At 42.6% G+C, this 251,950-nt stretch overlaps 5 protein-coding genes and 1 gene segment (V, D, J or C); 3 read left to right on the top strand and 3 right to left on the bottom strand.

The window, feature by feature from the left end:
* On the top strand, nt 11,708–99,232 carry MGAM (maltase-glucoamylase). Its single transcript, XM_018046851.1, has 48 exons — nt 11,708–11,788; nt 16,054–16,180; nt 18,398–18,516; nt 31,770–31,890; nt 33,007–33,116; nt 33,961–34,112; nt 34,969–35,140; nt 38,353–38,452; nt 43,181–43,293; nt 43,601–43,726; nt 44,625–44,756; nt 44,907–45,023; nt 46,094–46,207; nt 47,673–47,757; nt 49,746–49,863; nt 50,842–51,013; nt 52,312–52,428; nt 54,074–54,228; nt 56,766–56,850; nt 57,614–57,670; nt 58,200–58,324; nt 61,395–61,483; nt 62,754–62,803; nt 63,200–63,367; nt 66,155–66,307; nt 67,499–67,699; nt 70,268–70,422; nt 71,481–71,649; nt 71,936–72,032; nt 73,108–73,220; nt 74,087–74,212; nt 75,691–75,819; nt 76,062–76,172; nt 76,695–76,757; nt 81,679–81,813; nt 82,281–82,368; nt 83,199–83,337; nt 84,500–84,633; nt 84,749–84,783; nt 85,118–85,234; nt 86,569–86,717; nt 87,280–87,364; nt 88,283–88,339; nt 92,571–92,695; nt 94,179–94,267; nt 95,583–95,632; nt 96,595–96,765; nt 98,572–99,232. Exons 2-48 carry the CDS (start codon nt 16,054–16,056, stop codon nt 98,653–98,655), a joined length of 5,499 nt encoding a protein of 1,832 aa, XP_017902340.1. The 5' UTR covers nt 11,708–11,788; the 3' UTR covers nt 98,656–99,232.
* Nucleotides 110,019–205,674, top strand: MGAM2 (maltase-glucoamylase 2 (putative)). The gene is made up of 50 exons (XM_018047487.1): nt 110,019–110,124; nt 113,816–113,895; nt 124,415–124,538; nt 124,644–124,753; nt 125,060–125,214; nt 126,024–126,195; nt 129,030–129,129; nt 130,730–130,842; nt 132,275–132,400; nt 133,135–133,266; nt 133,358–133,456; nt 134,970–135,083; nt 135,667–135,751; nt 139,635–139,752; nt 143,737–143,908; nt 144,676–144,792; nt 148,574–148,731; nt 148,877–148,961; nt 149,869–149,925; nt 150,381–150,505; nt 151,333–151,421; nt 152,932–152,981; nt 158,752–158,919; nt 160,384–160,539; nt 161,849–161,986; nt 162,041–162,130; nt 165,186–165,340; nt 166,891–167,059; nt 167,610–167,706; nt 168,169–168,281; nt 168,739–168,864; nt 170,556–170,684; nt 172,374–172,481; nt 175,737–175,799; nt 176,619–176,753; nt 178,541–178,625; nt 179,847–179,985; nt 181,335–181,468; nt 181,746–181,780; nt 181,885–182,001; nt 183,508–183,656; nt 183,763–183,847; nt 184,591–184,647; nt 185,050–185,174; nt 186,247–186,335; nt 196,662–196,711; nt 201,211–201,384; nt 201,730–201,988; nt 202,232–202,676; nt 203,034–205,674. Exons 1-50 carry the CDS (start codon nt 110,019–110,021, stop codon nt 205,672–205,674), a joined length of 8,718 nt encoding a protein of 2,905 aa, XP_017902976.1.
* Nucleotides 213,640–221,593, bottom strand: LOC102180749 (putative DBH-like monooxygenase protein 2). Its single transcript, XM_005701268.2, has 13 exons — nt 221,309–221,593; nt 220,283–220,429; nt 218,480–218,641; nt 218,152–218,235; nt 217,152–217,319; nt 216,849–216,951; nt 216,503–216,669; nt 216,102–216,193; nt 215,750–215,846; nt 215,554–215,613; nt 215,181–215,311; nt 214,174–214,288; nt 213,640–213,882 (listed from the first exon to the last, which is right to left on the bottom strand). The coding sequence occupies exons 1-13, from the start codon at nt 221,591–221,593 to the stop codon at nt 213,640–213,642; spliced, it is 1,854 nt and encodes a 617-aa protein (XP_005701325.1).
* LOC102181021 lies at nt 229,428–230,213 on the top strand. The segment is given in 2 exon segments: nt 229,428–229,596; nt 229,872–230,213. Coding segments are annotated over 2 exon segments (384 nt in total).
* On the bottom strand, nt 234,697–240,865 carry PRSS58 (protease, serine 58). Its single transcript, XM_005701261.2, has 5 exons — nt 240,479–240,865; nt 238,742–238,880; nt 238,040–238,299; nt 234,996–235,135; nt 234,697–234,912 (listed from the first exon to the last, which is right to left on the bottom strand). Exons 1-5 carry the CDS (start codon nt 240,522–240,524, stop codon nt 234,763–234,765), a joined length of 735 nt encoding a protein of 244 aa, XP_005701318.1. The 5' UTR covers nt 240,525–240,865; the 3' UTR covers nt 234,697–234,762.
* On the bottom strand, nt 244,032–251,267 carry LOC102178440 (serine protease 58-like). Its single transcript, XM_005701262.2, has 5 exons — nt 251,228–251,267; nt 249,505–249,658; nt 246,733–246,983; nt 244,691–244,827; nt 244,032–244,296 (listed from the first exon to the last, which is right to left on the bottom strand). The coding sequence occupies exons 1-5, from the start codon at nt 251,265–251,267 to the stop codon at nt 244,147–244,149; spliced, it is 732 nt and encodes a 243-aa protein (XP_005701319.1). The 3' UTR covers nt 244,032–244,146.

Here is a 251,950-nt window from a genome sequence, read left to right as displayed (position 1 = left end):
ATCTGACGTGAGGCAGAGCTCAGGCGGTAATGAGGAGGATGCAGAGCAGCTGTAAATAAAGACGAAGCTTTGCCCGTCCCCCTGCCGCTCACCTCCTGCGAGGCAGCCCAGTTCCTAGCGGGGGCCACTGATCGATGGCCTGGGGGTTAGGGACCCCTGATTCAAAGCGTGTTCTGTCCACTTTGAACTGACAGAGGGAGGAGGGCAAAGAGGCAGCCGGGGAGACGAATTTAAGGATGGTCTCACTCAGCTCTTATTTCTGTTTCTCGATCTTTCCACTTTGCTCCTGCTGCTGACAGATCCTGCTACCGATTCTCTGTGTGTTCCATTCAGAACGAGGACCTGAGTGGTCCGGTGCTCGCACAGCAGGCGGAGTCTGGAGATGCCAGTCAGTGGGAGGACTGGCTCTCTTGGGTTCTGCCCAGCCCAGGTTCAAGCAGCTCAGGGGCCAGCACGGAACCTTGTGATTTGGGTCATACTTAGGTCACTTTCCCCAGCAGGGACCTCATGATAGGGCTCCTCTAGAAGGTGCTCGGACCCCTCCTTGAGCTTTGTCTTGCCCACTAATATGAATGATGCAAGAGGAGGTTGTGAGTAAACGCTGATAGAACTGTGAGACCTTGGCTGACCATCCGTCCTTGTTCTGTTTCACTCTAGTGGAAACAGGAAGAGACCACGGAGCGGCAGTGTGGTCTCAGGCAGACACTGTGAGGGTTCACTGTCCAGCAGAGACAGGGGTGGTGGTGTGACCTGGTGATTTCCAGAGAGGGGAACAGAGAGGGAGTTTGTGGGAGAGAGGAGGAGCCGGGCAAGAGGGTACCAGGGACAGCCAGAGCCTGAGCATGGCTGAGAGACATTGTCGATGCCTTGAAGACATTCCCTCCCCATTCTTTTCACGATTTCTCCTGGGGTGGGGACCTGGGGGAAGCAGATTTACCAGGCGCTCATCACAGAGGAAGATTTCTGTAAGCTTAATGTTCAGGATCGAAAAACATTCATGCATGCTATTACTTTATACGGCCGTATTTTTCATAATTCCCAAATATTGATACAAATTACTGATTCTTTTCCAAGGACCTTTTAAAAAAATTTTATTTATTTTATTTTTGGCTGTGCTGGGTCTTCGTTGCTGGGTGCAGGCTTTGTCTAGTTGCAACAAGCAGGGGCTACTCCTGAGTTGTGGCCTGTAGACGTCTCATTGTGGTGCCTTCTGTTATTGCAGGGCACAGATTCTAGAGTTCACAGGCTTCAGTAGTTGGAGCTCGTGGGTTCGGAGCTGCAGCTTGGGGGCTCTAGAGAGCGGGCTCAGTAGTTGGGTGCATGGGCACACGTGGGCTCGGAGTTGCAGCTTGGGGGCTCTAGAGAGTGGGCTCAGTAGTTGGGTGCATGGGCACACGTGGGCTCGGAGCTGCAGCTTGGGGGCTCTAGAGAGCGGGCTCAGTAGTTGGGCTCATGGGCTTTGTTGCCCTGAGGCACGTGGACTCTTCCCCAGCCAGGAATTAAGCCCGTGTCCCCTGCATTGGCAGGTGGATTCTTAGCCACTGGACCAGCAGGGAGATTCTCCAAGGACTTTTGACTAAAGTCAGTTTTCCAAGGTGTGTGCCTCTCCATGCGTCACCATATAACCCCAGGTTACATGTATCTTGAACTAAAAAAGACACTTCTATGGGGAGGCCAAATAATCCAGAGGCATCTTGTGAGGATTTGAAGGGCACACAATTGCAAGTGGTTGTCGAAGCCAACAAAGTACTGACAATATTCTACTGGTAGATTGAACTGGAGTGGTCAGAGGCTTTTGGTGAAGGTATTTACACTGGACAAAGGGAGACGAGTCTGTAAAGAGCAGGGCCAGCAGAAGCTGTTGGATTGCTTGGCATAGAAATAGAGTGTGGCTTCAGGAAAGGATGATGATGGTGATGGTGGTGGTGATGATGGTGCTGGTGGTGATGGCAATGGTTGTGATGGTGGTGGTGGTGGTGGTGGTGGTGATGGTGGGGGTAGGGTGATGGTGCTGGTGGTGATGGCAATGGTTATGATGATGGTGGTGGTGGTGATGGTGGTGATGGTGGGGGTACGGTGATGGCGGTAGTGGTGATGGTGATGGTGATGGTGATGATGGCAATGGTGGTGGTGCTGGTGGTGCTGGTAGTGATGACGGTGGTGATGGTGGTGATGGTGGGGGTGTGACGATGGTGCTGGTGGTGATGGCGATGGTTATGATGATGGTGGTGATGGTGGGGGTAGGATGATGGCAATGGTGGTGGTACTAGTGGTGCTGCTGGTGATGATGGTGGTGGTGGTGATGGTGATGATGGTGGCGATGGTGTTGATGGTGGGAGTGTGATGATGGTGCTGGTGGTGATGGCGATGGTTATGATGATGGTGGTGATGGTGGGGGTAGGATGATGACAATGGTGGTGGTGCTGGTGGTGCTGGTGGTGATGATGGTGGTGGTGGTGATGGTGATGATGGTGTTGGTGGTGGTGATGGTGGTGATGATGGTGGTGGTGGTGGTGATGATGGTGTTGGTGGTGATGGTGGTGATGATGGTGGTAGTGGTGGTGGTGATGATGGTGTTGGTGGTGGTGATGGTGGTGATGATGGTGGTGGTGGTGATGGTGATGATGGTGTTGGTGGTGGTGATGGTGGTGATGATGGTGGTGGTGGTGATGGTGATGATGGTGTTGGTGGTGGTGATGATGGTGGTGGTGGTGGTGGTGGTGATGGTGGTGGTGGTGGTGATGGTGATGATGGTGTTGGTGGTGGTGGTGGAGGTGATGGGTTAGTAGTAGATGCAGTAGTGGTAGTAATATAGAAGTAGTATTTTGGTGAAGAAGCAGGAGAATCACATGAAATTCTGTTGTGCATTGTTCTTCACAGAATAGGGAAAATACAGGCAGCTTGTCTCTACGTTTTCTTCTTTGGGGTTGAATAATCTCTTCTGCTACTTTCTATGTGTCTATTCTATTCTCTTTTGGGAAAAGAGGTATTTTCAATAAAACTTTAATTTCTGCCTCTCAGTAACATGTGAGTATGATTCAGACTCTAGGTGTCAAATCCTAGTTTCTGGGAGAGAGCACCCCATTGGAACAAGTTGGATCATCTGTCTAGTGCTGGTCCAGTCAGCTGGGACCGGTAAGTAAGGGCTGTGGTAAGGGTCCCTTACAGGAGCTTGTTGGTGTATCTTACATTTTGGGGAGGAGGGACGTGGAAGAAATGGTAGAAATTTCTAGGACAAGATTTGAACTGAAGAGACGTAGCTGTTTACGAGGGGAGGATGGTAGAATTTGATAACAGAAGGGAGCTGAAGTTTCCTCTTTGGGACACGTGGTGGTGAGTGAACTTTGAATTTGTTGAGTGAATGAACAAATATTTAATCTGAAAAAGCAATTTCTGGATTTACTACCTTCAGACTCTGTGAACATTGGATTGCTAGATTAAAAGTAAGTTAGCACAGGTTCATCTTGGGCCACTCTTTGAATGACCTTTAGCAAGTCATTTTCCTTAATTTGTTTCCTCATTATACATGGGGTTTAAAAATAATCCTACCTTATCTGTTTGTGGTGATCAGAGAGATAGTACAGATTAAAGTGCTCTGAAAACTGCAAGATGTAATACAAATATAAAGTTTTATTATGAACATGTGAATACTAAGTAATATCCCTAATAACTCTCTCCTTGGACTCATGCTGGTATTTGCACATGCTCCTGTCCATGGGGGTGAAAGGTAGAAAAGGATGAAAGGCCTTGTAAAACTGCTGAATAATAGGTATTTCACAAGAGGAGGAAATGCTGTAATCCCCAGTTTGCTTTATTCTCACCTTCCTTTGAACATTTCTGGGTGGGCAAATTACTTTCACTCTAAGCAACTTCTTCATTGCCAAATAGCCGCTGATGCGAAGAGCATATTTTGGGAGCAAAAGAAAGATAACCAACTTGGTTGCAATAAAAAGAAGCATGCAAGAATACTGGAGTGGGTAGCCCTTCCTTTCTGCAGGGGATCTTCCCAATCGAGAGATCAAACCCGCGTCTCCTGCATTGCAGGTGGATTTTTTTTTTTTTTTTTTTTTTTTTTTACCATCTGAGCCACCAGGGCAGCCCTAAAAAGAGGTATGATTTATACAGTTTTGTAGGCTATGGAGACTGTGAGAGATGCTTTGTGGCATGAAGGTGTGGAGATGGCGTGTGCTTGTGTAAGGGGGTAGGAGGGAGATGGGGGAAGAGGGAGTGTTAAGGAACCATGGAGAACACAGTCATGGGCTCAACCGGTGTCTCTCCTTTAGCCTGTGGTTCAGGGTGGGAGGCACTGATGCTCTGCACTTGTCTGTCGGTGGTCCATGGAGGGAAGAGACCACTTCCTCCAGCCCACACTAGTGAGGCTGTTTCTGGGGGTGGATGAACTGAAGGAAGAGTTGTTAACAGAATTTAAGCTAATGGTTCCACTTGCTGGGTTTTCTTTGACTTTAAGAAAAGACAGTTGGAAAGGGACTGGGGAAACTGCGACCCTGGATATCAGGTTAACTACTATCTCAGCTTAGGCTCAAAGTAATATATGTCAAGCCTATTATTACCTCCAAATCACAGAGAGGGCAATTGACCTTCAGAACATTGGAATGATTGCCCGAGGTCTGTGGCACATAAAAGAGAATCCAATATTCAAACCGTGGCTTGTTTGATTCCAAACTGCGTGCTCTTTCTATGACACCAGCTGAAGACTTAACATGGAAACAATGTCCAAGAGATGGTTTAACTTGATTTCAATGTTATGTCCATCTATTTCCAGTTAATTGGCTTATGTATGGATACTTTCAGGATCATCTAACCCACCCACAGTCCACTGCAGGTAAAACCCAGACAGATGAGTATCTTAGTTTTTACCAGGCTTTTATTCTGAGAAGGGAGACTCCATTGTCATGTTCAATGCTTGGAGAATGGAAAACACACACTGGGTGGTCATCTGTCCCTTCTCTGCTCAGAGGTCAGTCCAGGCTCCTTGCTTGGGTTGGGCTTTGATGGAAACTCTGAGGGACCTCAACCAGCAGGGACTTGATGGGAGGCTAGCTGTTCTCTGAGCATTTTGGGGTATGCTCACCTATAAAACAGAACACCTGTGTTGAATGTACTGTGACTTTAGCTGTTCAGAAATGGGGAACCAACAATGTTAAATTGAGCATTTAGAGAAAATATCAGACCAAGTAAGTGGATTTTAAGCTTAGCTTTGCAAGAGGAGAGGGGTTTTCGCAGAAGACAGAGGCCAAGAGGGTGTAGATCCAGCGCTGGAGGAGGGCTGCCCTCAGGCAATGATGCAGAAGCAGCCATGAGCCAAGTTTAATGGTGCCTAGAAAAAAAAAATCAGAGAAGGCGATGGCACCCCACTCCAGTACTCTTGCCTGGAAAATCCCATGGACGGAGGAGCCTGGTAGGCTGCATTCACGGGGTCACAAAGAGTCGGACACGACTGAGCGACTTCACTTTCACTTTTCACTTTCATGCATTGGAGAAGGAAATGGCAACCCACTCCAGTGTTCTTGCCTGGAGAATCCCAGGGGCAGTGGAGCCTGGTGGGCTGCTGTCTATGGGGTCGCACAGAGTCGGACACGACTGAAGCAACGTAGCAGCAGCAGCAGTGAAAAAACACTGCATTAGTGGAGTCAAAATGACAAGGAGGGCCTTAAAGAGAGAAAGAAGAGTTTGAAATTCATCCTGAAGAGCAGACCATGCCTATTTTGTTTGGACTATGAAGTTTGGAGAAGGTTGCGTGGTCTTCTTGCTCAAGATCGACTGTGACCCACCAGCTCTTTGGTCGTCAGGGAATGCCCCTGGAGGATCTCATGGTAGCAGAGTTCCATGCTTTTGGGCCACTCCAATGGACATGCGGCTTACACAGGTCCCAGCGTTCCCTGTGACTATGACTTGTTCTGTTTGGAGGTGTGGGAAGAAGCAATATTCTCAGTAAAAACTCACAGTGACAGATAATCCTGCACATTGAATCCTAGGCAGAGATCCTAGGCTCAGAAATCTATTTCATGTTAATGAGAGCCTGGGCGGTGTCTTGTCTGAGGTGGGTCCCTGTTGCTGGTGGAGTCTTCTTGCCAACAGAATCTCTGTAATGTGGTGGCTCTAGTGTACTTTTACAATATTGTCCCTGACTTTGTCACAACTGTCTTCCTCTGCCTTTTTGCTAAAGTTCCTGAAGCAGGTCTCGTTCTTCTAACCTCTGTGCCTTGTTGATTCCTTAGCCCCCAGTCTCCTTCAATCTCTCCTTCCCTTCCCACTCCCATCTATCTTGGCCTTTGGTTTCTTTCCTGTCCCTCATGGTTGGGGTTGTTCTTTTCCCAGTGGCATTTTTCAGTGCTCTCTTGTCTTTTGTAGCAGAGCCATTAAACTTCTCACCTGCTCCTGGCTGTGAGGTTATGGAGACACCATTCACATTGGTATTCCAGTGCAGGCTTGATGAGACTGCCTGCATCTGCACGCTGGTTTGACTTTCTGTTACACAACCTGTGGGCAGTTGCTCTTTTTGCCTCAGGTTTCTCCACTTGAAAACTGGGGTAATAGGGTCTTCCCAGGTTGTTCAGTGGTTAGGAGTTTGCACCCTGCAGGGGGTGTGGATTTGATTCCTGGTTTGAAAACTAAGATCCCATATACCATGTGACTTGGCAAAAAAAAAAAAAAAAGGATAAAATAAAACTGAGGTGATAACAGTCACTGCCTCATAGTGTAGTTATGAGGAAAAATTGAAATCTTGTCTGTGAATCATTTAATGTAATGTATGGGTCTTAATAAGTGTTCCAAAAATGTTGCTGTCATTGCTATTCTGATAGACCCTCAGTTATAACACACATATAATAACTACATGTGATTGCAGCCATGAAGTTAAAAGATGCTTGCTCCTTGGAAGAAAAGCTATGACAAACCTAGACAGTGTATTAAAAAGAAGAGACATCACTTTGTGGACAAAGGCCCATGCAGTCAAACCATAATTTTTCCAGTAGTCATGTACAGATGTGAGAGTTGGACCATAGAGAAGGCTAAGCACTGAAGAACTGATGCTTTCGAATTGAGGTGCTGGAGAAGACTCTTGAGAGTCCCTTGGACTGCAAAGAGATCAAACCAGTCAATCCTAAAGGAAATCAACACTGAATATTCATTGGAAGGGTGGATGCTGAAGCTGAAGCTCCAATACTTTGGCCACCTGATGCCTAAAGCCGACTCATTGGAAAAAGACCCCGATGCTGGGAAAGATGAAGGGTAGGAGAAGGGGGCAACAGAGTATGAGATGGTTGGATAGAATCACCAACTTAATGAACATAAGTTTGCACAAACTGTGGGAAGGACAGGGAAACCTGGTGTGCTACAGTCCATGGGGTCACATAGAGTTGGACACGACTTAGCAACTTAACAACAACTTCAATCAAAGTCCTGATTTAGGAGAGAAGGAGATACTGGCCTATTTGAAGTCACATGCGGTTGGGAGTCCAGGGTCTGGGCTCTGGTCGCAGCTGTGACAGATGCATAGTAATCATAATAATTGCACTTGACGCCATTTATTGTGCAACACCACATTTTTAACTTGTGCTATAGGGTTTAATCTTTATAATTTGATGGGGTGTGGGTGCGTGCATGTTCAGTGTGTCTGACTCTTTGTGACCCCATGGACTGCAGCCCACCAGGCTCCTCTGACCATGGAATTTTCCAGGCAAGAATGCTGGAGTGGGTTGCCATTCCTCCTCCAGGGGATCTTCTCCACTCCAGGGTTGAACCCTCGTCTCTTACATCTCCTTCACTGGCAGGCGGCTTCTTTACCTCTAGTGCCACTTTCATCTTCATTTAGGTTAAGGAAACTGACATTTACTTGGCTGTACTTCCCTAGCCAGTAAACAGACCTGGGCTTTGAACTCAGATCAGTCTCCTCACTTGTAAAATGATGTGATGATCTCTAACGTTCTTTAGGGTTGATACTAAACAGACGACGTGGGCTCTGATGCAGAGCTGACGAGCACCCATCTGGCAGTTGAGACCCTCGCTGCCCTTGGGCCCTTGTGAATATTGATGAGATAATGTCAACGAAAGACTGCAGTACCCAGCAGGCCTCCACGCACCTTAGTTTTCCTTTCCTTCCTCTTCTAGTTCTGAATTCTTTGTGGTACCAAACAAACACAGTAGATGGGGGATTTCCAGTACCTGTCTGCAGGTTTTATTGGTTCCCATCATTTCCACTGGTTGATGAAATGAGAAAAATGACAAGAGAGTAAACTTTTCAAAATGATAAATTCATTCCATTTTTAATAGGCTGTGTCCACAATGAAATAATAATAGATGTTGACTTTGTCTAGTTTTTCTAGGTGATACGGCTTATAAATTTAGGTCCCTTAGCCTGAATTTTTCCTGAATTTTCTCTTATCCAGAAAAGCAAATGACCAGGCATTAACCATAGTTGAGCTGAGTTTTTAAAATGCTCTGTCATTAAAAAAAGAAAAGGTTAAAAAATTTTTCCATTAGGTCACAGATCGAGACTTTCATAAATATGAAATAAAAATAAATGGCCAGGAGAATTAAATTAAAAAGCACACACACATATATATATATACATATATATATATATATATATATATATACACACAAACACAAGCTCCATTTTTTATTATTAGGTTTGCTGCTGCGTCGCTTCAGTCGTGTCTGACTCTGTGAGACCCCATAGACGGCAGCCCACCAGGCTCCCCCGTCCCTGGGATTCTCCAGGCAAGAACACTGGAGTGGGTTGCCATTTCCTCCTCCAATGCATGAAAGTGAAAAGTGAAAGTGAAGTCGCTCAGTCATGTCCGAGCTCTTTGCGACCCCATGGACTGCAGCCTACCAGGCTCCTCCGTCCATGGGATTTTCCAGGCAAGAGTACTGGAGTGGGGTGCCATTGCCTTCTCCGATAGAAACAGAAATTTCTCTGACAGGTGGTAATAAATGTTTGTAAATACCTATCCTCAGTTTTAATACTTATTTCCTTGGGACTGGCAATAACGGGTTCATGGATCACTGGCATCACTGGGGCTTTCCTGGTGGCTCAGACGGTAAAGAATCCACCTGAAATCCAGGAGATCCGAGTTTGATCCCTGGGTCAAGAAGATCCCCTTTGGCTACCCACTCCAGTATTCTTGCCTGGAAAGTTATATGGACAAAGGAGCCTGGCAGGGTACAGTCCATGGGGTCGCAAAGAGTTGGACACGACTGAGTGACTGACACTTTCACTTCATTTTATTGGAGCAGAGTTGATTTACACTGTTGTGTGAGTTTCTGCTGTGCAGCAAAGTGAATCAGCTATAAGTCATTATAAACTATTGAGTAGAGTTCCCTCTGCTACACAGTAGGGCCTTATTAGTTACTAGTTTCACATATGGTAGTGTGTATATGTCAACCCCAGTCTGCCTTTTTATGAGCCTGGTAACAGAGCAAGACTGACTCAAAATGTAGAAAAAATAATGTATCTTATCTGTCCTACTTTGAGGGAGGGTCTGCCTAGCAATAGAGTTCTTAACCTGGGGTTCATGCATTTAGTTCAGAAAGTAGGTGAATTGGAAGGGGAAAATATTTATGCTTTTTTTCTTTGCTGAAATACTGACATTTAATCTGTCAAAGTGTAAAGTCAGGCCACGAATCACTGTCGTGTGAGCAGTATATAAGACTTTGGTTCCAAGAGAGGTCACGGTTACTTTTATATCATATATTGAAGATAATCTCAAAATACTGTCTACACTGTTTTGAAACTGCAGTAACTGCTAGGTTTGTTAGTTAATATATCCTTAAAGAAGCACTTTGACTGTGTGGATCACAACAAACTGTGGAAAATTCTTAAAGAGATGGGAATACCAGACCACCCGACCTGTCTCCTGATAAATCTGTATGCAGGTCAGGAAGCAACAGTTAGAACTGGACATGGAACAACAGACTGGTTCCAAGTGGGGAAGGAGTACGTCAAGGCTGTATATTGTCACCCTGCTTATTTAACTTCTATGCAGAGTACATCATGTGAAATGCTGGGCTGGAGGAAGCACAAGCTAGAATCAAGATTGCTGGGAGAAATATCAATAACCTCAGATATGCAGATGACACCACCCTTATGGCAGAAAGCAAAGAAGAACTAAAGAGCCTCTTGATGAAAGTGAAAGAGGAGAGTGAAAAAGTTGGCTTAAAACTCAACATTCAGAAAGCAAAGATCATGGCATCCGATCCCATCACTTCATGGCAAATAGATGGGGAAACAATGGAAACAGTGAGAGACTTTATTTTTTTAGGCTCCAAAATCACTGCAGATGGTGACTGCAGCCATGAAATGAAAAGATGCTTGCTTCTTGGAAGAAAAGCTATGACCAACCTAGACAGCATATTAAAAAGCAGAGACATTATTTTACCAACAAAGTTCTGTCTAGTCAAAGCTATGGTTTTTCCAGTAGTCATGTATGGATGTGAGAGTTGGACTATAAATAAAGCTGAGCATTGAAGAATTGATGCTCTTGAACTGTGGTGTTGGAGAAGACTCTTGAGAGTCCTTTGGACTGCAAGGAGATCCAACCAGTCAATTCTAAAGGAAATCAGTCCTGAATATTCATTGGAAGGACTGATGCTGAAGCTGAAACTCTAATACTTTGGCCACCTGATGGGAAGAACCAACTCATTGGAAAAGACCCTGAAGCTGGGAAAGATTGCAGGCAGGAGAAGAAGGGGACAACAGAGGATGAGATGGTTGGGTGGTATCACTGATTTGATGGACATGAATTTGAGTAGGCTCCGGGAGTTGGTGATGGACAGGGAGGCCTGGTGTGCTGCAGTCCCTGGGGTGGCAAAGAGTCGGACATGACTGAGTGACTGAACTAAAAAGAACATACATTATTATAAAGCAATTTAAGAAGTATTTTAGTAACTGTGACTTCCCTAGTGGCTCAGAAGGTAAAGCGTCTGCCTACAATGCGGGAGACCTGGTTCGATTGCTGGCTCAGGAAGATCCACTGGAGAAGGAAATGGCAACCCACTCCAATATTCTTGCCTGGAAAATCCCATGGACAGAGGAGCCTGGTTGGCTACTGTCCATGGGGTCGCAGAGTTGGGCACGACTGAAAGACTTCTATTTATCTATTAGTAACTGTAGCTCAATGAAATTGGTTTCTTCTGTATTCTTATTTTGTGCCGCTGTATTTTGTCTCATGCATTAAAACAATGTAATCCTAAGAGAAGTCCAGAGGAAGCATAAGACGGCCAAAGGGCCTCTTTAGCCCACGCACACGCACACACGCACACACGCGCACACGCACACACGCGCACACATACAGCTTTAAAAAGAGGCAGCAAAAGAAGAGAACTATTTTGTAAACATTTTCAGAACCATTTCCTTCAAAGACTGATCAGCGAACCAGGCTGGAGTCGCGGAGAGAGGGAGCTCTTCTGGGCCACCGGCTCATTTTGTTGTTGTTCTTCTTTGTCGTCTACACTTTGAGTCGGTCTTGCTCTGGTACCAGGCTCATGGAGCGTCACTGCTGCAGAGACATTCTGTGTTCCTGGGTTCAGGGTGGTCGCTTCTTGCCCCACGGTCAGAAAGGATGTTCGCCTCAGAGGAAGACCTTGATTACTAATTAACCAGCAAATCAGCCTGAGAAAAAGCTGGGCGGTGATTTGCATTTGAACTCCATTAACATCAGCACAGTAACCGGTTACCAGGGCTGTGGCTGCTTTCTCTGGACTGTGCTCTGCACGGATTACCAGCCCATCCTTCAGAGAGAGGACACAGCCTCGGAGTGATGAGGTATGTTCCTAAACCGTGTGCTCATTGATGGCTCCAGATGTGCGTGTACAAGTGTGTGTGGACTTGTGCTCATCTCCTTCAATCAGATGCCCTTCTGAACTGGTTAAACGCAAAGACAAGCATCGATAACAAACCACAAAATTATACAAACACATATTCAACAAAATACAACTCTTTTTGTCCTTGAGACTTGTGTGTGTGTGTGTGTGTGTGCGCGCGCGTGGTGATGATTGCTTAATATTCGAGGTGAATTCTGGTTCTTGAGATGAGGTGGGGGAGGTGAGGGGAAGGAGTTAGAATTTGGGAGTTAGATGAGGGCAATTTGGGATGTTCCTTCTAAACGGACGTGGAGCTGGTGTTTCGAGAATCCATCACAGGCAGCAACTTGAGAAATCTGTTTCTATCCCTGTGAGTTTGGTGCCTTTGCTGACCAGATAAAGAATTGTTATGGGGAAGAGTCTAAAGGTGTGTGCGTGTGTGTGTGTGTGTGTGTGTGTGTGTGTGTGTGTGTGAAGTATTGGGGTGTGTACCTGCTTTGTTATGTCAGGAGTGTGAGAGATTTCCTGTGGGGTCTGGAAGAAGGAAATGACGGGAAAGACTGGACGTCTGGACCGACCGTCGTGTGTCAAAATGAAATGCATGCCTAGGGGAGTGGAAAGGTGATGGATCACTGCTGGACTCTCTCTGACAAAGTGAAGAAAGAGAGAGTACTGTCTTCACTGATTGTTGAGAGTCTAGCTGAACACAGTGGGCATTGCTTTTCCGATGAGCCATGGAGGTGAGAAGGAAGAGTTGCAATTGGGGAAACAGAAAGGAGACAACGATCAATCCTGTGGGTCTCACTAGAAATGGCTTCCATGGGTTTCCAATAGAAGGTCTGAATGGTGGCTTTCCTGCGCGGAGCGGGTATTCCGAACCTCTAAACTGCCGACTGCTCTTTGTGACGGTGTGGAGCAGCATGTGTGCATGGTAGGCAGGCAGGAGGAAGAGAGAGGGGTCTTTGTTTTGCTGTGCTGGGAAGGGCCAAATGATGGGGGGCCCTCTGCTCGGTACCCCCAACTGAGCCTAGCACGTCACTGTTTCACTCACACTTCCACAGATGCCAATGATTTTTAGCATCAGGCAACCCTTACAAATGAATTTTGATGGGCTAATACCATTACTTTATATGTAAACTATTCCCTGAGCATGGAATACTAAGGGCTAGATGGCCCTAGAAGAAGAGATTTTCCATCTGAAAATTTCCAAAACTGCCAAATGTGATGGAGAAAATAAGCCTTTGCACACCCTGCTGCTGGGGTGACAATTGGGTCATAGCTGTCTTCCAGAGATGATCCAAAGATGATTTGGGGTTTGGATGAGGAAAATGAGACCCAGAGGGGTTCAGCAGTTTTTCCAAGGTCACACAGCTAAGTTAGATCAAGCTTTTAGATCTTTGCACTTTGGATGTGACAAGACTTGGGAGAAAAAGACCGTTAGCTCCCTTTTTCCTTCCCATTCTCTAAATATCCAGATGACAATGTATCAAGCCAATAAATTTTACCCAGGAGTTTTGAGGAATAGCCATGACTCGCTGGGGTCCTCTTTGCAAGTTATTCTCAGTCTCTGTAAAATGAACCCTTTCTTTTCCACAAGAGCTCTTGCCTTGTGTTATCAAAGAATTTTTAAAAGACTTAAATTGCCATATGCCAATCAGCTACTGGCTATACATAAAAAAAAAGAAAATTGATTATCTAGTTTTTTGAGTGAATTCAGATAGCCATCTCAAGTTTGGGCCCCACCTGACTTATCTATCTACTTTGCTTAAATTATTAGAGCAGTACTAGGAGAATGAGCTTTGGCAATTATTCATATAAGTGTTTTAACTCAAGAGGGAAAAAATGACCACAGAGTCCACATGATTTATGTACAGCAATAAATTTCAGCTTTTCCATGAGACTTTTCCTAATTAAAATTGCAACCGCCACCCCCATTCTCCCCCATTCCTCATCCTCCCCCCACCCAAGCTTTTTTTTTCTCCAGGGCACTAATCAAAGTCCTATCTGTCGTACAGTCTCAGCTGAGAGGATAGTTGTCAGGACAAAATGAAATAATGCATGTTATGCATCTCACCCCGGGCCACACCCGTTCTAAGCACTTGGTTAATGACCCAGACACTATCTGATAAAAGCGCAGTCTTGCCAAAAGCTTCTCTGGAGTGCACCATGGGCATCGTGGCATGGAATAACAGAGCAGTGGTTACAAGTTCTGGCTGTGAGGTCCAAAGGGCTGGTATTCAAACTGTGACTTTGCCCCTTATCATCTGTGTGAAATCAGGCAGGTTATATGACCATGCTGAAGCTCAATTTCCTCATCTGAAAGTGAAGATGGTAGCAATAACTCACTGAGGGTTGCTAGGAAGATTGCCTGCAACAAATTATGTAATCTTCTTAGCACGTTACTCAGTTGTTGGTAGTGATTGTTATCATTGCACAGTTTAAGCTTGTCACATGAAATAGACTATCCAAAGACTGGCGACAGTCTGCTGAGTAGGTTTTCTTTCTTTCTTTCTTTTTTTTTTTTTTTTAACAATTTTTCTCTTAAAAGCAGTTAAATCTATTTAAATTGCTTCCTTATTCTATTTGCCTCCTGTCATTTTTTCTTTTCTTTAATTTTTTAAAAAATTTATTTTTAGTTGGAGGATAATTGCTTTAAAATTGAGTTGGTTTCTGCTGAACCACAACATGGATCAGCCATAAGTATACGTGTTTGTCATTTTTCTTGATTTTAATTTTTTCTGAATCGTATTTCCAATTTAGAATATGGTAAGGTTTCACCACTGAGATCCTTATAATTTGGGAAGTGAGGTCAACCAGATGATGCTGATGAGGGATGTTTTCCTTTAAGGCTTAAGGAAATATGTCTCTCCTATAGTTGGAAATTTATTATCTTTGTCCCATAGAGCAGGTAACCATATTTAAATATATAATGCAAAAGGACATTCTGATGAGAAGCAAACAGATTTTTTAAAAATGTATATTTTAAAAATGATATTTTTTCAAAAGTCATATTTACTCAGGTATGTTAATTATCTATTGTTGCATAACAAATTGCCCCAAATTTAACAACTTAAAGCAATAAACATTTATTATCTCACAATTCCTGTGGGTTTGGAATACTTAACTTTGATGATTGCCTCTCCATGCAGCCCAACATGTCTCTCCATCCTTGTATTTCCTGTAAATTATTAGACCTGGAGTTTTGACAGATACAGATTTGTTTTCTGTAGCATGAATGGAGCATAGATGGGAACAGCATCTTCCAGCAGGACATGCATAAAATCTAGCAGATTCTTTTTTTGCTTTAACTGTTCACAGCCATTGGGGAGCGTTTCTTCACTCCACTATTTCATTAGAAATTGTGATATAGTGACATTGTAATTTTATCATTCTTTGTTTACTTATTAAATGAAATATTCCTATAGAAAGAAATTTCCCCTCATCCATCATTTGGTTTATACAGGAACAGTTTGTAGAGGAAAGGTAGGATAAACATTTGACTTTTTGTTTACTGGTTTTCAAACTAAGGAGTTTTTCTCCTAGAATCCTCCAAAGGGAATCAATGAGGTTTTCTGGCCCAAAATCTTTATGAACTCGTAGATTTAAATACATTTCATCCATATTAGTCCACTGATGGCACTATTATTATTAATGCTCATGTTGTCCCACTTAACCCAGTGAGAGTCTCTTCAAGTTGGTTCCTGGTACTCTTTGGTAGCTCCCTACCTGCTGGTTTAACATGATAAGCTAAGCTCCTTTTGTACATTTCCTGCCCCAGTCTCTAAGGACTCCTTAGATGTTGCCTTTACGTGGGAAATGGTATTTAGAATAGTATTGGACCTCCCCGGTGGCTCAGTGGTAAAGAATCTGCCTGCCAATGCAAGAGACTCAGGTTTGATCGCTGGGTCAGGAAGGTTTCCCTGAAGAATGAAATGGCAACCCACTCCAGTATTCTTGCCTGAAGAATCCCATGGACAGAGGAGCCTGGCGGACTAGAGTCCAAGGGGTCGCAAAGAGTAAGACATGACTGAGTGACTAACACTTACTTTAGAGTGAGATTAGCCAATTGATAATTTTTTTAATCTATTAATAGTTGATGGGTACCTAGGCCTTTGTTATTTTACTCATTCCTCTTGTATATACATTTGAGCTTTTTCATTAAAAAAACTTCGCCGACTATATGTGAAAGAAAACTGAAATCTAAAATTGTCTTCTTTTTCTTTGTAGATGGCAAGAAAGAAGCTGAAAAAGTTCACTACTTTGGAGCTTATGCTCAGTATTCTTCTGCTTGTGGTGTTTATCATCACTATTCCCATCTTCGTGCTTTCAGCCAGAGATTCCCTGGAATCACAAGGTAACAAGGAAGTCTGGAGTTATCCCTCCATATGTTGCTCTTTTCAAAGCAGAAACCTCATAAATGGCAGGGAAGTAAGTAATGGTTTCATGTTCACTGGTGTGAGCCTGTATATGTGTGTTGGGGACCGTCTGACTCAAACTGTGACAGAACAGTTCAGTTCAGTTCAGTTCAGTCGCTCAGTCGTGTCTGACTCCCTGCGACCCCACGGACTGCAGCACACCAGGCTTCCCTGTCCAGCACAGCTCCCAGAGCTTGCTCAAACTCATGTCCATCGAGTTGGTGATACCATCCAACCATCTCATCTTCTGTTGTCCCCTTCTCCTGCCTTCAATCTTTCCCAGCAACAGTGTCTTTTCCAATGAGTCAGTTCTTCGCATCAGGTGGCCAAAGTATTGGAGCTTCAGCTTCAGCATCAGTCCTTCCAATCAATATTCAGGACTGATTTCCTATAGGATATACTGGCTGGGTCTCCTTGCAGTCCAAGGGACTCTCAAGAGTCTTCTCCCAGACCACAGTTCAAAAGCATTGATTCTTCAGCATTCACCGTTCTTTATGGTCCAGCTCTCACATCCATACATAGCTACTGGAAAAACCACAGCCTTGACTAGATGGGCCTTTGTTGGTAAAATCATGTGACAGCACAAAGGTATACATTGTAGGCCTAACTCTGACACTTTTATCCCCCAGTTTAGCATAGTACAGGATTCCACAACTGGCGCTTGAAATATATTGGCCAAATTTCATTGAATACTTGTATTTTTCCCCAATAATAGTTAATAATACCCTTATATGAAACTCTAATACTTTGGCCACCTGATGCAAAGAACTGACTCATTGGAAAAGACCCTGATGCTGGAAAAGATTGAAGGTAGGAGAAGAAGGGGACAACAGAGGATAAGATGGTGGGATGGTATCACTGACTCGATGGAGTCTGAGCAAGCTCCAGGAGCTGGTGACGGACAGGGAAGCTCGGTGTGCTGCAGTCCATGGGGTTGCAAAGAGTTGGACACAACTGAGTGACTGAACTGATATGAAACATAGTCAAATAAGTATATAATCAAGTGAAGTATATTAGGCCCAAGTTTGTTCTTTAAGAAAATAATAGCTAATAGGGAGTTATTAAAAGTTTATTGAGCTGTATTATTTTCAACGTGGGGCTAGATTGTGCTGAGTTATCCATGATTTTGTATCTGGGCTTCATCTAAGAGCAGCTTCCAAGTCGGGGCACGCAACGAGGGCCAGTATGTAGCCAGAGGAAAAACTATTCCCTCTTTCCCTAATTCTCAGCCATGCCATTTCTACTTTTGTGGGAAGCTAGATTAAATAATCTCAAAGGTTGTTAAATTCTTAAAATTCCCTGATCCTAAAGATGAAACTAAATAAAGCCTGCATGCGGAAACTGGCATAAATATGAAGTTCTTTTAATCCACCACTTTTGGGGTATTTTGTTTGATTTTTTTTTCAGTTTTTTGTTTGTTTGTTTGCTTTTGATGTGGGCCATTTTTAGTCTTTATTGAATTTGTTACAATATTGTTTCTGTTTTATGTTTGGTTTTTGACCTTGAGGCATGTGGGTGGGATCTTATCTTAGCTCCTCAATTAGGGATCAAACCTGTACTCCCTGCCTTGGAAAATGAAGTCTTTAAACCACTGGACCACCAGGGAAATCCCAATGCATCACTTTGAATTGGAAACCCTAGTGAAAAGAAAGCTTATTAAAAGCCTCGTTGTTTTGTCCTAATATTGTTATGAGCTTATTGTAGAGAGCCCTAAAGAAATCTTTGATGAGCTTCCAAACTAATGGTGGAATCCAGCTCCTTGCTCTTGTATGCACTCGGGGAAGGCCTTGCTGGTAGAAGGAGATGGTACAGGTGTGCATACGTGCTAAGTTGCTTCACCTGTGTCCGACTCTTTGCAACCCTATGGACTGTAGCCGGCCAGGCTTCTCTGTCCATAGGATTTCCAGCCAAGAATGCTGGAGTGGGTTGTCATGCTCATCTCCAGGTACAGGTATATATAGGGTTAAATGCAGTCAGCAAGAACAGAATGAAGCTTTATAAAGTGAATATGTACACTTCAAAGTCACACAGTGAAGCCCAATCAATAGTGACATCCATATAATTGGAAGTGTTGAGAGCTATGGGGGTATCAAACGCCTGTGATGTTAATTCTGTCTGATGGTCTCATCTTATGTTTGTTTTTGGGATAATCCTAGATCCTGGGACGACAGTTAGCCCAGATCCTGGGACAAGTACCACCCCTGGTTCTGCCGAGTGCCCAGTGGTAAATGACTCGGAACGGATAAACTGCATCCCTGACCAATCACCAACAAAGGTTTGAGTTATGAATCTGGTTTTCATTTAAGAGTTTATGCGATTGGATAAAGTGTTTTTTGTTTGTTTGTTTGTAGCCCGTAGAATTGTTGTTTGCATTGCAGTTATTGCTGATTCAGAAAAAGTAATCCTGTATTCATGCTTAAATGACAGTGCAGCTTTAGGAAGAGAACTAGAAAATTACCTTGGGTTGCTGGATTCAGCACATAAAAGTATAGGCTGCCCAGTTAAATTTAATTTCAGATAAACAATGAATTTTGCTTTAGTATATGTTCCAAGTAAGACTTGGGGCTTACTCATACTAAAAATGTATTTGTCTTTTATCTGGTAACACTGCTTGGTTACTAGTTCTCTCTGACTCTTTCTTCTCTCCTTTGTCAGTCTCTCTTTTTTCCTTACACATTTCCAATAGGTTATCTAGGATACAATAAAAAGTCAACCACAGGCACAAAACAGTATTTTAAATAAGGACAAAGTTTCCAGAGCCTTCCTTTGCGTCTCAGCTGGTAAAGAATCCGCCTGCAATGCGGGACACCTGGGTTCGATCCCTGGGTTGGGAAGATCCCCTGGAGAAGGGAAAGGCTACCCACTCCAGTATCCTGGCCTGGAGAATTCCAAGGTCTGTATAATCCATGGAGTTGCAAAGAGTCGGACAGGACTGAGCAACTTTCACTTTCCAGAGCCAAGTGTGTTGAAGGAAGAGGTAATAAATACCAGATTAAAGATAGTACAGACATCTGGGCATTTACTGTAGGGCAATGTTTCTTGATCATCAGCTGAAATCCAGCAGGATATTGGGATTATAAAGTGTATTGCACACACCGTATCAGTCATATTTCATGTTGGAAGTGAATAAACACAAAATGCAGGCTTCTGAGTGAAGTCCACTGACGTGTAATGGCAGGTTTGTATCAGGTACGGAGAGGATGCTTGCTGCCTGTGAGTCTTGGGCATGTGACACCCTCACATTTACCTCTGGGCTGTCCTATTGTTTGTGGGCTGGAAAAATCTGTGATGTTCTTGAGAGATACTATTTTAGCTTGTCTAAAGGTCCTAATACCAAAAGGCATTGTATTTCTGTTTTTTTCTCATACATCTGGAGGCTAGAAGTCCAAAACCAAGATGTTGCTAGGGTTGGTTCCTTTTTTTTTTTTTTAAAGAATAACTATATTTATTCATTTTTGGCTGTTCTGGGTCTTTGCGGCTATGCTCGGGCTTTCTCTAGTTGTGGTGGGGGGTGAGGGCTTCTCATTGTGGCGGCTTCTCTTGTTGCTGAGCATCAGCTCTAGGGCGTGGGCTCCACTAGTTGTGGCACGCAGGCTTAGTTGCCCTGTGGCGTGTGGGATCTTCCTGGACCTGGGATTGAACCTGTGTCCCCTGCATTGGCAGGCAGAGTCTTAACTACTGGGCCACCAGGGCAGTCTAGGGTTGGTTCCTTTGGAGAGCTCTGAGGAAGAATCTGTTCCATGCATTTGTCCCAGCTTCTGGTGATGCCACAATGCTCGGTATCTCTTGGCTTGAAGCTACATCGCTCCATTCTCTGCCTCTGCCTTCACGTGGCATTCTCCATGTGTGTGCGTGTGCCTCTGTTCAAATTATTGTAGTTAGGAGAAGAGTGATTTGACAGAGCTAGTCAGGAAGCTCAGAGGCCATGTTGAAGGCAAGAGAGAGCTCCAGTATGGTTGTTTTTGTTGTTGAGTCGCTAAGTCACGTCCAGCTCTTTGCAGTCCCATGGAGTGCAACACACCAGGCTCCCCTGCCCTCTCCTTCACCATCTCCTGGAGTTTGCTCAAACTTACGTCTGTTGAGTCAGTGATACCATCCAGCCATGTGGTCCTCTGCTGCCCCCTTCTTCTCCTGCCTGCCAAAATCAGAAAGAATCCCAATTAGACTGATTCATCTCACCAAGACTCTAGCACCCTTCATCTGTCATCTTATCCTGAGCAAAATTAATGTAACTCAGTCTTAGATTAGTGAAGAGACATGCCTGCTTGGAGTAGGAAGAAATGAATCTGAGCAGGAAAAGGGGGATTCAGATTTTGGAAGACCTTGGATTTGGGGTAGTTTGGTTTTTTATGTGACATATAGCATCTAGGAGAAGCCACTGAGGGCTGAACGAAATCATATAATCGGAAACTAAGAAAAGAGAATAAAAGATGTAGAAATAAAGGAAAAAGAAGATAGAAGAGAGAAAGAAAAAAAAAGGCACTTCAGTCTGGGGCCAAATGTCAAAAAGTTTAGTGTTTTAGATGATCGAGTCAATAGGTAGAGGAGATAACCGAAGTAAATAAATAACAAGACTATAAAACAAAAATTTGTGAGTTGTAAATAAAATACAGTGTGGATCACGAAACAGAAGAGATTATTACCAAGGAGAAGGTGGTGGTCTGGAATTAGTAGTAAGTAGGATTTTTGACCAGAGAAGGCAATGGCACCCCACTCCAGTATTCTTGCCTGGAAAATCCCATGGACGGAGGAGCCTGATGGGCTGCAGTCCATGGGGTCGCTAAGAGTCAGACATGACTGGGTGACTTCACTTTCACTTTTCACTTTCATGCATTGGAGAAGGAAATGGCAACCCACTCCAGTGTTCTTGCCTGGAGAATCCCAGGGATGGCAGAGCCTGGTGGGTTGCTGTCTATGGGGTTGCTAGGAGTCAGACATGACTGAAGTGACTTAGCAAGCAAGCAAGCAAGGATTTTTGACAGAGATGAGAGAAATGGAAAGTGAATTCAGAAAAGAGGAGACAGTGCACACGAAGTGACAGAGAGGACATGCGGGGCACGTGGGACGTGTTGAGCGGCCCTAAATGGCCAAGTCATAGGACGGGTGCCAGAGAGCACACAGAGTTCGGGACTATACGGCAGATTGGAGCTTGCTGTAGAGGGCCATCGCCGCGCTGCTTTGTCAGCAGGAATGGGAAGTTGTGGTCTAGGCAGGTTGTACCCAAGCAGGTTGTTTCCAGAAAGCTGATCCACACCCATTTACCTGCCCCTGAGATAGCGTGCTAGGAAACTACTTGCTCAGAAGCCCGCCTGGAAGACTAATGCATCTTCAGCCGGTTCACCCTCCTGCAACACCCCATCTTGTTGCTGGCCACGTGAACGTCACATGTCACTGCTGCCTCAGGATTCGGTCTTTAGTTTTATTATAAGGCCTTTTAATAAATGCTGTGGTATCAAGATCGTAGTTCAGTAAACAACCTTTGCCTTGCTTCTATGTGTTATACCCAAGGGAATTAATCTATGACCTTGGCATTCAGTCGCTGGCCTGCTCCTCTTCAGCTCAGCCAGAGGGAAAGACTCTAGAAAGCACTTTCAGGGGTTGGGTTTTTCATAGAAGGTATTTCTTAGGTATTTTGTTGTGTGTTTTAAGTATCCTGGATGCTGTATGCTGATCCAGGCTGTTGTTGAGAGGCTCTGATTCTATGGGTAATGATGTGTATGTGTGTGTATCGATACAGATAAATATCTTACAGATACTTAATATTAAAGTATCTATATACATATAGATAAGTGTATTTGTTGAAGGAAAGTATTAAGGCTATATGGGGGAGGGAAGTGGGAAGAAATTATGAATATGACGCCGGGCTGGGCACAATGTCTTACTGCTGAGGCCATTGCTGTAATGTTTTCTTATTCAGCTCACCTTCTCTCCTCTGGGGTTGAAGAACTGACAGTATAAATCTCCCTTCAGATGATTCTCTGTTGTAAATCCCGTTGTTTCTTATCCCAGTGAAGGGAGGGAATCCTGTGTCCAGGACAGAATAAAGTCATCTGTCAACCACCCCCCAGTGCTCTTGGGAGCCTTTTTAGAGAGAATGGGCTGAAAGGGCCCCTTTCATGGGTCTCAGAAGGAAAGATGGCTCAGTTATTAGTAGCTAAACCTCTAGTCCTGATCTCTAGTTCTGGACTAGGAGCTGGTTACAGGGCATCTTCACCTGGATGGCTCACAATCATGGCTCTGGAATGCACTGCCTTCTCACCAAATCTGCTTTCCTGTCTCAACTGCAGATTTGTCTGGGCAGTTTTGTTTTGCTTCTAGTCTATGAGGTTGGAACAGCATAACTTTTGCTTGACTCTTCCCCTTGGTGCTTTTGGTCAATATTTCATGTATTTTAAAACATTTTTCTTAACAATATTTTCTAGGAAAAGCGCATCATTTCTGTTCTCACCGCTGTCATACTCAAGCACTGAGTAAGACTGAGTAAATGTTACTTCATGCCTGGACTACTCAGTAGGCTGTGAGCGTCGCTTCTGAATTCCATTTCTGCCCCTCCCGCCTGTTTCATTGCATGCATGGTTGAAGCGCTCTCCTGAACATCCCACTTCCATTCCGTTTCTACCTAACTAGAGTACCTACAGCATGCATTACGATGCATTGGGTAATATTCAAACACTTCCTTCTGTTGCCTAAGACCCTAATTACCCTTTTCTGTGCCTCTGTAGTGTCACTTAGAGCATCCCACCCATGCAGATTTTAGCGACAGCTGGAGGGCATGGCAACCCCCTCCAGTATTCTTGCCTGGAGAAGCCCATGGACAGAGGAGCCAGGCAGGCTACAGTCCGTAGGGTAGCTAAGAGTCGGACATGACTGAAGCAATTTAGCTCACACTCTATATTTACCCTGAACCTCTCCATTCTGAAAGAGTGTGTCACTTTCCACTTCCCTGATCAAGCCTTTTATCCACCATTCCAGAATTTAGTTGAACGATCCCACTGATGGCATGCAGCAGAAATATTTAACATAAATTCCAGATATCCAGCTTGGGAGAGAGATGGTGGGTAATGATTTTCAACTCTTTGATTTTCAGGATTGGAATGTATTGTATAAAAAGAGATTTACATGGTTAAACTAAACCTGCTGAGTAATCATTTAGTTAAGTTGAGAACAATTTGCAATTATGTGTTTCCTGTGGATAAGATTAATAATAATACTAATGGTAATCTTTTTGATGATATTTGAGTGGTCACACTATTTCTTATTCAGAAACTTTCTCATATTTGATAACAAACATACTTGGTAATTATCTACTTATTACTTATGTCTTTTTCCAAATTCCAGTTTCTTATCAATAAGTGTTTAATGAAGCAAGTTTTACAGTATATTAGCAAGTATATTGGAGAAGGTGATGGCACCCAGCTCCAGTACTCTTGCTTGGAAAATCCCATGGATGGAGGAGCCTGGTGGGCTGCAGTCCATGGGGTCGCGAAGAGTCAGACATGACTGAGCAACTTCACTTTCACTTTTCTCTTTCATGCATTGGAGAAGGAAATGGCAACCCACTCCAGTCTTTTTGCCTGGAGAATCCCAGGGACAGAGGAGCCTGGTGGGCTGACGTCTATGGGGTTGCACAGAGTCACAGACACAACTGAAGCGACTTAGCAGCAGCAGCAGCAGCAGCAGGTGTATATCAGATCATTATTAGTCTCCAACCTCAGAATTACTCTGTGTCCACACAACATTAATTAAGAGCCATTGTACTGTACTGGGAAGGACAGTGAGCTGCAAAGGCCTGAATATAGACTTAAGTTGTCTTGAACCAATAGTGTAGCCATTGGGCAGCAGCATGTTAGGGGAGCCAGGATATTAATTTCTGGTCTTGGCTGTACTTCTGAAAAACTCTGCCACTTGGTCACTAAATCACATTTCCCTTGCAGACTGTCCCTTGCAGACAGTCAAGACCTTATCAGTGACATGAGACAATGTGGACACTGAAATTTATTCACTAACAAATGACTACTGAACAAGTGCCAGGAATGCTACTAAATCCTATAGTTAACAAGATTTTAAAATAATGCCTCTGAGGCCCTGACAGATGTTCTGTGAACTTCACTGTAGTGTAATTTAGGGGACTCGAGATTCTAGATCATAAGAATTGCAGACATGGCATGTTCTTTGCTGTAAGACTTCACTATGGGATAGAAAGAAGTGGTCAGGTTAACTTTCTAAACCAAACTTAAAGTGTGTATTATGAAATTATAAGTAAGGCATTTTAATGAATTGAGATTAATTTCACTCACTTGTCAAACTTCCTGAACATAAAAGTGTCCAGGTAATGTTTGACTAAGTAGAGGGTGATTTGGAAGTGTCTTCTTAAGTATTTTTCAACTTCTAAAATTGCTGCCAGTATTTGAGAATGGGATACCTTTCCTCACTCTTATTACCTTTGTATAAAAACTTTCTGGTTCTATATTTATTCGCAACATCAAGTTTTCCTGGTATTTTAGAAAAGTCTTTATTATCCATAACAACAGAGGGCAGAAGAGATACAGAAACTGGATAGTTAAAAATGTATTTATATTTGGGTTTGGGATCTAGTTCATTTGAATGAATGCATCCAACGTTTTTGGATTCCCTGTAGGTCAGTGATAAAACCGTTCTGAGAAGAGCTAGGCAGCTATGAGCCCTGCTGCTTCTCACCTGCTCCACATTCCCTCCATGTTGGACCAAGAAAACCAGGCCTAAATTGTTTAGGTCCCCTATTTTCTTACAGCATGGTCTCTGTATTTATTCACTGCTGCCAAATGAACTACTCCAAACATATAGCAGCAATCATTTCGTAACATCTCCCGTTTCCATGGGTCAGAGATTTGGGAAGGGTTTGGCTGGGTGGTTCTTCTGCTCTATGTGGTGTGGACTGGGATGGCTACACACTTGCAGGCCGATGGGCTCTGGAGGGTCCAAGATGGCTTCACTCATGTCTGGCACCTTGGTGAAGATGGTTCTGAGGTTCACCTCACCTGGGCCCCACCCCCTTTCCATGTGGTCTTAGAGTCTTTCTCTCTGAAGATTGCAAGGACAAACGCAAACAGGAGAGAAGGAGGCATCCCAGGTGCAGTGCGATTCAGTGCGAAAGGCGGTAGCCCCCCTCTCCTGATGGTGCTGTGTCAGGGACGTGCAGCCATTTCATACATTCTGATTTTGATCAGAGTAGGTATTGGCAAACATGAAGCATGTGGAGAGCCACTGGACGGTATAGGAAGAACAGGACGGAGGGATGGAGGGCTGGAGGAACCAGTACCTGATACAGGAGGGATGGAGGGCTGGAGGAACCAGTACCTGATACAGGATGGCTGGCAGGGCTGAATGAGCAAGGTCCACTGCGGACCCTTCCCCTCCAGTGGCAGGAGATGGCTTAATTCTGACTCACTCAGGCCGACTCTCATTGCACCAGGGATGCTCATTGCACCTTCTCGCCTGTTTGCACTTGTCTTTGCAACCTTGCTTTCCATCTTTTATAAATGCTACAGTTGCTGAGGTCCTGATTTTTCAATTTAATCTTACATCTGCTGCTTCCTAATGACCTAATGATCAACACATTCCCAGGCATATGTAGTTTTATCAGTAAATTATTTTCAGTCTTTCTGATTTGTACACATTTCTTGCTCGCCTTATTCTAGATTCTCCTCCTTGTTTTTATTATACATGTTGCAAATGTCTTCTGCTGTAATGAGGCGGTGTTAACCTATTTTATGCTGTCTTAATGAACAGATGTTTTATATTTTAGTGTAATCAAGCTCAATCTTGAGGAACAGTTCCAGGAACACTAAAAGCAAAAAAGAAAAAAAAAATTGTAACTTTAAAAGAAAGCAGATCTAATATAATAATTAACTTATTTTGTATAAATTTATTTCTATAAATTTTCTTAGATTTTAATTACACAATATTATGTCAGAAAATAATGATGTCTTAGCTTCATCCTTTTTGTTTTACAATTTTTAGAAAATTAATTTATATATTTTTTAAAACATTTATTTTTAATTGAAGGATAATTGCTTTACAATATTGTATTGGTTTCTGCCATATATCAACATGAATCAACCATAGATATAGACATATCCTCTACCTTTTGACCTCCATCCCACTTCCCACCCTTCTCTGTTGTCACAAAGCCCCAGTCTGAGTTCCCTGAGTTATACAGCAAATTTTATTTTCTTGTCTTATTAGTCTTGTAGTGTTAGGACCTCCTATACATATTTAATTATAATAAGTCATAGATATGGGTCATCTACACTTTTTTTCTGATTTTAAAGGAAAAAGGGAATGTTTCTAACATTTCACATTTAGTGAGATGCTTATTATAGGTTTTAGGTAGATACCCATTATCCAACTAAGAAACTTACTTTTATTCTCAGTTTGCCAAGAATTTTATCTTGAATAGCTGATCAATTTAAAGGGTTGTATTGTGTACTTCCTTTAATAAGTTATGACAAATTATACAGTGGGTTTCCTAGTGTTGAACGATTCTTGTGTTTCTGGGAGAAGCACCACCCGCTCTTTATTTAATATGTGGCTGATTTCTATTGTTAAAGCTGTGTGCTCGTTTAGGTTTTTACATTCATGGATAAGACTGGATGCTAGGTTTCCTTTTTCTTTCAGGTTTGACTATGATGCAAAATACTTGCTTTTTTGTTTCTTTTCCTCTCTCTAAATGCTAAGAAGGATTGAGGGGTAGAGGAGAAAGGCTCATGTGGAGCAGAGCTCGACTAGGTCATAAAGAGTGTCTTCAGCATCTGGTTTCTCACCGTCTCTGAGTTCAACCCAGTGTTTCCCTCTGTCTTAGTGTAGGAGCCTGTACGCATCTATTAAGCAAAGAGCAAAGTAGCTTTACTTTTTGTCTACTTTATCTATCAGTTACTGAGGGAGTTCTTTAAAACTAGTCCATGATATAATTAATATCTTTTTCGGGTTTCCGTTTCGATTCTTTAAATTTTTTTTTTCCTGTAAATGCTTAGAGTCTTTATTATCAGGTGCATATCAGATTTGAGATGTCATATCTTCCTGGTGAGTTTTCATCTTCATATAGTGACTCTGTGTCTCCCTAATAGTGAATATTTACTTAAAGTCTACTTATCAGCTATTACTATAGTTCTGGTGTTTGGTTAGTATTCTTCTCACATAACTGTTTCCCCCGTTTTCTGTGCTTTTGTAAGCTTAAATTTTGGGAGTGCTGTCTATAAGCAGCTTCAGTTGAATGTATTTCTGTAAATGTAATCAGATCATCTTTGTTTTCTAAGTTAATTATTTAAGCCATATAGCAATTGACCTGAAAAACTACAGTCTCATTTCGTGTTTTCCACTTGTTCTTTTTTTCACATACTGCTCCCCACTCACCTTCACTCCCATATACATGTTTTCTTTCCTTATTTTTTGCATTGAGAATTTTTTCCCCTTAGTACTGTATTGGAAATGCTACACCCTATATTATTTTGGCAGTTTCTCTTAAATTTTAATTCTCAGGTTTGACTTCAAGGGTTGTTTTTTGTCTTGGGTTTAGGTCTGATTCTTTTTGTGTGCCTTCGATCCTTTTCATATTGTCTTTTTCATAGCTTTTCTCTGCAACTCATTTCCGATATTTCGCATACTCTTTACTCTCTTGTCTGTGTGCCTGGGCTCTGCTTCTTCCCGCACTGCTTCCCATCACTGCTTAGCTCAGCTGCAGGGCCTGGGGTTTCCAGGCAGCCAACACTTCTTCTGCTGCCTGGGCCACTCTTTGATCTTTGCCCTTTCCAGTTCAATGAAGAGATTATTAAGCTCCGGGAGCATCCTGAAATCATTCTTCTTAACACTCTTTTCAACACCTTTCTCTTTTCCTGTTATACTGAAGTTTCATCTGAATGGGTTTTGAAAAGAGAAAACAAAACCTGAGGACTAGTTGAGTTCACAATGAAGCCTGATTCCATAGCAATAGAAGCCACAGATGGACACCATTTTTTGATCGTTAATATCAGTTATTAGCATAAAAATTAGCATTTGATTAAATCTAATTGTTTATATATCTAAGCAATTTTTATGTGTCTTACATTTGTAAAGCATTCCCATATCCCCTGAAAGTATGTTCAGTTCAGTTCAGTTGCTCAGTCGTGTCCGACTCTTTGCGACCCCATGAATTGCAGCACGCCAGGCCTCCCTGTCCATCACCAACTCTCGGAGTTCACTCAGACTCACCTCCATTGAGTCAGTGATGCCATCCAGCCATCTCGTCCTCTGTTGTCTGCCGGGATCCAGCCCCCGCAGGATCCAGGGGAACCTGAAGGAAAAACGGTGTTGGTGGATGATTTAGAGAGAGATAAGGAAAGAATATTGTAGATAAGAAAATGGAGGAGAGAAAGAGGCTGATATTCCTTGGTTTACGTAGAAAGCCAATAAAACTCTGAGACAAGAAGTTTGCCCTGTTCACGGAGGCCACAGGTGCCTTCCTGGTCTCCTGAGGGAGTGAAGATGCAGAATGTCTTCCCGTTCAGGTCTTAGAAACCCAGGCAGATAAGTGAACGCAGGGAGCCTCTATGCCCCAAGGTATCAGCCTGAAAAAGAAAGTAAGAGAGAAAAAAAAGAGAAAAAGAGAAAAACACGGGGTGACCAAGATTCTTCGAGAGAGGCCCAATAGCTTTATTTTTAAAAGGTACTTTTATACCTTGTCTTATACATAGAGGGAAATGAAAGATGCAAAGTCATACAGAGTCAGCCCAAACATTACATCTGTTTTGTCTTTATCGAAACCAGGATTTTTTCTGCAAACCTTTTCCAAAAACAATATTGTGTACATTATCTTCTGGCCTTGGAGACCTGTGAACACTTTATGACCCTCTTTTGATAAAGGCTGCTCAACCAGAAAACTTATTTTCCCTCAAAATGATTTTTCTTATATTTCTAATCTATGTCAGCCTCAGAAAGTATTAAACAAGTTATATTTCTCATGAAGCAAAGGTGCAGAGAGTTACAAGAATGAACCAATTAGCTCAAAAGTCTGATGTGGTTAATTTCAAGGCTACACTTGCTTTTCTTACTTTCCAACTATGTTAACTAATGCACTTCCAGGTACACAGTGGATAAGAGATATGGGAACTTAGCAACAAGCATTGGCCCAATTATGAAATCCTATGCCAGCACTACTCTAATAACTTAACTCTTTGAAAAGCTCTATGTTTTAGGCTTTCCGTGCCTCTCATAGTTGGGAGGCTGTGAATAATCACATGCGTAGCTGCAAGAGTCTGGATATACCTGCCAAGCAAGTTAGAATGCCAAAAGAGGGGTTTGATTTGAAATATTTTTCTCATGTCCAAGAGACTTGTTAGCTATAGCCCTAAGTTGATTTTCTCCAGAGAAAGGTAGTCAGGAATAGCCTCCTGTTAATGTCAGAGGAGTTGGTGAAAGTCATGAAATAGTAGAACAGACAGATTCTGGTTTTGGGGTAGATGCTCAAAAACGCCTAGGGAGCCCGTTGAGTCCTGAAGCCTTGCTAAACAGTTCTCTTCCACATGACCTTGTCATGGGTGGGATCTCCCGTGGTGGCTCCTGACAGTCGTCCCCTTCTCCTCGTGCCCCCAATCCCTCCCAGCATCAGAGTCTTTTCCAATGAGTCAACTCTTTGCATGAGGTGGCCAAAGTACTGGAGTTTCAGCTTTAGCATTATTCCTTCCAAAGAAATCCCAGGGCTGATCTCCTTCAGAATGGACTGGTTGGATCTCCTTACAGTCCAAGGGACTCTCAAGAGTCGTCTCCAACACCACAGTTCAAAAGCATCAATTCTTTGGCGCTCAGCCTTCTTCACAGTCCAACTCTCACATCCATACATGACGACTGGAAAAACCATAGCCTTGATTAGATGGACCTTAGTTGGCAAAGTAATGTCTCTGCTTTTGAATATGCTATCTAGGTTGGTCATATGTTCAGCAGATACTTAACCCAGACTATAGAAACAAACAAACAGAGAGCAAGAGAACTAAATTTTGATCCTTGCCTTCTCAATAGCTAACTAAGTGAGCTTTGGCAAATCACTTCACCCCTGTGAACTTTGAATTCTGTGGCCCGAGGTTCTTCATTTGTAAAATAATGTAGCAGGGTGTGTTCATTATCTGTTGCTGTGGAAGAAATTATCTCCAAAATAATGGCTTGGCGCAGCAAACATTATTTCCTCACAATTTCTATGGTCAGAAATCTGGCCTTCGTGTATCTGAGTGCTCTTGGCCAACAGGCTTCTGACACACTGTGATCGAGGTGTCTGCTGGGACGGGGGGATGATTCTTTTCAAGGGAGAGTGTTGTGATTACTGTAATCATTAGCAGAATTCAGCTGCTCAAGCGTGGCTGGGCTGAGGGCCTGAGTGCCTTGCCGGGTGTTGCCCAGAGGCCTCCCTCGGTTCCTCACCATGTGGGTCACACTGCAGTGCAGCACCTCACTTCCCCCAGAGGGAGGGCTCCGACAGAACAAGGGAAAGACAGGGAGGAAGACAGGAGACTTTCTGTAATCTGATCTTGGAAGCTACAACTTATTTTTGCTATAATATTTTATTATTACTCTTCAAGAGGAGCACTTTCTTTGCATTTTGTTGTATTTAATTTGACGGCTTCTTCCAGATTAGTTGACATGAGAAAGAGATTGTATTCATTTTAGTTATCCACGTGCATGCAGGCTGAGTCACTTCAGTCATGTCCTACTCTCTGTGACCCTATGGACTGTAGCCCGCCAGGCTCCTCTGTTCGTGGGATTCTCCAGGCAAGAACACTGGAGTGGGTTGCCATTTCCTTCTCCAGGGGACCTTCCCCACCCAGGGATCAAAGTCACATCTCTCTTGTTTCTTTTGTTGGCAGGAGGGCTCTTCACCACTAGTGCTACCTGGGTAGCCGGTAGTATCCATGTGATTGAGTCGTTAATTATAGTTAAAGGCATGTAACTTTTAAAAATAAGAATTAGAATCTATTTGGGTTTCATGGAACAGTTGCTTTCTGCCTTGGGATGAACTGAGAGACTATATATAAAAATGTATATATATATTTACAAATATACATAATATATATGCATATATGTCACATATACTAAGTATACAAATTTATAATATACACATTTAAAAGTCAAAGCAAATTTACTTTGATTTCAAAGCTTCTGAATAAAGTTAATTGCCAAGTCTTTTTTTAAAAAGCCAAAACCAAAATTAATGAATCTGTATTTGTCATTTTGGCTTACTGGTGATATAGCTATATTGTAGTTTAGAATCTTTAAATAAATTTATCAGTTTTATTCTGATGAGAGGTATAGAATGCACTGCAATCATATACTGTTATATGATAACAATAACAAAGAAAGATGTTAGCCAGAAAAATGAGTTTTGAGGGCAAACACTGCTTTGACTGGGCTGCGGCACAATTCCTCTGACTATCAGATTACTTATTTGTAAAACAAGGTTCATGAGACCACAGGCTCCAATCATATTTATCAATGAATGGAGTTACTCTGACTGATCTCTTATTTCAGGCTACCTGTGACCAGCGTGGCTGTTGCTGGAGTCCTCAGGGAACCATAAGTAAGCCCTGGTGCTACTATTCTAAGAGTCATGGCTATCAAGTAGGGGGCGACCTCATGAACACAAATGCAGGTAAGCCGAACTGAGCCCTGAAGAAGGAACTCCAGGTCCTCTGGAGGGTGGCTCTGTACACTGCAGTAGGAAGCTGTACCAGCAGGCAGGGTGTTGCTCTGCACGGCCACAGTGCCTGTGATAGGATGGGCACTGCTCTCAAGCATGGACTGGAATCTATTTTGGCATCAAGGGAAAAGATCACTCTCTGCCTTAAGGGTTGGGAGACATGTCCTGTTCCTGTCTTTGTCCTTATGTGTGTGTGAGTGCACTCAGTTGGGTCCAACTCTTTGTGACCCCTTGGACTGTAGCCCCCCACACTCCTCTGTCCATGGGAGTTTTCAAGCAAGAATACTGGAGTGGGTTGCCATTTCCTTATGCAACCTTGTCTATACATCGTGATCTCTTTGTTCCCCAAGTTTCTAACTTTTAAAGAGAGATTTGGACTCAGTCACCTCTGAGACTACCAACAACTCTAATACAATGCAATTTTAATGATATGGAAACAATTCCAATTTTATCAACATTTTATTAAAGTTAGCTAGTCACTGTCACTGTTCATGGACTAAACATCCCCTCTTCTTTTCTCCCATCGTAAAATGCAGCTATAATAATGAACATTCTGGGGATAACAGAAGTTGACCACTTGGGGGAGGCTCTTAGCATAAAGGAAGAGCATGCTCTTCCTCCAGGGCCTCTTGGCCCGATGGACTTTTCTAATAAGGTCTGGACTCTCATCTGGTGTGTCACCTAACTAAGGAGATGGCGTCAGTGCCTACGATCACCTGTGATGTAACATGAAGACAACAGAGAGGGAATAATGGATATGAACACATAGAGGACTGAGAGTGTAAAGGGTGTAGGAGTGACTGATGGGCTGATGGAAGGAGAGGGGTGTTTCTGTTCAGATTTTGGAGAAGAGAGGCATAGCTTTTGAATAAAGTAGCAGCAATGCCTAGCTTCAGAATCTGGTCCAGTGTGGTATGCGTGCATGATGAGGTCCACATCTGTGTCTCCTCTTCTGATGGGAAGCTAAGGCTTCTCACCAGCCCCTTTGACACGAAGGTTACTTGTATGCAGCTGTTGTTTGTGAATTTACACAGCTGACTCTGAAAACTCTCTTCCTTTTCACGTTAGGATTCACAGCCCAGCTGGAAAGGTTGTCTTCTCCATCTCTGTTTGGAAATGATGTCAACAATGTCCTTCTCACAGCAGAATACCAGACATCTAACCGTTTCCACTTTAAGGTTGTAGTTTATTTATATTTTTCATATTATTTTCTATTACAGTTTATTACAAGATATTGAATATAGTTCCCTGTGCTCTACAGTATGACCTTGTTCTTAAACATTTATGCTATATATTATAGTTTTGTTATGTATTATATATATGTTAATATGTTATGTATTATAGATTTTGTTTGCTAATCCCAAATTCCTAGTTTATCCCTCCTCAACCCCCTTTCCCATTTGGTAACCAAAAGTTTGTTTTCTATGTCTTTTTCTGTCATAAATACATTCTTTTGTGTCATATTTTAGGTTCCACATATAAGTGGTATCAGATGATACCTGCTTATTTAGAAAAATTTTTGTGAAGTTCTTGTTCCCTTCCTGAGGACTGCAGTTACTACAAAAGAGAAAAATTTGCTAGTAGAGTATTTTTATCTACTGTCATTTTCTTACTTAGCACCTGTATGTTGAAGGTACCTATTGCCTTCCTTCAGTGTGATAAGTTCCCAGATATATATTATAGGGTTCACTGGTGAGTTTTGGCTTTCATGCATTTTCCCTTGATACCACGTGAAATGTGGTAGGGAGGGGAAGAAAAGAATGATCACAGCTTTGAAAATTCTTGAGATAAGTCATGTCTGCAGACTTACAGTGTATGTTTCTACCTAAAGACTAACTTATGTCCAAGTGTTAAACATCTGAATTGGGTGACGTAATTTCAGATTAGGATGTAATCTGCTGCCCAGATTCCAGTGCCAGGAGCATAGGTGTTGGGAAGCATGGTGTTGGTAGGCATGCTTCTGTTTTAGAAAAAGTAGAGATGTTTCCAATTTGACTTATTTTTGCTAACCTCTCTGGACAGTTAACTGACCAAAACCAGAACAGATATGAAGTACCCCATGAACACGTGCAACCCTTCACAGGAAATGCTGCCTCTTCCTTGACGTATAAAGTTGAGGTCTCCAAACAGCCGTTTGGCATCAAAGTGATCAGAACGAGCAACAATCGTGTTCTGTAAGTTTTGGAAACTTACCTAGAGAGCTGAGTCTGAAGGTTATGGAGGAGGGAGGTTTGCAAACCTGAAAAAGAATGCCTTTCTATAATAATCTAGATGATTGTAAGCTCACTGATGGTGACCAGACTCTCCACCTTCAAATGCATACTTTTCGCTGCCTTTCTGCCTCTTTCTTTCTTCTTGCTCCACTATTTCTCTTTCTCCCCCTCCTCCTCTGTTATGACTAAGCATTTATTATAGGCCAGGCACTGGGCTGTGTCCTTTTTCTTTTTCTTCCTTCCATTAGGTCATTTTTCCTCTTTATTGTCCCTTTTTTCCCTTCCATCTTTCTAACACCTATGCACCAGTAGCTCTCTGTAGAGCATCTACAATAATGTAAGAATAATCTGATCACATAATAGAGTATTAGGGGGACGAATCTAAGAAATGTGCCAAATGGTACCTGATCTCTTTCTTGTTATCCATTGGAAAATATCACAGGAGGGCAAATGGAGCCAATTAAACAGGGAGCATCGAGTCTTTGGAGGCTTCCCAGGTGGCATTAGTGGTAAATAATCCAATTCAGGAGATCCAATCCAGTCTCCAATGCAGGAGATCCCTGGGTCCATCCCTGGGTCAGGAAGATCTCCTAGAGAAGGAAATGGCAGCCCACTCCAGTATTCTTGCTTGGACAGTCCCATGGGCAGAGGAGCCTGGTGGATTATAGTCCACGGGGTCACAGAGAGGTGGACGCAGCAGAGTGACTGAGCAGAGCACAGCACACTGAGTCTTTGAGCTGTAAGGACAATTTTCTAAGCAGCTGCATTCTCTCCACACCACTTGCCCACCTGTCCCATGTTTTCTACCTGTGTCCAGGTTTGACTCCAGCGTTGGGCCCCTGCTGTTTGCTCACCAGTTCCTGCAGCTCTCCATCCGACTGCCTAGTGCCAATGTGTATGGGCTGGGAGAACACGTGCACCAGCAGTACCGGCATGACATGAACTGGAAGACCTGGCCCATATTTGCCAGGGACACCACCCCCAATGGGGTAAGCTTTCAGATGGGCCCCCCTTCACTGAATATCATAGCCTCTTCATGAGGTCACTCCTAGCAGTGCAGTTCGGTTCAGTCGCTCAGTTGTGTCCATCTCTTTGCGACTCCATGGACTGCATCACACCAGGCTTCCCTGTCCATCACCAGCTCCTGGAGCTTGCTCAAACTCATTTCCATCGAGGCAGTGATGCCATCCAACCATCTCATCCTGTGTCATCCCCTTCTCTTCCTGCCTTCAATCCTTTCCAGCATCAGGGTCTTTTCAAATGAGTCAGTTTTTCACTTCAGGTTCAGCATTAGTCCTTCCAATGAATATTCAGGTTTGATTTCCTTTAGGATGGACAGGTTTGATCTTCTTGCAGTCCAAGGGACTCTCGAGAGTCTTCTCCAACACCACAGTTCATTCTTCAGTGCTCAGCTTTCTTTATGGTCCAACTCTCACATCCATACATGACCACTGGAAAAACTGTAGCTTTGATTAGATGGACCTTTGTCAGCAAAATAATGTCTCTGCTTTTTAATATGGTGTCTAGGTTGGTCATAACTTTTCTTCCAAGAAGCAAGCGGCTTTTAATTTCATAGCTGCAGTCACCATCTGCAGTGATTTTGGAGCCCCCCCAAATAAAGTCTGTCACTGTTTCCATTGTTTCCCCATCTATTAGTCATGAAGAGACGTGCACGCAGTACAGTATAACAGTTAGGAATAAGCTGCTAGGGTGAGGCTACCGGATCTGAATTCTGGTGCTGCTACTCACCAGTAGCAGAAGAGGGCAACAGAGGATGAGATGGCTGGATGGCACATCTGATTCAATGGACATGAACTTGGGCAGACTCCAGGAGATGGTGAGGGACAGGAGGCCTGATGTGCTGCAGTCCCTGGGGTCACAAAGAGTTAGACATGATTTGGTGGCTGAACAATAACAACAGCACTCACCAGTTATGTGGTTCTGGGCAGGTTTCCCCTCTGTATCTTTAGTTCCCCATTCATAAAATGGGGGTAGTATACTTACTTCATAGGGTTGTGATGGTGATTAAATGAACAGATACATATAGAGTCTCTATAAGAGTGTCTTCCACATAGAAAGTGCTCAATAAATACCAACTACTTTTATTTTATTTTCCTTTTGAACTAACCAGTTGTGGAAAAAACCAATATTGATTCTTCACAATATGTTGGTTCTGATCACCACATTTTAGGTTGACCTTTACAAATTACCAACTTACCAGGTTTGTCAGCAAAATAGGATAAAATGTCAACTAAAATTCTGTATTAATCATTCTTTCCTTGAAGAATGTTTGGGGCAGTGAGAGAATAGAAGGAATAAAGTTTCATTGTTGTTAATTATTTTATTTTTTCTCTGTTTTGTTTTTACTGCTAAAATTCAAAGTAGAGATATTTTCTAGGCTCAGCAATACTACATTCAGGTTTTGTTCAGCAACTTTCCTGATTAAGCAGAACTAGTGACTGGATGAAAGGAAATTAGAGGAATAATTTATTAAATGACTTTAAAAAATGCATTATCTCTATTTACCAAAAGAACTCTGAAAAAATAAGTTTATTTTACTCCATCTAACAGACAAAGAAACTGAGGTTTAGAGAAGCCAGATAAACAGCACAATGTAAAAAATAAAACCAAAACCCAAACAAGAGCTTGCCCAGTAGCTCAGTGGTAAAGAATCTGTCTGCCAGTGCAGGAGATGTGGGTTCCATCCCTGAATCAGGACGATCCCCTGGAGAAGGAAATGACTACCTCCTCCAGTATTCTTGCCTGGGAAATCCCTTGGACAGAGGAATGCGGCGGGCTACAGTCCATGGGGTCCCAAAAGAGTCAGATGTGACTTAGCTACTAAACAACAAACACAACAACAAAAAATAGTTTGTAAGGAACAGAGATAAGATCTAACCCCTGGCCCATGCTCCTTACCATACCACATCCTATCAGAAAAACAGGACCTGATTCAGAGCAGGTCCTCTGGGATATGGCTGCTGATGCTTGTTTAATAAGGAGCCTAAGATCCTTGCTGCTTGAAGTATGCAGTACAGGAAACACCACACGAGAAATTTGGGCTCTCAGCTCTCTCTTCTAACTACTAAATCAGAACCCACACCTTAATTAAATTCCTTTGGAATTTTTATGCATGCCAAATTTTGAGACGTACTGTCCCAGAGCAGTGATTCTCAAACATGATTACACTTTGGAAACACCCCAGGAAATTCAACAAACTATAGCTGCCTGCTTCTGTCTCCAGAGATTCTGTTTTAATTGAGGTAGAATGTGGCCCAGGTTGAGAACTACTGTTCTCAAGTCTAGAAGCCCAGCTCAAGTTCTAATTTTTACTTTTGTAAAGACTAGAAGACCAGATATCTTAAATAGATCTCCATCTAGTTGCAAATTAAATGGTGCCTGATTTATATATGACAGAGGATGAGATGGTTGGATGGCATCACCAACTCAATGGACATGGTTTTGGGTAAACTCCAGGAGCTGGTGATGGACCGGAAGGCCTGGCGTGCTGCTATCCATGGGGTCACAAAGAGTTGGACATGACTGAGTGACTGAACTGAACTGAACTGATTTATATAAGGACTTGATGGAGTTTTTGCAGGTGGGGTTAGGTCAAACCTCTTTGAGTCAAGGTCAAGCCTGTTTGAGGGCTGCTTTTTTCAAAAAAAATTATTGGAGTACAGTTGATTTACAATGTTGTGTTAGTTTCTGGTGTACAAAAAAGTGATTTAATTATGCATATACATATATCCATTCTTTTCTCATATAGATTATGACAAATTATTGAGTAGATTCCCTGTAGATCCTTTTTGGTGATCTATCTTATAGATAGTAACATGTGTATGTTCATCCCAAGCTCCTGATTTATCCCTCTCCACCCTGCCAAGTTTCCCCTTCGGTAACCCTAAGTTTGTTTTTGATACCTATAGAGAAGAGCTTTTATGAACGACAGTTTCAAAACTCCTGTTCTTCTACATCTTAACACATCGTAAGCTCTCACAGCCGACTCATTAGTATAAGAAAATACTAATTCATTTGATTAACATCAACATCAATATAGACCTTGTATTAGAAATCTGTGTCTTCTTTGACCACAAGTTCTTTTGTCCATTTCTTGCATGATTAATACTGATTTCCTAAGCTCTTTCTGGCCACGTGGGGCTTATTTGTAAATTTTTTATTTTAAATTGTCTCTCTGCAGGATGGAACTAACTTGTATGGTGCACAGACATTCTTCCTATGCCTTGAAGATGCTAGTGGATTGTCCTTTGGAGTGTTTCTGCTGAACAGCAATGCCATGGGTAAAAGACTAAAGGAATATTCATGAAAAAAGTACTCAGGAATGACTTTCAGTCCCTTTCTGACAGCACCATGATAAAGGAATGGCGCCCTTTAGGGTTTCATATCTCCTCTGATTGGATCATCCCTATTTCATTACTTGTTGACCCGTGGTGGCCATGAGTTGAGTGTCCTCTCCTAGCTTATGATTTTCTTCCATCTGTTTGCCTCTGTTGGAAAATTTCCTATTTTTGAGTTAAAGCAGCTAACCTTTAGTATAAGCTATTCTGAGGCAGTTTCTACCAATTTATCTTTCTCCTTCCTCAGACATCCATCCAGTACAGGGGTTAATATCAGCTTTGGTAAAAAACAGGTAATTCTTCTAGTGTGTGCATGCTTTGTGTCCGACTCTTTGTGACCCCATAAACTGTAGCCCACCAGGCTTATTCATCCATGGGATTTTCCATGCAAGAATATTAGAGTGGGTTGCCATTGCCTACCCCAGGGTTTCTTCCCACCTCATGGATCAAACCTGCATGTCTTGCATGTCCTGCATTGGCAGGTGAATTCTTTAACGCTGAACCACCTGGAAAGTCCAGTTGTTCTAATAGCTGAGCCTAACCAAGGAGATACAACTGAGCAGTGAATGTTGCATTGAGACACCAAGGGTAGCAAGGTGAAGTGGGGTGAGTGTTGAAGGCCATGCAGAACATTTTCAGACAGTTTAAGATCTCATGGTAATATCATAGGATTCCAGAAAGTAGCTCACTCCCTTATCTTTGAAGGTTTTAGACCAGATCAATGATTCTTAACTATTTTTCTACTTGCACCATCCCATATAATCCCAGGGCTATGATTCAGTCACTGTAGAGGAAGAGCAGTTGTGTCAGAATCCCAGAGTTGATGATCAGCATAGGATATTGATCCCCACCGTTTTCTCAACTGAGACTCAGTAGACTAGATCAGGGCCACTCAAAGTGTGGTTCGTGGAAGGTTCACAGACTGTTTCAGGTCTACAGTAAGACAAATATAGAAACTGAAAGTAAACATTGCTATAGCATCCAAGTGCATGCATGAACCTTTTTTCTAGTGTTTAATTTTTGTGTTATTTTACAAAAGCATCAGTTTGCAAAGAATCAGAAATTTGAAAAATTAGGCTCTGATTTTTTTTTTTTACCAGATTGTTTGAGAATAACTCGAGTGATACAAGATGATTCTAAGATACTTAATTGAATCTTAGATGATTCTAAGCTACCTGATAGTCAAAGAATAGAATGAGGTAATGCAAATGCAGTTTCCAGTGGCTGAAAGGTGGCTTAGTGTATCTAGGGTCCTGTGACCTTTCCCTCTAAGCCTGGCCAGACTGATTTTTAAAAATTTATTCCTTTTAATTGGAGGATAATTGCTTTACAATGTTGTGTTGGTTTCTGCCATCCATCAATGTGAATCAGCCATAGTTGTACATGTCCCCACCCCCTTGAACCTCTCTCCCACCGCCCACTCCATCCCTCCCCTTTAAGTAGCCACAGAGCACCAGGTTGAGCTCCCTGCATCGTACAGCAAATTCCCACTAGCTCTCTATTCCACCTGTGGTAATGTATTCATCTCAATGCTACTCTGTTCGTCCACCCTCTCCTCCCACTGTGTCTGTGAGTCTGTTCTTTCTGTCTGCATTTCCATTGCTCCGCTGCACACAGGTTCATCAGTACCATCTTTCTAGATTCCACATATATGCATTAATATATGATATTTGCTTTTCCTGTTTCAGACTTACTTCATTCTGTATAATAGGCTCTAGGTTCACCCACCTCATTAGAACTGACTCAAATACATTCCTTTTTATGGCTGGTAATATTCCAATGGAATATTACTGAGATGGTTGGATGGGATCACTGATTCAATGGACATGAACTTGGGCAAACTCCAGGAGATGGTGAGAGAGAGGGAAGCCTGGTGTGCTACTGTCCAGGGGGTCATGAAGAGTCAGACATAACTTGGCGACTGAACAACAACAGCAATGACAATATGCATCACAACTTCTTTATCCATTCATCTGTCAGTCGACATCCAGGTTGCGTCCCTGTTCTAGTTATTGCAAATAGTGCTGCAGTGAGCATTGGGGTACACGCGTCTTTTTCAGTTACGATTTCCCCAGGGCATATGCTCAGCAATAGGATTGTTGGCTCATATGGTAGTTTTATTCCTAGATTTTTAGGGAATCTCCATACTGTTCTCCATAGTGGCTGATCAACTTACATTCCCACCAACAGTGTAGGAGGGTTCCCTTTTCTCTACATCCTCTCCAGCATTCATTGTTTGTAGATTTTTTGATGATGGCCATTCTGACCAGTGTGAGGCGATTCCTCACTGTAGTTTTGATCTGCACTTCTCTGAAAACGAGTGACATTGAACATCTTTTCTCGTGTTTACTAGCCATCCATCTGTCTTCTTTGCAGGAATATCTTTTTAGGTCTTCTGCCCACTTTTTGACAGGAATTTTCGTTTTCCTGGTATTGAGCTGCATTAGCTGCTTGTGTATTTTGGAAATTAATCTTTTGTTAGTTGTTTCATTTGCTATTATTTTCTCCCATTCTGAGGGTTGTCTTTTCACCTTGTTTATAGTTTCCTCTGCTGTGTAAAAGCTTTTAAGTTTAATTAGGTCTCCTTTGTTTATTTTTGGGCTTATTTCCATTACCCTAGGACATGGGTCATAGAGGATCTTGCTGTGATTTATGTCCAGGAGTGTACTGCCTATATTTTCTTCTAGGAGCTTTATAGTTTTCTGCCTTACATTTAAGCCTTTAATCCATTTTGAATTTATTTTTGTGTATGGTGTTACGAGGTATTCAAGTTTCATTATCCCTAGTGCAAATCAAGGTGATGGGGAGACTTCATCTTTGAGAATTGCAATGGGGGCTTAGAGAGGTTTTGAATTTATAATATCATCTCTAACATTGTTTTAGTTTGGCTCTTGCTTGGTGTGAGATCTGCTGAGGCTATGACCTCTGTGAGTCTAGCTGGGTCATATCCCTGTAGTTATGATGGGTAATGGGATTGGAAGAGCAAGTTCTGTAGTTGTGAATGTCTGAGGAGAAAATTTTTTTCTCTGTCCTCTTAAGTTAGGTATTTGGGGGCCTGTGAATCAATCTGACAAAAGACAGGTTAGTAAGAGAAAGACCAAGTTTATTTACATGAGTGACATACATATGCACAAGAGTGCTCAATAAGTAGCTCAAAGGGTTGGTTAGAATCTGGGTTAGAATTTACATACCATCCTACGGGCTTCCCTGTTGGCTCAGATGGTAAAGAATCTGCCTGCAATGTAGGAGACCTGGGTTCGGTCCCTGGGTTGGGAGGATCCCCTGGAAAAGGGAATGGCTACCCATTCTAGCATTCTTGCCTGAAGAATTCCATGGACACAGGAGCCTAACAGCCTACAGTCCATGGGGTTGCAATGGGTCAGACATGACTGAGCAACTAACACTACCATCCTAATAAGGGAGAGGAAGAAAGCTACTCAGGATGAAGCAAATGACTCCCTGAAGGGGTGAGAGGGCATTTAATGTGACAACAAATGACTTTTCGGAAAGATTGCAGAGTCCTTAGGAGAATAGTGGGCTCCCCTGGTGGCTCAGAGGTTAAAGCGTCTTCCTGGAATGTGGGAGACCCGGGTTCGATCCCTGGGTCGGGAAGATCCCCTGGAGAAGGAAATGGCAACCCACTCCAGTACTCTTGCCTGGAGAATCCCATGGAGGGAGGAGCCTGGTAGGCTACAGTCCATGGGGTCGCGAAGAGTTAGACACGACTGAGCGACTTCACTTTCACTCTAGGAGAACAGTGCGAGTTGGATATTCTTGTGGCCATGTCTGTTTGGGTGTGCTGCCAATTTATTTATTTAAAGATTTTGTTGATGTAGACACTTTTAAAAGTCTTTATTGGATTTGTTGGAGAAGACAATGGCACCCCATTCCAGTACTCTTGCCTGGAAAATCCCATGGACGGAGGAGCCTGGAAGACTGCAGTCCATGGGGTTGCTGAGGGTCAGACACGACTGAGCGACTCAACTTTCACTTTTCACTTTCATGCATTGGAGAAGGAAAAGGCAACCCACTCCAGTGTTCTTGCCTGGAGAATCCCAGGGACGGGGGAGCCTGGTGGGTTGCTGTCTCTGGGGTCGCACAGAGTTGGACACGACTAAAGTGACTTAGCAGCAGCATTGGATTTGTTACAAACTGTTTCTGTTTTATGTTTTGGTTTTTTGGCTGTGAGGCACACGGGATCTTAGCTTCCTAATCAGGGATCAGACTTAAACCCTGTACAGTGGAAGCCAAAGTCTTTAACTACTGGACCACTATGGAAGTCTGACAGCAGAGTACTTATGAGAGGCTTTGTGTTTAGGTTGATAAGGGATTTTTTTTTTTTTTTTTGATAAGGGATTTCAGAAAGTCAAACATCTTCAACTTATAATCATTCTTATGCTACGATGGTTGCTTTTACATGAAATCCTGATACAACACTGAAAATACTCCAGTCACCAGTATGAAAATCTGCTACAGAACAAATGTTTTGACCCCTCTCATGATGTGAGAGTGGACTTTGACCATCAGAGTTTGTCCCTTTTTATACAAAAACGAGGTATTATGATCACTTCATTAGTGTTCAGATGATGGGGGATCTTCTAGTCTAAAACTTTGTAATTATTACTCTAGAACAAATTCTAATGTTTATTTGCTTCATTTTTAATCTTCAAGAGGTTTTCCTCCAGCCCACCCCAGCTATCACTTACCGCACCATCGGGGGCATTCTTGACTTTTACGTGTTCTTGGGGAATACTCCAGAGCAAGTTGTTCAAGAATACCTAGAGGTAAACTTATGATATCATGATTATGGTTAAGGAAATCTTAAATAACACAAAGAAAATGAAATTTAATATAAGTGTGACTTATAAACATATGCTGTTAATATTATAAGTAGCTGCTACAAATGTGCTACTACAATTTGACCCTACCCTCCATGATTTATAAAGGGGCTGGAAAAATAGACTAGCATCTGACATAAAGGAAATGGTGTGTTGGGAAGTGGGTATATTTTGTGCCCCCAAACTAATGCTCAGAATAAAATTTTTTAAAAGCAGAATATTTCCTAACTTTCATTTTATATCATTCTTTCAGCTTGTTGGACGGCCAGCCCTACCCTCATACTGGGCGCTTGGGTTTCATCTCAGTCGTTATGACTATGGAACCCTAGAGAACATGAAAGAAGTCGTGGAGAGAAACCGTGCTGCACAGCTGCCTTATGTAAGTAAGATTTCAAAAAATGCTCAAAAAATAAAAGAATTGGGGAATAAGAACGTCTGTTTATATTTTCTCCTCCTGAGTTTTTTTTAAAAATATATAACAAAAATATTTTTACATATTCAGAATGCCAGACTTTTTTGTTGGGTCAAGCATTCCTTTAAAGCAACTGGTTCTTTATAGCAGGTAATAGTTCTTAGAGACCACATTTATGGGGTTGGGAGACAATCTGTTTCTTTCTCTATTTTTCTTACCACATGTTTTGATAGTACAATTTCCTTATGCTTACTGTATTGATTACATTTCACATAATGCATTTGTTATTTGACTTCTCAAAACACTCATTTTCCTAGTTTAAGTGATCAAAAGGATATAGTACATGCATGTAGTAACACATTTTTATGTTTTAAATGACTGCACTTGAATGTGTCTATTATATAATGAATAGTGAGGTTTTGCAAGAGATGCAAAGGGAAAAGCCCAAAGTTCTCTGGAATAATCATCTTCTCTCCTCTACCTCATGCCCTTGGAGGCAGAGATTAAGGTCTTATAGCAAGAATCAATTTCATTCTGGGCTCCACTGTTTTTGTAAGAGTAAGATTAGGAAAGAATAAATGTCAAAGACGGCTCGAAGTAGAAGAGAAGCAACAAGACAAAATGGGGACAGTCAAATGAGGGAGAGGAGGTGGGGGACACAGCCCCTTCCCTTCTTTGTTGTGGATGACATAGCATTTAGGTAATGGATGTGCTTTGACAGCCTTAGTGATTTTTTTGTGATTGTCGTGGTTTGTTTGTTAAATTGGACTTTAATGCTAGAGGGCCAGACAACAAGGCAGAGTGATGCAGCTAATCTGATTCCAGGGATGGGCCCATAAATTGTGGACCTTGTGTATTCTTTCAGGATGTTCAGCACGCTGATATTGATTACATGGATGCAAGAAAGGACTTCACTTATGATCCAGTAGCTTTCAAGGGCTTCCCTGAGTTTGTTAAAGAATTACACAATAACGGACAGAAACTGGTCGTCATTGTGGTATGGGCAGTCCTCTTATACCCCCACATCAGGTCCTTGCTCTTCTTTGTCATTGAAGCCCCCTCTCCCCACCTCATCCCCAATTTCCAATCTCCTTTCAGTGCCTCTGGCTTAAAGCTAGGTTCCTCACTGTATTTTTGTCCTTCTTAGGATCCTGCCATCTCCAACAACTCTTCCCTAAGTAATCCCTATGGCCCGTATGACAGGGGTTCAGATATGAAGATATGGGTGAATTCTTCAGATGGAGTGACTCCACTCATTGGGGAGGTAACTTAATGGGGAAGCTAGGAGCTGGTAGAGGGGGCTGTGGCTGTGTTATATGTGTGTGAGTGTGTGTGTGTGTATAATTGTTCTGTTTTACATTTTCAGTTATCATATTTGCTGGGGATCGACTTGCCCTTGTGCTTTCATCTCCAAATACCTACTAGCCATCTGAGCTCTTACATTCCCTTCATAGCAAAGTCCCTTTGAACAATAGACATAGATACTGCATATTTCCCTCCTCACTCCCCATTTGCTCTTTAGCTGACTGCAGTCTGCTTTTTTCCCCCATCCCTCCTCTGACAAATGGCACCAGTTATTTTCAAACTGGCAAATCCAGTGGAACTGTTTCTTTCCTTTTCTTACTCAATTTTTTCTGTTATCTGACAAGTTTGGCTAGTTCTTTTTCAAATTTCTATTTGTCCTTGTCTTCCATCAAATTATTATCTGCTGCTTCACTTCTAATATCTCTGCTGACCTGAGTATGTAGTGTTGGACAGGAAGTGGATAGAAAGACAACAGAGAAGAGTGCCTGATGGTTGGAATATACAACTTGTGATGCATCAGTTGAAACTACACAGTACTCTTCCTCATTTGCTTCCCCTGTGCTCAGTCAGTAAAGAATCCACCTGCAATGCAGGAGACCCGGATTTGATCCCTGGGTCAGGAAGACCCTCTGCAGAAGGATCTGGCAACCCATTCCAGTATTCTTATCTAGGAAATCCCATGGACAGAGGAGCCTGGCGGGCTACAGTCCATGGGATCGCAAGGGTCGGACTGGACTTAGTCACTAAACCACCACCATTCCCTCATTTATCATTCCTGGGACTGGGAGTTGAACATTAACAACGATTTAATCATTAAAAAAAAAAACTTCTTTTCTTCAAGTGTCAGTTGACAACTCCTATTTATCCTAAGTATTTGAAGTGCTTCACGTCTTTAACTGAAAGTGACCTATGTCTGGGCCGCTCTGTTGCCATAATCATATTAGGAGTTTCTTTGTAAAGTACTGTACTCTATTTTACTCTGTACTCATTTAACTTTCTCTGATTAATTATTTTCTTTTCTTCCTGAAGGTCTGGCCTGGAAAAACTGTGTTTCCTGATTACACCAACCCTAAGTGTACTGCTTGGTGGACAAATGAATTTGAGCTTTTCCACAGTCAAGTAGAGTTTGATGGAATCTGGATTGTGAGTTCTTAACATTTTTTTCTCTTTCCCTAAAATTAATTTTTATTGAAGTGTATTTGCTTTACAGTGTTGTGTTAGTTGCTATTGTATAGCAAAGTGAATCAGCTCTGCTTATACATACATCCCTTCATTTTTGTATTTCCTCCCCCTTTAGAGCTCTGAGTAAATTCCCCTCAGCTATACAGCAGGTTCTCAATTGTTATCTAGAGTTCTTAACATTCTGTTGAGTAGGCGGCTAACAATCAGACTCTATGTCACTGAATCATGGAGCACAGGGTCAAGAGGAAAGGAAAGCAAGAGTGGCAGTGATTCCAAGTATTCCCTCTCTTACTATTCAAATAATCTTACCAAGACATGTAGCTTAGACTCAAAAGCAGATTGTTAGAATGGAAGTAAACTCAGGAATCAGTTCTATCCAAGTCTGTGTGCACTCAGTGGCTGAGTCATGTCCGACTCTGTGCAGCCCTATGGACTGTAGTCTGCCAGGCTCCTCTGTCCATGGGATTCTCCAGGCAAGAATATTGGAGTGGATCACCTTGCCCTCCTCCAGGGGATCTTCCTGATCCAGGGGCTGAACCTGGGTCTCCTGCATTGCAAGCAGATTCTTTACCCTCTGAGCCACCAGGGGAGACGTTGTCATTGTCACAAGGTACCTGAATGGTTCAATGGCCAGTTCAGACAAGTTGGATACACTGACCAGAGCCAGAGTACTCAGGTGTGGACAGAACTGTGGCTACAGAAAGGACAAATGTCTCATAGACTAATAGCGAATGAAAACCAATGCAAAGCAGGAGGTGTTCAACACAATTTAGGGAGCGCTAGCATTGAAATTCTTTCTATTTATAAAGGAAAGGTAGAAAATGTAAACAGAAGAGCTAAAGAGAGGAGAAGGGCAAAAATGATATCAACCAGGGGCATGTACCATCAGTATTTCTGTGTTCATCTTTACAGACCTCTCACTTGCACAGCTGTGGGTACCTGCTTATTCACTCACTCTCTCTGCATATGTTTGTATATGAAATGCATATATATATGTGTGTATTCATAGCTATATTTGCATATCTAGAGAATGTATCAATATAGTTGATTTATATGGGATCATATAAATTGAAATACGATTCACCTAATATTGGATTGGCCAAAAATTTCATTCAGGTTTTTATGTAAGATGTTATGGAAAGACCCAAATGAACCTTTGGCCAACCCAATATTTTGAGAAATATTTCAGTTTAAATGATTGAAGACATATATCATTTTGAAGGGATTTTAACAACCTTCTCCATAAAGCCTTCAATAGGTAGGGAAGACAGGGCAGGAACATCTGTTTCTCTCTTTAACCTAAGGACTTCCTTAGAAAAGAAATATGTAGAATTATTTCTCTGAGTCCTTAAAAAAAAGACACCATGTGTACAACATATGAGGAAATGTTACTCTTTCTTAATAGTTTTTGCTCTTTGTCTTGTAGGATATGAATGAAGTCGCCAACTTCGTGGATGGCTCAGTTTCAGGATGTTCCACGAGCAATCTAAATTATCCCCCATTCACTCCCAGTAAGCGTTGATTAGTCTGATTAAAGTGGCAACACATATCTCATATTTTAAATTCATAAGGATAGGTATGAATAACCTGCTGAGGATTTTTGTACATAAATTGCATAGAGGAAGGAAAATGTGGGTACCATTTTTCTTTATAGAAAACCAGAGAAGAAAATCAAAACACTGCTTTCTTAGATGAGGCATAAATTCAGAAGGGGTAACCTAGTCCTTCTGCTTACATCTGAGCTGTTTCTAGGGGAAAGTCTGGAGAAGATGTGGGACAGAAACCAGAGGCTAGTAGGTAGTTCATTTTGCTCTCAAGTGTGGACCCAGACAGGTCAGGGCTTACCAGAGAGAGACCAGATAACTAGGTTTGGTCTTCAGATGAAGTTAAGTTTGGTCAAGTCAAGAGAGTGAAGAAGAGATTTGGATGAGAGGATGAGAGGGAGCCAGAACCCATGGCTTGGGAGGACAAAGTCAGTGTCAGTGAATACAATGCTAGAGAGATCTGATTGAATTTTGACCAATAGAATCTCCCAGGGTGTGGCCCTAGGATCACAGCATTTGTTGTATTTTGAAGAAAACTAGAGGCTCACAGAGAAATAGTATCTTGAATAATCTGCTAGAATTATAGCATCTTTTGAAGACTTCCAATCTAAGATCATGGCATCCAGTCCCATCACTTCATGGCAAATAGATGGGGGAACAGTGGAAACAGTGGCTGACTTTATTTTTCTGGGCTCCAAAATCACTGCAGATGGTGATTGCAACCATGAAATTAAAAGATGCTTACTCCTTGGAAGGAAAGTTATGACCAACCTAGACAGCATATTAAAAACCAGAGACATTACTCTGTCAACAAAGGTCCGTCTAGTCAAGGCTATGGTTTTTCCAGTGGTCATGTATGGATGTGAGAGTTGGACTATAAAGAAAGCTGAGTGCCAAAGAATTGATGCTTTTGAACTGTAGTGTTGGAGAAGACCCTTGAGAGTCCCTTGGAATCCAAGGAGATCAGTCCTGGGTGTTCATTGGTTGGACTGATGTTGAAGATGAAACTCCAATACTTTGGCCACCTGATGCGATGAGCTGACTCATTGGAAAAGACCCTGATGCTGGGAGAGATTGAGGGCAGGAAGAGAAGGGGATGACAGAGGATGAGATGGTTGGATGGCATCACCGACCCAATGGACATGGGTTTGGGTGAACTCCGGGAGTTGGTGATGGACAGGGAGACCTGGCATGCTGCGGTTCATGGGGTTGCAAAGAGTCGGACATGACTGAGTGATTGACCTGAACTGAATCTGACAAGAAAATAAGAAATTGGAACAAATGGGTCAAGATTAAACAGTGAGGGAATTAGATGGGAGGCTTCATTCTTTTGGTGATGGAAATTACTGATATTTTAGTAATGGAAATATGGCAGTCAGATGGTTTTGGAAATAGTGATCTGGCATCATGTGTGCTTCTAATATGAATTAGAAAGTCGATAGATCAGAGGTCAATAAGCCATTAAGGATATGATTGCAATAGTTAAGATCCAAAGTAATTTGGATCTGAACCAGAGTGGTGTGAAGGGAGCAGAGAAGATTGGATGAATGAAAGACAGGTTGGTCGATCATCCTTTATAGTATCTGGTCAACAGAGAGAAGGGATAGAAATTTATTTTTAATAAATATTTTTGTTCTTGGACCACTCAGCTAAGTCTGCAGACTTCAGATTTAACTTCACATCTAACTGGGCCCACTTACTTCCAAGTGCTTGCTTCTGGTCACCTGAGCACCCAGGTGGGAGGATGTGTGTGGGTGTCAAGTCAGCACAATTGTTTTGCATAACAGAGAACCTACTGCAGGTGTATATAGCTCTCTGATTGTGCAGATGGTGTATGTCCACTTCCGGGATGGCAACACAGTTGCCTGCTCAGGGAGCCGCCTTGTCTGGTGATAGTCGAGAAACGGGGAGTGTGTAGCTCAGGCTCTCATTGACCGAATCCTCTTTTGTCGCAGAAATCCTGGATGGGTACCTGTTCAGCAAGAGCATCTGCATGGACGCAGTGCAGCACTGGGGGCGGCAGTATGACGTCCACAACCTGTACGGCTACTCCATGGCCATCGCCACTGCAGAGTACGGCCATTACTGCTGTGGGCTCGATACGTGGTCAGAGCGACTTAATACATGACCAGATTCTTAGTCTTGTCAGACTCCAGGTGCTACTATGTTATTTTTTAGAACTTGGCAAGATAAGTAAGGCTGCTATTATTGAACGAATGAAGAAAATCCTGGGCACATAGAGAAGAAAGTGCAAGTGTCCGACTCTTTGCGACCCCAGGGACTATACAGTCCATGAAATTCTCCAGGCCAGAATACCACAGTGGGGAGCCTTTCCCTTCTTCAGGGGCTCTTCCCAACCCAGGGATCGAACCCAGGTCTCCTGCGTTGCAGGTGGATTCTTTACCAGCTGAGCCATAAGGGAAACCCAAGAACACTAGAGTGGGTAGCCTATCCCTTCTCCAGCAGTTCTTCCTGACCCAGGAATTGAACTGGGGTCTCCTGCACTGTAGACAGATTCTTTACCAACTGAGCTATCAGGGAAACCCAAAGGGAAGAAGGAAGCTAATAAGTATTTATGAAATGTATATAATGAAAGAAAGAGTGAATACATGCATGAATGGAAAGTTGGAAGAAAGAAAGAGAAGTAACCCAACCAAGGTCAAACAGCTAATAAATTGTAAGAGCAAAATTTGGACTCATTTCTGCATGAGTCCAGGGTTTCATGTATTTTCCTCTCTGCCATACTCTATAGACTGGCGTACAGAGGGTTAAGTAACTTACAGACTTCATGTGCTCTGGGATTTTAGGTACCAGCTCAGTATTCTTGTACTGAAATTTGATTTTATGGAGTTAATGATGTACATAAAGTACCTAAAACAAAATATAAACATACCCAATGGGGCAGTCTGCTCCCAATAGCAAATCTAGCCCTACAGGAGAGAACTAGAAGAAAACAGTAGGGTATTAACTTGAGAGCTTCAATATCATCACATTAACCTCTGGGCTAAGACTCACTAAGGTCACACACTGATTCCCTCTCTCCCTTTCTAGAACTGTCAAGACTGTGTTCCCCAACAAGAGAAGCCTCATTTTAACCCGTTCTACATTTGCGGGTTCTGGCAAGTTTGCAGCCCACTGGTTGGGAGACAATGCAGCCTCCTGGAACGACCTCCGATGGTCCATCCCTGGCATACTTGAGTTCAACCTTTTTGGTATCCCAATGGTGAGTCCACATGACAGTCCCCAGAATGCCTCATTCTAGATGGTTTCCAAATAATAAATCCTCCCTCCTCTGCCCTCCGCAGCCCAGGATTAAGTGTCTGGTGAGCATTGCTTCATCTCCATTCGTATGACACTGATACCATGCCATTCTTTCCTGTACTGCCTTATAAAAATAGAACCTTGATACCACCTTGAAGTGGTATCATTGGAACATTTTTTAAAAATTAAAGTACAACCTACATGTGAAAAAGTGCACATATCTATAAGGTTACAGATGATGATTTTCACAAACGAAACACATCTGTGTATTTTGCACCCAAATGAGGAAGCACAATACTATCAGCATCCTAGAGATGGCTTTGGGATCTTTTAGTTAAATTCGACATGTCTATTTATTGAGCTCTTACTCTGAGCAAAGTATTGAGCTAGGTGTACATGAAGAGAAACATTAATATAGTAATGAAAACACCTTCCTTTCCTCCCCACCCCCAAGTTTATACACAAGCACACACACAAAATTATGGCAAGCTAGGGTAAAGGTGCCAACAGGAACATATAATTTAAATGTTAAAAGAAATCCCGAGAAAGGGAATTTTCAACTCTAATAAGATTACAAGAAACAAGGGGAGTCACGGGAAGAAGCCAATAGTGACTTCATATAGAAGATGGCACTTGAGTTTAACCTTAAAAGTGGGTATGTTTATCAGACTAATGGTTAGGGGAGATCATTTTAAGACTGAGAAATAAACTTGAACAAGACCAGCAAGAGGGAGCATTTGATGTATCTGTAAGGATGGGTATGTAGGACTGGAATGAGAAATGATGCTGGAAAGGTGAGTTGCAGCCAGTTACCATGAGTTACCAGGAGGACGAGCAGCAGGAGATCCTGGAAATTTTTGAAGAGATGAATGACCTGATCAGATTTAGCTGTTGGAAAATTAATTGTGCCAGTGCTGTGGTCAAAGTGATAATATCAGCAGTATTTCTAGTTACTATTCACCAAAAAGCTATTGTATGTCATGTTTTACTTATATCATCTCATTTACTAAAACCCTGGAGTGCCCGCTTTAATAAAATGAGGAAACTGAGGCACAGAGCGTTGAGTAACTCATTTGAAGTCACCTGGCAGTAAGGAGTGGACACGGGACACAGCCTAATTCCATCACACTGCATTCACCTTCTCAGGGAGAGATCAGCCAAGTTGGGTTGGCAGGTCTCCGGTAGAAAGCAAAGCCCAGGAGCAGGGGGCAGCAATGGAAGTGAGGTCCACATGCTGTCACTGTCTGTGTGTCCTTCCAGGTGGGTGCTGACATATGTGGCTTTCTACTGGACACTTCTGAAGAGCTCTGCAGACGGTGGATGCAGCTGGGAGCATTCTATCCATTTTCCAGGAATCACAATGGCCAAGGCTACAAGGCAAGTCAGTCTCCCAGGAGATATGATTAAAATAGACTTGGCATTCAGTAGGACTGGATCTACCTGCATCCTCACCTGGAAGTCTGTTGAGCCATCTTCCTCCCTGGTGCTTCACTTAGGCTAACTGGGACCACTGCTTGCAATTGACCAGAACTCCTGAGGTGCCGTTAAAATGCTCTGTTGCCGTGGCCTCTGCTATTTCTGCTGCAGCAGTCAAAGAAATGGCGAGTCTGTGAAGGTTTTCAATCAAACCTCTAGACCTCTATGTTACTCATTTTGAATAAAAATAAGGAAATACTTCAAATATTTAAATGACAGTCTACTGAGAGAGAGCTTCCCCGATGACTCAGCAGTAGAGAATCCACCTGCCAATGCAGGAAACAGAAGACTCTGGTCCGATCCCTGGGCTGGGAAGATCCTCTGGAGGAGGAAATGGCAATCCACTCCAGTATTCTTGCCTGGAAAAAATCCCAAGGACAGAGGAGCCACGGGGTTTCAGAGTCACACACGACTGGGCAACTAAGCAAGCATGCACTGCCGGGAGAGCACCCCTAGAATGAACGAGGGGGAGGCATCACAGGGTGAAGAGCACCCACTTACTGGGTGAAATGAACTCCCTTTTCTCAACCCTATTGCTCAGAAGCAAAGTTGCAAGGCAGCTCCGGGTCTGGCAGGAATAAAACTCTTAGTTGTGATGAACGGAGTCTGATTTCTGCAGATCCTTCTGAGGCAGGAGGTAGATGGGCTCCAGGCTAGACATTTATCACTAGCCTCCTGTTTACATTTTCTGAGGAAGGAGGCAAGTGGACTCCAGGCTAGGTATTTACAACCTAGGCTAGGTATTTACAGGCTAGGTATTTACAGCCTCCCATTTGCACTTTGAGATAGAAAACAAAACAAAACCAAACAAACAAGAACAGAGTAAATAGTCAGAAGGGGCACTTTTTAACTGTCAGGCAGGAACAGAGAGGAGTCAAACCCTGCTTGTGTAAAAGATCAAGGTCATTTCCCCTCCCTGGGGCAAGGGAAACACTGCATATGTGCAGGAAGGCTCTTTGGGGATCAAAAAGGAGGGGGTACCACCCCAGAATAGGTGATGCTAAGGCCCCCCCATAGGACTGGACTTTTTCCCCTTCTTGGGAAAGAGTTGCACATGCATGTTGGGGAGGGTCCTAGGGCAGGTCAGAAGTGGAAAAAGAAACTAGATAGTTGGCCAAAGGTAAAGACCCAGAAGAACTGCCCCATATAAATGACTTAACCACCTCTTCCCTGAGCCCCTCCTCAATCCGGGGGGTGGTGGGGGAATGCCCACACCCTTTGTATCCAGGTATGCCTCTCTGCCTTGCTTCTGTCTTAACTAAACAGACTGTTTCTCTGTGTGCACTCACACTTGTGCTGTCTCTAATAATAAACTTTGCACCTGCTTTTATGGTTTGCCTCCTTGAAACATTCTTGCTTTTAAACAGAGGCAAGAGCCTGGGAAAATTTGCTTCTCACCTCTAACACTTGCTGGTTAGAGTGGCTAGGATTCCTGGTTTTCATTCAGGTCACCCAGGTTCAATTCCTGAGCAGGGAACTCAGCGCTCACTGCTGCTTCGCTGAGATCAAAACCAGATGACAACTACCACCTCTTGTTTCTTCCCAGGCCCAGGATCCAGCCTCCTTTGGCACCGACTCGCTGCTGTTGAATTCCTCCAGGCACTACCTGACCATCCGCTATACCCTTCTGCCCTATCTCTACACCCTCTTCTACCGTGCTCACAGCCGCGGGGATACCGTGGCCAGGCCCCTTCTGCATGAGTAAGTTCATCTAATCCACAGGAATCGTATCAATATAACTGGGTGAAACTGACTGTATCATCAAATGGAAGCGGGAAAATTAAAACAATCCAGTTAATCAGATATGTTTTTTCAACTTGACTAGTCATTTGGCGTTTGCCAATTCTATTACTGCCTATATATCAATGCTATTTTAAGTATATTCAAGTGTTATCGCCTTATCCCTTTAGGAACAAGAAGTGTTCTAAAAGTCATGGGAGTTGGAGGTCTTTGTTCTCCCAACTGACTCCATACCTTAGACAAATCATTTAAGTTCTTTCATCCTTAGCTTCTTTGAAAGTGAAAGTCGCTCAGTCATGTCACAGTCTTTGTGACCCCATGGACCATACAGTCCATGGAATTCTCCAGGCCAGAATACTGGAGTCGGTAGCCTTTCCCTTCTCCAGGGGATCTTCCCAACCCAGGGATGGAACCCAGGTCTCCCACATTGTGGGTAGATTCTTCACCAGCTGAGCCACAAGGGAAGCAATGTCCCCTACCTCTGGTCTCTAACGCCTGATGATCTGAAGTGGAGCTGATGTAATAATGATAGAAATAAAGTGCACAATAAATGTAACATGTTTGAATCATCCTGAAACCAGTACTCCTTCCTCCCAAGTCCATGGAAAAACTGTCTTCCATATACCTGGTCCCTGGTGCCCAAAAGGTTGGGGATCATTGATTTAAAGGCTTTGCTATCTTGGAGCTGATGGTCGCTTTTGTAATGCACTCTGTTTGGGTTCTAGGAATGAGCCTGTCATTTACACACTGATAAGAATATTACTATGCAGGATTTCCAGAAATCAGAATTTTTATCTTCACCCAATGAGTATCTAATTTGACTCTAATAAAGAGCACTTTTAAGAGACTCTCCTTAAAACTGGCCACTTAGTATGAACTAATGCCTTAACAGATTAGCCAGCAGGTATCTCTGGGGTCTTCAGGCAATCCTGTTTTGGGGCTGGAAGCAGCTGTGAGGAAATACATGCTGGATAGAGATTTGTGCTAGGAGAGGGTGTGTCCTTGCTTCCGAGATGATGCTGTGGGGCCCTCTAGTGGCTGCAGAATGAGTCGCTCTGTGGTGGGGTTGGCATTCTCCTGAGTGGCCCCAGAAGGATCAGGAGAAGGAAGCGTGTTTAGAAACTGAGGATTGAGATGATGCTAGGAAGCTTATGTGAAGCTAGCCGGCTTGAGACAGAGGCTGTGGTTTAGGTAGGGACCCTGCCTCAGCTGGCCTTCCCAGGTAGCTCAGTGGGTAAGGAATCTGCCTGCAGCGCAGGAGATGTGGGAGATTTGGGTTCATTTCCTGGTTCAGGAAGATCCCCTGGAGGAAGGCATGGCAACCCACTCCAGTGTTTTTGCCTGGAGAATCATATGGACAGAAGAGCCTGGCGGGCTACAGTCCATAGGATGGCAAAGAGTTGGACACGACTGAAGTGACCCACAAAAATAGAGATATTAGGTTAAACTAGTGTTTGCTGTTAATTAGATCAAAGCTTCAGTTTGGACATAGAATTCAACCAGTTTTATTGATTGGCTTGTACGTGATTCATTCTGACAGTTTTGAGCACAGATGTTCTGAAAGCCAAATACCTGGATATTGGAGGATATACTTGCTGGTCATCAATGGGGAAATCTTTGAGGTCTATATTGGTCACATCACATAAAAAAATAGAATCTATTTTTTCTTAATTACCTTTATTTATTTTTTTAAATTTATTTTTATTTTTACTTTATTTTACTTTACAGTACTGTATTGGTTTTGTCATACATTGACATGAATCCGCCACAGGTGTACATGAGTTCCCAAACATGAACCCCCCTCCCACCTCCCACCCCATATCATCTCTCTGGATCATCCCCATGCACCAGCCACAAAAAAAAAAAAAAAAAAGAATCTAGGTCTCATTTATTTAAATTAACAGAATAATTTTACACTCTACAAATAAAGAGACTTTTTTCTTGTCAAAATCAAAACACAGTTAATTCCCTTATGTTTCTGACATTTTAGGCTTCAGGTATTATATTATTATAATATATATTATGATATTTATTTATTCTTGTGGGTAAGGTTTTGCTATCTCCTGGAATTATCTATTAAAACGCAGGTATCCTAAAAGAGAAAAGAGTAAAGTTTTAATTGTTTTTCTTTTTTTTTTTTTGGAGGAAGGGTGATCAGATCCAATTCTTTTTGGATAGTCAGCTGAAGTTTCAAAAATATCCTGCTTGTTTTATTTTTGAAGGGAGATATGGCAAATAGAATTACAGCCTGGAACCTGCCCAGCACAAGTACTGAAATAGGAATTTCTGTCCAAATTAGGGGAAGCATAGGAGGGTAGAGAGGCTGGGAAATTAGGTCTGCCTGCAGGAGTGCGGGGAGGGCTAGGAATTGAATAGGGGTCACAGAATAGGTGGGAGAATTTGCCCCAGGCAGGGAGCCTGCAGGTTTTAGACAGGCTTGGGGGAGAGCCGCCAGAAAGCACTGGCCCATATCTCAGGGAAGATTTCTCCGTGTCTAGGTTCTACCAGGACAGCAACACCTGGGATGTGCACCAGCAGTTTTTATGGGGGCCCGGCCTCCTCATCACTCCAGTCCTGGATGAGGCAAGTGTTTCCACAGAGAAACCATGGCGACCTCTGCTTTTGTTTCGGCTAACTCCAAACTCCTCTCTTCTTGCAACCATGTATCTTCTTCCTATTCCCAAACCATTGCCGACATGCCTGGCTGGGGCAGCCTTAAAGGCAGCGTGCTGGAGCTTGGGGAAGACGGGTACACATTTTTGTCTCTAGGGGTCTCTTGTCCTTGACCAAGTTTCCAATCAGTGTAGAAGCATCTATGACTCTGGAATCAAGAACGGTCCTATGCACTGTCAGATTCACCCAGCAGATCATAACTTGCTCCGTGATGGAGAGACAGGGTGGAGCAGAGCCCTAGCACTCATTCTAAGGTCAGGCTGGCCTTGGTGTTGGTTGTCACCTCTGCCACTTGGCACCAGTGATATCTGGGGGAAATGACATGCTAGTTCCTCAGCTGTGAGGTGAGATAACAATAGCCCGTATCACTGGCGACTCTTGGGAAGGTTAAACGCGGTATACAGTGTAAACCTGGAAGTGTTATTTTATCACAACATGCATTTCAGTATTCTTCTTCTTCTTCCTAATGGGATTCCACCTGGGGTTTTTCTTTGAGTTGCCAAGTTATCGCCTCTATTAGATGAAAAGCACGAGTTGATAACAGAGAAAAGAAAGGCCATGTATGCATTCTCAGTACATGTTTAAAACTTTCCCTAGGGAATGCTAAGAAATCCATTTTTTTTTCTCCTTCAGAGGCTGGGCCAAGAAAGACAAGATTTTGTTTTAATTTCAGGGTGCAGAGAAAGTGACCGCATACATGCCTGACGCTGTCTGGTATGACTATGAGACTGTAAGTAGCTTTGACTTTTCTCCACTCTTCAAGCTGCATAGACAGGATACCTCTAGGCAGAGAGAAACATCTATCTGTGTACTGAGGAATGCTTCTGCCGTGCTTCCAGTAGTAATTCACAGCTGAGTCAATAAAGTGAGCCTAGGTCACTTGACATCAGTCATGATGAAATCTGAAAAAGATACTTCCATGTACTTTATTCAGCAATAAAATATAGACGGAAGTAGAAGGTCTCATGGGCAAATACTGGGGCTGGTAGACAATTTGAGCCCGGTTTTGAGTCAGATTCTTATTTAGTACGCTCAATTCCACAATGTATGTCAAACAGCCTCAGCAAGACATTGTGTTCCACCAAGCCCTCAACTGATTCCAGAACCTGTTGTTCTTAAATTCTTTCCCTTTTCTTGTTTGATTGCCTGGCTAGACAGCAATTCAGCTAGGTGGGAGAAGGACACAGCTGTAGGTAAGTCAGCAGGTGGTTAAGAGGTGAAGTGCATGCTGACGTGTTTGAGTTGTCTGTATGCCTCAGGGGGTCCAAGAGAGATGGAGGAAGCAAAAAGTGGAGATGGAACTTCCTGGAGACAAAATTGGACTTCACCTGCGAGGAGGCTACATCTTCCCCACGCAGCAGCCAGCCACGACCACAGTGGCCAGGTACAGTGTGGCTGGGGGTTTCCTTATAAGAGGGGGAGGCTGACAAACCTGGTCATTTCTGTTCCCATCTGTTGTCTGCATAGAAGAGGCTGATGCATTGCGTGGACTGTGGGGAGGAAGGGTGTGTGTGTGTGTGTGTGTGTGTGTGTATGTGTGTGAGGTCATCAAACTCTGTCCCTAGATTTCCCTAGGCCTCTTCTGGAGAAGCTGTGGTTTACAGCTGCATCCAAATGGATTTTCAAAGACCTGAATCTCTGTCCTTCCTTAACCCTTCTGACTGTCTCCTCAAAACATACTGACATCTGTGGTGGTGAACCTTGCTAGTTTTCCTAGGACCATTTCAGTGTTAGCCCTGAAAGTCTCAAGTTTTGGGGAACATCTCAATTCCGGGTAAAGGAGGTCTGTTGATCTCCCCAGCTGCCTTAATTGGACCATCATTCCACTGTGCTATGCTCCTGACACCCCATTTCTAGGGAGTCGGGTCCATTTCCACTCCCCTATAATTTCAGTTTCCTGTTCCTTTCTTCCCATAAGCCATTTCTTGTGATGCAAAACAGTGTTCAGAAATTATTTCCTGTGCAGTTCAAATCTCCTTCATGTCACTACTTTCTCCTTGATGGTTTTGATTCTCAAATTATACATTCCATCTGATACTAAAGAGACTCATGTTCATATTCATGTCTCTAAATTGTTAGCTTATTAGCTTTTAATAGTCAGGGAATTTTTTGGAGGTTAGGAATCCTTTTCTTTCGAACATTCCTTCCTACCATAATTTTTCAAATTTTCACTTCGTAATGCTGATGGAAAATATTTATACACCCAGTACCACCTGCTTTCTTTTTCTTTATTCAGCTTTATGCTATGCTGTTCTGCATACTGATACCAAAACTGTCTTTCCAAAATGAGGATCTCAACTTATTGCTTCCCAGGTTAAACTCCAAAATCTGTCATTAGCGGAGTGTGGAAGGCCAAATAATCTGGTTTCAAGTTAACAAACGAGTCTCCTGACACATCTTGCTACACACCTTTAGATTAGCAATGCCAAGTCTTGTTATTCTCCAAACATACTCACCTCTTTCCCTGCCTTTGGGCTTCTCTATTTATTGTCCTTTTCAACATTCTTTGCCTGATACATTCTTAATGATCTTTCCAATTAAACTCAGATTTCTTCTGTGAGAAATCCTCCCCTAAAACTCCAGCAGAGGGAGTTTTGGTACTTGCAGCTTTCTGCTTATTATTTATACTTCATTACTGCTTAGCTAATTTTTCTCCCCTTCTTAACATTGTTAAGTATTTCAATCATAGTTACTTTATACTTGGCCGCTGAGATTTCTAGTCTCTGAAATTCTTAGTAGACTCTTAATAAATCTCGTTAGTTGCTTTTGCCATCTATCTTTCATGCTGGCTAGTTACCTCATGTGTTTAGTCATTTTTTTGTTTTTCAAATGCAGTGACTGCAAGGATCCAATTATAGGTCTCATTCTTTCAGAGATGATTAGCCTTCTTTTTGGTTGCAAACGAGGATTGCTGTCACCTTGGGTTTCACATTAGCAACCTTCAGGGATCAGGTGTCCAGTTTATCCAGAGCCAAGTAGTTGAGTGGTTGAGTCCTTCAGGCTATTGGCTTCCCACGTGGCCGAGTGGGAATCTGCCTGCCAGTGCCGGAGGTTGCAAGAGATGTGGGTTTGATCCCTGGGTCAGGAAGATCCCCTGGAGCAGGAAATGGCAACCCACTCCAGTATTCTTGCCTGGGAAATCCCACGGACAGGGGAGCCTGGCGGGTTATATATAGTCCATGGGGTCACAAAGAGCTGGACAGGACTGAGCAACTAAGCGTGCACATACGCCTTCAGAGTATACGGCACCCTCCAGGGTGTCTAAGTCACCGTGATGTTAGAAGTATCAGTATAGACTCCTGTAAGGATTTTAACTGCTGTGCCACTCAACTTTCTGCTTTGATTATTTGGTAAATATGTTTCCTCTTTCTTACAATATTTAAGGTGGAGCTGTGGTCTGTTTGGTTTTGTATTTCTTAGACTTCCTAGCATTGAAAGCTGCGCAGTACGTGTGTGTTAAATGAAAGCAGGTGACTTTGTTGATAATAGAATCTGGCTTGCACAGGGCACTGTGGAAGGTTGAACTGTGAGAGAACACAATAGGGGATGTAAGGGGTGCAACTGGAGCCAGAAATTGGGAGGTGGTTTGGGGGGGATGAAATAGGGAGAGATTTCAAGTGCAGTTGCTCTTCCTTTCTCTGTCTCTATGTCCATATATTTCAGCATCTTTTGAGTGGTTTCTTGTGTTTCATTTTCTAAGTCAGGGTCCCCAGCCTCTAGGATCTAAGGCCTGATGATCTAAGGTGGAGCTGATGTAGTAACAATAGAATAAAGTGCACAGTGAATGTAATGTGCTTGAATCATCCCAAAACCGCCTGTCTCACTCCTGGTCCGTGGAAAAGTTGTCTTCCACGAAACTGCTCCCTGGTGCCAAAAAGGTTGGGGACTGCTGTTCTAAGTTATGTAGCAAATAATTAGAATGTTTCCTTTTTCTGTCTCAGAATGAACTGAAAATAAATAATCAAGTTAGGAAAATTGCCCTCATACAGATGGATTCTATTGTATTTTCGTGGTTTCTGAGTCAACGTGGTTCTCAGGCAGGGAAAAAATATGTCCTCCTGATTTCAGTGAATACTAACCCTGCATGTATCAGCTATAAAATGATTAGGCTGAACCAATTGTCATCTAGGATTTCTCTTCTAATAGTCTGTATTCAAAATAATAACAGCATTAACAGCGTTTATTGTAGCTATTGTAGCAATTCTGGTGATTAATTCTTGCCTCCTACATCGATGTTTTTCGCCAGTGTTTGGGGTATTTCTGTCTCCTACGACACTAGTGATTCTGGAAAATGATGCCCCTGTAGATTTTGCCTTTGTGCCTGAAGACGAGCAGAGCCATCTTCTGCTAGGAACCTTTCCCACTTGAAATCTGATGGAATCCTTCACAGCTCATTTAGCAAAATTCTTTGAGCCCCAAGTCTTTGCCTCTCACATAAATCTTGTTTCCCACAGTCGACGGAACCCTCTTGGTCTAATCATTGCCCTGGATGAGAACAAAGAAGCAAAAGGCGAACTTTTCTGGGATGATGGGGAAACAAAAGGTGAGTACCACGCTGGGGTTTCCAGACGTGCATCTTTGAGTTTCTCCTGCTGCTCATTCAGCAGTGGGAGACATCTCACCAGGCATGGTAGCGTTAATCACTCAAGAGAAGAATTCTGGTTTTGGTTGTGCTGTTTAGGAATAGTGGTAGATGAAAGGATGGTAGAGGTTTTCCTTAGATGGAAGGGAAAACTCCCCTCCACCTCTCAGAATTCTCCCACTGGCCAGCTATATTGTATATGTATAGGCTCTCATTTGATTTTCAGTCAGCCCCTGAAATATGTTTTCAAGGCTGTTTCTGCCATTCAGTGCATTTTCCTTCACTCCAAATGCTTATGAACAAGCCTGGAGGACGTGTAAAACATGCCCATGCTAGTGAGGCAGTGAGAAGACACTTTCCTAGTGGACCTGCATCTAGCCATTCTTCTCAGCTCATTTGTCTGTCTCCAGGGCACTATGGGGGGGCCCGGTGGGCTGACGTCTATGGGGCCACACAGAGTCGGGCACGACTGAAGTGACTTAGCAGCAGCAGCAGCAGTGCACTAAGAAGTCTTGTGGCTCAAGCTTAGGAAGCAGATTCACTGGAGGCATATGCTTTGGAAGCACTTGGGAGGGAACCTTTTCAAGGTTAAGGTAGGAAGGAAAAGAGAAAACAGTGGCTCAGCCTTGGAAACTCTATTTGTAATCTGTCATTCTCAACGTGAAGCTCTGTTACTGAGTCCAAGCTTGCTCTGCTTGCCACATGACCGGCCAATGAATTGGAGATGAGGTGTTGAGGCAAAGAATAAAGATTTTATTCAGAAAACTGGCAAATGGAGAAGATGGCAGACTAATGTCTCAAAATAACCACATATCCAGGTCTGGATGTCAGGTCCTTTTATAGATTAGAGGACGAGGAGGTGAAGAAGTCAAAAGGTCGTAAGTCTTGCACTTGTCTCCTGGAATGGCCAGCCTTGGAGAGGGGGTGTGTTAATTTCTTCCTTCCTGCAACTGTTCACAGGCAGTTAGGGTAAGGACGGCTCCCTGAACAAAGGCACTTTGATTTAACATTCAGGCTTAGGGACAGGGTTCCCCAAAGCAGGCCATTATGTATAGACAGTATCCTTTTAGTGAACAAAAGCAATGGGAAACAGAGGTTCAAGTAAAAGAAACAGATCCAACTTGTAGTAGGTTTTCTTCTTCCCTGTAAAAGCTTCAAGGAGCACCAGGAGGAAATCTGTTTTTCCGTATTCGGCAGGCCAGAGTCTGACTTGCCCTTCTCTCCCTTTCAGATACTGTGGCCAACAACCTTTATCTCTTATGTGAGTTCTCCGTCACCCAAGTGAGTAGTATATTTTTATGAATCTTAAGTGTGAGCTTTGGTCTGATAATTAGCTCCTATCTGTTTGTGTGTATGTGTATTTGTAGCTTCATTTATAACAATAGGGGGACACATTTCTGTTTATGACTTAACGTCCAAAAGAGGCAATGATATGGGTAAATCAAAGAGTCAGTCTTTTTAAATGAATTTTCAAATGAAGTTTCATGTGTGTGTGTGTTTCTCTCACCCTCCTTCTCCCTGGCTCAGGGGAAAAATAAGTTTGTGTTTGAGCACACATTCGTAGAGACGACTAAGAAGCATTCAGGGCCATTTGGGTAGCTGGTCTAGGACAGACAACTTGAGTGGCTTGAGCATCTGTGTATTCAAGGCAGATTTTTGTGTTTAACTGTTTTGCAGAACCGCCTGGAGGTTAAGATTTTGCAGTCAACCTACACAGACCCCAATAATTTAGCATTTAAAGAAATTAAAATCCTTGGAACCCAGGAGCTTAACAACGTTGCAGTGAAACAGAACGGTGTTCCAATTCAAGTTTCTCCTAATGTCACTTACGATTCTAACCTACAGGTAAATAGCTTAGATGTTCCTTCTTGCCAAGGTTACATTGGTTTCTAAAGGACCAGGGCACACTCTGAAGTCAGAAGTGGGGAAGTTAGAGGGTTAGGATAGAAAAAAATAAAAGAGGGAGCCAGAGCTGGGATGAACAAGGAGGCTGCTGAGATACTGGGAGGAAGTAAACTGGTCCTTTCCTCTTTTTTCCCTTATCTGCCCTTCAGTCTTCTGTTCTCTCTGCCTGGAACAGAAGAATAGCAAAGACAGGAGTCTGGGGAACAGGATTAGAGGAAAACTGGGTCTAAAAGCTGCTGATTGATTGGTGCTAGAAGGGTTGAGGTGGGATTCCCATTAATTTAAAATTTCAGGTGCTTTTCTTTTTTCTTTACTCTATAGAGCTAGATTCTCACTCCAACACATTCTTAGAAAATATTTTGAGTCAATGAATTTGATAAGCTTAGCTAATGCTACTTACTTGGTTAGGTGATAATAATAAAAGAATTTTTCATCACTTTTAATGAGATGATGTTCTGGAATAGGTTATTATCAATTCCTCTGAAATTTTAGCATTATGAGGGATCCTTTTCCACAACACTGTTTGCTACAGGTGTTCAAGATAATCCGGGATAGGGAGCAGTGGGGTCATCATGGTTTGTGAGGAACCTTCCAAATTTGGAGAAAAATAAGTAAATTTTGTCTTCTACTAAAATGATATATTGGTATCATTGGACATTTTGTCCTAACAACATACATTGATGATGCATACATTATAAAGTTAGAAATAAAGTATTATGTGACTGGTTATCGGAGGAAGGCAATGGCACCCCACTCCAGTACTCTTGCCTGGAAAATCCCGTGGATGGAGGAGCCTGGTAGGGTGCAGCCCATGGGGTCGCTAAGAGTCAGACACGACGGAGAGACTTCATTTATGTGTGCAGCAAAGTGCAAGTCCTTTGTAAGATGCTCATATGAAAACAAACTGATTACCAGTTTGATAAACAGATTAATAAATATACAAAAAACTCTTTTATTATTTGCATTTAGGTGGTGGACAGGAAACCCAATCCTACCTTTAGGAAATGTTAACTTATATTCTTTCCAGTTTCATGTTCAAAGCTTCATGGAGTCATTGAGCAAAAGCTTTGGCGGCATTAGGTCTAGAGCTGGACCTAAAGACGGTGCATCTGTGTAGAGATTTGTTCAGCTGCAAGTGACAAGAAACTCAGCGGAATGGTAGTTTAAACAAATGGGGATTGTTTTTTTCTTATGGTACTGAGAGTTTAGGACGTGCTCAGTTTCTGGCATGGACTTAGGGCCTCAGGGTTGTTAGTGCTGAGGTCTTTTTTTCTCTTGTGATTGGAAGTGATGGCTTAATTCCAGTCACTCTAGCCTTGTTAGAGGAAAAAAAATAAATAAAACAAAGAAGAAGGAGCTGGAAGGAAAAGGGGAAGGTGACGATGAAAGAAAGGGAGGGGGTAGGCCGTTAAATCAAGAAAGAAACCCTTGGCCAGCCACTTCTGGTGGACTTGCACTCATCTATGAATGGCTGCAGCTGTGTTACATGGATTAAAAAAAAAAAAAAAAGTTCTTCTTTGTTGGTGTTCCAAACTGAAGTAGTAAGAAGGGAATTTTCCATTGGGCAGGTGGCTAGAAGTCTGTTTCACAAATGGGCACCATAATCCTTGAAAGGGCACTGGTATAGGTAAAGCAGTCAAGGTTCGGGTATTAGCATAAGCCAATCCTGGGACTAAGAAAAGCCTTTTGTTAGCCTGTGAGTCCGTATAACTGGAATAGGCAAGACCCACATCTGGAAGAGGGCCTAGTTTGGACAGATTAACTTGTGGTCAGCTTTTGGAGGGTCTTAGATGCCAAACTAAGAAGGATGTGATCTAATTCTCAAAGGGTCTCCTATTGATCCTTGAATCAATATGCACCATTGTGAGACTGTTGTTCTGTGGTGGTTTTTAAGGTATAGGGAAATGTGAGATGAACGTAGACTGGGGAGAGACCGGAAGGATGATAATCCTTAGCATGGGATTTTATGACTCTAGATAAATGAGAACTTTCACTATGGAAGTTACTATTTTACAAGGAGACAACCAGAAGAAAAACACATGGAAAAAATGAAATATTTGAATTAGTGAATGGAACTCAAAGAAAGTTTCAAGTTTTGAGGCTCTGGGCTTGGACCAGTGAAGAGACTAGAATATTAAAAATGGAAGGAGATATGATTTTGCCTACTTATTAGTTTTGTAATTGGTAAACTGAGACCCAAGGAATTTGAAAGAATCTGTCCAAGTTTCCTCAGTGGGATGGAGGGGAGAACCCAGGCCATATGATTCTTATTTCTCTGTTCTTGCCCCCACTCCAGACCTGTGGGGAATACTGGTTTGGGGGATGGAGGGCAAGAAGATGAGCTCAACTGAGGATGACGCCGCATGCTTGTGTTTTCTGTGCTACAAGGGGACTGTCAGGAAGAGAGTCTTCCTGACAAAATAAGGAAGAGGAAGAGGAGTCAGGGGAGGAGAGAAAGGGTGATTACAGAAGGTTGCGGTTGACCTGATTCTTTTCAAAATGTTATGCACAAGATTCTGATAGAATTGTACCATTTTCCCTGTGGTTATTGTCTAACTCCCTGCCCTCTCTCTCTCTCTCTCTTTCTTCATGGAAGCTCCAGTGCCATGTTACTTGGATTCTTGAGGGACTGGTCTGATTTTTATTTTCTTTCCTGAAAGAAATCTCATACCTTGCGAGGTCTTTGTCCTGAGGATACATTTCCTTGATATTTCCCCATTCCTACAGGTGGCCCTTATCACAGGAATTGATCTTGTTCTGGGAGAAACATACACGGTGGAGTGGGATGTGAAGATACGAGATGAAGAAAAAATAGACTGTTATCCTGATCAGACTGGTGTTTCTGCAGAAAACTGCACTGCCCGCGGTTGTGCCTGGGAGGTAACCATGCTGACGGTGTTAATATACATGACAATCCTCTACACTTTGTTTTAAATTGAAGAATAGTGGATTTACCATGTCGTATTAATTTCTACTGTACAGCAAAATGATTATGTCATACGTATATTAATATATGACAGTCCTTTTCATATTCTTTTCCAGTATGGTTTATCACGAGGTATTGAATATAGTTCCCTGTGCTGTACAGTAGGACCTTGTCATTTATCCATTTTTTTATATCATAGTTTGCATCTGCTAACCCCAAACTCCCAGTGCATCCCTCCCCCAGCTCCCCTTGGCCACCGTGAGTCTGTTCTGTACATCTGTGAGTCTGTTTCTGTTTTGTAGACAGGTTCGTTCATGTCACGTTTTAGATTCCATGTATAAGTGATATCTGTCTTTGTGGTACTTGTCCTTCTCTTTCTGACTTACTTCGCTAAGTATGATAATCCCTAGTTCCATCCATGCTGCTGCAAATGGCATTATTTCATTCTTTTTTATGACTGAGTAGTATTCCATTGTGTCTATATATCACATCTTCTTCATCCATTTATCTTTCTGTGGACCTTTAAATTGTTACCATGACTTGGCTATTGCCAACAGTGCAGCTATGAACTTTGGGGTACATGTGTCTTTTTGAATTTTAGATTTATCTGGATGTATGACCAGGAGTGGGATTGCTGGGTCCTATGGCAGCTCTATGTTTCATTTTTTTAGAAAGCTTCCTACTGTTTCCCACAGTGGCTGCACTAACTTACATCCCCACCAGCAGTGTAGGAGGGCTCCCTTTTCTCCACACTCTCTTCAGCATTTGAGACTTTTTACTGATGGCCATTCTGACCCATGTAACCTGGTACCTCATAGTAATTTTGTAAAATCCTTTACACTCCATCTACAATTTCACAAGCATGGCACCAGTGCCTAAGTCACTACTTAAAATCTATAGAAAGGGCAGACTTCCAAGTAACCTGAGTTTTTATCTGGATGTGAAGAATAGATGGGACAGAAATGGGTCTTTCTTTAAACAAAATTTTACACGGAGACCAGGAGTGAAAAGTTACGTCACTACCAAAGGGTATATAAGGAAAAGACTGATTTTATCCTTATCTCCCTGAAAACTGCGTTTTCTAGCCCCTTTCAATTTGGTCATTCTAGAGCTCATGCTGAACTGAATTTGCCTTTACTTTTCAGGGATCCAGTTCCCCTGGAGTCCCTTTATGCTATTTCGTCAGTGACCTCTACTCTGTCAGTGATGTTCAGTATGACTCACACGGGGCCTCAGCTGTCATCTCCTTAAAGACTTCTCTGTATGCCTACTCCTTCCCCTCAGTACCTGTGAACTCCCTCCGCCTGACTGTGACCTACCATAAGGATTACATGCTGCAGTTTAAGGTATGTGTTGACAGTATACGTATCAAGTTCCTACTTCGCACTTTTTTAGTTTCATTCTTTTTTGCTTGTCAGGATCACAGAACCATGCAATCAGTTTGCTCTTCTGAGTTAGCCACTGAAAACTGTCGCGTCCTTGGCACACACTTTCATAGTTTTGTTCTCCATCCATTTGGGATAGGGATCAAGCAAGGCAAAAGTGTCTTGATATTTCACATGGGCTTTTGAGGCACTGTTGACAGTGGAGGCTTTTTTCCTGATTTTTTGACAAGTGAATTTTTGCACACATTAAATTTGTGACTTTCAGCAACTGAAAACACATTGAAAATTAGCTGATGTACATAGTTTATCCTACATGGGCTTCCCAGGTGGCCCTAGAATCTGCCTGCCAATGCAGGAGATGCAGGGGACGCAGATCCAAGCCCTGGGTCGGGAAGATCCCCTAGAGTAGGAAACGGCAACTCACTCCAGTATTCTTGCCTGGAAAATTTCAGGGACAGGGGAGCCTGGTGAGCTACAGTCCACGGGGTCACAAAGAGCTGGACAGGACTGAGTGGCTGAGCTCACACACAATATACTAGATCATTATCCTAAGAGTAATTTGGGACCATTGACGGGACAGTGAGGCCTGGTCCAAACTGCCCTTTGAAATGATTACTATTTCTACCATAAGAAAAATGGTCGGGAGGACAAGGGTGAAAAAGGAGACAAGCTAGGACGCTACCAGTTGGGTAATCCGGATGAGGTCCTGAGCTTAGACCAGGCACAGAAAGGCGAGGGAGACCTGGACAACTTCAAGAGAATAAGAAGTAGCATCATGGGATCTGGTGCTTGATTACAAACAGGCCATGAGGGAGGGAGAGACTTCAAGACAACCACCAAGTTTCTAGTTTGCGTCTCCAGATGGATGGTGCTGTCATCCATGAAGGGGAACCAGAAGGGGAACACTGGAAAGATTCTGCTTAGGCAGAATACAGGGATGAATTCAGTTTTGGACACTGAACTTGGGATATATGAAATACCTAGAAGAGTGTACTGGTTTCTTTTTCTTTCACGATTTAATGACATCTCAGGACAAGTGATGGTCTGTTTTTCGTTTTTTATTTCTGTAATTTTTAAAAAGAAATTGGGATATAGTTGCTTTACCGTGTTGTGCTAGTCTCTGCTGTACAACGAAGTGAATCAGCGGGTGTATACCTATATCCCGGACCTCTTTCCCATTCGTCACACCCCTCCAGGTCACCACAGAGCCCCGAGACGAGCTCCCTGCGCTATACATCAGCTTCCCCCTAGCTATCCGTTTCACACAAGGCAGTGTGTGTATGTCATTCCCATTCTCCCAGGTCATCCCCTCATTGCCATGCCCACACATCCATTCTCCACGTCTGTGCCTCTGTTTCTTCCCTGCAAATATGCTCGTCTGTACCATTAATGATGGGCTATTTTTACGGTCTTTTTCACTATTGAATTATAAGTTTCTCGAGGACAAGAATTTGTCCTTTCGTCTTTTTACCTCTGAGATGTAACACAAAGCCGAGTAGATAGTAAGTTCTCAATGTGTATTGAGAGAGTAAAGATTCAAGTAAGTGTGCATTGCCTGAAAGCTTCTTCACAATCTGATATCAACCTGGACTATGAATTCTTCTACATCTTGCAATGCAGGGATGATGCTATTGTATCTTTCCATCCTCACCTTTGTATTGGCATGTGGTAGGTGCCTCGTGGGTTTGAAATAAATGAACTTACTCAACTTTTCAGGTTTAACTCTTCCCTGCTCTACCTCCTGGATGATACAATAGCTCTCTCCAAAATAATTGCCTCTTTCTTTTAATTCTCTGTGCCACTGCGTTTATTTCTCTGCCAGGAATGACTTGGTTTTCTTTCTGTGCTTGATTAATGGCTGTAAAGCTTTGAAGATTCAGCCCCTTTCCCCAGGAAACCATCTCAGTCTTCTGGAAACATTGATAGGCATTTCCTTCCCTGCAATCTCACTCAGGTGTTTTGGGCACACTCTTTCACCTTTCATGTGAATTTCTTAAAAGCAATAACTGTGTCTTACTCAGTTTAGTAAACCTTGTGTCTTACTCAGTTTAGTAAACCTTGTGTCTAGTACAGTATCAGGCAGGAATATAGTAGGTACACAGTGAATCAGTTGAGACCCCAGTTTTTAGTGAGAATATCTATGATTATTTTAATCAAGAAGAGTTCATGTTTTTTAGGGGAGAAATTTTTTTCAATTCAGAAAAGTTTTCAGGTAGTCATGTACACTGACACGCCCACAAACAAAATAATAAAGAATATATCCATAAATTCCAGACTGATTTTCCAAGGTAGAACCGATGTGAAAATAATGTGTTGCTCTAAGAGGATTTAAAAATAAGTTATGGCAGACTCAGATCAAAATGATAAATCTGACATTGTTCTTCAATTTTTTAATTAAGTTCCCAGTATCATGAGCTTAAAGAAGAGAAATATAGTGTTCAGACTCTTTGTCAAAGACGTCAGGTTTCTGCTAAGGGTATAGGTTTCAAGACTACCATATTTACCTAAAATCTGTCTCCTCTGGTCTAGATTTATGATCCCAACAACAACCGCTATGAAGTTCCAGTCCCTCTCAACATACCCAACGTTCCATCTGGCACCCCTGAGAGTCAACTCTATGCTGTCCTCATCAAGGAGAATCCATTTGGGATTGAAATTCGCCGCAAGAGTACAGGCACTGTCATGTTAGTGGCCGTTAGTCTGATTAGGAGTTGTGTGTCCTTGCCTGGTCCAGTGTCCTTGGAGATACCCTGCTCAAAGCAATGCACCAGCCACTCCCAGATTCTTGAATAAGTCATTTCCCTCTGTTCTTATGAGGAATCTTTAGTGTCCTGGAAGTAATTCCTGAGTCAGCTGCATGTACCTAGGGGTTCATTCAACCAATTTTGATGGAGTGCCTTCTCCATATTAGGTGGTTATAGAAGATGAGGTCTCTCTTTCTATGACAAAAATAATAAGGAAATAACAAAAATAATTTGTTAAAATATGCAGAGATTTAGATAGTGACAACGCTATGCAGGAAAAATCACAGGGTAATTGATAATTATAGGGAGGTGACTGCATTTGATACTGTGGTCAGAATTGATGTCTCCAAGGAAGTGAGCTTTAAATAGGACCTTGGGGAGGAGAAGGAGCCTCCCATGTGGAGATGGGAGAAGTGGGCAACATTTCAGACAGATTGAGTAGTCAGTGTACAGGCCATGAAATAGGAGTCAACTTGCCTTATGAAGGGGAAAAATTCCAGTGTGGGTGGAGTAGTTTCACAAATGAGGTAAATGGCAGGAGATGAGGCTGGGGTTTAGGTAGCTTCAAATCAGGAATGGCTTTGAAGACTTCACCAGATGCTTCAGTGAGAATCACTGAAGAATTGTAAACAGGGGTTGACATGATGTGAGATACTTAAACAAAAAATAACTCAGGATGCTGCATAGCAAGTGGACTCTGGTGGGGCAAGAGTGGAAACTAGGGCTGCTGTGAAGTGGGGCAACTGAGATGATGAAAGTGATTAGATCTGGCATTCCGGAAGGACCACTGAAGGGAGGGAGTGATAAAGGAAAGTAGAAAAAGATGCTGGCTCCTGGACTTGCAGACGTGGCTGCTGTGATTATCTTAATAGTACTGACTTTATGTTTTGTGTGGGAGGTTCACAGGAAATCAAGAGTTCAATTTCCCTGAGACTCTAGCGGCTTGAAGCCGTTAGAACAGCCCATTTCTTTTCCAAACATGCCCTCTTGTGTTGCAGCTGGGACTCTCAGCTCCTCGGCTTCACCTTCAATGACATGTTCATCCGCATCTCCACGCGCCTCCCCTCCCGGTACCTCTACGGCTTTGGGGAAACTGAGCACACAGCCTTCCGAAGAGACTTGGGATGGAACACGTGGGGGATGTTCTCCCGAGACCAACCCCCGGGGGTAAGGGCAGAGCACTTGGGATCTGGGTCGTTGCCTCTGTCCACCCACACTGCGTACACGTCACGCAGCAGGTGTTTCCTCTTCCCACTCCCGACTCGGAGGCTCACAGTCTGCTTTTAGACAAGCAGGTCGACTCCCAGGCTCCTTTGTTTCTTATGTGTTCATTTCACAGAGAAGACTAGACACACCTTTTCAATCAATTTGTTGAGTTTTTTTTTTTTTTCTCAATCTGTCTTTTCAGTCTCTGTCTTTTAACCTCCTGCCCTTTTCCCCATGACTCTCTCAGTACAAGAAGAACTCCTACGGTGTCCACCCCTACTACATGGCAATGGAGGAGGATGGCAGTGCCCATGGAGTGCTCCTGCTGAACAGCAATGCCATGGGTAAGGTGATGCTGGCATCTTCTCTGTTTTTGTGAATCAGTCCTTCTTGAGGAACTTCAGAATGTGTTCAATCATGTTGCCCCTGAAGTCAAAATTATTATCTTGTGGACAGTGTTTTTCTTTTTTTTTCTTCATTCTGTTTATTTCAGTTCAGTAACATGTAGTAAGGGCTTCTGTGGTGGTTCAGCAGTAAAAACGGGCCTACCAATGCAGGAGACACAGGTTCAATCCCTGGGTCAGGAAGCTCCCTGGAGAAGGAAATGACAACCCACTCCAGTAGTCTTGCCTGGAAAATCCCACGGATGGAGGAGCCTGGCGGGCTATAGTCCATGGGGTTGCACAAGAGTCAGATACAACTCAGCAACTAAAAAACAACAACAAATTGTAGTAATAAGAATGAACTCATTTGGCATAAACAGTGTAGGATGGGATAGCAAAATCAAGGGAGTCCCAAGCGTCCTAGAGGTTAGTCAGTGGGAGCCATTTATATAATTTGAGTTAGTGATGAGAGGTTGGTCAGAACACTCACTCTGGTGGCACGAGGGTGTAAAGAAAATTTGAGTAGTATATTGGAAAGACAGTGGGGAATCAAGAAGTAGAGTTAAAGAGCGTGCTTGTGAAAACTGGAGAAATCTGAATAAGGCCTATATCTGAGTTAATAGTATTATATCAACATTAGTTTCCTGGTTTTGATGACATAACAATGGTTATGTAAGAGTTATCATTGGGGGATGCTGGGGGAAGTGTCCAAGAAAAGTTTTAGGTACTATTTTTGCAATTTCTTATAAGTCTTAAACTGTTCTGAAATAAAATCAATAATAGCAGTTTTAAAAGAACAGAAGGACAAAACATATAATAAGGTAATAGGTGCATCAGAGAGAAAAAAGGGCGGGGATAGTGGACATATGCCCTGAAGACTTTCACTTAACTTTTAAAATTCTGTGTAGGTTTAGTACAAATTGCCTTCTCTCAATACTCCACAATAGAAGCATAGGAAGAAGGAGAATGTATGAACTTCAGGGGTAATTTCTCACTTGAAGGTTTCCATATTGATTGGAATTTTCTACATTTCCAGATGTGACCTTCCAGCCCTTGCCTGCCTTGACATACCGTACCACAGGAGGAATTCTGGACTTTTATGTGGTTTTAGGGCCAACTCCAGAGCTTGTCACTCAGCAGTACACTGAGGTAGGAGGGAATTCAGTTGGTTACCCAGTATTTATACAGCACTTTCTGTAGTTCTTAGATGATAACTGAAATGGTTGGTCTTTCTGGGTGACAGGTAGGTTATAGAATAATGAACAATAAATCTGTCCCAATAACTGTTAAATTCATAGCCTCTCAGAGCATTGCAGAGTAGCAGAAGTAGTAATAGTACCGCTGGTTATAGCTGGCAGTGGCAATGGTGATCGTGGTGATGGTGTGATGATGGTGGTGTGGTGGTGATGGTGTGATGATGGTGGTGATGGTGGTGTGGTGGTGATGGTGGTGGTAATTGTGGTGAGGGCGGGGATAGTGGACATGATAACTGTGGTCGCAGAGGTTGTCACAGTTGCTTTGGCATCAGCCAAACAAACAGTGTTATAAAACTTACTCTATGTCGCTGATGTATTACTTGCTGCACATCAGATCACTTTCCATATATTAATTCACTCCGTCTTCACAAAACACTATGAAACAAATACGTTCTTATCCTCGATTTACAAGTGAAGAAACATGTATGAGAGGTTATTTCACTTTTGTCCAGAGTCACATAGCCAGCAGAGATTGGACCCTATAGGGCAACCCAGGCATTTTGTTTCTGAATTTCATGTTCTTAACCAGCAAGCTAGAAATCACTGGAAATAGGAGTAAAGTCAGATTTTCAAGAGAGGCCAAGTCTGGCAGGATGATTTCTCCAAGTTAATCCTAGTGGCTTTGCATCCTCTTTGTTGTCTCTGGGTTTGAGTTTGCTGATTATCTAACTGGGGACACTGGAAAAACATTATTACTTTGTGTACAACTTTAATCCAAATTCTTCTTTTTAAGGACTAAATTTTCTGTTTATTTTCTAGTTGATTGGTCGGCCGGTGATGGTTCCTTACTGGTCCCTGGGGTTTCAGCTGTGTCGCTATGGATACCAGAACGACTCTGAGATTGCCAGCTTGTACGATGCGATGGTGGCTGCACAGATCCCCTATGTATGTCGTCAGCCTGTGGGGTTCTGGCTCTGGGACCTCGTGGTCAGCCCTTGTCTCGATGTCTGCATTTGTCTGATTTTTGTCAGACTCTACGAAATTACAGAGCCCTTTCTCATACAGGATCACACTCAGTCTCACTCTACCCAGTGGTTATAATATAAGCTGTGGGGGGGGGGGTGTCATTGTCCCCAGCTTGAAGAGTCACAGTGATTTGCCAAAGGAGGGGGGCGTTGGGTCAGCTCTAGGGTTCTTTCTACTAGATCATGCTTCCATTTCTTTCACATGACTTCATGGCATCTAGTCAAAAACATCCTTGCTACTGTATAAAAGGTAAAGAGTAGTTTTGCTTCGTTAAAAGAAATTGACCCAAATTCAGTCAGACTGTTGTGTCTATAGGTATAACCTCAGTTCCGACACTTCGCCAGCACTAAAGCTCAGTGTTCCCCCAGCTTTGATCTAATTCTTGGTTGAATGTAGGGATCTTGGGACTGGTTTCCAGAAGAAATATGTGTGAGACAAACTTCACCTTTACTTGAAGATGAGTTGTTTTTTAGTCTCTAAGTTATATCTGACTCTTTTGTGACACCATGAACTGCAGCCCTCCAGGCTCCTCCATCCATGGGGTTTCCCAGGCAAGAATACTGAAGTGGGGTGCCATTTCCTTCTCCAGGGGATTTCCCTGACAAAGGGATTCAACCCGCATCTCCTGCTTTGGCAGGCAGATTCTTTACTGCTGAGCCGTTGATTTTTCTATTAATCAATATTATTCTCTGAATTTTCTCTTGTTTCCTATTAATGGAAAGTCTAGCATGCAATATTTTATTCTTAATAAGAAAGCTGTGTCTGATTACCCCCAGGATTGTTGTTCCAAAGCAATTAGAGATGCTTTTGTTTGTTTTATTTTTAGTGGATTTACTGTCCATGTTGTTAGTACTGTGCTAGTACTGTGTTAGTATGTTATTTTGTCTGAATCTGAACCCCTGATACCTGAGTTGGCTTCCTGGAAGAGATAACTGTGTTTCCTCTTTCAGTTCAGTTGAGTCGCTCAGTCATGTCTGACTCTTTGCAACAGCGTGGACTGCAGCATGCCAGGCTTCCCTGTCCATCACCAACTCCCAGAGCTTGCTCAAACTCATGTCCATCCAACCATCTCATCCTCTGTTTGCTCCTTATTCTGACCCTTTACAAAGCACTCTCATCGACTTTTTTCGTGTATCTCCCCAGACAAAATTGTGGAGGTCGACATTATCATTCTGCTTTTTGCTAATTTAGTTTTTTTTTTTTTCTATTTTTACTACTAAAAGTTTGAGAATTAGGTGAATTTTCCAGAACCTAATACCTAGCAAATAACAGAGGTGGGACTTGAAAGAATCAAGAAGATGCCATCTGAACTTCACTCCTGGTTACTGGCCCTGGTTACTGGACCATTGTTCTCATGTGGACCTGGGCTTGTGTAAGTTTCCTCTGTCCTCTTCCAGGATGTGCAGTACTCGGACATTGACTACATGGAGCGGCAGCTGGACTTCACCCTTGATGCCGAGTTTGAGGGGTTTCCAGCTCTGATTACTCGCATGCAGGCCGATGGGATGCGAGTCATTATCATTCTGGTTAGTTGCTATGTGACTGGGTGGAGTCTGTTTGGAAGATTGAATGGACTTTGGTGGAGAAAGCTTTATGTGTGTTTTGTTCCATGCTATGAGTAGAGAAATTAAGTATATTTCCTTGGGTTCACAGAAGCTCGATAGCACGGGTGGAAGGCATGCCTCCTCTTGGGAGGAATTCTCCTTTTCCCTACCCTGAGTCATTCTCTGGCTTTGGTTTTCTCAACTGACCTGTGCTTTGATTTTAGGACCCAGCCATTTCTGGCAACGAGACCAAGCCCTATCTGCCATTCACACGGGGTGTAGAGGATGATGTCTTCATCAAAGATCCGAGTGATGGGAGCATTGTCTGGGGAAAGGTATGCTCTGATCAGTGAGTCACTAATCCCCACACTATCAGTGGGTTTGCGCATTTTTTTTTTCTTTTTTCCATTTGGACTTTGAGGTCAGAAGTTCTCATATTCTCCATGGGTATTTGTCACCACTATTAAGGAATTTTAAAGGAATGTGTGTGTACACTGTGTGATCCAGTTTTCTCTAGATCAATCCTGCAAGAAAATCGAAGTACTATCAGCCCTAGAACAAGGTTTGTAATTTCTCGTGTGCTTAACCCTTCAGTTGAGTCCAACTCATTGCAACCCCATAGACTATAGCCCACCAGGCTCCTCTGCCCATGGGGTTTTTCATGCAAGAATACTGGAGTGGGTTGCCATTTTCTTCCTCCAGGGGATCTTCCCAACCCAAGGACTGAATCCGTGTCTTCTATGTCTCTTGCATTGCTGGTGGATTCTTTACCACCTGAAAGCCCTATGGTTTCTTAGGAAATACTATATAAGAGAAATTATCTAGTGCATTGCTTTAAAATACGTTTCTCTTCCCAGGTCTGGCCTGATTTTCCTGATGTGGTAATAAACAGTTCTCTAGACTGGGACAGTCAAGTGGAGGTAAGGGGCTTGTGTGGATGTGGGGGATCAGGGATGTCAAGAAGGTACCACCGTGCTTAGAATACTGGACATCTCTGTGCCGTGAGCACGGGCAAGATGAGGAAACTCACACAGGGAACGTGTCCTGTGCATCTCTCTGTGCCAGTCGCTTTGCATGCAATAGTTTACCCCAGGTGGGAGGTAGGTATTTTTATGCTTTGCATAAGTAAGACTCAGAGATCTTAAATTACTTGTGTCCATGGTTTCAGGTGACAGAGTGATGGTTTCCGCTCCATGACTCTCAGATTATAAACATCCAGGAAATTTCCACTGAATGAAACCTCTAAGAAACGCTGTCTTTTGACTGAATTAGCATATTTATTCTTCCTTTTGCAGTTTTTGCTCTGAGTATCCTTTTCAAACAGTCTCTCACCCCTGTCTTTCCTGATTGGTACATCTCTCTTTTGGGGGGTAGACTTCTCCATCTTCACTCTTATGAATCCCCCCATCTTTCCTTGGGTTTCTCAGCTTTGATCTCTTTTTCTTTCTTTTGCTGTGCTGGGTCTTTGTTGCTGCACGTAGGCTTTCTCTAGCTGTGAGCGGGGGCTGCTGTCTAGTTGTGGCGCATGGGCTCCTCACTGCAGTGGCTGCTCTTGTTGCAAAGCATGGGCTCTAGGCATGTGGCCTTCAGAGGTTGTGGCACGCAGGTTTAGTTGCTCCACGGCATGTGGAATCTTTCAGGACCAGTGATCAAACCTGTGTCCCCGGCATTGGCAGGCAGATTCTCAACCACTGGACCACCAGGGATGTCCCTCAACTCTGATCTTACCTCCAAGTTTCTAGCCATATGTTAGCACTTGCTCTCTCCTGGGAGCAGGTTCTCACTTATCATGGATCTCAGATGAGGATCCAAGGGAGAGAACCTAGCGTCCTGCAATCTCTGTTGTTTCTCACAGAAGATCACTTGAAGATTGGTGGTCTAGGCAGGCCACATGGACATAGGAGTCTGCCAAAGAAGTTCAGGGTCATGGGCTCCTTGACTTTTACTTACTTATTTTAGTTTTTAGTATTTTCCTCCAGCTGAACTGAGGTATAATTGATAAATAAAATTGTATGTATGTAAAGTATACAATGTGATCATTTGATATACATGTATATCATGAAATGATTACCAGCATCAGGTTAATTAACACATCCATCATTTCAGATAGTTGCCGTTTGTGTATGTGTGTGGGGAGAACCTACTCTCTTAGCACCGTTTAAGTGTATAATACAGTATTATTAACTTAAATCACCACATTGGATATCAGGTCCAGGAACTCATTCATCTGATAAATGAAGGCTTGCAACCTTTAACCAGCATCTCCTCATTTCCGCACCTCCTCACACCTGGTGATCACTATTCTACTCTCTGTTTCTATGAGTTCAACTTGTTTTTCTCCGATTCTACATATGTGAGATCATACAGTGTTTGTTTTTCTCTATCTGGCTTATTTCACTTAGAATAATGCCTTCTAGGTTTATCCATGTTACTGCAAATGGCAAGTTTTCCTGCTTTGTCATAGCTGAGTGATATTCCACTGTATACACACACACATACATACACATGTTCTTTATCCATTCATTTGTGGGCAGACACGTAGGTTATTTCAACGTCTTGGCTATTGTGAGTAATGCTTCAGTGAACATGGGACATATCTCTTCAAGATACTAATTTTGCTTCCTTTAGAAGATATACCCAGAAATAGGATTGCTGGATCACTTGGTAGTTCTATTTTTAAGTTTTTGAGGGAACTCCATAGTGTTTTCTGTATATATTTTCTGGCTATACCAGTTTATATTCCCACCAGCAGTGTCCAAGGAGTCCCTTTTCTTCACATGCTTGCCAACACTTGTTATCTGTCATCTTTTTCATAAAAGCTGTCAAAACAGCTTATCATTGTGGTTTTAATTTGCATTTCCTTGATGATTAGTGAAATGAAGAACCTTTTCGTGTATCTGTTGGCTATTTGTAGGCCTTCTTTCCAAATATGTCTGCTTAGGTCCTTTGTCCATTTTTAAATCAATTTATTTGTGGGTTATTTTCCTTGTTATTGAGTTTTATAACTTCCACATGTATTTAAAATATCAACTCATTGAGTATTTGCCTGTTAAATATTTTCTCCTGTTCTGTAGACTGCCTTTTCATTTTGCTGATTGTTTTTCGTGGAGAAGCTTTTTATTTGATGTATTTCATTTAATTTTCTTTTGTTGCTCGTGCTTTCAGTGTTGTCAAATCCAAAATGTCATTGCCAAGACCAGTGTCAAGGAACTTTTTCCTGTGTTTTCTTCTAGAAGTTTTATGGTTTCAGGTCTTACTTTTGAATGTTTAATTCATTTTGAATTAAGTTTTAGAGCTTCCCTGGTGGCTCAGAGGTTAAAGCATCTGCCTGCAATGTGGGAGATCTGGGTTCAATCCCTGGGTCGGGAAGATCCCTGGAGAAGGAAATGGCAACCCACTCCAGTATTCTTGTCTAGAGAATCCCATGGACAGAGGAGCAGAGTCGGGCACGACTGAGCGACTTCACTTTCACTTTCACTTTATGAGCAGTATAAGATAGGAGTCCAGTTTCATTCTTTTTTCATTTTATTTTTGGTTGTGCTGGGTCTTCGTCACTGCACAGGCTTTTCTCTAGTTGGGACAAGCGGGGGCCACTCTCTAGTTGTGATGCTTGGGCTTCTCATTGTGGTGACTTCGCTTGTTGTGGAGCATGGGCTCCGGGCATGCGGGCTTCAGTAATTGCAGTTCCTGAGCTCTAGAGTACAGCCTCAGTAGTTGTGACACACGGTCCTAGTTGCTCCTAAGCAAGTGGGATCCTCCCGGATCAGGAACCAAACGAGTGTCTTCTGCACTGGCATTCACTGCATTCTTTACCACTGAGCCACAAGGGAAGCCCCAGTTCCATTCTTTTGCATGTGGATATCCACAATTTTCTTTTCTCTATTTTGCCCACTCTACCCAGTTTGTAGGATCTTAGGGGATTGAATCCAGGCCCCCAGCAGTGGAAGCATGGAGTCTTAACCACTGGACCACCAGAGAATTCTCTTCATGTTTTTCTAACACTGTTAATAGAAGGCTACCTTTCCCCATTTATACTCTTTGCATCCTTGTCAAAAATTAATTGACTGCATATGCATGGGTTTATTTCTGGGCTTTTCTATTCTGTTCCACTGATCTATGTGTCTTTTTTTTTTTTTTTTTTACCAGTTGTTGTTTTCGTTTACCTGCTAAGGAATGGGGCCAGGTGGGTACGTCATGGGTTGAGGATGAGGGGAAATAGCATTGCAGAAGCAATGAAGCAAGAGTGGAACACAGACTGGAGTGAGGTAGAACTAGGACCTTGGAGAACAGCAGAATTGTCTTCATTTCATGGGCAAGAGCCCCTTTAGTGGGGTTCATAAATCAGAATGGGCAAATCGCTCACTTTTGTCTCATTCGAGACTCAGTTATCTCTCAGATGTGACTGGTGTTGACTCTGTCTATGCTAATCCTCCACTTTCCGCCTCTGCCTGAGCTGGAGCTCTCTGTTTCTGGTGAAAGGTTCTGTTTTGTTGTTTCTATATTTCTACCTCCATTTTCTAACAAAAAAGGCCTTCTTGACATGCTTGTCCTCCACAAGATGCTCAGTGATGCGACTCAACACCTTGACGCTCTCTGCGAGCTGGATCCCTGTGCGCTGGTCCATCTTTGTTTTTTCTTCTTGCTGCTCCTTGTGGTCTCTTATCTAGACGTTGGTTTTCTGCTTGCCTATTATCTGCTGTGTATCAGAACTGGAAGTCCCCTAGTCCAAGTCCTCTTCCTGTTGTTCCCATGCCACCCACAACCTTGCCACCAGCATTGTTTAGTGGCAATTATTTATTATTTATTTTATTATTTATTATTATTAAATTATTTAATTATAAATTATTTATTATTATTTTAGCTCTTGAAATGCACTGATGAACACAGAAGAACCGATTTACTAAGACATACAAAGGGCCATAAGGGTCCATAACAAGCATCATAGTTATGTAGAAATTTATGAAGATTTGCTGTTGTTAAGTGGAATGAATTCACAATTATGCAGTTTCTAAGCTCATTGTGGTGGGGGAATACAAGGGTCAACGAGGGCCTTCCTCTCCAAAGGGTTATAGTTCTTGAGTTATACCTTGGGTCCATTTTCCAGGTTAAAATAAAGACACTGTTTTTATCATTTGAAAAAGATAAGAGAAAGGGGAGTTGAAACTTTCTCTTTAAATTCTTCCAATTTAGTTGACACACAATTAATCCTTCTTCATAGAATTAGGATAAGAATTACATGAAATAATGTACATATTTAAAGCCTAGGTCACGCAAGAAGTATTTGACACTGCACTTTTCAGGTGACTCTGAAACCATAGAAAACCCAGATACATATCGGTTAGATAGTTTAATGTAATGAAATGCAAACTTACCTCTTACAGCCTTTTCCTCCCGAGAATGAAATAGGGGAGAATCACCTGGATGTTTCTTTCCAACCTGTCGATAATACATCTGCTCTCTGCCCCCTTCAAGCTGCAGTCTCCCTGGCTCATGGTTTGTATTTGAGGAGAGCTTAGGAAACTTCAGGATGGAGGTTGAGGAGTGGGTATCTAATAGATGAAACAGTGAGTTCAGGGTGTTGGTAGCTACCATTCATGTTGAATCAAAGAGGAAAACAGTCCATGAATGCTTTCCGGATGATAAGAAGGGGTTTCATTCATTTGTGCTCAGTTCTATTATTGGCATTCATTGTATTTCAAATAAGCTAAGAACATTCCTTAAGCTCTGTTTGGATTAACTATCACCGCACAGTATGGGTTTTGTAAGTTAAGTTTCAGGAAATGCCAGTTTTCTGTCTAATATATTTATTTGGGACAAATAAATTATATTTCCTTCTTACAGAAATACCGGGCATTTGTGGCCTTTCCAGACTTTTTCCGTAATTCAACCATCGCATGGTGGAAGAGGGAGTTGAAAGAACTGTACACCAATCCGCGGGAGCCAGAGAAGAGCTTGAAGTTCGATGGCTTGTGGATTGTAAGTGTTCACATTTGCGTCTGTGTACATGGGGACAGTTGCGTTTCTATCTTTGCGTGCCTCAGCATATGTATCCCTGACCTTTAATCCGAAGAGGTAATAGTCATCCAGGAAAGACTTTGAACGCATCAGACTGCAGCTCTTCCAGTCAGGACCGGCCCACTCTGATACGCCTCTTAGCTTGTGCCTTGTCTGAAGTTCTGGTTATAAAAGTCCAAGGTGATAACCAGGAATTCCTTGGAACCAAGCCTACTTTACACCCTCAGTGAGAGTTTTTTCAAATCCTCTAGCCAGTCTTTCTGTAGGGCTTCCCTGATTTTTCTCAAGCTGGATTTGATGAATCTCCCTGGGCTTGTATCTATGGAACTATTGGATGGTGAACAATATACTCTCTGCTTCTTTGTCTCTGGGTTGACAGGATGTAACTCTTCTTAAAAGTAAAGTATTTCCGGGTTTGATATTTCTAGGATATGAATGAACCAGCGAGCTTCGTGAATGGAGCAGTCCTTCCAGGCTGCAAGAATGCCACTCTGAACAACCCTCCCTATATGCCACGTGAGGACCCTTGGCCTTCTCTGCTGGCAGCTTCATGGGTACAGGGAGTGAGCCCTGCCAGAGCCCAGCAGCCTGGCATTTGCCCTGATGCTCAGGGACATCCTGACTGATGCTCTGTTTTGCAGGGGGGTGGAGGGGGCGGCAAAGTGACAAGTGCATTCCTGAGAACTTTACCCAGTTGGGTGTGGGCAAGTTATTGGCCCCTTTGAGTGCATTTCTCAGTTTTTTTCAGAAAACGCTCAACAGTGGTAATGTCTCCAACAGACCCTATAGCTCAGTGTCTTACTTCCGCAGGCTCACGTGAGTCCCTCCCCAGGAATTGGTTGTGTCACCAGTGGGTGGGCACGCTCCCTCCCCTTACCATGGAGACGGTGACTTTGACACTGTCCTTGTGTTCATGACTTGGATCCAATTATTATTTTCTCCATGAGTGGTATGAGCTTCAGCAGATGACTTGCTTTTTCTAAATCTCAGTTTTTTAAACTGTAAAGGGAGGCTCATGACATCTTCTTCAAAGAATCATGATAAGTATTATATGAAACAATGTACATGCTAGAAGCTTGGTTGGAGCCTGTCCGTGTTTGACAACTGTGTCCTCTGCACGCCACTGCTTTCTCCTCCGGGGTCCTGGATGCTGACAACACCTGCAGGTGCCACTGTAACTAAGAGCCAGGCACATTTCCAGGACGCTGGGGAGAAGAGGGACCCATGCAGAGGTCAGCTTAGACTTAAGAGCCAGACACTGCCTTGCTTCAATCCCATGAAGCGAGGTCAAGGCTAAACAGGATCAGGCAGGGGTCAATGTCACATCACTAGATGTTTCTCCTCAGATCTGGAGTCCAGGGACCTGGGCCTGAGCAGCAAGACCCTGTGCATGGAGAGCCAGCAGGTCCTGCCTGACGGCTCACCGGTGCGCCACTACGACGTGCACAGCCTCTATGGGTGGGCCCAGACCAGACCCACATACGAGTGAGTCATCATTGCTCTTCTCCAATGGGGACAGCCTGAGGGGACAACCTGGGACTGGGGAAGCCACCCTGCTCCTCCTCTCATTCCCTCTTCCAAGAGTTCAGTCAGTCAGTTCAGTCACTCACTTGTATCTGACTCTTTGAGACCCGATGGACTGCAGCACACCAGGCTTCCCTGTCCATCACCAGCTCCTGGAGTCTACCCAAACTCATGTCCGTCGCGTCAGTGATGCCATCAAACCGTCTCATCCTCTGTTGTCCCCTTCTCCTCCTGCCTTCAGTCCTTCCCAGCATCGGGGTCTTTTCCAATAAGTCGGTTCTTCAGGTTCTTCCATTGAAGTTGGTTTCTTTGCATCAAGAGTTGGGTAGATTTTAATTATAGCTCTATAGCAATTCTCACTTATTGGGTTGGCCTTAAAGTTTGGGTTTTTCTGTAACATCGTATAGAAAAACCCCAATGGACACTTTTGCCAACCCAGCATTAAACACTCATGAGCATGTAGCCACATCCTGTGATCCTAGTGAGGAGGACAGATTTAAATAAGAGCTGGTCGTGCTGGTGAAAGGCTAATAGTCCTCATGGAGGAAACACACACGGAGACACAGGCAATCATCACAGGGTACGGATGATGCTATAGTAACTTTAGCTATTAGAAGGGAACACAGAGGACTGGGTATCTCTTTCCTTGACTTCAGAAGTGACTCAGCTCTATTGGGATTGATTGATTGATTGATTTTGTCATTCCTGTTGGCTAGCCAACTGGTGTTCTACTGGATTATCCCTGCCTCAGTCCATGCTTAATAAGAATTATCCTAAGGAAAACCTTATATAGGAATTCACCTTCTTCTTTCCCCAGTATATTAAACTGAGTATTGAGTAAATAGATAGCAAGATTCAGTGACCAGCTATTATTTTTAGGTGATCCAGTGAGCCTATTATGTTCTGTAGTTTTTATAAAACATTGTAAAATACCATATAAAGGCACAAGTTTTGATATTATCTCCATCTCCTGGAATCAGTCAGTCGGGACCTCATGACCTGGTTTTCCATATTCCCTTCTGGGACGCATGAGATGATTTGTCCTTGAGCCGTAGGCTCAGGAGCTCTGGGGCTTTCCTCCCCTGCTCTGCCCTAAGTCATGCCCTTGTCCCCCTCCGAGCAGAGCTGTGCAGGAGGTGACAGGACAGCGAGGGATCGTCATCACTCGCTCCACTTTCCCCTCTTCTGGCCGCTGGGGAGGACACTGGCTGGGAGACAACACGGCCGCGTGGGACCAGCTGCAGAAGTCAATCATTGGTGTGTGGGCTGCTGGCGGGAGCGGAGTCAGGATCTTGGATCAAGGATTCTCTGGGGAGGGAGGAGGAGGCAGGTCATGAGTGCCTCGTCTGACCCAGCCATGGTTCTCTTGCAGGCATGATGGAGTTTAGTCTCTTTGGTATATCCTACGTAAGTGTCCTTTTCTGTTCTTTTTAGAAAAAAAGTATTTATTTATTTGTTTATCTGGCTGCCTCGGATCTTAGTTGCGGCATGTGGGGTCTCTCATTGCAGCGCACTGACGCGGTAGTTGCGGCACGTGGGCTTAGTTGTTCTGTAACTTGTGGGATCTTGGTTCCCCGAGCAGGGATCGAACACTTGTCACCTGCATTGCAAGGGGGAACTCTAACCACTAGACCACCAGGGAAGTCCCTGTGGTGTCCTTGGGATCACTCTTAATCACGATGCAGATGGTAACATCTTTCAGAAATCATTAACTGGCCCATTTTGTTCTATCTTGTTTCAGACAGGAGCAGATATTTGTGGATTCTTTCAAGATGCTGAATATGAAATGTGTGCTCGCTGGATGCAACTAGGGGCCTTCTACCCCTTCGCAAGGAATCACAATACCATTGGGACCAGGGTAGGACATTAAGCTCAGAGCTCAAAAGTTCACCAGGAACACAGACTCCCATTTGAACTACAAGTAATGTATAGGCTTCCCAGGTGGTGCAGTGGTAAAGACTCTGCCTGCCAACGCACGAGATGCAAGAGATGAAGGTTCAACTCCTGGGTCGGGAAGCTCCCCTGGAAAAGGAAATGGCAACCCATTCCAGTATCTCGCCTGGAAAATCCCACGGACAGAGGAGCTTGGCAAGCTATAGTCCATAGGGTTGCAAAGAGTCAGGCATAGCACATGATGTTGTTTATATTCCCCAAGGACATCTTATAAACCATTAAACCCTTATGTTCCTTTAAAAAAAAAAAAACTTGAAACATATTATGAAATTATTACCACAGTAGGGTCAGTTAACGCCTCAATCACTTCACATAATTACCATTTCTTTTTTGTGGTGAGAACATTTAACATCTATACTCTTAGCAACTTTCAAGTTTATAATACAGTGTTGTTGTTGTTGTTTAATCACTAAATAATGTCTGACTCTGTAACTGCATGGACTGCAGCCCTCCAGGATCCTCTGTCCGTGAGATTTCCCAGGCAAGAATACTGGAGTGGGTTGCCATTTCCTCCTTCAGGGGATCTTCTTGACCCAGGGACTGACCCCATGTCTCCTGCAATGGCAGGCTAATTCTTTGACCACTAAGTTACCAGGGAAGCCCTTATTATATAGTATTGTTAACTATATATAAAACTAAGTATTGAGCAAACTCTGGGAGATAGTGAAGGACAGGGAAGAGGACAGGGCAGTCTGGTGTGTGGCAGTCCATGGGGTCTCAAAGAACTGGACACGACTTAGCAATTGAACAACAGTCATTAGTTATAGGCACCATGCTGTACATTTAATCACCAGAAATATTTAACTTCTAACAAGAAGTTTTTATTCTTTGACTGACAATCCATCTCTGTCCATCCTGCAATCTGAATTAAAAATGGGCAGAGGAACGGAATAGACAGTTTTCCAAAAAAAGATATACAAATAGCCAACAGATACATGAAAGAACCTTCATGTTTCAATGAATCATATTCCTCAATGTTCTTCAGATTATTCTTTTGCTTTGGGCATTGTACCAGATATGTACCTCCCACCCCCCGCCCAATTTCTTATGAGAAAGTTTTTCAACTGTCCTGGGAAGGCTTCAGTGATTTCTTTCAGTCTCTTAAACATACTTGCTGAGCCTCATCTGTAGTCATCATTGGTTTAGCTGTGTGTGATCTTCATTTGGACTAACCATGCAGTGACCTCTTTAAATCCCCTAGCTCCCCTAAGCACGGAACACTCTTTTTTCTCTCCTTAGAGGCAAGACCCCGTGTCCTGGAATTCTACCTTCGTGACAATCTCCAAGAGTGTCCTGGAGACCAGATACGCCCTGTTGCCGTATTTCTACACCCTGATGCACAAGGCCAGCACAGAGGGCAGCACCGTCGTGCGGCCTCTCCTTCATGAGTGAGTGTCCAGCCAGGATCCCAGTGACTGTGATAATTTCCTTCTATATAGTAGCTATTGCAGAATTCTTCCAAATTAAAGACAGGACTGTCTTTGCCAAAAGCTCTCTAGGCACAGACCATACATTATGACTCTTTTAAGCATGGTGTCAGTCACACCTTCACTCTTTGATAAAAGGGTACTGAATATTTTTAAAAATTCAACATGATAGACAATGCAACATAGAATAATTTCTTTCTAATTTGGGCATTTGTAGTAGCTCACATCATAAAAGATGGTATTCCAGGGGGATATCTGAGGAATGAAGACCATTCTTGCACTGAAGTTGGAGATACTGATAGCGGAGAACATGTCTAAACCCAGCCATTTCTGGGTTTGAAGAGCATGGCATGTAGAAAGTGAAGATGTGTCTGATTAAGGTAGGCCTAGGGAAAGAATAAAGACGGCATAGAATGCAGCTGGATTTGCAACTTAGGTCTGAATTTGAGGAGTTTCCTCAAGGCCTTGACCTGGCCACCTGTAGAGGGGGTCCTAACTGTGATACCTCGGTTTCCCTCCCCAGGTTTGTGTCAGACCGGGTGACCTGGACTATAGACAGTCAGTTCCTGCTGGGCCCAGCCTTCCTGGTCAGCCCTGTCCTGGAGGCTGTGAGTATGGAGGCCTCTGATGAACAGGGGGTCCCGACTGTGTGGCCAGAGACTAGTTACGAAGCAGAGGCCTCATTGGATTGGGGTCCTGAGGGGTGCTTTCTTATCCTTCATCTGCCTTTGTCTCTTCTTCTCCCTCTGAACTGAAGTCCTTCACTTAGAGGTTCTGGTCTTCAGCTCCCTTGTCTTTAAAATCAGCATATCAAGTTCTGATTCATTGAACAGTCGAGAAGGAAAAGAACCCTCTGATATACTTAAAGATATAATTGTTTCTTCTTTAATTGAAATGAGTAGGAGTCAGGTGGGGGCAGTACTATTAATACAAAGAAATCCTTCCTACCCTCTGTCACTGTTAAAGCAAAACTTTTCAGAAGAATTTTTTGCAGCAATGTGTATAATGTCATCACTGGCCAGCCCTTCCCTTCCTCCAAAAGAGGTCCTCAGGCAGCCATTTCTTTCCTTCTTTTACCTATGATTAGGCTTCTGATTAAAATATCAGTTAAATGGATTTTCTCCAAAACTTATTGCACTAGTCATAATTTCTGAAGTATTGATGTCCATAAACCTGCAATTTTTCTTTTTCTTTTTCTTTTCTGCTCTAGACCCAACCTCAGTTTGTCTCTTTGACGAGGGTATGGGATAAGCTTATAGGCAAATGATGATTTTTTTTTTTTTCCCTCTGTAAGTTCCGGATCCCAGAGGGTTTTACAGAAGCCACCACTTTTGGTTAGGCAAATCTCCCAGTTTGAGAAGAGGGCAGGGAAGGAAGCCACTCCCAACACCAGCAACCTCTAGAGAGGGGAGGTCTGTGGGTCAAGGCCATTACTGTTGCTTTGGCTCCTCTACTATGCAAATGGGTTACTCTGCCCTCCCTAGCTGAGCCTACTGCACTCACACCTTATTTTTGTTTAATTTTAGAACGCTAGAGATGTCACTGCATATTTCCCCAAAGCCCGCTGGTATGATTACTATACGGTAAGTTTTTCTGATTGCCTCTATAGAACCTGGGGAAACGATAGCACTCCCAGTCTTCAGACTCTGACAGACCTCAGGTCAAATTCTGGCTCTGTAGCCCACTTGCTGTGTGCTCTTGAATGAGGCAGTTTTACCCTTGTGGACTCAGTTTTCTCACCTCCACGTGGGAAAGGCCACTTTCCTCACAGAGCTGTTGTGAAGTGCATAGAGGCATCTCCTGCAGTTCCTGGCTTTTGGTGGGTGTTCTTTGTTACTTTGTCTCTTTCCTTACACCACCACTTTTCACAGTGCTGTATATTGCAGACACTAGAAAAATGCTTGAAGTTGTGCTGGAAACTATGGTTTTTATTTATATCCTCCCTGTTAGACTGGAAGTTCGTAAGTATTAGAAGCCTTTTCCTCTCTGTCTTTTTACATACCTGCTTCTATAATAGAGATGCCCAAAGGGTTGTTGAATGTACTTTCTAAGGTAAGCAAGGTCCTTGGCAGTGTGCAAAAGGTACGTAGAAGTATAAGGCCTGACTCCTGCGAGCTGGTGTAATGTAACTGCATTTAGAAATAGGGAAGGAACACAACCTTCTCCATCATACAACTTTTCCAGGCTAGTCTTAACCCCAGAGACTCAGCTGGGGAAACAGAGTGTTTCACAGAAGCTTCCAGCAGGGACCTTTTGCTGGGATACAGAGAAGTCAGACTTTGATCCTTTTTTTCATTTTGGTAGATTTTTTAGGGTTTTGTAAATATGTATAATATGACAGATCAATATGTCATCATCCTTTTTCAGAAATGCTTTTGATTGTTATTTTTGTATATTCTCCCAGATTACATTAAAATAATATTGTCAATTCAGAAAATAAAAGCAAACTTGAAGTAACATATATTAGATAGTATATCACTATCTATTATATACTAACTGTATAATTAATACCTACTTCATTATATAATTATGTATTAGTAACCATATATAATTATGTTATTTAATTATGTAATTAATATGTCATATATATCACTTTATTATAAATCAATTGTATAATTAATATATACCAATTAATTATATAACTATGTATATGTTAATGTATGCTGCTGCTGTTGCTAAGTCGCTTCAGTTGTGTCCGACTCTGTGCGACCCTATAGACGGCAGCCAACCAGGCTCCTCCCTGGGATTCTCAAGGCAAGAACATTGAAGTGGGTTGCCATTTCCTTCTCCAATGCATGAAAGTGAAAAGCGAAAGTGAAGTCTCTCAGTTGTGTCCGACTCTTTGCGACCCCATGGACTGCAGCCTCCCAGGCTCCTAATGTATATCTGGGAAGAAATGATAATGTTACAGATTTATTCCTAGAGTGTATATATTTTACCAAAAAAGTCCAAGAATATTTCATAGCAGCAAGATTTGTAAAAGAGCAAAAAACTGGAAATAAGCCAAATGTCCATCAACAGTAAAATGGATAAGTAGATTGTATTCTATTTTTAAAACTAGATACTAATAAAGTGTTGCTACACAAATAAAGATAATAAATATCACAAACATAGCCTTGAGCACAAATAGCCAGATACAATTTATGAAATTCAAGTTCAAAACCAGGCAAAAATGATAAAAATCAGAAAAGTTGCTGCCTCTGGTGTGGTGATTATTATGAGAGGGGAAGAGAGAGCCATTTGAGATGCTGGTAGTAGTCATTGATCTAGGTGGTGGTTTCATGGGTGTGTTCACTTGGTTAAACTTTATTGAGCTGTGTACTTGTTATTTGTATAATTTTCTGTACATATGTTATTAAGAAGTTAACTAGAAAATTTGTTTCCTCAGAAAGATGAGAAGATATGCCTGAAATAAGACAGCATGCTTTTTTTTTAAAATTTTATTTATTTTTTTATTTTTTAAATTTTTAAAATCTTTAATTCTTACATGCGTTCCCAAACATGAACCCCCCTCCCATCTCCCTCCCCATAACATCTCTCTGGGTCATCCCCATGCACCAGCTCCAAGCATGTTAAACAAGATATACTCACAAAGCAATCCTTGCAAATTAAAGGCATGATGCAGGAATGTTGCTTAAAAGGAAATTGTAAGGTACAATCTAGGAAATTACCCAGAAAGTAGAACAGACAGGCAAAGAGATGGAAAGCAGGAAAAGAAAAAATAAGAAGGCCCATTTGTTTTGAGAGCTCCCATTTCTGCGCAGTTTCTCTGCTGCTTGTCCAGAGGAACTGGGAGTGAGCAATTGCTTGAGGGAAGGGTGGGCGAAGAATGTAAGACTCCTAGCTCCCTACCTTGGTGGCTCCCACTTCCCGGGGATCCTGACTCTTCCTCATTGCTGCCTTGGTAGCTGTGGACTCTCATCCCCCACTGTCCCTTCTGGGCTCATCTGACTGCAAAAGCAGCATGGAGTGCTTACTCTTGATCTTCAGGCCCCACCTGTTTGATGAAGGGGCAGGTATCTTGAGGCAGGACAGGCTGGTGCACTTCTGCCAAAGCTGGACCTCCATCTACTCAGACTCTCGGATTCTGGAAACAAGCTGCAGAATCAGCAGTTGCTAGCTCTTCGCAGAGTTTTTGCCTGTCTCAGCCGTGCCTGTGTGACTGCACAGGCCGTGATGTTGGCTTCTACCCCCCCCCCCCTTTCCTTTCTATCGTATTGGGCATTACCATTTGCAAACTACTGGGACACGGAGAAGCATGGAACTATTCTGACTTGTCTTACTGATTACCTATTTTAGTTACGACTGAGAGCATATAGTGTGTGTGTGAGTCAGTTTTCATCTACTTCACTTGTGGGCATTTTGTTTGTTTACAGTGTAGACTATATATTGGATTTTGAAAACAGTGTTTTTCAGTCATATTCAGTGATTATGCGGTTGGTGAGAATTCTCCTGAACAAAGTCATGTTAAGTTGTCTATTCTTATTTTAATAGTGCTGCTTTAAGATTTGACCTTAGAGTCATGTCTTCATGGATATTTTAACAGGCACTTTTTAGGCGAGCCCAGTGAGAAATGATTTCAAGGAAAGTAAACAAGCTTGTGACTCATCAGGTACTAGGAAGGAAATCATGAGAAGGTATCAAATCCTGTGTAGCCACAATGTGTGGTAGAGTGAAAAATAAAAACCATTGAAAGAAATAAAGAATTTGGTAAGAAGATAACTTTGACAGTTTTACATGTATCAAGTTTCACTTGAAGGTAGAACCATCAGTCCAGTATTCATAAGATACTGGAATAAATTCTCATTAGAGAGCATATAATTCACTTTTCTCATGATATCAGTGAGGAAATTGAAGAAGCCCAGAGATATGGGCTGGAATTTGTATTAAGTTCTGTAGACTCTGGAGTCCTAAGGCCGCCCATGAACAGTCTGACCCAGGGAATGTGATAGAGATCAAATCTGTATAGAATGAACATCAGGGACCGACCAAAAGTGAAGAAATGGTAGCTTTTCTCCTTTACCTCTAAAGTGGTGATTCTCCGATGGGAGGACTTGCCTACCAGGGGACACTGGCCAAGCCTGGGGATATTTTTGGTTGTCACAATGTGGTAGAAGGTGGGGGAGAGGCTGCTGGCCTCTAGGAGATGGACATTGGTTAACATCCAGAAAGCACAGAACGGCCCCCACAACGGAGTTAGCTGGCCCAGAATGTCCATAGTGCTGAATATGAGAAGCTGGGCTCCAGCTTGAGAACATGTTAGGAAGGAATTGAGATTCATGGCTTGGGGTGAGAGCCACTTCTCCCTGTCACATATGAGGCAAGATCAAGAAGTGAAACATAAAGGAAGATACAGTGACTTAAAGATAAGGATCTGTGAAGCAGGTCCATTCACTTTAATGATTTCTGTCGAGTAGGAGTCAAAGGTGTTAGTGAAGTTGGTGGGAGCAGGGCATGGGGCAGTGGAGGGAGATGGAAGCAGAGTGGGGACCGAGCAAAGGGAAGGTCTGGACATGTCGTTGTGGGGAGTGAGTCAGGAGCCGAATAAAATAAAAGGATCATTCAGCCTCCTCTGGCAGTGCTGCTGGATGCAGAAACAGATGTGGAGTGAGGCTAGGGTGAGAGGCAGCTATGGTTGAGATCCTGACCTCATGTCCAGGCAGCCTGGAGCCCACACAGCAGGCGGTGAGTGTGGAAAAGCGTGATAACCGATGACAGACGCCAGCAGGCCCTGAGCGTGGACACGATGGCTTGTAGATCATTGTCCAGACAGAGGCGTTCCCTTATCATCCCTGACCTTCTTCTCGCCCACAGGGTGTGGACATTCAGTCGACGGGTGAGTGGAAGTCCTTGCCAGCGCCTCTTGACCACATTAATCTTCATGTCCGTGGGGGCTACGTCCTGCCCTGGCAAGAGCCTGCACAGAACACCCACTTAAGGTGAACAAGGTCCCCAGATTTCTCCTTTCCACGCCTGTTAACTCAGATCCTGGTGAAGCCCACCAATCTGTAAACTGTACCCTCAGGCCCAAAAGCACTTTTACGGGGCTGGCCAAAAAGTTCATTTGGGTTTTTCCGTAAGATGGTATGGAAAAATTTGAATGAACTTTTTGGCTAACCCAATAGTAAACATTTTTGTTTGCTTGCTTGTTTGTGTGGATTTTAGCCTTTTTCGGATTTTGTACTCTTCAAACAATTCTTAATTAACAGCTGTTTGAGATCTAAGTGGGTGAGGTGTTAGGTTTAAATAGTGACATTTGAAATGGAAGTCAAATAGGAGCAACCATGGTTCATGCTAGTTTTAAAAGACTACCCAGGAGCCTGGCATGCTACAGTCCACAGGATTGCTAGAGTCTAGGTGATTTAGCAACTAAACCACCATCGCCACCAGGGACTTCCTTGGTGGTCCAGTGATTTGACTTTACCCCACAATGCAGGGAGTTCGGGTTTGATCCCTGGTGAGGCAGCTAAGATCCCACCTATCTCGTGGTCAAAAAACCAAAATGTGAAACAGAAGGAATACTGTAACAATTCAATAAAGACTTTAAAAATGGTCTACATCAAAAAAACCTTAAAAGACCATCTGGATCATAATTGTCTTTTTGCTAAGAATATTATTGCTAAAAACTTGTGTAAGCCAGATGGAAACTGAGGCTGAGATTCCTTATATGCAAGGTTTAAAAATTCTAGGCCTAATGTATAACCTATATATTCTAGACCTATATAATAATTGATAATAGTTGACATCAGGTGAATGCTTGCTCTGTGCCCAGAACTGTACTAATATGGAGACTTCTATTTAGAGATTTTCTATCTTTCCTAACAAAAGGAAAACTAAGCCCTTGGTATAAGTACTGTTATCATCCCCATTTTGCAGATGAGCAACGAGAAGCTTCAGGAGGTTAAATGATTAACTTAGAGTCATATAGTAAGTAGTTGAACAGAGACTAAAATCCATGTCTATCTAAAATCCATGTCTATCTGATGTCAAATTAAAATCCTTGAAGCCCTATTGATTTGATTGCAAAAATTCAGTTAAAAACTGAAGAACTTAGGACATCTGTAAGCAGAACTTCGCTGTACGTGTGGAGATCAGGTCGTGAAGGAAGAAAGATGGAAACACTAGGCTTTCCTCACAGTGGGGGAAGAAAGGAAACCAGTACATTTACCTGTAGTTCTTTGCAGACACTGTAGAACTCCTGTGAACTTATAGAGCCTTAAAATTCCCCCTGATTCATTCATTCATTCCTGACATGAAATTGTCGAGCTTATGGAGTCAGAACTAGAACTAGACCCCAAAGCTCCAGAATCCTAGCACCCAGTCTTTACATCTTGAAGCTCTTCCTTTTTGTTTCTATGAAAATGCTTGGTTTGTGGCTGTGGCTTTGTTTTTATCCAATGTCTCTTTCCTACCTCACTGCAGCCGTCAGAAATTCTTCGGTTTCAAGGTCGCCTTGGATGATGAGGGGACCGCTGAAGGCTGGCTCTTCTGGGATGATGGGCAAAGCATTGGTGAGTAAGGGCTGCCTCCAATTCCTTCATGTCAATACCAGGTTCCTGGATATCTTATAGAGCTGCTATTTTTTCCTTTTATGTGTTAAGACAATTGTGCATTTTAAAATATAGTCATTTGTTGCTCTAAGTGTATAATACATGATCTTTGTGCCTCACCTATATGAAGCTTAGTTCACAATCTCTCACCATTATCTAGCTGTCCTAATCCATTGTGAAAAAGAGCAGTATAAGGAGCTGTAGGGAACGTTTCTTTGCAGCCAGCTGAGCTATACTGCCATATATAGTTTATGTTCAAAGGCAATTCCCTAATTATGTGTTCCACTAAGAAAAGCAACGCTTCTGTCAGCTTTGCTATTATTCAGAAGAGGGGGTTTCTATTAAGAGTTTTACAGGAATTAGTAAACTCTCAAAAGGATGTCTCAAGTACTATTGTTATTTCTATGCCCAGGGATGTCCAATAGGACTTTCTGCAACAATGGAAATGATCTATATCTGGGTTGTCCAACATGGTAGCAATTAGGCATATGTGACTGCTGAGCACTTAGAATGTGACGAGAGTATCTGAGCAACTGAAGCTTAAATTTTATTTGATTGTAATTAATTTAAATGTAAATAGCTACATTTGTCTAGTGGCTGCTATCTCAGACAGCACAGTTCTAGAGGATAGGCAATACCTTCTGACTGAGTGGTAAGGAGCTCCCAAAGAGGCAAGCGTCTAGGGAAGAGGGAGGAAGCCACAGAGTTAGGGTGTGTGTGTGGGAGTACCTGTAATAGTAAGGCTTTGGCTAGTCCACCCTTAAAGATATTCTCCCTGCACCTGTGGCATAAATTAAGGATAAGAACAAAGAAGTCTTTTCTCTGGAGACTGCATTTTAAAAAATTGCCTAAAACCACTCAAGATTAACCGACCAATTGTACACCAGTCTTGGTGTTTGTGATGTGAGTGTTCATGCATGTGTGTGCATATATGTGTCTCTAGCAGAAGAAATTTGGGAATTCCAAGGTGACTACCAAGAGGTTGGGAATCACAAAAGAGAGAAGAGGATTAAGAGCGATGTTAGAAAACTCCATTATAGGAGGGACCTCTGTTAGACCAAGGCATCTGTATACACTTGTTTCAGACAGTCTGTGTAAACTGAGGTTGGGGGCAGATTCTGACTCATCCCTCAGAATGAAAGTCTGTAAAGAAGAAAAATAAAATTTAAAAAGATCACAAACAAAAAACATCCCTACTTTTCCAGCCAAGATAGGTAAGCCATTAGAATTCTAGGGCGCAGTTCCAGGTCATGCTTACTTTGTTGTTTGTTTGCAGATACCTATGAAAAAGGACAATATTACCTGGCCCACTTTTCAGTCAGCCAGGTGAGTGTGGCTGGGACTATGAGGGTGAATGTAGAGTTCTGCCAGCTTGCTAGGGCGCTGGACATCGTAGGATACACATCATCACTTAGAATTCTTTTACTGTTCACCTTCCTAAGTTGCATCTTCAGTTCAGTTCTGTTCAGTTCAGTTGCTCAATCATGTCCAACTCTATGTGACCCCATGAACCTGCAGCACGCCAGGCCTCCCTGTACATCAGCAACTCCCAGAGTTTACCCAAACTCATGTCCATTGAGTTGGTGATGCCATCCAACCACCTCATCCTCTGTCGTCCCCTTCTCCTCCTGCCCTCAATCTTTCCCAGCCTCAGGGTCTTTTCAAATGAGTCAGCTCATCAGGTGGCCAAAGTATTGGAGTTTCAGCTTCAACATCAGTCCTTCCCATGAACACCCAGGACTGATCTCCTTTAGGATGGACTGGTTCTCCTTGCAGTCCAAGGGAATCTCAAGAGTCCTAACCCTAATTTGCATCTTACCCTTTCTCTAGACTTCAGATAGACATGTCAAGTGCTCCCAGGAAGTTTTCTGTGATTAAACACACTCATATTTCATCAGTAACTTAGTCCAATTCACCAAGCAAGATGGGCAGACCATTTCAATGTTTTCTAGCCTTTGTTCCTATGTTGTCTTGGAATGATTGGCATGCTTTGTTACTTCTCCACATGCAGGATATAAAGGTTCCTGCTAGCTGAGATTCTTTGTCTTCTTAGAGTTGGAATGACTCTAGAGACCTTACTGGTGTTTAACCAGTGCAAAGGTGGGTGGTGGCTGGCGATAGGAGGCAGAGTGTTAAATCCATGGTCTCACTGTCCAAGGTCACAAGGTGGGGACTCCTTTAATTGTCTTATTTCATGCTCTACATTTGTGCCTAAAAGAGATTGTAAGAAATTGAACAAATTTTTTTTTTTTCCCCCTCTTCTGGTTTCTTTTGTCTCCAATTGACAGAATACCATGCAGAGTCATATAATTTTCAACAAATACATCAGTGATACAAACCCTTTGAGACTGGGCTACTTTGAGGTCTGGGGAGTGGGCAGTGACTCCATCTCCAGTGTCAGCATCTCTGTGAGTGGCGTGGTTATAACACCCACCTTCTCCTACAACTCTACAACACAGGTTTGTGACCAGTTCAAAGTCCAAATGGTATTTCCCAACCCTGAGCCATCGAGTGCAATTTCTGCCTGCTCCCATTCCCAACAACACCCTCTCCTGCAAAGCCTTTCTGGAATCCCTCTGTGTTCAGGGTATCTGGGTGGACAACATAGAAATAAAGGGAAAGTTCAGAGTTTGTCATCATCTGGAATTGATGGTCTGGATCCTTACCTGTCATGTACGTCCTCCTGTCTGCAAACTTAAGGAAACCTTGTCTTTGATCTACTTCTCAAACAGCTTTAACCTTTCAAACAGCAGTAGCCTTTCATCAGTGATAAGATACCCATCAGTTGAAGGTTGCTACATTTTTTCATGTGCCACAAAGAAAGAAACAAGATCACAGAAGTATGAGACAATGCTTTCCTCTCACTTAAAACTTCTATTTTAAAAGTACAGAAGCTTTACAAAACTCCTTTAAACAGAGATTTTTATCATTTTAATATGATACTACAGAGGAAAATGTTGGGTAGAGACACATGGACACTGAGACATCTGCATCAAAGTATTAATAATTTAAAAGAGGTAAAATCTGAATGTGAGGAGATATTAAACATAACCAATTTGTATCACACATTCTCTTCAATTTAAATTTCTATGTAAAATTTTAATTTACTTTAAATTATAATTTAAATTAAATATTTGATTTAATATTTAACAATTAAGTAAATTAAATACTTAATTTCATAATTAAATAACTTACACAAAATATTTAATTTAAATTTCTATGTTAATATCTAAATTACTTTATTATTTTAACAGGAGACTATGTGGCATGGAATTGGTTAAGGTATTTCCTCTCTATTATCAGAGGTATTGGTGATACATCATTTCGTGAAAATTCTTTCACTGCTGCCTATGAAATTTTCTCCAAAGCCACTTATACGCTTTATACAAGTTTTCATCATAGCATTTTCTTGGTTTTACTGTCAGCCAAGATTTATATTCATTTCTGAAATAATCTTGAAGTAGTTTTGCAGTCCATCCATTCATAATACCAGGAATAACAATGAAGTTCACACACGCACAGACGAACAGTCGTCAGGAGAGCTACTTGTTCACAGTAATTCCTAGGCTGTTGATGGTAGAACAGATCTTGATTTCATGAATATTAAATATGTGAAAAATCTGCACCTTGGAATTACTGCAGTATAGTGGTCCTAATACCTAGCCTCACGGTAAATGGGCTCTTTCCTTATGTGCTTGCTTCTTGCTTTGCACAGAACTCTTTCTCTCATAATCCTTCCTAATTACAAGGCCTTGTTTCCTCATGTTTGTGGTTTTCTTGTCAACCAACTTCCCCACCTCTACCAAGAGCTTATAAAGGACTTTGCCCAAGTTTGTTACCGACACACAAGCTGACTGCTGCATGTGTGGTGAAACTATGGAAAGTATTTGCCTAGAAAAAAATGCTGAAATATCGACTCTTACTGGACAATCATCAAGGCACTATGAGGGAGAAGTGGGAAACGAAAAGAAAGCTCTGAGTAATGGAAATGAGAACATTTTCTCCAATTTGTCTGCGCAATTGCTTCTCTGCAGTGGTTGTGTGTTCCATTACTTAGGGTCTTGTCATCTTTTCCCTGTCACTGAATGATTTTTGTGCTCTAAGGGATTAAGAAACACCCTTCTCACCTGAAAATCTGAGGGTGGTTGGAAGCGAGGCAATAATTTGTGAAAGTGTCTGTGGACCACTGGCTTCTATCTGTTTTGTTCAACTGCAGGAAACTTCCATTACCAGATGTCCAACACTTTTTCTTTGATTCCCAACAGGTGTTAAATATTGATGTGACCAGCAGAAACATCAGCCTACATAATTTCACTTCATTGACATGGAGAAGCACACTGAATTTTTAGAGCAAGATCCTAACTTCAAACGGCTTTGAAACTACTTGTATATTCGGTTGGCCAAAAAACTTCGTTCAGGTTTTTCCTCAAGATGTTACAGAAAAACCTGAACCTACTTTTTTGGCCAACCCAATGCTTCATGCTCATAAAATTATTGTGTGTTGCTAATCAGTTTATACCCAGTATGGTGAAAATGTTTTCTTAGTTTTGTTTTGCTTGGTCAGTGGTTTAGCCCTATGGAGTAGGCTGGAGGGCGGTGTGGAAAGCTGTGGGTTATCTTGATGTCTCCATGTGATTAGTATGGTACTGATGGCTCATTACATATTGACTGAAGATGCACTGGGTCCATGATGAAGCATGTGCGCATGTGTATATGTGTGTAATTAGGCGATGGGCCCACTCTTGCTAAATATACAAGCTACAGCTTTCCAGGACAGGTCAGGTCCTGGAGTTAACTAACATCACACACACACACAAAATAATCCAGAAAGAACATCTGCCAAGTGGTTATAAGGAGATGGGATAGTATGCCAAGAGCATGATCCAAAGGGAAGAAAAGGCCAATGCAGGGAAGATAAGTAGGAAAGATGAGAGACAGCAGGTGATAAGGACAAAAGTGATCATGACAAGTAAGAGGATTATGCAAAAATATGAAGAATAGTAGCCTCATTGGAAGGAGGAAGGAAGAGCCAATTCATTTGAAAGCAAGAGGAGGAGTTTGGAGGAAATTCTTAGCACAAGGGAATAGGGCTGGGGTGAGATTTGAGCATGCAAAGTTGAAGGAAGGAGTTTGAATGTAAAAAGTAACTTATTATTTTTTTTTTTACTGTGGTATGCTTTGAAATGTGTAAATCTTATTTCTCTATTCTGTGCCTAATGTACATAACCACAGTTCACACAAATGCATGCAATTTATACACCAAAGGAAAATAAATGATCAGATTAACAAGAGATTTTGAGTTCTGTGGTAATTTGACCATGGGTAATCTCACTTTGGTATTAAGACTTCTTATTCAGCCAACCCTTGTGAACTGGTCTTATTCTCTTTGGCATCAGAGTGACTGCAGGCTAATTCATCAATGGAATGAACAGACCTGTGATTATCCACCCTTTTCCTTGTGTCTCTGGCATGGGTTTCTCTTAAGGTTTAGGTTTGTGGGAGAGTGTATTTGGATGATTGTTGTTTTAATCATCATAAAAATTACTATGTTTGGTAACATATCAACCCTGGAAAAAAACAGAATTTGGAATGGTTATTGATTAAAACACTAAATGGTTAGAATTTGGGAATAAAGAAATTACATACTAATGTTTAACAAAGATATTTAAGTATTACTTGAAAATGAGTATATTGGAGATAGTGTTTACTTTTCTATATCTTTTTAATTTCTTTTCTTTTAAAAACTGATGGATAGTTGATTTACAATATTGTGTTAATTTCAGTTGTACATCAAAGTAATTCAGCTATATGCTCCTACTAAGTCACTTCAGTCGTGTCCGTCTCTGTGCGACCCCATAGACGGCAGCCCACCAGGCTCCCCTGTCCCTAGGATTCTCCAGGCAAAAACACTGGAGTGGGTTGCCATTTCCTTCTCCAATGCATGAAAGTGAAAAGTGAAAGTGAAGTTGCTCAGTCGTGTCTGACTTTTCGCGACCCCATGGACTGCAGCCCACCAGGCTTCTCCATCCATGGGATTTCCCAGGCAAGAGTACTGGAGTTCAGCTATATATGTATATGTTAATACATACATATATATTTTTCAGAATGTTTTCCATTATAGGTTATCATAAGATGCTGAATACTGGTTCCACTCAGAGAACATGTCTATAGTAAATCCTTGCTGCTTATCTATTTTATATACAGTAGTATGTATCTGTTAATGCCCCTACTCCTAATTTATCACTCCCACCTTTCCCCTTTCTTTCTTTCTTTTTTTTTTTTTGATGCCAGAAAGCCAGATTATATTTGTATACTCATGTGTCAGTGCCTCCATAAGGCTACAGAAAGATAACATTATTAAACTGACAGTGTTCTAATTATCAAAATAAAGAGCTTTTGAATGAGGGCTTGCACAAATTTAGGCAACTAGTGAAACATGGAAATATAGCCACAGGGACCCCTTGATCAAAAAGGTAGGAAACTTGTCAGCTATCCTATGATAAACCCAGGGAGGCTACCAGAAGGAAACAATTATTTACTTGCTATTTGAGAAATATTTCATGTTATCATCAAGGACATATTGGTAGAAATTGGCTCTGGCTGCTACAAAATGCTCAAGAACATTTCTGACTAGAGAATCCTGGTTGCCAAGTTTCTGAGTGAGGCATGGAAGGGCTGACAGCATTTATAGAGTCAAGGACCCTCTCGGCAGTCTAGTGATACCTGTGGAACCCCTCCCGAGAGTGATGTTCTTAAATGCATAAAGTTTAATACACACTGTTGGAAAAGAATATTATTATACTAAAACGTGTGTTCAGTCACTCATTCGTGTCCAACTCTGCGACCCTGTGGACTGTAGCCCGCCAGGCTCCTCTGTCCATGGGATTCTCCAGGCAAGAATATTGGAGTGTGTAGCCATTCCCTTCTCTAGAGGATCTTCCCAACCCAGGGATCAAACCTGTATCTCCTGCATTGTGGGTGGATTCTTTACTGGTGAGCCACTGGAGAAGCCCTCATTTTAATAAAATATATTTCTGCAAAATGTTTTAAAAGTTTAATATAGTAATACATGATGTGTTTTAAAATTATAACATTAAATAACAAGATTTAACTGTGGGTCTAATAATGTCAAAGCTTCAATGTGATGAGCAGCTTGAACAATATTTTGAGATATTTTCTACAGTTTCTTAATGTGACATGAAAATATTGTTGATTCCGTTTTTGTAAAACTCCTGTGCACTAGTAAAATTACTGTGCCCCCTGCCTCCATTCATAATCTAAGGAATTTCAGTTAGAAATTGATGAAAAAAGATATAGTTTCCCCATCTATGTTTACATCTGCCTAAGTTGTACCTTTTGGTGGGGACACCAGTTCAAGAACCTCTTGAACTTAAGGCATGCCAGCTTCCCAGACTTCGATTCAGCAACTCAGACCCTGTGTAACTGTGACTGTTGCAAGAGTTCCCAAGCCTTGGTCTGTCACCTTCTCTCGAATTCATTTGTCCTTTTGGGTTTTAAGCAGGCATCTGGACATGAAGACATTTAGTCTAGAATTAGAAAGATTCTGAACAGCTCTGGAAAAGGAGATCAGTGGGGTATTTGGGTCTCCCTTAGTTTCTCTGTCTGGAGCAGAGGTATTCTTTTCTGAGTTTAAGGTTGATCGCACCTTGCTCCATCACAGGGGTTAGGTCTGCTGATCAGGGCATTTTGTACGGCTTTTGTCTGAATGAGAAAATCTCAGAAGCAAGCTTTAGAGTCAGAGACTTGGTTAGGTCACGTTGTCTCTCTGGGATGCTGTTTGCTTCCTTATCTGCAAAATACTGGTGTTAGACTGAAGCAGTGACTTCCAGATGATGGGCTGTGCAGAGCTTTGGGCTCTTCCTTACCCTCTGAGAGTGGGGAGAAGGCAGAGTGGCAGGGTTCTGAGTGCCTAATCCTGGCTTCGGTCATTCACTAGCTTACATACTGGAATTCTAGTTAAACAAAGGATTTTAAATGTATATTTAAATATATTAAATATTATATGTATATTTACATACTGGCAGCCCACTCCAGTATTGTTGCCTGGAAAATCCCATGGACAGAGGAGCCTGGCAGGCTGCAGTCCATGGGGTCGCAAAGAATCAGACACGACTTCACTTTCACATACTTAGTATACATTATATATATTTAAAACCTTTAAGTGGAGTATACCTGCATGCATCCTTATATATAGCACATATATATGTAAAAAACTTGAAAATCAGTGTACCAGATCAGTAGTCCTCAAATAATTTGGTCCCAGCACGTCTTCACATTCTTAAAAATGATTGTGGATTCCCAGAGCTTTTGTTCATGGGGTTGTAGCTATTGATAGTTATCATATTAAAAATTAAAGTAACTATTTTCCAAAACAAACACATTTAGTCAGAAGAGTTGCATAATTTTGCATTTTTACAAATTTCTTTAAAATATGGCTCAATGGATAAAAAAAAAGAATTCTCACAGCTGTTTCTACATTCAGTCTTTTGTGATAGCACATTATGTAGCCTCTGGAAAACTCCACCATATGCTCACAACAGACAATAAGACAGGCAAACAGCTTCTCGGTGTTTTTATGAAAATAGTTTTACCTCACAAAACTCCTGAAAAGGTCACTAAGACCTCCCAGAGGTTGATCCACAGCCCAGACTTTGAAGACCACTCCACATGGAGCCATACATTTGTGGCTACCCCAGAGCAGCTCCCAAAACATGGACCTATGCTCATGACTCCTGGTAAGCTATGAGGGAAAAGTCCGGGGGCCTTTTGACATATTCTGTCTTCTACAGGTCATATAATTTCACTTTGTCTTTTCATGTATGCCAAAATAAAAAATAACAATCCCAAATATTTTTACCTAAAGAGGAAGAAAGTCATTCTTTTCTATTAAGAGCATCCTTGTTATAACATTAGTGACTGTAGGTACCTACAAAGACAAGCTTATGTTGACCTTGGCAGGTATGGTCTGGGTCTCACCAACATCCGTCCCTTCTTGTCTTGGCAGCAATGTCACTGAGAGTTTGGCATCTGGCCTTGGAGGATGAGGTCATACATATTGTTGGTTTCTGATCTGAAGAGTCCCACCATTGGTTTGCTTTTATCTCTTTCTGAGAGAAAAGAGTTATGCCAGTATTCACTTTCCCATGCCTTCTTGTTAATAAGCAATGGGAAGATGTTGGCTAACAAACTTGTCTCTTCCCTTCAAAATGTCTGTTACTTTTTCATGGGTCAGCGCAAGCATGTGACCCAGGATCTTGCAGCTGCTAGTCAGCAAAAAGGGATGACAAAGCTCACTGTTTTCTGCCTTTTAGGAACAGATGATAGCTGGGATCATCAGTTAACATTTAGCATGAAAGATGTCACCAGTGGGCATGGGATGTGGGGAGTGAAGTGTAAATGACCACACAAAGAATAGAAAGATCTTGCGTAACAATAAATCTCTTGGCTTGATCTTTTGCCAGAATATTGTCCCAGTCTGAAATGGGATCCAGGTGCTATTTCCTCTAACAAAGGCTCTCCTGTTTTAAAGCAAAAGATAAGGTGTATACGTCATTTCACGAGTTTATAGAGGCAGAAACCAACCAAGTTTCTGTGTATTTGTATGTGGGTGTGTACTGGTCATACACTGAACATTTGAAGCAAATAAACTCCTATGGGTACTCTATTACTTGTGTGTTGTGTGTGTTCACTCTTTGCAACTCCAGGAGCTGTAGTCCACCAAACTGCTCTCTCCATGAGATTTTCCAGGCAAGAACACTGGAGTGGGTTGCCATTTCTTTCTCCAGGGGAATCTTCCTGACCCAGGGATCAAACTCATGTCTCTTGTGCCTCCTGCATTATCAGGCAGATTCTTTACCTGTAGTGCCACCTGGGAAGCCCTTAGTTATATTACTTGGATGCCCTCAAAAGATGGTATGCCCCTATATATTGCTATATATAGAATATGCAATAGTCTTATATGTTGCTGGTGTGAAGGTAAAATGTTGCCACTACTTTGAAAAACTTCTAGAGTTCTTCAAAAAGTTAAAACTGGAGTTGCCATATGACTTAGAAGTTCCATTCCTAAGTATAACCCCAAGAGAATTGAAAATACACATCTCCACAAAACTTGTACATGTACATTCACAGTAACATTGCTCATAATAGCTGAAAAGTATAATCAACTCAAATGTACATCAGCTGATGAGTGAATAAACAGAATGCCACTACAATCTGTATCATCTGGCCAGAAGAAGGAGTGAAGGGGACTTCCTTGGTGGTCCAGTGTTAAGACTCCATGCTGCCAATGCTGGGGGCACAGGTTCCATCCCCGGTCAGGGACTAATATCCCATATGCTGCATGATGTAGCCAAAAGATTTAAAAAATAATAATAAAGTACTGATACCTGCAGGTACCGATACCTGCAACAACATGAATAAACGTTGAAAAAGTTATACTAAGTGAAAGAAGTCAAATGGCCATGTACTGTATGATTCCACTCACATGAACTATTCAGAATAGGCAGATCCATCAAGACAGGAAGCAGATTGGCAGTTGCAGGAACACAGGAGAGGGAAGGATATGGCTTCTTTTTGGTATGAGCAAATGTTCTGGAATTGCATAGTTATGATGATTGCACAACTTTGTGAATATACTAAAAAACCCCTGAACTCTACACTTTAAAAGGATGAATGTCATGGTATGCAAATTATATTTCAAATTTTTAAAAAACCTACTTTAGTTAGTGTAAGAGGAAACAAATTTTTAAAAAGATATTAGTGACTCGCGGAAGCTCCAGGAGGGCTAGAGCATCATGTCTATAAGCTATGTGGTCAGAAAACAGCCATGATCACCTAGTGGGATACTCTATTGCCATTTCTCTTACCACATGTCTGGAAATTTGTACCCCAGATCTGAGCATAGGATGCTACTAAGTCCCTGTTCCTGCTGACTCTGAAATGTGTCTCTCCACCATCTTGGATTCCACATGACACTTCCTTCTTCCCTCTACTTTCTTCTGGATCACAAGCATAGACCATTGGCCACCCCCAGGCTCCTTGCCTCTACCTTGGCTAGAAGGAAGACTGTGAAAGTGATTGTCTAGCATCTTCCTTGAGGAGGCAGAATTCTCAAGATGGGAAGCTCCTGAAATGATACAGAAGCTTTTAAAAAAATTATTATTATTATTATTTTATTTTTTACCATGCTGCATGGTTTGTGGGATCTTAGTTCCCTGACCAAGGATCGAACCTGTGTCCCTGCAGTAGAAGTGCTGAGTCTTCACCACTGGACCACCAGGGCAAAGTCCCTTGACAAGGCTTATAAAGATGCCGAGCAGTCAGAGAGCATGACAAATATCAAGTAGCAGTGCCTTCCCACTTTAAGATAATATAATTTCCATTTCAATGGTGTTTCTTCTATTAGGATAATTGGTGGGGAGGCTTATTTGAAATGAAAAACTGAGTTATACCAAGAGAAGCTGGGGAGATAAAAATGGAGAGAGAAACTGTGATGAACCTAGCATTACTCATTCTTTCACTTACTTATTCAACAAACAGCTGTATATTGAAAAATATCAGTGGACATTGGGTCGAATGCTAAGTACAGGAGATGCAAGCTGAAGAAGATGATTGAGACCCCAGCTCTTAGGCAACATGGACAGACAAGCGAGTATAATAGAAGGTGACGAGCAAGTAATCGGATATGAACAGAAACACAGAAAAAACAAAACTGTTAGAAGAAACCCCGCCTTCCCCCTTTTATTTGCAAAGGGAGCTTTCCTCCTGTCACAAGGAAAATGAGGGACTTTTTATGGTCTTTTGGCAACTGCACTCTTCTCCTCCAATTGCCGCTCACTTTATAGGGCTATAAATCGATCTTGGCAGAAGCTGACTACATCAGCCCGATCACCTTTGCTCAGTGCTCCTCAGGAACCACTGAAGGACAGACACAGCACATACAAAGATACGGCTATGAGGTGAGTGCTTTTCCCCATGCACATGGTTCTTTGACCAAGTGTGTCCCTTTCTTCTTGTACTGGCTGGAGAGGAGAGCTGTGTGTGAGTCTGTATGTATGTGTGTGTGTGTGTGTTTGGGGGAGGGTCTTGTGTGTGAGGGTCCTCTCTCCTGGAGAGAAACCAATGAAAGAATAAACAGATGGGCTCCTTCTGGCCACTAGCTGAATGTGGTGTGGATTGGGAGAAAGGTGAACTTGTCTCTTTGGGCAGAGAGGGAGATGGTTATCTAATCCTTAAGGCTTTTGGAAAAATAGCCAGGATTTTTATTATTCTAAAATGTTGTTTGATACAGAAAAGTAGCTTTGGGCCGGGAAGGTATCTAAGCAGGGAAGAATTTCTACCTTCAGGAATCCCTACTCCTACCCTATGCATGATGACAATGGTTCCAATAGCTGGAAAATTCCCAGGATTGTCCCCAGGGTGTCCTGAACCTCTGGGAATTACAGGTGCTGAAACTGCTTCTCCAAAAGAATTAAGCAGCTTTGGAAGAGGTGCTTGCTTTTGGTTTGAGGAGGCTGGAGAGAAAAATCTCCCCATGGAGAGAATTAAGAGAGATTTGGAGGAAGAGGCTAACTGATGGATAATGTATTCACTGCGGTAGTGAGTCCTGGGCTGAATGGATGAGGAACTAGTCAGGTTATTGTGAACATGTGGGCTGGGTCATTCAAATTTCTCTTACTGCCTAAAATTCCACCATCGGAGAGTTAGCCTCCAGACCTTTAAGCTCTTCAGTCTAGGAGACATTGTGGAGAGAGTAAGAATGTGTGTGTGCGCTCTCAGCTGTGTCTGATTCTTTGCAACCCATGGACTGCAGCCTGGCAGGCTCCTCCATCCCTGGAGTTTTCCAGGCCAGGTTACTGGAGTGGGTTGCCATTTTCCTCTCCAGGGGATCTTCCCGACCCAGGGGTCTAACCCAAGTCTCCTCCGTCTTCTACATTGGTATGTGGATTCTTTACCACTGAGGCACCTGGGAAGTCTGAGAGTAAGAATATTCAAATTCTTATTTAAGAAGCAGGGCATTTCAGTTTTTACATCAGTTCCACAACTAACTGTGATTAGACGAAGTTCCTTAACTTTCCCTTAAAAATAGGAATCATGACGCCTGCCTGATCAACCCTGACGTAAGAATTTTATGGAAACATAGTCATATGAGATATATCTTATGGGTCTGAGAGTAAACCTTTAAATAATTTAGGCCAGTGGCAGACACCTGACAGATTTCAGCAACTAGGAAAGAATGGCGAATAAATAATCATTAATAAACTCCAGCTTCAATTCCAAACCCCAGTCCTCAACTCCATGTTGGCAAATGGCTGTAGATCTTTGCTCCTCACTCCCATTTCACAGTTAAGGTGCTTCTTTTCTTGGCTTATTAAATATTAACCTAAAGGCAGACTCAGATGAAAAGTGAAGCTATATGCATAAGAAAGTGCTTGCAGAAATGGTCATGGCATTGGGCTGGGGTTGAGAAGAGCAGGGGTGTGGGGGAATGGAAAGTTAAAGGAGAGACAAAGTTAAAAAGAGAATTCTTTATCTCTATCAATTTATAGATTATCACTGCATAAATGTTGGTTTGGTACAGCTGAAACCCAGGGAATGAAGAGGGTGGGGGGTTGGGCATGGGAGTTGTCATGAAGACCTTTGGTTACACAGCTGAAGAATCACTGAAGACTTGAATACAAGAGAATAAAACGATCTTGTTCGTGCTCTAGAAAGATCAATCCAGCTGCAGTGTGTTCAGCGGATTTCAGGAGCAGGGAGAGTGGAAGCGGGGGGCTATGGGGAAAGCAGTGTTGACAGTTCAGGCCAGAAACGATGGTCTGAATAAGGTGTTTCCACTAGCAATGGAAAGGAAGGGACATATTTGAAAGATATCGGTAAAGTATTTGACTGAACACGTAGCTGGTTGTGAGAACTAACAGGAGAGGAATCAGAAAAGGTTTCCAGGTTTTTGAAGACATTGTGATTCTGTTCCGTAAGGTATTAACTGTTTGAGAAGGAGCCAATTTGGAAGAATTGGTGAAACTAGGACTGGGCTATGGGGAGAGATGATTTCATGTTTAAACAACTTGAATTTAAGCTTGTGGGAAATCCAAATGAGACATCTAACAAACAGCTGAATATATGAATCCAAATCTCTGAGCTAGAAACACAGGTTGGATTGTCCTCAGATATTATACAAAGTCACAGGAGCAATGAAAATCACTAAAGGAGAGTGAGCAGTGGCCCCAAGATGAAATGCAGGGAATGGTGCATTTCACAAAATAGGAGACTACAAAGAAAATTGAAGAGAAGCCAGAAGAGTAGGTAGGAAATTAAGATTGAATGATATCAAACGATCCAAAGCTAAAGAATTTTACAGAGGAGGAAGTGGTTGGAAGGGCTAGGTGATTAAGATAGTGCTCTTTGTATTCAGCAGCTAACCCCTAGTGATCTTGGCAGGAGCAGTTTTAGTGGAATGCGAGAAACAGAATTCATGCCAGTAACATGAGAGGAAGGTAATGCAGAGTGCATGGAATTATCGTTTTGGAAAGTTGCTAAGAAAGGAAAAAGAAAGCTAGAATGGTCTAGAGAAGAATACAAGTCATCAACAGAGTTTAAGGCGAACTTTTTGGCCAGCTTAATATTTATGAGAGAAAAGAGCAAATTCAGGAGGAGAGGTGGATAACATAAGAGGGAAGAAACCTTCTTGGTAGAATAAGAAGTTTGAAAAATTCAAAGGCTCTGAGATCTAGGGAATAGATGCTAGGATTACACTGAGACAAGAAGAGGAAAAACTCTTTCATTGCGAAGAGAAAAGGACCAGAACTTACCCAAATATGGATAATTTTTTTAGAAGAGCTTGAGTTGAGAAGCAAGGAGATAAAATAGTTGCTGCAAAATAGTTATCTTGTCTGGAATGTTGAGATAATATTGGAAATACACATCCAAATAGCTGAAATGCCCATCAGTCAGTATGAAAACTAGGATAAGAATTTGAAGTTCTTTGATTCCTAGTTCAGTTCATACCCTCTAAAATAACAAATATTTTAAAAGTTGTATCTATGCCTGATGTTTAGAGCTTGGGTCTGGGCTCAATATTTAGAGCTACTGTGTGCCACTAAATTTACATGGTTTCATGTGCCATGACCGTACAAGCAAGCATTATATTGAAGATCAGGACTAGTTTCATTTTTGTTACCCTATTCTTAAAAGGATTAGTGAGCTCTAAACAGTTAAACACGTCAGCATCACTGGCATAGGAATTAGAATAAGAAGACTTGGATTCAGGTTTTGTTACTTTCCCCCTCCCTGAGTGGACCTTCCTTTCTCTGCCCACGGAGGGTGTGAAGATCAAAGTGGCATCTAGAAGGGCTTTTGGAGCCATCTCAACCCTTCCTGTCTCTCCCGTTCTCTGTTCCACTCCTCCTCCCCTCCCTTCAGTTCTTTACGTCTGATATAGTTTTCCTTAGACAGTAACCAATCCCTTTGCAGACAAAAAGGGCAAGAGTCCTACATGGGTTGGATGCACTGACCAGAGTTTCTTGGAGACACTGTGATGAGCTGAAACAGATACTCCTTGGATTACATAAAGAGGAATGCTGATAATCATGTCAACTGGCAAGGAGTATCAAGTAATCAGGATGCCTACCTATTCTTTTGGAATGATACGGTTTTGCAGTTTACTTTAATCCTGTTGCCTGTGTCCATCTAGATGGCGAGGAAGCTTAGTGCATTGGAAATTCTTCTGATCATCTTCATCATAATTGTACTTGCTGTAGATATCCTCTTGTTGATGCTTCTGTTGGAGAAGCCTTCAGGTAAGGGAGATGCTTGCGGCTATTGGGTTGGAAGGATTGAAACAGCAGTCCCCTCAGGATGCCAAAGACATCCTTTTATGTCTTCATTCCTCAGCATGCCACCACATTGCATTATTCACAGTCTATATCCACAATTAATTTAGATAAATTTCCAAATGCTGTGTTCTTGTTCTGCAACTATACCTAAAATTATCAAGGTCTCCCAAGTCCTATTTCATGTAATTTTAGCAAAATGCAAAATGAGACTCATCAGAAGCCTGTCCTTCAACCTAGAGTCATGAATGAAACAAAAAAGCCTTCAAGAAGAATAGTTAATAGTGCCCAGTCCCTTTACACTATGGAAAAAGAAATTGGGCTACAGTAGATTTAGGAACTGATTAACTTGGCCTAAATATGTCAATTACAATTTGCCTCCAGCCCATATTCTGATTAAATGCCTACGATTTCTTCATGGATAACTTTGAAATTCTTCTCTCGTAGAAACATCCCACAGAATGTCTTCTTTCCTTCATCTGAGCCACCAGGGAAGCCTTCCCTGCACACATTACACTCTAAATAATAATATACACAATGCAAAAATCTTTTCTTAAAATGAGTTTGAGGTTTGCTCTGCTTGATAAAGCTCACTATATCAATATAGATTTAGCGTGTAGTGAAAAGAACCTGTACCCATAGCATAATCCTACTTACTTATTCTTTTCACCACTCTTCACAGTAAACATTGAGGTATTTTCTAGGAACAATTATGATTTTGTGAGATGATATGAAAAAATATACAGGCCTTCTTTCCATAGTGTAGTGGTTATCACATTCACCTTACACGCTCAAGTTCCCCAGATTGAAAGTGGGTGGAAACAGACTTTCTTTAGGCTTCCCAGGTGGCACTAATGGTAAAGAATCTGCCTGCCCATGCAGGAGACATTGCCGGGGTCCAGCCTCAGTGGATCCAGGGTAATTCGAAGTGGGGACAGAGTGGCGAGGAAAAACTTATTTATTTAGAAATATAAAAAGAGATTAGGAAGCAATACTATAGTAGGAAAATTTAGTGGAGAAAACAGGCTGAACAACTTGGTTTACGGGGAAAGCTAATAAAACCTCAGGACAAGAGATTTGCACCATCTATGTTGGGCCACTGGCGCCCGTTTGAATATCGAAGGGTACCCCGCCTTAGGCTCCCTGTTGCGTGGATCTTAAAAGCCAGGGCAAGTAAGTAGACTTGGCGAGCCTCCGTGTTGCAGATGGGAATTCAGCCTGAAAACAGAGTAAAGAAGACACAGGGGAAACCAGTCCAATGACTGGCCCATCCTCTATTGTCCGGGAAGGACTTTTGTACCTTTTTCTGTACATAGAGATTAATGGATAATATAAAATTAAGCAGCATCAGTGGCCCTGACTGTTACTGAGACCAGGTTTTCTCTCTGCATACCTAGTTGTATACACAAGTCTTAGGTGACTTACATCATCTTCTGGTCAGAAGGCCAGTTAACATTTTACGGCCCTTTTCTGATAAGGGTTTGTCAACCAGAAGACTTATTTGTCTTAAAAATGTTGTTCTTCCCAAAGTCTGGTGCCACTCTCAGAAAGCACTAAATAAAGTTACATTCTTACATAGCAAGGACACAACAATTTATAACAATGAAAGAAGTACAGTGATTTATAACAAAGGGAAAAGTAATTAACTCAAAAGTCTAGTGTGCTAACATCAAAACTACTATATTCCTTTTTCTATATCCCAGTTACATTGATTAGTATCCTTCAGGTGCCTAAAAGATAAAGAATATGGAGGTCTGGCAGCAGTCATTGACTCAACAGTGAAACCTGTCACCAATATAATTTTTAGCTCTTTAGAAAAGGCTCTGTATCTTTAAGATGCTTTAAGCTTTGTGCCTCTCGCGGTTGGGGGGCTGTAAACAATTCACAAATTGTAAAAGTCCGGGGGAACCTGTCAGGTAAGTTAGAGAGCCATCAAAGGGGTTTGAGCTGAAACATTCTTTTCATATGCAGGAGACTGAAGCCCTGAGTTAACTTTTTTTCCAGAGAATGTCAGAAGAGTGGAAAGCACAGTACAATAAAGCAGGCCGACTCTGGTTTTGGGGGGTAGATGTTCAGGAAAACCCAGGGGGCACCCCTGAAGCCGGATCATGCCTTTGCATTTTGTCAGGCTTCCTTCTTCATGACCTTTGCCACTGGCAGGATTCCTCACGCTGGCTCCTGGCAAGACATAAGAGATGAGGGTTCGATCCCGGGTCGGGAAGATCCTACGGAGGAGGAAATGGTAACCCACTCCAGTATTCTTGTCTGAGAAATCCCATGGACAGAGGAGCCTGGAAGCCTACAGTGTGTGGGACAGCAAAGAGTCAGACATGACTGCAGCAACTAGCACATGAAAACTATAACTCAAAATGGATCCAAGCTCAAAATGTAACAGCCAAAACTATAAAATTCTAAGTAAAACATAGGCATAAATATCAATATTTGTGACTTTGGATTAGGCAATAGTTTCTTAGATATGATACTCAAAAAAAAAAGCATAGCAGCCAAAAGAAAAAAAAAAGAGCAAATTGGACTTCAAAATAAAAAATTTTGTGCTTCAAAGAACACTAGCAAGGAAGTGAAATGACAAGCCACTAAAGGAGGAACATATTTACAAATGATGTGCTTGAAAATGGTCTAGCATTCAGAATATGTAAACCTTATGATTCAAAATTAGAAGAAAAATAATCAAATTTCTAAATTGAGCACAGGAGTTAACAGACATTTCTTCATGGAAGGTCTATAAATGGCCAATAAGCCATGAAAATAATAGTCAATATCATCAGTTGTTTGGGAAATTCAAGTCAAGTGAAATATCCTTTACACCCATTGAAGTAAAAATGTCTGACTATTTGCAACCCCATAGACTATACAGTCCATGGACTATCCATGAACTTCTCCAGGCCAGAATATTGGAGTGGGTTGCCATTGCCTTCCCCAGGGGAGCTTCCCAATTCTGGGATCGAACCCAGGTCTCCTGCATTGCAAGCAGATTCTTTCAGCTGAGCCACAAGGGAAGCTTGTGGAAGGGAACAGTTAATAAGTGAAAACAACCCAAATGTACATTAACTGATGAGTAGATTTTAAGAAGTGTTATTTTCATATCATGAAATATGATTCAGCCACGAAAAAGAATTAAGTACTGTTACATGCTGCAACATGAATGAACCTTGAAAACATTACACCAGGTCGGAGCCAGATGTGAAAGGCCACGTATTTTATGATTCTGTTTATATGGAATGTTCAGAATAGGCAAATCCACAGAGACAGAAAGTAGATTCATGTTTACCAGGAACTGGGAGAAAAAAGAAATGGGAAGTGACTACTAATGAGTACATGGTTTCTTTGGGGGTGATGAAAATGTTCTGGAATTAGATGCTCATCATTGGACAACTTTGTAAAATATTATAAGCCATTGAATCACACACTTTAAACACATGAATTTTATGGTATGTGAATTATATCTCAAAAAATGCCCAGCAAAACAAAAAGTGTACGTGTTGAACCCTTGGAGAAGTGTTAAACATTCTATGCAAATGTAGATCCCAGTTACTAGCAATTACTGACTGGAGAATTGACGGAAAGTCTAGGACTGCTTCTTCCCTAGGACTGTGAGTACACACCGCATTTTCAATTCCGTCCTTTAATTTCTCTGCAGGCGCTTCATTTGTTCCAGAGTGCCCAGAAATCCCTGAATCAGAAAGGATAGACTGTGCCCCTGGCCAGGAGGTGACAGAGGTCAGAGAAAAATGGTCCTTGCTGCGGGCCTGCTGGGTTTTATTGAAAAGAGGAGCATGTGCTGTGGGGAGAGGGTGGAGATAGAGTGGATTATGGAGTACTTTCTTTCTTGCCTGATGAAATGAACAGCAACACCGAGGAAATCGGAAGCAGCCAGGGGTAAAAGGAAGAGGAGGAGAAACTAACAAAGGGGCTGGCCGTGGGGTCTGAAGTCCAGAGCAGAGGGAGAGTTCTTCGTGTTGCTGAATGTGTCCTACCGTGATTCCCAGGAGAGTCACGGGAAGGTTAACGTTTGAGGGCTTGCATTCACATTCCTTGAGAACAGAGGCCATCAGGCACATATAATGACTGAGCTGCTGTAGAGCCCAAATGACTTGTTATAACAAGAATCTTCTGAAATCATGTTACTGGCAAGTCATCCCAATGAACATATGTTAGAAAACATAGATTTTCTACTCAAGTAGTTTCCATAAGAATGTCAACTATTGGAAGCCTTCTTAGTTGTAACTTAATGACTTTATCATAAAGGTATACATATTTAGACTGTATTTCTTTATCTCATGTTCTATATTCTACATCCCATAATTAGGACTGCATTAAGAGTTAGGTTTAATTTAGGTAACAGTGACATAATTTTAAACATTCTCATTTTAAAAACATATTCAATACAACCTCTTTTCATTTCAACTCTTTTATACATATATGCATATTTCTCAACTGTCTTCATATATATTTCGTTCAGTTCAGTTCAGTCACTCAGTTGTGTCTGACTGTGTTGTGACCCCATGAATTGCAGCACTCCAGGCCTCCCTGTCCATCGCCAACTCCCAGAGTTCACTCAAACTCGTGTCCATCGAGTCAGTGATGCCAGCCAGCCGTCTCATCCTTTGTCATCCCCTTCTCCTCCTGACCCCAATCCCTTCCAGCATCAGGGTCTTTTCCAATGAGTCAACTCTTCGCATGAGGTGGCCAGAGTATTGGAGTTTCAGCTTCAGCATCAGTCCTTCCAATGAACACCCAGGACTAATCTCCTTTGGAGACAGGGATCAAGACCATCCCCATGGAAAAGAAATGCAAAAAAGCAAAATGGCTATCTGGGGAAGCCTTACAAATAGCTGAGAAAAGAAGAGAAGTGAAAAGCAAAGGAGAAAAGGAAAGCTATAAGCAGCTGAATGCAGAGTTCCAAAGAATAACAGGGAGAGATAAGAAAGGCTTCCTCAGCGATCAGTGCAAGGAAACAGAGGAAAACAACAGAATGGGAAAGATATATTTCGTTACAGATGTATTATGAAATATTTTTCCTAGATGTTGCATATACAAAAGTTCTGTTGTAAATATAGTTTATTATATTTGCTACCTGGTGCTTCTTTTATTACTAAAGATTATTTTACATTTATTAAATATTTTATTAAATTTTATTATATATTATATTGATATATTATGTTATAACATATTATATTAATTATACAATTTGACCAACTTTAATTTCTCATTGTCTCTAAAGTGGTTTATATAGCTCATTTTATTGTCATTAAGTATATATTTATATAGGCTTCCCTGGTGATTTAGATGTAAAGAATCTGCCTGCGAATGCAGGAGATCTGGATTCTCCCCTGAGTCAGGGAGACCCCCTGGAGAAGAAGTGGCTACCCACTCCAGTATTCTTGCCTGGATAATCCCATGGACAGAGGAGCCTGGCTGGCTATAGTCGATGGGGTCGCAAAGAGTCAGACACAACTGAGAGACTAATACAGCAACCCATATAGTTATACCCTAGGCAAATAATTATACATAATGAAAAATCCAGTTCATAGGATTTTTATCTTTATTATCTTTCATGATAATACAAAATAATATAAGAAATAACATTTCAGTGAACATTAAAAGTAAAATATAAAATGTTAAAAGTAAAAGTAAAATGTTAACTCTAAAAAGAAATCTCTGATTTTGAAAGAAGTTGGCTACACATCATTCACAGAATTAAAGCATCTATCAGAGATTCTACTGAAAAAATATCCTTGCCTCAAATGGAAGTTGAATAAGATAATTTCCAAGCCTATTTTCAGTTCTCAAGTTCCATTAGTCAGTAAGTTCTGAGGGCAAAACGACATAAACATCTATGAGAAAGACAACTGAAGAGTACTCTTTAGAAAAGTTTGGTGCTAAGGAAATCACAGAGATAGATTTGTTATGAGTCAATTGCCATAATCCAGGTGTGAGTTTATGATGATGTGTGTTATTGCCTAACTATGGAAACCAAAAAGGCCATATGTATATCTCAGAGGTTTCACTTCTGGTGTCTGGGATACAGGAAGTGCCTTAAAACTGAGACAGGAATGTTAGGGCAGACTTCATGCACAAGTGTTGTCTTTATCTGACTTAATTGGATTTCTTGTCTTAACTTTTTTTTTTTTTAATAGAGGCTGGTAGACTTTGGAATGATTTATGGCAATGTAACTGACCTTTTGAACTTTAATGATCTCAGCCTCAGAGGTAGCAGGGCTACTTGAATATCCGTCTCAGATTTAGGAAACTCAACAGCTTAGGAGTTACCCCAAATTCCCAAACTTCTACACTGATCCCTTCCAACCTATTTTGTATTTAAAGAGAATGAAGCAGGAATATCGGTTATATATTTGGAGAATTAGTAAGTACTTTTAAGAGATTGTATGGCTATAATGTAATTTTTGTTCCATCTAAGTTGTGTCTGTCCTGTATCGAGCCCATCATTGCATGAAATATTCCCTTGGTATCTCTAACTTTCTTGAAGAGATCTCTAGTCTTTCCCATTCTGTTGTTTTTCTCTGTTTATTTGTATTGATCACCAAGGAAGGCTTTCTTATCTCTCCTTGCTATTCTTTGGAACTCTGCATTCAGATGCTTATATCTTTCCTTTTCTCCTTTGCTTTTCGCTTCTCTTCTTTTCACAGCTATTTGAAAGGCCTCCCCAGACAGCCATTTTGCTTTTTTGCATTTCTTTTCCATGGGGATGGTCTTGATCCCTGTCTCTTGTACAATGTCACAAACCTCCATCCATAGTTCATCAGGCACTCTTGTCTATCAGATCTAGTCCCTTAAATCTATTTCTCACTTCCACTGTATAATCATAAGGGATTTGATTTAGGTCATACCTGAATGGTCTAGTGGTTTTCCCTACTTTCTTCAATTTAAGTCTGAATTTGGCAATAAGGAGTTCATGATCTGAGCCACAGTCAGCTCCCAGTCTTGTTTTTGCTGTCCATATAGAGTTTCTTTATCTTTGGCTGCAAAGAATATAATCAATCTGATTTCGGTGTTGACCATCTGGTGATGTCCATGTGTAGAGTCTTCTCTTGTATTGTTGGAAGAGGGTGTTTGCTATGACCAGTGCGTTCTCTTGGCAAAACTCTATTAGTCTTTGCCCTGCTTCATTCCATACTCCAAGGCCAAATTTGCCTGTTACTTCAGGTGTTTCTTGACTTCCTGCTTCAAGAAAATTAGAGATACCAAGGGAACATTTCATGCAAAGATGGGCTCAATAAAGGACAGAAATGGTATGGAGCTAACAGAAGCAGAAGATATTAAGAAGAGGTGGCAGGAATACACAGAAGAACTGTACAAAAAAGATCTTCATAACCCAGATAATCACAATGGTGTGATCACTAATCTAGAGCCAGACATCTTGGAATGTGAAGTCAATTGGGCCTTAGAAAGCATCACTACGAACAAAGCTAGTAGAGGTGATGGAATTCCAGTTGAGCTATTTCAAATCCTGAAAGATGATGCCGTGAAAGTGCTACACTCAATATGCCAACAAATTTGGAAAACTCAGCAGTGGCCACAGGACTGGAAAAGGTCAGTTTTCATTCCAATCCCAAAGAAAGGCAATGCCAAAGAATGCTCAAACTATGGCACAATTGCACTCATCTCACATGCTAGTAAAGTAATGCTCAAAATTCTCCAAGGCAGGCTTCAGCAATATGTGAACTGCAAAATTCCAGATGTTCAAGTTGGTTTTAGAAAAGGCAGAGGAACCAGCGATCAAATTGCCAACATCCACTGGATCATCGAAAAAACAAGAGAGTTCCAGAAAAACATCTATTTCTGCTTCATTGACTATGCCGAAGCCTTTGACTGTGTGGATCACAATAAACTGTGGAAAATTCTTCAAGAGATGGGAATACCAGACCACCTAATCTGCCTCTTGAGAAACCTATATGCAGGTCAGGAAGCAACAGTTAGAACTGGACATGGAACAACAGACTGGTTCCAAATAGGAAAAGGAGTATGTAAAGGCTGTATATTGTCACCCTGCTTATTTAACTTATATGCAGAGTACATCATGAGAAATGCTGAGCTGGAAGAAGCACAAGCGGGAATCAAGATTGCTGGGAGAAATATCAATAACCTCAGAGATGCAGGTGACACCACCCTTATGGCAGAAAGTGAAGAGGAACTAAAAAGCTTCTTGATGAAAGTGAAAGAGGAGAGTGAAAAAGTTGGCTTAAAACTCAACATTCAGAAAATGAAGATCATGGCATCTGGTCCCATCACTTCATAGGAAATAGATGGGGAAACAGTGGAAACAGTGTCAGACTTTATTTTGGGGGGCTCCAAATCACTGCAGATGGTGATTGCAGCCATGAAATTAAAAGACATTTACTCCTTGGAAGGAAAGTTACAACCAACCTAGACAGCATATTCAAAAACAGAGACATTACTTTGCCGACTAAGGTCCGTCTAGTCAAGGCTATAGTTTTTCCAGTAGTCATGTATGGATGTGAGAGTTGGACTGTGAAGAAAGCTGAGCGCCGAAGAATTGATGCTTTTGAACTGTGGTGTTGGAGAAGACTATTGAGGGTCCCTTGGACTGCAAGAAGATCCAACCAGTTCTTTCTAAAGGAGATCAGCCCTGGGATTTCTTTGGAAGGAATGATGCTAAAGCTGAAACTCCAGTACTTTGGCCACCTCATGCGAAGAGTTGACTCATTGGAAAAGACTCTGATGCTGGGAGGCATTGGGGGCAGGAGGAGAAGGGGACGACAGAGGATGTGATGGCTGGATAGCACCACCGACTCGATGGACGTGAGTTTGGTAAACTCCGGGAGTTGGTGATGGACAGGGAGGCCTGGCGTGTTGGATTCATGGGGTCACAAAGAGTCGGACACGACTGAGCGACTGAACTGGACTGAACTGAACTGAAGTTCTGTCTGACTCTTTGCAAGCCCATGGACTGTAGCATGCCAGGCTTCCTTATCCTTCCCTGTAATTGCTTTGTTTATAATAAGTGTGAAAGATTGATCTGTTATATTTACTTAGTTATTTTAATTTAATTAACTTATTTTTAATTGGAGGATACTTGCTTACAATATTGCATAGGTTACTGCCATACATCAACATGAATCAGTCTCAGGCATACACATTTATACTGTGATTTTTCAGAGCAATTATAATAGATGTTGTTGTTGCTGCTGCTGCTAAGTCGCTTCAGTCGTGTCCAACTGTGTGCAACCCCATAGACGGCAGCCCACCAGGCTCCCTTGTCCTGAGGATTCTTCAGGCAAGAAGACTGGAGTGGGCTTCCATTTCCTTCTCCAATGCATGAAAGTAAAAAGTGAAAGTGAAGTTGCTCAGTGGTGTCTGACTATTAGAGACCAGCATCTAAAATACTTTCTAAATGAGTAGTATTGTGACATATTCTTTTGTTTTTTAAATCACAAAATCTATACTTGGATATATTCCTTTAGTATGAAAGATTCAGACTTTATAGTTATGTACAAAATAAAAATAGGAAAGTCCATATTTGTAATGCTTTCTCTTTATTTCCAAATCACCTCCCCAGAACCAGGTCAAGAGCTTTGTATTTATCTTTCTCTTGATCTTTCTAAGCTTTGCCTGGTTAACATAGGTTTTTATATATTTTGTACATATATTTATATATTTTTGGTTTTGTTTTCACCTGAATTTAGTTGTACTATATATCTTATTTAATACTTGCTTTTAAAATTTGGGTCATTTTTATGTATTAGAAAGTGCTTGAGATGATCATATAAAATTTTTTTTTGGTCAATGTTGTGAATTATACTAAAAAGATTTCTTAATTTTTAACCACTGTAGCATTCTCTTGAGAATCCTCTCTTGACTATTATGAGTTAATTCTTTGAATACCCTAATGAGTTCAGATTGCTAACATTTTATTAAAATTTTACATATCTGTCTTTTTAAAGTGAAATTGGCTTATATATTTTTATTTGATTCTTTGCTTGGCCTCTCTTTATCTAGTTTGTTGCCAGGATTATTCTAGTTTAATAAAATTAATCAGAAAACTTTTTTACCTTGTTCTGAATATATATATATATATATATATATAACATGAAAATATTCTATTCCCTAAATCATAAGGGCAAAATATAATTTTTTTAGGGAAAGGCCTTTGACTACTTTTTATAATTTTCATGGTTAATGGGCATTTGATTTTGTATCTCTTCTTATCTAATCTTGATTATCTAATGTTTCACTATTTGAAGATTCAAATTACAGTTTACCATTCATTGGTAAATATTTGTGTAAACAGTTTTCTCTTAATTCTTATTTATGTTAAAAAAAATAGTATCTGGTGTCATTCTGCATCTTTTGGTTCCTAATCTTGTTTGTCCTCCTCCCTCTTTGTCAAAATAAGACTTGATAATGTTTTCATATTTCTTAGATCTTTGCAAAGAGTCCCCTTTAGGTTTATTTATCTGCCAAGCTAATACCAAAACATGTCTTCACACTATAATAGTTATCAGTGTGTAATTATAGCAGGAATTGATATGTATACCATTAGAATATAATAAGAAGTCCTTAAACACATATTTGGAGAAGGCAATGGCACCCCACTCCAGTACTCTTGACTAGGAAATCCCATGGACGGAGGAGCCTGGTAGGCTGCAGTCCATGGAGTCAAGAAGAGTTGGACAGGACTGAGCAACTTCACTTTCACTTTTCACTTTCATGCACTGGAGAAGGAAATGGCAACCCACTCCAGTATGCTTGCCTGGAGAATCCTAGGGACGGGAGCCTGGTGGGCCGCTGTCTATGGGGTCGTACAAAGTCGGACACGACTGACGTGACTTAGCAGCAGCAGCAGCAAACACATATTCATATTCTCATATTTGCACACTTAAATTTAGTTTATAATAAAAATAGAATTTCAAATCAATAGTAGAAGCTAGGTCTATTTCACGGGGATGTCTGGCTTACTTTACAATGCTTGCTGACAACACAATAGCACATATTCTTAGATTATTACCTGGGAAAAATATTTCATGTTTTGAATTGATTGTAGGTACTTGCTTCTTTTCTCTTTCATTAATTACTGCTTTTACTGATTAGTTTTTCATGTAGCTTTTATGGCTTTATTTTGTTCTTTACCAGTTTCCTGTGTTGTATATTAAGTTGCTCGTGATATATAACATTACTTTCTCTCTTTCCTTGGTTCCCTCTTTCCTCCTCTATTTCTCTGTTTACTCCATTTGGAATCTTCTAGGTGAATGTTGCTCTGTGAGTCCATTGGTCACTTAACTAACCCTTTCTACTTCCATTTATTTATCTTTGTGTATTATGTTCTTAGATAATCTTAAATTGAATTAAAACTATTTTCTTGCCTTGATGCATCTTTCTTTTATTGTTTCCTTTTTGTTATTCAGTAGAAATATTGCATTTTAAACCTTGCTGTTAGATATCTTCACTTTCAACCCTCTTTACTGCTTTTCTTAATGGAAGCAACTGCTGTGTGCCCGTGTCTGAAGGTAGTAATTATATTTATTTTGAAGGCTAATAATAATTTTTCTATTAACTGCTTCCTCCAATTTGTTTATTAAGTTTGGCCCCTTCCTATCATGATGTTCAGTTCAGTCACTCATTTGTGTCCGACTCTTTGCAACCCCATGTACTGCAGCATGCCAGGCTTCCCTGTCCATCACCAATTCCCAGAGCTTACTCAAACTCATGTCCATAGAGTCAGCAATGCCATCCAACCATCTCATCCTCTGTCATCCCTTCTCCTCTTGCCTTCAATCTTTCCCAGCATCAGGGTCTTTTCAAATGAGTCTGTTCTTCGCATGAGGTGGCCAAAATATTGCAGTTTCAGCTTCAGCATCAATTCTTCCAGTGAATATTCAGGACTGATTTCCCTTAGGATAGATTGGTTGCAACTCCTTGAAGTCCAAGGGACTCTTAAGAGTCTTCTCCAACACCACAGTTCAAAAGCATCAATTCTTCAGTGCTCTTTTTTGGGCTCCAAAATCACTGCAGATGGTGACTGCAGCCATGAAATTAAAAGATGCTTACTCCTTGGAAGGAAAGTTATGACCAACTTAGACAGCATATTAAAAAGCAGAGACATTACTTTGACAACAAAGGTCTGTCTAGTCAAAGCTACGGTTTTTCCAGTAATCATGTATGGATAATGATGTTAGTTTCTCTCAAATGTTGGGTGGCTTGACTGCCATCTTTGTATTTCATTATTTATGACTGCCTGTCCTATTTACCTTAGCTCATGCTGAGAATTGAGGAGAGGGCTGATGGAGAGAAAAATGGATGCTTATCTGGAGGTGGTGCTGGTGGCCAGTGGGGGGGGCAGTTTATTAGCTGCTACGTTGCCGTACCTTCTGGCTCCCCGCATGTCTCCTCACTCCCTTACTCAGTCACTCAGTTGTGTCTGACCCTTTGTGACCCCATGGACTATAGTCCACCAGGCTCCTCTGGCTATGGAATTTTCCAGGCAGGAATACTGCAGTGGTTGTCATTTCCTCCTCCAGGGGGATCTTCCCGATCCAAGGATCAAACCTATGTCCCCAGCATCTTGTGCATTGGCAGGCGGATTCTTAACCACTGAGCCTCCTGGGAAGCTCCTTCAGTCCCTTAAGCTAGGAATAAACACTTTCGGATGCCCACCCATTAGCAGGAGCTAACCAGTAGCTGTGACAGTTTCCCAATTAATCATCCAGGGCTACATCCCAGGTTTCTCTTCCACTTCTCCACACCTACCTGACTTGGAGCAGTTCTTTTTCTTCTCTCGTGTTTTAAGTTATGAATATGTGTTTTCCCTAGAGCTGATAAAGTTGATTTTCTGTGTTTCAGGAATTTCATAACTTTTCTGGTCTGCCGTACTGAACTATATTTTGCTGTTTTACAATGGATTTGTAATTTCTTTCTTAATGAGACTTCTGTCAATTCATGTAGAATCAGTTGGGTGGGGAGATGAATACCCGTGCTTATTTCAACATTTTGGTTCAACTTGCCATCTATTTAATTTATTATAACAAAACAAATTTTATGTAAATTAATCTATCATTGAAACATGTATATTATCATATGTGAAACACATTGCCAATCCAGGTTTGATGCATGAGACAGGGTGCTCAGGGCTGGTGCACTGGGATGACCCTGAGGGATGGAGTGGGGAGGGAGGTGGGAGGGGGTTCAGGAAGGGGAACACATGAAAAAAAAATTTGTAGGAACTTTAGAAAATATATCTCACCAAATGATAGTAATTTTAAAAAATTTATAATCAAACCACTGTGAGAAACCACGTGTGGTTTATTTTTACCTTGTGGACACTGTAAATTTGTTTGACATCACTGTCTATCCTAGTTTGATCTTAACTTTCTCTGTGTTCCTTTGTTTTCCTTTTCTTCTTAGAAATGCATTTCTTCATGCCGTGTGCATGCTAAGTCACTTCAACGGTGCCCAACTCTTTGCAATCTCATGGACTATAGCCCGCCAGTCTCCTCTGTCCATGGGATTCTTCAGACAAGAATACTGGAGTGGGTTGCTGTGCCCTCCTCCAGGGGATTTTCCCAACCCCGGGATCCAACCCAAATCTCTTATGTCTCACCTGCATTAGAAGGCAGGTTATTTACCACTAGCGCCACTTGGGAATTCACATATTGTTAGCTATTTCCATGACTCTTCCTCGTGAGAAAGTCCATAGTGCTTGGTCCAGCATTCAACTCACTGTTGGTATGGATACTGTGGGCCTCCAGTCTCATTTCTCTCCCTTGGTATTTTTGGCACAATGAATTTACAGATTTACTGAGTCTCTTGCGCATTGCTGCTTTCTCTGCTTGGAGTCCTGCTCTGCTGGTCACGCGTCTAACCGCTCCTAGTGAATTAGGGTTGGACTTACCTTTCACTTACCTGGAAGCCCACCCTACACCCACTCCACCCCAGTCTTCTAGGCTGGACATTGTGGCTGGTGTGTCCCCTCAGCCCCTGGGCACACCATTGCAGCACTCATCATATTGTGAGTACCTGGATTTACAAGTAGATTGCAAGTTTGCTAAAGGCAAGAACTATCAATAGTTCCTTGTTGAGTAGATAATACATGCATATTGGATGGATGGAAAATTGTATAAATAAAAGAAGAATAAATACATGACTGAATGGAATTGTGCCCCATCAGAAATTCTTCTTGGAGTAAAATTGGTTACAAATAAATAGATGACTAGTATTTTCCTTCATTTCATGTAATGCTCATTCTGTGCTGTTGTTATAGGATGTCTGCAGACAGAAATATAAGTGCTGCTGGAAACCTGTGCCAAATACTGCCATCCCCTGGTGCTTCTTCCCCAGGAACTGGGGCTACGAAATCAGCTATTGGGTTAACAATACAAGCACAGGTGAGCACTTCTCTAATGTTGCCCCGGGGTATCACTTTATATGGACCAGATAAGTTAACTGCAAAATAAAGACCAAATACTTCTCTCTCCTTCCTTGACCTCTAGGGTATGCTGCCCGGTTGAGAAGGTTGCCATCACCATCTCTGTTTGGGTACGACGTAACCGACACCCTCTTCACAGCTGAACCTCAGACATCCAATCGTTTCCATTTTAAGGTTAGCTTGATAGTTATCGCTGAAGACATCTCTGCAGACAGCGGAGCCTCCATGCTGGGTTCAGATAATTCTCCTTTATAAGCTCTGGAGGCAGGAGGTGCCTTTGATTCTGTCTGCAGGGATCTCCAGATAGGATGGACAGACTGATGTTTATTTGATGGGGGACTTGTGACTTTTTTATTTCCTTTTCAAATCAGGAAACCCAGGGTCAAGAATTAGAAGCTGTCATTACTGGGGGTTATTTGAGAGTGAAAATTTTTGTAGAATCTCTAAAAAGAAGCGTCCTTTCTGTTTTCCATCTGACAGATCACTGATTTCAATAACATGCGCTATGAAGTCCCCCATGAAAATGTTAAGCTCTTTGATGGGAATGCTGATGCTTCCACTTTGAGCTATCATCTAGAAGTCAGTTACAAACCCTTCAGCATCAAAATAATGAGGACCAGCAACAAAAGAGTCTTGTGAGTTTTTCAACCTTCTTTGAATATACGTCCCAGTGAGTGGCATCCATTCTGACTTAATTGCAGGTAGTTGAAGAGATGAGTATGACTTGGGAAAATGTTTGAACCTGAAAAATGTCAAAGCTGTTACTGTAAATCATTAACACTGGGAATCTGTCATGATCGCAGAACAAAGAATACTGAAATGTAATGTGCTCATTTGCTCGGTTATGTAAATACCTTTATGATTCATGTATATTTTAAAAGTGGTAATGTTACTCTTTTAGATTACCATTTACACTGGAACTACAACTTCACTATTTATCATCCCAAAGTATTATTTCCTGAGAAACTTACCAATAAGCACCTAACAGCAGCTTAAACTTAAACCAGAAATTGTACTGGAGAAAATATAAGGATAATAATGTCAGTGAAATCTATGCAATCTTGTCACACTGAATTACCACTCAGCTGTGTGATCCTAGGCAAATTATCTCACCTCCTCAGCCTCCGTTTCCTTGGAATCAAAACAGCCACTGTTGCTGTGTGTGCTGAGATGTTATTTGTAAAGCATCCAGAGTGGTGCCTGGCAGGACGCTGATGGAAGTAGATGGATGGGGTTGCATTGAATAGCTGGCCTCATATCTCCAGGGCTGTGCTCCTTGAGAGTCAAAGAATCGGAGACAGGACCTTCAAAGGTAGCATATAAGCAGATGATGGTAACACCTGAAACAGCTGTTCCCCGAGTGGACAGGCAGGGAAGCAGAGAGACTGCTGCCACAGAGAGCTGTTGGTTGACTCCCGCTCTTACTCTATGGCCCTTTCTCCAGGTTGGACACCAGCATTGGGCCCCTCCAGTTTGCCCAGCAGTACCTGCAGCTCTCCATGCGACTGCCCAGTGCCAACGTGTATGGGCTGGGTGAACACGTGCACCAGCAGTACCGCCACAACATGACCTGGAAGACCTGGCCCATCTTCACCCGGGACGCCACCCCTACCGAGGTGAGGTTCCCGGCCTCCTTCCGATGGCTCACAGCAAGCAGTGCCTGCTCTTCTTTCCAGGAAGTAACCTACAAAGTAAAGCAGACCATCAAGTAATGTAACCTACGAAGTTACATTGATAATTTGCCCAATTTATATAGATCTGTGTTGAAGAATATTTGTTCACAAGGTTTATAAACTTACAATCAGTAATATAGAGGTTTTGAAAAGCATCTCACTTTTAAAGGAAAATACAGGTTTTTATGAGAAAGTTTTCTTATTTATTTATGGCTGCATTGCATGGCTTTGGTGAAGGAAATGGCAACCCACTCCAGTGTTCTTGCCTGGAGAATCCCAGGGATGGAGGAGCCTGGTGGGCTGCTGTCTATGGGGTCGCACAGAGTCGGACACGACTGAAGCGACTTAGCAGCAGCAGCAGCACTGCATGGCATGTGGGATCTTAGTTTCCCCACCAGAGGTCGAACCTGTTCCCCTGCAATGGAAGCTTGGAATCTTAACCACTGGACTGCCAGGGAAGTCCTAAAGGAAAATATAATTTAATGATTATATTATAGCCTAATGTATACTAGAAAAAACATCTGCAAAATACCTTTGTTTGTCTTCAGTAACTGAGTAGTGTCTAGGGAAAAGCTTCAGCAGGGGCCATTCTCAGTAGAACTTTATAGACTTAAAAAAAAAAAAATGCCTCTTTTGGCTGCTTTGTTCTGCTGATTGATGTGTATTCCAGAGACAGTGATGTTGGCATCACCTGGGAGCTTGTTAGAAACACAGAAACCCCAGGCCTTAGCCCAGACCTACGAATCAGAACCTGCCTTTCAACAAGACCCACAAGTGAATCACATGCACATTAAGATGGGAGAAAAGCTGGTTTCGAGCAGTAACTTATTTGTAGTACAGGAGTCCTTCCTCCATCCCTCTCTTCCTTCCTTTCTCCTCTGTCTCTCCCCTTCCCTTTCTTTTCTCTTTCTTATCTTCCCTCATCCCCTCCACCTCTCTTTCTTTCTTCTTAATATTTTTAAAAACATAGCCTGTTTTCTCTCCAAGTGAAGCTTCCCTGATGGCTCAGTTGGTAGAGTCTGCCTGCAGTGTGGGAGACCCAGGTTCGATCCCTGGGTGGGGAAGATCCCCTGGAGAAGGAAATGGCAACCCATTCCCATTCTCACCTGGAGAATCCCATGGACAGAGGAGCCTGGTGGGCTGCAGTCCTTGGGGTCACAAAGAGTCAGTCACGAGTGAGTGCCTAACACTTTCACTTTCTTTCTATCCAAGTGCTGATGTCGTGAGTCTTCCTGGCTATAATTTCAAAACCAGCCTAACTTTGCATAGGCCTGCTGACCTTCCGTCCTTTGCATATCATGCTCACTCTCTTTCTCCTCATCTCCTGGAATTTACTGTGATCAGGTCTGTATCAGGGGTTAAGTTTACCACATCATACCAGGAGCTTTCATAAAGCTTTCTGTGTGTTATAATCTCAATAGCTTCTATTCTTTTAGTACTTACATTTATACACAGTCTCTCTTTTTGTATCAGTGCTCATCACAGCCTTGTGAGTGATTCAGTATCTTTTTTAAAATTTTAAACTTTTGTATGTTATTTATAGAAAAATTGGAAAATAGGCATAAAGAAGAAATTCAAAATTGCTCATCATATTCTCTTCTTCTGCCAGCATTTTACTGTGTGTCGTTGACAATATTTTCCAATTAAAAAATAATTTGATGGTTATTGTTATTTAGTTGCTCAGTCGTGTTCTGCTCTTTGAGACCCCAGGGACTACAGCACACCAGGCTTCCCTGTACTTCACCATCTCCTGCAGTTTGCTCAAACTCATGCCCGTTGAGTCAGTGATGCCATCCAACCATCTCATCCTCTGTCGTCCCCTTCTCCTCCTGCCTTCTATCTTTCCCAACATCAGGGTCTTTTCTAATGAGTCAACTCTTTGAATCAGGTGGCCAAAGTATTGGAGCTTTAGCTTTAGCATCAGCCCTTCCAATGAATATTCAGGTTGACTTTCTGGAGATATGATTTATACCATGATATTTATCGGTTTTGTGTACAGTTTAATAACTTTATAATTTAATAATTTTAGTTTCAATGTACAATTTAATAATTTACATGAGTTGAGTTACATGATGGTTGAGTTGTGCAACCATCATCATAATCCAGTTTCAGAACATTTTCGTTACCCCAGTAGGATCCCTCCTTCTCTTTTAGATTTAATCCCATCCTATCCCAGTTGCCTACTCCAGCCCGTCACTAATCTGCTTTCTGTCTGGATAGATTTGACTTTTTTGGATGTTTTACATGAATAGGATTGTGTAATATATGGTCTTTTGTGTCTGTTCTTTTCACTTAACCATAGCGTTCATGAGGTTGATGAGACTTCCCAGGTGGTCTAGTGGTTAGGACTCTGCAGTTCCACTGCAGGGGCACAAGTTCAATCCCTGGTTGGGAAACTAAGATCCCACATGCTGCACAATGTGGTCAAATAAATAAAATTAAATTAAAAAACATATTTCAGAAAATAAGTTTGGCCTGACTCGGTTAAAAAGAAAACAACAACAACAGAAAAGTCATTTATGAGGTTGACACTCGTATCATGAATCAGTATTTCAGTTCTTGTTTATGACTACTAGCGTTCCATTGGATGGATACACCATACTTTGTCTGTCCATTTGCCTGTTGATGTTACCATTGCGAAACCTCTTCGGTACAGTACTAAACTACCTCAAATGTTGACAGAGTATCTATTGTGCATGGCTTTTGATTTTATTTTAGGACGAGTACAAATGTTTTCAACAGGTACTACCATTATTTCTCTTTATTTTTGTTGTCAGGGCATGATTAATCTATATGGAGCTCACACGTTCTTCTTGTGCCTAGAAGACACCAGCGGCTTCTCTTTCGGGGTTTTTCTGATGAACAGTAATGCCATGGGTAGGAAACATCTCTTTCTCTTGGCAGCAATATGTCTTGGAATGCTGCTTTTATAAAAATGGTTTTCATAGTGAGATCATTGTTTAAAGTTGAAGGTATTAATATATTGGACCTATAATATATTTCTATAGAAACTGAAACTCAAACATAGATTAACCTGTTTACAAATCCAGTTCAAGCTGGAAGCTATTTTCATTGAAAACTGCTTCAGTGTTCTCTATTGATGCAATGTTACCCATAATATTTTATAGATAATAGACTCCATTGATAGACACCTTCCAAAGATACCTGTAGATTTCAACATCAAACCATGCTGCCTGTCTGTAGACAAGAAGGCTGTGTTTGGTAGGGTTTCTCATAGGCCACCCCATCTGCCTCTAGTTTCTGGACTAATGGTGCTAGAATAAGAGTTCATTTTTATTTTTTAACTGTAAGCTCGTCTAATAAGGTTTTAAAAACTTTTCCTTCAGGCTAAATCACTCACAGATCCCAGGCATTTGTATTTTTATATGGTTAGATTAGAACAGATTTTGTCCTTCTTTCTCTTAAAAAATAAATTCATTAGTATTTTATTAATTTAATATTTTTATATTCTGGTGAACTGAATATTTTGATGAACTGATGAATTGATATTTTGATGAGCTGAATGTTTTGATGAACTGATGAATGATATTTTGATGATGAATATTTTGATGAACTGATGAATATCTTGATGAAAGTGAAAGAGGGGAGTGAAAAAGCTGGCTTAAAACTCAACATTCAAAAAGCAAAGATCGTGGCATCCAGTCCCATCACTTGATGGCAAATAGATGGGGAAACAATGGAAACAGTGACAGACTTTATTTTCTTGGACTTCAAAATCACTGCAGATGGTGACTAAAGCCATGAAATTAAAAGACACTTGTTCTTTGGAAGAAAAGCTATGACAAACCTAGACAGCATATTCAAAAGCAGAGACATTACTTTGCCACCAAAGGTCCATCTAGTCAAGGCTATGGTTTTTCCAGTGATCATGTATAGATGTGAGAGATGGACTGTGAAGAAAGCTGAGCACCAAAGAATTGATGCTTTTAAACTGTGGTGTTGGAGAAGACTATTGAGAGTCCCTTGGACTGCAAGGAGATCCAACCAGTCTATCCTAAAGGAAAGCAGTCCTGAATATTCATTGGAAGGACTGATGCTGAAGCTGAAAGTCCAATACTTTGGCCAAATAATGTGAAGAACTGACTCAATGGAAAAGACCCTGATGCTGGGAAAGACTGAAGACAGGAGGAGAAGGGGACAACAGAGGATGAGATGGCTGGATGGTATCACCGACCCGATGGACATGAGTTTGAGCAAGCTTCGGGAGTTGGTGCTGGACAGGGAAGCCTGGCGTGCAGCAGTCCATGGGGTTGCAAAGAGTTGTTAGACTGGGTGGCTGAACTGAACTGAGTATTTTGATAAACTTCAGCAATCATCCAAAGGAAAGAACATGTGTGATTTTCAACTCTTTAACAATGAGACTGAGCCTGTTTTGGATAACTCAGGCATTCATATTGCAGAGATGGGTATATTTTCAACTATAACATTCTAAGAACTCTTATCTTACTGCTTTCAGAGGTCACCCTTCAGCCCGCTCCTGCCGTCACTTACCGCACGATCGGGGGTATCCTTGACTTCTATGTGTTCCTGGGAAATACTCCAGAACAAGTGGTTCAGGAATACCTGGAGGTACGGTCTTGGTGTTTAGATAATCAGAAGGTTGCGCGGAGTTGGACACGACTGCAGCAACATAGCATGCCCACATGCTCGCACAATCATTATTTATTGCTGTTATCGCATACATTCATTATAAATTAACAGGAGAACAATTAACGTTGTGAGTGAATTATGGATTCCGAACGCTGGGACTGCGAGTCTTTCATTAGCTGGAAGCACGTTCGTTTGTTTGGCTGTTCCAGATCTTAGTCGTGTAATGTGGAATCTAGTTCCCTGACCAGGGGTTGAGCCTGGGTCTCCTGCATTGGGAGCGCAGCGTCTTAGTCATGGGATCACCGGGAAAGTCCCAGCTGTTCATTTAATTTGATGCTCATTTATTGAGTGCCTTCTACATGCTGAAGAGGCCCTGTGCAAGGCTTGAGAAATGCAAAATTAAGTTAGATGCCATCCTACTCCTGTTTTCAAGGAGCTCATAGTCCATCTTTGTATGATGAATCATTGCAAAGATAAGATCTAGGGCCACAGATCAGCAAAATCTATTCATTCATTCAACAAATAAAAAAAAAATTAGTGAAAAGAAACTATGGAAAAGGAACTGTGCTACTTATTTTCAGTTCAAGCTGTAGGGCAGGAAGGAACTTTAGACACCATTTAGCCTAAACTTTCTATGCTGCAGACAAAAAGCATCAGGTACAGAAAAATGAGGTGATTTGTTCAAGATGGCACAATTTATAATAACATAGGAGAAATACAACAAAGCCTGAAATAATAGTAATAGGAAACACCTTATAATCAGTGCTACTAATAAGATGCAAATACACTGCATGGGGACTCAGAGGCATGAGAGTCTCTCTGCTGAGGTGACTCTCATAAGGAAGGACAAGACAGTGGCTCTCAGGGAACATTTAAGACAGGGCTGTATGTGAGATCTTCTCAGAATGTTGGCTTGAGCAACTTATAGGATTGGATTTCAAACATAGTCCATTATTTCTTCATCCATCCCGTTCAATATTAGTCCCGATGCTTTATGCCTAGCACTTATTGCTGTCTGAAATTAGACACTGATGTGAGAGCAGGAATCACTTTTGCTGTATGCCACTATATCCCAAGTGCCTTGCCAATCCTTTGCTACAATATCAACACTTAGAAAAGATTCACTGAGTGAATGAATGTTGCTTCTTTCTTTCCCCCAATATTATATTGGGATTCAAGCATTACCTGCAAATCCCACTGTTTTCTGATGTTGCTCTTGTCAGGAATACATTTAGGTAGTTAGGTGAGCTGTAGAATTTTGCAAATTGCCCTAGGAGGTTACTCTTGGCTTCACCATTTTTAGATCTGAGGGCTTAAGAGAAAATGAAGTGAAGGGAGTATTTTCTATGTCAGACGTGGTGCAACAGTGTGTGTTCTAAATGCTTAGACACTTCTTTATTTATTTTTTCAGCTTGTTGGACGACCATTCTTGCCTCCCTACTGGAGTCTTGGGTTCCAGCTTAGTCGCAGGAATTATGGTGGCATTGATGGATTGAAAAATGTTGTAAACCGAACTCGTGAAGCTGAGATCCCATATGTAAGTTGGAACTTCTCTTATCAACTTAGAAGAACTTCATATGTTTTGGAGTATGTAGTAGGTTGGACAAAAATAGCATCTGGAAGCCAAGAGCCTATCAACAAAGCCCCAGTTGACCCCCACAGACTCATGCACCCGTGACTTTGGGAAATGTCACTTAACGCCTTCACATTTCAATCTTCTCCTTAAGAATAACACCTATTTCTCATAGGATGCTGTGCAAACACAAAACACACACATGCATGAGAGTTTGGTTAATTAAAGCTCTATGCTTTTGTTATTTATCTTTGTTAATTATTACTCTGGCAGTTTTAGGACGAGAAGACCATTTTCTCCACTTATCACCTATTCTAGTTCCACGTTTAGGCTCCAAGTTAGAACATGGTTATAACGTTACTAATATACTCATTCAAACACACTTTAAAGAGAACTTGTTTTATGTCAAGCATCCAACTTCTCAAGTTACAAGGATGAACAAGACCCAGTCCCTACCTCAAGTTCTTCTCAATTCCTCATGACATGCTTCTATTGGTCTGAAAAGGCAAACCTGCAATCTGAGAGTGATGGAATCTTTCAGAAAGGTTTCTTTACTCCTAGAATATAGCCAAGTCTGGACAGTTCTGAGGTCGTTAAGAACTGTGGCTTCAGTTTTAATTACCAAGAACCAGAGCTATAATCTCTTCCATCAGCATGGTCCTATTTCTCGGTTCTAACTGGCCAGCACTGTCTTTCAGGATGTCCAGTACTCTGACATAGACTACATGGATGAAAAGAAGGGTTTCACTATTGACGGAGTGGCTTTCCATGGTCTCTCAGATTTTGCCAAAGAGTTACATCAAAATGGACTGAAATATGTAATTATTATGGTACGTTCAAACACTTATTCTGTTGCCTAATTTTTCCTTTCAAAGTGGAAAAAGTTACTAAACAGTATTTAATATTATATTCACTTATTAGAATCCTGGCATCTTAAATAACTCTGACTACCAGCCTTATGTGAATGGAAGCAGAAAGGGAGTGTGGATCTTGGGGAACAAAGGCTTTGCTGTTGGGCAGGTAATTTCTCAAGAAAATTGGAGTAATTACGATCATTTTGGGAAGTGTGTACTTTTGGTATGAAGATGAGTAGGTAGAAAGCAAGTTACAGTGTCATTACTGTTTTAGTGGGGTTTTTATTATTACTTTCAGATCAGTAGAAAGAATGATAGAATGATTAAAATTCTGAAGGATTTTCTAGTTGAAATATATATATATAAATAATAGTGTATAAGTTTAAAGTATGTAACAAGTTGATTTGATCCATTTATATAGTGCCATGTGACTGTTGTTGTAGTAATAATTAGTATTTCTATCACTTCATATATTATGATATTTTTATTGTGGTGGGAAAAACAGAGCTATTCTAATTAAAAAGCTATATCCTAACTCTCCAATACTACGGATGATTGAGAAGAAATATTTTTGAAGATTTATTTGTTTATTCTATTTTTTGGCTGTGGTGAGGCTTTGTAGCTTTCACAGACTTTAGTTGTAGTGAGTTGGGGCTACTCTTTGTTGCAGTGTGACTTCCACTGACCAACAAATAACACGAATCATTTGATCTAGGATGTTGGCAGAGGTAGTCATAGTGGGGGTGGTTGGGGTTCATTATAAAGGCATTCAGTTAGCATAAAGTTTGCTGGCCCTGCTCTGGGTGGAATGTTGCTGCAAGAGACTTCTTTGCCACATGCCTGTCCCCTGAGGTCCCACATTATCTCCAATTATGATCTGCTGTTATCACCTAAAACGAAGGACCAGGAGTTCAGTCCACTTAAAGGAAGGACTTCAAGCTCTTATCTTGAGTTTTAAGAAGCTTCTGCATTATAAATATATGTAAATTGTATACATCATATTACTTGAGCATAAAATTGTCCCTAAACGACAATCTATACATTTGCTGGGGAAATGAGCAAGAAAGTATGCACAAAAGCTTATATCCCATAAATTCATAATTTACTATAATTTGGCTATGGCTGTATCTTTGTGCTACTTGTAGAAAATGTTAAAAGCTGCACTTTGATAGGAATAGATAGGAAGAGAAGATAGGGTGAGAAATAACTGGGCCTGAGTAAGAAGCATGAAATTCACTTAACCACTTAAAAAAGATGGCTTATATGCTGAAACCGATGTATTATTTAGAAATATTGTTATTCAAAGTAGATTTTAGATTACCTTTAATTAATAACACATTAGAGAAATTTAGTCATTCTCTTCTAAAATATTATCTAGTTAGATTTACAGTATTTTAAACAGTTTTTCTCCGAATTGGCCTGACATAATGAAATTTTACCTTTTTTTTTCAATAGGAAAAAGACTGATGGCTTCTTAGTTATTTAATAACTTCTTTTTCCTTTTCTTTTTTCTTTCCTTGGCTCCTTGCTCCTATTTGACTATTAAATTTTAGGAAGAGAGTCACAAATTCTTAAGTGATAAGATGCATGGGGATTCTTGTAGAAGAAATGGTAGCCAGAAATAAATCCAAAGTGAACCATTGAACAGACTAATTGCTACAGCCTTCTTTCTTCTCTAGGCATATCCTGGTTGGACAGTTTTTCCTGATTTTACTAATTCAGATTGTACTGAGTGGTGGAAAGAGCAGTTCAGTGAATTTTATAAAACTCTGGAGTTTGATGGAGTGTGGATTGTAAGTTGTTATTTCAGGATCAAACCTATTTTGGGAATAAATATTCCAAATTGTGAGATAAACTTTCACTCTGATCTGTAATAAAATGGTTTGCTTGACCTAGTGGTATTTAAAATCCTTTTACTTGATGCTGAATTTATATGCAATAAGTTAGACTCCTCAAAACTCTGGGAAGTTTAACTCTGGATCTGCCACTGATTGGTTATTTCTTTTTGAGAAAGTCCTTTGTTTTCTCATGGCTTCAGCTTTTACCTCCATTAACTGTATTTTAACTTAAAAAATACTGTTTTATGAGAAGCTATTAATATAATTATTATTGTCACACTGATTCATTAAAATTTAAAATTACTTATTAGAGAATTATTTCATGAGCATCTTTTATTTTCAGGTGGGGATAGCTGGTGGGGATAGTTCTTTGAAATTTAAAAAATTAATTGTTTAGTAAAATCAGGCATCACCTACTTTTAGTCCATATTTAAAGAAGTGGATAGAAAATTTGGGGCTTCTAATTCAGTAAGCATTACTCAACAGCTAACTGTGCATCAGTAACATTTTCCATTTTGTGTATTTTGTGTCTTTGTAGGAAATGGATGAAGTATCTAGCTTTCTACAAAGTTCTGATCAAGACTGTGAACTAAACAACTTCAACTTTCCTCCTTTCAAACCTCGTAAGTTTCAGCTTGTTTCCTAGTGATGGAGGGATGAGACGTGTTTAAGACAACCGCGATACTGCTTGGTGTGGCCAGGAGCAATCTACTTCCCAGTTCAAGGGACTCCCCGTCCAAACACCCTGACCACCCTGACCACTCTTCTGCTGGAGACCTTGCTTCATTGTTCGGTCTCTGATTACCTTCTCGTTGCCATGATCTAAGAGCAAGCACACGGTGGAAGCCGAATCTCCTGTAGTTGCAGAGTTTTACATACTTCCCACCCTGTTCACTGTCTCCAAACCCTTCATACACGTGGTTCAATGTTAAACTTTATAATCAGAGAATATCAGAGTACATTAAGGTACAGACTGCCTGCCATTAAAGCAAATCTTTATTTTGTTAGCTTTTTTCGTTTTTAAAAAATTGTTGCTGATTTATTTTGGGCCGTGCTGGGTCTTCATTGCTGCCTGCGGGTTTTCCCTAGTTGTGGAGAGCAGCGGCTACTCTCTAGTTGTGGTGCATGGGATTTTCAATTGCTGTGGTTACCCTTCTTGCAGAACACAGGTATATGACTTCAGGCTTAGTAGTTGTGGCACGCTGGGCTTAGTGGCCCCATTGCATGTGGGATCTTCTTGGACTAGGGACTGAATCCTTGTCTCCTACATTGGCAGACAGATTGTTTACAATTGAGCTACCAGGAAAGCCTTTTTGAAAAAAAAAAAAAAAAAAAAAAGTTCATTAGCAACAGTTTAAAGTATGATTCCTTTTAGGTCTTTCCTATTTTTAAGGCCTTTTTCTAATGAGTTTTCCAATCCCTGTTGTATGGCAAAACCAATACAATATTGTAAAGTAATTAGCCTCCAATTAAAATAAATAAATTTAAATTTAAAAAAAAGAAAGAGTGTAAGTGTGTCAAAGAGAGAGGAAGAGGGAGAAACAGTGTATAATAGATTATGCTGGAATCTGGAAACAAGTGAACATCTCAGTGGATAAACACAAGTTTATTCACATAATACCCTTTGTGGGACGTGTGACTCTCATCCAGCAATGATTCAGGGATCTAGTTCCTTCCACAGTCTGTTCTCCCATCCCAGGGTCCTTTGCTTCCAACTTACTGGGTGAAAGAGAGGATAGAGGGACTCTTATGGACACTCCTGGAAGTGGGGTGTATTTAATACGTTCACATTCCTTTGGCCAGACTCCAATAACATAGTCTCAGCTTAATGTCAAGTGAAAGTGTGAAATATTCTCCCAGGAGGAGAGCACAGGCTTGCTGAGCCGCTGGCCAATTTCTTCCACTTTATTCTGACTTGTCCACTTTGTGTGCACCCCTGGACCAAGGTTTAGCCCTTTCTTTAGCCCCTTTTGGTCACTGCAGGAGTGGAGAAGTTTTCAGGCAGAGTCTTGACTTTCAACCATCTAACTTTTTGTAAAATCTACTGTTCGCTTCTCTCACTTATTCCTTTTTCTTAATTAAAATTTTTTTTTAGCCATGCTGGGTCTGCATTGCTACTCTCGGGCTTTCTCTAGGTGCGGCGAGTGGGGTCTACTGTTGAGCACCTTTAACAGCTTTCTCATTGTGATGCTTCTCTTGTTGCAGGGCAGGGGCTCCAGGCAGGCGGGCTTCAGCAGTTGTCGGGTGTGGGTGCAGTAGTTGTGGCGTACAGGCTTGGTTGCCGCACTAAGTGAGGTCTCCCCAGACCAGGGATCGAACCTGCGTCCTCTGCATTGGCAGGCAGATTCTTAGCCACTGGACAACCTGGGAAGTCTCACTCCTCCCTAGTCTCATCTTCATCTCTATGTTCCCTCAATTTTTCTTTCCACTATGAATCAGCTTATCATGTTTCCCTTTTAATCTCTTAGTTTTTTTCTTGGCCATAACCGAGTGTTTTCCTCTACAGAAAATGGCAGTCCTATCGCCTTCTACCTGCTTCTGTTGAGCACCCCATTCTCTACCTGCTGGTCCTTAGTCTCCTTGTGTGTATAACCAGCTGCTTTGTTTTGTAGCTGGTTTGCTTCTTGGATTTTCAGGACTGGACAGTATACATTAGCGTGATAAAGATTTATATAAATTAACTTTGACCCTGGGAAAATTTTAGTGTCATTTCTTATAATTGAAGTTGTCATGAATCTCATTCCACAATCTGAACTGTGCCAGAAACAGAATTTTCTTTATTTCTGAAAAAAACTTTCTGAAACTGTGCCTCATACTGAAGTCCTATGTGGAGACAAGGCTTCATGAAGGCAGGTCCCCAGTCATCAGTCTTCAAGGAGAAGGGAAAAGAAGCAGGTGTATAAATTAGGAGTTTGGGATTAGCAGATACAAATTACTATGTATAAAGTAGGTAGCCAACAAAGTCCTACTGAACAGCACAGGGAATTGGATTCAATATCTTGTAATAAACCATAACGGAAAGGAATAAATATATATATATATATACATATACATACACACACACACACATATATATATGCACACACACACATACACATATATATCTGAATCACTTTGCTGTATACCAGAAATGAATACAACATCATAAATCAACTATATTCAATAAAAGCTAATAAAGAAAATGAAAAAAAAAAGACAGTTGCAGATAAGGCAGAAAATACTGAGTATCTTAGGCATGAGAAAGGGAAAATACAGAAATAGTAGTGGTTGCTAGAGGCAAGATCTGAATTCTTATTCATGAAACCACTCCAATATCTTACATCACTTTTAAAAGAAAATCTAACTAGGGTGTGAATGTCTATAATATAAAAGTGAAAATGTCCACTGCCCTCATCAGTCTGTTCAGTTCAGTCGCTCAGTAGTGTCCGACTCTTTGCGACCCCATGAACTGCAGCACACCAGGCCTCCGTCCATCACCAACTCCCGGAGTTCTCTCAAACTCATGTCCATTGAGTCAGTGATGCCATCCAGCCATCTCATCCTCTGTTGTCTCCTTCTCCTCCTGCCCTCAATCCCTCCCAGCATCAGAGTCTTTTCCAATGAGTCAACTCTTCGCATGAGGTGGCCAAAGTACTGGAGTTTCAGCTTTAGCATCAGTCCTTCCAAAGAACACCCAGGACTGATCTCCTTTAGAATGGACCGGTTGGATCTCCTTACAGTCCAAGGGACTCTTAAGAGTCTTCTCCAACACCACAGTTCAAAAGCATCATTTCTTTGGTGCTCAGCTTTCTTCACAATCTAACTCTCACATCCATACACGACCCCTGGAAAAACCATAGCCTTGACTAGACGGACCTTTGTTGGCAAAGTAATGTCTCTGCTTTTCAATATGCTATCTAGGTTGGTCATAACTTTCCTTCCAAGGAATAAGCACTGCCCTCTGCCCTCATACCTGTTCTCTATTCTTCTTGACAAAATACATGTTGATAAATGCAAGTGCTTTGTTTATATTTAAACTCAGATGAACCATTGCTCTGAACATGTTTTCTCAAGTGCCTAAGTACTGTTCTTTGTGAGCTCATGGAAATGCAAATTAATTTTAATGATCTAGCTCAGGGTAGGCCCCAGGTGCGTGTGTGCTCAGCTGTGTCTGACTCTGCAACCCCGTGGACTATAGCCCACAAGGCTCCTCTCTCCATGGCATTCTCTAGGCAAGAATACTGGAGTGGGTTGCCATTTCCTACTCCATGGGATCTTCCTGACCCAGGGATTGAACCCACATCTCTGGTGTCTCCGGCATTGGCAGGCAGGTTCTTTAGCACCAAGTCACCTAGGAAGCCCAGGCCCTGGGTAGGAAGTACCATTTAGGATATTTAAAATCTGGAAAGGATTTTCTCAGGCGGATACTATCAGGAAAGATCAGTAACCAGGAAACAAGTGATTGGGTAGTTCTTTTGTTCAGTTGGTGGACAGGGATATGCCTCACAGATGGGTGTTTTCCCACAGGAGTTCTGGACCACTTGCTTTTCGCAAGAACCCTCTGCATGGACACAGAGTTTCGTGAGGGCCTTCACTACGATGTCCACAGCTTGTATGGCTACACCATGGCAAGAGCCACGGACGCGTAAGCATGGGTTTCCTCCTAATTCCAGATTTGGGGAGGTGGGAGGCGAAGGGTTTCTCTTGTCTTTCATCACTGTATATTTCAAATATTTTTGTGGTTATAAGCATATGGAAACTCAGATCTTACAGGGTACTTAAGAGGTTTTCCTCATAATCCCAGGTTTTTAAGCAGGATTATTTTTGATTGGCTTCATTATTTCAGGAACTTCACTATTTTGAAGATACTCAAAGGCAATAACATGCAAGATATTTAGAGGTCCCAACTGAACATTAGTACTTGCTTCCATCCTATTACTGAATGTACTAAGATCACCACACTAGGGTTGCCTGATTCAGCCAATAAAAATACAGGCTACCCAGTTAAATCCACACTTGTTGTTTTTATTGTTCAGTTGCTCAGTCGTTTCTGACTCTTTGTGACCCCATGGAGTACAGCACACCAGGCTTCCCTATTCTTCATCATCTCCCAGAGTTTCCTCAGACTCATGTCCATTGAGTCAGTGATGCCATCCAACCATCTCATCCTCTGTCATCCCCTTCTCTTCCTGCTCTCAACTTTTCCCAACATCAGGGCCTTCTCCAGTGAGCTGGCTCTTCATATCAGGTGGCCAAAGTATTGGAGCTTCAATGTCACCATCAATCCTTCCGGTGAATATTCAGGGTTGATTTACTTTAGGATTGACTGCAAGGGACTCTCAAGAGTCTTCTCCAGCACCACAGTTCAAAAGTATCAATTCTTCAGTGCTCAGCCTTCCTTACGGTCCAGCTCTTACATCTGAACATGACTACTAGAAAAACCATAGGTTTACAATCTGCTTAATGTGCCAAAATCTTATTATTTATATATATATATATATATTTTTTTTTTTTTTTTTTTCTTGCTGGACTGTCAGTTTTTAAGATTAAAGGTGCTCATGTATCCCTAGTGTACAAACTAAAACAGACTTGTTGAATGAATAAATGCTGGGCCTGAGGAAGAGAAGGTTAGGATGGGCCCCCGAGGGACCTAATTCTAGAGGCAGAGTCTGTGTTGACTTTGTCTTCCAGCACCATTTTGCCATCATGACTTTTTATTAATGCTGAATCATCCAGATCAGAGTAGATCCTTGTCTAGTAAATGAAAAATTGTTTATTTCAATGAAAGATAAGCTTCAAGAAGGACACGCATTTCTGATTTTCTGTCTTATTTTTCTGGCTTCTTTTTCTCTTTCTCTACTTTTCATGAGAAATAAACTAGGTGAATAAGACTCAGTTTCCCCATCTTTGAAATGAGAGACTTGGGTCAATGTTTTCTATAGCAGCAGTAGTGTTAGTCACTCAGTCGTGTCTGACTCTTTGCGACCCCGTGGACTGCAGCCCACCAAGCTCTTCTCTCCAAAGGATTCTCCAGGCAAGAATACTGGAAGGGGTTGCCATTTCCTCCTCCAGGAGATCTTCTAGACCCAGGGATTGAACCCGAGTCTTTGGCATTTCAGACAGATTCTTTATTCACTGTCTGAGCCACCAGGGAATCCCATGTTTCCTATAGTACCTTCCCATTTTATCTGTACACTTAGATGTGCCAATCTAAGGATGGAAGGTAAGAGGGAGAGGGCATAAATAGCTAGGGTAAAAAGGAAGAGTAAGGAAGGGTAGTAGGAAGGAAAGAGACTTTAAATTGCATTATTGTTAGTGTCTCCATGTGACAAAATGCTTTAACATCATGATGGGGTTGATTAAAACATTCTACTAGCTCTGGCTGAGAGTTAAAAGGTAACTATGACTGAGTAAGGAGTAAACACCCTTCTAAATTCCCTATGTCACGCAGAATGACCTAAATTTCCAGAGAACTGTGGAAATAACCATAACTTAGCCTTCAGGTGGGGGGCAGAGATGGCTGAAAAAAAAATGGGATCTGGGCATCAGGAGAACTTAAGTTTTATGTTTTCCCTGGTGGCTCAGAAGGTAAAGAATTCACCTACAGTGCAGGAGACCCAAGTTCGATCCATGAATTGGGAAGATCCGGTGGAAAAGGGAATGGCTACCCACTCCAGTATTCTTGCCTGGAGAATTCCATGGACAGAGGAGCCTGGTGGGCTACAGTCCATGGGGTCACAAAGAGTTGGACACAACTAAGTGACTAACACTTTGACTTTCACACCAAGTCTTGGATCTAATGAGTATCTGGCTCCATCTTAGCTGGCAGTCCAGTCTGGGGAAAGTGGTTACTGATACACCCAAAGGAGGAAATTCACTTCCATCTAGTCTGAAAGCAGAAGACCAGATTCTTTCAGAGATCAGAACCTGACCATAAATAGGTCAAACCTGAATGGTAGGAAAGAGAAATGAAAAGATCTCTCAGCAAGCTTTTATCTCTGAGCTGGGAAAAAACAGTTATCTCCTCTGTGTTACCTTAACAGCTGAGCTTTAAGTAAACTGTAACTGCAGATAATGTCATCCCTGTTTGAGTTTCACTCTATAAAGCTGAATGTGTTTCTTTCATGACTGATGACTGCAGAAGGCAATAATCCCTCTGACCAACAGCAATAAGGGCAAAGTGTCTGCCAATCTAGACCGAAAGAGAGACAGGGACGAGAACTGAAGAGTATGTCCTCTCCTCCAACCTACTCCCATCTTTCGATCGTTGAATTGTTAGAATGGAGCAGGTCTTTTTCATGAATCAGCCTCCTAATTCAGAATTGTCCTCCTTTTGTCATTCTAAGTCACTCTGCATGCAGAGACTCTCCATAAAATCCTTAGGAATGCGAAGTAAGGAAGCATTGGTGGTTGTGTTGGTGTCTATGAGGAATTACCTGAGGCCTGTTGATAACATTTTCTCAGACCATGTGTTGAAAGGAAAGATAAAAGAACTGGCCTGCAAAGAGCTAGCAGCCATTGTGTTACTGTCAAGTGTTATCGTCTTGCAGCTGTATTATTGTTCATTTTTGGAGTCTAAAGGAAGGTGTGAATTATTCAGTGTGAAAGAAGAAAGATGGCAGAGGCCTGTCAGTAAAGTGCCTACGTAAGAAAGTGTGCAGAATAGAAGCTAAGAAAATAGCCTACATCTAGCAGAAAATATAAATATTTTCCTTGTATTACATATAAAACATGTAATAAAATATTACGTACCGAATGAAACTATATGGAAAAGACAGCAAAGGAATTAAAAACAGAATTCAAAGATGATAGCTTCAGGATTCAGGGTGGTATAATATATAGTTAATAATGTTATTAATAATATTAACTATATGCAATTATCTTTCTGAATTCTGTTTTTAATTCCTTTGCTCTCTTTTCTATATAGCTTTATTTGATATATAATATTTTATGTGTAATACAAGGAAAATATTTTATATTTCAGTTGTTTTTAACTTTATAAAGACTGCCGTATATCATCCTTGACATTTCACTTGTCGGTTCATGTGTTATTCTCATTTCAATTATTATTTGGTATAGATTACAAATTTCTCATATTAGACATTGCTAATGATAAGTTGTGAAGCTTCAGAGGAACCAGGTGCTTGGAGCTGTACACACTCTCTTCTTGGGCCAGCAGTGGGTACAGGGTTGCAGCCTGAGCTGCTGTTGTGCTGAACAGGATTACTGATGGGCAGCAAGGCATGGGAGCAAGGAACACTGAAGAAACCTTGTCTAGAGGGAGAAGACAGGGCCAAGAACCCAAAACACGGTTCCAGGGTAGTTTTGACCCCAAAGGCAGAGCACAACGTGTTCCAACAAGATAGAGAAAACATAATCAAGAGGATAGGAGCTTAGAGAAATTCCTTGGTGGGGGGAGGGGGGTGATCTGTAGAGGTTTGTACTGACATGTGAGATCTGAAACTTTATCCAGAAGAGAGAAAGAAGGTCTTAAACTTGCCAAACTAGTTTGCTTTCCTGATTCCCGACACTTTAGTGTTTTTTCTGAGTTTGATTGGAAGGCCCATTACTGCCCTGGGGGTAGGTGAGTCCTAGTCATTCCAGCTCACTTAACTGTATTCCTTTTAAGGGCCATGGAGACTATCTTCCCCAAAAAGAGACACTTCATCTTATCACGTTCTACTTTTGCGGGATCTGGCAAATTTGCTGCTCATTGGTTGGGGGACAATGCAGCCAGATGGGACGATCTCCGATGGTCCATCCCTGGGATCCTGGAGTTCAACCTATTCGGCATCCCCATGGTGAGTTCCATTCTGAAACGAGGAGCTTTCACCATTTGTCCTTTGACACTGTTTTCATCACCAGACTTTGAGGGTGTCTGGAAACCAAGGAGCATGTATTTCACTGTGACATGTATTGGGGAAATAAGTTTTTTTTGGCTGTGCTGCCTGTTCATTGCTGTGTATGGGCTTTCTCTAGTTGCCGTGAGTAGAGGCTACTCTCGCGGTGCTTGGGCTTCTCATTGCAGTGATTTCTTGTTGCAGAGTACAGACTCTAGGCCCGCAGGCTTCAGTAATTGTGGCTTTCAGGCTCAATAGTTGTGGTGCACAGGCTTAATTGCTCCACAGCATGTGGGGTTTTCTTGGACCAGGGAGCAAACCCATGTCCCTTGCATTGGCAGGCAGATTCTTAACCACTAGACCACCAGGGAAGCCTGGGAAAATCCATTTTTATGTGCCTTGTCAGCTGTCTTCTGAAGGTAGAATGGTAAACGTAACACACATTAGTGTCACAGAAAATCCCATCAGCAGAGCATCTATAAATGCCAAACCTTGAAAGCGAAAGCTGAATGTTGAGGAAGAGCCCTTAAAAAGACAGTTTTATTCTTGTCAGTAGATTTGCCATGCATACTTGTTTCTTTCTCCCATTTGGCTCCAGCCAAATGGGACTTCCTTATGCATGGAAGGATGGAAATAAGAGATGCTATTTTTCCTTATCATATAGGTACCCAGTCAATGCCCTCTCCTCTCTCACTGACCATGCGCTTGTGTGTGTGCTAATTCTCCAGGTAGGTGCCAACATCTGTGGTTATACAGAGAATGTCACAGAGGAGCTCTGCAGACGGTGGATGCAGCTGGGAGCATTTTATCCACTGTCGAGGAATCACAACGGGCCTGGGTTCAGGGTAAGGTTCCAGGAGAAATGATGGAGACTTCTTGAATTTTATGATCTACTTATGCTTATGCAGGATTGAAGAAAATCCTACAGGGTGGCCCTACTTGCAGAGGCAGAATAGATAAACCTTGGGCGACAGGCTTCAAAAACAGGGTGTGGGGATGAGGGTATGTGGGGAATAGAATGCATGTGACTAACTGGTTCCATTGCTGGAAACTCACCAGTAAGGTGAGAAGCATTTGAAAGTGTCCATGGTGCTGCTATTGCTTCTGTTGCTTGTTGTTGTTTTGTCTCTAAGTCTTGTCTGACTCTAAGTCTTGTTTTGACTCTAAGTCTTTGTCTCTAAGTTTTGTCTGACTCTCTTGCAACGCCATAGGCTGTAGCCCTCCAGGGATTGTCCGTGGGATTTCCCAGGCAAGAATACTGGAGTGAGTTGCCATTTCCTTCTCCACCCCTGGACCCAGGGATCAAACCCACGCCTCCAACATTGGCCTGCAGATTATTTACCGCTGAGCCACCAGGGAAGCCCCATTGCTTCTGTTACCACCTTATATAAGTTGAGACAGAGTCCACTGGGCTTTTCTTCAGTTAATACAAGGGAAACTTCTCCAAGATAAAGGAAGGATTTAGGGAGGGACAGGCCAGGAACTTGAACTTTGTTTTCACCTCGTTACACACTCTGTCTTTCTACGAATGGTTCATGAAACCACCCCCACTGCTTCTCATGACTCATCGTACTTTTAGCCTCTTCTATATAAGGTCCTATTTTTGATGGGCAAGTATAGTTGTAGGTTTGAAGTCCCCTTTCTTAAAGTATATTAAATTTTATTATATGTTGCTAGACTTTTCCGGAATGACTGTAAAATTGACATTTCACCCTAGTACCGTGTCTCCTTTCCCCCTACATTTCATTTTTTTTTAAGGTGGAGTACACTTGATTTACAATGTGGTATTAGTTTCAGGTGCACAGCAAAGTGGATCTATTATACATATTCATATATCCACTCTTTCTAGGTTCTTTTCCCATATAGGTCATTACAGAGTATTGAGTAGAGTTCCCCATGCTATATAGGAGGTCCTTACTAATTGTCTATTTTATATACAGTGATGTGTATATGTCACTTCCAATCTCCCAGGTTATCCCTGCCCCTACCCCTTCCCCTCTCATGATCATAAGTTGGTTTTCTACATCTGTGACTCTGTTTCTGTTTTGTAAATACATTCTCTGGTACCATTTGCTTAGAATCTGCATATAAGCAATATCATATATTTGCCTTTCTCTTTCTGATGCACTTCACTCCCTGTGACAACCCCTGGGTCCATCCATGTGGCTCCAAATGGCATTATTTCATTTTGCTCTATTTCATGGCTGGGTAATATTCTACTGTGTATGTGCACCTCATCTTTACCCACTCCTCTGTCGACGGACATTTACTCCAAGTCCCCCTTAAGGAGATGTCTTTGGTGATGCTAGGGATGAGTAAGGTGGGATGCTCTTTCTTCTAACGACCTCATCCACAATCGAAATATTTCATTTGAGTGGTTTAGCTCTTAATAGACTAATTAGAGTAACTTATTGATGGTCATTTTAGTTTTGGTTCTCAATTTTATCCAATGACATGTCTCTAACTTGGGAAAGACTCGCAGCCAAGTTTTTTATCCCTGGCCTTTCCTTGCTATTGATGATCTATAGAGAGATAAACTATTTCTGGACTTCTAAGCAAGGGGCTGGGAGCAGGTAGGGTGGGCTCACTTTCTGAAGAGATGGACTGGAAGCACTTAATACAGACAAGTGCACTCAGAGCACATAGGTTTTTGGGTTCCAGGGCCTTTTTCCTCTCCTCTCAACTAGTGCTGTTCAATAGAATAATAATGAGAGCCATACATCTAAGTTTAAGTGTAAATTTGTTTTAAATTAGAAGAAATGGGGTCAATTATTCTTAATATATTTTATATAATTCAATATATCCCTAACATTATAATTTCAGTCTGGATTTGACACTAATATTAATGAGCTATTTTATATTCTTTTTTTCTACTAATTAAGTCTTCAAATTATGTGTGCATTTTATACTTGATAGTGCATATCAATTAGGATGCCAACTTTTCAGTAGTTGGAGTTAAGTGTAATCCTACCAAAATAATAATGTTTAATGGAAAAAATGTTTTATGTTGATTCCATTTTTAGGGTTATATTTAAATGGGTTAAAATAAAATGAAATGAAAAGTTCTGTTCCTCAGTCTTCCTAACCCCATCTCAAGTGTGGAGTAGCCTCATGTACCATGTAGCCACCATATGGATGGTGCAGCTCTGGACTTTCTCTGTTGGAGACCAAACTGATGGAGGCTACGGAGTGTTGTTTGCTTTGGTGTTTGGCCTCAGGATTTTCATGAGTTGCACACTGGGGCCATTGAGTGGTCTCATGGAATAATTCTGTGCAGAAGGAGTGAAATGGGCATCTTAAGGATGAAAGAAAAAATTTAAACAATTTTCTCTAAAATTTTTCCAGAAATAGAATACAAGATGACTGATCTAAATATGGCATGCATATCTTTCACATCTTTCCAACTATAGTGAGAATGAACATAATGACTGCTCATCATTAACGGAAAATTTCTGTTTCTGGGAAGCAAATTAGATTTTTCATCTAAAGGGTTCTTTTTTTTTTTTTTTTTTTTTGTCTGTTCTTGGATAAAATCTAATAAGAGCTTCCCAGGTGGCTCAATGAGCTTGCTTGCTCAGCAGGAGACATGGGTTCGATCCCTGGCTCTGGAAGATCCCTGGAGAAGGAAATGGCAACCTATTCCATTGCTCTTGCCTGAAAAATCCCATGCACAGGAGCCTGGCAAGCTACAGTCCATGGGATCATGAAGAGTTGGACATGACTTAGTGACTAAAAGACAACAGTATCTACTAAAGGCTGTACTCATGATTTTTTTTTTTTTTTTTGCACATTGTATATTGAAGAACAAATAGAGGTCATTGTCTTTGGAATAGAGAAAATAAAACATATTTTGATGGTGAAAGCATTACAGACAAAACCAGACATAAATTTTAAACTTGCAAACTTCTAAAACTGTAAGGAAAGGGAGGGAAGGATTGCACACCATGGTGGCAGGCAGTGTGGCTTAATGCCATTGGTTTCAAATAGTATTTTTGTAGGAGTGGCTCAGATGGTAAAGAATCTACCTGCAATGTGGGGGACCTGAGTTCGATCCCTGGGTTGGGAAGATCTTCTGGGAAAGAGAATGGCAATCCACTCCAGTATTCTTGCCTGGAAATTTCCATGGACTGATCCACCTGGCAGGCTATAGTCCATGGGGTCACAAGGAGTCACACATGACTGAGCAACTAGACTTTCACTTTTCACAACTTTATTGCATTATATGCCAAATAAAGTATTATCAGAAACCTTAATAAATAATATACATTGGAGCAACAGCTCTAGGGGAGTAGGGCTCATTATAGCCCCTTTATCTCCATGGCCACTTCTGAGGGCCTCTCAATTACCCTGAGGCTGCAGATGCATCGTAGATTGGCAGATATATCAAATTTAAACTGTGCCACTTGCTTACAATTTGACATTGGGGAAGTCATGTAATCTTTGATACTATTTTTCCATCTATAAAATGAAGAAGGAGAACCAAGATCCTTGCAGTTCTAGAAATGCTTCGACATCCTCTGAATTGGGAAACATGACTGCTTTCCCTTGAGAAAGCTTCTTATCCCAAGAGAGAGAGCGTCAGAGATTTGATGGAAATATTTAGTAATTGCTTACATTTCCTTCTAGGACCAGGATCCTGCTGCCTTCAGTGAAAACAACGCTATGCTATTGGAATCCTCCAGATACTATCTGAACATCCGCTACACCCTGCTGCCCTATCTCTACACCCTTTTCTACCGAGCTCATACCCTGGGCGAGACCGTAGCAAGGCCCCTCGTCCACGAGTAAGCTTCCTGACCTGCAAAGACTCCCTTTCAGATCAGAACGTCACTGACCTTGCTAGTAGCAGCAAGGTTAGTTAGGACCCTGCTGCCCTACCAAGTGTGGCTATTTTGTACTCAGGCTTTACCTGCCTTCTCTGTTTTCCAGGTTCTACCAGGACCCAGCCACCTGGGAGGTGCACGAGCAGTTCCTCTGGGGGCCTGCACTCCTCATCACGCCTGTTTTATATGAAGTGTGTTTATAATCTGAACAATGGGGTGGACCTCCCACTTGTTCTCGTGGATTTACAGCTGAATAAGCTGGGGCCCGAGTGTCTGTGTTTAAAGATAAATCTGACTACAAATAGGAGGGAGAGAGCACGAAAATTCGGAAATTAGAAAAATAGTAATTATTGATCTCACTCTCAATTTGCCAAGCCAAACAATCTCCATTTTGCAAAATTACCTTAAAGCTTGTTTCCTTAAGCATTGGCCTTGGTACTGATGGGGGCTTTTAATACCTAAGAGTTCAGGCTGATCATCTGTCTGTGCTTCCTGTTCACCAGAGGGGGTGTTTCTTAAAGTCAGCGTAGGGGAAGAGAAGAGGTGGGGAGAGGAGTGTGGAGGGAGAGAAGAGTGCTGGGTAAGGGGAGGGTGTTACTCTGGAATCCCTGTAGGAAGGACCAAGTAAAATCAAGGGCAGGGGTGAGTAGTGAAGAGTAGGAGAGGGGTCAGGATTATGCTGATCTGTTTATAAACATGAGAGATGGCTCATGGACTCAAGTCAAAGGCCCTTGGAGCTGACCTTTTAGCCCCAGCATCTCATGGTAGGTCCTGCCAGCTCACAAGTAATCCTCCTGCAAAGCTCTCTGGAGGGCCTAGCTGCTTCATTCTCCTCCTATCAGATTACACAAGGGACCTAGGAAATACACTTTCTTTGCTTTTCTCAGCAGTCTCCAAGCAAAACAATCTTTATTTCTAGGAACAGCTCTGTTTTGGTTAATCTGCCCAGTTTTTCTGAGGATCTATATTTTACTTGCGGGATGTGTGATCCCAACTTTCTCTCTGGAGTGTTGCGATGAGCACATGCCACCATGGGTGAGGGTGTTGTGTAAACTGTAAAGGGTTGTGATAGTGTTGCTCACCGTTATGTTTCCCCAGGGTTTGAACTATGCAAGAGCATACATACCCGACGCCATCTGGTACGACTATGAAACGGTGAGTGAGTCTCGGGTCCTTGGGGTAGGCTAATAGAACAAGGTTTTACATGTTGTTGCTTATGGGTACGTTCCTGGGAAGAAGGCCTTTCCTGAGGCACGGTGAAATAATTTGAATAACTAGAGTAGGTTTATGGAAATTTTCAGTAGATTTGACTGGCTATTCTGCAGCCATGTGGACTAGTAGTGGGCCTTACGTTGTGATGATCTACAGAATTAAAACCCAAGTGGGAAATCACACACAGCATGGTGTAATATAAGGAAATAGGATAGGTTGGAGTCTTGGCTCTGCTGTTTCCTATGCGCCTTGGGCAAGTCACTTCACTTTGGGAGGTGCGGTGGCGGGGGATCCTCTGCTTTCCTCTTGCTTAAAATGAAGCAACTGAACTAGATAATTCCAATGTCACTTGGAGCCCAAACAACGTATTTTCTGGTCTTTTCCCCTTTTTTGGCTAGCAAGTAGCCATAGAATGGAGGAAACAATTTGTGGAGCTGCTGCTGCCAGGTGATAGGATAGGACTTCACCTCCGAGGGGGCTACATCTTTCCCATCCAGCGGCCAAACACGACCACAGAGGCCAGGTAAGCTCCTCACTCTTCCGAGGGTACAGAGTGTTATGGGGAAGAAAAATTGGAACTGAAAGTGGATCAACTAAGGGGAAATAGCTTCAGTAACTCATCTTTCTCACTTCCTCTCAAGGTCAGCCCAAAATTGGCATCTTCATTTAGCAGGGGATAGCTGTAGCCTCGGTTCCTTTACATTCCCATTGTCTTTCACTTGTAAGTTGCATCAAATTGTAAGGGTGGTCAAAATAATCACTCATGAGGATTCCCCAGGTCCAAAAGCATCCTCAAATAGATTTCCTTAGGCATGAGACAATGCAAGTTAATAGGAGGTAAGAGATACCATATGAAAATCAACATAGATTTAAGGTCAAGAGCTAGAAAATTTGGGTTCAAGCCTCAGCTCTGCTACATACAAGAAGCATTACCATGGGCAACTTACTTTGTGTGTCTCTGCTCATCATTAGTAAACTAGAGATGATGGTAGTTCAACTTCTTAGAGTTATTAAGAGGCTCAGATGAAATAATAGATATGGTTTAAGGAATACAGGATGCTTAGAAGAGTGCCAGCCACGTGGAAAGCATCCAGTAAGTACTAATTGTTAGTATTATCACAAGTGCAGTTCTCAGCAAGAACTGCCTCCAATCTACTGTTCTTAAGCTCATTCACTACTCGCCTCTGCTGTCTACCCACACCCTGCTTCCGTGTTTTCAGACACCATCAGTATCTACTTAATAGCTGAGATTGACTCCAAAATGGTCTGTCCCTGGGGCATGAAGGGGGCTGGCTTAAGACCATTCTATCTCTTCTTCATTCTCTGAAACTGAGAATTGCTCCTTTACAGCCGGAAGAACTCTCTGGGACTCATCATTGCCTTGGACTCTAAGCGAGAAGCAAACGGAGAGCTGTACTGGGATGATGGTGTCTCTAAAGGTAGACTTCCTTATGGAACCATCACTGCGCTTCTCCGTGGCAGTTCATCTCGGCAGACTGCCCAGTATGGCACGAGCTTTGTTATCACTGATGCTTTTTTCTATAGCTTAGAATCAATGCATTCGTAAAGTTCCACTAGCCAAACACATACATTAAAATAGACTTCAGATGAGCAACTTGTGTGTTATTGACTCTACCAAAGCATAAGATATGATTGGATTTAGTTTATTCCTTTCTCTGGATGTCATTATTAATAATACATTATGTTAATGTGTATATGTGCTCAGTTGAGTCTGACTCTTTGCGACCCCATGGCCTGTAGCCTGCCAGGCTCCCCTGTCCATAGAATTCCCCAGGCAAGAATGCTGGCACAGGTTGCCATTTCCTACTCCAGGGGATCTTCCTGGCCCAGGGATCAAACCTGCGGCTCTGGTGTTTCCTGAATTGGCAGGCAGATTTTTTACCACTAGCACAGCCTAGGAAGCTACAATTTATTAATAGATTGTAAAATATTGCCTTGGTTGCTATTGAGAGGCAAGTATCTAATTTGTGTGGTGTTTTTTCACACATAAGTACCTCACATAAGCTTCGGGTCTCATTATGTAAAAATCTGTGCCACATAGAATTAGCATTTATTAATAGTTCTTGGCTATTTATTATTGGGCCATGTGCAGGGCCTAAACTTTCCAGGTGACTCTGTGGGTAAAGATCCCACCTGCAAATGCAGGAGATAGAAGTGAGGCAGGTGCAATCCCTGGGTCGAGAAGATCCCCTGGAGGAGGGCATGGCAACCCACTCCAGTATTCTTACCCAGAGTATCCCTATGGACAGAGGAGCCTGGTGAGCTACAATCCATAGGGTCACAGAGTCAGACACGACTGAAGTGACTTAGCACACAAGACATAGCTGTTGCCCTTGAGGAAGTCCTGGTCCAGAGAGAGGGAGGGCATGTAGATAACTACAAATGCAAGTCAGAATGTTTTTTTTTTAATTATTTGTTTATTTATCGTATTGTTTATTTTTGGCTGTGCTGGGCTTTTTCTCTTGTGACAAACGAGGGCTACTCTCTAGCTGTGGTGCATGGCTTCTCGTTGCGGTGGAGCACAGGCGCCAGGGCACGTGGGCTTCAGCAGTTGCGGCTCCCAGGCTCTAGAGCACAGGCTTAGCAGTTGCGGTGCACGGGCTTAGTTGCCCCATGGCATGTGGGACCTTCAGGAACCAAGGATTGAGCTCAGATCTCTTGCACTGGCAAGCACATTCTTTACCACTGAGCCAGCAGGGAAGCCCCCAACATGCTTTAAATGCCGACAAAATGGTTCCACCTCTGCCGTGGAGTTCAGAGGAGGGAGTAGTTACTGGCGGCTGGAGTAGTCCGGGAGAGTCTGCAAAAAAACAGGTAGAACTCGGGGGAGCAGAGCTAGTTGGCAGGGGCGTTCCCAGTGGAGAGAAGAGGAAGCCCAACTGTTCTGCTTGCTGTAGTAACTGGCCCTCCTCCATCTTTCTCTTTCAGATGCTGTAACTGAAAATAATTATATTCTGTACAATTTTTCCATCACCTCTGTAAGTACTGTTTTTGGGGGAACCCACAGGGCATGCTCTTTTTTGTGACTGCTTTTTTGAGTTTGGGGTTTTCTGGAGTTGCTTGCCTTTGTGGGCAGTGCCTCATTGCCACAGTCCCAGGAAGGATTAGCATTAAAATGAAAAATTTTAATCTGAGTTAGAAACATTAACCGATAGAAAATCAGCATGTGTTTGGTGAAGAAGTTCTCTGTTTTTCTGAAAAAAAAAAAAAAAAAAAAAAAATCATTGTTTTTGAGTTTTATATGATGAGTCTGGGCTTCCAAGATGTACCCTTATTTGGGAGAGTACAAGTGGGTGGGGGTGTGAATGAGGGGTGATGAGGTATGCCTTTTGAAGTTGTTCCATCAAGGAACTTCCTTTCTAGCCCCTAAAGCTTGGCCTTGGGCACAGGTATTATGTGGTGGTTTTGAGAGATTGGGAGATACAGTGCATTACTTGCTGGGTGTCTGCTTCCCAAGGGGACCAAGAGGAAGAATGGCAGTAAGGCTGGAAGGGGATGGGAGAACCCTGAATTGGTTTTCTTAGATGTCTGTTTGTGCATGGGCAAAACTTTCCTGTGTGGGACTCTCACTCCCTTATTCCTTCTTTCTTTTAAATTCATATTGCCTTTTATTTTTTAAATGTTTATTTATTTGGCTGCATTTGGCCCTAGTTGCCATGCACGGGCTTAGTTGCTCCATGGCATGTGGGATCTTAGTTCCCTGACCAGGAATCAAACCCACATCCCTTGTATTCTAAAACAGATTCTTAATAACTGGGCCACCAGGGAAGTCCCATGTGCTGACTTACTCAGTCCTGTCTGACTCTTTGCGACCCCATGGACTCTAGCCCACCAGACTCCACTGTCCATGGGGATTCTCCAGGTGAGAATACTGGAGTGGGTTGTCATGCCCTCCTCCAGGGGATCTTCCCAACTCAGGGATCGAACCCAGGTCTCCTGCATTGCAGGTGGATTCTTTACCATCTGAGCCACAGGGAAGTCTGGGAAGTCCCATATTGCTTTTTAAATGATACTTTTTGTATTGACATAATTATAGAGCCCCATTTTATAAGAAATAATACAGAGTTCCCTTGTACTCTTTACCCAGTTCCCCCTAATTGGAACATCTTATAAGACTATAGTACAATTTTACAACAAGAATATTGACATCTATACTATTGAAAGATTGTTGCTGAGCTGTGAAAGATGCTGGGATTCTTGGCCTCTAGAGGAGAGGAATTCAATCCGGGGCCAATTCGAGGCTTGATCACTCAGAGCTTTTGTGTATTAAAGTTTTATTAAAGTATAAAAGGGTGACGATATACAGCCTTGACGTACTTCTTTTCCTATTTGGAACCAGTCTGTTGTTCCATGTCCAATTCTAACTGTTGCTTCCTGACCTGAATACAGATTTCTCAAGAGGCAGGTCAGGTGGCCTGGTATTTCCATCTCTTTCAGAATTTTCCACAGTTTATTGTGATTGACACAGTCAAAGGCTTTGGCATAGTCAATAAAGCAGAAACAGATGTTTTTCTGGAACTCTCTTGCTTTTTCCATGATCCAGTGGATGTTAGCAATTTGATCTCTGGTTCCTCTGCCTTTCCTAAAACCAGCTTGAACATCAGGAAGTTCACGGTTCACGTGAACTTTGGGATTGCAATGAAAACTGACCTTTTCCAGTCCTGTGGCCACTGCTGAGTCTTCCAAATTTGCTGGCATATTGAGTGTAGCACTTTCACAGAATCATCTTTCAGGATTTGAAACAGCTCAACTGGAATTCCATCACCTCCACTAGCTTTGTTCCTAGTGATGCTTTCTAAGGCCCACTTGACTTCACATTCCAGGATGTCTGGCTCTAGATGAGTGATCATACCATCGTGATTATCTGGGTCGTGAAAATCATTTTTGTACAGTTCTTCTGTGTATTCTTGCCACCTGTTCTTAAGGAGTACGTCAAGGCTGTATATTGTCACCCTGCTTATTTAACTTCTATGCAGAGTACATCATGAGAAATGCTGGACTGGAAGAAACACAGGCTGGAATCAAGATTGCTGGGAGAAATATCAATAACCTCAGATATGCAGATGACACCACCCTTATGGCAGGAAGTGAAGAGGAACTAAAAAGCCTCTTGATGAAAGTGAAAGTGGAGAGTGAAAAAGTTGGCCTAAAGCTCAACATTTAGAAAACGAAGATCATGGCATCCGGTCCCATCACTTCATGGGAAATAGATGGGGAAACAGTGTTAGACTTTATTTTTGGGGGCTCCAAAATCACTGCAGATGGTGACTGCAGCCATGAAATTAAAAGACACTTACTCCTTGGAAGAAAAGTTATGACCAACCTAGATAGCATATTCAAAAGCAGAGACATTACTTTGCCGACTAAGGTCCATCTAGTCAAGGCTATGGTTTTTCCTGTGGTCATGTATGGATGTGAGAGCTGGACTGTGAAGAAGGCTGAGTGCCAAAGAATTGATGCTTTTGAAGTGTGGTGTTGGAGAAGACTCCTGAGAGTCCCTTGGATTGCAAGGAGATCCAACCAGTCCATTCTGGAGATCAGCCCTGGGATTTCTTTGGAAGGAACGATGCTAAAGCTGAAACTCCAGTACTTTGGCCACCTCATGTGAAGAGTTGACTCATTGGAGAAAACTCTGATGCTGGGAGGGATTGGGGGCAGGAGGAGAACGGGACAACAGAGGATGAGATAGCTGGATGGCATCACTGACTCGATGGACGTGAGTCTGAGTGAACTCTGGGAGTTGGTGATGGACAGGGAGGCCTGGTCTGCTGCGATTTATGGTGTGGCAAAGAGTCGGACACGACTGAGCGACTGAACTGAACTGAAAGTGTAAAAGAGATAGAGAAAGCTTCTGACATAGATATCAGAAGGGAGTAGAAAGAGTGCCCGCGCCCCCCCCCCCCCCCCCCCGCTAGTCTTTAGCAGGGAGTTATATAGCTACTAGCATTGTGCTAATTAGAGAAAGGAAATGTCTCAAAACTCAGAGAGTGGCACCAGGCCCCTCACCCACAACATGTATTTTGAGATAACATTGGCGCAGGTGAGTCATCCCAGGCCATAAAATGATTGACATGAATCTTGAAGAAAGTCAGGTTTTCAAGCAAATACATAGTCTCATTAACATAACTTAAGACAACATTTGCATGAGTAAAACACACTGGTTTGTCAAGTTGGTTCTGAGTCTTAGGCAGAACCAACTTGAAGAAAGACAGAGTCTAAGGTAAATACATAGTTCATTAACATAGCTTAAGAAAAACATTTCCATAAGAAAAATTGCATTGGTTAGCTCAAGATTTAAGAAAAGTCAAGTTCAGGTGGAACCAGGTGTTGTCATGGCAACACAGAATTTTAAGAGAAACCTCCTTTTAATTTTGTATATATAGAGAGACAAAAAAATGTCTGACACTTGCAGCCTATTTCCTCTGTTTGGAGACCCCTAGCCTTCGTGCATGTTACCCTCTCACTATCAAGCTGCAGAATATTTCCATGGCCAAGAGGAACCCTCCTGTTGTCCAATCTACTTGCCTCCACTTGCCCCAAGCCTCAACCTCATCCTTAGTTCTTGGAAACCACTAATTTGCTCTCTATTTCTAAAATTTTGTCCTTTCAAAAATGTTATGTAAATGTAATCATACAGCATGCAGCCTTGGGGACTGGCTTTTTAAATTCAACATGATTTCCTCAAAATTCATCCAAGCTTTTCCATGACAAAAGTCAGTTCGTTTTTATTGCTGGGCAGCAGTCCAAGATATGTTTAACTATGCCCTTAAGTAAGGGCATCTGGGAGCATTTCCAGTCATGGGTTATTACAGATAAGGCTGCTAGGAACAGATTTTTATGTGAACACAAGTTTTCAATTGTCTGGGATAAATGCTCAAGAGTGCAGTTGCTGGGTATTATGTAAGTATATGTTTAGTTTTATAAGAAACTGCCGAATTCTTTTTCAGAATGGCTATACTGTTTTACATTTCCATGACCAATGTATGTCACCCAGTTTCTCTGCATTGTAACCAGCATTTGATGTTGTTACATTAAAAAAAAAAAAAAAAGATTAGCCATTTTGATAAAGGTGTAGTGATAGCTCTGAGAAGGCAATGGCACCCACTCCAGTACTCTTGCCTGGAAAATCCCATGGATGGAGAAGCCTGGTGGGCTGTAGTCCGTGGGGTCGCTAAGAGTCAGACACGACTGAGCGACTTCCCTTTCACTTTTCACTTTCAGGCATTGGAGAAGGAAATGGCAACCCACTCCAGTGTTCTTGCCTGGAGAATCCCAGGGACGGGGGAGCCTGGTGGGCTGCCGTCTATGGGGTCACACAGTCAGACACGACTGAAGCAACGCAGCAGCAGCAGCAGTGATAGCTCACTGTGGTTTCAGTTTGTATTTCTCTGGCATTTAATGATGTTGACCATCTTTTCATGTATCTTTTCATTAGCCAGCTGTATATTCTCTAAGATAAAATGTTCCAGTCCTTTTGTGCATTTTCTAATTGGCTTGTGTAACTTATTTTTCTGTTCAGCTTTGAGAGTTCCCTTCTTGGCTACATGGTTTGTAAAATTTCTTTTTTTTTTTTCAGTCTGTAGGCTGCTCTTTTCATCTTCTTCACAGTCTTTCTCAGAGGAAAAATTTTTTATTTTCACGGGTCTAATTTATCATTTTTCCCATTTCATTTATGGATCATGTTTTTGGTGTCTAGTATAAGAACTCTTTATAGCTCTTCAATACTTCTCATTTTTTTCCTAAAATTTTTATAGTTCTGCCCTTTATATTTAAGTTTATTACCTATTTTGAGTTAATTTTTTTAGATTAAATTTAAAAGAAAATTTTGGGCCACACTGTAGGTCTTGCGGGACTTTAGTTCCCTGATCAGGGACCGAATCCAGGCCATGACAGTGAACGCACCAAGTCCTAACCATTAGACCACCAGGGAACTGCCAATTTTGAGTTAATTTTTATATAAGACATGAGGTTTAGGTTGAATTTTGCGTTTTGCCTATGGATGTCCTATTGCTCCAGCATCATCTGTTGAAAAGGCTGTCCTTTCTCCATTACATTACTTGTGTAAAAAAATCATTTGGACATGTATCTGTGGGATGCTTAATTTTTTTAAACATCCAAGTGTCCCTTTTTTTCTTCAGTCATCGGTTCTACCTTCTTTGTCACAGCTCAACTTTGTCCCTTTTGAACTGTAGTTCCCTGGATAGGTTTTCTACATTATCTTGGCTTTAGGCTCCTCATCTGAAGAACAGGGATCATTAGAGCCTCAACCTCATAGTTTGCTGTGAGAATTGAATGAGATGATACATGTGAAACGCTTAGCACAAGGTCTGGCACACAGTGAACATTCATAAATGTTAGCTATCACCATTATCATTAAAAGAAAAAATAATTATTGGGGCATGATTTTGTATGTGTATGAATGTGTGTATCTTTGCATGCCTATGGGTCTCTTTTTGTATGTGTGGCATCTTGTCCGTTTGATAATTCCATGGTTTCAGCAACATATTTTCTGAGTAATAGAATCAATAAAGAACCAGTAAACTAAAACAAGTACATAATATTACTAAAAGATTACTTAAAGACTGTTACGAGTCTTACTTGAAAAATCCCCTGGGGATGACCCCCCAGCACCATTTAGAACCTCAGAGGTAAAGGATCTCTTGGGATCTCAGAAAGATATGGAATGGTATTTGGACACAATCAGAATGAGATATACCTGGTCTCTAAACTGACTTCTTTTCCCCACAGAACCGTCTACAGGCAACGATTATACATGCTAATTATACAGACCCTGACAAACTCACATTTACAGATATCATGATCTTGGGAATGGACAAGGAACCTACTAATTTTACTGTCTCCCTAAATGATGCTACCACCTCCATTTCAAACGTTGTCTACACAGAATCAACAAAGGTGGGATATTGTTCCTTGCTGGGGTGCCCCTGTCAACAGCCCTTGCCTGAGCTCCTGACAGCCAGCTCGTTCTTGCTCTCTTAACTTTGGGTGGGCACAGAGACAACTGGCTTTCTGGGGAACCAGGGGAGAATGTAGAAGGAGAACTCTGTGCATGCTTGATATGGACCCTGGAGCTTTGCTTGCGTTGGGACTCTGAGGCAGGCAGTAGGAGCTGATACCCTTGAAGAAGGCAGTTCTTCTCTGGGCTATTTAAAAGTAGATGTGCTAATGTCAGATGTGACAGAGAAAATATGATTTAGTACATTGGCCTCGTTCTGGAGAATATTGACATCTGTGTTCTCTCATTCACATTAAGGACTTTCTTTGAAACACAGTCGCTATTTTTCCTTCCTATTCTAAACTGTTTTTATACCATTGCAGATAATGAGAATTTAATCAAACACAAGGAGTTTTTATTCTTTGTGTTCTTACGGAATGTTTCCCTTACACGATAATCTTTGAAAAAGAAAAATCCCAATCGTTAGTTAACATTTCAAGCACTGGAAAATTCACTGTTCCTTACAGCAGACCTCTTTTTAATTTTAATTTTATTTTTTAAAACTTCTTTTGGCCGCACAGTGTAGCATGCATGATCTTAGTTCCCTGATGGGGGATCGAACCCTTGCCCCCTGCATTGGGAGTGCAGAATCTAACCACTGGACCACCGGGGAACTCCCCGCCCCCTTCCACTTTGACAACACATATAGAAAAGGACAAGAGCTTGCTTTATAGGATTAGGCAGAATAGGGTTCTAATCCTAGCTCTGCTGAGCCCTAGCTGTGAGATCTTGAGCAAAACAGTAAACCTCTCTGAACCTCAGAGTTCTGATATGTAAAACTGAGATACTTGTATTATATTGAATATATTATAATATTATATATAATATATTTTTATTTATATATTATAATATTATATATAATACATTATATATATAGTACTACTGACTATAATATATATAGTCAATATATTATTATTCATTGCATAGGATTGTTTTACAGGACTCATAGAGACAATGCATATGAAGTGGTTATCACAGTACTTGACAGACTCAGTAAAGTTTAGTTCTCTAAACTGCCATTGTTAGTAAAATGTCTGAGCACCGTACCCAGGGGGCAATGAATCTGAAATGCCCGCCCTGCCTGTGACCTCTGTTCCTTAACGTGACTGAAGCTCTTTCAATTCAATATCCCACATTGGCTCCATGAGATCAGAAAGGTCTGGAGGAAGTCAGATTCATTTTCCCGACAGAGAGGTCGAAAGACCCAGAGGAGAAAAAAGAAGGTTACGAATTTTCCTCACCAAAGCGGTGTTGGTCAAAGGGCTGGTTTCCCCGGTCCCAACTACATGACCATCAGGGAAGGACAGTATCCAGGCAGCTGCGCCTCGTCTCGTGTGTCATCATGGCCCTTTCTCTTTCCTCAGGTGGTGAACATCACTGACCTCAAGGGACTGGTACTGGGACAAGCATTCTCCATTCAGTGGGATCTGCCGGTCAGTGACCTGCAGAAGTTCAACTGCTTTCCTGAGCAGCCCGCTGTCTCCGAGGAGAGTTGCAGGGAGCGGGGGTGCCTTTGGGAGGTAAGGGCCAGGAGCAGACTGCCCCAGTGAGCAGGAGGCTGTAAAAAGTGTCCCACAGGTAATTGGGCACCCAGCAAACACTTTTCAAATGTTGATAGATTAAACTGTAATCATCTTCAGGAAGCAAATGATGCTATGGCAGCTGATGAGGTGTTTTTATCAGCTGCATGTGATAGGCGATCAGTGTTTCATTCAGAGATCTGAATGAGGATCAACTCACCGACTCTCTCCTACAATCACACCATTTCAAATCCCACTTTGTTCTGAACATGGCTGTAATGCAGTGGGAATGCACTGAGTATTTTAAGTGATTTCCCCCTCCCCCCCCATCTATTGGAGAGTCCAAGCAGAGAGGTAAGGCAATGCTGTTTCTCTCCCTTTGAGAAATAGAGAGAATGAAGGCCAGAGAAAATCAGTGATCTCCTCGAGATCACAATAAGGGACAGCAAGGACATGGGGAACAGAGCCCTGCCTTAGGAGCCCATCACGATTGGGTGAGGCCAGTGAGTGTGTGTGTGTGTGTGTGTGTGAGTGTGTGTGAGTGTGTGTGTGTGTGTGTGTTTATTTTCTTTATTTTTATCTGTTTATTTGGTTGTGCCAGGTCTTAGCTGTGGCATGTGGGACCTTTAGCTGTGGCCTGTGGGATCAGTTTCTCCGACCAGGGATTGAACCCAGACCCCCTGCATTGGGCGCTTGGGGTCTTAGCCACTGGACTACCAAGGAAGTCCCTGTGTATGTTTAAATGGATGTATTCATTTGCTAGGGCTGCCATAGCCAAGTACCACAAACTGGGTGACTTAGAACAACAGACATTTATTATCTCAGCGTCTGGGAGCTGGAAGTCTGATATCAAACTGTCTGCAGAGTTGGTGCTTTCTAGGGGCCAAGAGGGAAAATCTGTTTCATGTCCCTTTCCTGGGTTCTGGTGGTTTGCTGGCAATCTGCAGTGTTCCTTGGTTTGTACAAACATCACCCTGACCTCTTCATCTTCACATGATGTTCTCTCCAGGTGCATGTCTGTGTCTCAGTTTCCCCTTTTACTAAGGACACTAGTCATATTGGCTAGCTCTGTCCCAATGACCTCATTCAACTTGATCACCTGCAAAGATCCTATTTCCAAACAAGGCACCAGGTACCTTATTCACAGGTACCAGGGGTTAGGACTTACCATTGCTTTGGGGAATATAGTTCAACTCATAGCAATGGACATAGGGTAAGAGACTGAGTCTGGTTTAACCACCTTCTTCTGTAATTAGAGTCTCGAAGCGTCATGCCAGAGGCTGACCTTGAAGTCCTCCTCTTGTTCCAGCCCACGACGGTTCCTGGGGTGCCCACCTGTTTCTATGACACCATCCCCAGTTATGCTGCCAGCAACATTCAGTACCTGCCTACGGGCATCACTGTAGACCTCACCCACCTGACAGCCTCGGAAGCTGCAGAAGCTACGGTGCCACCACCATCATCACGGGACGAGCTACCCCCACCTGCAGCCATAGCGAAGGCCGCCTCTGCCTCTGACACTCTCTCTGCAACCATCGGCTTTCTTCGCCTGAGTGTGATCTACCACACAGAGAACATGCTGCAGTTCAAGGTAATCCTGTGTCTCCATGGTTGGAATTCTTAGCTGACAGCTCCATGCAGTTGGAAGACATTGAAACATCTTTAATCCAAATCCCTCATTCTACAAGTGGGGCTGCTGAGGCCCCAAGAGGCGAAGATCAGAAAGTTAGGAGAGAGTTGGGGTGGGATGTAACCTTACAACACTGAGGGTGGTAATTTCTTATAATAGTGAGTGCTCTAAGTCATGAACATCCTTAAAGAGTCCTTCTTTAGCCCTGAGAAAAGTGTGTCTGCTGTGTGGTAAGTCATAAGTGGCAACAACCCACTTCTGACATCAGAGTTATTTCTCTAGCTGTGGTTCTTAAGCTTTAGCACCTGCACCTGTATCAGAATCACCTGCAGATCTTGTTAAAAGATGGCTGGGCTGACCCCCGAGAGTTTCCAACCTGAGAATCTGCACTGCTAGCAAGTTTCCAGGTGGTGCTGATTCTGTAAGTTAAGAGGCCACTCTTGGAGACCTACTCAGCTCAGTTCAGTTGCTCAGTCATGTCCAACTCTTTGTTGACCCCATGGACTGCAGCATGCCAGGCTTCCCTGTCCATCACCAACTCCTGAAGCTTGCCCAAACTCATGTCCATCAAGCTGGTGATGCCATCCAACCATCTCATCCTCTGTCATCCCCTTCTCCTGCCTTCAATCTTTCCCAGCATCAGGCTCTTTTCCAATGAGTCAGTTCTTTGAATCAGGTGGCCAAAGTATTGGAGCTTCAGCTTTAACATCAGTCCTTCCAATGAATATTCAGGGTTGATCTCCTTTAGGATTGACTGATTTGATCTCTTTGCAGTCCAAGAGACTCTCAAGAGTCTTCTCTCTGCTCTAATAAAAATGCAGTCTGAACCATGGGTCTTCATTGCCACATGTGGGGTCTTTTGTTGTAGCATATGGACTCTCTAATTGTGGTACAGGGGCTTAGTTCCATGACCAAGGAAGGAACCCACATCCCCTGCATTGCAAGGCAGATTCTTAACCACTGGACCACCAGGGAAGTCCCCACATGTTTTCTAATAACTATAGCTTTAAAAATATATTTGGAAAAAAATTAATGAAATTTATTTTAGTGACATTTTATTTAACCAGTATACTAAAATATTATCATATCACCATGTAATCCAAATACAATTTAACCATACTATGTCCTCAAAATTTGCTGTGTATTTTGTACTCATGCTGCTGCTGCTGCTGCTAAGTCGCTTCAGTCACGTCTGACTCTGTGTGACCCCATAGACGGCAGCCCACCAGGCTCCCTCATCTCTGGGATTCTCCAGGCAAGAACACTGGAGTGGGTTGCCATTTCCTTCTCCAATGCATGAAAGTGAAAAGTGAAAGTGAAGTAGCTCAGTTGTGTCCGACTCGTAGCAACCCCATGGACTGCAGCCTACCAGGCTCCTCCATCCATGGGATTTTCCAGGCAAGAGGACTGGAGTGGGTGCCATCGCCTTCTCTGGTTTTGTACTCATAGTGAGTCTCAATTCAGACAGCACTTTCAAGTGCTTCATGGCCACATGTGGTGGGTACCTCCTTGGACAGGTCAGCTCTAGACTTTGCTTTTCACACTTTAGTGTTTAATGAGTCACCTCAGAGATCTTATGAAAATGAAGAGCCAGATTCAGAAAGTCTGGGGTGAGGCTGAGATTCTGTGGTCTTAACAAGTTCCCCGGCTGGTGGGGCAGAGGTTAAAGCGTCTGCCTGCAATGTGGGAGACCTGGGTTCGATCCCTGGGTCAGGAAGATCCCCTGGAGAAGGAAATGACAACCCACTCCAGTATTCTTGCCTGAGAATCCCATGGACGGAGGAGCCTGGTGGGCTACAGTCCATGGGTCGCAAAGAGTCGGACAAGACTGAGCGACTTCACTTTCACTTTCTAACAAGTTTCCCGGTAATCCTGTTTAACATTGTGAAATATTGTGAAAGCTGCTTTTGACCTGACAAACACAATATTGAGAAGCAAAGCTTTAGAGAAAACTTGTCTGAAACAGGAGGTAAGGGGACAAGGGCACAAGAGAATAACAAAACCTGAGGACAGGACGTAAACTGATTAGATCCAAATGGGTCCAAAATGGCAGACAAATCAATTTCCACTAGACTTTGAGCCTCAATATAGGATCTTTGTAACACATAAGCAAGCTAAATGACACACCCACAGGCACCGTGACAATTCTGAGGCTGACTATAAAGTGCTGAAAAATGGGTGGTGGCTCAATTCATGGAAATCCCTGCCCATTCCCTGAAGTAGTTGGAATAACCCTCCCACTCATTAGCCCATGAAATTACCCAGCCCATAAAAACTAACCATGCCATATTTTGAGGTGGTTCTTGCATTCTGAGGTGGCCCACACTCTGTCTGTGAAGCGTGTTTCTCTCTAAATAAACCCACTTCTTACCTATCAAGAAAAGAGACTTGTTTGAAGTGTAAAAAGTTGGCTAATAATATGATAAGGAAGAGGATGCTTGCTCATCCTGGCACTACTCCAGGGCCTCCAACAACACTCTTCCCTTGTCTCATTTTTCCCACACAGTTTTCTCTAATTTTCCTACCTGTCAGGTAGAGAGGAGCAAGCAGTGGGTACAAGAGAGCCATCTTAGGGATGGAAAAACTGTACAGCATCTGGAAGTTCCCCCAGGAAGAAGACCTCAGTGTCCATAAGTAAATTCAATTTTCTAATTTCTAACATATACTCACATGCTCACACATAAGGTACTGTATACACATGCATGTTCCCATACCACACCCTCATAAACACACACACACACATACATTCTATCCATGAGATTCTATACCCTTATATCACAAATTTTTTAGAAATGTCCTTGCTGGCTTTGAACAGGTCATATTGAGGCATTTTTGGAGTTCAGGCTCCATATTGGGCACAGTAGGTGTGTAGGCCTCACACTTGTTTGTTTCAGGATATTTGAGGCCTCCTGATATGATTCAGACCATGGAAACTGAATTGTATTTGATATAAGCTGGCACAAGGAATTGTAGGCCTGAGATTCCATGAAGAAGCTTCCTTCTCTCTTCTTGGCAGATCTATGATCCCACTAATAAAAGGTATGAGGTCCCAGTGCCTCTGAACACCCCTTCATCTCCAGTGGGCTCCCCTGAAAACTGTCTGTATGATGTCAAGATTCGGAACAATCCTTTTGGGATCCAAATTCGAAGAAAAAGCTCCAGCACTGTGATGTAAGCACTCTTTATTTGGTTCTAATTAGAGTGGTTCTAGATCTAATTGTAGTGGCTCTCGTGAATGAGAGTGAAATATTAATTTTAGAGGCTCTATGTCAATATGTTTGATGAAGAATGTATCTATTGCCCCTACTTCAATAAAAATTTTATTTGCCATTAGACCTTGACAAGAAAAATGAATCAACCAAAGGTTTACAAAAGCTAATTAAGTGGTGCTTGTTTTTAGGGAAAGGAAAATACATGTTCTATTCTTTGTTCCTGTTAAGTAGGACAGGAAACTCTATTTAATAAGTATGACATTATCTGTGATAGAAATCAGTTCTATATACCCTCATTAAGAAATAATAACAGAAGAGTCAGGAGAGAAGGACAAAGGTTACTGAGGCTTCAGTGAAATGGCTTCTTACAGTCTTTGCTTCTATCGACACTCAAGACTCAAAGCCTCTTCACAGTGTTAAGCATGAAAGGAGTTGTCATCTCTCATCCCTTGCCCTGCTGCTGAGTGGAATGGAGTGAAGGTCTGGATTTTGCCTGGGGCTGAGGTTCCCCATCCATGGAGAAACTGTGACCTGGGTGCACACGTGTGCTTTCAGCTCTCTCTGACTGTATGCCTGACTTTCTATCTGTTCCCTTCTTTGGTAATGTCAGGTGAGTGTATGCTCCTCGGTTCTGTCTCGTCCACAACAAAGATTTGGAGTGACGGACATTAAAGCTCTCAGCGTGTCACAGCTCTTGGGTCTTGGACAGACTGTGTTATAGCTCTCAGGTCTCAAATGGACCGTGTTATAGCTCTTAGACAAATCAGTGTTACAGCTCCATTTTATTTAGATAATAGCAGGAAAATCCATCTTCGAGGTGTGAGGGCATGTCGACCCAAAGACAGGAAGGGAAGAATGCCCCAGCATGCAGGAGGGGGGAGAGAGAGAGAGAGCGCCCTTTGGCTCCTCTTTTTATATGTTTTCCCCTCCCCCGGGGCCTGCCCTATGCAAATTGGGCTCGCCAGAAGTGCTGTTTGTTCTCCCTGAAGTCCTCACTCTGGTCCTTGGATCTTCCTTTGACCTTCCTTTGTTCTATTTTTGCGGGCTTTTCCCTTCCTTGACTTTTAGCCACCACCGTTTTGGACTCCTGTTTCCTATTCTAACTACCTAACAGTAAGAAGTTCTTTGGCCAATCCAGAAAACCATTCTAAGAGTATCACATTCTCTACAGAAAAATGTGCCTCTATCTTATCCATTCACTCATGCATTTATTCAAGCTGATATGCTGGGCAAGGAGAAGTAGAAATACAGAGATGAGGGTGATGTGGTCCTTGTTGTCCAGGAACCCAGGACCAAGTAAAGGAATTCTCAGCCTTGCAAAAGACAGATAACAAATAAACATGCCAGCACAGAAACTTGGCAGCAAATTATGGCCCTTGTTATGACCTGGGTCATCTCACAGTATTTGAACATGGATCCAGATATTCAGCTACTCAGGAGGCTTCATGGAGCCCATGTTTGTGCTGGCCTGTGCCCAGCTCTGAACCAAGGTCTGCTCTCGTGTTGCAGTTGGGACTCTCAGCTCCCTGGATTCACCTTCAGGGACATGTTCCTTTCCATCTCCACACGCCTCCCCTCTCAGTACCTCTATGGCTTTGGGGAAACTGAGCACACAACTTTCAGAAGAAACATAAGCTGGCACACGTGGGGGATGTTTGCCCGAGATGAGCCACCAGCGGTAAGCAGAGACAAGATCATCAATATTTCTACTGTATATAAATTTAGTTTAATCCCTGTATATTTTGCTCTCAAATGAAATACACCATGTTTAAGGTTTTCTTTCCTTTCTGTCCCTAAACTACCTATTTATATATATTTCCTGTGGACTATGGATTTTATTTATTTCACAAACTTTTATTTAATATATTCTACATGTCAGGCACACGTAGAATGAGACAGTGTCTTATTAAGATACTGTCTTTTTCTCCAGATGCTTATAAACTAGTAAAAGAGAGAAAAAGAGAGAGAGGCAGAAACAATGGTAACACAGTGTAACCAGTGCTACAATAGATTTGTATAGTAATAAACAAGGAAGGCATAGGAGGAGAGGGCACTTAGGTTTTCACTTGGGATGGAAGGAAGGGTCAAGGAAGTCTTCACAAGAGACATGACATTGTACTGAATCTTCAGTACTGCACAGGAGTTTGCTGTTTGGGTTATGATGTGAACATGATTTCTTGGATTTTCTCTTCTTGATTATCCACCTGCTCTTCCCACAACTCTCCTAGTATAAGAAGAACTCCTATGGTGTCCACCCCTACTATATGGCACTGGAGGAGGATGGCAGTGCCCATGGAGTGCTCCTGCTGAACAGCAATGCCATGGGTAAGACAGACACACATTCTCTGTGTACCACCAGAAACATCTGTGACCACTTTTAGCAATCTGGAGTATCAACAGAGATAAGGAAAGTCAAGGGCAAGGGAAATGAGACAGACAAACTCACCTACCATTCATTCATTTATTCAGGTTTACTAAGAGCACTAGGCCAGGTATAAGGAGTATGATTTTCACTAAACACAGTGCCTATCTTGTATGACCTTATTTTCCTATACACTTAAGCTCTTTTTTCACAAAGTGATGTAAGGTGTTGAGACTGAGATTATGTTTGAGGTACCTGAATATCCCTCTGATTCCACTGCATGGGAAACAGCTTATTAGAGGAGGTGGGCATTAAAATAAGAATGTAAGAAAGTGAAAATAGCAAAATTTAGGGCAGATTCCCTGACTGGGTTATTTATAGTTCCAGGGATACTCCTCACCTTCTTTTTTCTTTTTTTTTAACAGATGTGACATTCCAGCCTACTCCTGCCCTGACATATCGCACCACAGGAGGCATTTTGGACTTTTATATGGTTTTGGGGCCAACCCCTGAGCTTGTAACTCAGCAATACACTGAGGTTGGAAGTTATTCTACCCATCAATATATCATCCAATGTTTGCTGGGTATTCCCATGTTCTTAGCACTGAGAAAGGCCATTTTCCCCTCCTTAAGACCCTTAGATGTCCCTACTACATTATTGCTATCTTTCCTGAAAGTTGGGATTTAGTGTTTAGGGGCTCTACAGGTGTATTGATATCCCATACTTCTCTGAGCTATTTGCCTTTCTGAGAATTTCAAATCAGTGATAACCACTGAGTTCTCAGGTTTCCTAGAGTTGATACTGTTTATAGAGACTTTCTATCATTCTGCATCTCTATGGTTAATCCATATTTATATGACTTTCTTATTTTTCTTGACTGAGGCCTCTTAGATGAGATAGCTTCATAGAAGAGCTCAAGCTGCTTCAAGTAGAAGCCAATCATCTTTTCTTCCCAAAGAAATGTAATTGAGTCTATTTTTCTTTTTTATTTTAGTTGATTGGTCGGCCAGCAATGATTCCCTATTGGGCCTTGGGATTCCACCTGAGTCGCTATGGATACCAGGATGATTATGAAATCGCCAGTTTGTATGTTGCAATGACGGCTGCTCAGATTCCCTACGTATGATACCCTCATTCAGTCTGTGGTTTAATTAGTGGTGGGAATTTGTGGCTAAGTATAGATTGGAAAATCTTCATAGAAAGTCATTCAAGTAGTGATGACTACTTTAGTATGAAGAAAAAGTGTAGCTGTGGAGCTAGAAACATTACCTCTTAAATTTATTTCAGGCAACCCTTTAAAATCAAGGGTTGCAGACTCAGAGTTGCATAAATCCTTCAGCAGTTTGAGGGATGCTTGGGGGATATTGTTCCTGCCTCTTGCCAGGAATATCCTGCAGTAGCCATGGCTGGGCTTTGAGGCATGACTTTGGGGCCTGAAAATCATCTCAAGATTATAACCATTTTAGGAAATTGTACTGTGGCTATTCTTGGAGAGAGTAGCTATAAAAGGACAATATGAATGAAACCAGTTAATACTAAGCCTTCACTTTTTCTTAAACACACACATACACATAAGCATATCCTACAGCTACAATCTCAGAACAGCAGTACACGCAGGCTAAGTCTTATCCAGCTCTTTGTGACCCCATGGACTGTAGCCCACCAGGCTCCTCTGTCCATGGAATTCTCTAGGCAAGAATACTGGAGTAGGTTGCCATTTCCTTCTCCATAAAGCCCTAGAAGTGCAGTCATTTGCTGTCAACAGACAGAATTCCATAAATAGCATGCTCTTTATCCTCTTGTAATGATCAGTTTCTCATCACGCAGTTGCTTTGCTCTCAATTCACCTCCTGAGGTTTTGGAGGACAATTAATGATTGGCAGCTGAGAATAAAATAAACATTATGATATTCTCATCAAAGATAATTTGAAACATTCATCTAGGCTTAATTTTTCTTTTTATAGACTGCTATTCTAGATACTTATTAAATATAAATTAGAAAAGATGGGAAAATTAAAAGACTAAAAAAAAATCCATGGATTTACCTCACAGAGACAACTAATGTTAATAATTTGTTCATTCATTCTTTCTGAGTTTTGGCTTATGAACAAATCTCTCCTCCCTCGAAGAAGTTTTACTTAAAGTCTTAAGGCAATACAGGTGGTTATCACTTTCAGGTTAAAAAGAATCATCATCTCCCCACCAGGAACTGAATACTAACTACTTGATGTTATTATCCAACAATCAAGGATTAAGTGAATTTCATGTGCCGAAACCTGAGTTGGTGCTTTATAGAGAAGAGAGAAGACAAGGTTCTTACTCCAGGCTCATCCAGTCAAATGAGAGTGGCAGAAATAAATACATTCTAGAAAACTAGAAAACAATGTAGCTCTAAATGTGAATAAATTCCGTCGGGTTTACTGGAGGGAGGGGGGAAAGACACAGATATGTTTCTCAGGCAAGTATGGCTTTCTACCCTTGAACATTCAACCATCATTTTGTTTAATAGGCTCACTGAGTTTGAGATCTGAAGAATGGAAAAGACATAAATTGAGGGAAGGAGTGGGAGGAAATACAGTTGGAGGAGCAGCATGAGAAAGAATGGGGACTGGTGAGCTGGATGTAGGGATCAGAAAGCAATTTCAATCAGCAGAATTGAAAAGTCAGTCTAGGAGAGTAACAGAGAAGGCGTTCAGCGAGGCCTGGTCTGGAGTCTGCAGGCAGCAGGGCCAGAGCCTGGCCAAGCAGTTTGTGTCCCCTGAGGAGCTCCTGCCGCAGGGGCCCAAGTATCCTGCTTGCTTCCTTCTACAGGATGTCCAGCATGTAGACATTGACTACATGGACCGGAAGCTGGACTTCACCCTCAGCCCCAGCTTTCAAAATCTTGGTCTCCTGATTGAGCAAATGAAGAAAAATGGCACGAGATTTGTTCTTGTTCTGGTAGGTATTTAGAAAGATTAGATCCTGTTTTCTGCTTCTATAGTTCAAAACTAGTACCATTGAGGGAAACTGGAGGAAAAATACAGAAGACCTCCCTGAACATTTTTTGTAACTTCTTATGAATCTATAAGTTTTTTAAAGTATTAAAAAGCAAATAAACAAAGGAAGAATGAATGAAAATGGCTTTTAAAAGATGATGGATTGCAGTATTTATTTTTCATAACTGTGTTGTTTGGAGGTAATTTATTGTTACATTCTTTTGGTAGAGTTAGAAAACTGAAATGCTAGTTAACAGCCAAAAGTACAGAAGAGTGTGTAACACTAGATATAGCCTCCAAAACACACACACACACACACACACACACACACACACACAGTAAAGGAGAGAGTGTGTGTTTCACTGTTTCAGGCTATGCCTCAGAGAAAATAGCTGTATCTTAATCTCATTTTTCCCTTAGGGGCTCAAAAACCTCTTAAGATACCATTACCAATACTCAACAATGGTGAGGTTTAAGGGACTTATTTCTTCTTAATTAAATTCACAAACAACTGATTTAAGATCCAGAATATCAGCTTATTATTTCATATTGGGGGCTTACCAGGTGGTACAGTGATAAAGAATCTGCCTGCTAATGCAGGAGACAAGAGGCAATGATTCGATCCCTGGATTGGGAAGATCCCCTGGAAGAAGAAATGGCAACTCACTCCAGTATTCTTGCCTGTGAAACCCCATGGGCAGAATGAGCCTGGAAGGCTACAGTCCATGGGGTCACAAAGAGTTGGGTTTGCCTGAGCGACTGAGCACATGTTTTCCATTGGAAGCTGTATCTTGTCAAACACAGAAGTAGTTACCTACAAATGATCCTTCCTTATAGCCTCCAGGAATTACAGCATTATTCTCTGACTTTTGTTCATTCATTCATTCAAGTATTGACTAAACATTGGGTCTTTGAAAATCACTCTTCTAAAAAATGTATTTATAATCTAAGAGAATACGATGTCCTAAAGGAAAAAAAAAAAAGATGTCCTTTTCCTTACAGAGATTTTATTCTTTTGGAGTGAGACCTCCAATAAATAAACATTAAAAAAAGATAGTTCCAGATAGGTGGTGACAATTTCTATGACAGTTGTGAAATATGATGCTATTTAGAGAGCAGTTGAGGCAGGTATGAGATAGACTGAACAGGGAAGAGAACTTGAGAGAGACAAGTTGGGTCACAGAATAGGAGAAAGGAATTTCATGTTCTTAAGGACTATTGCCATTACATTGTGGAAACACAATCAATTAGACTTCTCCACTTGAGAGTAATGTTTTATTAACCTGGTTTATCTCCAGGAATTGTTTTCGAACATTAGCATACACTTTTTCCTCAAGAATGTTATAGAGAGGGACTTCCTGGTGGTTCAGTGGCTAAGACTCCACACTTCAATGCAGGGAGCGTGGGTTTGATCCCTGGTTGGGGAACTAAGATCCCACATGCCACACGTTGCAGCCAAAAAAATAAAAGAATAATGTTATAGAGAAACATCAATAAAGTTTTTTGCTCTCAGTTATCCATGGGATGTGTGTGTGGTGTTGTAGTTCTTTCTCACCATTTCTTTCTGTACTGTGAATTGTTAAAAATTTAGAGAGGAGATTTCTTGGTGACATTTGTCTCATGTCTGCTGTTCTAAACCCTTTCCCTGCAGGACCCAGCCATTTCTGGCAATGAGACCCAGTATCTCACATTCACCAGAGGGAAGGAAAGTGATGTGTTCATCAAATGGCCAGACAACAGCGATATCGTCTGGGGAAAGGTAAGATTTTGGATAAGGTGCCTGTAATTAATCAGTATCACAATTGATTAAAAGAGATGCAATAACTCTTGGCAATATATATTGGGTAATTTATAAATTGTGAATGAGTAGAAATCTGTCTGATACTGATTGGCTCAATAAACATTAACAAGGCTAAGGTTTCAGGTCTAATCCTCTAAAATATCGGTGAGCCTTGTTTTATTGTCTGGAAGTATTCTAATGACCCACCCCTTATACATGCCAACTGGTCATTTAACAAAGATAAAGAACCCCTTTGAAAAGGACTTTGGAATCTGTCTCTCAGTCACCCACTCTCATCTTTGACCCAGGATGCTTAATCAGTATGTAAATAAATCACTGAATGCTATGAATTAATCTCCTTCTCTTATCTCCTTTCATTCCCTTTTGTGGTCTCAATCCTCATACTCATTGTTCGACTCTTAGCAACAAGATTTTAAGCGGACTTCCTGACTCTGGATGACAGTAGCTCTTAGCCAGGGTTGCTCTGTAAATATCTCATGCTGCTTCATCTTGTTGCCAAAACCTTGGCTTCTTGTCTACCGATGCCGAATAGGAATACAGAGGCAACATTTGGAGGAAATAGAAAAAGATTAGCTTTATTATTTTTACCAGGCAAAAGGGAAAAACAGTGGACTAGTGACTCAATAATTGTGCCCTGCTCTCTTAGGAATAGGGAGAGGTTTTATATCCTCTTGAATGTCTTGATTTTTTTTTTTTTTTTTCTGCTGCAAAGTTTCAAAATGGCCACAGCTGGCATCAGGCAACTCAGCAGCCAAGTCTGGTGTCCCTGAAGTTATCAACCCAGGACCTTCTTTCTGAAATGGAGAATGCTACAGGAGTGTAGGAGGAGAAGAATGCCAAGTAGAGTATAATCTATATGGAATCAGAGAGTAATTAGCTTTGTGAAGGACAAGTCCAGCTACAAGTGTCTGTTAGTTCAGTTCAGTTCAGTTGCTCAGTCGTATCCGACTCTTTGCAGCCCTACAGGAGTGTAGGAGGAGAAGAATGCCAAGTAGAGTATAATCTATATGGAATCAGAGAGTAATTAGCTTTGTGAAGGACAAGTCCAGCTACAAGTGTCTGTTAGTTCAGTTCAGTTCAGTTGCTCAGTCGTATCTGACTCTTTGCAGCCCCATGGACTGCAGCACACCACACTTCTCTGTCCATCACCAACTCCAAGGGTTTACTCAAACGCATATCCATTGAGTCGGTGATGCCATCAAACCATCTCATCCTCTGTCGTCCCCTTGTCCTCCTGCCCTCAATCTTTCCCAGCATCAGGGTCTTTTCCAAGGCGTCAGCTCTTCACATCAGGTGGCCAAAGTATTGGAGCTTCAGCTTCAGCATCAGTCCTTCCAATGACTATTCAAGACTGATCTCCTTTAGGATGGACTGGTTGGATCTCCTTGTTGTCCAAGGGACTCTCAAGAGTTTTCTCCAACACCACAGTTCAAAAGCATCAATTCTTCGGCACTCAGCTTTCTTTATCGTCCAACTCTCACATCCATTTATGACTACTGGAAAAACCATAGCTTTGACTAGATGAACCTTTGTTGGCAAAGTAATGTCTCTGCTTTTGAATATGCTGTCCAGGTTGGTCATAACTTTTCTTCCAAGGAGTAAGCGTCTTTTAATTTCATGGCTGCAGTCACCAACTGCAGTGATTTTGAAGCCCCAAATAATAAAGTCTGACACTGTTTCCACTGTTTCCCCATCTATTTGCCATGAAGTGATGGGACTAGATGCCATGATCTTCGTTTTCTTAATGTTGAGTTTTAAGCCAACTTTTTCACTCTCTTCTTTCACTTTCATCACAAGGCTCTTTAGTTCTTCTTCACTTTCTGCCATAAGGGTGGTGTCACCTGCATATCTGAGGTGATTGATATTTCTCCCAGCCATCTTGATTCCAGCTTGTGTTTCTTCCAGCCCAGCGTTTCTCATGATGTACTCTGCATAGAAGTTAAATAAGCAGGGAGACAATATACAGCCTTGATGTATTCCTTTTCCTATTTGGAACCAGTCTGTTGCTCCATGTCCAGTTCTAACTATTGCTTCCTGACCTGCGTACAGGTTTCTCAAGAGTCTGTTAGTAGTAACAGCTAAAACAATAACCAAAACCATTGTAGGCCTGTTTGGCTGGTATGTGCCAAAGGCTGTTCACTTGTTTCTGCTTTGCTGCAACACTCCTGCTCTGGGTTAATGCCCTGTTCAAGTGCCTTTGAATGTTTCCTTCCCAACTTGCCCAAATAATACCCGCACTTCAAGGCCAGCTTAAATGTTCACTCTTAGGAAGCATTCAAGACCAGCTGTGTTCTCCCTTTTCTGTATTGCAACTCTCCGAGAGTGTAACGTGCAACCTAGTGCTTCTGTTCCATCTGTGAGCTTGGAGAAAACAAGGACTGTTTCTTACTTACGGCTCAGCAGATACAGATTACAGAAGTGAGCCTGGCATGTAGTAAATGTTCAGTATTTGTAGAATGAATGAATGAATCAATGTATATAGTTGAAAAGTGGAAGTGAAGTCGTGTCTGAGTCTTTGTGACCCCATGGACTAGAGCCTATCAGGTTCCTCCGTCCATGGGATATTTCAGGCAAGAATACTGGAGTGAGTTGCCATTTCCTTCTCCAGGAGATCTTCCCAACCCAAGGATTGAACCCAGGTCTCCCACATTGTAGGCTGACGCTTTATCGTTTGAGCCACCAAGGAAGTCCAAAATGTATACAGTTAATGTCCTTCTAATTATAGATGAAATTGGCTGATACTATGAATTTTTTAATGCTGTGTATACTTGGGGTCCCTAGTAAGTTGTGATACTGCTTAAAAGCATTGAGGCTAAGCGTATGGGTTGTGAACAGAAATCAATCTTATTCCTTTAGAGTCACACTTAATATGTATTTTTTATAAGGGGAAATTTGTTACAAGTCTGTGATAGGCAGATCAGTGAAAAAATCATCATTTGCAAAGTGATTGTACAGAGGATGTGCTTAGAAGGGATTTAGTCAATAATATTCAAAAGTAAAATTTTGAAAACTGATGGAATGAATCAAGAGATCCCAACCTATATTCACCTAACAAAATTTCATATATTCAGACTTTGCAATTTAATTAATGGCAAATATCCCCCAGAATTGTATGGAGATGCATGTCATTTGAGTCTAACATGTGAAACATCTCATGGTCTGTGCAATGCTTTTTAAAGATTTTAATTTTTCTTTTTCTTTTTTTTTTTCTAGGTTTTGCCAGATCTGCCCAACGTGAATGTGGATGGGTCCCTTGATCTTGAAACTCAGGTTAAGGTACAGTAATGCACAGATTTTTGTCTACATGGTTCTACACATCTGGATACTTATGAGTTTTACCCTGATGTTTGGTTAAGTAGCTCTGAGTTGAGTATACTTGTCAACGGGTAATTTTCTGGAAGCAAAATTTTCCCTGAATGGAAATCCAACAGGTAGCTAAACTGGAATCGTACAGAAGGGAATCATGTATGAAATACCTTTACCTGTGCACCTTCAACGGGTTGTATTTTGTTTGAACTTAATGTTGCTTGAAAAATAATGAAGGAAAGTCTGGGATCTTTTCACTGGAGAGGTTATGAACAGATTGGGTTTTAACGAATAGTCTACATTTAGAAGAAAGTGCTGGCCAGTTGAAAGGAGCAATGGCCTTGACTCAGCACTTGATGCCACATTAGTCTTGGGCATCCAGCATCCCATCCACACTGCAGCTCACATTTCCCTGCATGACTGATCTCCTTGATATGGCCAACGTAGTAAAAACACTTGTGCTCTGAAGTTTGACTGTTTAGACACTGATGGCTAATTTTCCTGTTTATATGATGACATGCCTAATCATAAAGTGAATCCCATGTTTAAAATGGGTCTTAAAGACTATCTAACCTTCTAGGAAAAGAGAGAATGGAGTCACCTTTCCTGGTGTGTGTGTGTGTCCACAGTAAACTCTGTGCAGCTGCAGACACTGATATGAGGTTAGGGCACACACTGAGTGGGCAAAGCCTTGCACAAATACCTGCTTGTCTCCCCTTCCCGGTCCTGGTGCACCCCCCTTCCCGGACAGGCTGAGACCCCACATAAGAGCATGTGTCATCCTTACAGCTGTACAAAGCCCATGTTGCTTTTCCTGACTTCTTGCGGAACAGCACAGCTGCCTGGTGGAAGAGGGAAATAGAAGAGCTCTACAGAAACCCTCGAGAGCCAGAGAAGAGCTTGAAGTTTGATGGACTGTGGATTGTAAGTCATCTTTCATGCCTTTCTTTGAAAACATTAGCAGTCAAAACTCAGGGAGATAACTCAGAACCTACTAAAGCAGCAAGCTAGGGCTGGAGGAGTGGATGAGAGGGATGCTGTTATAGAGCTGAGGTGCTGGGACTACCAGGAAGAGCAGAGAGAATCATACGTCTGCCCAGGGACATACTGCCTGGTGGAAGTTGGAGTCCCTGAAGGCAATGAGCCACCGCTCAAGTTGCTGCCTGAAAAAGAAAGAGGGACACATACCTGACTTCTCTTAGCTCCCACCCTCTAACCTCTTGCCAATGCTTTCCATTGGCCAGACCTACACAGAGGCCAGTGCTAAAGGAGCCCAAGAGCCCGTCCTGTGATACAGGGCAGGGCCAGGGGTGGGCAAGTCATGGATCAGAGGCAACTGATATTCATCACAGGGCTGGGAAAATGCCAGCTTCAAAGGTCCATTCCGATGCTTGCTACGCTTGTTGGTTGGGCTTAAGAGCAGGGCTTCCTGAGATGTCTCTGGGACACACATTCGAAGTCTCCTCTGTTGGTGTTTTTCTAGGAGTGGGAAGCATATCAGTGCCCCAGTTTCCTCCTCCACTGTGCAGTGGTCTGAGCTCCCGACCATATTCCAGGTCACCTCTGAAGAGCTTCTCCCGTTTGGGCCAGGCTGAAAGAAGCTTGCCACTCACCCAGAGACAAACCTCTCAGCCACCCACTGGCGGCCCTGGGCTTCCCTGGCCACCATCAGGATAGGCAGACCCAGAGTAGGCACACAGAAGGACACAGATTAACCCAAACTGTGAAGAGATGGGGCGGGCCCTGAGGAACACAGATCCCAACAGCTCTGCGGTGTTTGTTCCACTGCAAGAAAGGTGTAGCTAAACAACTCCAGTAGCCAAGAGTCCTCCCAAACAGCTTGCCTTTGCATTTTAATATGTCCTACTTAAGATCACCAGGGGCTTCCCTGGTGGCTCAGACAGTAAAAGTGTCTGCCTGTAATGTGGAGACCTGGGTTCAATCCCTGGGTCAGAAAGAGCCCCTGGAGAAGGAAATGGCAACCCACTCGAGTACTCTTGCCTGGAAAATCCCATGGATGGAGGAGCCTGGTGGGCTACAGTCCACGGGATCACAAAGAGTCAGACACGAGTGAGCAAATTCACTTTCACTTTCACTTAAGATCACCTAATATACAATATTTTAAGTTTTCCATTGATAATGTAGGCTGTGAATATTCACCTCGGGAACTGCTATTTCTTACATTTAAGTAATAGATCCCTGCAAGTAGTATTTGATTTCTAGATTGTTTCTGAGTTACCTACAACTTTTTAGGACCATATCTACTGTAGAAAGCTAGAGATTTCTCCTGGTTTTGGTCTATGCTGATGTCAGAATCAATAATCTAAACTATATCAACAATGAGGAGATTATGATAACCATTAGCCGCAGATAAAAAGTGAGTCATCCACACAGAAAAGATGGGCTTGTGTGGGGAGATGAGTCAAAAGGAGATTTACTTAGGTCATGATTCCAGCCTAATTTCAGTATTTTGTCACTATAAGCCAATCCTCACAGGTCTAAAAATTCCAAGTAAACTAGAGGTTTAACACTCTTCTTAAACCAAAATGATTTCTTAGAATCCTTATGGGTTGAGATTACACAGAGTCAGTGATGCAACCAGCTGGTGTAAATTTGACCTTGTCTCTGTGAGGTCAGTGTCATCTATAGGAAGGTCCATGTTGCCTCTAACCCACAGAATTTTTTTTTTTATTTTTGCTATCTCATTGCAGAACATGAATGAACCATCGAACTTTGTGAATGGATCTGTCACGGGCTGCAGAAATGAAATTCTTAATAATCCACCCTATGTGCCATGTATGTAAAATGATGTCTTCACCAAATTACTTCTCTGCTCAAAAGCCTTGCAAATTTTCCTGTTATTGTCAAAGTGAAGCCTAATTTTGGCAAGAAAACACTTTTAAATCTGACGTAAAATCCCAAATAGAGTAACTTTGAATAAGTGCAAATAAACAACTAATCAAGCATAGAAACAATAGCATGATGTGGTATGAAAGAAACCAAGCAACGATGTGCATCTGGTTATAGTGATGAGTATGGACTGATAACTGAAACTCCCAGTCACCCCCTGCACACCACATACACCATACATACAAACCACACACTACACTGCACACACACCACACACATGCACATACAGACATGTCACACACCACACACATCACACACCCTGCAACATACTACACATGCACCACAAAGACACGCATGTACACCTACCATACACACACACCCTGCATACACACTTCACTCGTTTGACTAGATGATGGAAATCTAGCTCCGTCAACTCCTTCTGCCCGTGTTCACAGAACCTGCATGAGACTCCCTGTTTGTCCCGTGGTAAAAGCGGAAACAGAATGTCAATGGGCCCTGGGTTTAAAGGTGTCTTAGGAGCTGAACACCTTACAAGGTGAACTCTTTCCTTGCCTTGAACTCGTACCTTGCTTGAACTCTTGCCTAGGGAAGGAAGTGACTCACTTCATGAAGAGCACTGTCCCAGTAATTCGTGGACTCCACGTTGCCTGAATTGTGGGTCACTGCTAGGCTTCCTGCTGCTCACTAGCTCCTTCCTTCCTTCCTCTCTCCCTTCCTCCCTTCCTTTCTGCCTTTTTCTCCTTCTTTCCTTAATTTAATATCTGTGTATCAGATAAGTGATGACAAATCAGAAAGCTTTAGCCGTACTAGTGCAGTGATGAAATAGGACCTGTTCCCTTGAGAACATTACCATCTAGTGGAAGAGACGATCATAACCACAAAGGGGTGTCCTAACTGGACTCTGGCAGCCCCCTGTGGCTGTTGGAGTTGGAGCAAACAGAAGGGTTCCCTTCCTGGCTCCATACCCTATTCTTACCTTTCATTAATTAAGCAGCCACAGGACCCTGATAACAAAAATTTCTTAAAACTGGAGCTGTTATTGGTAACGAGGATGTTGGCTGAAGCTGAGAAATGCATAGATGATGGGCATTTCTGGTGAATGTGCAAATCAGGTTTTGTAAGAATTAACTCTGCATTTCCTCCCAGACTTGGAGGCCCGGGACCAGGGCCTGAGCAGCCAGACCCTGTGCATGGAGAGCCAGCAGGTGCTGCCCGATGGCTCACCGGCGCGCCACTACGACGTGCACAGCCTTTATGGCTGGGCCCAGACCAGACCCACGTACGAGTGAGTGTGCTTTTGTCTTTGGCCAGCAAGACAATTTTCATTTCTTCCCATGGCTGTAAGTGTCTAGAGTTCTGACATGGTCAGGGACAAAGTTCTTTGCATCACGGGCATCCACCCTTATTCTGTGTGTATGTGCTAAGTCACCTCAGTCATGTCCAACTCTGTGCAACCCTATGGACTGCAGCCCACCAGGCTCCTCTGTCCATGGGGACTCTCCAGGCAAGAAGACTGGAGTGAGTTGCCATGTCCCCCTCCAGGGGATCTTCATCGAACCTGCATCTTCTATGACTCCTGCACTGCAGGAGGATTCTTTACTGCTGAGCCACTGGGGATACCCCTGCCTTATTTCTTGCCTTCATTACCTCTCACTGGTGTGTGTGTGTGTGTGTGTGTGTGTGTGTGCACGCGCGAGCATGCGTGTATGCATGCATGCATGCCCACACATCCCTGTCCATTTTTGGACTTGTGTAAAATATTGGCAGTAACCTAAATGGATTTGTTTCCGCTATAGCTAACTTATTTTCCTGTTGTCACTTACTGAATACTGTATCTCTGCCTATTGATGTGATGCTTTCTTTAGCAAATATTTGGATTACATCATACACCAGCATCTATCAGATTTTCTCTTTTGTTCCACTGATTTTTCTCTCATATCTTGTTTTCATTTTTGAGCTAAAGCATCTTACAGAAGACTGACCTTCCATTGATAAATATTTAAACATCTTTTATGTGTATTTGTCTCTCTGTGCAAAGTTTTTCCTGCATTTTGAGGATTAGCCTAGCAGAGAGCATATTACCAAAGGGAGCTGTAGTCATATATAGTTTTATTTGGGTACCAGATCTACCTCGTTGCTCTTTAAATGACTGACAAATTATCTCTCTCCTTTGAGCCTCAGTTTCCTGACAGTAAAAGGAGGCCAGAGTTGTGAGATGCACATATGAACATGACCGGTACAATACCTGGGATAGAGTAATTGTTCTATGAATATCTGTCTTACCCCAGCCCTCCTCATACCTAGAAGTAGACAGCTAATTAATTTTTTTAAGAAAAGAAATCCACATATTGTTAATCAACTATATTCCAAAATAAGATAGCATTTTTTAATTAAAACATTTTTTTAAAGAAAAAGAAATCCATATTTTAGTTGATGCTCTATCTGCAGTTGTTCTGCTGGGAAGTTGATTGGGACTGTCAGCATCACTTAAATAGCAGATGCTTTCTGGCTTAAAATGGAGCAGCACTCTGCTGCCTTACATTTCCAGGCTGCAGCTACTCTTTATGATAAAGTCCCTCAACTGTCCAGCCTCAAATTCACCCTCAGCTCGCCCCCTTGTCCCCCTCCGAGCAGAGCCGTGCAGGAGGTGACGGGACAGCGAGGGATCGTCATCACTCGCTCCACTTTCCCCTCTTCTGGCCGCTGGGGAGGACACTGGCTGGGTGACAACACGGCCGCGTGGGACCAGCTGAAGAAGTCAATCGTTGGTGTGTGGGCTCTCATCCTGGGGCCTCTCCAGGAGGGGCGGGGGCTAGAGTGCTCCTCAGCGGGGTTGTCATGTCTAATTATCCTCCATGCGGTCAGTGAAAGCCACGGGACCTGAGTGCTCTGTGTGTGTGTGAGTTTTAATGCACACCCGTCTTTTGACATTTTCACCACGAGCGGCTCAGAGCTCTCAAATGTGGAACAGAAGAGACAGGTCAAACCTACCCTTCCCACAGTCTGCTCTCCCGTGTCCAATGCAGCTGCATCTTCTCCCCGCAGGCATGATGGAATGCAGTCTCTTTGGAATCTCCTATGTAAGTCCTACTGGGGCAATGATGGATCCCCTAGTTCAGATTTCGGTGTGTCTGAAACCCACAAAGTCCCACTTAAAACATGCTCTGATTTTGCATCTTCTCAGACAGGAGCAGACATCTGTGGATTCTTTGGAGATGCTGAGTATGAGATGTGTGTTCGCTGGATGCAGCTGGGGGCGTTTTATCCATTTTCCAGGAACCACAACACATTCGGGACCAGGGTGAGGGAAGCGGGTTACGGTGTGGGTGTTTCGTGTCTTCACATCACAACTTCCTCTTGTAATTCTATTTATGTATTTGTTTATTTTTGGCTGTACTGGGCCCTCATTGCTGTGTGGATTTTTTCTCTAGTTGCGGCGAGGAGGGTCTAGTCTCTAGCTGCAGTGTGCAGGCTTCTGCTGTTGTGGCCTGTGGGCTTTAGTGGTGGCAGCAGTTTGGGCTCAGCAGTTGTGGCTCCTGAGCTCTAGAGTGTGGGCTCAATAGCTTTGGTGCACCGGCATAGTTGCTCCGCAGCATATGGGATCTTCCCAGAGCAGGGATTGAACTTGTGTCTCCCGAACTGGCAGGTAGATTCTTTACCACTGAGCCATCAGGGAAACCCCACCACTTCTTAACCCTCAAGAACATTGTGCTTATTTGTATGATGAAAAATTATAAAATCACCAGCAACTCCAGTGTTTGGAAAATCCACAGAGTTCAAAAGCCCAGACTACCAACCATTTTTCAAGAATATACTTTTTCCCATCTCTTGGGTTATTCATGCCTATGAGGAGAAATATTTATGGCTCCTACGGAGCTGAAATAAAAAGAGGCTCCCTTTGCTTTTAGAAATGATGGGTTTGTATTTTACTTAAATCTCACTGAGTTATGTCAGTGCTGCATGGAGACCCATCTCTCTCTACACACGTGCAGGGGCAAGACTAGGCCCCATCCTGAAGTGTTCATGAAAAGGAAAGAAAGCAAGAAACTCCAGTTTATAAAGATGGCAGGTGGAGGGAAACAGGAAGCCAGAAGTTAGAGGAAAAAGCATGTGTAACCTACACAGCTTTTGAACTGTGTGTTGGAGAAGACTCCTGAGAGTCCCTTGGACGGCAAGGAGATCCAACCAGTCCATTCTGAAAGAGATCAGCCCTGGGATTTCTTTGGAGGGAATGATTCTGAAGCTGAAACTCCAGTACTTTGGCCACCTCACACAAAGAGTTGACTCATTGGAAAAGACTCTGATGCTGGGAGGGATTGAGGGCAGGAGGAGAAGGGGACGACCGAGGATGAGATGGCTGGATGGCATTACGGACTCGATGGACGTGAGTCTGAGTGAACTCCGGGAGTTGGTGATGGACAGGGAGACCTGGCGTGCTGCCATTCATGGGGTCGCAAAGAGTCGGACACGACTGAGCGACTGAACTGAACTGAACTGAACCTACATATGGGATATGTGCCTGTGCGTGAGTGCTTAGTTGCTAAATCCGACTCCTTATGGCCCCATAGACTGTAGCCCGCCAGGCTCCTCTGTCCATGGGATTTCCCAGGCAAGAATGCTGGAGTAAGTTGCCATTTCCTTCTCCAGGGGTTACTCCCAGATTAGCGATCAAACTCACGTCTCCTGTATTGGCAGGGGGATTCTTCACCACTGAGCCACCAGGAAAGCCCATATATGTGTGCTGGTCCTTTTCTCATACTGCTAGGAAGGAGGAGGTAACCTTCCACTTGCTCCTTTACCCTTTTAGAGACAAGATCCTGTGGCCTGGGACTCAAACTTTGAGATGTTCTCAAGAAAAGTCCTTCAGACCAGATATACTCTGCTGCCTTACCTCTACACTCTAATGCATAAGGCTCATGCTGAGGGCAGCACTGTGGTTCGACCCCTTCTCCATGAGTGAGTAGAGCTGGGTTCCCCCAGTGACAAGTCTGGGATGTCTTGGGAATAACCCTCTGCAACTGTCATAACAATATGGGCATATTTTTCACATTTTTTCTTTAAGGTTTACAGAGGAACGCACAACATGGGATATAGACCATCAGTTCATGCTGGGCCCTGCCATCTTAATTAGCCCCGTGCTGGAAAATGTGAGTTTTCCACTGTGGCTCAGGTACCCTCCAATCATATAATCTAAAGAACAGGAAGGGCATTTTATGGATCTTTTTTTTTTTGGCTGTGCTAGGTCATTGTTGCTCTGCGGGCTTTGCTCTGGTTGTGAGCGGTGCCAGCTCTCTGGCTGTGCTGTGAGGGTCTCTCATTGTGGTGGCTTCTCTTGCTGCGGAGCACGGGCTTTAGGGCACGTGGGCTTAGTGGCTGCAGCTTCTGGGCTCTCGAGCACGGGCTCAGTAGTCGTGGCGCACAGACTGAGTTGCCCTGTGCTTAGTGGCAAGAGGGATCTTCCCTGACCAGGCATTGAAACTGTGTCTCCTTCATTGTCAGGCGGATTGGATTCCTTACCACTGAGCCACAAGGGTAGCCCTACAGGTTGTCTTATCTAGCTCACTGTTTTCAGGCAAATGCATTTCTAGAACTTCTAAGGGAGAGCTTGGTTGTTTTTCAAGATCTCCATTAATGGAAACTTTACCCCCGCAAAGGATTCTCATTTTGGTATCTTGTCATATTGCATTCTTGCAAAATCTACCTTTTCACAAATGTTATGTTTCTCTGTGTTTAAAGAAGAATTTCCTAGGATCTTTGTCAATAGAACCTTTCCAACTCTTAAAGTCATTAATCAAGTTCCCTTTTTAATCTTATTTCTACAGAGATAATTTTAAAAATTAAAAGTAAATTATTGGCATATTCATAACGACGTGTTTATTTTGTGTTTCAGAACACATTTCAGGTCCAGGCTTACTTTCCCAGAGCCCGTTGGTATGACTACAGCACGGTAAGAACTAACATTGTTTCTGGACCTGGGTTGGTCCCTGCAGGCAGAGAGAGGGGCCTGGAACTTTCTCCTGACTTCCAGGCACATATTTTCTAAGGCAGTAAGTTTCAGCCTTTCAGTCATGCAAAGTTTACTTAAATAAAAGTATCCATAAAACCATAAATATTAGAAAATCTGATGCCTATGTTACATTGCCTCCTCCCCAACCACTTACCTTTTCTGGACAATACAGAGAAAAGACTAGATTTTTAGAGGTTTTAGCAAAGCTGAAAACCAGAGATTTTCTGCTTCGATTTGCAGTATTTTGCTGATTTTCTTGGATAGGAAGGACTTCTGCTAAAGCAGGCACTGATTTCATCTATTTTTCTCGTCATTATTCCTTGCCTACTTTCTCCCTTCTAGGGATCGGGCAATGAATCAAGAGGTGAGTGGAAAGTCCTGGAGGCTCCCTTGGACCATATCAACGTTCATGTCAGAGGAGGCTACATCCTGCCTTGGCAAGAACCTGCGATGAACACTCACTCCAGGTAAAGGATAGAGGTGGTGTTTATTGGCCTTGCTCTCCCATAACGAGGCAGCCTTTTCGGAAGTGGCCCACCTCGATGGAGGATAAACTAAATATGGACAGTTTCATTAATCTGATTCTGAGAGTACCTTCCAGGAGGGATCTGGGGGAGAATGAGTTCATCAAGTCAGTCTTGGGGAGAACTTTTATCTGTAGCTTCTGTGTCAAAGGTTCAAAGTACGTTTTCCCGAGGGTACCATCATGTACCTCTCTCCACAGCATTTAAAAATTCAGGAATAGGAGTGAGCTCTTTGATTTGTGATGTCTACCCAGAGTTTTAGTACTTATCCTGAGGTCTACTTTGGTGTACTCAAGAGAAATTATACACACACACACACACACACACACACACACAAAATAGAACATGTTATGTCAAGAGAGACATGCGTAACAAGAGTAGTAACAACTACTTAGTGGTTAGTAAGTGGAAGTTAGTGGAAGTTAGCTTTCACTCTTGTGCTATAAAAATCACGGTTTCAGCTCCGGGCTGAGTCTTGAATAACAGAATTTGAATGTATGAAAACAAGAGAAAGGGATATACTGGGAGGATTAAAGAACTAAAGGTGAAAAATGAGTTAATTTGGAGGACAGTAAACCATTCATGCTGAGTTTAACTGGAGCACTGATAAAGAGATAAAGTAAATAAAAATCAAGCTGGTTAGTATCAGGCCATGGAAAGTTGTGAATACAGAAGAAGCATTCTGCATTGTACTCTACAGCAATCTGGAAGCTGCTAAATGATTGTTTTTTTTTGTGGGGGGGAGAAGCTTCTTATATTACTAATAATATGTATGTAAGTAACATGTATGTATTTGATTTTTGGAGATTTAAGTTGTATTGAACGTTTCATTAAAATATAAGCATTTTATTCTGTTAGCTTTTAAATATCTTTTATTTGATCTCATCTGCTTTTAGAATTTAGGTGTATTTTTAATGCATTTACTTTTTTTCTGGATGACTATATATTTTCCAAAGAAGCTGTCCTTCATTCTTACAACCTGCAGTCTATAGAAAAATAACTTTTCTTTTAATAGCCGAAAGAAATATATGGGATTGATTGTTGCTTTGGATGACAATGGGAGAGCTGAAGGTCAGCTGTTCTGGGATGATGGACAAAGCATTGGTGAGTAGGAGCTTTCCTGGGTCCGCACACAGCATTCAGGGAAGCCATACACGGAGGCTCAGGATATAATTGGCATGAACTGAAAACCTGTTTCTGTCACTACTATTAATAAGGCGGTGGTGTTGGGAGGATTTTTGCAACTTTTGTTTCTCATATATATTATGCTGTAGTTGTAATAGAAGGGTATAGGGTCCCCAGCTTTGTAAGATAATCAATTTGATATTATAGATTCAGCTGGGGGACTTAACCTCCCTATAACTTTCTTGCTCTGATAAGAGTGTTACTGCAAATATCAAGCTGACCATCCACTCTCAGTGGTTCATAGATCTGCCTCTATTTGGGCCAACCATCTAGAATCAGGCACCCTTTGCCTCCAAAGGGGTGGCTCAAACAGTAAAGAATCTGCCTGCAGTGCACAAAACTGGGCTCAATCCTTGGGTTGGGAAGACCCCCTGGAGAAGGAAATGGCAACCCACTCCAGTATCCTTGCCTGGGAAATCCCGTAGACAGAGGAGCCTGGCAGGCCCCAGTCCAGGTTCTCAAAGAGTCAGACATGACTGAGTGACTAACACTCTTTTAGTGCAGGCCACTCAGGAAACATATTAGAGCTTAGAAAATTTCTTAGTGTCTCAGAATTTGGGAATTAAAGTTGTCAAAAGAATAATTATGTCAATGAAATATTGCTTTGTGTACTTTCTCTTCCCAGTCTAGGAACACGATAGTTCTATCTTAGATATTGGTGCTTGTCACTATAACTGGAATACCCTCTTCCTCAGGCATTGCTGTAGATTTATAATCTCTCACCAACTGATGTCCATTTTCCAATACTTTATTACTGTGGACCTCTAATCTTGTAGCAGGTAGCAGTTACTGAATTTATAGTTTTTTTTTTCAATAAAATAAAATATTTTTTCTTTATTTACAAAAGTAAAATATTTCTAAAGGTTTCCTCCTTTTGATTTTATTCATTATAATGGTAAACATATCATCATTAAAGAAAACATTTTAGAGATAAAAAATTAGAAAAAAAATTAAAACCAGTTGATATTTTTGCGGTAACACCTTTTGCTTTCATTTTACTTAAAATAATGCTTAACTTTCAATAATGCTGAAACAATGCATGCTCAGTTGCTTCAGTTGTGTCCAACTCTTTGCGACCCTATGGACCATAACTCCTCAGTCCATGGGATTCTCCAGGTATTACTTCTTGGGTGGGTTGTCATTTCCTCCTCTGGTTGAAAACATGAAGTGAAGTGAAGTTGGTCAGTCATGTCCAGCTCTTTGAGGTCCCGTGGACTGTAGCATATCAGGATCCTCCATTCCTAGGATTTAACAGGCAGGAGTACTGGAGTGCGTTGCCATATTTAATTTGTGAATCCTGTTTCTTTGCACTTAACATAATGACACAAATATATCTAGATATTATTTTATACATCTTATCAATATCACACCTTACGACGATCACATTCCATTGAGAGGATATTCCATAATTTATCTTTCTATAGTTATTCCCTGTGCAGGATGTTTTCAGTTTTTATTGTTATAAAATAACAACATTGAGTATTAACATTTGTTTGTATTTCAGATTATTTCCATAGGGTAGATTCCTAAAAGTAAAATTATTGTTTTCTAATTAACTTGATAGTAGTAGTAAAGTCGCTCAGTCGTGTCCGACTCTTTGCGACCCCATGGACTGTAGTCTACCAGACTCCTCCCTCCATGGGATTCTCGAGGCAAGAGTACTGGAGTGGGTTGCCATTTCCTTCTCCAAAGTGTATCCATTTTAAGTTTACAGTTCTATTAATATATGTTTTGACAAATGTATACAATTGTTGGTTTGCTACTATGACCATAAATATGTAGAATATTTTTGTAAACACAAAGCCCTTCTACTTCTTTCCAGCAAACTGCCCCCCACTCCCAGTTTATTATTGCCAGTCTCTGACAACCACTGATCTGCTTTCTGACATTATGAATTAGATTTGTCTTTTCTAGGTTTTATGTAAATAGAATCCTACAGTATGTCCTCTTTGTGCTTAGCCTCTTCCACCTAACAAAATATTTTTAAGGATTCATCCATTTTATTGCACATAAGAGTTCATTACTTTTGACTCCTGAATAATCATCTTGTGGGAGTACCACAATTTATCCATTTACTTACCGATAAACATATTAGTTGTTTCATATTTTTTACTATTACCTATAACCTGCCCTGGTTATTTGAGCATAAGTCATTTTGTAACATATGTTTTCACTTCTCTTGGGTAAAATCCTAGAAATGGAATTGCTGGGCCTGGTCATGTGACAAGTGTATGATTACTGGTTAAAGAAAATACCAAATTGTTTTCTAAAGTGTACTATTTTCTATTACTAACATTACTAATTAAGAGTTCCAGTTTAGTGCATTTCATTATGGATGTGATTTGCACTTCCTTGATGTTGAGCATCTTATCATGTGTTTATTGGTTGTTTATATACAATTATATACATTCTTTGGAGATGGCAATGGTAACTCACTCCAGTACTTTTGCCTGGCAAATCCCATGGACGGAGGAGCCTGGTAGGCTGCAGTCCATGGGGTCGCTAGGAGTCGGACACGACTGAGCGACTCACTTTCACTTTTCACTTTTATGCACTGGAGAAGGAAATGGCAACCCACTCCAGTGTTCTTGCCTGGAGAATCCCAGGGACGGGGGAGCCTGGTGGGCTGCTACCTATGGGGTCGCACAGAGCCGGACACGACTGAAGTGAGTTAGCAGCATATACATTCTTAGGCCTTCCCTGATAGCTCAGTTGGTAAAGAATCTGCCTGCAATGCAAGAGACCCTGGTTCAATTGCTGAGTCAGGAAGATCTGCTGGAGAAGGGACAGGCCACCCACTCCAGTATTCTTGGCTTCCCTTGTGGCTCAGCTGGTAAAGAATCCACTTGCAATGTAGGAGACCTGGGTTCAATCCCTGGGTTGGGAAAATCCCTTGGAGAAGGGAAAGGCTCCCCACTCCAGTATCCTGGCCTGGAGAATTCCATGGACTGCATATTCTGTGGGGTCTCAAAGAGTCGGATACAACTGAATGACTTTCACTTCACTTCACTTCACATACCTTCTTATGTGAGGTTCAAGTCCTTCACCTATTTTTTTATTGTCATTTGTCTTTATTATTGAGTTCTATGAGTTACATATTTTACCGTCTTTTATCAAATATATGGTTTGTTCTCCCTGTCTGTGACTTGCCCTGTCAATTCCATGATGGTATCTGGCAAAGAGTAACTTTAATTTTGATTAGACATCAATTTATTCATGCTTTTCTTATATGATTTGTGCTTCTTGTGTCTTAGCCTAAAGAGTGTTGTGGTACCAGTTCCAGCATATGTATATGTGAGTGTTTTTCCATACCAACAAGCAACTCTGGGACACCAGCTGGGTGTGCTACAATTCAATTCAATTCAATTCTGACACTAACTACTGGAGATCATGTCAGATCCCAAGGTTAAGGGGTCGGTTTCACAAGACTTCCTCCTCCTGCCTTCTCCACCCTCTTCTGATGCTAGATCTGTGCTTCTGAATGACCAACTATAAATTGGAGGGTCCCATGACCCCCTCCTCAGGTTGGATTAATTTGCTAGAGTGGGTAGCAGACCTCAGAGAAACATTTTGCATAATAGTTTATGGGTGTATTACACAAGGATACCACTCAGAAATAGCGAGATAGAAGCAATGCATAGGGCAAGTATGAGAGAAGCGTTGTAGAGCTCCCCTGCCCATTCCAGGCGTCTCCCTCTCCCCACATTTCCATGTGTGTTCTAAGCTCTCTGGACCTCATTCTTTGTGTTTTTCTTATTGTTGTTGCTGTTGTTGTTTTTCTGTTTTTGAAAGCTTCATTACATAGGCATGGTGTTTAAATTCTTGGCCGTTGGCTACTGATGCAATCTCCAGCCCCTCTCCCTTCCAGAGGTCTCAGAGTAAGACTGATAGTTGGTTATTCTGGCAACTAGGGGGAGACCTGGGTTCGATCTCTGGGTTGGGATGATCCCCTGGAGAAGGGCATGGCAACCCACTCCAGTATTCTTGCCTGGAGAATCCCCATGGACACAGGAGCCAGGCAGGCTACAGTTCATGGGGTCACAAAGATTCGGACAGGACTGAGTAACTAAGAACAACACACAGCACACAGCCACCATCCTGAGTCGCTTTTCAAAAGTCACCTCATTAACATAACAAAAGGCACCTTGATTGCTCTCTTCACCTGAAATTCCAGTTTTAGGCTTCTATAGCAGCTTCTCTGTCCATGGACTTTCTAGACAGGAATACGGGAGTGGGTTGCCATTTCTCACTCCAAGGGATCTAATTGCGTCTTCTGCTGTGGCACCACTTACTCTGCTAGGGAGGCCCTCTGATGAAGACCAAATATGTATTATTTATCATAAATCATATCACATAGCCTAACTGAAGATTACCAGTTTTACAGTCTTAGCTTTTATATATTAGGAATCCACCTCATTAGTATTATATTTTGTATATATGTAATAGTCCAGGTTCATTTCCCCCCATGTTTGTCCAGCTGATCAAGCACCACTTTCTTGAAAGTATAATCTTTTTTCCTTGTTTTATTTTCCTGACATTTCTGTTAGCTATCAATAGGTTATATGTGGTTGAGAGTTTATTTTGGGTTAGTTTTTCTGTTGATCTGAATGTTTAATCCTTATGCCACTATCATATTGTCTTGACTAAAGTAGTTTCAGATTGGTTTATTGTAGTTCCTTTGGATTTCATAAAATATTTTAAATCAACTTGTCAGTACCTAACAAAAAGCTTATTAGAACTTTAACAGAAATGCATTGATACTAAAGATAAATTTAGGGTTATCGATCTTCCTCTCTATCTCATCTTCAATTAGGTAAGTAAGTAAGTGAAAGTATTCTTTAATTACTTCAGCAACATTTTATAATTTTCAGTGCATGGGTCTTGCACATATTTTGTTAAGTTATCCTAAGTATTTCTAAGTTTTTGATGATGTTGCAAGTAGCATTTTAAATTACTCTTCTTCCTGTATGGATAATACTTTAGAAGCCTATATTCCTTTAACACAATATATAAGAGAGATGTTTTTCAAATTATTTTCTTTTGTCTCATTTATAGGTGGAACTGGCAAAAAATGGAGGGATATAAAGGAATTAGATTACTTTTATTTTCAAAGTTCCATTTAGTCTCTGGATTTGTTTTTTAAGTTAACTCTCTGGAGAGACATGTGATATATTGGAATTCAATAGGTCTGGCTTCAAAAACCATTTCAGTCATTTATTAACTGCATATCTATTGGGAAGCTTTATAGCTTTATATCGGAGAAGGCAATGGCACCCCACTCAAGTTCTCTTGCCTGGGAAATCCCATGGACAGAGGAACCTGGGAGACTATAGTCCATGGGGCCACTAAGAGTTGGACACGACTGAGAGACTTCACTTTCACTTTTCACTTTCATGCATTGGAGAAGGAAATGGCAACTCATTCCAGTGTTCTTGCCTGGAGAATCCCAGGGACAGAGGACCCTGGTGGGCTTCCGTCTATGGGGTCGCACAGAGTCGGACACGACGGACGTGACTTAGCAGCAGCAGCAGCAGCAGCATAGCTTTATATCTTTCTGCCTGTATTTCCTCAGTTTTCAAAATCTGCAAGATATTACTTATCGTGTAGATTTTATGCAGAGTTAATTGATTTAATATATAGATAGAATTCCCGAAACATAGTTGCTGAATAAAATGTGTCATTAATATGCAAGATAAATAATAAATTTCCATTACAAGCTTTTAAGTTATTTTACATTTAAATCAGAGTGGCTAGCATAAAAACAAAAAGCCCAAAAATCAGAGAAAAGAGATTAACTAGCCACCCAAGCCAACTTTTAAGGGAGTGGGACTTGAACCTTACAAGAAAATAATATGCCACAAGGTCAGTTTTTAAATATAAGAACTGTGTTTATTAATAGGCTAAGATGTTCTCATCTGTTAGGAAGTACATCTTTTTCCTTAAGTGAAGTGTATGTGAAAGATGAAACTTCAGTCAAGAATTTGTTTGGTGAGCAGAAAATTATAGCAACAGGAATTACCGGCCAGTAACACACTGTCTTGATTATAATTGCTTTGAAGTAGCTTTTTTAAAAGATTTTTAAAATATGGGCCACTTTTAAAGTCTTTATTTAATTTGTTGCAATATTGCTTCTGTTTTGTGTTTTGGGCTTTTGACCTTGAGGCATGTGGGATCTTAGCTCTCCCACCAGAGACTGAGCTCACAAACCCTGTATTGGAAGGCAAAGTCTCAACCACTGGACTGCCAGGGGAGTCCCTGAAGTAACTTTTGAAATTAGAGAGCAAGAATTCTCTTCTCTTTTAAGAAAGTGCCTTTATTTGTGCAGGTTTTCTCAACCTTGGTAACATCGACATTTGAGAAATCTATATGCAGGTCAGGAAGCAACAGTTAGAACTGGACATGGAACAACAGACTGGTTCCAAATAGGAAAAGGAGTACATCAAGGCTGTATATTGTCACCCTGCTTATTTAACTTCTATGCAGAGTACATCATGAGAAATGCTGGGCTGGAAGAAGCACAAGCTGGAATCAAGATAGCTGGGAGAAATCTCAATAACCTCAGATATGCAGATGACATCACCCTTATGGCAGAAAGTGAAGAGGAACTAAAAAGCCTCTTGATGAAAGTGAAAGAGGAGAGTAAAAAAGTTAGCTTAAAGCTCAATATTCAGAAAATGAAGATAAGGGCATCTGGTCCCATCATGGCAAATAGATGGGGAAACAGTGGAAACAGTGTCAGACTTTATTTTGGGGGCCTCCAAAATCACTGCAGATGGTGATAGCAGCCATGAAATTAAAAGACGTTTACTACTTGGGAGGAAAGTTATGACCAACCTAGATAGCATATTCAAAAGCAGAGATATTACTTTGCCACCAAAGGTCCATCTAGTCAAGGCTATGGTTTTTCCAGTAGTCATGTATGGATGTGAGAGTTGGACTGTGAAGAAAGCTGAGCACCGAAGAATTGATGCTTTTGAACTGTGGTGTTGGAGAAGACTCTTGAGAGTCCCTTGGACTGCAAGGAGATCCAATCAGTCTGTCCTAAAGATCAGTCCTGCGTGTTCATTGGCAGGACTAATGCTGAGGCTGAAGCTCCAATACTTTGGCCACCTCACGTGAAGAGTTGACTCACTGGAAAAAGACTCTGATGCTTGGAGGGATTGGGGGTAGGGGGAGAAGGGGACGACAGAGGATGAGATGGCTGGATGGCATCACCAACTTGATGCACATGAGTTTGGGTAAACTCCAGGAGTTGGTGATGGACAGGGAGGCCTGAGGTGCTGCGATTCATGGGGTTGCAAAGAGTCAGACATGACTGAGGGACTGAACTGAACTGAACTGAATTCTTTGTTATTGGTGGTGGTTGAACCATTAATTATACAATGTTTATACACCCCCACGCTTTACCCACTAGATGCTAAAACTCTCCAGCTCCAAAACGTAACAACCAATGGGTCTCTAGATAACTGCTACATGTTTCACCAGCAGAATTGCTGCTGGTTAAGAACCAATGTTTTAAGGGAATCTGGAATCCTTTCCAGCTTCCCTGCTGGGTCAGTGGTAAATAATCCTCCTGCCAATGCAGGAGACGTGGGTTTGATTCCTGGATCGGGAAGGACATGGTAACCCACTCCAGAATTCTTCCCTGGAAAATCCTGTGGACAGAAGAGCCTGGCAGGCTACCATCCATGAGGTTGCAAAAGTTGGACACGACTTAGCAACTAAACAACAAGAATCCTTTTATACAGCTTGAGTTGATTAGGACTAGATGATTAATATCATGTTGGGTTTATAGCACCAAAGTTAGTGTGTAAAATCAGCTCTCTATGAGCAATATATTCAAAAATAGGAGGGAAAAAACAATTTTCTGTAAAACTTTGTTTTTGTTTAGTCACTAAGTCATGTCCAACTCTGTTTGTGAGCCTATGCACTGTAGCCCAGCAGGTTCCTCTGTCCATGGGATTTTCCAGGCAAGAGTACTGGAGTGGGTTGCCATGTCCTTCTCCAATAAAACTTTAGGTTCCTACAACAAATATATTCTAGCCTTAAAGTTAAAAATTAGTACTCCCAGCAAGTTTTAAACTTTTTACACTGTTTAAGGTCTACGCAGAAGCACTTTTCCCTTTTTCACCAGCCCTAGAAATTAAAATTTAAAATATGAAGATACAAGTATAGATTTAATTTAATTTTTCTCTTAACTGTAATTATTTTTAAAAATTTACTTAGATTTAAGGAGATTCAATAGTTAGGTCAAAGTTAATCTTAAATAGCTTATATGAACAGAATCTCATTCTTTAAAAAGTTTATATTAAAACTGCTAAAATAGGCTATGGTGTTTTCTTATGTTCACTTTCTAGCCAAAGCTCAGTTTAAAAATAAGGGTTTACAAGTGTTCATTTCCACAAGAGTGGAGTTAATTTAAAAAACAAAGACATGGAAACAACCTAGATGTCCATCAGCAGATGAATGGATAAGAAAGCTGTGGTACATATACACAATGGAGTATTACTCAGCCATTAAAAAGAATACATTTGAATCAGTTCTGATGAGATGGATGAAACTGGAGCCGATTATACAGAGTGAAGTAAGCCAGAAAGAAAAACACCAATACAGTATACTAACACATATATATGGAATTTAGAAAGATGGCAATGACGACCCTGTATGCAAGACAGCAAAAAAGACACAGATGTGTATAACGGACTTTTGGACTCAGAGGGAGAGGGAGAGGGGGGGATGATTTGGGAGAATGGCATTGAAACATGTATACTATCATGTAAGAATCGAATTGCCAGTCTATGTCCAATGCAGGATACAGCATGCTTGGGGCTGGTGCACGGTGATGACCCAGAGAGATGTTATGGGGAGGGAGGTGGGAGGAGGGTTCATGTTTGGGAACGCATGTACACCTGTGGTGGATTCATGTCAATGTATGGCAAAACCAATAACAGTATTGTAAAGTAAAATAAAGTAAAAATAAAAAGTAAAAGAAAGAAAAAAGAAAAAAAGAAAAAAAATTAAATTAAATTAAAAAAAAATAAAAAACAAAGACTATTATTGGGTTCAGGGAGAGACTATGTTGGCATACTGATTAGAGATGAAATGTTGACTAGGGCCAAGAATAAAACATGAAATGAAACTGACTTTTATGAAACAGGCGTTTAGCCACATAAGAAAAATGAGTAAAGCAGATATCAACTGAGGAGTATTTCAAAGAGGAGATGTGTGGGCAAAGAAGCTAAAAATCTTGAACATCACGATGAGATATTGAAATTTAATATACTTTATCATTGGTGATTTTGAAAGGACCAGATTCAGTGGGGAAAAACAAAAGAAACACAGGAGCTGAAGAGTGGTGGATATAGGATTGAACTACAAGTTGAACACATAGATGTAACAAGCTGAGGCCAGAGGCCTTAGGATCTGTAAGACTGTGGAAGGATGAGCTAAGGGTAGGGAGAGAGGAGCCAGGAAGGTAGAGATGATGATGACTTTGATGATGATTGTGAACAACAAATTTTGAGCACTTATCAACACAAGTGGCATGTTGTAGACCTCATTGCCTTGAGCTGGGTATTATTAACATCTCCAGTCTACAAATGATGAAATGTTAAGTAATTTCCCAGAGTTTTCACAATAATACAAAAGTGGAAATTTGAATCTATGTCAATGTCTCTTGAGAGCACAAATTCCTAACCACTCTCCCCAGTTCTAAGCCTTTATCGTCACAGCCATGTGACTTCTCAAGGCTATGCGCTTGCTGTGTGTTAGTTGCTCAGTTGTGTCCCACTCTGCGACTGCATGGACTGTAGCCTGCCAAGCTCCTCTGTCCACAGAATTCTCCAGGCAAGAATTCTGGGGAGTGGGTAGCCATTCCCTTCCCCAGGGGATCTTCCTTACCCAGGGATCAAAGCCAGGTCTCCTGTACTGCAGGCAGATTCTTTGCTGTTGCAATCAGTAGCCTCCATGCTTTTTCATCTATGGTGTCTATTAGTTCAATCCAGATTCTCTTGTATTTGCAATCTCCTGATGCTCACCTCAAAAATACCCTCTTCCATAGGTACATCCCCACACTAACCAGGGGTGAGATATTCCCTCAGCTACTACCTTTAGTGCTGCTCTACAGAGGTCATGATTTGTCGATCAGTACTTGGGATCCCAGTGAAATATTTTCTGACTGCATGAAAGATTATCTGCTATTGTTGAAACAATGAGTAGTTGCTTATTCTTTTTTCTTGCTTGCAGATACCTTTGAAAATGGAAACTATTTCTTGGTAAACTTTACAGCAGCTCAGGTAAGACTGTTTTATTGAATTTTATAAATCCTTTCCCAGTTAGCTACAGATTGAATGTAATCAGTGAACGATATCATATCCCACATCTTCCTGCCTTTACATTTACAAATCAGATCTACTGACATGAAAATAAGGAAGAAACAGTTCTTATTTTGACAATTGCCCAGTATACCATCACTCTATTAAAAAAAATTGTAATTCATATAATGCTGGGGAAAAAATGAGTCCTTGAATATATGACATGTTTTTAGGAAATGAGACACTTTCTGGCTGATAAAAATTTGAAGGATAAATGCTAGATTGGCTATCTGTTACACAAAAATGGTGCAAAAACAACCTCATGACTTCATAAAAAACAACCTCATAACTTCAGCAGCATGTAGTAATTAATGCTTATTTAGCTTATAACTTTGCAGTGCTTAGATGGTCTAAGCTGGGCTTGGCTGATCTTGGCCGGCTCACATTCATCTGCAATCAGTCATGGGCATGTCTGTTTGCTCCGGTGATTATATATCTGGAGGGGGTGGTCACATGTTGGAGGTCAGCTGCTCTTGGATGATCTAAGATGGTCTTATGTGCAGGTCTGGGCATGACATTTCCATGATTATGAAAGAGGGCAAAAACAGAGGTGGAAAAGCCTGAGTGAGGGCTTTCTGAAATCTCCATTTGTAGTAAGTTGGCAATAGGCAAAGTCATATGGCTAACCCCAACAGAGGTGGGATAGAATGCCCCATCCAGAGAGGGAGGTCACTGCACAATTGCATGGAAAAGAGTATAGATAGGGAGGGGCAAATCACTGGAGGTCATAATACAATCAACCTACTAGGCATGTTAAATGATTCCATGGATAATCCATATAGTTTTAATTAGAGTAGGAGGATCATTCTCTATCAAACCTATAATCTGCTTCTCTCTAATTTTTACTTGTGGATTTAACTAAGGAATAGTATAACATAAACCTACTGTGTTTCTTCTACATAACAGTGCTTCAAGTGTTTGAAGGTATCTGTCACATACTCTTTCTGTCTTCTTGGAGTTATACATCTCCAGGCTAACTTCATACTTCCTCTGTTTTGTGCCTACCCTGGTTTCCAGATTAGCTTATTCTGTTTGGACTAGTTTAGTCTAGATTTCTCTTAAAACGTGGTCCCAGGATTGAGAGATTATCTTAGAGCTGCACTATGGTATGCAATGATAGTCACTAGCCTCATGTGGCAATCAAGCTTTTGAAATATGACTAGCTTAATTTTAAATATTTAAAAAGATTATAAAATATCACATTAATATTTTATGTTAAACATATGTTAAAATAATAATACTTTGGATGCGTGTTAGTCCCTCAGTCATGTCCGAATCTTTGTGACACCATGGACTGTAGCTTGCCAGGCTCCTCTGTCCATGGGATTTCCCAGGCAATAATACTGGAATGGGTAACCATTCCCTCCTCCAGGGAATCTTCCTGACCCAGGAATCATACCTGGGTCTCCCTCATTACAGGCATATTCTTTACAATCTGAGCCACCAGGGAAGCGCAATATTTTGGATATATGGGGTTAAAGAAAACATCATCAAAGCAATTTTTCCTTTTTCTCTTGTTAAATTACATATATAATTTACATTAGAGTCTATAAGACAGTGTGGACTTTCTGTTGCCAAAAAAAAAAACCAACCCAAAACCAAAAATTCAAAACCTCAGTGGCATGCAACAATAAATACTTATTTAGTTCATTACCTAACTCTTAGCTCCTTTTAGCTAAACTGTTTTCTTACTGTTATTGCATCACACTATGTATTTTTTTAAACATGTGTATCAAATTATCTTCATAGACATTATTATTGGGTCATGATGTTGACATCCTGCGTTTGCCTTTCTGAAACAAAATGCAAGACTTTGTATACTAATTAGGCATGTAACTTCTCTGTTCTAAGTTTAAGAAAAGAATTAAAGATTCTATCATTTTCCTCTGAAAATATTGCTTTTTAATGAAGCTGTCCATCTAGAAGTCCTGGATTTTAGTTCTCTTCCTACTGCTAAATAGTTATTCAAGCTAGGGAAGATAGTTCTCCTGTTTCTTGATTATAATATATTTGGTTTCTCATAAATGTTAATATCTTCTAATGCTAAAATTCCATTCTTCTGTTATTCCAAGGTAGTGATAAATGGATTCTTATTTCTATGTGATGTTTGATGGAGTTTTTCCTAAGGATCAGTGCTTTGACATGAAAGAGAGCTTCCCCTGGGAGTAATTTTTATCAGTGGTGTTCTGGCTGGTAGGAGGTTATGGGAGTTGGTGGCTGATTTGTAGCATTTGTTAATTTCTGTGTGTGAAATCTGCCATCACGTTACTCAATTTCAGGCTATCGACTGGCTTGTGAAATCCCAGACAATTTGAAAATAAGCTCTCCCAAATCATAAGAGTTAGCTCCAAAACATCCATTTACTTCATATTATATTCCTTTTTCTTAATTTTCTCTTGATTCTTATTGCTCAATCAGTCCCAAAAGTCTGGTTAATTCTCCATAATGCCAACTGAACATCATTTTCTTTCTACTGTTGCTATCAGAGTCTAGGAGTTTATAGTTTCACTCTACTGCAGCTGTCTCCTTAATTGATTGCATCAAGTCATCATCTTAGGTACTTAACCAGTAATTGCCCTGCTCAGTGCCAGCATGAACTCAGGAGCCCGTGAATTCAGGGCCTTTGCCAGGTGTCTCTGCCTCCCTCCACCCCATTCCCTTTCCTGTTCATTGTGTCTTCATCAGCTCTATCTGTCTTCCCAGGACTTCTCACGTTCCACGTCGTTCCTAAGTCCTTTCTTAGCAACCCTATTCCCATGGTGATTCTTTTTATTTTCTTTTAACACCCATAACAAATATTCATGATGATTTTCATTTAGGCCTTAATCTTCTAACATCTCGTGACTTCATTCACATTATGGTAACCCATGTGTTGATACTTAAAATAGTTGATAATTTAGATTTGCTGCAAACTATCCTTAGTCTATGCTAAAGCCTTTGACTGTGTGGATCATAACAAACTATGGGAAAATTCTTTAAGACTTGGGAATACCAGACCACCTGACCTGCCTCTTGAGAAATCTGTATGCAGGTCAGAAGCAACAGTTAGAACCAGGCATGGAACAACAGACTGGTTCCAAATTGGGAAAGGAGTATGTCAAGGCTGTATATTGTCACCCTGCTTAATTAACTTATGTGCAAAGTACATCATACTAAATGCCAGGCTGGATGAAGCTCAAATTGGAATCAAGATTGCTGGGGGAAATATCAATAACCTCAGATATGCAGATGACACCACCCTTATGGCAGAAAGAGAAGAAGAACTAAAGAGCCTCTTGATGAAAATGAAAGAGGAGAGGGAAACAGCTGGCTTAAAATTCAACATTCAGAAAACTAAGATCATGCCATCCGGTCCCATCACTTCATGGCAAATAGATGGGGAAACGATGGAAACAGTGACAGACTTTATATTTTTGGGCTCCAAAATCACTGCAGATGATGACTGCAGCCACAAAATTAAAAGATGCTTTCTCCTTGGAAGAAAAGCTATAACAAACCTAGACAACATACTAGAAAGCAGAGACATTACTTTGCCAACAAAAGTCCATCTAGTCAGAGCTATGCTTTTTCCAGGAGTCATGTATGGATGTGAGAATTGGACTATAAAGAAAGCTGAGCACCGAAGAACTGATGCTTTTGAATTGTGGTGTTGGAAAAGACTCTTGGGAGTCCCTTGGACCACAAGGAGATCAAACCAGTTCATCCTAAAGGAAATCAGTCCTGAATATTCATTGGAAGGACTGATGCTCAAACTGAAGCTCCAATACTTTGGCCACCTGATGCCAAGAGCCAACTCACTGGAAAAGACCCTGATGCTGGGAAAGATTGAAGGCAGGAGGAGAAGGGGATGACAGAGGATGAGATGGTTGGATGGCATCACCGACTCAAAGGACATGAGTTTTAACAAGCTCTGGGAGTTGGTGATGGACAGGGAAGCCTGGCATGCTGTAGTTTATGGGGTCGCAAAAAGTCGGACACGAGCGAGTGATTGAATTGAATGACTGATCCTTAGCCTAGGGACAAGTTGCCATAATCATTTATTTATACTGTGCTAAGTCATACAGTGCTACGCACATAAGTTCATCATGATTCCAACCATATAAATGCCTTTAAGCTGTACAACCTTGACCTTCTCATTTTCTCTCCCAGAGCCTCAGTTTTCTCATCTGAGAAACAGACATAAAGATTTTTTCTTTTCAAAATCATTGTAAGAATTAGTAATAATGTAGTTAAAAAGCTTTCATAATGTTGAACACAAACCTGTTTTGAGCACCTCAAATTTATTGTCTTAAGTACTCAGGAAGTATGTCCTCATGAAAAATTTAAGAATAAAACCAGCATTTTTGTTAACATTGTAATATAGAATTTAATCTATTAACAGATATATTATGTATCTTTTCCTCTTTATACATTCTTTGCAGAGTGTACTGCAAATCCAAATGATACATAATAATTATTTGAGTGACACTAATTCACTGAAAGTTGGATATATTAGTATCTGGGGCATAAACTCTACTGATATAACACAAGTGACTGTCTCCTATGACAATCAACAATTCATGGTGATGAATTTCAAGAGTGACCCTTACAATCAGGTATGTCTTAAAGGAATGCTATCATATCATACATTAATTTTATTTTTCTGTAAAGTTATTAGCACTATTGTTGTATTTACTTATACTTGAAAGGTTATATATATTTGCAAATGTTGACTCATATTGTACAGTGCACATTAGTGATCCTCTCAGGATAGTCCAGGGATCAATGATCAATGATCTGATGGAATCCTCTCCATATGTTTCCCAAAGAGATTGTGCTGTGTGTTAGATTGGTCTTAATAAGTTGCATTGCACAGTTGTTATACTGTAATGTGAGGTTTAACTTAAATGTGATATTTAACAAATTTTAAAATACCAACTTCATCTCTTCTTTTCTGGCAGACACTAAATATTCAATTGACTGACAAGATTATCAGCCTGGAAAAGTTAACTGAGGTTACTTGGATTCACGGTGGTCCTATAGTTTCTACGACAACTATGATGAGTACCTTCCCAATGAGCTCTTCACATCCTTCCACAGCTTCTACTACTGCTGCTACTTCTGTTACCACCAGTTCTTCTGCTTCAAGTGGCACTGGTACTGGTACCGCTGAGAGCACTAGTGCTGCTCTCGCTATGACAACCACTCCTTTCCCAACAAGCGCTGCTGAAGTTTCAGCTGGTGCTACTGTTGCCAATACCAGTGCCTCTCTCCCTACAAACACTGCTACTGAGAGCACTAGTGTTACGCTTCCCGTCACAACCGTGCCTTACCCAACAAGCGCTGCCGAGGTTTCAGCTAGTACTACTGTCCCTAACGCCACTCTCTCCTCCCCTGTAGATACTACTCTGGATAGCACTGACATTACTCTTCCTACCACGGACACGCCATACTCAACAAGTGCTACTCAAGTTTCAACTAGTACTGCTGTCCCTGATACCACTATACATTTCCCTAGTAATACTACTACTGATAGCACTAATGTTACTCTTCCCATCACAACCATGCCTTACCCAACAAGTACTGCTGAATTTTCAGCTAGTACTTCTGTCCCTAATGCCACTATACCTTCCCCTATAAATACTACTACTGATGGCACTAATGTTACTTTTACTATCACAACAATGCCTTACCCAACAAATGCTACTGAAGTTTCAACTAGTACTACCATCCCTAATGCTACTACATCTTTCCCTATTACTACTACTACTGATAGCACTGATATTACTCTTCCTATCACAGACATGCCTTACTCAACAAGTATTACTGATGTTTCAACTAGCACTTCTGTCCCTAACACCACTGTATCTTTCCCTATAAATACTACTACTGATAGCACTGATATCACTCTTCCGGTCACAGCCATGCCTTACCCAACAAGTACTACTGATGTTTCAACTAGTACTACTGTCCCTAATACCACTATTTCTTCCCCAATAAATATTACTACTGATAGCACTGATATCACTCTTCCTGTCACAGACATGCCATACACAACAAGTGCTACTCAAGTTTCAATTAGTACTACTATCCCTAATGCCACTATACCTTCCCCTATAAATACTACTACTGATAGCACTATTACTCTTCCTATCACGGACATGCCATACACAACAAGTGCTACTCAAGTTTCAGCTAGTACTACTGCCTCTAATAATACCACTATTTCTTCCCCAATAAATATTACTACTGATAGCACTAATGTTCCTCTTCCAGTCACAACCATGCCTTACCCAACAAGTACTGCTGAAGTTTCAACTAGCACTTCTGTCCCTAACACCACTGTATCTTTCCCCCAAAATACTACTACTGATAGCACTGATATCACTCTTCCAGTCACAGCCATGTCTTACCCAACAAGTACTATTGATGTTTCAACTAGTACTACTGTCCCTAACACCACTATATCTTCCCCTATAAATACTACTACTGATAGCACTGATATCACTCTTCCTGTCACAGACACGCCATACACAACAAGTGCTACTGAAGTTTCAACTAGTACTACTGTCCCTGATATCACTATATCTTCCCCAATAAATACTACTGCTGATAGCACTAATATTACTCTGCTAGTCACAACCATGCCTTACCCAACAAGTACTACTGAAGTTTCAACTAGTACTACTGTCCTTAATACCACTATATCTTCCCCTATGAATGCTACCACCAATAGCACTAATGATCCTTTTCCAGTCACAACCATGCCTTTCCCAACAAGTGCTACTGAAGTTTCAACTAGTACTACTGTCCCTAATACCACTCTCTCTTCCCCTGTAAATACTGCTACTACTGATAGTACTCATATCACTCTTCCTGTCACAGCCATGCCTTCTTACACAACAAGTACTACTGAAGTTTCAACTAGTACTGCTGTCCCTAATACCACTATTTCTTCCCCAATAAATACTACCACTGATAGTACTAATGTTCCTCTTCCAGTTACAACCATGCCTTACCCAACAAGTGCTACTGAAGTTACAACTAGTACTACTGTCCCTAATACCACTATTTCTTCCCCAATAAATATTACTACTGATAGCACTGATATCACTCTTCCTGTCACAGACATGCCATACACAACAAGTGCTACTCAAGTTTCAATTAGTACTACTGTCCCTAATGCCACTATACCTTCCCCTATAAATACTACTACTGATAGCACTATTACTCTTCCTATCACGGACATGCCATACACAACAAGTGCTACTCAAGTTTCAGCTAGTACTACTGCCTCTAATAATACCACTATTTCTTCCCCAATAAATATTACTACTGATAGCACTAATGTTCCTCTTCCAGTCACAACCATGCCTTACCCAACAAGTACTGCTGAAGTTTCAACTAGCACTTCTGTCCCTAACACCACTGTATCTTTCCCCAAAAATACTACTACTGATAGCACTGATATCACTCTTCCGGTCACAGCCATGTCTTGCCCAACAAGTACTATTGATGTTTCAACTAGTACTACTGTCCCTAACACCACTATATCTTCCCCTATAAATACTACTACTGATAGCACTGATATCACTCTTCCAGTCACAGCCATGCCTTACCCAACAAGTACTACTGATGTTTCAACTAGTACTACTCTCTCTAATACCACTATTTCTTCCCCAATAAATATTACCACTGATAGCACTAATGTTCCTCTTCCGGTCACAACCATGCCTTACCCAACAAGTACTGCTGAAGTTTCAACTAGCACTTCTGTCCCTAACGCCACTCTCTCTTCCCCTGTAGATACAACTACTGATAGCACTGATATCACTCTTCCTATCACAGCCACGCCTTACCCAACAAGTACTACTGATGCTTCAACTAGTACTACTGTCCCTAATACCACTATTTCTTCCCCAATAAATATTACTACTGATAGCACTAATGTTCCTCTTCCAGTCACAACCGTGCCTTATCCAACAAGTGCGACTGAAGTTTCAACTAGTACTACTGTCCCTAATGCCACTCTCTCTTCCCCTGTAGATACAACTACTGATAGCACTGATATCACTCTTCCTGTCACAGACACGCCATACACAACAAGTGCTACTGAAGTTTCAACTAGCACTACCATCCTTAATACCACTATATCTTCCCCAATAAATACTACCACTGATAGTACTAATGTTCCTCTTCCAGTCACAACCATGCCTTTCCCAACAAGTACTACTGAAGTTTCAACTAGTACTACTGTCCTTAATACCACTGTATCTTCCCCTATGAATGCTACCACTGATGATAGCACTAATGTTCCTCTTCCAGTCACAACCATGCCTTACCCAACAAGTGCTACTGATGTTTCAACTAGCACTTCTGTCCCTAATACTACTATATCTTCCCCTAAGTATACTACAACTGATAGCACTGATATCACTCTTCCGGTCACAGCCACGTCTTACCCAACAAGTGCCACTGATGTTACAACTAGTACTACTGTCCCTAATACCACTATGTCTTCCCCAATAAATATTACTACTGATAGTACTAATGTTCCTCTTCCAGTCACAACCATGCCTTACCCAACAAGTGCTACTGAAGTTACAACTAGTACTACTGTCCCTAATGCCACTCTCTCTTCCCCTGTAGATACAACTACTGATAGCACTGATATCACTCTTCCTATCACGGATACGCCATACACAACAAGTGCTACTGAAGTTTCAACTAGTACTACTGTCCCTGATATCACTATATTTTCCCCAATAAATACTACTGCTGATAGCACTAATGTTCCTCTTCCAGTCACAACCATGCCTTTCCCAACAAGTAGTACTGAAGTTTCAGCTAGTACTACTGTCTCTAATACTACTATATCTTCCCCTGCAAACACTACTCGTGTCTAGCACTAATGGTATTCTTCTTGTCACAATCATGCCTTTCCCAGCAAGTGCTATTGAAGTTATTGATATGAATGTTCCTAATTCTATTGTGCCTTTCCCTGCAAATACTACTACTGCCAGAACTAGTGCTACACTTCCTATCACAGCGACTTCTTTCCCAACAAGTACTACTGATACTAGCTAGCACTTGTACTCCTGTTCTTATTACCTCTACTCATTCTTCAACAAATACTGTTGCTACTAGCACTAATAATACTCGCCCACTACACTGTATTCCTACAGATATTGCTGCTGATACTACTAGCAATAGTTTTCTATTGTGACTCGTTTCTCTGAAAGTATTTATGATAAGAACACTACTTTTGCTACAGTAACCTCTCCTCTTACAGTAACCCCTTCTCCAGCTGCTAGCCTTGGTACTGATGCTCTGATTACAAATTATCCTTCCCCTAAAATGCCTGGGGACAATAGTACTAGTAATGCTTTTTCTGCAGTGACTACTTACCCTTCATAAACTCACGCCATTTGCACAAATACTCCTCCTGTGACTACTTTTTTTCTGTATGTATGGGGGCTGCCAGCAATGGTAATATTGTTCCTGATGAGTACTCTTTCTTCTCCAAGTACTGCTGCTATTAGTACTTATTTAAGAGATAATACTAGATTGTTGCTGCTCCCTCTAATGACTGAATTAACTGACGAAGTGCTAACTCTTCCACAGACCAGAAATCACCCAGACAGAGATGAGTAGGTAAAGATATGAGACAGGGGAGACAATCTCTACCCTGGGATCAGAGTTCATAGTTTTGTTTGCTTTGTCTTCTACTTACCAGCTTTTCCCTCCTTGTTTTACTATCTAGACTCTCCTTCAGTGTGTTAAGACTTTCAGCATGTTCTTGGACTTTCATACCCACAATCACCATTTATTCCTGATCTATTATTTCCTAAGATCACCCCTGTGTATAGGCTCATGGTCATAACCAAATATTGCCATTTAGGTGCTACTGAAGGCTTAACCCTAGGACAGTATTTTGAAAATGTAGTTTGGGAAACCAGGGGAGACCCCAGAACTCTGGGGTCTACAAGGTCAAGCCTCTTTTCATATAAATACTCTGGTGTTTTTGCCATTTTCACTCATCCTCTCATTGATATACAGTGTCACTTTCCAGAGACCACGCTCTGTGGTGTCCCAATAGATGAATATGGAAACTGATACAAGAATCCAGCTGTCTTCCATTAAGCCAGACATTAAATAGATTTACAAATGATACAACAATGTCATTCTTCTCACTGTTTTTGCTTTGAAAAATATAGTGGCCTTTCATTCAAAATATATTATTTATGTCAACATGTATTTGATATATTGTTATTTTTAATGAATGAAGAAATAAATATTTCGCAAAACATTTGACAAATGACTCCATTTTTCTTAATGCAGCAAATGTTTGGAGATATAATCCACCCAAACAAAACACAGGGTCTTCACTAAATTTGAAAGTAAAGTGGTCCTGAGACCAAAAGTTTGAGAATCACTTCCCTAGGACAACAACGGCCTAGTTTCACTGTCAGGTCCTGGGCAAATATAGTGTGCAAACAAAACAAAGCAAAACTCATCATTCTAAACGATATCAACGGACTTGCTCCCAGGCTCCCTCACGTGTATGTCTATTGAGGGAGCTCCGAGGCATTTCTCTTGTTGGCACCACAAAACCTGATCCTGGACAAAGAGCTCTGTGTCCCATGGCACATGAACCCTGTGGCCAGGCTGCCACACTGGGGCAGATTCATTGGCCAAAGGCTTCACTTTTTTTCTGAAGCCTTTGGGACTTGAAACACTGAAGAGGAATTTGTTCAAACAATCATAGTTCTCTAGTTAGTGAACTTCAATCCCTCTGTGTATATACATGGATTGTAATTATAAGCATGGAATTTTGAAAAGGTAAGTGCTCCCTGAAAAAAGAACAACAGCCCCAAACAACAAATGCAGAGCTATATTGAGAACAGATAACCAACAAGTCCTGCTGTGCAGCAAAGGGGACTCTGCTCAATATTCTCCAACAGCCTGAATGGGAAAAGAATTTTTAAAAGAACAGACACATGCATACGTATAATTGAATCACTTTGCAGTATATCGAAAATTAACATACGACTGGTAATCAGCTAGACTCCAATAAAAAATCATGATCGCATAAGCAGCAACAACAAAAACAGAAAAGAAAGACAATCTGGCCTTACTTCAGACATTTGAAGAAACTCGAGAATTGAAACTCCAGTCCGTCCACAAGATGTGGTCCTGGAACCAGGTTCAGAAAACTGGGAGAGGCAAGAGGTGAAAGAAAGCATTAGCTTGCTGCTTCTGAGTCTTAAGCTTTGACGACACCTTAGTCGTCATAGTCTTAAGATGGCACCTATGCTTACATCTAAAACACACGGTCGCCTTCACTGGACCAGTTCTGGAAGCACCACCTGTACAGATCGGTGCAGGGACAACTGCTACCGGTGGACACCATCGTCTGTTACTTGTCTCAGCTTCCTCATCTACGAGGTTGAGTCAACATTGGAAATGCGTTTTCATTCTGTAAAACACTATACAATGTTTTATTATGATGATTACATAATCCCTCGAGTGTTCTTATATCTATTTAAACTTTTTCACACAGTAGTCAAAATCTCTTGCTTAGAAAAGCTGACATTTTTCTAAATTGAATTTTTTTCTAAGTAACTCTTTATGTATCTTTAAAAAAATTTTTGCTCCATTTTCATACTTTCTTTGTATAGATCTCATGCTTATTTCTTTTTTAAAAATTAACATTTTTGTTTTGAAATAAGCTTGGAGAAAAGTTGCAAAAATAGCTAAAGACCTTCACTATCCTTTTCACCCAATTTTCCCAAATATCATCCACAAATTGTAAATTATGTACCATATTTACTCTCTCTCTCACACACACACATGTGTATAATTTGAGAGTTGTAGACACAATGTCTCAACATCACAAAATGCTTTAGTATAAATTTCCTTAAAACACGAGGACATATTCTCACATAATCACAATATAATCAGACAAGTCAGAAAGTTGATGTTCATACAGTGCCACCATATGATGCAGAGACATTAGTCAAATTTTGCCAATCATCCTAATAATGTTGTTTATAAAGAACACTAAACACGGACTTCCCTGGCAGTCCAGTGGGTGTCCACTGACCTGGACATGGGTTCAATTCCTGGTTGGGAAACTAAGATCCTGCATGTCTTGTGGCACAGCCAAAAACATTCTGAAAAAGAAAAAAAAACCTAAGCAAGGATAATGACAAGGAGCACATGCTGCATTTGCTTAATGGAATTTTTGTTTGTTTTTCAGTCTTCTCTCCTGTGGAACTATTCCTCAGCCTCTCTTTTTCTCCTTTGATTTTGATGATTACAAGTCAGATCTTTGTAGAATATTCCTCATTAGGGGTTTGTCTAATACTTTCGCATGATTATATTGAGGTTGTATATTTCTTGGACAGATATAACATAGAGTTGATGTTATGTCCTTCCTGGTACTCCTGTCAGGAGGTAAGTGGTGTTTGTCCATGATTGGTGATGCCAACTGGCTGACTTGGTTGAAGTGGTGACTCTCAGTCCTCTGCATGGGAAAGTTACAACTTTTTCTCATCATAATGAATAGCTATATTATATGGAGATAATTTGAGGCTATGTAGCTATCTAGTTCCTCTTCTACTAGTTTTTATCATCATCTATCGATGATTCTTATCTGATTCAATTATTACTATGAATTTATTAAATGGTGATTTTCTAACTTCACATTTTTTTCTGTATTTGTTACTTGGCATTATAAGGGCTCTTCTTTCTTTGCTATTTTTTAAAGTAATCAATTTATTTTAATTGGAGCCTAATTACAACACTGTAGTGGTTTTTGCCATATATTGACATGAATCAGCCATGGGTGTACATGTGTTCCCCATCCTGAACCCCCCCTCCCACCTCCCTTCCCATCCCATCCCTCAGGGTCATCCCAGTGCACCAGCCCCGAGCACTCTGCCTCATGCATCAGACCTGGGCTGGAGATCTGTTTCACATATGATAACATACATGTTTCAATGCTATTTATTTTTTGAGTGGTGTTTGGTAAATAGCCACTTCCCTGAGCCCCCACATGCACCCCTTCTCTGAGGTCCCCACACGTCCTCACAATCTAGCAACTAACAGTCTAGCTCTTGGAATTCAGGGAGCTTCCAGGGCTTGTCGTGGCTGGTGTTTACTCGGACTGGTCAGCCCTTGTGCTGTCGCTCCAACGTGTGAAGCCAGAGTGGGATTCCTGCTCATTCAGGAAGCTGACTGGTTAAGAGCGGTGGAACTTCTGGTTCAGTGGTCCTCAAGCTCGGGTGCATATTGGAAACACCCAGAGAGTGTAATGATGGATGCTAATGCCTGGACGCTGCCCCCATCACCCAGGTGACTCTAACCTGCCATCAAGGTAGGCAGCCACTGGGGTGGGGAGGCAGAGGAGTTGAGAAGCTTCTTGCTCAGTCTGAGCTTAGTATAGCATGAATTGAGACTTGATGAGAACTCTAGCAAACAGTAGTAACAAATTACGTTATCAACTTCATGAAGGAGAGGAAGAGAGCCAGGGGAAGGATGAAGAAGTGGGTGGTAGGTGGTGGGGACGAGGAGCAGAGAAAAAGAGAAAAGATGGCAAGAGAGGAGAGAGAAGGAGAGAGAAACAGGGCAAAATGTAAATGGATAAAGCTCGTTTAAAGGGCTTATGGGAATTCTTGCAACGATAAATTTGAAATTGTATCAAAATATTCTTATTCCACGGGAAAGACCAGAATCCTTGTAAACTTTATGGGTCCTCTTGTCTTCCAGGGCTTCCCAGGTAGCTCCAGTGATAAGGAACCCACCTGCCAATGCAGGAGACATGAGCAGATGCAGGTTTGACCCCTGGGTCAGGAGGGTCCCTGGGTCAGGAGGGTCCCTGGGTCAGGAGGGTCCCTGGAGGAGGGCATGGCAACCCGCTCTAGTATCCTTGCCTGGAGAATCCCACGGACAGAGGAGCCTGGTGGGCTACAGTCCATAGATCACAAAGAGTCGGACCTGACTGAAGCGACTTAGCACGCATGCACCTCTTGTCTTCACACACGAAAAAGCAATGAGGGAATAAATGATTTATTTACCCTCCACATTTAAGATGGAGTTTTGAGTAGAGGAGGTAGGATGGGAAAAAAGTTATAGTCTCAGAGTCACTCAGAGCTGACCTGAACTTAGGGACCAACTGAGGGGTGAGGTGTGGCAGACACCCAAGTGCCAAGATGTTCTAGGAGGAAGTAGGGGTCATCCTTTTCTACCTTAACACTCAGCCCGTCTATTTGAAGTGTATCATTAGGCTTTCTGGAAATAGTCACAAAACACATAAATTGGGGGAAAAAAAAAAAAGCTTGAGGTCATATAATTCCCAGCAGTATCATCTAATGTTTTTCCGTCACCTAGTTTTGTCCGACTCTTTGCGAAACCCCATGGACTGCAGCACGCCAGGCTTTGCTGTACTATCTAAAAGTGAAAGTCTCTCCATTGTGTCTGACTCTTTGCGACCCCATGGATTATACAGTCCATGGGATTCTCCAGTCCAGAATACTGGAGTGGGTAGCCTTTCCCTTCTCCAGGGGATCTTCCCAACCCAGGAACCAAACCCAAGCCTCCTACATTGCAGGTGGATTCTTTACCAGCTGAGCCACAAAGCTCATATTAGCCATATGTATAGTCTAATACATATGCATAAGATAAATGCACTCCTTTTAAATATAGAAGCATGTCATTATCCATAAATTGATATAAATTATAGTTTCTCTCCAGAGGCAGTCAGTGGGGAGAAATGGTCCACTAGGAAAGGCTTAGAGGAGCGTGCCCTGAACCCAAGGCAAAAATGGCCAGCCAAGGGCTCCTAGAAGTTTGATCACAGCTCCACAAGGTTGGGTCAGAGGGGCGGGGAAGGTGGTGCTGTCCATTTCCTGTTCATTTCAGTAGCTCCTATTCTGACCTAATGTCAAGCTCACAGGTGGTGCTCAGTGAATATGTACATGATGACTAGCTGCTGAGATCAGGAGATGGAGAGGAAAATCAATGAAAGAAGGAAAACTAAAGTGGGTGCAGAGGAGTGCAATAGTGCGAGGGACGTGCACCAGTCTCCGGGCTGGAGAAATGGAGCATTGGGAGATTCTGACTGCAGAACTCTGGGGAGGTCGCTCAGCTGACTTGAACTTATCAGGACAGACCTGAGAATAAGGCTGCAGCACAGACTGAGGTTTGACATCAGAAACCCATCCAGGAGGTTCTTCTATTTTCTTTTTGTTTTTACCTGAAAGATCGAGGGTGGAAGAATTTGCTTGCAGGGGTGGGGGGGTGCGGGCGCTTGGAGTAACACAGTTTTGAATAGAAAGGTCAGACTTTTTTGTGAGTTGGGCAGACTGGAGAGAAAAGGTCCGTTTTGCTTTTGTTTGATGTTTATTTATTTGTTTGCTCCAGGTCTTAGTTGTGGTACCAGGGATCTTCAGTTGCATCATGTGGGATGGAATCTGGTTCCCTGAGGAGGGATTGAACCCAGGCCCCCCTGCACTGGGAGTGCAGAGTCTTAGCCACGGGGCCACCAGGGAGATGCCCAAAAGGTCTGTTTTGATTGTTTTAAGTTTCAGTCTAGATTAGTTTTGATCTGTGTGTTTCTTCATGCTGTAGAAAGTCATTTGTGAACCTCAAACTACTGCCAAAGGGCCTTACCAATGTTTTTAGATTATTACTTACAGAAAAGCCTCCATTTCCCTTGAATGGTGACCACAGCGAAGCCCAGTAGCAAACTCTGGCTTCGGGTAAGCCATGTTTTCTGCTTTGCTTGGCAACCCACTCCAGTATTCTTGTCTGGAGAACCCCATGGACAGAGGAGTGCGGCTGGCTATGGTCCATAGGGTTGCACAGAGTTGGACATGACTGAAGCGACTTGGCATGCACACACATGAACTCCAGCAGCGGCAAGAAATTTAGAGACCAGATCTCTAATCTTCAGGGAATTAAGATCCTCTAAACACCCTGGAATATTCAGGGTAGGGGTCCCTTCCAGAGGACAGGGGAACCATGGGCAAGGTAATTCACAGGCTGGCATGCCCTCGACCTGTTTTCAGAGCCCAGGTCAGCCTCCCTAGCCAGGCAGGCTCTTGACACCTGGTGATCTGAGTGTTGAGAATGTGATACATATTGAGGGGCTAAAGATCACCTGGCAGTCAAGGCACACCTGAGGCAAGCGAACGATGTATTAGAAGCTGCATTTAGGGCAACCGGATCCTCAAATGCCCTCTGGATGCCTCAGCCTGCGCCTTTAAGAGACCACCTTAGTGGCAGCTGCTTCCCCTGGACCAAAGGCTCAAAGGAAAGAGAAGGCACTGGGAAGCGAGTTGAATTCTGTTTAATTTGGTGACTTGAACTTTGTCCCCTATAAACAGAGCCTCTCCCTTCACCACAAGAAGCACACATGTGGCTGCCTCTGCCTCACAGGGAGGGTTGGACAAAGCTGTCAGCAGGAAAGAGAAACAGGAGCCCCTCCAGGGCCAGCACGAGCTGAGGAGGGTTTACAGGGCTCCCTCTGCGCATTCAAGCACCCTCCTCCCCCCACAGCATCTCCTTGAGCGAGTCTGGGTACCGGACTGCTCAGAGACCTCGTCCCTCACCCAGCCTTGAATCCAGATTTCGTTAGAGGACGTGTGGTCCTGCCAATGCTTCTAGGATGCTTTGAAGGATGGATTGTCAAGCTTGTCATGGGACAGGCTCTGTGGTCTCTGTGTCATGCCCAGGCCTGCAGTCATGACTGAGGTCATGGGAAGGGGCACAGATGGGGACTTTGGGGGCCAAGGGGGGAGTTCGTGTGACGATAAGGGGAGGTGCGAGCAGGAAAGGGGCCTAAGTATGTGGCTGAGGAGACGGTATCAGATTCCAGCCTGCAGGGTGGCAAGGAGCCAAGACAGGGCCCCCTGCCCAAACAAGAGGGTGGCCAGGGGGAGGCACCTCAGGGTGGCACTGCTGGACCCCGAGAGGACCCTGGGGGCTGCCCTGAAGCCTGCAGGGGTTTTGTCCTGGGGCTCCACTTTGCCTCCAGAGGACTCCAAACAAGGGCCCCGGGGAGTAGGGTTGATGTCCTGAATCCAGCCTGTTGTGTTTTCCACTAGCTCCTGCAGGAAAAGGAGGGAAAAGGCTGAAGGCAGACGCGCCCCCACCTCCTTTCATTTCTAAGACCTTCCTTGGCCATCCCCAGTCCCTGCAGCCTCACAGGCTGACCGGGAGACACCCACCCACACCCAGAGCTGCATCAGCCCTCCTCTGCTCGCTCAGCTTCTTCTCTGACCCAGCGTTCCTGCCATTGCCATGCACACCCCCTTTCTCCTCTTTTCTGGCCTCGTCCAAACCATCCCTCACTCCTTTAGCCCTAGCCCTGAGAGCGCAGTGTCTCCCGGGACACTTACATCAATGGTCTTTATTATCACTGTCTGCTGGGCCTCCTTGCAGGCATTCTCAGCCTTCTTAATGCTCTCTGGGGTCCACTCCACATTGCTCATGGCCATCATGCCCTCCATGGAGCTGCCGTGGGCAGAAAGAGCAGACACTAGTTCAGGGGTGACTTAAAGCTTTGGCAAAATGTGTGAAAAGCAGCCTCACTTTTGTTAGCATCAGTTCCATGTCAGCGTAAACTAAGGAATGTCTTACAACTCAGTAAGACAACCGTGAGCATGGCAGAAGGCAAATCATCAGAATTAGAGATGAGAATTTATTTAAAGTGAAAAACAGGAAGTGCTGACTCTTTACAGAAGTGTTTCTTGATCTGGGGACCATGAAGTCCAAGAAGGTTGATGGGATGACTTCTGGGAACCCATACATGTTCTGAAATTGTCTGTGAAATGAAATGTGTTTGCAAAGATGTGCATTTTTCTTGGAAAGGAGCTTCAGCATTTTCATCAGAGCCTCAGGGAGGACCTTAGTCCCAAGTAATGAAAAGGTTACTGCATACGTGCTGAGTCACTTCCAACTCTTTGTGACCCCATGAACTCGATAGGCCTTGGTAAGTATCCTGGTGAAGGCATTACATTAGTCAATGATTATCCATTAAAATTATTAAAGTGCGAAAAGGGAAAGTTGCTCAGTTGTGTCTGGCTGTTTGCAACCCTGTGAACTGGAGCCTGCCAGGCTCCTCTGTTCATGGGATTGTCCAGGCAAGAATACTAGAGTGGGTTGCCATTTCCTACTCCAGTGGATCTTCCCAATCCAGGAGCTGAAGTCGGATCTCTTGTGTTTCCTGCATTGGCAGGCAGAATCTTTACCACTGCACCACCCAGAAAGCCCCAATTAAAGGTCACTCCTTGAAAGCAAACAGTGTTCGAATCAGGGAAATGCATGAGAAAAAGGCAAATACTTTGCACACAAATGATCTGACTTCTAGAGGTCAGTCTTGGTCTTATCTTCCAGGATGACTCACTCTGATACCTCCTCCCCCAGCTCGTGGGCCACATAGATGATGTCAGGGTACCCCTGGCAGCTGGAGACGTTGTTTCGGGGATAGTAGAAGAGAAAGACGAGGCACATCTCGTTAATGGTGCTGGGACCCCCCTGGAGAAGAAGAGAGAGCTGGCAACAGTCTTAGTGAGTCATTGACTGAGAAAATGGGAATCCTGGTACCCATCTTATAGTCATGGGATGTGAGCGCATGAAGCCCCACGTGAATCGGTAATACCTTGGAGAAAGAAAGGGGCTTCAAGTGGGATCATCTGAGTCATGGGATAGCCAAGACCAGGGGTAAAGCTATTCCGAGGCTTATTGTCATTCACCATGGTGGGGAGATAGGTACTTACGAATGTCAAGGAGTCGCGGTCCAGCGTCTGGTAGCGACACTCTACCAGCAATTCATCCCCCTGTGCGGAGAGACACAAACGCTGAAAGTAAGAGGCAGAGGGACCAGTCCAGCCTTAGACTTCTTGGCTAACAATAACAAGTGCTGATCCTGCCTTCCCCGGATGCCAGCCATGCCTCCCCAAGCCCGCCTCGCACCGGCTTGATCACCACTCGATAAGGTAAATCTCGAGTCTCCTGCAGATTGAAGTCGTAGGCATCATCTTTACAGATTACGCGGAGTTGAGTTCCATTTCTGGAGGGAGACAACGTGGGGAGAGGAGTAAGGCGAAGCCGACGCGGGGAGGGGGCTCTTTCAACAAAGCAGCAGCGTGTGGGCACAGATGGCCTGTAAAACAAAAGTCTCCACCCTCCGTCATCTCTACTCCAGGAACAGTTCTAGCTTCTCCTGCTCCAACTGAGCATAACCTCATGCTGCAGAATAAACAACTGCTCCTAAAATGTATTTGCAAACACAGAAGGGAGTGCTTCCAGTCTGTGTCTCCCTTACCTGTACTGCACCGCCTGCAGAGCGCGGCCGGCCAAGTGGGTGTGGAGCAGGTAGCCGAAGACTTGGATGTCGGGCACTGGAGCCCGGTTCATCTGCGGCAGGGAGGAGACCACCTGGTCCGTTAGGAACGCTACTGCTTCTTGGTTTCCTCCTTTACTATCTGACACCTTCCTCTGAAGACTGGAACACACCCCTTTAGTCCCTGCTGGGCCTTCTGGCCCAGCCATGACTCCCACCTCCCCTCCACCAGCCAGGTTGGGTCAATTTCCCAAATCACCAGGCGGTGGGCCTTCTCTGGCTTGGAGACTCGGGCTGTGCGCTGGTGGATCACACCAGATCTATGACTGGGAACGGGGCATCTCAGGGGAAGTAGGGGGTGGGGGGCCACCTTCCAGCTTCACCTCTTCAAACTTCTCTGTCTTACACAGTCCATAGGACCTGAAGGACTCGGCGCTGGGGGGGATGAAGTGGATGGGGAAAGTGAAGACACCCAGCTGCAGGACGCCCATGTCAAACTTGCGCAGGTGCGCGGTGTAGTATACTCGGATCCCCGATGAGTCGTACAGACCTGGGGCAGGCAGGACCAGTCAGAGGAGGCGGGGGAACGGGTCACAGGCTGCAGAGAAAGAGGCCTGGGAAAGCAAGGGTGGGGCTGCGAGCAGGAGTCAGCGGGCCTCCTGCATCAATGCCTAGAGGACTCAGCCAGCCCCATCCACGGGCGCTTCCATAAACGCTGTAGAGGCTCACCAGGCAGATTGTGAAAATTGCTGTAATGAATCTCCAGGCGGATCCACTGGGGGTCCAAGGGCGTCCCAATAGAAATGCCCACGTCGTCTGGAAACTGGTAACTCTGGTGGAAGGAGGGAGGTTTGGCAGCAAGAATGGCTGGGAAGTAGATGCAGGAGACGCCCCCCACCCTGGCACTTACCCGTGTCTTCTCGCCTCCATCCCAGACCTCCCTTGTCTCCATCTTCCACCCATCCACCAATCCTCACTGCCTGACCACAGGTGTCCCCTTGGCCACCGATTTCCCTCATCACAGGGACTCACTGCGCCCCCGACAGCCCAGCCCACGATGACCTGCGAGCAGAGGGAGAAGGCGGGGTCGGCCCCGTAGCAGTCGCTGATGCCGGTGGGGAGAGCGCTGGCATTGCCGCAGGCGTACACCAGGATGTGGTGCACAATTGTCTCGTTGTGCTGGACCAGCTTGGGCTCGAACTGGGCACGGGATGCAAGACACAGCACGGTCAAGATCTTCTGGGTCAAGTCCTTATCCTTTGAGTCCCCACCCCCACCTCGCTTTCTTTTCCTCAAATATTAATGAAACTATGCCCAGGTCTCCACGTCCCTCTTCCTCGTCCATTTCCTCTGTTTCCTCCTTCCCCAGCCTGTCATTTCCCTGGCACTCCACCCGACTCCTCTCTCAGCCCTCATTCGTTTTAAAACCCTTTCCTGAGAACACAGCACAGGTCTAGCCGGGAATATCCCAAGACTTCCGACTTCCCTTTAATAACCTCATCGGTTCCTTATATCTGAGCCTGTGGCCACACCTTGTTGGAGTTGCTCTCTAAAGAAAACCATGGTTCGCACACTTTGGCCATTCACAGTAAGGTCACACTTTCATTTATTCGATCAAAATTGTAATCACTCAAATGTGAAATCAGGTGACCTACCTGAGTCTCCTCTGACCAGACTTTGCCGACCTGACAGCCTTTGGCCACATGTCCCTACTCCCCCACCAGCCTGCACTTCCTCCAGGGCTAAAAGAACACATTTCTGGGTCCAAGGTAGGGCTCATCCTTTGGTCTTTGCAGGCACTTAGTAACTAATGACCATCATCAAAATCACTGCTGCACCATGGGGCATGAGTGAAACAGTGCTGGGAGCTGTAGTTCTGGGCTCAGGAAATCCTGGAACTGCCACCTACACCAGACCTGGCCTGGCCCCCAGGTCCTCCTGGACACCTTCATCCTACACCTCTTCAGAGTCAACCGTGCCCACTGCCTGTCTCAACCACCTTGACAATGTCCCGTCATCTGGTTCATGGTACCTTGTAGATGTGGTGCTTCTTGCTAACGATGGGGAGAGGAAGGAAGGTGCAGGCGTACGTGGTGTCATCCTCTGGGATGAGGAACTAGAGGGGGACATGCAGAGGCTGAACGGGTGGGAGGGAGGCTCCCAGAGAAGCAGGGGAAGGGACAGGTCAGGGAAGGGCAGCCACTGGAGGGCCAGTTTGACCATCCTCAGGGGACCAAGGGGAGTCAGAGGAACCTGGGTTCCAGGAATGTACTGACTATTGGGTGCAAGAGGAAGGTCTGGATAGAGTGGAAGGTGGGGAGGGGGCTGGAGGTGACTGGGCAGGAAGGAGGGGGTCTTACATCAGTGATCTCCAAGTCATGGATGATGGTGTCCTCAGGGGCATCGAGATCATCAGGGTGGACGATTTGGAGCAGGAAGATGGACTTCACAAAAGTACGCTCCCGATCTATCTTTGGGGTGTCATCCAGGCCGTAGGCGGCCAGCACCCTCACAGTGTCGCTCTGTGGGTGTCAAGGGCGTCCAGCTGCTGCCACCCACAAGCAGCACTTTGCACACACCCACACCCAACCACCGCACAAGTCACTGGCTTACAGTGCAACTGATAGGGACAGGGTGAAGGGACAAAGTGGGTGATTAAATAGTTAATCCCACTAAGGGATTAAAAGTATGAGAGACCCCTGTGAGTTAAAGATTATTCAAGAAAACAGGTTTGCATGTGTTAAGTCACTTCATTCACATTTGACCCTTTGCAACCCTATGGACCAGAGCCCACCGGGCTTCTCTGTCCATGGGATTCTCCAGGCAAGAACACTGGAGTGGGTTGCCAGTGCTCTCTCTAGGGGATCTTCTGGACCCTGGGATGGAACCTGGACCTCTTGCATCGCAGGCAGATTCTTTACCATCTGAGCCACCAGGGAAGCCCCTATATGTCGCCAGGGAACTCCGACCAAAGCAGGTTTGAAAGTGAAAATTGCTCAGTCACGTTCAACTCTTTGCAACCCCATGGACTTTACAGTCTATGGAATTCTACAGGCTGGAACACTGGAGTGGGTAGCCTTTTCCTTCTCCAGGGGATCTTCCCAGTGCAGGAATCGAACCAGGGTCTCCTGCATTGCAGGCAGATTCTTTAATAGCTGAGCTATCAGGGAAGCAAAACCAAACAGGCTTATTTAGCAACAAAACCATGCAGCAGAAACAGGAGACATTCACCCAAACAATAAAACAACGGTGGTGTGAAACACACATCCTGCCGGCGAGCTCAGTTAGTTAATGACCACCTAGGACATACTCTCTACACACATAAAAAACAATAATTTGTGGAAAGGTGACATGTGAAAGTGAAAGACCCTCATTGTACTGAGACCCGAAACAATTTTTCCATAGCACCATGACAGTCCTGGCTTGACCATGTAGAGACAAGCAAACTCCCTCACCTGATGCTGAGGAGAAACGGAGGATGGAAGTGTGATGTCTACTCAAGAATGGGGCAGAAGGTGGTCTTCCCCCCGCCTTCCCACTTTTCCTTTGATTATAAACCTGTAACGCACTAGGTTCTCAAGGGCAGCTCCCTCTCACCCACCCGATGTAAGCCCCACAGGTGTCCTCTTCTAGTAAATCCCTTCTCATCTATCACTTTGCCTTTTGCTGAATTTTGTTCTGTGCTGAGACATAAAGAACCAGAGTTCCTCGGAGCCGCCCCCGCAGAACGCCACATTGCAGTTTCAGAATGGACAGGGCTTGAGATTAGGGATCAGAACTAGTTGGGTTTTGGTTCTTCTTAGAGGCTGACCTGCTGCAGATGCTGGGCAAGCCACACCCCCTCTCTCATCCCGTCTCTGAGCCCGTGTCTACAGGTGGTTCACGACACCCTGCAGTTCAAGGAGATCAGGCAAGGTTCTTCAAGAGGGGACGCCAGTGAAGGAGGCATGGGGGGTCAAGGGAAGGCTGCCCATAGAGGGCTGGTGGAGTCACAGGCGGCAGGATTGGGGGGTGGCCATGCTGGAGAATGCTGAGAGAGATGGCAGCCCTGGGAACCGAGACTGGCTGCCCGATGGGCACGGCCACTCCAGGTTGGGATGACATCACCGCCCAGGAGGAAAGGCTGCTTGAAACCAAATGTTCCTCTCCCCTCTCTCTTTTACCGTGATGTCTTGGTCGTGAGGGTCGCAGGAGCGGAAGGGCCTGGAGAAGCGCATGGTGGTGTAGACGGCATCTTCCGTCAGCCCCTGCAGCTCTGCATCCTGGCTCCCATCCTCCTCCAGCGTGTCTTCATCCACCAGGTGCTGGTCCTGGGGCCCAGGGAAGGTCACGGGGTGAGAACTGGGAGCCCTAAGTGCTCACGGCTTTGGAGTAGTCTGAGTCCCTTTAGCCTCACTAAGGTACCAAATTAGCAGAACCTGGGTCTATACAATGTAGTTCACTCCTGGGACAGAGCATGGCATCAAGGGGAGATTCATGGGGAAGAGGGAAGGCATCTGATCCTGCTTGACTTCTCCCATTTCAAATCTCATCTCCACGAATCCTAATATTCCTATATCCCCGAGTCTTAAAAATCCACTTATTCTCTGAAAGCTGTATGCTCTTCGTCTTTTCAGGGGGCTCTTAACATTGACCCTTCCCCATATAAATGCAGTTCAGAATGAGACTGGGAGACAGGTGAGCTGCTTCTTCATCCATAAAGTGGGAGAATAATCCTGTACTTCCTGGTGATACTGGGAGGTTTAATGTGCAAAGATTTGGACCAACCCCTGCTTAACTGAAAGTGCATAATAATTTTAAGCTATTATTATTGTGGGCACTGATGTCATTCCTAGACTATTCAATGTTGTGGTCTCTCTCACTGAGCCTAAAGGTAACAGAGGATGGTGACTGTATCCTAAACAGCTTGGATTCTCCCCCGGTGACCTGCACTGAGACTGTGGCCCAGGACACTTTCTCTTTCAGTCCAATGCCCCCATTCCCTGGGCACTTTAGGGACATTCAGTCTGGAAGACCTAGATTCAACCTCTCCAATGGACCATTTCTGTAGGGAGAGGTCAGCCTTCAGCTGGTGTTCTGGGCCTATGCCTGAATATGTTTGGAAAATATGGATCCTTCCTGGATTCAGAGTCATCCTCCACCCAGCAAGAGACCCAGCATGCTTGGGAGGGAGCCACCCTCAGACTCACCGAGAAATAGACATTGCCGTCAGGCGAGACGCCTCCGACAACCAGGTCACCTCCTGCTCTGCTGTAGCGATTTGTGACACCCAAGCCCACCCAGCCAGCTGTCCGGACCTGGAGCTCGAAAGTGATGATTTCAGCCTCAAAGTCAAAGTCCCAGCGCAGGAAAACAGCGTTAGAAGCGTCTAGGAACCTGGAATAACGCAGATGCGGCGTGGGGCCAAGGCGATCGCCTTGGGAGGGAGTTGCAAGTGCCGTAAATAGAAGCCAGGAGAGAAGGGGACAGGCCATGGCTTCTGGGGTTTGGAGCATCTCTCCTTAGATGGACACTCAAGAAGTACGGACTTATATGCTCCTGCATCTGCGCCAGGCACTGTGCCAGGCACTGTGCCACGGGGGAGGGGCAGACTGGGGCCCCTCTGATCTGATTATCTCTGGGTTCAGAGTGGAGCCACTTACGTAACTCAGGAGATGTGAGGTGCTCAGAGAGAAGGTGCTCTTGCCCTGCAGTGGGCACCTGGCGTGGAATGCTCAGGAGTGAATCACCCTGGCTCTCCCCTGCCAACCCGAGGCAAGCGTCCTGCCCATGGGGACTCCGTGGAATCAAGGCGGCTTTGTTTCTTCCTTCCTCACTCTCTCGCCCTCCTTTTTTTATTTTTTGCAATGCTTCTCTCCCTCTACCTCCCTGCATTCTTTCCCTTCCTGCCCCCCATCCCTGTATCCCTGGATGTTCTTACTGAGCCCTCTGCCCTCTGGCACATGTTCCCCACCCCAGTTTTCACGAGCGTTTTCTATTTTGTCTCTGCGCAGAAGTGATGCACAGACCGGGAGTGGGGGTGGGACTGCACGTAGCCCTGTCTTCCAGCCTCCCTACAGCACAGGAAGGAGAAGAGGTGCTGGCAGGGGGCGAGGAAGGCTTCGATTTCCATCTCCTGGAGGAGTCTTGACTACTAATCCCTGGAAGGACATGTAGAGGTGAGGGAGACATAATCAGCTTTCCAGACGGGCAACTCTGGGGCAGCTTCGAGTTTCTGCACATTGCTGGGGAGGAGCAAGGAGGAGGACGAGACAGAGAAAATGGGGAATAAACATGAATTTGCCTTTGGGATGCTCTGCACTTTCCCCTTCTTCCCATGAATTGCCTTTCAGAGAAATCATATTCAGGGACCCTCCACCAGAGACTTGGCCAGCTTCCCCGCTGGCAGCTGGCAAGCTTTTCAGTGCGATGCAAACAGTGGAAGCCCAGAGGAATATTATAGCATCAAAACACCAGGATGAAAAGGAACTTCAGATCCACTTGATTTCCCAGCCCATTTAATTTTTGGATGAGGAGATGGAATCATCAAGGAGTGACTTGATCAGTGTCTGAGCTCCCATCTGGTCAGTGGCAGAGCAAACATGAGTCCACAGGGGCCCAGGAGAGTGAACACGCCCTTAGGTCACCGACACCCACCGAGAACTCCTTGCCCTGCAGGCATTTCTACCATAACTTGTCCTGGTGGAGGGAGCTGGTGTCATTCACTGGCTGCTCCTTAGGAAAGGGACAGAAGCCTCTCAGCCTAGAGTTCTTTCTCCCATTATCTGATAGAGCCATCCTCACCTGACCCTCAGTGTTCTTTCATCAGACAATGGAGAGGATCTGAAAAAACAAAACAAAACAAGGCTAGCCTGGAGGGCCTCCTCCATCACAGAGTCTGGGCCACACATTTCTACACAGGAATTCAGCTTAAATAAGGGTGGATAGACACTGGAGCCTCTGTCTGAGCCTCCATATAGGGAAGATGAGTGTTCTCATCACCTGCTGAGCTCATCAAAGCTGGTAAGAACCTAGCTGAGGTTGTTTGCAGCTGCTGGGAGCACCTGAGTAGTAGCTGGGGTGCAGCTGAGAGAAAGCACCTTTCTCAAGAGGACAACCGTACCACCCACCCTGAGCAGGGCAGGGAAGGTAAGGAGCTAGGCAGCCATCTGGAAGGAAGAGGCTTACCTTGGCCCTGGATAGGAACCGGGCCAAGAGCAGAGCAGGAGCTTGGGGAGGCACCGATCTTGAAGAGCGGGAGCCTGGGGAGGAGATAACAGGGGTGTCAGAGACATACTGATCCCAATCGCATTTGGGGATTAAGGAGAAGGGAAAAGGGAGAAGGAGCTGTGAAACAGGACAGCCAGGCCTGTAAACCGAGATAGGCCCACGATCTCTTTCCCTGCAATCTGCTCACTGGCCAGAGCACTGACCTGGGGAGAGCCAGTAACCACTGCAACACAGGGGATCCCTGCTCCTGGGTCTCCTCTGTCTGGCTTCTTGTGGGGCTTTTCTCTACTCTCGCTCCCCTTTTCCCCGAGTTACCATTTTCTCCCCTCTCCCAGCCTACTTTCCGCTCATCGTCTAAACCCCAGAGTGATTCTCATGAGAGGAAACATCAGGATTCGGTGCTTGAGTCTTGTGAGGGTGAGCACATATCTTGGCATGCCCGTTGGTCTGGTATTCAAGAGGTGTGATTTGGGCAATGCTTCCCTGAGCTCACTTCTCTCCTTCTCTGGAGTCCTGATGCTGGGAATAGGAAAAGGGGCTGAAGGCAAGAGTGACTCAGCACAGGAGATCAGAGGAGTGGTTACCTGAGAGAAAGGACATCAACAGCACAGTGACAGATGCTGACCACACTTGTGATCACTTTGCAGAGTGTTCAGGTGTTGCATTATAATGCTGTACATCTGAAACAGGTCTTTCCAGGTGGCTCAGATGGTAATGAATTTGCCTGCAATGCAGGAGACCGGGTTCGATCCCTGGGTCAGGAAAGTCCCCTTGAGAAGGGATGGCAACCCACTTCAGTATTCTTGCCTGGAGAACTCCATGGTCAGAGGAGGCTGGTGGGCTATAGTCCATAGAGTCTCAAAGAGTCGGAAACGACTGAGTGACTGACACTTTCAGGCCTGAAACTTCTGAGAAATGGAATATTTCCTGCCATGTTGGTAAACAAAGGATGTCACGGTCATCAGCAATTGCAGCCACCACCAGATGGTGAGCTGGTGAGCTCCAGGCAACTCAGGAAGAAGAATACCTTCTAGCTAACAGCCTTCAGACTATAGCTACTCCCTACAGTGATCCCTGAAGAAACTCAGGGAGTGAAAACACAGGATACTGGCCCCAGATGGCTGAGGTGTATATCAAAAGAATGATTTCACTGAGCCCAGACTCTTACATTTTCCAATACAAAGAAAAGTGCTCAATTCCTTAACTCTAGATAGCTGGTTTTCTTTAATTAACAATTACCTATTGATGCTCAGACTACCTGATCTTTGTAGCAAAACTCCTAAATACCTTGGCTCCCTCCCTTGCTTCCCCCACAGCAGTTCTCAGGGTTACTTGAGATGCACCCTCCCTGGCTTGAAGTCCTAAAAATTCTCATCAAATGAAACGTAACTCTCAACTTTTAGGTTGTGAATAATTTTGTAGTCAACAGTTATATATAAAAAGGGTAGATCCTCCCCCAACAACAAAAAAAAGGGGGAATCAGCACATGCTACTTAGAATATAGTGCAATTCACATTTTGTGCACATTTCAGTTCAGTCGCTCAGTCGTGTCCAACTCTTTGCGACCCCATGAATCGCAGCACGCCAGGCCTCCCTGTCCATCACCAACTCCCAGAGTTCACTCAGACTCACATCCATCGAGTCCGTGATGCTATCCAGCCATCTCATCCTCAGTCATCCCCTTCTCCTCCTGCCCCCAATCCCACCCAGCATCAGAGTCTTTTCCAATGAGTCAACTCTTCGCATGAGGTGGCCAAAGTATTGCAGTTTCAGCTTTAGCATCATTCCTTCCAAAGAAATCCCAGGGCTGATCTCCTTCAGAATGGACTGGTTGGATCTCCTTGCAGTCCAAGGGACTCTCAAGAGTCTTTTCCAATACCACAGTTCAAAAGCATCAATTCTTCAGTGCTCAGCCTTCTTCACAGTCCAACTCTCACATCCATACATGACCACAGGAAAAACCATGGCCTTGACTAGATGGACCTTAGTCGGCAAAGTAATGTCTCTGCTTTTGAATATGCTATCTAGGTTGGTCATAACTTTCCTTCCAAGGAGTAAGCGTCTTTTAATTTCATGGCTGCAATCATCATCTGCAGTGATTTTGGAGCCCCCAAAAATAAAGTCTGACACTGTTTCCCCATCTATTTGCCATGAAGTGATGGGACCGGATGCCATGATCTTCGTTTTCTGAATGTTGAGCTTTAGGCCAACTTTTTCACTCTCCACTTTCACTTTCATCAAGAGGCTTTTTAGTTCCTCTTCACTTTCTGCCATAAGGGTAGTGTCATCTACATATCTGAGGTTATTGATATTTCTCCTGGCAATCTTGATTCCAGCTTGTGCTTCTTCCAGCCCAGCATTTCTCATGATGTACTCTGCATAGAAGTTAAATAAGCAGGGTGACAATATACAGCCTTGACGTATTCCTTTTCCTATTTGGAACCAGTCTGTTGTTCCATGTCCAGTTCTAACTGTTGCTTTCTGACCTGCATATAGATTTCTCAAGAGACAAGTCAGGTGGTCTGGTATTCCCATCTCTTGAAGAATTTTCCACAGTTTATTGTGATCCACACAGTCAAAGACTTTGGCATACTCAATAAAGCAGAAATAGATGTTTTCCTGGAACTCTCTTGCTTTTTCCATGATCCAGTGGATTTTGGCAATTTGATCTCTGGTTCCTCTACCTTTTCTAAAACCAGCTTGAACATTTGGAAGTTCACAGTTCACGTATTGCTGAAGCCTGACTTGGAGAATTTTGAGCATTACTTTACTAGCATGCGAGATGAGTGCAATTGTGCGGTAGTTGGAGCATTCTTTGGCATTGCTTTTCTTTGGAACTGGAATGAAAACGGACCTTTTCCAGTCCTGTGGCCACTGCTGAGTTTTCCAAATCTGCTGGCATATTGAGCGCAGCACTTTCACAGCATTGTCTTTCAGGATTTGAAACAGCTCCACTGGAATTCCATCACCTCCACTAGCTTTGTTCATAGTGATGCTTTCCAAGGCCCATGTGACTTCACATTCCAGGATGTCTGGCTCTAGATTAGTGATCACACAATCTTGATTATCTGGGTCATGAAGATCTTTTTTGTACAGTTCTTCTGTGTATTCTTGCCACCTCTTCTTAATATCTTCTGCTTCTGTTAGGTCCAGACCATTTCTGTCCTTTATCGAGCCCATCTTTGCATGAAATGTTCCCTTGGTATCTCTAACTTTCTTGAAGAGATCTCTAGTCTTTCCCATTCTGTTCTTTTCCTCTATTTCTTTGCATTGATCGCTGAAGAAGACTTTCTTATCTCTTCTTGCTATTCTTTGGAACTCTGCATTCAGATGCTTATATCTTTCCTTTTCTCCTTTGCTTTTCGCCTCTCTTCTTTTCACAGCTATTTGTAAGGCCTCCCTGGACAGCCATTTGGCTTTTTTGCATTTCTTTTCCATAGGGATGGTCTTGATCCCTGTCTCCTGTACAATGTCATGAACCTCATTCTATAGTTCATCAGGCACTCTATCTATCAGATCTAGTCCCTTAAATCTATTTCTCACTTCCACTGTATAATCATAAGAGATTTGATTTAGGTCATACCTGAATGGTCTAGCGGTTTTCCCTGCTTTCTTCAATTTCAGTCTGAATTTGGTAATAAGGAGTTCATGATCTGAGCCACAGTCAGCTCCCTGTCTTGTTTTTGTTGACTGTATAGCGCTTCTCCATCTTTGGCTGCAAAGAATATAATCAATCTGATTTCAGTGTTGACCATCTGGTGATGTCCATGTGTAGAGTCTTCTCTTGTGTTGTTGGAAGAGGGTGTTTTCTATGACCAGTGTGTTCTCTTGGCAAAACTCTGCTAGTCTTTGTCCTGCTTCATTCCGCATTCCAAGGCCAAATTTGCCTGTTACTTCAGGTGTTTCTTGACTTCCTACTTTTGCATTCCCGTCCCCTATAATGAAAAGGACATCTTTTTTGGGAGTTGGTTCTACAAGGTCTTGTAGGTCTTCATAGAACCATTCAACTTCAGCTTCTTCAGTGTTACTGGTTGGGGCATAGACTTGGATAACTGTGATATTGAATGGTTTGCCTTGGAGATGAACAGAGATCATTCTGTCTCTGTGCACATTTAGGTTATGCAGACTTGAAAGTGTGATGTAGAAAATATTAATGAAGTTACTTTATACATGTTATTGGTGTTGAGTAAGTAAGTTGTATCTGACTCTTTGCACCCGCATGGACTGCAGCATGCCAGGAGATTAAAGACCAATACGGGTGTGCGCTTAGTTGCTCAGTTGTGTCCAACTCTTTGTAACCCCATGGACTGTAGCTCACCGGGCTCTTCTGTTCATGGGGATTCTCCAGGCAAAAATACTGGAGTGGGTTGCCATGCCCTTCTCCAGGGGATCTTCCCAACCTAGGGACTGAACCCAGGTTTCCCACATTAGAGGCGGATTCTGTACTGTATGAGCCACCAGGGAAGCTATAATTGTCATATCTTTATTGAATTGGAAGGTTACAATTGCAACATTAGAGGTCAACTCCTACCGAGTGAGTCTTAGTAGGAGCTCCGTTCTAAGAAATTTTCATATATTAATCCACTTACTCCTATGAACTAGCTTCCAATATTATCTCCATCTTACAGAGAAATGAACTGAGATCCAAGGTCACACTGCCAGGAAGTGGCAGCACTGTGAGTTGTTGGGAAAATACAATCAAAAATAAAAGTTAAAGTCGTGCAGACGTGTCCAGCTCTTTGTGACCCTGTGGAATATACAGTCCATGGAATTCTCCAGGCCAGAATACTGGAGTGGGTAGCCTTTTCCTTCTCCAGGGGATCTTCCCCACCCAGGGATCGAACCCAGGTCTCCCGCATTGCAGGCGGATTCTTTACCAGCTGAGCCACAAGGGAAGCCCTAAGAGAAGCGATAACTAGTCCTCAAATGAGAGGACTTGGCAGTCCACTTCGGTAATCCGCAGTCCATGCCAAAGTCCCTTGAGAATTGAGGTGTCTATCTGTGTTTGCTAATTGGCTTTACCAAAGGAAAAATAAATGTCATTGTATTTTTCTATTTTTTTGGCCACCTCCTGTGGCATGCAGGATCTTAGTTCCCCAACCAGGGATCAAACCTGGATCCCCTGCAGTGGAAGTGCAGTGTCTTAACCACTGGACAGCCAGGAAGTCCCTATATCATATCTTTATGATGAAACCATTTTGCAACATGGTGCCAGGCATCTGCTCTAGACCAAGTTAGGCTTATCTTCCTTCATGATTTTATTCCAAAGAAATGGTTGCAGGTCCTTGAGAGAGACATGCCTGGGTCTTAATACTGGCAAGAGGTGATATAGCTTTTAAGGAGAGTACGGTATGTATATTTCAAAGAGGCAGAGAAAGAACTTAGAAGTTTTCTTTTTTAAAAATTGTATTTATTTATTTTTATTTTACTTTACAATGCTGTATTGGTTTTGCCATACATCGAAATAAATGCTCTAAGAAAATGGAGGGGTTGGAAGTCTCTTCCCTTATTCTGTTTTGTTTGTATTTGCTTTTACAGAGGAAAACGCGGGTCATCAGAGATGAGTGTTCCTTACCTAAGTTGCCCTGCAGGAGCCTCTCTGCTGTTCAGCCTACAAGTTTGACTTGGTTGCTGTCTAGTTGCTCAGTCCTGCCGACTCTTTTGTAAACCCTATGGACGATAGCCCTCCAGGCTCTTCTGTCCATGGATTTCCCAGGCCAGAATATTGGAGTAGGTTGCCATGCCCTCCTCCAGGGAATCTTCCTGACCCAGGGACTGAACCTGTGTCTCCTGCTTTGGCAGGAGGATTATTTACCACTGAGCCACCAGGGAAGTCCTGTGACTTGGTTTCATTGAATTATTTTAATTCCTTGTGAAGATTTGAGATACAGATTCAGTGTCACGTTTCTAGGAATCTCTGCAAAGCAGCTGAGAGGGTGCAGGTCCAGGTACACTCACCAAGGCCCCCGGGGTGAGTGTGGGGAGTGTGTATGCGTGTGTGTGAGTGCGCATTGGTGTGCCGAAACAGGAAACTCCAGTTTGAGGTTTGAGCTTTAGTGAGCAGATGAGACAAGATACTGAGTTTCCTGGAAAAGCCACTCCCTTTTGAGTGTCAGGCCCGGAGAGTCTCAGCCTCTAATCGGGCCTCCCAGGTCAGCGTCTGCTCTCCTGCCTGGTGGCCCCATCCCCTTGACCTGCTGGAGAGGCGAGGGAATGGCCCTGTTTCCCGTCCTGTGGGGCTGGGTGCTCCTGGCTGCCGTGAGTACAGGTCAGGGGCCTGGCAGAGACAACCACTTGGTGGACTGATGGAGGAAAAGATGGGCTGGGTCACAGGGGTGCCTGTAGGTGCAGAAAGTTCTGCTCCCTGACCCCAGCCTTGCCAAGACCGCCCTGCGGTCCGCTCAGCCTGTGAAAGGACCCCTTCTGCAACAGCCTCCTTCGGCACTACTCATGGGATCCCTCTTCAGGTTTTGGCTGCAGCTAGAGATCTGGTGGTGACCACTACCCCCAGGAGCTTCAGCCTGGCCGGCCTGTGTGTTTCAGATGCAGCCACGAGCTTGGTGGAGCAAAAGCCCAGGTGGGTCCTGGTACCTCACGGACAGGCTGAAACCCTGCGGTGCATCCTGAAGGATTCCCAGTACCCCTGGATGAGCTGGTACCAGCAGGATCTCAGGGGGCAACTACAGGTGCTGGCCAGTCTGCGGAGTACCGGGGATGAGGAAGTCATAAACCTCCCTGGAGCGAATTACCGGGCCACGCGGGTCAGTGAGAGCGAGCTGAGCCTACACGTGGCCAATGTGACCCAGGGCAGAACGCTGTTCTGCACCTGCAGTAAAGACACAGTGAGACACCCTAACTGGGAAAATGAATAAAAACCACCCTCTGGGTCCCAACCACAGACCCAAACTCCTCCTCTTCCCCCTCTGCCCTGATGGCCCTCCTCAACCTGGATCTTCCCTTCTGGCCCCTTTACTACAAGCAGACTCTGCCTGCGCTTCAGAAAACACTCAGCCCAGTGAGTTCAAGGCTTGATCCGTGGCCCAACAGCTGCTTGTGCCTCTGGGGAAGACTTCTCCTTGAAGCTTAGGCTCTGTTTGCAAAGTACTGACACTAATTCCCCAGCTTAGAAGGTTGCTTCTTGGATTAAACAACCCAGTTCAGGTGAAGCCTTTAGGAAAACACAGAGTCATGTAGGAAGGACTTAATCACTGTTGGCTATTCTCTCCACAGTGGTGGTATTTTGCTAAGTTGCCTCACTCACGTCCAGCTCTTTGCAACCCCAAGGACCATAGCCCTCCAGGCTCCTCTGTCCATGGGATTCTCCAGGCAAGAATACTGGAGCGGGTTGCTGTGCCCCCCTCCAGGGATCTTCCTGACCCAGGGATCGAACCTGTGTCTCAACATCTCCTGCATTGGCAGGTGGTTTCTTTACCTCTAGTACCACCTGGGAAGACTTAACCACTGTGAACTATTTTCTCCACATGTATAAAAAGCATATTGCTTTTTAAGACCAGTATCAATGTCCGGAGGAGAGAAGGACACCCAAAGAGATCCTGGGAGCTCAGAAAAGAGGTAGAGTGAATATCTCAATGTATGACACCCCCGCCCCACCACAAACACCATTTGCGTAAACACGCACGCGTTTTCCCAATTAGATCCACATCCTCTGCCCTCCGCACCTCCTGAACTTCTCACGCCTCAATCTCCAGTTGACCTTTTTAAAAGCAAGATCCACAGAGAGGGCCTGACCTAGAAAGGACCAGGGTCTGGGTTCCGGAGTGGGGGGCTCACCAAATATTGACCTAAAGCCATGGCTCAGAAATGGATCTGCAGCCTGAGGAAGGGTACATGTGGGCTCAAGGCAGAACAGCAGGCTCAGCCCCAGGTGAATGGCCGGGAACCACAGGGAGGGGTGTTATGAGAAAGACGCCAGTCCTGAGACCCCTGCAGAGAAGGGAGACTGGACTGCCGCTGACCCACCCCGCTTCCAGCTCGGAGCTTCTCCATCCCAGACGGTGCGGTCCACGAGAGCAGGTGACTGGGGTGTCGGGTGGGCGTGAGTGAATGCGGAGGCATTTCAAAGGCAGCCCCATCTCTGGTTTGCCAGGCGGAACTACCAGCACCTACCTGCTCTTTTCTCTGCGCTTGTGGGGAGTGAGACTCTTTCTCCACCAGGGGGAGCCATCTGCCCGCGGATCGCCATGACCTGCACAGAGGTCATGATGGCAGCCATAGTGTTGGTCTTCTCTCAGTCCCTCTCAAGTGTGGTGGTGAACACCTGCCTGACTCCAGAAGACAAGGACGACGAGGAGGAGGAGACCGACAGCCTGGCATTTGGATACCTGAGTCCTCTCTCTTTGGCATTTTGGTTGAATTTTGGTCAGTGCTGTTGCCAGAAATCCCAAAGTGAGATCATCAAGGTGCCTACTGCTGCACTGAGTTTTCAAAGGGTCTGGGAGTGATGGCCTTGGGATTCCTCGAACCTCTGGCTCCCCGTCTTTAGCTTCCAGTGGGTGATTTCTCTCTTAATTTTAAATTTTTATTATTGTCTTGTTCGGTTTCATCTAGAACCACAGCTTTGTTTTCGTTTGGTCACACTGGGATGGCGTGTAGACACTTAGTTCCCGGATCAGGGATCAAACCCACGCCCCTTGCATTGGAAGCATGGAACCTTAACTGGACCTCCAGGGAAGCCCCCAGTAGGCAGTCTTATTCTGTTCCAGGTGTCCTAGCTGATGACTTTAAACCAGGGCTCTTTTCCCACCCTGGTTCCCTACTGAGCAGAACTCATTTTATGGTTTCTAAAACCCTCCCATCCTTGAAGGAAATACACAGAGGAAAGAAACTTTAAATTCTATGAAGTCTTTGAAAGCCTCATCATTGCAGTAGCTGGTGTTTATTTCTGTGCACAGGCGCAAGCTCTAGCCTGATCTTCACCTGGTTTTTGTATGATCCTGGCCCATCCAGTCACAGCTTTGGAGAATCATAGCTCTTCAGCCTGGAGAATGGGGTTTATAGGAAGTATCCCCTTACTCAATCAGCATGCTCTCCAAATCTTAATGTCTTATTAGGATCTGAGGAGGCTAATAAGTGACACCCCTATTTTCTTTACAGAAATTCTGAACAAAGTGAGATAAAGGAGGAGGCAGATGAAGAGGGAAATTTCTAGCAATGTGACTTACAGAGTTGATAGAGAATATGGCTTGGACACGTGACAACAGCAGGCTTCCTAAGGCTGTGACTTAAAATTAGACTTATCCCACCCTTCGGGATGCTGAGTCATAGATGCCGTCCTACTTTCTCTTAAAAATCCAACATGCAAATGAACAGAGAAGCCTGTTCAAAGAAGAACTTTGCAGGGGTCACATTTCCTCCTCTTTCAGTATCATTTAGCTCCTGCTAAAGAACTTTTTGCATTTTAAAGGGTAATAACTTGCTAAAGGAAAATAGACAACGTCAAGTTACTCATTTCACCTGCTTCTCCAACTCCTAAAATGGAAATGAATGACACAACACCGGTAATGTTTTGGAGCCTTTAAGAGGATTCTTTCAAGGACTCGCCATTAAAATGGGATCCAGGGGTGAAACTGACAGGTGAAGTTATTTGATTTATAGAACCAAAAGTAAGCCAAAACAACCCCCACAGATTTGATAGCAGTGGAGTGATACATGTCAATAAGCTAAAGTATTCCAGCCTCCTTCTTCTCTTGCAAACTTGTTAGTTATATTAACTGATTTAATTCCCTTTGAGCCAAAAAGAGCCTGGGTGCCCTAGAGCAGGGGTCCCCAATCTCCGGATCTACAGCCTGATGATCTGAGGTGGAACTGATGTAATAATAATGGAAGCAATGTGCACAGTAAATGTGATGCCCTTGAATCATCCCAAACCATCCCTGGGCCCTGATCTGTGGGAAAATTGTCTTTCATGAAACCAGTCCCTGGTGCCAAAAAGGTTGGGAACCACTGCCCTACAGAATGGATCCTGTGCTGAGAATGAGTCTTCTTTTAAGCCTATAAAAGAAGAGCCCCTATTTACTTGGTGACTTAGGCATGGTAGCTTCAGTTGTGTCTGACTCTTTGTGACCCCATGGACTGCAGCCCACCAGGCTCCTCTGTCCATGGGATTCTCCAGGCAAGAGTACTGGAGTGGGTTGCCATGCCCTCCTCCTCTTGTGATATTAAAACCCCTCGGAGGGATGCCATGAAGGAAGAAGGAGAATTGAATTCTTCTCAGGAGCCAGAAGATCAATCAACATTATCTAGTTCTCATTCCTGAGGTCAAGATCAATGTGAATTTCTTGAGAGTGGCTGATGCTCTGCCCTGGTAGACACTTGGAAGGAGCAGAATGGGGACATGGGGATAAGCTATTTGAGGAAGAATTAATGTACTAGAATTTTTCAAGGTCAGTTTGGAGGAGGAAAATATGGTATCCCTGAGAATTCTCACCAAAATGCTCTCACTGCAGAAGACTTGAATGAGCAGATAGGCAAGCTGGTCTGTTTTAAAGTCCTTCTTCATTGTTCTCATTGCTTTTAAATGAGAACAAGCAAAGTGAGCAATGGAACCAAATGGAGCATGTGCAGAGACTTCTTGCAAAGACCTAATTTGCAAAAATGTCCTGACCAATCTCGCCCTTAATATAATACTGGTCAAAGGCCACTCCCCATGGAAATCTATCAAGTAAAGCTCTCAGGTGGTAACTGGAGCTGCAGAGGTGAGATGAAAAGAGAAGAAGGAAGGAAGAAAAAGGCAAGAGTGTTTAACCGGGGAGAATGAAGCTCCTGGGGCAGCTGGCATCATGGAAAGAGCACATTGGGAAAATCCACCCTGTACTCTCTGTTCATCTGCTGTGTCCTAAACCCCAGTTACTTTTGGTATTAACCTCTCAGAGCTAAGCCCCTACTGAGAGTGCTGCAAAATGAACGTCCAGAATCCATGTCTGGTGCTGAGAGTTGTGTGGGCAAGGAGAAACCAAGTGCCATCATTCCTCCTATGGTGTCCCCCCTTAAACCCACTCTCCTCCCTGGGAATTCTGTTTAGTTTGATCCTTCTCAGCCTTCCAGCTGGCATGTATAACTTGCCCAAAGCACATGTGATTGAATCCAGTGCAAGTAGTAGGTGTTTTGTCACCCAAGATGGCAATCGAGTGACTTTTTTTTTTTTTTCAGTAAGGCAATGATCAATTCATTAGCGAGAACACAGTCGCCACTTCATAAATTCCAAGAGGTATGGAGTTTGCCATCATCATCAATACGGGAGGAGGAAGAGCTCCCATGTATAGTCACATACAGGGAGGCACCAGCCACCCACCCTGTGGGGCAGGCATGAGACAGACGTGTGGGATGCAACTCAGGACACCTGATTAGATTTAATTCTGAGGCTGGACTTAGGAACAGGTGGTGTCACAGGGTCTAGAATTCCTGCCATGAGAACTCAGTTGTTCCGGATGGTATTTTCAATCCAGGGTATGTAGTTAATGATCCTGGTATAGATTCCCACATCAGCTCTCAAAACACACCCATCTGCAAATGTCAGGATTCCTTGAAGTATCCCATTGCACACCGCTGGGGCAGCTGTGACTTCCTGCCAGGGAAAAGGAGACTGAGTTATTTTTCTGGCAAAGGACACAATCAAATGGGGACATTAAGGCACGGAGAGCACGTTACCTTGCAGGGCAGCCTCCTTCCTGGCACGATGCCCACGCACATCATATTGTCTCTGATGCGGATGTTTTTATAGGCTCTGCGGCACTCACCTTTGGAGATTACAGAGACATTCACATTCTGCAGTGAGTCAGGGTCCTTGTCTGGAAGAAAGAAAGAAATAGACTTCCTTAGGAGTTATGAGATACCAAACTTCCTTCTTTCCTTTCCTTCGTTTTCAACATAGTTCCTTCCCTGGTAGAAACAAAAAAGAGTTCAAACACAGAAATCAAAACCGCAGCCACTAAGACAGTAGGAAGTGATCAGATTAACAATTTCTCATGATACAAAGCGTCTATTTATAAAAGAGGTTAAATTCTTGGGAGTTAGATGGAAATACAAGACATTTCTGCAATGAAGTGAAACAAATTACTTACAATCTTTTTCTGGCAGGTCAGACATTGTAAAAGCATCCTTTAAGTTGGAATTTTTGTTTATTCAGTTTAATTTTATTTTACTTTTTGAGCTTTCAGGTTTATAATTTGCCCTACAGGTTATATTCATCACCTGTTCCTTTCTAACTTTTCAATTGAAACACACTGACATGAAACATTGCATAAATATGAGGTATACAGTATATTGATTTGCCACATTTGAATATTGTAGTATTGAGTCAGAGGTAGATGTCCCCCCGCCCCGCCCCGCAATGGTAAAGTGATAGGAGATTCATTCTCTGTGGACCAAAAACTCCAAGAGGAGAATAGTAGGACAATTAAGGGAGGAGGCTGGGCCCTGCCCAGACTACATATTTCTCATTCTCAAAGTCAAGAGGCCTCCCTGACCACTTATGCATAGAAAGTTTCCTTAGAGGTCCAAGTGGAGTGATATCAAGGGAGGCTCTACCCGTAGGCCTTTGCGGTAGAATCCCTCTTGGTTAAGAGATGCATGTGCACACGTAGGAGGATCCTGAGATATGCCAGATATGGACTGTGAGCCTGGCAAATCAAAACGACTGGCCTAACGAAACCTGGAAAAAGTGCCCCATGCAAGCGACTTAACCTGCCGTGAGGTCTCAACTCTCTCTTTCTCCGTCTGAGTCTGCCCGTGTGGCTATGAACACATACTGTGTACTCTTTTTCCTCCTAATGAATACTTTACTTGTTTCACTACTTTCTGTCTTTGTGGGAATTCATTTCTGGAAAACTGAAGAGCCACGGTCCTTGTCACTGACCACTGGTCTAGTGGCTAGAATTTGGTGTTCTCACTGCTGCAACCTGGCCTCAATCTCTGGCTGGAAACTCAAGCCCCACGTCAAGCCACTGGAGGTCAAGGCCACTAGAGATCAATATGATTGGCCACAGTCCACTTCTATCACCGCACAGAATTATCATTTCTTTTTTTTTTTTTTTGGTGGGAAAAATTAAGATCCAATCCCTCAGCAAGTTTGATTATAATACCGTATCACTATCTATATTCACTTTGTGTGCTTAGTCGCTCAGTCTTGTCCAGCTCTTTGCAATCTCATGGACTGTAGTCTGCCAGGCTCCTCTGTCCATGAGAATTCTCCAGGCAAGAATAGTGGAGTGGGTTGTCATGCCCTTCTTCAGGGGTTCATCCTATACTGTGTATTAGATTTCCAGAACTTATTTATCTACTAGCTGCAAGTTTGTACCATTAGACAATGTCTCTCTTATTAATATTTTCAGAGTCTGAAGGAATTTAGAGAGATCTAAGCCTAGTTTTTCATTCATCAGGTCAAAAGTATCCAGTATCTGCTAAAAAAAATCACGCAAAAAGTGGTTTCTCTTAAACCCATAAAACTTGGATTTGAAACTAGGTCTCCTCATTTCTAATTCAAATCATTTCCTTTATATCAATGGTTCACACATATTGTGAATTCTGAAGATCTATAACAAAATGTTTCCAACCTGCAACAAAATGAGAGAAATAAGAACAAAGAAGTTTCCATACACATGTTGGGAACTTGCCGAGGATTCTTCTTTGGGAGGAAGCATATTATTTTGAGATTTTGCTTCTTAGGGGTGTGTTTATTTCAGTATCTTTATTTGAAAATAACATATTAATTTTTTAAAAGAAAATGATTGAGATTCTTTGCCTTATTTTCTAGTCTAGCAGTAACTGTATAGCTCAACTTTTCTTTTGGAAAGGCCTTTTTAAAAAATGCTTACTTAACTACTTCATGAGCCAGATCAAAATAAACTGCATTTTTTTGTAAGTTACGTCTTTTTTTGATTAAAATGACATAACACAAAACTCAAGTTATCTCTCAAAGGACAAGGAATTTCTACTTTTTTTTCCCCCACTGGAATATAGTTATTTATAATGTTGTGTTAGTTTCAGGCATACGGCAAAGTGAATCAGTTATACATATATCCTTCCTTTTTAAGGTTCTTTTCCCATATACGTCATTACAGAGTGTTGAGTAGACTTACCTGCACTATATATATAGGTCCTTATTAGTTATCTATTTCATGTATAGTGTATATGTCAATTCCAATCTCCCAATTTATCCCTTCTGATTTTCTGATGAAGCGAGTGAATATTCATTTTTAAAATGTTGCCAGTTAAAAGTCTTAAACTTTTGCTGATCTGTATCACAATTTTGCATAAAGAAGTTCTGCATGATTGAGCACAATATTGTATATTTATCTTGTGTTTACTACATAAACATAATTTTGCTCTGTTTCAGGGCTTTAAGTATCTTTAATGCCTGCAATGGTTTGAAACCATCTATTGTAGTTTATGCCTCATTTCAGAATTAAGAAAATTAAGGCTTCAAAGGTAAAGTGACCAGTGAGCTGTCATACAGCAAATGAAGCCCAGAATACAAATGTCTTCTTCCCACTAACACATCTGTCAGATATGAAAGCAAAGATGCAGAAAGATACAGAAAAGACTTCAGGACTGCTACAGTGAGACTCTGGAGAAGGGAAAGGAGATGAGAGGATGAATGGAAAGGCTAGAAGAAAGTTCGGTGGGGAAAATGGCAGGAGCTAAGGAATTGTGTAGGTGGGAGAGGCGCGTGTCTGGTTCTGAGAGCCACCCACAGAGATCACACAGGTTGTAGGCCCAGGTGGAGACGGTGCACATGTCGTCTTCAGCAGCAGGCTCTCTGGGCAGGCTGACCATTTTCACGTAGTCATTGAGTGCAATATGGGTTTGCAGCTTGATTAACATGAGGTTGTGCTCAATAGAAGTGATGGAAAATTGTGGGTGACGAATCATCTTCTCGTAACCAACCACTTGTATATATTTTTCTTCATATATATTGGATGGTTTTGTAACCCCCAGTGCTAACTGAAGCCTCCTGGAACAATAGAGATGTTTGTGAAAAGACTGAACAGACATGGATTATCCATCCTTCTGGACCTTTATGGGGTTTCCCTCATGGCTCAGATGGTAAAGAATCTGCCTGCAATGCAGGAGACTTGGGTTCAGTCTCTGGGTTGGAAAGATCCCCTAGAGAAGGAAATGGCAACCCACTCCAGTTTTCTTGCCTGGAGAATTCCATGGACAGAGGAGCCTGGTGGTCCAAGCTCCATGAGGTCACAAAGAATCGGATATATGACTTAGCAATTAACACACTATAAGCCTTGATGAGCTCTTCCCCAAAGCCTTTTCTCTACTACTGAACATCCCCAGAACGTCTCTCAAATCCCATTTAACTGAGTGGACCCCAGGGAGGATTCTGGTCTGTGCCCAACCTGAGAACTCAAAGCGTAGTGTGATGTTGGAGGCTTATTACTCACAGTAAGTTACAGTGTGCAGCTGTAATCACCCAAAGAGGGTGGATCAGGACTCCAACACAAGGCAAGTAATCAGACTTCAAGTAGATCAGGTAGGGGGGAGTGATGGCGTCTTTGTAGTCTGGATCAAAGGTCAAAGCAACTGGACAGAGACACATAGAACACAAATTCTGAGATTGTTTTTCAGGTATTATTTGAAAAAAAAAAAACAAAACAAAAGAAGAGAACTCAATAGGCACGTTGCCCCACCCTTCTCTCCAGGATTTTTATCTGTAAGTTGAATATGTAAACTGGATCACTTTGTTGTAAAACATGAAGAAAATGATAAAAACATATATTTCATAAGATGAAAGGGATTTTCCCTTTTAGTTGTCATTAGGTGTTCTTCAAAGTATGGATCAAACACAACCTTCCTTAAATACCTTCCAAGATTCAGTAGATGTATGACAAATCAGCTCATGGAGAACTTCCTATCTTTGCCACGTTTAGAACGCTTTAGCCAGTATTATCCCTTTCTCCTGACAATGCAAGGCTGGATGATACATGTCATTTAAAGAACAGAGCAAATGTTAACAGAGTCTGACAAGGGAGGTAACCATTCATTCAACAAATAAATATTGAGCATCTAGTATGTGGCAGGCTCTAAGCGCCACATTTAGAGATATGCCCCCTGCTGTCATACATTCTGATGAGTGGAGACATTCAGTAATAGTAAATACAGGAAAACATCAATGGTATAGCATGTTGGGTGGTGATTAGTGCAGGGAGCAAGGGAGGGGAACTATCAGAGGTGTGCGTGCACGTGGGTATGTGGGGGTCATTGCGCAGTATTGCATCAGCAGTTGGGAAGACCTCAGGGCTAATGTGAGAGATGAGCAATGCAATGAAGACATGGGAGTTAATCAGGTGTCTAGGGAAAGGAATTCCAGTGAGAGAATATGTCTGGAGCAAGAGTCCTAAGGCCTGTTTAAGGCACATCACAGAGGCCAGGGTGGGGGACAGGGAGAAAGGCAGGAAGGGGAAGAGGCCAAAGAGGTGATACGAGATTTTGTAGGGTGTTGTAAGGACATGAACTTGTCCCCTAGTGACACACGGAATCTCTTCAGGGTGTTGTGTAAAGGAGTGAGGATAATTTCCTTACAGAGAAGTGTGGCATGTAGGTATATAAAGCAAAGAGCCCTGTTAGCAGGATGATTTGGTAATAAAGACAGAAGAGGGTGTCTTGAGCCATAGCGATCTGTGGAGGTGGTGACATGTGATTGGATTTAGGAAATGTTTAGAAGACAGAGACGGCAACAGGTTCTGATCAGATTGAGTGTGGGGTATAAGAGGGGATCCATGCATACCTCCAGGTTTTTTGCTTGAATGACTGGAGCCATGTCTGGACAAGACCTAAACCCCTGAATGTTCTGCTATGTCCATTAGCTGGACCCCTGTTTTCCACCCTGGACTCCACTTCTCATTCGCGCATACCAAGCATCAGTCCTGTTCTCCACAGGCCCAGTCAGGCCCCTGTCTTCCTTAGAGACTCTAGGGTCAGGTTTCAGGGTCCATGCCTCCCCCGAAAGCACCCAGGCAATCACCCTGAGGCAAAGACCCAGGAAGAAACCTGGTGGGAAGTGCTGAAGGAGTCAGTCCTGCACTTGCAGTCTGGAACCTTGCTCCTGTCTTCACCCATCTTTCGTGATTCCCTCAGGATTTCTCTTGGGCAGTTAAGGAGAAAGACATGCAGATACTCACCAGGCAGGTTCAAGAGAGCCCACAGAAGGATTAAATTCATAATCATGTTGAAAGCCTTTTCAAAAGATGAGGTTCAGTGCCTTGAAAAGGATGCCAAGGAAGGAGAGAAGAATACTAAGATGAAGCAGGAAGGGCTTCTAGAGTTGGAACAACTGTCATCTGAATTCTTTCAACTGCAGGATTGAGTTCCAGAAGAGCAGGATGTGGTGCCAGATATCAGAGGTGCATTGACAGAGACCGGATGGCTTGGTCCTTGACACAGTGCAGAACGGGTGTGGAATCCAGCATCTCTCACCCCCTCTTCAGGGAAAGATGCACCTAATTTGAGAGGTGCTAAAGCTCGCGGAGCTCCCTGCTGTATAAGTCTCAGACCCCATGTCTCTCTCTGAACTACAGACTGATTCCTCCTACCTTTGTGATGCTAACCCTCACCTGTGTGACACCGACATTTATTTCCAGTGACCAAAACCCCACCCTCGGGGGCTGATCTTGACCCATTTGCCTGACACTAAACTCCTCATTGAGATATATGAGTCCTTTCTTCCATGTCATTGCTCATCCATTCATTCTCTTAGCCAGCCAGTGATTTACACTATGTGTCTGACATGTGCCAGGCTGTATGCTGATACAAGAGGTACCCAGATATGAAGACACTGCCCCAACTGCAAAGAGTTATAGACTAGTGGGAACAGCAGGTCTATAAACGGGCGATTGTGAAACAAAATATTCAGAGCTAAAAATCTAGATATACCCGTCTCTAGGGAGAAATATTTGCAAAATGTGTATCTGCTAAATGATTTGCATCTAAAACATACTATGGAATATGAAAATTCAACAATATGTAAAACAAACAACCAGGTTAAAAAGTGGGCCAAAGATCTGAACAGTTTACCAAAAGCATTTGTCTGCCCAAGCTGCTATAACAAAATAACACAGACCAGGTGGCTTCAACAACAGACTTTTATTATGTTACTTTGTTGTAAAACATGAAGAAAATGATGGAATCAGTTGTAGTAATTCAACACGCATGATCAGGGTACTAACACATTCAGTTCCTGGTGAGAGCTCTCATTCCAGTTTGTGGCCAGCAGCCTCTCGCCTTATTATCATGTGATGTTTCCTCTATAAGCAGAGTAGCAGTAATAGTGCTCAGCTGCTCAAAGAGTGAGCTGCTCATGGGGTCATGTCTGACTTTTTGCAGCCTCATGGACTATAGGCCTCTAGGCTCCTCTGTTCCTGGGATTTCCCAGGCAAGAATACTCGAGTGGGTTGCCATTTCCTCCTCCAGGGGATCTTCCCAACCGAGGGACCAAACCCATGTCTCCTGCATTGGCAGGTTGATTCTTTACTACTGAGCCATCTGGAAAGGCCCTGACTGAAAGTTTCATGAAGTTAACTGAATCACTTTGCTGTGTGCCTGAAACTAACACATTGTAGTAAATCAAGTATGCTGCTGCTGCTGCTGCTAAGTTGCTTCAGTCGTGTCCGACTCTCTGCGACTGCATAGATGCCAGCCCATCAGGCTCCCTGTCCCTGGGATTCTCCAGGCCAAGAATACTAGAAAAAAGTAAAAGAAGTGATCAGATGAGCATTTTATTAAAAACTCTGCAACAAATATAGATGTGATTCAATAAAGAGCTCTGGGGGCACTGATCAGTGAGTCAGAGACAGAAAGCAGGGCGTAACTAGAGACAAGCCCACTGGAGAAGACAAGCAAACAGGGGGGCTTGTGGTTTAGATGGACCAAAGGGTACAAGAAAAAGAAGCGGTGTTGAATTAAATGGGCTTAGTGTCCAAATGTGAGAATTTGGTTTTCTTGTATGTGCCAGGATAAGCTGCGGCGTTCATCATAACCCAGCCATTTTTTTTTTCCTGTTCTGTTGTTGTTTTAATTTGTTTTGCTTTGCTTTGATAGGAGAGAAATGCATCCACACTCAGAGGGTATCAATATAAAAAAACCAAACCCCCTCAGCAATCTCTGCAGACAGATTCACCATGTCCCTCATGAGATGAACGCCAAATCTCTTCACTCTTTGAAGTCTTTTTCTCCTCTGGGGTGAGTCTCTCTGCTCATCTCTCTGTTCCTTTTTCCCCTTTTAACAGATAATCCCATGTCATGCCGTCCCTCTGCTACATGTAACTCCATAGCCTCTCATATATCACTCGGTCCCCTATTTTTGGGTCATTTGACATCTTCTCGATGCTGTAATTTTAGGTGTTCAGGTCAATGGGTTTGGGATTCTGTACATTGCCGCTTTATGCCAGTGTGAGAGACGCACTGATCGTAGGTCAAAGCCCCTCGCAATAGCCCAGAACTTTACTTAAGGCTGCACCTATTACCTATAAACACAGAAACTGCCTCATTGTTTCATTATCATCAGAGATCCAGATCTTTGCTAGAAATGGCCACCTCTATTTCCTTCAAGGATCTCAAACATAACATGCCCCACCTTGCTCCTGATCCATTACAGATGGAAACAGTACTTCTCTTTATATTACCATCTAGTATTCTTGCCTGGAGAATCCCAGGGACGGGGGAGCCTGCTGCCATCTATGGGGTCGCACAGAGTCGGACACGACTAACGTGACTTAGTAGCAGCAGTATCAGAACCACCATCTACCTTGTTGTTCAAGTTAGAAACGGGGGTGATCCCTGACTCTGCCCCTTCTGTTTCTACTCACAGTCACTGTGTTTAAAGCTTACAGACTCTGTGTTCTTACATCTCCCAATTCAGACATTTGACGTTCTATTTACCATGGTGGCTTTGATGACTAAGCCCCTGATGCCTACAAGATAAAAAAAATCTAAATTCCTTTACCAAATAGGTCAGGCCTTTTGCTATCTAACCCTTACCTGCATAAATAATACTTTTCTATCACATTCTCTCTTCCCTTCTATGAACAATTTATTTTCCACCCTTCAGCATTACTTATTTACATGTATTTTCCAGAACATAATGGTTTTTACGCTTTTCTGACTTTTATCTAACTATACCTCAGTTCTATGATACTCTCCTCTAATTTGTTGGCCTCTTGGGTGGCCAACAAAAAAAAATATATTTTTTCCTATATTCTCACTGAACTTATTGCTCATCTCCACTGCAGTAATTATCAGCAGGTAATAGAACTGGCTAATTGATGGCAAAGTCTGCATTATATCTACTCATGTACCCCTAGCGTACGTGCATGCACGCATGCTCAGTTGCTCAATTATGTCCGACTCTTTACGATCCCATGGACTGTAGTCCTCCAAGCTCCTCTGTCCATAGGATTATCCCAGCAAGAATACTGGAGTGGGTAGCCATTTCCTCCTCCAGGGGATCTTCCCAACTCAGGGACTGAACCCACATCTCCTCTGTCTCCTGCATTGTAGGTGGATTCTTTGCCACTAAGCCACCTGAAAGCTCCAGGCATATGCCCGGGGACATTTCAAATAGCAGACATTACAACAATTTTTGAATGAACAAATGGTTGGGAATGTGGTTAGATTTCTCATCATGTTTACAGTTTATATGATAGAGGAATATGTTTTTAGTGTCACAGCGCTTTAGTGTCATTTCTTTTTAATAAATTCTGCTCAAGAACAAGAAACATAATAAAGAGAGTTGTAGATCCAGGCTGGAAATCGTGAAGATACTGCACTGAGGGGATGGAGCACCAGAGACCCCTCAGTAGCTTTCAATGATGCTCATAATCCATCTTGAATAAGAACTGATTTCTGTGAAGAATCCTTCGTTTCCAAGGGTGACACTTCCTCTTGACCAGCTCAAGATTCCATGTACCCTCCCACTGCAGATGGCCGGAGCTGCCGAGACTTCCTGCCAGAGAGAGGGAACGGGGGGTCAGTGTTGCGTTGTTCCTCATCCAACAAGGATTTATTCTAAGAAGTGGCACATTGTGATAGCAGAAACTTCTATCAGACTGGAATCATTTTTCTTGAGAGGGGAGAACCCTTTCTTCACATCCATGCAGGTCTCACCTCTCTAGGTTTGAATTTGACCAACCTGAGTGCAAGTAGGAGGAGAAAGGACAAATGACTCTCCCCTGACTCTCTCCCACTCTAAAGGAAGGCAGGGGAATGGATGACCAATCCACAGACTGAGGAGGCAGAGGAAGACCGCAGGCCTTCTGCTTGGATACCGCTTGGTCTCCTGCAAGCACCTTTCCCAATGGACCCCTTGCCATGTGCTTGTCTGGAGATAGCAAAGATACCTTAGTGTCGGATAGGGTCTTTAGAGGCTGCCCCATGCACATGGTGTTTACTGCCGTTCTTTCGTCGTGCATATTCTGGCACTCATAGTAGGGACGAGTATATTGGTTTATCCAAGTCAGGATGTCAGGGTCAGTAACTGTGGGAAAGAGAAAAGTCCAGGGTGACTCTCCTTATCACATTTACTCTTGTGATCAGCCTCTGTTCTGTGAATACACTGCATATATTTATAGTGGGTATCAGACATTCCATCCTTCTTAGCGCCCCTTGGTTCAGTATCTCTGTGTCTGACCAGTGGATTCAAAGCATTACATGAGTCTTACATCAGATATCATCAGATCTACAATTCTCTCTGTACTGTGCATAACCTGGAAAGCTTAAAATCCCACAGGAAAATTATGAATGATTATGAGGAGAGAGAGAAAGAAAGCTGTTGTCTATAAGAAATCTTCCTTTTGGGGACTTACTTCATCATCTTTACATTTAATCATAAAGGGAGAAAATTATTTTTAATGTGTTTTAAACTCTGTTTTTTTATAGTGAGTTCATTTATAAATGGATTATTTATAAGTACATATGTATATATATAAATTTACATATATAATTTCCCCTAAGAAGTAACATTTCTCATCTTACTTATTGCAGTTGTTACTATACTGTTAACCTCAGGATGTAAGGAGTCTAACCAACACATTATGTAATTTTAATCTCTGGTGGAGAGTAATAAGGAGGAAGGAAGCAAAAAATTGACTAGAGATCTCTCAAGTTAAACCTAGCGTTACTTATAAAGCAGAATATTTTGGATACATTTCCAATCTAATGTTTTAAATCAAATCAGATCAGGAAGCATCAGGTCAGAAAAGGATGAGAAGAGTTATGTTCAGTTTTAACTTTTCTGGAAATCTAATTGAAATACTTAGAACAAGTGAGGTGAAAGTAACCTACTTACTTGAAATAGTGAATGCTTAATAAATATTGGGAGGCTGGCCCTAGAGAGCTTACAGAATTGATTTGTCACTGTGATTCTGCCATGACATGCAGAGCCCGTGTGATGAAACTTTTTGTAGTTTTATTTTGCTTTCAAGTGGTATGTCATAAATTACTTTGTAAAATGTGAAGCAGTTACTTTGAATACGATTTAAAAGCTTCAATTTGTTCAGAAAATATATTCACTTAGATTCTCTAGAACGTTGCTTCTAAATTGAAGTTGCCAAATTTCACTGGCACTGAGAATACAAAAATGCTCACTTGTTACCTTTACAAAACAGACTGATAGACCAAAACAGTCTCCTACTTTTTATTTGTTGTTATAGAATGTATGACTTGTTCTCTAACCAGAGGAGAAAGGTTTAAACCTGATTACTATCCACAACTTGCCTTAGTGAGTAGGCTTTATCAAGCCAGTCCATCAATGTCACCCTTTAAAGTCAGCATGTTAGACTCCTCCAATAAACAACGGAGTGCCAACCAATCAGCAACAATCTCACCCAGGTAATCAAGCCTCTACAGATGGCATCACCTCTGTTCAGCCTCTGAAAGTCCTCCAGACTCTCAATGGAAAGCTTCCCACAAACCCCGTATAAGCACTGCTTAGGACTCTGTACTGCTCTTTGAGACTGTGCCTGCTCAGCACTGCTCTTCTATACTAAGCAATAAGTTCAGCTTTCTCATTTCAGATATCAAGTAATGGTTCCAGTACCCTCTGTTAATGAAAGGGAGGATAATGGTAGTATAAGCTACGTCCTTCACTTGTGTGTGTGCTGTGTGCTCAGTCATGTGTGACTCTTTGTGACCCCCAGGAACCTGCCAGGCTCCTCTGTTCATGGGATTCTCCAGGCAAGAACACTGGAGTGGATGGTCATGCCCTCCTCCAAGGGATCTTCCCAACCCAGGGACTGAACCCTCATATCTCTTGCATCTCCTGCACTGCAGGCAGATTCTTTACCACCGAGATGCACCTGAGAAGCGCTTCAGGTATATCCCTCTTCATTTTCCCCAGCGCCAAAACCTTCCCAGGATGAAGAACACAGAGTCAAACACTTACGGTTTTTATAGTTACTCCAGGTCCAGGTTGGGATAAAGCAGGATTCATTAAGTGATAAGGGTTCCATAGCTATGGCTATGGTTCCCACCTGGGTGGTGATTTTAGCAGCCTCAGACAGTTTTATCATCATCAGGTCATCGTTCAGATATTCTGAGTTGAAGTCAGGGTAGGGCACAGTCATCGAGTAACTCTGGGTCTGCTCATGCTTATTTTTGATGTTGGGTTGATAAATTCCCAATCGGATTTTAACACTATGGAAGAAGCAAGACAGGGAGATTAAAAAAAAAAAAAACAAACCAGGGTTTACAGAATGTCAGAACTGCAAGAAGTGTCATAGGTGACTTTCTTTAATCATCTAATCATCTTCATTTTATTTCTTAGACCTGAGAACCAAAGTGACCTGCCTTGGCCTGTAAAATAGTAGTAACAATAGTTTATAGGGTTGTTGTATTAGAGTCAATGTATATACATAAAACCTGACATGGTATCTGCCACCTAGAACATACTCAGTGGAATCTAGTTGTTGTCATCGATGATGTTAAGGATCACAACGACAACCTGGATAATCTGAATGAGTAGGTAACAGATATGGCCCCAGAACCCATTATTCCAGAGGTCTTTGCCTGCCCTCCACTGTCTGAAACAACTCTGGAGCAAGTATATTGTACCTGCTGTTTCTGGATAGTCTTAGGCCCTTTCCAGCTCCTTTTGGGCCCATATCCTTGTATTTACTGAAGTTTGCCTACGCTGATTATAGATTCAAAAGACTCTTAGCAGCCTAACAGGACTCCCACTGACCACTTTCTGTGATATTTCCTGGACAAATTCAAACCCACCCATTTCTATTGCCGGGAGTCCAGTCATGTAACAGACACAGGAGCCACTGCCTGCCAAAAGACAGTCTGTGCATTAGGTCTGGCTGAGAGAACAAAATCCAATTTTCCAATGCCACTTCCTGGAGCGGATGGACTATATTTCCCGCCTATATTTCCTTTGTATTTCTCACTGACACAAAGCAGGGGGTCGATCTGTGTTTGAATGAACTGTCTTGAACAACCAGCTGGCTGAAAACTCTGAGTTAGAAGTGACCCTTGTACATTCCTGAAACTGTGACTAGGTTGCAATTATCTAACACTTTGCCACACACAACAGAGACACCGGTTTGTAAAGGACAGCGTCATCTCGTGCCGAGCTCCTTCTCTCTTCTTACCTGTATCACATGGCTTCTGCCTAACACTTCACCCTCAGCCTGTGAACACCCACCCCTACTCACGAGAGTCTCTGTACACTCTTCCCTCTGCCTAGAATTTCCCCCAGAATTTATTCAACCTGGCTGCATCCTCCTCTTTGTGTCCATCTCATCTCTTCAAACAGAACTGATATGATCACCCTAACTAAAGTAGGTATCTTGTTTTATTCCTGTATATTGCTGCTTAGCACTCCTTTCGATGTTTTATTTTGGGACTTTTATTTGCTTTAGTGTATTTCCTCTACCAGAATGTGAGCTCCATGAGGAAAGGCTAATTACCATCTTGTTCCCTTGCTGCTTTTTCCTTTCATTAAGCAGTCCCTGGAATATGGTAAATGTTCCAGAAGTATGTTGGATGAAAGTCAAAAGTGTTAGTCATTCAGTTGTGTCCAACTCTTTGCCACCCCTTGGACTGTATGTAGCCTGCCAGGCTCCTCTGTCTGTGGAATTCTTCAGGCCAGAATACTGGAGTGGGTGGCTATTCCCTTCTCCAGGAGATCTTCCTGACCCAGGGATCGAATCCAGGTCTCCTGCATTGCAGGCAGATTCTTTACCATCTGAGCCACCAGGGAAGCCCTCAAGTAGGTTGGATGGATGTCTATTATTTATTTTCCATGAGAAGGAGACTTCTGACATTCCTCTTCATCTCCTCCTAAACTGCCCAAATGTATCTTTTTCCCCATTGGGAAGATGACTCTCTCTCTTCCTGGGTCTTCAGATTCCCTGGGATGCCGTTAGAACTTGCTGGGATGCCTCACAAGAACTGCTTTTAAATTTTATTTATTTATTTTTAAGTGAAGGATAATTGTTTTGCAATACTGTGTTGGTTTCTGCCATACATCAACATGAATCAGCCATAGGTATGTCCCCTCCTTCTTGAACCTTCTTCCCATTTCCCATGTCTCATCCAAACTCAACCGGGTTGAGGGCCCTGAGTCGTATAACAAATTCCCACCGGTGATCTATCTTACACGTGGTAGTGTGTATGCTTTGATGTTACTCTCTGTATTTGTCTCACACTCTCCTTCCTCCCCTCCCCTCACCCGTGTCCTCTCTATGTCTGCCTCTCCATTGCTTCCCTGCAAATAGTTTCCTCAGCACTGTCTTTCTAGATCCAATAAGCATCCATTTATATAAGGTATTTGTTGGTCTCTTTCTGACTTCCTTTACTCTGTGTAATAGGCTCTAGGTTCATCCACCTCATTAGGATTGACTCAAATGTGTTCCTTTTTACGGCTGAGTAATATTCCATTGTATATATGTATCACAGCTTCTTCATTCATCTGTTGATGGACATCTAGGTTGCTTCTATGTCCTAGCTGTTGTAAATAATGCTGCAATGAACATTTGGGTACATGTGTGTTTTTTTAATTTTGGTTTCCTCAGGGTATGTTTTAGCAGTGGGATTGCTGAGTCATATTGTAGTTTTATTCCTAGTTTTTTAAGGAATCTCCATACAGTCATCAGACCTGCTTTTGTTTAAATAGATCCCCCCTGGCTCCCAAGAGCAGAGAAATACTTACGGAGAGGGGCAGTGAGCAGCGGTCAGTACCCACTGAGGGTGAATGAGTGTGCCCACACAGGGTTCTGGGAAGGACTGCAGGTAGACCATATAAGGGATAGTAAAATCTACTTCATTCGTCTTCTCAGGGTTAGATTCTTCTGCCAGAATGACTCCTAAAGAATCAGTGGGGTCACAGGTAGAGAGATAGGGCAAGAGGTGAAAGTTGGCTATGATAGTTTTTCCCACCCTAAGGTTTTCAAGCTAAAATAGTCTTCCGCTGCTGCTAAGTTGCTTCAGTTGTGTCCAACTTTGTGTGACCCCAGAGACGGCAGCCCACCAGGCTCCCCGTCCCTGGGATTCTCCAGGCAAGAACACTGGAGTGGGTTGCCATTTCCTTCTCCAATGCATGAAAGTGAAAAGTGAAAGTGAAGTCTCTCAGTCGTGTCCAACTCTTCGCGACCCCATGGACTGTGGCCTACCAGGCTCCTCCGTCCATGAGATTTTCCAGGCAAGAGTGGGGTGCCATTTTTCCCTATTTTATTTTAATTGAAGGATAATTGCCTTACAGTGTTGTGTTCGTTTCTGCTGTACAACAACTCGAAGCAGCTATAGGAATACGTGTCCCCTCCCTTTCGACCTTCTCTCCCTCCCACCTCCATCCTGCCCCTCCACGCTGTCACAGAGCCCTGTGCCATGCTCCCTGTGTTATATGGCAGCCTCCCACCAGCTGTCTGTTAATATTCACACACGGCAGTGAGTGTATGCCAATGCTACGCTCTCAATTCACCGCAAACTCTCCTTCTCCTGCTGTGTCCACAGCTCCTTTCTCTGTGTTTGCCTCTCTTTGCCTGCCCTGCAAATAGGTTCATCTGTCCCATTTCTCTAAGGGAAATCATGCATGTCACCCAAGCTCTACACATTAAGAAAACTGATACGTGTCTTTTCTTGAGATGGAGGTATACTAAAGTTCTGTGAAACTAACGCAAAGGCATATCTGAGGCTGATCATAAACCCTGATTGGCAGTGCTGTGTATAATAAAAATGAAAAAAAATTGCTACTTAAAAAATATTATTCTAAATTCACTTTTGCCAGGAATGAAAGTAAAAAAGTTAAATCCTACCTTGACTTTGGTGCTGAAAGGAGTGGAAGAGCTTGGGGGAGGGACCTGAGGCTCTCACCCCTCTTCCCAACCTGCACTTACTCCTCCAGAGTCCATCTGCCCAGAGAAAGGGAAGATGTACTTTTCTGCTCTCTGTCCAGGAGTCCTGGGAGAGTGCAGGGCACTTATAAAGACATATGCTAACTTGCTCGCAGGTGCACAAGAAGCTTAGAGAGACCGTTGATGGGGTGAGCCATGCATCAAGAGTGATACCTTTCCTTCCATTAGCAGTTAATTGAAGGATATGCCCACCACCTCCTCTCTCTTCAGTTTTGGCCAGCTACTTCCTTCTCTGATCCATGTGTGTGTATGCTCAGTTGTTTCAGTCATGTCCGACTCTTTGAGATCCTATGGACCATAGCCCACCAGGCTCCTCTGTCCATGGGATTCTCCAGGCAAGAATACTGGAGCGGGTTGCAGTGCCCTCCTCCAGGGGATCTTCCCAACCCAGGGTTCGAACCCATGTCTGTTATGTTTCCTGCATTAGCAGGTGAGTTCTTTACCACTAACACCACCTGGGAAGCCCCATCCTCCCACACATCACCACATCACTCCCTAAGCAGCAACAAGACCTAGACTCACCAGCCATGCTCATGAGCATGAAGAAGACACAGCACTTCATGTCAGGCTGGGATCTTGCCAGCAGCAAAGTCAAATCAAGCTCTCAGCTGTCTCAATCTTTAGTCCAAGTAGCCTTGGCAAGAACAGCTTTGCTGGCGGGGGGTGGGGGGTGGGGGGTGGGGGGGGGTGGGGGATATTACTTTGTGGGGGTAGGGAAGGAGCAAGGATGCTAGAGCAATCTTCAAACTAGCTCTTATCAAAATCCAGTTATATAAGGCACAGCTGGGAGCTGGCTCTGATGTGGGTGAAAGAGGAAGGGGCAGACACGTCCCACCCCTGGTGCTTCTTCTCTGACCCTAAAGATCTCAGGAGTCATGAAGTACCTGCTGACATCCCCCTCCCCTTTCTGTGACATAATCATTCTTTGTTGTCCCCTCCTCCCTTTGTGATGGTGAACCTTATTCCCTGCCCTCACTTGTCATCTCCGTTTCCCCAAGAATCCCTCTTCTCTTCTCAGAGACTCCTCAAACATTGGGGTATGACATAAAGGTAACAAGGCATCCTCCCCTCCCTGTTTTAGTGTTGAGGATGCTGTGGTCTTCACGGAAGTCAGCAGCAAAGTTAGGACTTGAAACTGAGTCTCCAGATTTCCTCTGATGTGTTGAATTGTACCTGAGTCCTGTGCTCTCAGAAAACACGGGTGTGTGAAGAAGTTTTGGCTTACCACAAAGAATGACCCTTCCC

Source organism: Capra hircus, chromosome 4, assembly GCF_001704415.2.
Source record: "Capra hircus breed San Clemente chromosome 4, ASM170441v1, whole genome shotgun sequence".
NCBI lineage: Eukaryota > Metazoa > Chordata > Mammalia > Artiodactyla > Bovidae > Capra > Capra hircus.
Note: the sequence above shows the minus strand (reverse complement) of the source record. Positions and strands in the feature narration are given on the sequence as shown.

Bases quoted from the DNA above. Each gene is read 5' to 3' on its own strand.
- LOC102178440 (XM_005701262.2), bottom strand. From the start codon at position 251,267: ATGAAGTGCTGTGTCTTCTTCATGCTCATGAGCATGGCTG. The intron at 249,659-251,227 runs GTGAGTCTAGGT...CTGATTCTTTAG, and splicing joins CATGCTCATGAGCATGGCTG to GAGTCATTCTGGCAGAAGAA. The intron at 246,984-249,504 runs GTAAGTATTTCT...CTTCTTCCATAG, and splicing joins GCTGCTCACTGCCCCTCTCC to TGTTAAAATCCGATTGGGAA.
- PRSS58 (XM_005701261.2), bottom strand. From the start codon at position 240,524: ATGATTATGAATTTAATCCTTCTGTGGGCTCTCTTGAACCTGCCTG. The intron at 238,881-240,478 runs GTGAGTATCTGC...GTCTCTGTCCAG, and splicing joins GGCTCTCTTGAACCTGCCTG to TTGCTTTGACCTTTGATCCA. The intron at 238,300-238,741 runs GTGAGTAATAAG...CTATTGTTCCAG, and splicing joins GCTGCACACTGTAACTTACT to GAGGCTTCAGTTAGCACTGG.
- LOC102180749 (XM_005701268.2), bottom strand. From the start codon at position 221,593: ATGGCCTGTCCCCTTCTCTCCTGGCTTCTATTTACGGCACTTGCAACT. The intron at 216,952-217,151 runs GTGAGTCCCTGT...TCCTTCCACCAG, and splicing joins GCTGGGCTGTCGGGGGCGCA to AGTTACCAGTTTCCAGACGA. The intron at 216,670-216,848 runs GTGAGCCTCTAC...TGCCTGCCCCAG, and splicing joins CAATTTTCACAATCTGCCTG to GTCTGTACGACTCATCGGGG.
- MGAM (XM_018046851.1), top strand. From the start codon at position 16,054: ATGGCAAGAAAGAAGCTGAAAAAGTTCACTACTTTGGAGCTTATGCTC. The intron at 54,229-56,765 runs GTAAGTTCATCT...CTCCGTGTCTAG, and splicing joins GCCAGGCCCCTTCTGCATGA to GTTCTACCAGGACAGCAACA. The intron at 71,650-71,935 runs GTAAGGGCAGAG...TGACTCTCTCAG, and splicing joins CCCGAGACCAACCCCCGGGG to TACAAGAAGAACTCCTACGG.
- MGAM2 (XM_018047487.1), top strand. From the start codon at position 110,019: ATGGCGAGGAAGCTTAGTGCATTGGAAATTCTTCTGATCATCTTCATC. The intron at 133,267-133,357 runs GTACGTTCAAAC...TTCACTTATTAG, and splicing joins TGAAATATGTAATTATTATG to AATCCTGGCATCTTAAATAA. The intron at 170,685-172,373 runs GTAGGTATTTAG...CTTTCCCTGCAG, and splicing joins CGAGATTTGTTCTTGTTCTG to GACCCAGCCATTTCTGGCAA.